Source organism: Apteryx mantelli, chromosome Z, assembly GCF_036417845.1.
Source record: "Apteryx mantelli isolate bAptMan1 chromosome Z, bAptMan1.hap1, whole genome shotgun sequence".
Lineage (NCBI taxonomy): Eukaryota > Metazoa > Chordata > Aves > Apterygiformes > Apterygidae > Apteryx > Apteryx mantelli.
This window is the reverse complement of record NC_090020.1, coordinates 74,026,406-74,314,763: the sequence shown is the minus strand read 5'-3', so window position 1 is coordinate 74,314,763 and position 288,358 is coordinate 74,026,406. Positions and strand designations below refer to the sequence as shown.

At 41.2% G+C, this 288,358-nt stretch overlaps 7 protein-coding genes across 10 annotated transcripts; 3 read left to right on the top strand and 4 right to left on the bottom strand.

The window, feature by feature from the left end:
* Positions 1–6,433: 6,433 nt before the first annotated feature.
* C1QTNF3 (C1q and TNF related 3) lies at positions 6,434–20,916 on the bottom strand. The gene is made up of 6 exons (XM_013961021.2): positions 20,629–20,916; positions 15,448–15,559; positions 12,704–12,858; positions 9,813–9,942; positions 8,266–8,365; positions 6,434–6,826 (listed from the first exon to the last, which is right to left on the bottom strand). The coding sequence occupies exons 1-6, from the start codon at positions 20,914–20,916 to the stop codon at positions 6,667–6,669; spliced, it is 945 nt and encodes a 314-aa protein (XP_013816475.1). The 3' UTR covers positions 6,434–6,666.
* Positions 20,917–89,835: 68,919 nt separating this feature from the next.
* Positions 89,836–190,078, top strand: RAI14 (retinoic acid induced 14). Of its 2 annotated transcripts, XM_067316100.1 has the most exons (19): positions 89,836–89,886; positions 99,073–99,164; positions 139,926–140,056; positions 156,666–156,754; positions 158,505–158,569; positions 160,772–160,829; positions 161,349–161,419; positions 162,870–162,976; positions 164,917–165,095; positions 165,789–165,817; positions 166,835–166,921; positions 167,554–167,640; positions 168,260–168,311; positions 168,651–168,769; positions 169,301–170,821; positions 171,873–172,022; positions 173,505–173,570; positions 173,799–173,872; positions 189,962–190,078. In XM_067316100.1, the coding sequence occupies exons 2-19, from the start codon at positions 99,129–99,131 to the stop codon at positions 189,999–190,001; spliced, it is 2,961 nt and encodes a 986-aa protein (XP_067172201.1). In that variant the 5' UTR covers positions 89,836–89,886; positions 99,073–99,128; the 3' UTR covers positions 190,002–190,078. The 2 variants fall into 2 exon arrangements, with proteins under 2 accessions (XP_067172201.1, XP_067172202.1); XM_067316101.1 differs by lacking the exon at positions 166,835–166,921.
* A 6,922-nt stretch (positions 190,079–197,000) lies between these two features.
* RAD1 (RAD1 checkpoint DNA exonuclease) lies at positions 197,001–204,552 on the bottom strand. The gene is made up of 5 exons (XM_013961083.2): positions 204,266–204,552; positions 202,451–202,559; positions 199,768–200,026; positions 198,061–198,159; positions 197,001–197,756 (listed from the first exon to the last, which is right to left on the bottom strand). The coding sequence occupies exons 1-5, from the start codon at positions 204,458–204,460 to the stop codon at positions 197,573–197,575; spliced, it is 846 nt and encodes a 281-aa protein (XP_013816537.1). The 5' UTR covers positions 204,461–204,552; the 3' UTR covers positions 197,001–197,572.
* Positions 204,553–204,696: 144 nt separating this feature from the next.
* Positions 204,697–209,824, top strand: BRIX1 (biogenesis of ribosomes BRX1). Its single transcript, XM_013961102.2, has 10 exons — positions 204,697–204,871; positions 205,890–206,001; positions 206,426–206,469; positions 207,119–207,189; positions 207,636–207,685; positions 207,773–207,846; positions 207,945–207,995; positions 208,270–208,371; positions 208,845–208,973; positions 209,296–209,824. Exons 1-10 carry the CDS (start codon positions 204,722–204,724, stop codon positions 209,557–209,559), a joined length of 1,047 nt encoding a protein of 348 aa, XP_013816556.1. The 5' UTR covers positions 204,697–204,721; the 3' UTR covers positions 209,560–209,824.
* Positions 209,825–211,706: 1,882 nt separating this feature from the next.
* Positions 211,707–226,317, top strand: DNAJC21 (DnaJ heat shock protein family (Hsp40) member C21). Its single transcript, XM_067315144.1, has 12 exons — positions 211,707–211,919; positions 212,542–212,635; positions 213,673–213,796; positions 214,698–214,820; positions 217,898–218,202; positions 219,414–219,568; positions 219,923–220,010; positions 220,239–220,397; positions 220,866–220,905; positions 222,814–223,004; positions 223,429–223,504; positions 224,244–226,317. Exons 1-12 carry the CDS (start codon positions 211,823–211,825, stop codon positions 224,406–224,408), a joined length of 1,617 nt encoding a protein of 538 aa, XP_067171245.1. The 5' UTR covers positions 211,707–211,822; the 3' UTR covers positions 224,409–226,317.
* AGXT2 (alanine--glyoxylate aminotransferase 2) lies at positions 220,226–239,841 on the bottom strand. Of its 3 annotated transcripts, none has more exons than XM_067315147.1 (14): positions 239,721–239,841; positions 239,273–239,358; positions 238,692–238,876; positions 238,262–238,385; positions 237,050–237,144; positions 235,778–235,871; positions 234,598–234,691; positions 233,281–233,381; positions 232,100–232,192; positions 231,223–231,355; positions 230,448–230,536; positions 228,793–228,942; positions 228,325–228,423; positions 220,226–220,299 (listed from the first exon to the last, which is right to left on the bottom strand). In XM_067315147.1, exons 1-14 carry the CDS (start codon positions 239,773–239,775, stop codon positions 220,288–220,290), a joined length of 1,410 nt encoding a protein of 469 aa, XP_067171248.1. In that variant the 5' UTR covers positions 239,776–239,841; the 3' UTR covers positions 220,226–220,287. The 3 variants fall into 3 exon arrangements, with proteins under 3 accessions (XP_067171248.1, XP_067171246.1, XP_067171249.1); XM_067315145.1 differs by lacking the exon at positions 220,226–220,299 and adding an exon at positions 225,563–226,854 and having other exon boundaries at positions 239,721–239,837; XM_067315148.1 differs by lacking the exons at positions 220,226–220,299; positions 228,325–228,423 and adding an exon at positions 225,563–226,854 and having other exon boundaries at positions 239,721–239,840.
* A 10,328-nt stretch (positions 239,842–250,169) lies between these two features.
* Positions 250,170–265,577, bottom strand: PRLR (prolactin receptor). Its single transcript, XM_013961066.2, has 12 exons — positions 265,508–265,577; positions 264,398–264,530; positions 262,224–262,393; positions 261,254–261,420; positions 259,525–259,666; positions 257,924–258,056; positions 256,521–256,690; positions 255,056–255,225; positions 253,920–254,064; positions 253,007–253,106; positions 251,971–252,040; positions 250,170–251,331 (listed from the first exon to the last, which is right to left on the bottom strand). Exons 1-12 carry the CDS (start codon positions 265,575–265,577, stop codon positions 250,294–250,296), a joined length of 2,508 nt encoding a protein of 835 aa, XP_013816520.2. The 3' UTR covers positions 250,170–250,293.
* Between the last annotated feature and the right edge of the window lie 22,781 nt (positions 265,578–288,358).

Sequence of the window (288,358 nt, the reverse complement as noted above, 5' to 3'; positions counted from 1 at the left end):
AGTACTCAGTGGCAGAAACATTTTAGTCATGACCTTATTAAATGATTTCAGTTTCAGCAGAGTGAGGCTGGCACTTCATGAATGTTAAATCCACTTTGAAAAATTGGCTTTTAACAAACTAAGAAATAAACAGGTGTGTGAGAGAAATAGAGGGATTCGGATTCACCAAGGGATGGACGCTAATGATCTGAATCCAGCAAACTCTCTTAAGGCAGCAAATTGTCCAGCATAAAATGTATATTAAAAACAAGGAGCCTTCCCCTAGCTTAAACTTGCAATAAGAACAGTGCAGCGTGCATATATGTGATACCATTTAACATGTGTCATTAAAATTACAGCAACAAATAGGTTTCTGTAAGTTCACTGCTGGAGAGGCAATGGTTATGGAAAAGGAGGTTGTTACAAGGTTAAAACACTGGGGTGTGAGGCAGGACACTTGGTTCTGTTTTAGATCTTGTCAGAATGCTTTTGTGAGCTTGATTAAATTACTTCAATTAGTCAGTATCTGTATCATCCTTTGAAATATATAAGCTCCCTATATTTAAATTAGTGCATTCCACAGTGTTGAAAAAATGAAATAATATATATTGTGTTACATAAATATTGCTCACAGAGGTACAGGCACTTTTGTGATACAGGCTGGCTAGATTGCCTGCCAGACTTACAGTTCATATCAGATTTGTTGTTTACAATTACTCTCACTTTTCACTCCATTGGAAAAATACCAGGGCAGGAATGTGAAGTCAAGGTATAGCTGTTAATAAAACCTTGTTTCTCCCCTTTGCATGTGTATTATTTATGATTTAGTCTTATTGCATAAATACATAATAGTCCTTAGCAATGCAATATAATAAGGTATATTCCTGTTAACAATAGGTATAAATATATGGGTTTTTTTCAATCAAGGACATTTATTTGAACATGAAAAACATTGACAAGCACCAGAAGTTGTTAATACAGAAGTATAGGACTGAATGGGAGACCACCTGGGTGTTGATTCCGGTTCCCTGCTATTTCGGACAAGTGTATAACTGCAGGACCCACCGAACACTTGCTTGACGCAGTCGCAGCCTCCTGTCTGATTGCCAAACACTTCCCAATGCTCTGTAAATAAATGGCTAGTGTAGAAAACCAAAAGCCACGAATGATAAGGAGCCCAGTGAACGGAAAAGGGCAAATCGAAGGTATTACCAATATCCTTGGACCCTGTGAGGAATTTATTAGGTAAACATTCATATGATGTTACAAGCTGTGTAACATACAATCACACCCTTTTTCTACCACATTAGTGTATTAGGTGCATGCACAGATGTAAAGAGTCCATCTTAATGCATGGTTAAAGAGATACTGATAACAGTTCAGTTTGCTTTGTTAAATGGAAAAGCAAGAAGTGCAAAAGAATTGCTCACATCTGTTGTAATATTTCAAATCTTACTTGGTAATTAGCATTGCCTAAAAATGTGAGTAGTAGTAGTGTGAAACTTCCCTAGTTAATTCAACTGTCAAGATTCTCATGAAGTTTATGGTGGTATTTTTGTATCCTGAACTTGTCAAAGCTTTCAAGCATGGGTGCTTTATCCTGATGTCTGCATTTATGCCTTGCCAGAATAGGAGCTGTGCTCCATTCATAACACTTCTTGATATCTGCAAAGACAATGTAGACCATACTCCGCGTTTCTGGCCTTATATTGAGTGTTGTTATGACACGCTGTCCTTTGTACAGCACTCTGTCAAATGCAGCAGCTTAATCTCTGCAATTTCAGGACATTCTTCAGCTTGCAGATGGAGCTTCTCTCTGCCTTTCCGTGTTTCTCTGCTTCTGTGTGAGTGTGGACTCGCACTTTCTTGCTTGCTAAGTGTATATTCCGCCACACATACAAAAAAAAAAGCCCCAAAGTGAATTTATTCTGAGATCAAATACATCCCTCCAAAGTAGCTGTGAATTCATGCTTCCAGAGAGTCTGGTTCTATCTGTCAAAGTTTATGAATTTAGATTTAGGAATGAAAGCCTGCTCTCATCCTCAGAAAGTAATTGTACAAGCTGCCTTGTGCTGCTTCACTAAAATGGTCATATCTAGAAAAACTACTGTTTGTGAGTTGTTTAGTCAGTCAGTGGGTTGAAGTTTCACTGTCAGTCAGTGGGGTGAAGTTTCGGCCTTGCTGCAGTCAGTGACCTTTGCCACTAACTTCCGCGGTGTCAGAAAATTTACCCTCAGTTACTCAGTTAAAGTAGGAGAGCCGATTACTGATGTTTGTGACAGTGACTTCTGTGCTGTGGACTTTTACTCCTGTAGCTGAACTAAAGTGTTCATTTTTTATTTTGAATTACAGCTTATGGTATTACTGTGCTTTTTTGATCTAGCTGAAGAGACTTTGGCCAACAACTTTATATAGTTAATCTTTATATTGACTAATAAATAAAATATTTTCCTGCAAGTTTATTATTAACCACTATTTTAGGGCCTGAAAACTCTAGACTAGGGGATTCCCAGATTTCATTTGCTTGGATACAGAGTGTCAGCTCTGTACTGGGCACCTCGCATGTCCAGGGAGATGTATCTGACAATTTACCTGCCATTTTGAAATAATTAGAATACCTCCATTCTACAGTTTGGCAATCCTGTCCTAATTTATTTTCAGCGAGCCATTCCTGCTGGACAACGTTGTCTGCAGCATTCATCATAGACAGTTTTTCCAATATTGCTAGTGCAATTCGTTGATATGCCTTTGTTTTCATGAACTGTTTCCATCACCCTACCAATGAGCAATTTATTTGAGCCTTGGCTATAGCCACAAGATACTTAATTCATAACTGATTCACATTCTTGTTTATTTTGTGTCCCTTTGATAATTTGAGAAAGTAAAACTGACCTTTCTGAGAAGCACGTAATCTTGGAGTGAAGAAAGCATTGATCTGAAATGATGAACTATCTGAAAGATTTTATTCAAAACAATGGTAATTTAACTCTTTTGTATCTTAAGAAATGAACAGCAAATTGATTTCCATCCAGCAATTTCAGCTGCAGATCAAGACTTTTCCCATGACAGAATGGCACAAACTCTGAAGCCCCATCTCCTGCCCTGAAGTCCTTGAGGTGGAACACACAATTAATTCTCTTCAACTGTAGTAGGCTGTGAGGGCCTGGAGTATTTTTCTTTCAAAGAATCGTTAATATTAGAAAATTAAGCTCTCAGAAGTTTAAAAATGCTAAAATTAAGGTTGCTGTTGCAAATTTAATTCTGTTTTTCCCTACCTATTAGTGTGCTCCATTTTCTATAGTGACCGTGCTTCATTAACTAACTATACATTTGGAGAAGTCAGTGAATGAAGCTGTTCTATATTTGTCTTCTGTTACCACATTCCAGTATGTGGTCCATCCCTTACTCAGCAAGCACCATCTAACTGCTGCAGGATGAGGCTAAGAAATAGCATATGACTATATAATGGGAAGAACATATAGTGAGACACGTTCAGAGGAAACAGAAGCTAAGATGTCCAAGATGGTTTTAGCATGGGTATTTCCAGTCTTGGCTTTGTAACAATGCGATTCTTTTAAAACACTGGGTTTTTTTGTGGAATTTCTCAAGTCTGCTGGATTGTTTTCAGAAAAGCAGAAGGATAAAACTCTATTTGTGCAATTCTTTGCCAATTAACACAAGAAATCTCTTCTGCACCACACGGGTTTCGTTATTCTGTGTGTGTGTGCTCATGGACCTTGCCATGCACCAATTCAAATGCAGGTGCACATTATGGAGCCTCTTCCACTGTCACCTTTGCAGTCTCCATGGCAGAATCAAAGAGCTGGATTTTATCGATCCAGTGGTAGAAAACAGGGACCTCGACACATAAACCATACAAGATATCACCTATTTCAAAGTGGAGAACAAGAGTCTTTGAAAAGAGAACATATTCTTTTTAGCATCGGCTAAAGAAATAGCTTTCAATTATGGACAACAATGCAAAGATGACTATTATTCATAAACATTTCTGAGAACAAATATGCCTTCCATCTGATGTACTGAATATAAAAAAATAATTTTGAGGGACAGGAATACAGAGATTTTTACATCAACAGCTATATTTTGAAGGACCTTCAAAATTAATATCCAAGTTAACAGTTTATTTGTAAGGTATCACAACAGTCAGCAGAGATTGCGTGCAGTAACTTTACAGAGAAAATATCACAGAGATTTCACGTGAGATTGAGCCTTGATGTAAAAACCTCTTAGTTTTAACCTTGGAACTGAGACCAAACCGTGGTTTGTCAGAAACTTTCAGGCTGATGCTCAGTTGTCTTCTACCCTGTCTTAGCAGGGCAAGGTGTACAAAACTTGTGAAGACAACATAAAATGAGAATGGCAAAACGTGACGTTCTTTTATATCATGGTCATTTCCAGAGAAAATGTAAAGGACCTTAAAATGACTGTATGTATCATATGTGACCAGTCTGTAAGTGCTTTATTCTGGTCAGAATGAGTTAAAGTGGCCATACCATAAAGGAAAATGAAGCCCCAATGGAGGCATTAGAGATTTAAATTTAAATATATATACGTGTGTGTGTGTGTGTGTGTGTATGTATATGTATATAAAAAATAAATATGTTGTTGACCCTCAGTAATGGTTTTCTCCAGTTCAGTAGCGAAATGAATGCTTAGGAAATGTGTTAAGGATATATCCTCCCAGTGTCCAAATAGTAAAGGTCCTTGGCTGATCTCAGATATGTTATAGTAAATATAGATGTGAACAAATCATTATAGTTTTACAAATATTAAACTTTATTGGGTAAATGTATGTTTTACACAGTAAGCAAACATTCCTAACACAACAAGAAATAATTTTTTCAAGATTTTTCTTACTGTGAAAGTTAGCTCATTATACTGTATATCACATAGGCTTTGTGCACTTATTCCAAAAGAATAACATTATCTGATTACCGGGCGGGTGGCTTTTAGTTTGACGGCATGCCAAAATGTCACTAAAATGCTTATTGAAATAACATGGTCTCAGGTTTTGAAAGTCTGTATGGTGCAAACGTGCCCCAAATTCATAAAGAGAAAATAAAGTCATCAGAAGATAGTTCATTAAAATTAATATTTTCAGTGGTTGATGTATAAAACTAAAAAAATCACAAATCATAACCATCAAGTATCAGCATGCATTTTTCATCACAAGATGTTGTTTACATAAACTAAGAACATTTACAAGGACATAGAAATTCTTAGGGCAGATTTTGATTCTTTTACTCTATTGTACTGGTAATGGTAACTTTATCCTATATAAAATAGGTTCAAATAAATTTTGAACAGAATGTACACTTGTCCTAACCTCACCTGCTTGTTACACTTTAATGTCACGGAATGTCTGGTGCAAACCTCTGTTAAAATGTAATTTATCTTTTGTTAGTTTTTGTGTGGAGAGCCAGAATATGCAGAGGATACACACAATCAAACCTCAATATTTCTGAAGCCTGTTTGGTGCTGATAGGTTCATTCTTAAATAAAAAATAGCAAGATAGGATTTCAGGTATCCAAACTTTGAAAAATTGGTGGGCAAATATTAATGCTAAAGAATGGTCCAGTTTACTGTGAGCAGAACTTCTAAGCTAGCCAATGTTTCCTTTAACCAATTAAATATTGAACGGGATTAGCGATGGCTTTGCCAGGCTGCAATATCTTTTCCTGAAATACTGGCTCTTAGCAGGCTGGTAGGCAAACTGTATCAGCAACTTCACTGTTAGGTAAATATGCAGTATAACAATGTATAGCCTTCTAAAAGAGCTCCAAACCCCACAAAGCATGTGTTTCTCTGTCTGCGTGTGCTGCCAGCAAATTCCCAACCTCTCCAGCATCTATGGCTCTGCCTTGACACCCTGCATTCAACTGCATCAGGTTTCAAAAATCTGAAGGCTAGGAACAAACATTATGGTTCCCCTGTCTGACCCATGCACCCTGCAGGCTAAATTACCTTAGCTTTAAGCTGCTACTAATGCTAGAATTACTATTTCTTTTTTTTTTTTTTTGAGAGAGAGAGAGAAAAAATATATACTAAAAATCTACAAAAAATGACACCAAATGCACTTTCGGAGGTTTGAGATGGCAATACAATAAACCTGAATTCTTGACATCTTTATTTTCACATTTTTTCTCCTGTTTGTAAAGTTCTTTCTAGGCCAGTAAAAACGTCTTCCTCTAAATCTGCTCTCAGCTGAGCTTACTTATATCTCATTCAGGCCTGTTTCCATGATGCAAGCTTAAATGAACATGTAAAAAGAACCAAATAAACAAAAAACCATGAATCCATTGTTCAGTTCCTGACATATACTTAAGTATATTTACAGACAAAATTGACTTAACTGCGCAAACTGCTCTCTAAATCATTTTAAACTCCTTTGCCTTTGTTTTTCAGTTGCTTTGGTGAAGAGAACAATAGCAACATTTAATGGTTCATTAGATGCAACCTAGATGACAATATATCTTCTGCAAATCTGTAATTGTGGCAGCTACCCAATGTATTCAGCTCATCTCTGATACACAAATAGCAACGCACTGCATCAAAACAAGCCTTCTTGATCTTTCTTGCCATAATGCTATTCCATAGTCCAGAGAAAAATACCAGCTCAAAAAAGAAGCTTCCTCAGATGAATATCTCTCTGCTTGTTTCTTTTTTTACTTCGTTTCAAAAAGAAGAAAGCCAGCAAAGGTGGAGAAGCGTTGATGGTCCCCATGGAGGGCTCCATTTCCCATTCGCAGCCAGACTTCATCTCCCTTGGCAAGTTTTAGCACCGCACTGTTTCCTGAAGTGTCTGCTTTCCCTTTTGATTCATAGCTAAGGATGAATATTTTACAACAACTCAGCTCTTTCTTTATTGACAATGATCAAGCAAATAACTTGAAAAAAAAATCCAAGAAAGCACATTGTTTTCCTGAGCAAAACTTCCCTCCAAGGCTCACTAACACTTTTTACTTGCTTTGCTTGAAAATTTTGGCATCCTTGTGCATTTGATCTGCTAGTCAAATTTGCACCTTATTTAAGTAAGTGCATCATTTCATTCCTTTCTGAAATTCCTGAAGTTTAACTTACTCAGGTTTTATTCAGAACAACAGAACAAATTTATTGTTTAGAATGAAACTCTGCTTATTCTTCACAACACTCTGGATTTCTCATTATGCTCTTTTTCACTTGGATTCATTCCAGCTAATTTTACATGCCCACAGGTCAGGAGTCTTATGTAAGCTGAGTGCCTGCACTCCCTGCTGCCAGTGGACAGAGTTCACTCCAGCCTAAGGCCCTTTGCTTGAACTTAGATCTGTCCAATGTGGGCTAACCTGCTGACTTTGCGTGTGTGTTGGTTTCCTTTCTTCCACTTGTTGTCTTTTCTGACATTAATGCTTCAGGAAAAACAGCTGGGTACTTTTTATTTTGCAAGATCGTAGGGGGAATGAAATACCCTTTGGAGATGTCTGTTACTGGCTGTTGAAGAAGCCTAGACAACTTAAATGAAGCTGCTATCTTTTAAGTGCCTAAAATCCAGTGTGATGAGTCTAAACTTTTGTATCTGTTTATTAAGGCTCAAGAGAAAAGCTTGATTTTGGCATCAGGTCTGTTGTTGGTATTAAATAGATAATAATAAAGATACTTTTTTTTCCAGGTATTAATCTGGCAACAAGCTCTTGACCTGGTTCTTACAGAAGTTGCTAGGCTAGAAGTGTATCCTGTTCCTGATTATTCTCCAAGTAACCCAAAGAGTTAAAAAAAAAAAAAAAGATTATTTAAGATATGTTAATGATAAAGCCAGTAAATGGAGCACCTTTGCTTCTGACTCCTGCAGTTACTCACTCCTTACTATTGCAGTTTAAATGCCCCCTTTTAAAGTAACCTGCTTTCCTCTAATCTTTAATAAGACTGTTATTAGTTGCTGAACTCTTCATTACTCCCTTTCCCTTATAGGCCAAATGAAGATGAAGACATGTTTTAACAGAATAACAGCATGTTACCATAGGACTCCAACCCTGATTTGCAGTGCTTTCCCAAACTTTAAGGAACTTCTGATCAAGACTAAATTTTAGGCACAGGTTCTGTGGCAGGTATGATCCAAATCTGCAACTTGAGTGGGGCAAAATACAATGCTATTTCTTTGTTGTTTATTTCACCCTAGTGCATTCCTTCAAAAAAGGAGCAATTTCACATTTCTTGCGATGTGAGAAAGAAACCACATCTGTACAAATGCATCTTCTGCAGTGAAAATGGCTTGGCTCTCAACTTACCTATATAAGCTGAAAACAGTATTGCCATTATGCATCAGGTACACATACACTTCCTCCACATCTTCATGTTTCATCATATTGAAGGTGAAGAAGTACACTCCTGAAAAGGTTTAAAATTTATAACGTGTTTGCTTCATAGAGTGAGGTAGTCATGCTACAGACTAGTGCTTCTTGCTTAGAAAACCTAACAGCCAAGGCCAAATTTGCCTTCCGGTTGTTGGTGGGTATTTCGCTTCAGCTTACAGTGTGCCAAAATCTGACTCATTTTTATTCTGCATATGGCAAGGGTTCAGCCACATCCCGTTCCAGAGAAATGACAGCCCCTGAGCGCATGCAGGGTCACCCATCCCTTCCTTCTCTCCGAAATGGAAGTTTCCTGAAGACTGAGCCTAGTGACTCCTCTTCCAGCTTTTCCTCCCTGCTTTCCCACTCCTGCCCATTCCCAGAAGGGCAGTCTCCAGGGCAGCCCCACAGGCCGTCCCAGGTCAGACAGGGCACCAGCCTTGTAGCAGCACCCGCTGCAGCACACCTGCCACACTGTGTCCTGCGCAGTGCAAATATAGCCTTTGCTCTCTGCCCTTGCACAGGCCATCCCTTGCCCTCACCCTTTTCAGCTCTTCGAAAGGCCCTATCAATGCCATCAGTACAACCATGTTATGTGTCACGAGGTCTACGAAACTCCACAGGAAGGAGGACAAACTTCTGGATCCTCAGCAGTGAGGTCTGTAGCATTAACCCTGGAATCGTCTGAGTGTTGTGAGCTTAGATTTTGTATCAAAGTCATTAAATCATTATGGGTGAAAGTTTAACACCCACATATACATTAACCTCAAACCTTCAAAGGGAGGCATCTGTGAGGAAAATCACACATGCTCCTAATTGTCCATAAGACAAGGGCTACAGCAAGCTTGGAGGCCTGACTTTCATTTATGCTAATGTCATTTTCACAGCAGGGAATAAATTAATGGAAGGCTGAAAAAGGCCAAGTGAAGGAAGGTGGTCTTTGGCTTTGCTTAGACATATTTTTGGTTAGGCATGTGGCCATCCATCCCCCATTGCTCCTCCTACACCACAGCTGTGTGAGCTGGGGGACTGACACAGATGAAAAATGACTCAGGAAAAACCTGTAATGCCTCATTTCTAGCCACATCTGGCCCAGCTCATGGTGCAAGGGAGAGCAGGGACAACAGGAGTGACAGGAGGTAGGAGGAGACAACTGCAAAGCTGCCACTGTGATGTGATACCATGGCTCTCTCATCATGGCAGCAGAAACGCTTAAGGTCTCAATGCAGGCAGTCCTGCTCTCTCCCCAGTGCTGGCCATGCATCCTCCTCCTGCCTTGGGGCCAGCACTAATCCCACTGGTGAGCCTTCTGCTGGCTTGCTGCATTTCCAGTCTCACTTTTCCTAAAGGCAAGAGCTATACAGACTATTCTCATGAGCCTCATCAATGCCTTGTGCAAAGGCACCAGTATTTTCTCATTGCTATTGGCCATGCTTCTCCCCATAGCTCCCAGAATTGCATTATTTTGTTTTGCAAACACTTACCGTTCACTGGAGCTCCAAATCTACCAGTCATGACATCAAAGAAATTCCCAACATTGGTTTCGACACTACTGAAGATGATGCCACTGTTCTGGTTACTGAAGTGAGTAGCCATGGAAGCCATGAATGCAACCTACACAAATGCAGTTCTTATTTAGTCAGTTATTCATGAAATGTGCAAATATAGAGGAATCAGCTACAGAATTTCGTCTCGTATTTGTGGTCTGTTTATTTTCCTGACAGAGATGTTCTTCTAGGGCCTGATCCAAGGCCATTAAACTCCAGTAACAAAACTCCCATTGAATGAAATTGGAAGAGGACTAGCTTCCTTATGTTCAATTGGGCTATTCATGACTGTAAAAGTAAGTGTATGGGCAAGTGTTTGCAGGTCAGGACCTTAGTTTGGGATTTTATTTACCTTAAATTCTCTCTAGAATGATGCAATAGAAAAATGATATTGAAACGTACGGTGTTTTGCATAAAAATAATTTAATTAGTTTTTATATGTTCCCCAGTGCATTTAAGCTGGATATTGCTTTTAACTGAAAATGTGAAATAAATCGTGCATGATAAAATCCATAAACATTAGTATTTCTTGCTAACTACCTTCAGAGATGCATGAAGCATTTTTATTAGAGGTGTCCTAGAAGTAAAGTGACTGGGATTCAGCAATCAAAGCTTTTTCTCTCTTACCAGGTGCTCTGTATTCCTCAGTCAAGACAGAGGGCAGCGGGGATCAAAAGAGGCAACTAAGAAAGTGAAAACTGTGCTAGAACTTCATATTAACCTTCTTGCAGTGAGATGTATCAGCTGTGGAAAATGTTTCATAGGAAGCAGTGCAAAACCATCCACCTAGGCAGGAAAAGGGGTTATCATCTGATCTGCGAGGCTATGGTCCCCCAGCTGACTGTCAGCGGAGGTGACACAACCAGAGTCACTGCACCTGGGTGCCAGAAGGCCGTGAAGGGACTTGACAAACATTTTATTTCTGCCTCTCCACTTCTTAGATGAAAAGTGCTCAGTTACAGTTGTTACTGCTCCTCACAAAAGTGACATTTTTCATGAGATTTCAGCTACATAGGAATTAAAAAGAAAAAAAACCACACCTTCTTTTGATTTCAGGTCCAAATGAGAATGAAACTGAAACAGGCAAAATAAAATGCAAGTTCAGATCAAACACTGAAAATCATAAGCTATCTGCTCAGAAATTTGAGGAGCACCAGATGTGAGCTGAAAGACTAGGCATATTTTCTTTATCCCTGCATGGATGCATTTACCATAACAGCAAAGTCTTAACTTCTTGCTTCTCAGCCATGATCACATCAAAGTTCATCACATGTTAAAGCAAAGCAGCTGCAATGGCAGCTTGATGGATTTTATTACTTTTTGTCTAGATTCCATTTCACATTCTCTTTGACCCCAAACTACTTTTCTTGGGCTCACCAGAAGAGCTGAAAAAGGTGTCTTTTCTCAACTATGTCCCATTTTGAAGTAGCAGATCAACATGGATACAGATGTCTTTCAAAATAATGCTGTACTTAATGGTGTTGTATTCAAAAGTGTTTTCTCCTCTCCCTGTCCCCTCTCTAAAATTCTGAAGCGTGATGTTGACAAGAAATTATATGCTTTACTGTGTGAAGAATTTTTAAGCACATCTGTTAAATATAGTGAAAGAATTTTACTTTAAAGCAAGTATTGCAGTATGAGCCTTTGTTTTTCATCAGCTTTCATTATTCAGTATTTAATTAAATCAATGCCACTAACTTATTGTTAGGAAAAATACTTGATAGCTCATTTTAAAATTGCAGAAGTATCTATGTTGAATGTAATTACAACAAATATGTCTTTCAAGATATTCAGCTATAACACTAACCCTAGTTAATTCTTTAAGAATGCTAAAATAATTCTGCTTTATCACAAAAGTCCATTAATTTTGGAAACTATTTTCAGGCTGAAATTTATTCTGTGCAATTATCCCATCTCCATGCAACCTAGGGCTGCGTATTCAAATATACACAATGCCAAGAAATCCAAAGCAATTTTCCCACATTGCACACAGGCTGGTTTACCGGTGACTTCACTATTAATTTTCATGCCTTTTCTGAAGAGATGAAGAAGGTCTAATCCAAAAGCTATGCAATTATGTTAACACAGTGGTGAGCCCAAACAAATACACCCCACCTCTTAGCAGAGTTGACAGCTCAGGTCTGGACCCATGTTATCATGCTCACCTGGCTTTTGAATAGCTCGATCACAGGCAGAACCTACCTGCTTCTCCCTCACAGCAGCTGTATGGAAATAACCCATGTAGTTCAGAGCAACATTTTTAAGGTGCTGAGATATTTAAAAACACAGATAGCTGCTGTGGGACATTTTTCAAAACCTAAAGACTCTGGGCTTCGCTCAAAAGTTTTGACCCAATACTTTGAGGATTTGGATATATATGCTGCTGCAAATCTCATAGGGCCTGGCAGACCTCAAAAGTGTGCGCCTGAGTGATGAGTGATGCCTTTACTCTTCTCGCATGCCCTAGGAAGTACAGAGTTATATATGCGATACAGCTTAATGAGAATATGATGGTCCCTTTTACTTTTCTTTAATGATCCAGGTACTGGCTTTCTGCCCTAAAAGGGAATGGTGTGTGCTTCTTCCTGCTCATTTCACAGCTGGATTCTTACTCTGAAGAAAGGCTAAGTCCTGCTGTCTTTCTTTTCCAGGAAGATCTGGCAGAGCACATTTCTCAGTCCTGACAAGTGCTGTATATGTCACTATACTGTATTCAGTTACAGACGGATTTGCTTCACAAGTATTCTACAGTAATCAGGCACAGCTTTTCAGAGAAAACTCCATAACCCGAGCACTGCTGCAGACAGCACGAGCCAGAGATTTTGTACCTGCAGCTCCGGGGGAATCCCAGGGTAACCCTTCTCGCCTTTGGGTCCATGATGGCCACGCTCTCCCCTTGGTCCCATATCTCCTTTGTCTCCTTTCTCACCTTTGGCTCCTTCCTGGCCCGTTGCTCCATTATTTCCATTGTTTCCATGATTTCCTTAAAAGAAACAGAACTTTCTGTTTGACTTAAAGAACTTCATATAATGTATTCTAACAGATACCTGTGATGGGGTCCTTTCCCACCAGTTCACAACACATGCGCTTTTCAGTGTCATAAGACCCATACTGAGCTGCCAATGGACAAGCTGTGTGGTTAAGCTGAAGGTTAAGATTTTGATGAGCAAGCTTCCAAAAGGAGATGCAATTGTGTTCGAGAGTTAACCCTCATGTGACCTTGGCATTGCTGTACAAACTGCAGATGTTTCAGGTCCCCATGCTGGTAACTGTAGGACCAGGCTGTTGTGCAGGAAGAAACCTCAGCAGATGCAAGGCTCAGAGAAAGCAAAGGCCACTGCCCGGTGGGACATACCAGATAGTCCGTGTGGGCACTTCTGCTTTTCCTTGTGCATAAAATCTTGTTTCCTGTTGCTTTCATAGGATAATTTGGAGGAACATTTTGCTGTCTTTAAAATACATCTTGCAAATGGAAAATGGCAGTAACCTTAACTAGTTAAAAGACATTTGAGGGTCTGCATTCTCAGGGTGCAGGTTACCTCGAAGGGGTTGATTGGTCATTCCTAGACTTAAAGAAAGACAAAAGTCCTATAATGAAGCTTTTCTGAAGTGGTTTCATATAAAAGGGGTCATTGTAAAAAGGTATTTCTGCATCTGCAGTATTACTTACTTCCTGGTGTTTACTGAGGAAATTACTGAGCAAACATCTGCAACTGACAAAATTTTAAAGCTGGCTAGAATAACTGAGTAATTATTATGCTTACCTGAAGCAAGATCCTGACCTTAAATTAATTACTAAGGGTATTAGTTAATGTAATCATTGATCTAATTCTACCTGAATTGAAATAGATTCTTTGCAGCTCTGCTTGTTCTTTGATGCAAAGTGATTAGTTACTCTGATTGTGAATTTACAAAAAGAACGGTATTGTCTGAGGTCAAGTCTAATGAGTAAGTGATTCTTCAAAGTTCTGGTATTGAGAAAAAAATTGACATCAAACAAGGAAGCTAAATGGTAGGTGTAAATAAGCGAATTTTTGTTTGAATGGAGAAATCAACAGCCTTTAAAAATCAAAAGAATGATCCTTCATATAAATCAAGAACCACTTCTCTGTTTAGAACAGAAGCGTGCAAGCAATATTTGAATCAATCAAGAGAACTGCAGCTGTTGTCATTTCCCTTAGGTGTGTAACGATACAAAATGCAGCAGATGAAGGAGACAGAGAAATTCCCGGCTGCAGAAGGATGCTGTGGAGCAAGCGTTTGTGGTGTCTTTTGGCAGCATGAGAGTGTGACCGAGTTACGTCCTCACATGAGGGAAGGGCAAGGCTGAGTCTGTGCTGTGCCCAGATATGGCCGTGGCCATAGCAGTGTACTGACTGGCAGCCCTGAAAGTATGGGCATAACACAAAATCTTGTCCCACTTCTAAGAAGCCAACTCTTTATTAATACGTAAAGCAATATTTCAGCACAAGAGGCCTCACTATTACATTTTTCCTACATCTGTAATGATCAATACAATTCTTATAAAGGATTGATGCATGAAATAAATTCCAGCTCATAGCAGGCTAATGCCCAATATGCCTAATACCTAATTATGCCTAATATCAAAACATGTCAGAGTAACAATTTATTTCAGTATTTTTGCAATCTGAAGCTAATTCTTTAAACGCTTCATTTAGAACAGTAAGTCAGATGTACCCATTACTGGAAAATGTTTCCCTCATAGTATCTAAAGTCACCTTAAGGAAAGACTGCTTCAATTTTTTGTGTATGGTTATCTGTTACCTCTGTTAACTGTAAGTAAATTTGTGAGACAGAAGGATAATTAAATAGTATTTTTACTGTAGTAATAGAAGAGGAAAAGTTAGGAAGATGAGACAAATCTGTCAGTCAGTGACATGTTCATTTACTTTACATGTCTGCTTTAGAAATGATCATTTCATGAAGGTAACCACCATATCAAACTTACACCAATGTACAATTATCTTTTTCCCTTCTGCAGGTTCATCTTTTTCCATATCAATTACTAGATCAAATTATACTCTTTTCTTATGTATCCTGTTATCCTGTGTGCATTTTTAATAAATAAATTATTTTATATTATGGAAGACAACAAGAAAGAATAGAAAGAAGAAATTTCCATGAGAGAATAGAGCATGTGTGTCTCTGTAAAAATTTGGCTTCTGGTACATTAGATAAAAAAGCTCCTAAATGCAGCACAATTTAGCATTGCTGGATATTCAATGGTGAAAGCAATAATCAACCTGAGCAAACAAGTTCTCCCAACTTTAATGGAAGCTTCATGCAGCTTTAAGAAGAGAGAACAATTTGGCCTAGAAATGCAAAAAGACTACTTTCAGCATGAATTTCTGAAAGCTGAATTTTATTAACAAATCGTTTTTCACTGGCGTAGACTTTAGAGTCTACCTGAAAACCCCTCTCTTCTCTGAAATTAGAGAAAAACCTGTTTCCAAATCTCTCCCCAAATTCTGATGTTCAGACTATTCTCATAGAATATCCTGAATTTATAGCCTGTAAGTAGACTGATCAAAAATCAATTAAACATCTTTACCTGGCATCCCAGGGGGCCCGGGAGGTCCTGGGGGCCCTTGGTAGAGTCGAACTCCAAAATCGCCACGGCAGCAGGTACTGCAGTCTGGATTCTGTGGTCCCGTTTGTGGGGGCTAAGTGCACAAAAGTAGGTTTTAAATAACTCATTCATGGAATGCATCAATCATATGCATGTTGGTTACAGGGTCCTCATTATATATTCTCAGTTTATATATTTGGGTAAGTTTTCAAAACTCTTCTTATCTGGACTGAAATCTCCCATACTTGGGTTCCCCTAAAGATGTTATTTTTGGAAGATTTAAGGAAAAAGCTCTTCAAGTGTTCTAAGAGCTATATGAACATAAAAAGAAAAAAAAAGCTGGCATGTTAAAAAATGGGAGATTTGGAAATAAAATAATACTGAGTAATGAAAGTTAAATGGATATATCAGTTAGGTTCCTGTCCTGCTTTTCGCTGATCCCAGATTTCAGCAAAGACAGTTTGTTGACAAACAAGCCTAAGTGCAATGAGTGGCAAGAAACAAGGGCCTTCCTTTGGCCTTCAGCAATGAGCTGTCTTCTGCTAAACGTGGACAAAACTGGGTTGGACTGACAGGAGGAGATGTACAAAATTGTCCATGCAGCAAATACCTGCTAATGACCCCAGACTTGCATATTTGCAGGCTATTAAAGTTAAGAGAATCTACCAAAGTGGCAAGGTAGAAGAGAAAACTCAAACTGACCATGAGACATGGTGTTATGGACATTTGATTATTTATAGTTGTGGGTGTGTAACTATGAAAACCTGTTTATATGATGAAACATATAGCAACATAAATAAACTAGTGAGTTCATTATGCACAGCTTAGCTACTGTAATAATAGTTTGATAATAGTTTTATTTCACTGCTTTTCTTTCCCAGATTACTGTATTTAGTCTAATGGATTCTCATTCAGTTCTGCTTAGATTTTATAACTAGGCTGCCATGTGGATTTAGCAGTTACAAAGCTTTCAATGGGCCAGCTGAGGTAGGGGTCCTGTTTTTTTTTTTTTAATTTTTCTACCTCCTTCTCATTTTTCCTTCTTTGTTGCTTTTTCCCTACAATTCTTTGCTATTATCCTGAGGTACAAATCTGCAGTGCTTAAATTCTGCAGGGAGACAGTCATACCAATCTGACTGCTACTTTTTTTCTAATCATTCTCCTATTTGTCTTCCTTTTCTTTCTTTCCCCTGTTGTTGTTTACCACCCTCAAATTACTTGCCTAATGCAGACCTACTGGTTTAACTGCAGCGAATGAGCCCCTGGTGAGCTGGAACAGCCAAATAAACATATAGCTGCACTGTGTTCCTACCCTAGAGGCCACCAGCTAGCTTGATCTGAAACATTGAAGCTTACTGCCCATCTTTTGAATGATGCCAAGCACACCCCCAAAAAGTCATTAATTTCAAGAGGCTCAGGAATTTATGTTTATGGATATAGAAAAACACCTTTTATGCATTGGCTCCAATGGATCAGACACATGCTCTGTTCAGCTGGAAGCGCTGATGGCAGAGCTGCCATGGGGAAAAAGGTCAGATGGAGAGCTCAGAAAGTGGGCTTCATATTCAAAGAGGTATGGAAACATAAACGACTGCCAGTGGTCAGAAGGGCTTTGGATTATGGGTTGTTGGTCAGTCCTATGCTTTTTACCTTCACTCCAGATAAGAGCTATATTGTATGAGAAAAAATGAGTTCTATCTATCTGCTGGACTGTCTGTTCCTGGAGGACCCATCTGTATCTTTTTTGCTGTCTTATCTCTCCCAGTTGTTAGGAAGAACAACACTGACAATCTCCAGATATACTGGTCAAAGCTTTCCTAGTATAAGATAAGAAGTAGCCCTGCTTTCAGCTAGTTTTCCATCTTTGAAGGGGAGCCAAATGCACGAGGACTGGAATTACACAAACGTTTTGCACCCCGTGGAATGCTAATGTTCAATGTTGTGCTGAGCTGGAAATCTCCAGCACTTTTTGGACAGTGCTTGATATTCATGGTAAGTGGGAAGGCCAACTACAGAAGCATCTGTCAAGAGCGAATAGATAGTACCAGCCTAGAAATATCCAAGTGCTTAGAATTGTGGATTATGGGTAAGGAAAAGCATGAGTCCAGCAAAGTGGATTTCCTGTATCAAAAAGAAGTCTTACTCAAGTGTGTAAGGCTCTCTGCAGAGGTAACACTTGTTTCCTTATCCAGTGCTCTGAAATCCCGAACAACTTTATTAGCTAACCAGCAATGTCGTAAAATAGACGCTAACACTGGTCATAACTAATTTGACATTATCTCTCTGACAGCTGAAAGGGGCCAAGTCCTGCCAGCTTGGTTGTATTAGAACAGTTCCGCTGACTTCAAAACAACTACTTATGCAAGTCATGAAGTAATATTGACTTATTATCTTTACTAATCCTTTGACTAGGAGAAAAAAATGTTCACAATCAGCTGCCAAGAACAATGAATATTCAATATGATTTTCTAATCTCTAAAAACAGAGGACTTTGTGAAAAGTACCTTTAAAGTAAAAATCTGTGCCTAATATAAAATTACACTCAAATGGCACATAAAGATTAATTGCAGCCTACTTGCCAAAGGGGTCCTATGCAGCAATTTGCACATAAATTTTATTGCGCAATGAATCTTTGGCATTGCTCTCCAGAACAGGAATATGATTTAGCAGCTTGCGAAATGCATCTGCCACATCCTAATACAGATAAAAAACTAGAAATGAGGGCACCAAGGATATTTGCTGAACTTCCTTTGATTTAGCAGGTAGGAGGCAGTTCCAGGGAGCAGATGGCCTATAAAATTCCTTTAATTTAAACTTGTGATGCAATCAGAATTGGAGAACCAGCCCTCTTTCCACTTCCTGGTTAATTTTCTGGGTTTCTGTTTATATTGCTTAAGACAATACAGAAAAAGAGCGATGTGCATCCACCGCTCTTGGTTCCTGTGCTGGAAGAGAATCAACGTGTCTCTGTGGGCACCAAAGTCCTCCATACCCCTTCTCTTGCAAAGGAATAAACAAACCACCAAAATTCAGGGCAAAAGGCCAATAGGCTGAGGGGTACTTGAAGGAGGAACATGTCTGGCTTTCCTCGTTCGTTAAGAGTTCTCATGCTTGAGAAATGCATGTTATATTTTTCAGAAGTTACCAGCAGCATGGAAACTGGCCTTTTACCCAAAGCAGCAAAGAAAAATGCTATTGTGTCTTTGGCACGATAGTGAACACGATGTTTAAAACACGTTAGCAAAAGGGTAAAATTCTCTAGCCGGAGCTAAGATAATCAAGAAAGTAGGGATTTTAGGGATGAAACTTTTCCATACACAGCCTGGGTGTTTTCAGCTGTTGCAGTTGCCAAACAGCTTTCAGATAGCTCAAGGAGAAGGGAGAGGTTTGATATAACTTAAAATATGTCCCTGCCACCTTTGCTCCCCCTCTGCCTGGAAACCCAGGGAGTCTCGAGATGGAAAATACCTATTGCATCAGCCACTCTGTGATAGATTATCTCTGTTGTGCATCTGCTAATGCTCCATTTCATTTAAGTAAGCCAAAAATGGCATCATTTCCCAGCAAAGATTGCTTCCTAGAGACCATACTGGCAGGTAAATGACCTGCCATCAGCTGTACTCAGGCTGGCTGGACTCAGTTTTAATGTCACAACTCCAAACACATTGTACTAAACTGTCTGATGAGAGACACAGGCACCCCGAAAGATTGCAGTGGCACTTTGTGTCTGAGGGAGAATTTGACCCTTAACAAAATCATCATTTTATATTAAATCCTGCATTATCTGAAATTTTATTGAAGTCAAGGAGAATCTTCTTTAACTTTCACCACTACAGGGTCTGTAGTATGCAGCTGCACAAGTCTCTATGCAGTAAAGAGGAACACACACAAACATACACTAGCTGGCTCATTGGGCTATATATCTGATTGTTCACACTGTTTATATACTGTAAGTGAGATTTAACGTACCTACAGTTAAATACCTATTTTTCTGAGTGGATTGGAGGAACATATAACTCCTGCCCAAGAAATCCAAAATGCAATGCATTGTAAAATGTAACTATAGGGAACGTAGTTGTGTGTTAAACCTATTCCAATACTTGGAAGTGTTTCAGTTCCTTAAGCCTAGCACAGTACTAAAATCAAATCTCTCTGTTTATCATGAAGTAGGTTATTATTCAATGCTCATCCGCATGTCCCTGGTTTTTGGAACTCAGAATATCATGGTTAGGTCTGAAAAAGTTGTAAAACGCAAATGCTAAAAGGCAAACTATACAGAGCTCAATCATTTGTTTCAGAAATAGGAACAAAACACTCACATTGTTGCTTTTAAAAAAATACCAGTCAACAAAAACTTTACTTGAATAGAATTTTGTTTTGCCTAAAGTTAGAAAAAGCTTCATCTTCTGTCCTTCAAAGATTTACCTTTAAATTTTGAATGAAGTATTTTATGTATAATCAAATGATTCAATTTTCCGTTTGTTGTGAGCTAATGACGATAATATATAAATTGCCATGAAAACAGCATAAAAAGAGCTCCAATTTAAAAAGGAGACACTACAGCTAAGTTAAAAAACATTTCATTCCAAATGTTTTTTCCACTGAAACTGAAAGTCAATTTGATATATATTATTATTAAATCTACTTGGATCTCAAATACAACATTAGTGCCTGTTTTTTCAAGCTATTCCTTAGAATAATAATTGGGACTACTGAGAATTTCATTGTTTGTCTCAAGCTCAAAAGAATATATTTTCTATACATAATTTTCAAGTAAACTTATTCTCTGCTATTTGAATCCTTCCAAATAGCTCTGCAAATTCCATAATTTTCCTTCACATCCAAGTGAGTTAATAGAATATAAAACTGTAATATATTAAAAAGGAAATACTCTGAAATAATTAAGAGACTCTATATCACAATACACAATTGCATAGGATCATAGTTTCAGCAAAACAAAGGGCTGCTGTGCATGTTGGTAACAGTGTCCCAAAACACTGCTGGTTCTACCAGTTCATTAAAAGATCCTATAAAGCAACCCGGCAAGATACAGACCAGTAAACATCTTTAATAAAATTCATTTCATAAATATATCACTAATAATCTTATAAAAAAAGATCTCATTAGCTTTAAAGTTATCTTTAGAAGATTAATTCAGAGTACCTGGACTCTATCTGAGGTAGTCAGTTCTACATCATCTACCTCTGGTCTCAGGACTTTTTGGTCTGTAGAAGTGCTATTAGCAACAGTCCACTCTATAAGTTGACTCCGCTGTTTCAATATTTCCCTGCTTCTGGAACCTTTATGGCCAGTCTGGTGGTGACTCTGCAATACTTTGGCCACTGGTTTATAAGATCTTCTGCTCACCTCCATGTATTCATCTTGACACAGGCAAAATGGAAGAAAAAATAAAGCCAGCAGATGCCAACTGATGAAATCCTTCTCTGCCATGTTATTCAAAATAATTTCTCAGGAGTCCAGCAAATGTCTTGCAGAAGGAGAACCTCTTTGCTGCACCAGGAGTTATGTGGTCCTTTCGGCTTTTCCACTAGTAAGCCTGGCACTGAGACCAGTACCAGGTTTTATACGGTTGTGTGCAATAAATAAAACGAAAAATGCCAAACTGACAGGATCCTTCATCCAAAATCAGTCATGCTTCTTTAAACAAACCAGGCATTATTCACCACTTCACCACCACAAGGAAAATTGATTTGTATGCTGGAAATGGCCACAGCATTTAACGGACTCCCGTGGTTCCTATTTGGGGGCATTAAAAAATGTAGCACCTTTTCTTTGGCATGTTTTTGTTTAAGTGTGAAAAAATGTGATGGAAATGTAGAACATGTGGCTAATGGTTTACGTTCCTTGATTAGACATGGAAAGGCTGTGAATTCACACTCTAAAATGTCTTTTGGACACAGTCACCTTCCTTATTTGCCAGGAAATTCACACACACAACTGCGTCAGCCCAGTCCGAAAATTCTTCCAAGAGCAATTAGGAAACAAAAGCACAAGAGGAGCTTTTGCATATGATTCTGACCCAATGGCTGTTTCTGACTATGCTTTTCATTCAGTAAAAGAAAAATATTGAATTTCTGTCAGTTGGCCAACAGTGGAAGGAGACAGGGTAAGTAGCTCTGAAAAGCTGGGTTGAGTTCAGATTCACAGAGCCCCGTTTCTCAGCATTAGTTCAACCAACTCAGCCAGGCAATATTTTTTCCCTTGAGTTTCCAGTGTTTTGCTAAATGCAATTGCCAAACCAAGTTTTATTTCTTTGCTGCCAAGTAAATATAAATTACCGGGGGCTTATTTTATACTAAAAGAATCAAATTATATAGGTATAATAATATCCTTATTATATTTTTTGAGCCACCCACCAGTTTCCTCCAGAATGCCACAACTGCGGACTACCGTTCTGCAAATGCTTATGCATAGTCTTGCACACCCCACCAGCCTTCCCGAGAGCCAGTAGCTCCCTAGCCTGTGAGAAAGACTTAACTACAGGCCACAACAGCATTACTAAAGGCATCAATCCCTGGGAATGACCCCCAGCCCCGCAATGGGATGGACTGACTCACACTCAGGTTATCTGGGGCTGACCACCCTGCATCGGATTTGGCTGGGGCTCCTCCAGGATCTTCGTTGTGCTCCCTAAATTACAACCCCCCCCCTTTTTTTTTAACTGTGGGGGGGGGGGTTCTGTTCAGTGTGCCTGACGAAATGTGAGGTTTGTGCTGCAGCTACAGTGTTTTTCTTTTTTTCAGAGCATGATGCTCAGGGTTGCATGTCCTAGCGCAGGATGATAGGGAAGAGGGAGCACCAGGGGCCTGCTGGGACAGTGTTGGAGGGTTCATCCATCCAGAAGGCAATGTCTGAAGCTAACGATCCACAAATCTCACCTAGTCTTCATTTTGGGAGGAAAAATAGACAGTTCACTCCAAAAGAGATCCTGGGAACAAACCAGGATGCGACCAACCAGAAGGCCAAGACCCAGGAGTGAAATGAGGAGCTAAGTTATTTGACAATGTGAAAAGCCTTCAGCGCAGCAGGAAGCTACGGCAGCAGAGCATAACCAGCACAGACACAGCTAAACAAGGCAACTGAGCTATAGCTGCCTGCACCAGCTCCTCCGACTGCAGCTGCACGAGGCAGCTGGCGCACCTCTTCTCTCCCCTGCCTGGGGGCTCTCTGTGTGGTGTTGGGAGAAATGAAGCCTCATCTTAATCCTTGGGAAGTCACAGAAAACCCTCTTTTTGACCCCAGGGAAGGAGAAGAAGGCTCAGGCAGCACGGATTTGGACAGGGGCTGTGGCTGTCTCTCTCTCTCTCTTTACATTTAAGATGAGCCACAGAAGGGATATTAGTGATTTGAAGGCTGTTCAAGCCCTTGCAGATGCTGGAACAGATGAGTAATTTATGTTTGCTGAACAGTGGGGAGAAAGTGCTGTCTGCTTTATATCCCAGTCCTTTCTGTGGGAGACACCAGGGCAAGTCACATCATAGGAGGAGATGTTGGCCGGGGACATCAGTGCAGGGCGTGAGAAATGCTCAGTCTGAGCACGTCTGCCCAGGGCACAAGTGCCAACTAGGTTGTCAGCGTAGGCTGTTGCGCCCCTTATTTCCCATCTACGTAGGGCTGTGCCGGCCGGCCGGGAAGGCAGCCACCTCTTCCAGCCTGATGGCCACTGCATGGCACGGACACTGCCTGCAGCAGCACAAGCTGTGGCTCAGGAGCAGAGACCTCGACTGCTGCCAGCTCAGCTTTTCCCCTTGAGGACAAAATCCAGTTGTTGCCTGCACCACCAGTTATCTCAGGCCCAGCCCTGGGAACAGGGGCAGATCGCAGTTTGCACTGTTTCAGCCCACCAGCTCGAAGGACAGAGTTACATCTCCTTGCTTTATGCTTTTGTTGTATTTCTCTCCTCTTTTTTTGAAACTCTAACATCAGGAATCTTAATTCGATTTCAGTGAGATCTTAAATTCTCAAGCCAGATGTTCAGGATCATTAAATACACTGTTCATAGATTAGCTTTTGAGCCTTGCTTCAGTCTATAAATATTAAGTAGCTCACAAATAGTCTTGCAGAAGAGGATCGTTAGCCTATGCTTTATGACTACTGAAAATACTGATTTGAAAAAAATGCAAATGCAAATATTCCAGTTATTTCACTGGGCAAGGATAGATGGAAAAGAATTTACTGGAGAGTGAAGCAGGTCTTCTCTAAACACAGTTCCAGATTTTGGAAGCTGCTGCCACCAAAATGGGGTTTCTTTTTCAGGGAGAGAGGATTTTCCTGGTGGGAAAAGAGTTTGAAAACCCTGGACTCTGTAAAATTGGGAAAGACTCAGAGACAAACATTAATTTGTCTTGGCACCTCATAATTTGATTCAGCAAGTGCTGGGAGAGCATTAATGTTTTCAGCTGCCATTAGGGCTTTCATGGCTTTCCAAACTCTGTTCCAGGAGCTTCCTGTGGCAAATGTTTCCAGCATGAGTAATGAATATCCACAGCACCCATATCCCAAAGGGAGGAGGAACAAAACCAAAGAGATTTGGGCTTCAAAGCCCCCATCTATCATTTCATGCAAAAGCTGAAACAAGCATGTTTCTTGGCAGCTATTAGAAAGAAGAAACATTCCCTTCCTCACTCTCTAATAAAGTCCACCTGGTTCCTACCCAGCATTGTTCTGGTGGTTTGATGCTATGCACATTTTTTGGTCCAAATTAATAATAGAGTTTAGTCTTTGCTCTTTTATTTCCAGTCTTTTGAATAGAATCCCGTCTGCATAAATCTTTGCTGCCCATCATTCCCCTCCATGCCATGGATAAGGAATAGTTGGCTCACAAAATCACTGTCTACATGCTGAAATTTTGGAATCAGAAGTAAAAAGCAATGGTGGATTTGATTCTCCGTTCTTGAGCTCCAAATGATCAAATACACTTATCCAAATGGGCCTGAACTGAACCTAAAAGGATACAACATTAAAATGGCAGTGCTTTAAATTCATTTGGTACTGGAATAAAATACTGAGAATGTTCCACACTTAGAAGAACAGATCCTAGTGATCTGGAGATGAGGAAAGGACTGACCTGAATGGTTTGTTTCTGCTTTTAGTTGTGGTGCCAGCGTCCATTGCAAGAGTACTGCCAAAAGAGAAGAAAATCTGGCACCCTCTCTACCTCACAGCTGTGTGCTCGTACCCCCAGCAATACCCCTCCAGCCTTTGCCACCTGAGCAGCGGTAATTACCTGTCCCCTGTTGACATGGTGCTTTGGCAGCCATAAGCTGCTATCTAGTAAACAACCGTTTAAGACTAAAAGTGAAGCACATGGATCTGTTTATGTCAGATAATGAGATACCAGCTAAAAAGCAATAACTGCTAGATAAAAGCTGTTTTCCACCTTCTCTGCAAGCAAAAACGCTGTTCAGTGAGAAAGGTGAAGCTTATTATCTTGTTCATATAGACATTGGGAAAGTGGGTTATTAGTGAGGTTATTATGTAAAACTGCAGGCCACCATTTCAAGAGGCAACAAAATAAAATGATTAAAATAATAAAAAAAAAGAGAGCCTGCTCTGGCCCAGGCAGGGATGTATCTGTAATTAAACATTTACTGTTCCTTCAGTTAGAAATAACTCTGTTTACAGTGATAACTCCTTCATATCGCACACAGAGATAATCTGCATTTGCTGTTTCACGAGTGATCTCCACTGAGCCATGCTGAAGGAGACAAAGGCCACCCAACGCGGACATTGCGCCTCCTGGAGCGAGCGCAGGAGCACGTGCCCACATCTCAGCAGCCACAATCCCACAAGGCCAGGCCAAGAGACGTCTGCCACGTTCCTCTAGGCCAGCACCTGTTTTGGAGACGTGGCCCTGTCTCGCACTGGCATCAGCAGCTGCAGCGGCCGTGCCACCCCGATGCACCAACACTTGCCCAATTCCTGGCCCCACCGCAGCTTTTTGGGCTCTTGCTTTCCCAGGCACTCTCCCAGTCCGGCTCTAGCTGGGCCACAGGCTCCCGCTGACCCGCCGACACTTTGGCCAGTCCTGCAGCAATCCAGGGAACAGGATGACTCCTCTTTCTAGAGGCATGAAATCCCCAGCGTGTGCATCCCCTTGGCTCACTTCTGCAACAGCCCCGTGCCACAGCTGGGCAGAGTCCTTGGACCTCGCTGTGGCTGCGGGGAGAAACACAGACAGCCCTTTCACATGTTTTTTTTTCCTGGAAATGCTAGCAGTGAATTCATCCTCGCACTGCTCCTAGGTGACAGGGCCACAACTCAGGTATGTTTTCACCACTCACATTCAAGACCAGCTGTGCAGAAGTGGCAGCTTTGACTAGAAAAAAAAAAAAGGTCTTGGGTGAAAAGAGGTCTCTGGAAACGCATGCAGCAGCTTTTCAAACTGCACATGGCTGCATGACACATACCCAAAGGAAAGGGTAGCCAGTCCCTGAGCAGTTTCAGCAAGGTTTGCTTCATCTAGCCAGCCAGAAGCTCTGGCACGTGAAAAATTTGCAAGTGTCGTCCCGCGGGAGCAGGGAAGGAGGATGAAGAGCCAACGAACTGTGCAGAGGTGCTTTTCATACTACAGCTATGAAGCCTTTTCCCACCTCTGGGTTCGCCGCCGCGAACCCCCAGCAGCAAGTGAGGTATTTTCACGGAAGGCGCCTGTGCTCTGCGCTTTATTTCCGCAGGCGTTGGGCCACTCGCTGGCATCCGGGCGGACCCCCCGCGCCCTCCTGCCCGAGGGAGCTTCCGCGGAGCCGGGCTCTCCAGGGGCGGCGCTTCCCAAGCGCCGTGCACCAGGGCGGGCTCGCAGCCCCCGCCTGTGAAACACCCGCTCCGCAGCCCGCCGCCCCCGACCTCGGCAGGCTGCGACGGCGAACTGGCTGCCTGGGGCACTTTGTTCAGTGGCAGCCGGGCTGGGTGTCGTTTGCACCGTTACCCCGGTTCCAGGAGGGGCTCAGCAGCAGGGTGTGTTTTGTCGGCGTTCCTGGCGGGGGCCGCGCTGGCGGCTCGCAGCTATCGCGGGCGGAGAGCGCGGCGGGTCGAGCGCGGCGCCGCTGCGTGGCTCTGCCCCGCCGAGGCAAGCGAGCCGCCAGCGCGGTCTGCACCCTCCCGAGCCCTGGCCTCTCCGTCAGCCGGGAAATCCTCCTGCCTGGACACTTTTTTTTTTTTTTTCAGCGTAACGTGAGCGATCGTGGCGGTATTTGAGGCTGAGGTCCCGGCTTTGCGGTCCGCTGCTGGACGCGGAGTTGCACAGCAGCTGTCACAGCAGCCTCATCCCAGGGCTTTTTGCAGCCGGAAAAGCAGCTCCCCTCCCTCTGCCCACCGTATAAAGGAAGGGCGCAGGGAAGACCTTGGCATCGCTGCCCGCTGTCCCGAAAAGCGCCGTGCGTGCGGCAGAGGGCAGCGGCTCTCCCGCGCCGCGCACCAGCCGCGGAAGCACCGGCGGCGCCGGGAGGCTTCCGCGCTCCTGCCCGGCAGCGGGGGATGCGCCGCAGCTCCCTCGGCAAGGGTCCGTGACAAACCGTCTGGATCAGACCGCCGGCAGTCCCAGGCGGGACTGCCAGGTGGTTTATCCCAGTCGCTTTTAAACTTGCAAAAACAGATTTCACAGCGGTGATAGGATTCTGGTGTGGAACAAATAATGCGGTGTGATAAGCTTTTTCCAGTCTGCAATACACCAATTATTCGTCTCTAATTGAAGAGCCAGAGCCCAGTGACTTCCAAGAAACCAGGGTGGGGAAAGAACAGACATGGTGCCAAAAAATAGCCGTGGTCAACACTTTTGTCGGAGTTGAATATCCTGGTTTAGTATAAACAAGATTTAACGTGAATCTTCAGCTACGTCTTAATTCACCTTTTTCTCAAGTTTCAAAATGTTTAAATTTATTACTTTAAATATTCTCTTCTCTGCAATTCTCTGTTCTGGCCAGGACCAAAAGTGTAATGGCTGAAATACCACAGAAACAACTGCTTATTATTTTAACCACCCAACAAGCAATAAAGAACATCTTGTGAGAAATCCTGCTCCGACTACATCCCCAGCTCAAGTTTTGCACACACAGGAGATGTGGGTAGTTCAGATAAGGGATGCTATATTTGGATGAGAAGCTGAGACATAGATTCAGGTCCACCATTACACAACACTATTCTTTTGGACGGCACAGTGAAAAGCATAAAGACAAAATACTCTCAGTATGCCCCAGCATCCAGCAGAGGCAAAGAATAAACTGTAAAATGTTTGTCTAGAGGCTGTAAGAATGATTGTAATGGTGACTTGATCTCACATAAATCATTTTTAAGGGCACAGATTTAGCACATCACTATTCTGTTGCTCTAACACAGTTTTGCAGATTCATAAGACATATCAAAGACATTATGTGTTCAGGAAAATGTGACATTGAATGAAAAAACAAGACTTATATAAAGAATTATGCAAAGAATTCTCCCCGCCCTGCTTGGGCATTGGATGAAAGTGAACTGTGATCCATAACCCAGTAAGATCTGGTTATTGGGAAGGTTTGTGACTGTTCACATTGGATTAGTCCTTGCTTTATGTATGCATTGGGATGCCATAGTTCATGAGCAGGGCTGTTTGTTAGGAAAACGGCAGGCAGGCAGTGTTACGGCTCTGGATTACAGCCTCCTGGTGAGCTCAGCAGAGAGCATCAGGAGACAGATCCAAGCACTCGCCTGTGTACACACTGTGTCGAGGCTCCAACCAAAGTGACAAAACCCGTGTCATCAAGCTTGGGATCCAAAGCTCACAAAGCAATTAAAATAAATAACGCTGAGGAAAGAGGAGGGGTGTCTATCAGCATGAGATTTTGCTCAGCCACCTGCATCTCCTACCAATACTCTGAACAAGCCAGCCTGCAGGAGCAAGCAGCCAGTCCTACAAAGAGGCAAAAAGGCTTATCAGCACAAGCCAGGCCAGATGCCAGCTTAGCATATAAACCCACCAGCTGTGGTGTGCTGGAGGTCTAGATATTTCCTTCATTTCTTCTGCTTGTAAAAGATTTCTGATAAATCCACCACCCATAGACATCTGTTTACCACAGAAGAGGCAGAAAATGGCACTGAACAGAATTAAGAGTGACATCTGGCACAGCATGAGATAGAATTTGTTCACTTTCATTCATTGCCTGCCTATTTGAGCTAAAAATAATTTTAAAAGTATATGCTGTAATAATAACTGGGAGAGAGCCACATGTGCTGGAGAGAAGAGTAACCTCTCTTACAGAGCTGGCAGCCCTTGCTGGGTAAAAGCCCAGCCAGCTAGCACCATTTGCCATTTATAACATAAAAGATTGAGTTTCCTGCAAGGCAAAAGCTGTGTTTGTCTTCCTAATTTGGTTTCTAAATATTCGCTTTCACAGAGGAAAAAAAAAAGATAGTTTAAAAAGGAAATTATATCATCATGGTGGGGTTTTAATGGTGTTTGCAAAAGATTATGCCCTTATAAACTTGAGGAATTCCTTATTCATCCATAAGAAAAGGTGGGAACTAGTAGAGAAGCTTTCTTCTGTATGGTTCCATTTTCTTACAGACCATTTCTAGACCATTACCAACCTCATCCGGGCCATTAGTCTTGAGACTATCAGTAGTGACTCATTCCTGTTGTTGTGATGCCTTTTGCAAAACTCCCAGGAGTTTGTCCATTTTTTGGTAACCATGTCTGTTACCAACATTCCTCCATTTGTAGCAGACCTTGGGCTGATTTCGAGTGAGCGAAGTGGCAATAAAAGGCCGAAATATTCAAGGCTCTCTATATCTCTGGCAAGCTAGACATAAATTTTGTGTCAGGACACCTCAGTGCTGTAGCAGCATCCTTCATTCTCTGAAGTTTTCACTGTATCAAAGACAAGAAGGCAGTCTTCCAGCTCCTGGGCTATTTACTGTACTCTGCCTCCATGTCCAAGACTTCAGAAGGCCACAGACTGTCTTCTTTAGGTGCTCTTGAAATACAGGAGGTAGTTTGCATGTCCTCTACCTCATTTCAGGCTCCTGCAGATGCAGACACCGTATATATTGTCCAGGGTATTTGTAACTGGGGACCCTATTTTGGGGGGGGGGGGTGTCCAAAAATAAGGACCTAAGCAACCTCTTTATGGCTATATATCAAGACAGAGAGTCTGCAACCTGCCAAATGTATCGGTATAGTCTCATCAGGAGACAGCGGTGGTAGGAGAAGGTGCTGCACTGAGCCAAGGGTGGTTCTGAGAGCTGTGATAATTTCTGAGAGTTGTAAAACATTTCGTGGTTAGCCAGGTGATGTGAAGGGATTCCTGCTGTTCTGGAGAAGCCCTTTCTCCTGCTAGTGAGCCAGGGTCGTGCACAGTAAGGCAGCCTGTGGTGCGTGGGAGAGAACAGTGTGCATCACATGAGTCGATTTTCATGAGCACAACCAAGCACATTTACAAGATGCATAAAATGTTCCATCAGGGCATAAATCAAACACAGACTGCAGTTCAGCAAACAGTGTAAAAAGTCAAGTGAAGAAACAATACTATCTAAGGTTTTAGTCCTTTGGTCCTGCAAGCCTTGTAGGATTTCCCCAAGTTCTTTCTGCTAGCAGCACTGTACTAGTGTCCTGCCACATTCTTAGTGAAGATGATGTTCTGGGATAATCCAAAATAGGGTTAGAAAGGCCTTTCTGGCAGTGGCCCAGCCCTTGACAGCCTTGCTTCCATCAGAGATGGCCATAGGATTGTAGGATCATTGTAGGATCATTCCTGTGCAGAGCAGAAGTCCTGGCTCTCACTGTGCTTTCTTAGGTACAGCCTGGGGAGACTGTGAACTCCCTTGAACTTGTCAATCTCTGACACTTTGCTGTGCTTCCCCCTCTCTCTCTTGTGTATTATTTTAACAAGTGCTGGTTGTTTCTCAAGTCTACAGTGACATGAGACATGTCAGCGAATGCGCTAATTGCTCCTTCCCCCACCACCAAGGACAGCGAGATCCTTTGGTCTGCTCTCCCTGTGTCCTGATCCTGCAGGTTTTTGTCATCAAATAGCATAGCCAAAAAGCTTTTTTTGTATAACATAAAAGATAAAAGTCACACGAGCGGTCTGAGGGACCTGGTATAATGTGACTCATTCCCTCAAATGCAGTGTAAGTGCCACACACCTAACACAGCCATGGGCAGGTCGATGGGAGGCCATCAGGGTTATCCCCACTGCTGGTTTCAGGTGCCACTGATGCTGTCGAAGGTGCAGGCTCAGGTATATGGCCTGAAGTTTTCACTTGGGACACCTACTCCAAATGATAAATAAAATATATTAAACTCATTTAATAAGTGCGTGGACATGCAAACTGACATCTTCAGCTGTCATCTCATGCCAGGATGTTTAGTTTCAAAACCACTTTTCCTGTCAGTCTCTAATTAATTTGTCATGGCCACCCACAGCACTGCTATGTCTATTTACTTTGTTAAAAACACGTTATGGAAAGATATGTTGCTATTCATTTTTATGTATTGCTGGAAAGAAAACATTTCTTCCTACAACCTTTACCGGGGAAAAATTGACAGAGATAAGAATTGTTTCCTGAGCCAATTACCCCTAAAGTGTATAAATGAATTTGCTTTTCTGTTGACTTATTACAAAGCAGAGTATTACTGTTTCTATTTAGGAGGAAAAAAATGGCTTTAATATAAATTTTTAGGGAAGACTTTCACCTTGGCACTTTTGGCAATTTAAAGTTAACAAGTACAGAAGTCTGGATGGGCTCACAGCAGGTGTCATTTGTTCTTATAGAACTCAGATTCATTTGGCCAACACGAGTTTTGGAGACAAATAAGAGATTGTTCCAACACATCTTTAGAAATGCCTTGGAAACCTCAGAACACAGAAGCTGCTAAAGCAGATACTAAAATTATTGATCTGATTTTCATGTTGCTCATTTGCTCATAAGAAAAACAGATGGGACACTAAAGTACAGCCAAGAAATCTTCTGCAATGGGACAATTTTGCTCAACAAGTCTCATCCCATTTCTTTAATCTCTGCTAACTTCATCAATACTGCCATTTCAGTTTCTGGTGAGAAAGAAACCTGAGTATTATTACGAGAAAGGGAGGATCAGCTGCAGAGTTGGCTCCTGATGCCACAAGGCAGCAAGCCCAGCCTACGCCTCCAGCTTTAGGCTGATCTATAAGGCTGATTTGCAGGAAGAACTGCATTATCATTATGATCAGCTGTGGCAAATTCAGTTGCAAAGTGGGACCAGGTCCACGGCTGTCGTTCAGCCCTTGCTAAGCGAGCTGCTCCCCAAGGTGATGCTTCCTCACTTTTGCAGATGGGCTCTGTCCCTGTGGGGCAAACAGGCTCGGTGGGAGAGGGATATACCCTGCACTGAGCAAATGAGATGTTAGCAAGCACTGGGATAATTTTAAAGTGTGTGTCAGGGGGGGAAAGAAGCCAAACTGAATGAAACCCGCCTTTGCCTTCACCTGGGGGTGGCTCTGCCAGCTCCTCTGTGGGGACCTGGGCCTGAGTGGAGCTGGGAAAGGCCCAGCCAGGCTTTGTTTTGCCACCTCTTCCCAGGGCAGCACTCCCCACTTTTAGCTGCTTTTGACAACCTGATTTTACTTGTCTGCTGATAAAATTGTTCCAGGAGACTAGCCACAGATGGTCTTTCTACATAATCTTTTTCAGAGAACTGTGCTCCTCATGGTGCCACAAAAAAGAGAAAATTGCATCCCTTTAAGTAACTTCTGAAACTCTTTGGGGTGATATCATTACCACGTGCCACAGCTGACTGGATTTTTTGCCGTAAGTCCTTAACCCCATTTCTCTCCTGCCTGCCTAAATGTACTGCATTACACAGTTTACCTGTGGCCAAGGCACCAGGCAATCATATTTTCCTTAAGACCAGGAAAAATCCCCATCAGCAGAAGTGTGCCAGGAGGTTTCACAACCAAGGTGAAGATGAACAGCTGAGACAATAAAGGTGTCAGCCCAGCCTGGCGGGAGACAGTTGTTTGTGCAATTCAGAAATGCAGATTTACTGGCCCAGGGCAGTACATATGGCTGGACCTGGAGAGGGTACAACAAAAACTGCTAAAGTTTAAATCTAACTGACCACAAACACTTGCTCTCTGCACTTTGCTAGACTCTTAGCTTCTGCCAAATAGGGGTCAGACAGCTGTCCCACGCCCTCAAACACAGAAACCATATGGAAAAGGGACTCATTTGCCTCCTTTTTAGTAGTGGGCCAGAACCAAAGCCCTTGGTCTAAGCTATATCAGCAAGCGACTGACCAATGCACACCTGAATGCCATTTATATATGTTCCTCTGCCTGACTTTTTCTGGAGTCTTCCTGTAGGTTCATTTCTACATCCAGACTGAGGTTCATGTCCTACAAGAACCTGCAGTGTGACGTGGAGTCCTGCTGCCTCCTAAAGAGGAAAAGTTTGCTTTTGCGGGGGTAGGAACAACAGAAAGGACCAGAACATCTAGTGGTTCAGCCTTAATTTACTGTCAAAGTAAATAGGGCCCTAATGTGCTAAGTTTGTAGTGAGCAGAGCAGTCATAACTACCATGGGACTGTACTCCTCACAAGCGCTGCTCAGCTCAGACCCCAGAGCTGGAGAGACACACTGGGAAAAGTGGAGGGAAGGAAAGGGTGAGAGTGAACCAGGGGAATGGAACCGTTCAGCTTAGGCCAGACTCAGCTTCCTAAAAACAGGGTATTTGGTGTAAGCTCCATCCATAGACAGAGGCCACATCAAGAGGCAGCTCAGCTTGTCTGAGAGGGGTCTGTGGTCAGTGGCTGGAGCCAGGTCTCTCCCTGCCAATGACAGTCCAGAGCACGTAACATGTGTATAGTTTGCTGACAGGAAGGATGAACACTGCCCAGTGAGACTACACTTTCATTTCATTTGAGGAAAAATGGGAACTGGCATCAGACATGGCAATTAGACATATAAGAAGGGAGATCTCCAGAAAGTCATCAGTCACTTCCTGCAGCTGAAGGTCGCTGCTGGCAAGCACTTCATGCAGTTGCAGGGCAGCTGCTTTCCTTGTGCTGGTTCTGCTTTGATTCTTAGTGTTGCATTATTGTGAGCTCTCCATCATTTTCTTCTAATATCTTCCTGATTATCCTTCCTTGCTAACTTGAAAAAAGAAGCTGACCACAGCAAAAACTAGAACACTGTAAGCCCATTCATGGCAGTGGTAATAATAATAATACTTGGGGAGGATCAAATGTATTGATGTTAGGGACAAAACTCACTTTGATTTCATGGGAGCAGAATGTCTCCTTCTGTATTAACCACTTCATACTCTGGGAATGCCCTCCAATCATCAGACTGCAACTGTTCAAAGGAATGAGACCAGGGAAGCCATGCATTTACCTGCTAAATAACCCTCATTCCAACCCTGAAGAACAGAAAAACAGTATTTGGCTGCAGAGACCTTAAATGAACCCTCTATATTCTTACCTCGTCAGTAGGATCTCCTTACCCAGCACCCTATAAATGTAGTAACAGCAGTTCTTATGGTACACCCATCCAACCATCCAACCATCCATCCAGCTATCTATAGCTCTAGTACCTTACTTCAGAAATCCATGTTGAAAGCTGTAGGTAAAGTTTGCTGTGGTTCTCATGTATTTGAGTTCAGGAATTTTGTCTCTTCTTCATATTTTAGAGTGAAGAGCAGAATTTGCATCCAGGAAGGACGCAGGTTTTATGTGACTGCCTCTGTTGCTCAGTGTTACAGGTCATTGCCATTTCAGTGGAATCTGAGCAGCATTTGAGCGCTTACAGACCATTGAAGGCATATGCGTGGGTCTGAGCCCTGGTATAAATATGTGAAATAGTGTGGAAAAATCACTGTGCAAAAGTCACTTGACTTTTTCTGCTATTATAAGCCAAAAGGTCATGGTTTAATGGCAGTTCACAGATCTTCTAAACACAGGGTTTGCACCAAAATATAATTAACTCATTTATAGCTTTGTGATAAAAAACATGCAAAGCCCAAGCAGACTCAATTACTCGGTCTCTCTCACACAAATGGACACCAGGGCCTTCTCCTTTTGCCAGAGCAATGTAAATAGCTGTAGATAAAAGAGAGCCCTGTGACTGAACAGGTAGAGCTGGAGTTGGTGAAAAGATTTCTACAGCACAACACAGGCAGTAACAGCTGTGGCAGAGCCTCCCCCTTGGGTATTTGCACCCTGATGTGCTGGGACTTCGCCACCTTCAACTCCTGCAGCCAAAGAAGGCTCCTCCCAGAAAGGGAAAACTTTCTACATTTACACTCTGACGCCTCTGTCCTTTCCCTGGGAAATAACATCACACACTAGGATATATCCAGCCACTCTACCCACTTGGGTGGACGGGGACATTTTAATTATTGATCAATACAACTAGCACCAGAAAGTGTTTCAACATCAGGATCACTTATGGGAAAGTTAGTTTTTCTCAGATTTTTTAAAGATCAATTTTTGCAAAGCATACCCAACTAAAATAATGGCTGAGGTCTAAAGTACTAAACAAATCCCTACCACTTGGAGGTACCACCAAGCTTTCAGTTCTGATCCCAAGAAAAAAGCCCTTAAACTTGTGTTTTCACTTGCCACAACCCAGCAAAGCACTCGCGTTGCTTTGCTTTCCTGGTCTGGGGTTACATCAGCAGCACTAACTAGGTGCATAACAGGTAGGATGCTGGAAGGTCCTAAGAACCTGCCCCTGGCCCTGCAGGTCAGTGAGAAACGAAACAGCTTTTCTCAGGGCCAGTCTAGACCCCTTTCTGCTACACAGGCTTCATGGAAATTGTCTATAACTTGGATCTTTGACCCACTCAGAAAACACACTGATGCAGCCTAACTTCTGTCAGGAATTCAGCAATAAGCCACATTCTCAGGGCTGCTGGTGAAGGCAATTCAGAAATTGTCTTAGGCCACAAGAAGAGGATGTATCTGAGCAACTGTATTGGCCAAATATGCTGAGTGTAAGCTTCAGATCAGCCAGGCACTGAAGATTTCCATTTACAGCTTTACTATTAAAAATAAGATTTGGTTCACATTGGGCTGCGCCAGGCTCTGAGATGTGCTTAATATGAATAAAAGAGATCTGAACCAAGAAAAAGCGTCTCCATGCCCTGCAGGGGACCTCTCTGACATTTGCTGCAGTGGTGACTTTTGACTTGATGTGCAGTCAAATGAAGAAAAGTGCAGCCACAAGACGGCCCTGAGGTAATGACTTGTCAGTCTGACGTGCTACAAGAGACCATTTTATAAGTTACACCGTGATGTGGAGAGCTAGAAGGTAATGGTTTCTGAGAGGGAAACAAAGTTTAGAAAACACGGGAGGACTGAACAGAGAGATAACTAGTCCAGACAGCCAAAAACACAGCAGAAGCCTGCATGAAGCTAGCAGAAAGATGAATGAACAACTTGTAATTCTCCCTGACATGGGAGATTTCCTTCAAATTAGGATTACTGGGGCTTTGGCTTGCCAGGCCTGCTGTATTTTGACTCCCCAGAAAAAATGAGGTGTAGAAAATGCATTCTCTGAGAAATCCAGGGTAGGAACTTACTGAGCTCTTTTTATCTAAATTATCCAGACATAATATTCCCCTTTATGCCAAACCATTTCAAAGTAATTCCTGTAATTACTCTGGATATGCACTCAAGCAACTAAGTTGTTTTGTTCTTTTTCTTGTGAAACTCACTATGATTTTTAGCCTCCCATATGCATTATGGGGTAGAACACAGTGAGCAGTGCCATCCCTGAGCAATCACCAGAGGAGGAAAAAGGCTGCAAGACCAGAAATGTTTTTTTATTTTAAAGTTTCTGAGTGCTTGACTTACTTACAAAGTGTTGATAGAGCCCATCACAAAAAAGTGAGCTAAAATGAAGAGAGGAAGTTAGAGTAGTCAGTCTCTAATGCCACCACATAGACTTGTTTCTGTAGCTCTCATTGAACAGAAACAGCACCATCTGTTGCTCTTCATACTGTAGATGAGAACAGCTTTTTCTCTGCCCAGAAGATGACTACAGGAAATGAAACATATGCAACAGAAATTAAATGAGGAGGAAAATGTTTATTTTCAAGGTGGGCTCAGACTGGAATAATTTCCCTAATCCATTGGATTTATAGGGCTGAACCACAACTGGTTTTTCATTTTACAAAAACAACACCCAATCGATGAGGCTTTTTCAAAAACCCAAGTAAAAGCACTGCTGATTTCACCTTTCTCCAGCAGTCCTGCAGTGTAGGAATGATCCTCATAAAATTATAGGCACTGAGGATGGAAAATACGTTCTAGGTTTAATCTGGTCCCTAAATGTCAGCTCGAGTATATTTCTCAAGATGTATCCTGTCCAAATAGCACCATTCATAATTATTTGGTCAGTTCAGACACTTACTTCTCCTGTCTGCTTTCCTGACACTTTTTTCCAGAAGGACTCAATGACACTGCTGAAACCCCGTTACCAGCTGGAAGCTGTTTCACAGTAGGGCTCTCATGTTGCTGCAGCTGAACCCTGATAGCAACGATGGAAAATTTCTTTCTGCTTTCCTCCATGTGGTGTGAGCCAATATATGAAACAGTGTCTAGGAAAAGCAGCAGACATGGGCAAACCATGGCAGAAATGTGAGCAGGAAGCTCTCGGGCTGTTACGTTGGTGCCATTCATCATTTTGCAGCTCCTCCTCAGAGGTGAAGGTCCGAGTGTGCAGCTTAGCAGACAAACACTGCTGCTAGTCTAGGTCTGTGTCTCTCTCTCAGGAGTGAGAGACTTCTCAGAGGACTCCAGACCCTGCTGATGACTCAGGAGCCAAGGCGAGCCCAGCAATCTGGATGCACTCACATCAACCAGACTTGGGAGAGAGGACTTTCTGATTTAACCAATCTCCCGTAAAGAGGTTCTCATAGTCTAAGTCATTAAGAAAAACATTTGGCAGTTATAATCTTCAGCTTTGAATGTTATTTACATGGCAAGGAATGGACTTTTCTACAAACAGTGGAATAAGGATATTGTTATCCATATATTGCACAGGGGAAAAGTGATGTATCTCTACTGCATTCCCCCGGCACACAGATCTGGCGCTCAATGATACAGATGACCACCAAGACCCCAGATCCCTGCCGCAGATCAGAAGAGCGCTGCTGTGAGCTTCATCCCCCATCTGCAGCCCTCACCTATTCCCTTCCACAAACTTAGTGTCAATTATTTTCTTCAGAGGAATTTTGAAAATTACTCTGCATGATAGAAGGAGGCTATTGAAAGAGTGAAAGGAGACTGGCAGCTGCTGTTCTCCTTTATTTCGAAGTTGCATGTGGAAAATTGGACATTGGAGTTATGGTTGAGATACCTTAAGAGTGGCTGATGAAAAATGTGACTTCTTCCCTTCCCATCCTCTCTCCCCACACTCAAGCGTTTGGTTTCTTTACATAAATTATCAAACTAAAGCTAACATTTGTTTCACATCAAGTCCCAGCTTTCACTTCAAGTTTTGAAATGTGAGGAAAAAAAAGTGGTTTGCTTCTTGCTTTTTTGGAATAGTCACTCTCTCCTCATCCCACAGCAAGAGTGGTAAGATATTAAAAAAGAGGGAAAAAGTGGAGACCTGAAAAGGAAGAGACACAATCAACTAAAGAGCACAATGAAAATCAAAACTAAAAATTATTGTCTTTCTTCCTCAACTATATTTGAAAACTACACTAGATTATTTAATTTGAAATTTCAGTGCTGAGATTTTTGTCAAAAATCAAAACTGTTTCACAAAAGATATCAACATCAATTACATTCCAAACTTTGATGGAAAAATATTTGGCAAAAATGTTTGAAGAGCTCTGCCCATGCAGACAGAATGCGTGGGGGCTGTCTGAAAATGGCAATAACCTTTCAAAATCTCATGTAACACTTTGATGAGCACAGGATGCCCAGGCCAGCACGAGAAGTTGAATGTGGATACGTTTTCTAGACACCTGCATTAAACTTGGCAGTGAAAGCTGAGCCATTTATCACACCCTCTAGCTGCTCTCTCTTTCCCTGATCAGACAACCCATTTCTGCAGAAAAGCCAGACGCAGGTGGGGGATCCCCTTCATGAATCCTGGCCACTGCAGCACACAGGACAGCACAGGGCACAGCCAAAATAGCACCCTCCTAACTTATCCCCATCCAGGTCAGGGATGCAACTGCTGCTGTAGGAAGAAGTAATGCAAAGTTAAGAGGTCACTGCGCTTCAGTCAAAAGTGCATAATATCGCTGACCTGGTGCTTCCTCCACAATTGCATGGATTGACATGCGGATCCTGCAGCCTTCTTCTCAACTGTCGAGCAGCAACAAAGCAGAAAGGAGAAGGAACAAATGGCTGAATGTAGTCCTACTGACGTAGGCACTAAAACAAGTAAGTGATCCTGTTCTCTGAAATGGGTAAAACTCCTGCCATGGAAAAAATTATCAATCATCTGGTTCATGAAGATATGTTTACTACCACCTTCCACCCCGCAGATAAAGTCAATATGAGTAAAGATGTTCAGCAAGTGTGCTGGCCAAAAGCTTGCCTTGTTTTGTAGAGCTGTCTAGCACTGGTTTTCAGCCTGTAGAATAAGAATATTTACTTTTCTTAAGGGATTCACTGAGAAGATAAACAAAAGCTACAGGTGTTGGAAAACAGAAGTGTTTCTAATGAGGTCTGGAAAAACAAGAAAAGTGATTATATACATCAGTGTCTTTTGTCTATTCTGTTTTTATGGTCAGGTAAAACAAGGGGAATAGCTCAGAGAAAGACCAAAAAAAAAAGTTTCAAAGAAACTCTCCGATCTCCAGTGGTCTGGCATCAGCTCCACAATATGGGAGGCTACAGCCAAAGATGATCCGCTGTGTCAGGAAACAGCTCCTGATGAACAAATTCAAATGAGCCTGACCCACAGAAAAAAACCACCAGACTAGAGGCTGTACTGAGCACAGGAAGCTCTGTGCAGGACTCCTTGGTGCAACAGGGTGACGCAGAAACCAGAATAATTTCTCACCAACAAGCCCACAAAGGCTGAAGTCCTATGTGTTGAATAAAGCGGAGATCCCATCACTGCTGGGGAGAGCACTCCTGAATGCATATCCCGGCAAAGCTGTCCAGGTAATATTCTATGCCTAGGAGGTAGAATATTGCAAAATAACTGGGTGCAACACTCCTGCCACACAGACTACTTTCAGCTTTGGGCCTCAAGTACCACATGATGTGTCTAACCCAAAAGAAACATTATTTTAACTAACTGTGGTACCAGCTGAACTTGAACTTTTTTCAGTCTGAACATAGAAACTTCAAAAGATGCAGTACATCTGCAGCCTCAGCACAGCCAAGACTTGTTAGCAAGCTTGGCACACTTCAGAAGCCTGCCACTGTTCAGCTGGGATCTCCTGAGCTAAGGATGAGGTGTGGGGGAAGGAGTAGTTTGAGGGAAGCTTCCAATCTTATCTCTGTGGTTTCTTCCTTTGGGCACTTTTTGCAGCTTGATTGGTGATACTCATCCCAGCTTTCTCTCCACCTTTTACCTCCTACTTTCCCCAGGCCTGTGAGAAATGTTGGTCAGATCCCAAAGAAATGCCTTTTTCAAAACAACCCTCAAAGTGGAGACACACAAAGATAGATGGAGAGTTGTTTGATTGCTTGCAACTGTCAGGACACTCTTATCGGTGTTATCTGTATCTTTCCAAGTCTGTTTTCCTCTACAGTACGAGCCAGCACTCCTCACTCTCCAATCACTCAGCATTATTTATCTCCAGTCAGCACTTGGTGTAGCTGCCAGCAAGCGAGACCATACCCCTGCTCTGAGGAATCCCACAGAGACTAACTAGAGCTGCAGGTAAACCTGAGCCAACCTTGTTCCTCCTGCCAGCAAGGGCAGCTCCAGTTGTCCTGCCCAGATACTACAATCTCAGACTCTAGCTCACTCCTTGAAGCATCTGGACCATCAGTGGTTGTCTTTGTTGCCTAGATGTTTCAAGAGATACACTTGCCGTGGCAGCCCAAACACAACCCTTTCCAATACCTGAATTCCAGTGTGCACTCTTCACCATGTGTGTCCAGGGCTAACATACATTTTATGACCTTTAAAGAAATAGAAAAATAATATTACAAAACAATAGAAGTGCACACTTAAAGGAAAAAAAATCTATTCTTGAGTTTCATGTCCAAGTTTTCTCTTGTAATGTGAAATCCAAGCCATGGGCTAGTGAGTTTCTTATACTTGTTTCATGTCCTGTGGTGATGAGACCTACAGCTTGATACCAATGGCAAAGGCCTTCATGCAAATAAAAAGAGAATAACACTCAAACTGAGGGCACTGCAGTGCCTGAAGTAGGATAGGAAGGAAATGAGAGCAAAATTTGCCTGAAAGGGGAACTGTCTCCAGTTTCTTATCTGCTGTATTGTTTGTCACTTTGATTTTGTATACTTTTTGAGGTGCAACATTCTTTTATCTGCACTCCTGAGGGAAAGATTAATTGTTAACAAGAACTATTCTTCCCCTCATGTGACACTGTGTGATAAAAAGGAACTTCTCCAGCAGCTTTGTATCAAAAGATTTTGACAGCATAGTCTTGACAATTCCTAAAAAGTTGGAAAAGTCTTGAAAACTGGCTGGTGGAAAAAACATCTCTCTGCCTGCAGTCTGGGCACTGCAAGTAAGCACTGTGGCTATGTCTATCCTGCTCGTTCAAACTGACCCTCGGACCACTGCGAGACCCACCTCCACCAACCATCAATACTGTAATTTTTGACAGCTTGCAGCTGTCAGGACACTGACTCCCTTTAGGCTTATAACTAGACCAGCTTTTTGGATCAAGTTGCTACATCCAGGCTCATCTCTCAGTTTCCATTTCAAGAAAATAGCCCTTCGCAGCTTAGAAGAGAAGCTGGATATAACCAAGATTACATGTGCCTTCTCAATAGGGCTCCACTAATACCTTTGGGATGCATCTACCAAGGCTCTTACCTTGCCACCACCTATCCAGCTCTTGCCAACCTCCTGTACTCTGTCTCACAGTTCCTCCCTCTCTCTCTCCTCACCTGAGAAGACAAATCCTCCTACGGCCTCTGCTCCCGCTTTAAGTACTGCAGGGCAGCTCACGCTGCAGCTTCAGCAGGAGCAAGTGCCTATGAGCCTGGCTCTGCGGTGGTTATTCAGGTATCACCTCTCACCTGCTGGGAGAGGCGAGGTAATTTGAGAGAGGGGGAAGTTGCCGCCCATGTGCTGTGGAGGAAGAACCTGCAGCAGAAGAGTTACCGAGGGGCAGCGAGTAGGTAGTAATTTAATGAGGATGAAGAGGAGAGTAAAGCAGCGAGGGTCGGATGGGACTGGACCTGCCAAAGGCCATTCTTGATAGCTGAAATAAAATGTCTCCCATATATTATGTTGAAAATATGAAATAAATATGTTTTCCCATCTTTATAATGGATGGAGGGGACCCTGCTGCTGTCTCCGCCTGTGTTGAAGAACAAGGTGACTTCTCTGCCTCCACCACTCCCCAGTCTGGGAAGAACCACAGAGGATGTCCCATGTTACTGTAGCTGAGGCCAACCACAGTGCCCAACCTTGGAATTCGCTTCTACGGCAAAAGTAAAAACAGAACGATTTCACTGGGTATTTTTAAAGACTTCTGGAGAAAGGAGAGGAATGCTGGGTGTGTATTTGTATGGGAAGAGAGCTCTGGGGGAGAAGGCCACAGGGCTGGCTTGTCAGCACTTTACATGGCCTGTGTTAGTGAAACCTGCTCCAGGCTCCTGGAGTATCAGTTGAGTGGGATAATTAGTATGGTGTATAAAAAGAATTTTTATAGGGATTATAGGTCTGTTATGAAGAGAGTTATGGCAGAAAGCAAGGTTTTCCTTGCTCAAATAAAAGTGTCCACTTTGCAAATTCAACAGGAAATTGATTGACCTCAGCAGCACTTGTTCATGTGCCTTAAAGGATCTAGAAAAATAAATAGGCTTTTCTTTGCAAAACGGAGAGGTTTTCCTCAAGCAATACACACGCACATACACACAATGAGAGGCAAATTGTTCAGCAGACAGTGTGACACGCTGTTCCCAAAAAGTAGTGTCAGAATGTTGAGGCAAATGGCCAGAAATTCCAGTGTGCATTAGAATAAATGAGGAAATACAAGAAGAGGCTGGGGGGGGATCTGGGGAAAGAACTCTCTCAAGGGAATATGTGAGAGTTCATGTAGCAGAGGAGTCTATTGTGTAGATAAGTATGCAGACAGTTTCCAAATGCGTGGTATTTACTTGATAAATTGTAACAGATTCTTTGGAGTTATGCCAGACTATGTATAAATACATATGTTTCAGATGAGATGAGAAATGCATGCAAGGAGCTGCAGAGCTGCCACTTTGAAATGTGGTACCAATCTGGAATTTGGAGCCATCCTTTAAAAGCGCTATTCCGGATATTCCAGTTGGTATTTGTCACAGACTCGTTTTATTAAAATATTGTAAAATAATGTGCCGTTCATGCACAATAATGTTAAATAATACTCTGCAGTATTTCTCTCTTGCTGTGGTAAGGGCTCAAAGAAATAATGATTCCCTAGATCATTGATATGTAGATAAAACATACAACTATTGTATTATCAGTAATGAGTTACCTTACTTTAGAAATATTTTCCTGTAGACAACTCACACATCACAAGATACAGCGCTCAAGACAAGGATCATTTCAAAATGGCAAGAATGCAGCACAAGCTTTATTTTGAATGAAAGCTATAAAAGAGCTTTTGTGCCCTGGAATTTTGGTATTTTAAAGTTTCTTCACAGAGAGCCACTAAGTGCAATGATGGTAAATCATAAGGCCTCCCTAATATGGAGAGATGGAGCCAAGCCTGGGTATTTTCATATGTGTTGAAAATAGCAAACCCATGCAAGTATGGGAGACGTGACCTCATTCATACAAATTAAGTGCCAACAGAAAGCATCGCTTTTAACACCATAGCTCCAGTTTATACTCAGTGCATGTATCTTACTTTACGGGTTCTTAACCTATGGGTTAATCTGTTGATTAATATGATGTAATCGTCAGTGCTGGGTAGGTCACGAGGGCTGTCAAACTGGGGCATGGCTTTGATTTCTGGTGGGAGAAACAAGCAGAAGAGGCTAGGATCCACAAAAACTCTGAAATAGCACGTGTGCTGGGGCGAAGGGGTAAAGAAGAGGCAAAACACACAACAGAAAATGGTCCGAGCAGGTCACGTTCGGCTGAGAGGCAGTCTGCTCTCTCAGAGGGGCTGGAGGCCACATCCGGTGGGAGCGCTGGGAATTCAGCAAGGGCGAAGCAGATGTGCCGGGACTTTTGGGGAGCAACCCAGTGCAACCGGTGATTGGGAAGAGCTGGCTGGGTGACTCATTGCTGCAGCAAGGCTCGCAAGGCCTCAGTCAACGCGCACCGCCATTGCCCAGCACAAGATGGTGTTGAGCTTCAGAGAGGATATCCAGAAAAGTGTCACCTGGGGCTTAGTGTAGTATGGAGACCTACCTGCAGTTCTCGTATAACTGTAACGAGTCCACCCAAGCTCCACATGCTTTGACAAGTATTTCAAGCTGCTCAGCCAGAAATTGCCAAAGGTGGGCAGGATCAGAGGGTCATGCTCTCTGCCTTCTCGTTTGTTTTTCAGGCTGAGCAGAGATCACCCCCCCCATGGGATGAAATGATGCTGGGGCAGACATAAACAGGCTGATGTTACTTTGTAGGTCACGCGAGTACAGCACATTGGCTGCTGCTATCTATCATGTGTGTATGGATCTGGGGTATTTGGGGCCAGACGTGTCCCATGCCCTCCAGTCACCATGGAGATTCCTCCCTGGAAACAGGTATTTATTTCTTCTTTCCAGTTCTTTCTTTGATCTGTCGTGTTACTGCCTGCAATTAGCATGATTAGTCATATTTGGGTCCTTGTTCACATTAAGAGGAAAAAACTGACTATACAATTAAGCTGTCTTTCCAGTGTACTACAGTTTATTAACAGGTAACATATCCTCAGTGCTGCGTCCCTGCGGGCAGCTGGAACAAGCAGAAGGAAGGCAGGATTTCTAGGCTCGCTCTTCCTGAACTGCTCCCCAAAGCCCTTCCTGGCTCTGCCTGGTGGCACTTGCAGTCCTCCAAAATCCTCTCTGCCGTCCGTTCGTACTGCACAAACAGAGCTTCAGCCCCAGCACTTTCCATCTGTCCCAAGGGCCTGACTCCCCCCAGCCTCAACTTAACTTTGGCTCAGGCCTGATCCCGTGGGCTGTGCAGCGGGCCGCAGCTTTGCTTGTCTCCACTATGGCCAAAGGAAGGGGCATTTAATGACCCTGTGTTTCAGCCTGAGCAGCCACAGGCCAGCGCTCCCGCCTCCAAGCGAGGGCAGTGTTTGCTTGCGGATCAGCGATGCTCCTGCTGGCATCTGATGCAGTGTCCTGGCACAACACCACACTCACGTAGCTAGTCTTTAAGGGTCTTAATTCAAGCTGTGCTTGAGCAAAAATAAAAAAATCTGAAAACCATCTGAATTTGGACATGTCCGAAATTGGAGATAGGAGCTCAGTTTCACGAATGCGCTGTAGCTTTAGCTGCTGGATCCCTGGATATGACCATCTCTGAATTTCAGAGAGTTTTGAATCATGAACTAGACTGGATTTCTGTGGCATGTACCTACCCCAGTCTTGACAGACAGGGAATTAAAGATGGGAAAAGGGCAGAAGAGTATAGTACAGCCCTTGGGCACACAGCAGAGGGAAAATGCAGCAGAGCACACAGTGCCCCTGGTAAGAGGTGGGAAGGGGGGGAACTGGAGTCATGGGAAAGCAGATCGAGGGGCACAGATAGTCCCTAGCATGGAGCAGAGATGGGAATGGGGAGCAACACAGCCTCTAGCAGGGGAGAGCAGTGGCATCAGCAGAGAGTGACAGGATACCCCCACAGAGACCCTGACACAAGGCAGGAAGTAGAGGGGTCACCAACATCCTGAAATAGAAGCAGATGAGAACTAAATTTGTCAGATCTGAATATTTTGTGTTGCTCCAAATGTCACAGTTCAGCCACAGGTGCTCACAGAAAATGCAGGCCATGTAACACAAAGCCTATATTAACTAGACTGTTTCTCAGGAGTTTTCCATCCAGATTTGGAAAAGACTGAATGAAATACTATGGTCACATGAATTTGCTTATCTTCATTTTCTTCTTAGGAAAGGCAGAAGGGGAACTGCAGCATTTTCTAAGGTGTTCGCCACACCACCAACAACTGTTTGGAAAATGTACACTGGGGTGTCTGCTTCTAATCTCACTTCCCTTTCCTTTCTCCTCAAGGTTTAGTCATGCTTCCTGACACTGTGAGAGAAGCCATGATTTGCTCCTACCTGTGTGTGCAATATAACCACAGGCAGCTTCTACTTCACTGCCTCAGTTGATGAAGCACGTCCACTTCAAAGCCCACAGCTTTCCCCTTGCTTTCCACTCCCTCAGACTGAGGAAAAGTTCTTTTTTCTGCCTAATGACCCATTCTGGCAATTCCATAGCTGCTCACTTGTGCAGCGATATAACAGAGCTTGTGATGGAGCTAGCTCAGAAAGGAGGAGAAGCGAGGCAGCACCCAGCTCAACACCCTCTAATTGATGGGGCGTTCGGGGAGGGTTGCTGTACCCCGGCGCAATGCTTGCGCTCAGCAGGAGATGCTGAAGAGCTCTGTTCAGTCGGGACGGCTGTGTGACGCAGGAATAAGGCAGCTTGTCATGTCCCAGCGTTCCTAATGATCCCCAAGCAAACTGGGAAGTAGTTTTGGGGGTGCCCGGGGAGGCAATGATTTCTAATGATGAAAAGTCTGGTTTTGCAAAACGAAAGACAACAGACAGCTGCACTGAAAGCTCACTCAGCCAGGCAGGGCAGGAGTCCAAGCGCCACTGATGGGGGCATTTGTGAAACGCTTTGTGGAGCCAAAGGGGTAGAAGTGACGCTCTCAGAGGAGAGCCCAGGGCTCCAGGAGAGGCCGGCTTCTCCGTCCAGGCCAAACAGCCTTGCAGCTAAAGGAAGGTCGCTCCCTCCCACTGCTAACAGGTCCGGAGCATCCCAGGTGGCTGTGGTCTTTGGAGCAAACAGGCTGTTTCCTGGACACTAGCACTCCTCTTCATTCTCTGCTGCTGCAGTGCAGTAAGGGATTTTTTTGCCCAGGGCTGTTATGGCACTATGAGGAGAAACACATGCTTTTTGCTGACCTTTTAGGCACACATTCATAGCTGCTATTTATGCAAATTGTTTCTTTCTAATCATGAGGCACTGTTTATAACAGCACTTTCTGTCCATAGGTCTCCAAGTATTTGATAAGATATGGCATTTGATAAGATATGTAGTTGTTGCTGTATGACAAGTGGATAAATCAAATAAAAAAAGGAGACGTGATTTACCCACTTGTCAAAGTCAGCACTATAACTCCGTCCCAAATTCCCGAGAATCTCCCATTTCCAACCCTGGGACTGGCACTTCTTACTTTCTCCCAGAAAAAGTTCAAAGGAAACACAAGAACAGAGACCAATGCTTCTCAAACAGTATTTGTAGCAATTTTATACCTAAGATAGTGTTACACCAGCAGTGACAGAAATTTAAAAGTATGATGTACCAGAGACAAATAACTGCTGGGAACAGCAGGATGGCTGGATATCATGCTGTTTGCTATAATCTTCTCGTATAATGTGACATACATATTTCAGAATGCAAACACTCCAAGATTTCATACTTGCCTCTTCTTACATTTGAATTGGTAATACAATCGATGTGGCAAAGACTAGGAAACGAATGTTTGAGAGAGTCAGGTTCATCTGTATCTGCAAATCTGTCCAGAGGAAAGGCAGGAGGAGGAGTTTAAAATAGTACAGAAATAAAGGAGAGGTAGAAAGCAAAAAAAGAGAGGACACAAAAATAACCTTTCCCAAAAGCACTTATTTCATCAAGTAGAAAAAAAATCAGGGCAAAATTTCCAATACTACTGTATTAACCTTGGAAGCATACCGTAAAAACGTATTTCTAATACAACTAAAGCAAAATTACAAAGCTATAGACAAGAAATATCAGCTATATGCTATGGAGTCTATCTTGGAAACATCTGGCAGTAATACAATACAAGAGTCTTGGTGATTCAGCAGCTCAACATAAGCTCCCGGTGTGATGTGACACAACTGAATTTGTACCCAAGAGAGAAACACAAATGATCAGGGAGGTAACTTTGATACTGTATGTAGCCACAATGAGTCTGGCTCTGGAAGCATGCAAACCATTCTGCTGCTAGTGTGTTTTAAGGATTTCAAAAAAATTGGAGAAGGTAAGTCATGAAATTGTTCAAAATGCCTTTCAAGAATTTCTTCCTTCATTGCTTTGCTTTATCAAAAAGAAAAGTGAGAGGAGATCTGATTATAAAGTCTAAATAAATTCATGGGGAGAAAACACTTCCCAAAAGAGAAACACAAAACAAAAACTTATGACTCGAACCTGAAACCAGGTGAATTCAAATCAGAAAATAGTCTTGAATGTTTAATGGCAGCTATCAGAACAAACTGTAGCAGTTCTTCTGGAAGAGATGTTTGCTTATGCTTGATGGAGGAGGAACAGGATGGTGTGGACTGGCCAAAGATACACTGCAGATGAGCTTAAAAGTTAGAGTCAGTCCATCCAGTGCAAGCCAACAGCCAGGCAGCTCTTCTGGGCAAGGTGTCTCGGCTCCTTCTGTACTCAGTAGGGAAAGTAAATCAGGAGAATAAGTCACGCCATTTGTCTCAGACACTAGTCTCGAAAGGAGATGCATTGCCTTTTGGGGGAGGTCTTTCTCTGCTGTTTGCGCTTGGAGATGAGACAGCTTCATCTAGACACTTAACTTTTAGACAAAGTTATGCAAGGTGAGTGCCACCTCTGTTTGATGGTCCCTTTCCGAATGGTCCGAAGTGACCAGGCATGAATGGCTGCCACCACCTGCGGCCCTTACTCTGGCTTCATTCAGCTCTTAGTCACACACGGTTTTAACCCGAGTGCTGGGCTATCTGTTGTGTCTGTGCAGAGCAGTCGCTTCTGGACATTTTTATATAAACATTGTGCAGCAAGAATGGATTTCTTTTAGCAAATCCACCTTTTTTCTGCGGTTCAGCCATTCTCAGCTCCTTGTGCATGCTGCCCTCGCTGTGGGTCCCCCGCTGTCACTTATGCTCCTGTTCAATGGGAGCTGCAGATACTTCTTGCTGCTTTTCATTTACAGTAGTCCAAGCACTCTGCAGCCAACTTCTCGTTCTCGTGTGCTGTTGCACATTTAATATAGACTCTAATATATTCACTGCTTCTCAGCTGCTTTACAGACAGGAGATGTTCATGCTGGTGCTGTCTGCCATCGCAGCGGGTCATGTCCGCAGTGTCAGCAGTTCTGTTCTCCAGCCCCTTGGAGGTCCCAGCTGGAGGAGGCCGAGGGTCCTGTTTGCCCTACTCCTCAATGCAGTATTTCCAACAGTAATTTCCAACAGAGGGAAAAGACGTGGAAAATGGGGGGGTAAGGAGCTACTCCTGGGCAGTGCCACAACACAGTGCTCCATCTCCCTCTAGTGAGCCTGGGAAGGGGAAGCCGCCGGTGGCACGTTGCAGTTTGGGCGATGGTTTGCCTGGAGTCTGGTTAATGCCTTATGGTAAGGGTGTGCAGGTCAAACGAATGGGGGGACAGTTAGAGGTGTTGAGTTCTTGGCACCGAGATCTCTCCTGCCCCTCTCCTGCTACTGCGATCCTGCTGGCATCCTGCTTCTCTCTCCTTTAAGGTTAAATACATCGTTCTCCCCCAATTAACTGGCTGGTACAGTATGACCGTACAACATTATGGTGGAAATACTTTGTGTGGAACAGATATTGTCTCTCAGGCAGTCTAACCTAGCAGAGGCCATGTCAGAGCTCACACTGTCCCATTCCTGCCAGAGAAGAGTGGTTGTGTATCCCCTGGAGATGACCATCCTTGCAGGCACAGCTGTCTCCAGGAAAGCAGGAGCTTGCAAAATGGTCTTGTGCCCCAGGGGAGTGTACCTTGCTTTCCTGGTATAGGCATTGGCCCTACTTCATGCACAGCTCAGAAAATGCCCTGGATTACGTTCCTTGAATAAGACACCTCTGAAACCTGCTGTCTTGGGATAGTGTCATGTGGCCAGGGATAAATATGGTGTCTTGGGTCATGGGATGAGAGGACATCTGGTCACGGATTGTAGCACAACAGATGAGCATGCAACCTATGGGGCTCCCCCGAACAGGTCCGTACCTTGCTCTGTGCCGTGCCCAGCACTACAGCTTCTCACCTGCATGTCAGACTCAGCTGGTCACAGGCCATGGGGCTGCACAGTGGGACAGCAGCAACAACAGCTCCGCTCTGCAGATACCTGTGGCACAGAGCAAGACGGGACACACAGAATAGAGGAGAGGAGACAGGGCAGAAGGGTCTACCGCATTCTCTAGCAAAGACAGAAAAGTACACAGAGCATAGACATTTCCAGCAACCTGCTCCAAGAGGTCTGGTTTCTCTTAAGTTTGCATGAAAAGCAGAGCCCACTAGATGGCAATCACAGGTCTGGGATAGCCAAGATGCCTGCAAAGCTCATCTGGTTAAGCTCTCTGGAAATGGGAGTATAACATATTCTATTTACCATATGATGATGATGCTGGTATTTGGAGCTACTAATATTGCCTATGAGTTTCTTAGGGATAATTGTCCAGTAAATATGAAATTATATCGCAGTATGATGTATGCTTCTGTAATTAGAACTACTGTGCTTTTTCTTTTTTGTATTGTCACTGTTGTGACACTGCTGTATTGCAGTCATAGAATCATAGAAAAATTCAGTCTGGCAAGGATCCATGGCAGTTGCCCAGTCCAATGTCCTGCTCAAAGTAGATTGGGGTAGATCAGGTACTTTTCCAGCCATGTGTTAAAGAACTCCAGGTGTGGAGGTTCCCCACATCCCTAGCACTCCCATAATAAAAACATTTTTTCTTATGTGTAATCAGAATTTCTCATGTTCCAGCTTGTGTACGTTGCCTCTTGTCCTACCACCATATACCTTTGATAAGAGTTGACTGGCTCAGTCTTATCCTTCCATTAGGTAGCTGTAGACAGCAGTAAGATTTTCCCTTCAACTTTCAAAGGATCCACTCCCAAAGGAGTATTACACCTACAGTGTTTTAATATCAAATATTGTCATGACTGCATGTTGTTTAAAATGATATTTTTCAGTTTCTAATAAAAAACACTTCGCAAAGCATTGGGCAGTAGCATATATCAAACCAAATGATACACGGGTCCAGAGGCAAAGCTTTTTATGCTGCTTCAAAAAATCAGTGCCTGTGGTCCCCCCCATGTGGTTCACTACACCCATGCAAGGAAGTGAGGTTGCAACATGAGCAATTTACACCCACGTTTTCAGTTATGTATATGACTACCAAAGACACACATAAAACTCCAATGACTTCAGCTAGGTGAGGGCTCTGACTCATAAACTGGGATTTATCACAAGTGACACTGGGACAGCTGACCTGACCACTTGCCCCCACTATCTGCCCTACTCTCTTTTGGAGATTCCCACTCCAGCTGCAGGCACAGCTAAATGGCTACTTAAACACTCCTGAACTGATACAAACTATAATCCAGCATATAAATAAACCACTTTTTGGCTCTTCTTTCATGTACCACGCTGTAATTTGTAATTTGTGAGCTGCCTCACTTACTAATTATCTGGAACTCAATGGACATCCAAAGTTTCATTTCCAAATGCAGAGAGCTCTGCTGGTCAGGAAGCTGAATTGTACAGGCTGTATTGCGCTCACGGATGCTATGAGCTACAAGGAAAAAGAGTGATTGTCTTGTCGCTTACAGACACTGAACCAACAAAAAGACATTGTCATGAAGAACTAAAACTGAGAGGAAAGCAACATGAGTACAAAATCACACGAACTCACTGGCCATGTTCAAAATAAGCCAGACCTGGGAGGTGGGGAATTCTGGATTACTTTGAATTAACCTTGATGGCATATTATTCCTTCAAAAACCAGAGCACAGAAAGAACAGTATCATTGTAAAAGCCACTGTTGTTCCATGTATCTCATTTAGTGACTCAGATATTCCGGTCTATATATATAAGTAGGACCAATCTGCAGAAGTCACTTTTGGAGTCTTTATTCCTGATTAACCTAAAACTCCCGTTGAAATGTAAAGGTTTGACTGACCATAACTTGTACTTAAATATTTACACCGCCAGTTTGCAAAGTAAATATTCCCCAAAACAAGACAAGAACATGAAAGCTAGTGTTAACTCTTGTTATTTTCTATAATTCATACAATGACATCATGATTCCAGACACTAGCTTTTGCACTCACTATCGCATGCTCTATGAATGCTACACTGTCTTACTGCCCCTTTCTGATCCTTTGGACAGAGGCAGACACAGCAGCTGCAGCAGCTGCTGAGAGATGGCTGAAGGAAGAAAATTCTGTTCTATGAAAGGTTTGAAGAGATTTAGGTTTGATTAATTTGAAGCTGGAATGGCTTCTGAATTTGTTATAAGAATAAAAACCTTGTCTCAAGCCTATGAAGATTTCATTTTGGCAAAATGGGAGCATTTGTATTTTGTCTTGTAGTATATAACACACAGTTTAAAACTATTTAAATATTTAAAAATATTGAAGCAAAAGCAGTTTAATATACAAAGTAGAAGGTTGAAACAGGACCATGTCTTCTGATCTGAAACCTCAGCAAACTTAACTCCATTTCTTAGAACATTTCAAATGCCACAGATGGACATATCCTAGCAGCTTTTCCCACTGCAACTTGTTTCACGACTTCTGCTGCTGCTGCCCACACTGATTTCAGAGCTCCTTTGCCTCAATACGGGATGTACATGAGTCCTATCACTCAGCATCTTTATACACAGAGTCATATTTTCAAGGGGTCATTTTGAGCAAAGCTGTGTGAATCTGCATGAAAATGCAACCTGGCACAGGTCTGCCCAGGACAGGCGCCAGCTCTGCCTGGAATGCGGCAAAACACAAATGGGGGATTTCTCGGCTCTAATAGTCACGGCCAGACTTGGCGCTGCTTAATTTAACAGCCAGACTCTGAGGCCAAGATTTTCTGTTAGCAAAGTCACATGGGAGTTGTAAAGTACTCAGAAAGTCTGAAAATTAGACAGCTTGTTCAGATGGCTAAATAGTGGACTTGGGGCTACCACGTTAGGCAGCCAGTTTCAGAAATCTTGGCTCTAGCACCCAAAGGAACCAAGGTAGTGAGTATTGCTCCTTTATATCACTTAGAGAGATACAGATATTTAAATAACTGAATCACATTCTTAGCTTCAAAAATCTGGCCTCTAATGGAGTGCACAGTATATTGTCACCCTTTCAATTTGGTATTTGCAGCCACAGGGTTGTAACCATAATACCAGAATGGTATTTGTAACTTTATTATGCAAAAGTCAGTCTTTCTCAGGAAAAGGAAAACAGATTAGGCTTACCTCTCTAATTATTTTTTCTTTAGAAATGGGGTAAACATTTTCACTGCTATATTTTTTGCTTAGCAAAAACTGGAAAGGGTATCATGGGAATCTGCTGGCATGGGAGAACTGGTTCTCCTTCCCACCCTCCAGAGGAACTGAGCTGTCTCCATCAGATCAGCATGCGCATTTGCAAACAGGCAGCAGTAAGACAGACAGAGACTGTTGGAGAACAGGGAAGGAGGCTCAAGGGAAATGCAGGGCAGCAGATGCTGATATAAGCAGCCAGAGTAAGCCAAAGGTAAATCCCAGAAAAACTCATCTGATGAGGTCTTCCACCATCTTTCCTCAGGACCTGTATGAACTGCGTTGGCAGCCCACTTCCTGCTACCCCCTTTCCTCAGTCCCCTACATGTGCAGCCACACGACCCTCAGACACAAGTCCCTCATCCTCTGATGGCATGTCTGGATGTTGGTGTGACACCTAGTCCTGTGACCCAGACTGGATGGGATGGACACATATCCTGTCATCTGAGGGGACATACAACAGTCTCTGGTAATAGACCAGCTAGTCCTTCTAGGGAGCACATTTGGTGAGATGCAGGGGAGAGGACATGGCGTATGTCCCTCAGGCTGTGTGGCCCACAGTAGCTCAGAGGTTGGCTCCTGCATCTTCTGAATCCCACATTTTCATTTGTTCCCCATTTTGCTCAGGGAGGCAATACAGCTCCTGAGAGCTACAAGCACACAAAAGTTCACATTCACAGTTATTCTCCCTCAAAAACAGGGTGGCCCCATCCCTAGCTTAAGGAAAACAGTCCCTGGTTCATGCTACCCGCTGAATCTGGTGTTGTATGGGAAAGTGCGAGGAGTGAGCTCATGATTAAACAGCATGGCAAGCCTGTGCAAGCCTTTGCTCTGGCCCTTGCAGTTCACACAGACAGATGCATCATGAAATCACAGTCCTCCTGCACAAAACCCTCTACTGTCCTAAAGTGAGCAGAAAGCTGGTCAGGGGCCGCTTGTGCTGTCCCCTCTGTACCCTTAGTCCATGGTGGGAACTGGTGCTCTCAGGTCACTGCAAGCTGCTTTTACTACAGATTTTCTCTGCTTCCCCCGAGGCACATTTACCCTTGAAAAACATCTAGGTCTGCACCTTAGTGGTACTCATCTGTCACTTCACCAGATGTCAAATGCCTGTTCAAACACTAAAACAACAATGTCCCTTCAGAGCTTTCATTTATCTGTTACCAAGTAGATTGAAATCACCAGTTACATGCCTATCATTGCTCTGCGAAGGCCAAGGAGCATTAACTCTTCACTCATTGCTAATGAAGGCTGTCAGAAAGTTTGCCTTTTGCCCTCCCTGCTCTTTCTTCCTTCTGCGCTAGTAACTGCTGAGTGACCATTTGGGCTCAGCGAGCAGCCTTTTAGCATGGCGATGAGCTGAGGAACAGAAAGCTGAGTTGGAAGCATGCTAAAGGCATTTATTTCATACTTGTGGGTATTGCCATTTAATTACAGTGGTTTTGCCATCTGTCTGCCTATCTCTGATTGAGAAAAAAAAAGAGCTGGTGCTGAAAGCACAACTGTGAACATGAAAGACCTCAGTAGAGCAAGCAGAGCCCAAAACACAGCTGCAGGAGAAGGAAGCTGCTGGCGGGGGAGAGGGCATGAGGTGGTGCCGTAAGGGGACATGCTGTGCTTGAGGCACTGGGGCCAGCTCAGAACCATCAGTTAGAGGACACAGGGTTTTGCTCTCTCCTGGGTGCCAGATCATTCCCACATAGGCCCAGAGACCTCCAACCACTGCAAAGGGAGGGCGTCTCTAAGAATGGGAGCTTGGAGATCTCTTTAATGGGCACATTTCTGAGACAAACAAACTGGAGATAGAGATCAACTGTCTCCTTCACTCTCCTTTGCTTGTCCTGAGCAGGATGACTGGGTAAATTGCACATCTCCGGAGGGCAGCTGCAGGCCACCTCTTAGCCGGGCCAATCGCTCAGGCAATCTAGCGTGTGGAATTGCCATCTCTGAGGGGAATCCCACCTGCCCTGCTGGAAATGAGCATTTCACAACTCCACAGCAAAATCCAGAGCTGCTTGGGACACCATTTTTTTGGTAGAACAGTACAATTTAAATTTCTTTGCGGGGGAGAAAGCGCACCTTGAAATATTCTCCTGAAAATCAAGTCAATATATTTTAAGGGAGAAACAGCAGGAGATGGAATTCAGGTGTTTCCTAAATAGCAGCCTGTCAAATTGCGCCTCTCCTTCATGATGGACCACTATCATTCATCATAGTAAAGGGAGACAGTTATATTACAGGAACCATATCATGGGAGATGCAGTTCAACTGAGAAGTCTGGGTGCAGAGAAGCTATAAAGAGTTATAAAGAAACCCAACCCACCCTCTCCCAAGACAACACAATGGATGTCCAAACTAAATCATTTCAGTATATGGATTAAGGAAAAATCAATAAACCACATATTTTTCACAAAATTCTGACAGTGAAAACCCACATTTTTCAATGGTAAAACAGTTTAAATAAAACAACTCAATCAGTTTTACCAAATTATTTTGTTTATAAAAGAATAATAAAAAATAAGAACTGATTTAGAGAGCCATTCCCAGGCAGAATCATTCCCAATACAGAGCAAAACAGTCTGAGGACTCTGGGTTGTTTGGTAACACAACCTTACTGACAGTCTTGCATGTGAACCTGGCTGATATCCCCATTAAAGGGTGGTTCCCTGAGCCATGACACAAACCCTGGCATCTCAGAGGGAAGCAAACCCCTCCGACTGTGAAGAGCAAAACACTGAGGACCCGTCCCTCTACACACATATAGGGCTTCAAGAAGTGAACTCAAAACTCATCCAGTCAGCTGGGGTATTTGTCCCTCTGCAGTGCCCTCTATAAGCAGGTAGAACCATTTCCGTCCAAACAGGGGCACTTGAATTTCCCCATAATTCCCACTATCCAAATTTTTCCGCTATATAAGGCTTTCAAAGCTCTGCTGTGGAAAAGGAAGACCCCATTTGTAATGCACATAGGATAGGACTTTAAGATATATTCATGCTCATTCACTCTCTTTTGGAGCATGAGTATGTTATGCAGGAGCTATGGCAGGTTACCAACCTGCCATGTGCCAGCAGTGCCATCCTGATGCAAAAATGTAATAAATAAGACACAGAAAGTAATAATTCAGCTCAAATCAGCACTGGTAAAGTTTCATCTAGAGAACTATGTTTTGGGAAAATGTTCTTTAGAAAAGATGTAGACCAAGTGAAATAAGGATACCAATAAGAACCATCGGCCATCTAGGAATGGTTAGCTATCAGAAAAAAATGAAGCAATGGAGCAGGCTGCCTTGGGAATCTGTGGAGGTTTCTAAGAATAGGTTAGAGAAACTTCTGTCAGAAACAGTTAAAATATATATGATCTTATCTTCTAACAGGGGAAGGGACTAGCTGACCCTTCAATATCCTTTCCAGGGCTGTTTTTGTGTTTCCATGACAACTCTCTTTCTTTCAGATACACTATTTCATCATATCAAGGCACCAGGATACTCCAAGGTGACTCATGGAAGCAATTTTTGGAGGTTGATACCTAAGACCCATGTGACAATACCTAATAACTATTTTTCCCTAGACTGATCCTCCTATTAATTATTTGAAGACACTTTCACATAAATCTCTCATGAAATCATTTTCATCGTGTCTGCATCCTCATATTGAAATTCAGCCAAAGATGGGATAACAGCAACAAGATCACACCCATTTTTGGTAGGACAGAAAGGGAAGAATAACATTTCCTGTAGTCACTACTAAAGGAAGTTCTTTTAAGCAAGATTTTCCAGCTGGAACATGCCCAGGTATCTCAGGGTTTGCATCATCACTCTTTTAAAAACATTAGAACAAATGGCCAGAGAGACTTTGAATGTACATTGCCTTGCAGAGATGGGACCACCAGCTGCGCAGTGCTGCATAGGACTACGCAGTTGCAATCTGGGGAAGGGATCTGAGGAGGGACTCGAAATAGTGCAGAAACGGTGCAGAAGATGTTGCTAGTTTGGACACACTGGAAAGGAAGCCAAATAAGACGCAGATCAGCCAGGACTGATAAAGAAATACTAAATAAGCAAATATTCTAGGCCAACGTATGAGTTCTTATAAGAGGTTTCCACAATAGCACTAACTAAAGATGAAAACAAAAGGACAGTCAAAAGCTGTGGAGTGAAAACGAGCTGGAGGTACAAGGGTGGAGGCTGAGGTCAGATGTAGCAGGTGAGATGGGGGTAATTAACTTTGCTTTTTAGAAATAGGGTTTAAGTTTTCTTCCTAACTGGTATTCTACTCCCTCCTCCTTATGCAACTGTAGGAAAATGTTAGTTAAACAGACTCTGGGCTGCTCTCCTGAGGGATCTCTTAACTGGCCTGGCAGGCGGCTTGGCAATTGCCTAGGATTCAAAAGCCTGGATGGAAAACTCTGAAACAGAAGCTGTTAGCCACGTAGCACATTGGCATCCTGCGGAAAAGACCTTGGCCTGGGACCAGGCACTTCTGAGCAATAAAACCAACCCACAGGACAAGCTAGCATGGTTACTTTTTAATTATAATTTACACACTCCTTAAGCAATTTTACTGGATGAGGAAAGTCACATACAAGCACCTACACAGACGTGAAGATAAGGATCGCAGAGTGATGTTACATGTCTGTTAAAAAAACAAACACTTGCCTCTCCCTCCCTCCAAATTATTTTTCTTTAATTTTTCCTTTCGCTGCATCACACCACACTCCACTTTCACATGAAATTCCCACAGGGCCGGTCCAGGCCATGTGTACACCAGGGTCATCTGCTGGTCCCCTAAAGTATATTCAAAGCTCCTAAGGTATACTCAGTGACCTCTCCTCTGACTGTGCAGTCAGCCAGCTACAGTGAAAGCTGGGCCACCTGGGGCCACACTAGGTGTTTCACCCCACAGCCTGTCCACCTGACTCAGCAGATACCAGCAATGGTATGAGGAATTGAGCCTGATTCCCACCACACTCAGACTGGTATTTAAGTCAGGAATACATTGGCGTGCAGCGAGCGTAAATGAGGTCGAAGTGAGCTCTCATGCACAAAAGGAAATGGGAGAACAGAGGCAGCTTAGGTCAAAGTCATAGGAAAAGCACTGGGATGCTTAATTGCACATATACTGTATATATTATATCATACATTATGCTCTTCCTGCTCCAACTGCAATCAGCCAGCGATCCAGGACTGAGACCCTGAGGAAATGGCCTTTAGAAAGTCCCTCTACCTGTCCCTGGTGCAGCTTGCTTCTGGTGCCTCTCCATAAGTTCCTGCAGGCCTCAGGCTGGCATAGCTGCCCTCATGGTGATTTTACTGAACTGAGAAAAAATTCCTCTGGCATCCAAGGAAGATGCAGCCAGGAAGGTGAAAATGCAACACGGTAAAAGGAACTGCTGTGTCCCTCATAGCACCATGGGGAAATAAGATGAAGATCCATCATTTTCATTATGATTATTATGCACTGCTTTCTGTGCATGTGACTACATTCAAACAGCAGTGCCCCCACCTCAGGCTGCGCAAGTCAGCTCCATCTCTCTGATTAAAGACTGTATCCAAGTCTTGTGTGACAGGCAACAGTTATGCAGTTAACAGTTATCCAGTTATAAGACAACTTTCTGGAGCACAGGCAGGAGAAAGGGTTCTTCATCGACTGTGTTTCTCTGTATTACCAAGGGTGCGTGATTCTAGCCCTAATTCCAGCTACTTCAGACCAGGTAACTCTGTTCTAAGGAAGTTGTTTTGATTCCCTGCAGAGTCAACAGATAGAAACAGGCAGCTGCAAAGGGGTGATTCACCCCACCCTAAAATAGATGGAATGAGTCATCCCCAGACAGGCTTATCTCCTTCCACTTACTACAGAGAGACACCAGACAAATAGCTGAGGTTAGAGGCCATGGCTTTTAGAGGGCTAAAATTAAATGAGTGGTATCCCACTCTGTAATCACACAGGTCTTTAGGTTTCCTGGCCTAATGATTTTGTTAAGAGATAGAAGTTTCTTTATCTTTCACATGTAACAATTTTGTGGAAACATTTCTTTCAACTGACATGCTGGGTGAGAAGATGGGGGAGAAGGGTTCAAGCCAAGGCAGATTTAGCAAGGGACCTGGGCCACAGCAGTGCACACTCCAAGCAAGCTCCAGGGCAGCAGCAGCACAAATCCATAGCTGCACTCTGCAGCCCTTTGGTCATGCTGGCAGATCTGCTGCACCTGCAAGGTGCAAGGTCCCCCCAGCATTGCTTGCTCTCTAGGTTAAACAAATACAGCATGAGACACTTTCTGAACAAGCAATCCAATTGAAATGCTGGAAAATGGTAAGATGCCTAAAACTGGACTTTCATCCGTAGAGATTCTGTGTAGAATCTGCACCCCAGCCCCACTTTTCCCATTCCTCCTTCCCCTCTCCTCTCCCCCTTTCCTGACATGCTTCCCACTGCAGCTGTAAAGAAAAAGTGCACATTTCAGGAAGTCTCTGGCCTCCTGGTAGAGAAGGGGAACAAGATGTGCTGTAGCAGTGTAGAAATGTAGTTGCATACCTTTTTGAAGCTTCAGAATGTTTTACAGAATTATAAATAATGGACCACTGCATAACTCAAGGCGAAGCAGATAAAAACGAGTCAAGTCAGTTTTGCTGGATAAGGTACGGAACAGGAAGGTTGTGCAGGCAAAGTGTCATGCCCCAGTAAAGAGGGGATGGGGGGATGGAGGGGAAGAGCACGGCTTCCGTACTGAGTCAGAGAGCAGAACGATACCTTCGCACTGCCAGGCACATTTCCTGCAGCATCTGTCTTTGCTTTGGTTGCATTTTCCATGTGACATTCAATGAGATTGCTATGCCAAGGTGCAGAAGCATAAAGCCAACAGACAGTAGCAGTAACTCTGTGGAGCCTGTAACGGAAGCTGAAATGTTCCAGTGTAAGCAAAAGGCCTGTGATTAATGCTGCAAAGGACATGATGTGGCTACAGACTTCCTTCATCACCTAAGAAACGATGGCGAGCTGCTGCTTGTGAATGTCTGGAGCACAAGGCAAAGCAAGGATCCTTCAGCACAGCTGTATTGAAACTGGGGAAATCAATACGGCTAAATTCGCTAATAGCTCCCGGGGCGCAATTACTTCTGGAGCAGCTGTACTGATTTAAGATGTTATGTCCTTTGACGAGTAAGGTCTCCATCACCTCTGAAGAAAGGAAGAGTTAAAAAAAAAAAAAAAGCATCCCACCATGCCTGAGATCTCTGGCTTAGACCACCTGGCAGACAGGTATATATGGGAGCAATTCACTGAACTCTGTTCAATTGCTGTAGCAAGGAGTTAAAACTGTTGCTTCCCTTAGACAAATAAATCTTTCTGTGGTTGCCTGGAGGGAAAAGCAAACTAGGGTATGTGGACCTTTGAGACAGACTCAGGCCACGCTTCCTGGTGGGGTGAGAGACCAACATGGGTAGCCTACTGTAAGCCAGTTCTGCCCGCTTCATGTCAAGCTGGGAAGTGTTCATTCAGCAGCCTGCTCCCAGGGCAGTTGTGCTGAGACATGGTGCCCCAGGCAGTCCATAGCAAACTGAGACAGCCTTGTCCACACCAGGTTATTCTGTATTTATCCTCCCTGGGGTCTGTGGCCCTCTGAGAGAAAAATTTACAGAAAAATCTCATGAAACAAGAATACAGAACCCATAAAAACAGTGGAATAATGAAAGCAGTAAGTCAATAGCTGTTGGAGCTCCCCTTCCAGCGATGCTGGGTGTGCCTTCCTATTTGTGTTTGACAGTGTTTTTCTCGCACCATAATGACAAGGGCAGCAGCACAGATTTTGTTGCTATGTGTGGAGGCATGGGGGAGCCTGGGAGAGTTACACCCTGCAGTGCTGCTCATATGACACTGCCCTTTCTGTCAGGAGATCCTCGACTGAACAGTCTCCCCATATGCCTCCTATTGAGACCCCTGAGGCAAAGCAACAGAAAAACTCTGTGTTAGCACTTCTATGCAGAAGGTTGTTTCGGAAACTGTTTTCCCTGCCAAGTGTAAAAAAAGGCATTTTACCTAAAGGAAATGACTCCTGCCAGACAACAAGCTATCAGATCTCTTCCAGATGGAATTTATACTTTGAAGCAACAATATGCCCAGAGGAACCACGTTACAGAGCAGGAGGCATTTACCTCAGAGGAAGCGGAAAGGTTAGTGTGGCTCCTGCATGCCTTGCACAGTTCAGAGGTGAGGCTTCTTTTAATGGGCATGATGTTTGCATGGACGAGGGTGATGGAAATGCAAGGATAGGTATGAAATAAGGCATGGTGGCAGGGCCTACAGGTCTCAAAGCTTTTAGAGGTGACTTGCTACCACCCAAGATGATACAGGGGTAGTTAAATAAGTTACAGACACCAGCAGGAGTCCCAGGTGTAGTAGTGGGCTGAGGAAGAACATATAATGCAATGTGTAGTACATAAAATTGCAATTCCAAATGCAATGAAACCCAGGAAAATCAAAATGAGGAGGAGCTGAAACCAGCTTTATGCACAATGCGGTGGCATCATGTGGCCTGACACAGTCATTTTCTGCACTGGTCTGTCCCACTGTGTCACTTACCTCTGCTACTCCCTCCTCAGGCTTGGAGAAGTGCATAGCCTCTCCAGGGGCAGAAGCAAGGCCTGGAGGTGGCACACCTTCTCCCCTCTGTTCCCTGGGTTGGCACCCATGCTTATTCCCTGCAAAGAGCTGGAACAAAGCAGGGCTAGCTGCATGCTGTGGATCCTCAGAGTGGGTTTATGCCCTGTTTCCAAGAGTAGGAAGAAAGCCATCTTACATGGTAAGTTCCCCTGTGGAATGATATCCCTAGAGACGTGACCTGATTTCCAGGGTAAAGCAGATCAAGAGCGGAGCAGAAGGCTGGTGACAGTGCAAAAGACGCAGATGCACAGCCGCCCCACAACTTCACTGTCCCTCTGTCCAGGGTTGTTAGTATTATGACACTAGGTGAATCACAGAGCTTTTTTCCTGTGGTTTTATGAAAGATTTGAGTGGTATTGCCCATGGCTGTTACACAATCTGCTCCCTCTTTACAAGGTTCTTCCAAGAACAACATTCCTTCTCTATTATCTTCTCTTTTCTCTCCTCTCCCCTTCTTCTAATCCCATCCCCACAGACCAGTCATTTGTCATTGTTTTCTCAGTCTAAATTCCCCATCCTAACCTCCTCCACCAGCAGTGGAGAAAGGGGCCTGCAAACTTCCTGCATACCAGTCCTCAAGGCTTTGTAATGTCTTGCATGGCCCAGTTACAGCTGCCCCTCCAAAACTCTCCATAATTCTTCTTTCAAAATACACATCTCAGGGTATTAGGAGGGCAATATGGGGACTTGTAAATGCCAAGAAAGCTTAGTGTGGGATGCTTGAGAGCGGGGAAGAATGTTGCTCTGCTCCTCCCTGCCTTTAGCTCACCCAATCTTTCCACATACTGAGCAGCTGCTAGCTTTGACCGCCTCACAACTTTTATTTGGTTTTAGTTTCGCAGGACTGAAATTTCCAGCAGGATTCTGCAAATAATCTAATGTAACTTCTATGTTAGTTATGGGTCCTACTAATTTTGACAGGCTTCTTGTACATGTAGATTTAACTTAACCACTTTGCTACAGGTTTTTATATAGGCGTTTTCAAACAGCTGAAGGCAGAGAGGTCATGGGAGTCTGATGTATTGTACCAGAGCTTTGGTCCCCACAACGCAGGTTAGCCTCAGACTAGGGCAATTTGTCAAGGAAAACAGAGTGGGGAGAGGAGGGAAGCCAGACTGTACACAATCTATTCCTGCTGTGGTTCTGGTCTCCCAGGATTAACTTAATTGAGAGCAGCCAGAAAGCAGCTCTAAATTACACTGCTGTTGCAAGCAATGTAGGCACAGCACTAGGAACGAGGATTTGCCACTACTCCTTGAAAGTCACATGCCTGAAACCAGTTGATGTTGCTCATGGCTAAGGTCTAGAGTGTGCTTTCACTCACCTTCCTCAGAGCAACCACTGCCAGTGGCTAAGAAACATCCTCAGACAGAACATGGGGGGAAAAACCCCAAAGGTTTCTCTTTAAACTAGTTCTGTGCTTGTGCTTTGCTTCAGAGTAGTCACCCCAACTACTGCCCACACACCAGAGAGCAAAGTTAGCCCCTCAGGACTTGATCCCATTTCCTGGGAAGTCAGTGAGTAACCTCCCAGGAATGGCTGTGGTAGGTGACTGCTGTCGTATGTTCTTACTGCCTGACAGCTCACCCTCACGGCAGGCGGAACAAGGCTGCTAAGTACAGCTGAGGAGCTCCACTTTGAGCACACTTCTTTGTACAGCCCAGTAACAACACAAAAGTCATTATTTCTCACACTGACCCTTCCCATCCATCCTTGCCAGCCTGAACACCTCCCCTCTAGCTGAATTGATTAGTATTAGTCAGACGCTGGAAAGAGAACAGGGAAAAGGATGGGTTGAACTCTCCTGGCAATGATATTTGAAACTTCCCCTATAGGAGAGCCCTAATTCTCTCCATCCTGGGGAAGAAGAAGCCATCAGGAGCTGAACGCTCTCTTTTTATCGTAGGGAGAGCTGAGACCCAGAACTGACCTGCTTTAATGGAAGCAAAATGAGAGCTGGGAGGTGGGAAGACAAAACTCCTTTTCATGCCCACTGTGAAGAAACTGATTTCATCTAAAACCGGGGATCTAAAGCTGTGGGGCCTGAATCTCTCATTTCACCTCTTAGGGGAGAGTCAGACTAACCCATCCATCCCTTTTAGCCTTCCTTCTGAGTCACTGATAGATCTGCATGTTGGAAAACCCCTTCTACTCTAGCAGTGACGGCAAAGGCTGGAAAACTTCCCCATTCCTGGAAATTCCCCATTAACTCAAGTAGCCCCAAGTTGAGGAGATGAGCCAGCAATGACCAATGTAGTTTTCCAGGAAAACCTAACCAGGCTGCAGAGGGGCAGGCAGGGGCTGCAGAGGATACTGAAGACACTGGAGCAGAGCAGCACGCACCACAAAACAGCAGGGCTGCCGTGCATGACCGGGAGCTGCAGCAAAGACAGGATGGCATAGGACAGCAGACGCCATCAAAGATGGGGGAGAGGAGTCTGGGCTTTTGCAGCAGTGAGAAATCCAGGCAAATGAGGATGACTGAAGGGACTTCTCCTTCCTCCCCCAACCTCCCTTCTGGCTTCTTGCAGCAGCTTCCCCCATCTTCCCATCACCTCCCTCCAGCCTTCTCAAAGCTTTTCCATTCCCTTCCTACCTCCCCACCTGTCCAACCTCCCTGTGCCCTCCAGCCTCTCTCCCACCTGTGCCCTCACCAGTCCCATGATCCCTTCCCAAGCTTGCTCAGCTTTGCCACCCTGGCCACTGCTCCTCTGTCCTCAGACATAAATGAAGGAGCAGGACTTGGCAGAGCTCCGCTAGCACCATGGGCCTTGCAGTAGGATAGCAGTTACTAGGGGTCTGCTGAGACTCAGCAGTTCACTGTTGGGAACCAGCATCTGCTTCATGCAGATTTTCGCTTTATTTATATATGTACTTTACTGTCTGGAAGAAATTTCTTCTGTATTCTGGATTGCAGTAATGAAACCCATTCTGTGCGGAGGGAATGTGGATGGTCAGCCAGGCAGGACAGGCTGCCCAAGGTGAGGACTCGGCTGCACGCAGGCAGTAGGCCAGCGGTTCCACACTACCACCATACAGCCTCCAACACAGGCATCGGCTTCCCGCAGCCTCCTCCTCCTTCCCTCCCTCTGCCCCTTCCCTTCCCGGCTATCCAGTTCCCTAGGGAACGGAAGCGTACATAGGAGGATGCAACTCATCATCTGAGAACTTCCTCAGACTATTCAGAATCTCTTTCTCATTAGGGTTTTTCACATCAAATTGGTTTGATAAACGTTTTGACCTCTGCATACCACTGATAAACTCTGAAGGCTGCTCCCCTCCTCCTTCTACCCATACTGTAAATATCTTGCAGATGCTCTGCTCATTTTTCGTCTATTATAGCCAGCTGGCAACTCTGTTGGCACACCAAAGAATTCCAGTTCTCGTAGCAATGCAATCTTTTGGTCTTTAGATTTTTTTTTCACCAATAATGCCCATCAGTTGATATTTTTAAGAGTTCTATTAAATTTTACAGCCATTAGACCAGTGGACAGTAGGTGTAATCTAGAATAAGAAAGAAAAATACTGCATCTTCAGAAAACCCTGCCTATTTGAACGAGAATATTAAACAGATGTAGCTGAGAAACCTTATGGAAAAGTCCAAGTGAATTTTACAGAAATCAGTGCCTTTGTACAAAATATTTAAACTAATCTATAGCATTTTATAACAGGGATGAAATTTTCTATCAAACTCCTTAGATGGGGCTAAAAGTTTCATTGGAAGGATCTCATTCAGTATTGAATTTTGATTTGTTGGGTACATCCTAGACATTTCCAATTTTGTTTCTATATAATACTATTATTTTCATCCCTACTAAGTGCTAAATACTTTTTCCACAGAAGAAAGAAAGAAGCTGGCAAGAGCTGTGAGGAAGTAGAGCTCTAGACATCAGCACACAAAAACTGTGTTAAGTCCATAAGACAGACATCTGAGGAATGCACACAGAATCATGGGGAAAATGTTCTGGATACCATTGATTTGGAGTCCCCGTGGTGCTTTGTGCTGGGAGAGAAGGCAAGCAGGCAGGAGAGGAATTCAGTCCTGTCCATGTTGGTGGTAAGAAGGATACCTGAAGTGTAGGATAGGGCAGTGCCAAGCTGACTCTATATAAGTTGTCTTTAACAAAGCTTTTTAGTTTGGACTGGGCCAAACAAACCCAGTTATGCAGCTTCCAGTCAGCCCTGAGTGCAGGTAAAGCAAGACTGTTTCTACTAGCCATATACCGCACAGACAAATGCCCAGACTAATACTCTTGACTGAAGGAAGCCAAGCTAAGGCTGTGGTTTTCCAGCAATCCCAGCACTTGTTTGTGTCCCAGCACTGCCCCCCTGTTACTTCCATGCAGCTGATTGAGGAGCTCTAAAGTGAATTGCAATGGAAAATGCCATTTCCTCCTTCTTCACTGCACTTTTAACCTTGAGGAGTTGATCTGCTCCAGCATGTAACACCATGAACAGTTGTATTAGCATGAGCAACAGGGAAGCATAAGGATGACACAACCTTGAGTGCGGTTAGGAACTGGTTATGCAGGTGTTAGGCTGTTGGTTATGCTGTTAGGGAAAAGCATCTACAAAGTTTGATTCAGAAATGATCTGTAATGATCCGTTGATCTGTAGGCAAGTGGGGAAAAGATAGAATGGGTAATAATGTGAAGAGACAAGATCAGCGTGATATGGTGAAGGGGGCAAAGAACAGAGCAGAGAGAGACAAGATCTCACAGAACAAGAGTGGAAAATCAGGGTGGAAAATCAGGTATGAGGAGTGGCAGGAGAGGATGGGGCAGTGAAACCAAGGGAGAAAAACATTTCAAGGAGTGTGTTTGGCAAGGGAGTGTCCACGGCATGGAAAGAACAGAAGCTAGATTGATGGGATTTCAGACAGTTCTGGAAGAGACAAATCTGAGATGAAGTTATGGATTCTGCTTTTGAGGCAGAGATGATTGATTTATGCATCACCATTATTTTTATGCAGCCTACAAAATTAAAGGTTGATTGTTGTCACAGCATTATTCAAGCATGTTCAAGTACCAGGTCTGGAAGATACAGGTAAATGTGCTGAGCAGTTGTGCCCAACTCACTTGAATGTATGCAGTGGTAAAAATTGCAACATTGGCTCAAACTCTTTATGAATGCCCAAGTAAAGACTGCTTGCACCTCTCCTTCCCTGCTCTCCCCCACATACAGTATTCCTACATTCTCCTTTCTCCTCCAAATCCCCTATTTCCCTCTGACGTAAGAGCTGGATAAAGATGCAATCACAGCCAGCCAGGGGACCAAGAGATATAGGAAATCTGACTGGCCAGCTGGCTGCTTGGCAAGCAAGAGGTTAAACAAATGGATTCACAGGCCACGTGGGCAGAGACAGCTCCAGACTGAAACACAGCTGAGTTACTTGCCTTTCCCCAGCTCAGCAGCACCGCTGAACCACAGCCCAACTCATCAGTTCCTGACAACCCAGCGCTGCCTGACACTAGCCCTGAACTGAGAGATAATCCTAGCCCTGCTGCAGAGTCAGCATAAAGCCGCCCTACCTGTCCCTCCTAGCATCAGCCCTAACCTTGCTTTGCAGTCCCTTAAGATCTGAGTCCCAACCCAGCCCAATCAGCTTCTGTTGATCAAACTTTTCCCTTTCCCTTCACAACTAGTATCAAATCTAATTAAGGTCTGAGAACTTGAATTTCCCAGCTCCACCCTGTTACATACCTCCCTCTGACCTTTGTTCACCAGTCCACCCTAATCTTAACGCAGAGATGCCTTCTGTTCCAGTCTAATCCGATGGCTCTTGCCTGAGACCTTTCTTATTTTCTTCTTCCAAACCCAGTGCTAATGGGGTAATGAACTCTACCAGCCTGAATCTGAGTCCTTCATAGTGACCTCTTCAGCTGTGACACTAGGAAGTTCTGCATCTTGCAGCAAGCTGGGACAGAGGATGCTTAGACAACACATCCAGTGGCCTCATCTGCCTTCAGGTTTGCTTGTGTGAGTTCAGCAGTAGCATGCCAAAAACACTAAACCTGATAGAGATAGGAGAATACATAGCAGGATGAATACCATGTGAACACGGCAGAGCTGAGAAGAATTTGCCGATGCGTATTATGCTGCCAGGAGATGGAGGAGTCAGAGAAAAATGTAATACAGTGGGCTTTCTAATTGGGAAGGACAGGCAGGAAGGGAATCGAGGTCCTTACAGTACTTGAATACCGAAGCCTTGGCTAAGCCATGGAGCTTTCCGTGGGCATGAAAGGACTAGTATAGCTGGGGAGCTGTAATGCAGAGGACAGAAGGAAGCTGGGTCTCACGGGAACATGCAGCTGCAGAGGCAGGGGATTCCAGGCATGCGTGCCCCAGCTTCTGCGCTGCAGGGCAGGCCAGGGGATTTACAAGTAGGGGACAGGACAGTGAAGCAGCGAAAAGGGAGATTTGTTCCTTTGTTTACTCATCGTAACCTGGTTTCCAACCTTGTAATGCAAAGCCAGATCCTGTTTCTTCCTGAGTAAACTCCTACCGTGTTTTTATCCTAACATTCCTCTGCAACTGGAGGTGGCCCAAATGAGACTGACAGATTTGGGGGCTTTTTTCTTTGGAGATAACTAATGCAAATAAAATGCTGTATACTATCCCTCTCTGGAGTGCCTGCACTGTGACATCTGTTTAACTTCATAAAATACAAGGACCTTGCCTTGATTCCTTCGAGCTGAGTGAAATGGGAGACAAACTTCATGGCAAGCAAATTAAGGAAAGGGGTGTGTGTGTGTGTGTGTGTGTGTGTGTGTGTTTACACACTCATATTCAATCACAGGCCCCATATGTTGGGGACTGGTCCTTATCACTGCACAGGCACATGACCAGCTAGTTAACAAAGTTACTAGGACACATGCACACAATTGCAACACCTGCAAAATCATATAGTGCTTGCATGAGTATGTGAGTTTGCACCTGCTGTTATTGAAAACTTAAATAGTAAACGTAATGTTCAGTTTGACACAGATCTACAGTATGTGTATAAAAAAGCCAACAACTTACAAATCTGCGTGCATAGGTAAATCAGGCTCTCAGGCCATACATTTGAGTCTGTAATACATGTTTTAGTACAGACAGCTTTAAACTTTTGACATTTTTCTTCATTATGTTGTGCTCAGCAAAGCTCTTTCATTTCCAAAAGAAGGTTTCTCATGGAGAACAAAAGGGACATAAATCACTTTGGTGAATGAGGGTTTGCATCTCTCTTCCCTTCCCCTGGCTTTGACCTCACAGCTCCTGAGAAACCAGTGACAGCTTTAACCTGTGTTGGCCAGTAATGATCCCCATAAAGATGTTCAGCTAGTTGTGGACTGCTTGTGCAGCTACCACTCGCATGTGCCTATTTATGCCCAGTAAGGCAAGTGTAATTTAAGTCCTGTAAAAGTTATTCTGTTCCCATTTAGATAACATCGTTTAGAAAGAAATCTATGTCTCTTCCACATCCCTATAACTTAAGAAGGGAAAAAGGAAGCATAAATCAAACATATATTTAAATGACCTGGATATGGGCCTCACCAGAAAAATCTAAAATGCTTCTGTGGTCACAAGAACAATTTTCACTCCATGTTTTTGGACTTCATAATACACCACCAAAAGCACTCGACACTGGGAAAGTAAGATCTCTTAATGGAAATATTATAGACTTGTAATTTGCTTAGGCAGCAGTTTCTGTAAAAAGATTTCTTACTATTCTAAGGAAATGAAAAACGTATGTTTTGTGTTCATCTAAAAAGCACAGCCATTAACAGAGAAAGGCACGTAAACAGCAAGAGTGCTACAGCGAAAATCCTGGTGCAGTGCTATTTAAAGGATAGTGAGAAACAAGTATACACTGCTCTGCTGAGAGACTGTCACAGACTTTTATGGACAATAAGTCACTTGACACTTTTAGCTTGAAATGTTGTGGACAACAGAATCAATACTAAGTCAGTCCTAAAACTGCTTTAACTTTAAGATGGACTTCACTTTGGGCTTGAATTCTGTTGCCATTTACACAATCGCTTTGTCATCAGAGTTGTAATTCAGAAAGTGCAAATCAGAACAAAATTTGCCCTTGGTCACGTTTAGTCATTCTGATGCCATTAGGCCAACAAGCTTTGCAGACAGCAACATTACCTCTGCCTACCCTGCTTGCCACATGCTCTTATGGGCTAAAGGAATGTTTTCCTTAAAATGGTAGATGACTTGTTTTTTCCAGGCCACCCTTTGAATTACAAAGCCAAAAGCTCAGGATATATTCACCTGTGGTGTCAAAATGTGGGGAGAGCTACATGCTTTACTTAGCATGTATTGAAGTTATGAATTTCAATATATACCACTGACTTCAGCAGACAAGAGGTCCACCTCTGAGTGGATGATACAGGCTGCATTGCTGGTAAAGTATGTAAAGCAGAAGCATAGAGTTGTACACTTTGAATTAGATTTTCAAATACTTAAACCTGTGCTAGGTGAGTTAAAAATATAGAGAGAGTAATAAGCCATCCTTCTGTTATTAAATCCATTACTTATCTGTAAAATGATAAATTCCAAGTAGGTCCTGACCTCTATTAAAAATTCTGTGGAGGACAGGACTTTTAAATAGTGGTAAGTGATTTGAGGCACAACTCTCTCTAAAATAATTGTATGTTCAAAATGTTTCAAGCAGCCACATTCAAAAAAATCATGATTCCTAATTTTATCCAGCACCCAAAAATGGAGTCACTCAAAGTCATTATTTTGTAATGACAGACTTGGCTTTAACTCTATGTGAGCTCAGACTATGCTGTTTAGATCTGAAACTGAATTCCTTTGCAAAATTTTAGCATGTCCAGATCAAGGGGTTGGGTTTGGCCTACTCTATAGAAAGTGACCCATCTGACAGATTTGGAAAGTAATTGAAACATGCCCAAGGTCAGAGTGTTGATGAGGATCCAGCTTTCTGATTCTTGCTCCTCTCTAATTTATACCCTCCATTTGATAAATTTACTCAGAATAACAATCTCTTGAAGGCTAAATGGGCCTGTGGTCATGTCTGGAAAGCAAAAGAATTTTTTCTTGCTGTGAAGAACTCACATTAATAATAATAGGAATTTAGACTGACTTCTATCATTTTTTAGTATCTGCAGAGAACACTACTGTGTCAAGGAAATGGGACAAGCAGAGAACTGTGCTGTAACTCTAACAAAGAGAATCTAACAACCGAAAATCAGCTTAAGCAGGGATTATCTAACTGTAATGTTCTCAGTTAATAGTGAGTACATTCATGTTAGACAGCTAATGGTTTTAAACACCAACTCACTTGCACACCCACACAGTCCTCTTAAGTATTTTGGCACACTTTCTGGCATGCCTGCACTCCTGCCAGGATTGCACGCTGACAATGAGCTTCCCAGTTCACGGATGCGTGGTGGCTGACTGAAGCAACGTGGGACGAGTTGACCTGCTGTGTGAACTTTTCATGGTTGTTTCTGTGATGTCTGGACCCTCTGGAATGTAAAAGTTTCCTATTTCACCAGTGTACCATGACTTGCATTTTGGGCAGAGAATCATGTAAACATAATTAGATGGCTGGCAGCTAAAACTCCCTTTTAAAATGCAGTCAAGTTCTGCCGCTTTCATTTCTATTTTATTTGGGACAGATTAATCTGATATTGTTCGAGACAAACTTGCCTATTGCCTTAAGAATTTGGGAGTACTCCAGCAGGCCATTTATGGGTTGTGTTTTACTGTCTGTCCAGAGCAAAGGTGGAACGGAAGTTGTATGATTTTCACAAGATAAGCACTTTGGATTGTGAGTGATCATAAGATGCTGTGTAGCATGTAGCTTCCTTCTGTTTCTCCTCCCATGAATCAAGATATACAGCTTGTAAATACCCACTAGCAGCAGGGCCCAGGCAGTCATAACTCAAAGAACATGTGTATTTTCCAGCTGAGGGTGTGGGCTGCAAACAGTTATCATTCTGCTCTGGCAGCCTCCTCCTTGATTGAGGCTGCTGTTGTCGATAGCCAGGCTCAGATGAATCGACGTAATGCCAACACGTTATTGAGCACCTTCTGTGTAGGTGCGACAAGATGTGGAGCCTCTGGGTTCTCCGTCCGAGGGGCTGGAGGGAAAGGAAAAGGGTATCGACAAAGCACAAGCTCTGTAGCTGTGGGTCATGTGGAGTTTTTTGATCCTCCTAGCTGAAGGCGAGCAACTCCATCACATAACTAAACAGACAAATAACTACTTGATTTTCCTAGAAGTAGAGACAGGTAACTCTTTTTTCACCCACCTGCCCCATGATCAGGTAGGAAATGCAAACTCCTGGTGTCACTGAATTTTACATTTCTTATTATATGAGGACACTGTAGCTCTTAAGGACTCTAAAAGCAGTTCTCGACAGCAGACTTCTGGAACTAAATTAGGATTTACTGTGCTCTCTGTGGTGGGAGGAGGAGTATCACAGACATTGATTTTGATGTGTCAGGAATTTCTGTTTATGGAGCCTGTGATTGCATTGAATAGAGAGCTTTTCTAAATTGCTTTTCCAGAATATTAAGGAAGGACTTTTAAAAGTTAATATGTACAATGAGGTTATACTAATTTATCTTCAGACTCTTGCAAAGCACTCACAAATGGGGTCTAGAGTGCTGCCTGCGAGACCTTCTTCACAACTGGTTTAAGTGAGGTGCTAACAATACCTCCTAAACACAGAAGAATGACGTTCCCTTATTTATTTTGCTTTTGTTGCATAATACTTTCCCTTTTTATGGCATTGCATTCATGAGGAATGCCATGTCTACTCTGTTTTATTTCATCTTTAAAATCCATTTTTTCCTTTCTTCTGTTTGTAAATTCTGCATGCATATTATGTCTGCATCCACTTTATCTTGATCCTGGCTGTAGGCAATAGATCAGCTACAGCTCACAACCTAATTGCCATTTGGGACTCTGTACAGGTACAGTACAGAGCTATGGCCAAGGCTGTTTTCTCATGCAATTGTCAAACGCTGAGAAACACTTATTGGTGAAACAGCATTAAAATCTTTTGACCTGGTTAAATATACTTTTCAGGATTATGTTTAAGAAAAGAGCAAATGAAAAAACGGGAGAAACCACTTGCTGTGAAACTCTGTAATGAGTGAGGCTGCATCAGCTGCAGATTTCCAGCTGGAAGATGGAGAGGTCCCTTATGACCTAATTTTGGGGAAAATCTCAAGCACTCCCATTGCACACCTCTTACACTAGATACGAGGCAACATCAGTCCTGAAAAACAGCAACGGGCACCGACCTGCACCTTGGAAACAACTCTCCGAGCCTGTGCAACCAGCTACATCTGTGCTAGTGGAGTAACCCGGGCCGAGGCCAGAGCCAAGCACTGGCCTGCGATCCCTCACTGCTTCCACGCTCTGCGTGGCCTGTGCTAACTAGCACCATTGCAGACCATGCTCACCCTTCCCCAGGCATCAGCACGTGCCAGCCACCACTCCCAGCGAGCACTTCGGCCATGAGCACCCTGTTTTGTGGGAGGGAGGGAGAGAGTTCAGCTGCGTGGACGTAACCTGCACTGGCGTATTTTATTCACCAGACTTTGAGATCTCTGTGAGCCTGAACTCACATGGAAGGGAAGACACCTGCATCAGCAGTTTTATGTCATAGTCCCTAGGAGATATATGCAGCGGGGACCCTAGTGTAGCTGGACCAACTTTTATTGAAGCACACAGAGGGAAGAGGCAATCCCTGCACAAGAGGTGACTGCAATCTAATTTAAGGCCAGATCTACTGTAGAAGCATTTGATTCAGGTAACAGATGTCATGCAGCAAAATATATCCAAAGTAGAAAACAGTTAGGGCAGAAAAACTGATTTTTTTCAAGTATGGCTTTCACCAGTCTTACCCTAGTTCTGTCTAAGCTCAGTTTTGCCAAGGTAACTTTGACGGCAATATGGGCTTTCGCAGGCCTAGCCATACTGGTTGCGGGTCACTTCTACCACACCATGACCGGTACGCATGCAGCAACTAAAGGTTGTTCTGTACACCTGACTAAAACAAGGCACTGACAGGCTAAGGGAATGGAAGAAGAGTGGAGGATGTGTAAAAATTATAGGAATATATAGGAATATAGGAAATACAGGTTATGTGGATCTGACAACTTTTTTCTATAGTACTATTATTATTTTAAAAAGAGCACCTCTAATACTAGGGAATGACAGAAGTAAGAGGAGGAAGTGGAAGAAATTGGAAAGTGTGAAAGAAAAATATAGAGAAAGGACAAAGAGCCACAAAGAAAAGCCATGAAACACAATTAGAGAGAAGAAGAAGGAAACAAATTTGGAAAGGGCCTATTAGGAAAGCAGGAGAAAAAAAAGAAATATTAAATGCTGAACCTGTGTTTATTTGTTCTTTCACACCCAGAAAACAAACTCCTACACACACTTTATAATATATTGTCAATGATAGCTGGATACAGTTAAACGCACAAACAGACCGCAATAAATTCCTGTTTACGTATGCACATGGACAAAAAATATTTGCTGTACATATTCTGCTTTTTCTGTGCTGCTTATATGTTTAGGAGGTTAAAAAATATTAGCACAAACCATAAATTTTCAACCCTCTTCCCTCTCCCTCTCCATCTGCCCCAAATTTTTTGCTACAACCATTCGTTTAAAGTTCAGCTTATTACACTGTGTTCACAAACCAAACATTCATGCAGCTCAGAAACACCCACACAGCTCACTCTCATTTTCAGGGAAGAGTTACACATCTTTCCCATTTTTCCTCTGTGGTGAAGCCACCTCAAGAGTTCCCATTACGCGCTCCACCCTGGGACCTGGGCACTCGTTCCACAACTCACAACTTGCTCAGCTGAGCTGATACAATTGCTTGTGAGGCCATGCTGCACACGTTTTTACTGTGTATATAGAAACGATCTAGGTAAAACCCTCTCTGCTTTTCAGAGGCAGAATGCTCTTTCACTCCAATGTGGGGGTTTTACTGGAGTATGACCTTTGTGTTTTTATAACTGAACCAGATCAGGGTTATCAGTAGCTTAACGGTTTCCAAACATGCCTTCCCCACCTCCTCTGTTCCTCCCTGGCCACTTGCAGTCTGCAAAACCTTTAAGAGCCACAGAGGGATCTTTTATTTGAGGCTGTCCTGTTACAAACGCTGACCAGAGGATTTTCTCATGCTGCATCTAGCTAATATTCTACCATTTCTGAATCTCTCCAGGATCAAAATTTTAAGAAATCCTGATCTAGACCCCTTGTTCCTAAGGAACTTCTTTCTGTTGACAGAACTCACCCACCCCACATACACACATTTGAGTGATGTCTTTATAGTAATGAGAGAGGTTTTCCAGGGTGATCTGTTGTAACTGCTCAGTCACACATTTTTATTACTGCTTTTAAAACATTTACAGAGCATTCAGACCATAATCGTGCAGTTATCAAGTATTCCTGTCTCCCAGATCATTACTGCCCAGAGACAGAAGAAGCAGGGGTGGAGAGCAGAGGCAGATCTCAGCAGAATGGAAAGGAGAAGGACTTGTACCCCACAGAACTATGTTAATCAGAGCACATAAATAGCAATGATTTTATCAGTGACCTGGGCATGAACATGGAATTTCTATTCAAAATCTGCTCCAGAAACTTCAGAGATTATAAATGCAAAACAGGGCTATCATGTTCAGCCAGAGATTCCTTCATACAATTTCTCCTCCTATTAAAAAATTCTATTCATGATTTTACATACTAATCCTGTTCAAAGGTTAAGAGCAAAGCGTGCAAAGAACATTACTATACCCTGATACTCCTACTGTTGCAAAATGCTGTGTCTTTTACAGGCATTTGTGACTCGGAAAAGATAAAGATCTATTAAAAAAATGTAACGGATGGATTTTAAAGGTTATAAGTGACCACTGTGAGCATTCAGTCTCATCATAGGTATAGCCTGTCACAGAATTCCACTCAGTTAATCTTTTATTGAGTCCAGTGACTTGCAACAGCTAAAGCTCATCTCCTAGCAAGGCATCCACTCTTGAAAATTCCTTCCTGAATTTGTGCTGAATGCCAGGGGCCCAGCTATCACTTTGCTCTGACACTGCATCACATCAGTCTGAGATACTAATGAAATTTGCAGCCACTCAAAGATCCCTTTTCATCATCAGAGCAATATAAAGAAGTCTTAGTATAAATTTGACTTTGGTTCCAAATGCAAAAATAACTAAAAATGCAAATTTACATGAAGCCAGCTAGGGACCTGATGAGGTGGCTGGAGAAGTCCAGTGATAAATTGTTCAACTCTGGAAATCATGACTATTTTGGCCTGATAGATAGAGGGAATTTACCACTAGTTTTAATTTTTTTCCACAGTCTTTTGACCTTCAGGACATGCTCAAGTGCCATTCTGCTTTCCTAGGCAACTAATAGTGGGGAAGTGAGGAGATCTAGGCCCTGGGAAGGTAGCACGTTATAGTAGGTTGGATAAGTAGTCAGATGCATTGATAGAAAGACACTTTCTTTCTTCTGTTTTTCTGTTCTACAGCATAACGATTGTCTCTTTGTGAGTGTACATGGGAGTCAGACAGGCATGTGAATAGATCTAGATATATTAATTAAAACACAGTCTGTAGAAGGATTGATTATGATCAGCAGCCTCAGAAAAAAAAGAGTCATGTAATTCCATCTGCCCTTCCTGACATAGTACCTGGGAAGGCTCCTGCTACCACCGGGAAGAAATGATGGCAAGCTGGTGGAGGGAGAGAGAAAGGGGAGGAGAGAGGCAAAGCATTAAAGCGTCTTAAGAGTGAGAGAAACAGAGGCAAACAGAGGGATGAGAGCCACGCAGAGAAAAGACAACATACATCATGGAAGAGGGCAAAGGGGTGAAGGGGAGTGTAAAGGAAAAAATCCAGACAAAGAGAGAGCAAATGGGATAAGACTGAAAGACAAAAGGCATGGGGGAGGGAGAAGGGAGAGAAGCAACTGAAGAGACCTATTTCATTAATTGTTGTCATTATTAATGGAAAAGGCTTTAAGAGAACTGGTCAATGCACAGGCCTCTCAAAAGTTAAGCATGTAACACGGAAGGTTTTGAAGGCAGGGCATTTCTTCATATGCATAGCTACAAAACCTAAATTATTCTCTAGTCAGTGAAGGAACATGTCAGTGTAAGTGATGTTTAATGGCTGCTCTTGACATCGGAAAAGATTCCCTGTGCACTTGATTTATAGTCCCAAGAGGACAGTCTGTGAAAGAATCTGATAAGTTGAATTTCCAATTTAATAGACACTGTCCCAGTATTCGATAAAAGTGTTTCATGTTCTTCATGTATTCTTGTTTTTATGGATCTGATCTCAGAGCAATAAAATCTTAAGGTAGGTTCCTACTGATTAAAATTAAAATTAAACATAAATTGTTCTTATTGATTAGCTGATCTATGGACCCCCGACCTGACACTATGTATGTGCTCTCTTTTACCTATCTTCAGATCACTTTTGTAGCAGAGAGAGGAAAAGCTTAGATTAATACATTTTCCTGAAGGAAAAATGGTTGAAGAATATGACTGTGTTTGGGGGTCTTATAAGTGGACATCATATATATATGGCAACAGGTTTTAGCTATTTGTCTGATATTTATGAGCTTCAGTCCTTTCTCATATCTGTTAATCCCTTTTATTTTAATAGAACTATTCGCGTGAGAAGAAGCTATCTGAGTAAGTAAATGTTTCCAGGATTGGTTCCTAACTGCTTTTAGTATGGTTATCAACACGGGCCATCTGTGTTTTTTCATTTTAATTCCATAAATGAATGCTTGCCCTTTGAGAATTTCAAGGACCAGGAAGTAGCAATAAACCTCTCCTGCAGCTCCAGACTAAATGCTCCAACAATTATTAGTTGATGAGATATGCAGTAAAAAGAATTCTTTTTGACAGTACAATTTATAAGCATAATATCCTTTTGCTAACAAGTATTATAACATTTCTGTGCAGAAATGTGGCTTACTTAGATGTTTGCTTAACCAGTTTTGAGCTGGGTCTCTTGTGATGCAACCTAACCCAAAACAGTAAATACATAATCAGATAAGTAGCTCTGTGTTAATGGGACACCCTGATTTTGGATTATTAGGGTTTTCTCTTATTTTTATTTTATTTTTATTTGCTTTTGCTGCTGTAAGTTCCAAGCCTGTATCTTGTGGTTAGTAAGTAAGGAGAACTAAAAAATACTCATGACCAATGAAAACAAGCAGCCCAATCTGCCATCTATACTGGTATGGCTGGAATGCTGGTAAAGGATACAGTCATGATCTTACAATCCAGTGTTTACTCAACTTTTGTTAACTCTCTCATAATTAGTTTTAATGGTGACATAAAAATTAAGGATCCAAGCTCCATACTGGCCTTAAAGTCCCTGGGAGCTGTAATCATGTAAATGAAAGCAGATCTGGCTCCAGGACTGGCTACTTACTTAATATTAGCTGAAGGAAAGACTGAAGAGTCAGGGTAGGTTCTTATTTACACTGAGGCCATTCAAGGAGTGAAAGTGTAATTTACATCCACTTTAAAAGTACTTTACATGCAATAAACAGCATAAGCCAACATTATAAATGTAAATGAGAATGCAACTATTGCATTAGATTAAATTGACACAAAATTAAGATTTGTAGAGTAATTTTTCACAGAGCTCTTGATTAATAAACATTTTCATGAAATACAAAATTTGATGTTAAAAAATACATTTCCCACATATAGCACTCAGCCCACCAAAGAGAACTTTGTGCCAATGTTCTTACCCTAAGAATGAGCAGAAATTGATGATAAACAGAAGGGAAACAAACCATTTTAACTGTCCAGAAGAGGAAAAAGTGCAAAAAAACCCCAAAGCATAATTTCTCTCTTATCAATTTCAGGTATAAATTGCAACGTAGTTATAGTTGTTTTTTTTTTAAAGAACTTATCTTATTAGCTCAACTATGTCATTTATAAGGAACATAACATTCTTTGCTGCACCTTCTGGGCTAGTGAAGCATGAAACCATTCCTAACTTAGACCAGTGGTTCTTTGTATACCACTTGTATAAGGCAACATGTCATTTTGTAGATTAAGTTCTACTAAATACTGATGGCAATCTCACTTCATCACGAATTGAACAGAGATTTAAAGGTCTATTGGCATGGCATGGATTCAGTTTAATTTGATATAGCTTTCATACTTTGATATATATCATGCAATCCAGCCTCTTCACAGGCAGAGAGGGGATCTGGACAGGCCTTTTCTATTGTGTAGCAAGATAAAGGGCTGTCCTGGTTCTCATTCCTAAACCAAGCTAAGGTAAGTCATGCAGCTTTGGCTGATCTTGGTTTGATGTGCTTTGAGAGTGTAATTCCCAGTCATTCCCACTTGCCACATGTTTGTTGGTTTGTAGAGCGGTTTTGGTGCAGAATTAGATTCTGTTCAGAAGAAGCTCCATTCCAGATACCCTTTAACCGTGCTCCAACTCCTCATGGGGGTCTGTGTGTCTAAACCAATGATTTGAACTTTGGGTGTCTTCAGAGCACCTGTGTTGGGGATGCCTTGCCCAGGAGCCCAAACTGACTGTTGTCTAAAGGAAAAACTCCCCACTGCGTGCAGTGTAAATATGGGGCCTCAGCTCCAACTGCTCTGATCCTCTCCTAATGAACCAAATGACTTGCTAATGCAGACATAGGCCCCTCTCATCTTGGCTTGGAAGATGTCTCTCACTGAGCCTGTTCACTTCTATAATATGCATTCCTTACCGAGGAAAAAGGGTAGTATTTTATATATTCAGAAGGACAGCAGGTGGGAAAGTGAGGTTCATGGAAGCTTCAGCAGAGCCTTGGGAGGGGGCGATGCTGACAAAGCCAGAGGTCAATGGAAGTTCAAGAGCTGCATGAAAGCTCTGTCAGAAATAAAAATGAAAATGAAATTCAAAGGCAAGACTCGCTTCCCCAAGGGAATTTCTGGTTCCATGAATCATATTAATAAAGACTTTCACAGCAAATGGACCTGTTTTCTTTCTTCAGCATTAACTCTTTGTGTAGCAATGGCACAGACAGTCCACTATATTAATATGATGCACTAGATTGCTTCGGATGTTAAATGCTGCAAACAATTCTCTCAAAGCACAGAACATGTCAAAGGATGAAATGGGTACCAGAGACTGTCTTTTTCAACAGTTATCATCTAACTGCAACCTTTGAAGAAAAAAAATTTCAGATATAATCACTGTGAACGTGATCACAATTTCATTCTGCATACTACTTCATATACAAACTGGACTTAACAGCATTCAGAGGAGCAGAGCAAAACTCATGAAGGATTTAGGAATAAATACCAGGAAGGCTGAATTTAAGAGTGATGGAATGCAATTATAAGTGATATGTTTCCAGGTGAGCTGAAATTTGTTTGAGGTGGAATGAGATAAAAAGACATATAGGAACTTGTTCCAAAAGTCTAGAACAGCAAAGGCTAAGACTTTTGCCACTGCAGGAATTAAATTTTGGAGGAAGAGTAGATACAGACCTAACTAATAACAGAAAATTCAAATACTTCCAAATGCAAGTGTTTATCATCTTCATCTAAAACATTTACAATGAGTAAATTTAATATACCATTTACCAATGTGGTTCAATTATAGGACTACCCACAGGGTAACCCCAATGGAGAAAATTATGTTGCTGTAGAGTATAAGAGCTCAAGTTATAATAAAGGTAAAGGGACCTAGTCCTTTTTGATATAATGGCAAAAAATAATAGTTTACAAACCATTCTGTGAACCCTTATATGCAGAAATGTTCTCAAGACTCCTCCTGTCTTTGAATTTTCTGAATGAAAACCTCTTGTTTTCATGAACAGTTGCAGAAAACGAATGCTGAGAAAAGTCAATAAAAATTATTTTAAGGTACTTGCTATTTACTAAGTTCCAATACGCATTAACTTTCTAATGTTAATAGATAAAATGTTTGTTGTATCCACTCTTCAAGATCCAATTGCAGCTATACTTCTGTTATTCAACTCTGTAAAATGGAACTGACAATATCCTTACTGCTAATATGAATGCACTATTTATTTACAAAATAGATTTGTGTTTTAAAATTGAAAGTAAGATAAAATGGCAGGCAAGTGCCCACGTAAACAATTCTATTTATTTTAATTATTTTCTGTGCTTTATTATTACATTTTATTGTAAATAGTTCCATTCCTTCCAGTAATAATTTCAACCTGAGGCTGTAGTTTCATGGCTTTTATTTTTAAATGCACTTAGAAGTTGATTAATAAAGTGTATCTTTGTCTCTCAGTGCTTGTATTTTTCCTTCCAGGACAACAGAAGGAAATAACTAGAAACTGACTAGAAACAAATATTCCCTTTTTATATTTAATGACATTTATTCAACCTGAAAGCTAAAGAAAATGGAAGCAGCACCAGACTGTCAACCAGGCTCTTGCAGCCATGGCCTGCAAGCTCAGACTCCTGTACCTAACAGGTTCCAGAGTCAGGCTCTGTATCCCCTCAGGGGTCGGTACCACCAGACCCATTAGCAAGATCAGACCTTTCTGCATAAGCTGTAGTTCTTTTTAAAAAGGTGCTATGTTCTGATTTCTTGTATAGTAGTTCAAGTTCAGACAAAGTTTGAAACTGAAAGAGCTAGGAGGACCAAATTCAGAATCTAGGCTTTCTGTTTATTTAAAGACAACAGTAAGGTACTCCAAGATGTTGCTGATCTCAACAAAAACTGGAGATAGGAGTCTTACTTCTCCACAGGAACCATCATTGATAACACTCAGCCCATGGTTTCAAGGTGATTATTAGTGGATTTGTGTACAGCTAGGGCTCTTCTCAGTACAAACTTGACCTGGATTAAATCTGAGCACATCTAGCTTGGCATTAAATCAACCCAATCACCACATGGTGTTTACACTGATGTGCACAAGGAGTACATTGCTGGGTACCCCTTGCGTTCCACCTTCCCCTTAGCCAGCTAATGCACTGTGGAAAGGCTCTAAGCTTGTAATGAATTGCTCTCCCCCTTTTGTGATCATGCCTGTTCATTTTGTTCTTCCTCATCCTCTCAGCTCCTGCATTCTCACCAGCCATCAAAGAAAACAATTGCTCCTTCAGTGCCTTCACTCCCCAGTGCCAGCTCTTTAAGCAAGAGAATGAAAGTGGTTCACGTAGAGACTCCTGGGAGACAAAGTTCTCCCTCTCCTCCCTACCAGAGAAAGTCTATGCTGTGGGATGGTGTTGGTGATAGCCAAACACATCTGTATGCCCCAAATCTCCACCTGGGAGGTGAGGAGAGGGAGAGGAACCTGTCATACTGGTTCCTAGGAAATAAAGACTTGTGGTATGCTTGGTGTAAGGGGAAAGCAGAAGACAGGTTTGTGGTGAGAGCACATTGGGACTTCTGGTTCATGTGTTTCTGTGAGTGGGAAAAGAGGGTGAGATTTGGCCTGGACTTGGTCACGTGCATATGAATCCACAACTGGTCATGGAGGAAGGATGAATGTGTGGGAAGGAGAAGGGAGGACAGATGATCACCCAACTGGTGACTGCTATGACCTTTTGACACCACCCTCATGCAGGATGATGTGATCCTGTGAGTCATTCCAGGGCAGAAAAATTATTTCTTCCCTAAAGGCCAGAGGAGCCAGCTAAATAGTTCCTGTTACGGTATATGGTGTCTAGACATGTCGGACAGGGATAGAAATCTAGGCAAGTCAGCAGAGAAGCCACTGCCTGGTGAAATGTTGGAGATGCTAACTCACAGCCTTCTGATAAAGTTCATTTTCACAACCTCAGAAAAATTCAGATGCTCAATCCATGATTAGGGGTCACCTTTTGGCAGGGATATGGACCCTGCCTTGCTCTCCTTTACTGCCTGAAATTTTGCTCAGAACAAACAAATCACTGACTCCATGTCACTGGTGTGATCAGCTAAGCCGTATGCATTGGGGCAGATGAAGGAGGTGTAGCTCCACGTATTGAGTTTGGGGCTGGGAAAGGACATGATGGGCTGAACTGGCCAGCCAGCGTGGGCCAGCAAGGCAAACAAACAGGGCTGTGGTGCAGGAAGATAAGCCAGCTGGATGGGCCAGCAGTGCAGCAGAAGACAGGGCCAGCAATGCTCATTCTGCCGTGTCAAGACTTGGCAGGTTGCCCAGTAAAATGACACAGCATAAAACTCACTTTCCCTCGGGATGTACCTGAAGATAGCACATGATCTTGAAATCTTCTTTCCTTATCTGAGGTGGTGGAACCATTCAATTTCCAGATCTCTTGTAGTTTTTCTGTCCAAAAAAGTCTGAGATCCCATGACTACTTTTCCCCTTTCCCTCAGTGCCTTTGTATCCCCACAATAAGGAAGCCTTTATCCTCCTCGTCAAAAGAGGCGAATTGTCCTCAAGTGATGTACATCCCAGGCACTCTTCACAGACTCCCACTACATTCAGGGTTTATGTCTGCAGTCAGGTTCCTTGGTTGCTCCAAGGACAAGACATAACAACCAACTCCAGAGCAACAGTTATTGTTCTTGGCTTTTTTGGCCATTTCAGAACCTGAGCACCTAGCACTTGCATCATATATGCATGGAGGTGACATAGCAGATGGTATCTTGACTTCCCAGATATTACCTCTAGGTATCTGAGTTGCCTCCATGATGTACCTTGCATCCGGCTGGGATCATAGCGGAAGTGCCTTGACCATGCTTTGAGAAGCATGTGCTCTCCATCCAAGCTGGCTTTAGCATAGGTCCAGGCACTGTTTGATGGGCAGGGCCGGGTTAAGGTAAATTGGACCACTGGTTATTGAGACAGATAGATTGAGGCTGTTTTGGTGGCAGGCAAGAAAATGTCTGAGTTCAAGCAAAAAAGCAAGTATACAGCTTTGATCCCTCTCATAATGGGAGATGGGACAGAAATATCTTGGCATGTGATCTTGAAGCACTGTGAAAGAAAAAAGGGCAAGAAATCAATAGAAAACTGTGACTGTGGAGGGTTTCAACTGCAGCATTGTACAGATACACAATATTCCATGTGGCAAAAAACTGTTGGACCAAAAATAACACTTCAGAAAGGTATGAATGACTTTGATCCAGTGCAGTGAATTTATACTGGTTCAGCTCTCTGCAGAACATGGCTTTGGCATTTTCACCTTTGACATGCCAAACCCGGATCTCTGGCCTTGGATCCGTATTTATATTCTTCTACATTCAGCTGCACTCATCTACAATGTTTTGTTTTGGCACAATCTCTAAGCAATATACCAAAGTACAATATACCAAAGATTTATTCTCACTTGTTTGTTTCCTACATATTTGGTGTTAATTAGGTGCTTCATATGTAGAGACCTTTATGCAAAGTCTCTCTGCTGGAGCAGGATTACATAAGATTTTTATCTGTCCTTGTGCAAAGTGCAGAAGTCTCCAAGGTCTCCACATTAAATCGCAGAGCCTTAACCTTGGATCCCATCCCACTTTCCAACCCTTTGATATTTTTTTCCTACTGATCCTGGATGCATGCTATAGCCATCTCTGAGAAGTGAAAAGGAATGCCTGATATTCATTTACACTGACTCAGCAGAGACAAGGGGCTTTGAGTGCAAATATGAATCAGATCCAAACAAATTGTTAGTTTGACTATAGTGATACAGGGGAAAAAAAATCTTTCATTTTTCTTTTTTTTAAGTTTTGATTTAATCATACAAAAGAAAGATCCTAAAGCCTCAAAATAAATGAAGAACCATAGAAGAAAAAATATGGTGTGAAAGTCTATCTTTTTTAAAAACAAAACAGACCACTGATGTAGTGAAATTTGGTTCTTCTGGAAACAGTAAGAAACTCACTTTTTCAATAGCTGGAAGAGTGACAACAAAAATATGGAATGCATATAGGATTTTGCACCTCCCCAACAACATCAGAAGCAGAAATTGTGTCATGGGAATGTAGCGTGGGACAGAATCGAAGCTGAAGATTGCAGATGCCAAGTACATTAAGAAATCTTGTAATGAGCAAAGACAAAAAAATAAGCAGTCTGAAATGCTATCTGCAAGGTGCTTGGTTTCTCTGCAATGAAAATAGTCATAAAATATGCAGGAATGTGGATTTCTTTGGTTTGAAGAAGAGGAAATTGATTTACAAACCATGAATGGATTAAAGAACCTTACAGCAAGAGCAGAGACAAAGCAGCTCTCTGCATGGTGTGGAGTAAATACGGCATGCAACTGCCTCTGCCTGTGGGAACTGCTTTGACTTTTGTACTATTACAACATAACCAAGGTGCTCTCTAGCGTAATTGAATACTACGGATTTTTCTCTTTAGTGATCCTCAGATTAGTATAATCTTCTTCTTGGTTATTCTTGGGCAACTGGCCTTTCAGGACTTTCAGTGGTGTGCCTTCAAAGAGCCCTTTTTGTTTGCAGAGGTGTTGAAGCTAGCTCTCTGCGAGGTGTGCTCTGTCTGGCCTCTGCTAGTCTGGTAGCTTGAACTGACGTTCCCATTAGACTCTATAGAAATCTCAACCCTCGAGCTTGCAGGGTAGCCTCTAGGTTGTGCTGAGGCTGGGAAGCAAGTGATTTCCTCACAAGTGATCCTGATCCCCTGCTTGTTCCCTGAGTATCTGTGGGGCTAAGTAGATGGAGTTATGCAGCTTTTTTCACAAGAGAGAAAATCTTTCTGTTGCTCATGGACGAATGATGAGAAATTTGAGCAAAGTGAAACTCACAGAATTCCCATGGCCCTGTGCAGGAATGGCTACGTAGGTGAGAATGAGGCACTCTGTTACAAAAAACAAAGCAGAGAGATGCTACACAAAAACAGTACATTCACAGTGTACAGAGCTGAAATATGCCCTGTTGATTCTGGGATAGATTTTTAACAAAGCTTTGTTCTTTACCTCCAAAGGTCTTACTGCTTATTTGAACAGTGGCCTTACTGCTTGCTGAGATTTTCTGTAAGAAGAAATGCAGCACTTACTCCTTTTTTAATTACTCACATAGATGCACTGCCATTTTAAGCACAATCTGTTTGTGTAAGGAGTGCGTAATCCTCTTTTGTTGTTTCCATGGACTTGTGCTTTGAAAATAATTTAAGAATGAAATATGTTATGGAATAATTCTGAGGATGAGTCTCTGTGGGAAAGCTGCATTAGATCATCAAGGCCACTGCCTTGAAGATCCAAGCTGTGATCCCCACAGGGAAGATGCATAAAATAAGCTTATATTACACTGGATGCTAGCAAAAAGGCCAAGAAATTATTTTTCCCTAGTTAAGTCTATGAAAGCATATTCATACCGAAGACACTAATATGCGAGCTCCAATTTCCATAATAATGTGAGAAAGTAAAAGGGAAAAAGAAGAGGATTTTTATTCTTTGTAGTTAAAGAAGAATTGCATTAATTCCTTTTGATTATTCCAATGGCTACACACCATACTGAAAAAATATATCTAGAGGCAGATAGTGTCCTTCCTCTTATAAGGACAGAAGTGTAAACTACATTTCTGGAGGACTGTTCTCTTTCCTAACTGGAACTCACCCAAGCTGTAGTCCATTCAGTGCCACTGAGGGAAAGCTGCTCTTTAAGGCAAGCTCCCCAAGGCCCAGCTGATCTCTGCTGTGAAATTCCTGAAGGATTTAAGTGACACAAACAGCCTGGTCTCCTTCCTCTCTTCCTGATTTCTGCTCCTACAGCAGAGGAAGAGTATACAAATTTACAGGGTCCAACTGATGGCAGTGCAGCCTTGCAGTGCCTCTTGCTGCCATGGCAAAGCAGGGTTGTGCAGTGCAGGAAGTATCTCAAGGACAGAACAACTAAATTTTTCTGGATCTTTCCTAGAAATGATGCCTGGGACTGTAAAGAGGTCAAACAAGTTTCATAGACTGCTACTCAATGCAGAAAGGTGTGAAAAGGATTACATAGATGTAAAAAACATGAGAAAGAAGGAGGATTGATGGAGGCCAAGGAGCTATCAATCTAGAAACTTAAAGCTGAAATAATCTAGACAATTCCCTGCAGTCACGTCAGGATTTTACCTTCAGCCTTTGAAGGATCACTTCAACGCACAGGAAGTCCCTGGCTAGACTTCCCTCTCTGTCAAGGTTTTGTCTCAGTTCAAGAACCCTGTCTAAGCAGCTCTAGTTGTGACTTTCTTCCATCTTTTGTATTTTCCTGTGTTGCCTCTGTCCCTCCCACATATCAGAAGGCCCATTGCTGGTGCTACACAAACCACAGCACGGAAACAGGGAGAAAAATCCCAACGTACATTTGCTGAAAAATGCCAGTTGTGAACTGAGACGCAAAAGCGATACAAAGTAATTCCTTTCTGTCCTAAGAAATTATTTTTAAAAAAGTGCTCTGGTGGGAGCAGATATAAAATACACTTTTTAACTCTCTCACTTATTACCACAGAGATTCCTGCATTTGTGGGGGACATCTGTCACAAAGGGTAAAAAAATTATTTTACTGTAAGCAAAGAACATCCCAGGAACAAAGCTGTCTCAAAATCTAAAAACCAACTTTCTTTAAATGGTACTTCAGTGAAAAATAACAGCCAGGATTAGCAAAACAAACTGTGTTCAGATTGGAAATAATCAAACCAGAACAAGTTCAACAAGGAAAAAAGTGTGTGGCACAATTTATGAAACAAATTTTAAGGGGGGTGACAGGGAAGAGAGGAGGCAGTTCAGGAATCTGATTTTCTTTGCAAATAATTTTTAAGTGGAGCTGTGACCTTCACTTTGTGTTCTGCACTAGGCAATAGCCAGAAGCAGGAAAAAAAAATTAACAACGCAAAGTAAGCTAGTTAGCAGATGCTATCAAGACAATGCAAACTGAGTGATAAGGTGCAACTAAAGATATCTCTAAGCCGCTTTCAGGTCTCTCCCTTCTGGAGAAGTAGCTAGGAAGGCATGGGTGGATTCATTTCACCCTCATCGTGGTGCACAGCTGCTCTAAGTTATAACTGGTTGCAACATCTCCCACAGAGTTTTTCCATGAGAGGCTGAGCAAAGACAATATTCTCTTGCTCTCCCATCCTCTTCGCATGCCTCTTGCGCAAAGGAATTACAGGGCATGGGAAGTCCATATCACACAGCCAATGTGCTAATATTTAGATTTTGAGAGAAGTTGCTTGTGGAGGATGTACTTCTCCAGTTTCTGCCTCTTGCAGATCAGCCTCTGTCCACCTTACCTCAACAACCATTGTTAGCTCTTACATGGCATTTAGTAAGAGTAGATCTCAACAGGCTTTCAAGAAAATACTTGTCATCAACCTGTAGATAGGGAGTAGAAGCACAGGTGGCAAAAATGACTAGCCCAGAGTCCTACAGCATACTGAGGGTAAAACTAGGAATAGAGCTGAGGTCTCGATTCTCAGTCTTGCCCTCTGTCCCAAGAGGCTTCAGCCACAAAATCACATGGGAGTGTTTTGAATGAGAGGCAATGCCCTGTCCTTGCAGGGAGACCAAAAGGAGAAATAATTGCCTATATGCAACATGCTTTGTAGCTAAGCTAGCATTGCCAGGGAACTATAATGTTCCTATTTTTATTGTTTCTGCGCAAATTAAATTCTCAGCATTTACTATATCAGATTAATATTGGTGTGTGTATTTTTTGTAAGAAAACAGAGAGAAAACTGTGCTAGCACAATTATTTGGTTGTTCTCAGAGGTGAAACAAATGTGAAACAAATTGACCAACGTTAGGACTGCACATGAGTAGAGGAAAATATGCTTCTGGTGATAATCAAGTGTATTCATATAATAACAATACTTGTGACTATTACAATAATGACCTAAGGTTTCGAAGCGGTCACTTCCTCCTAGTACTTTCCTCCCCTTTGGAAGGCGTTGATATGTTTGTGAACTGAGAAGATTAAGACTGATCAGAGCAATTAAATGAGACCTTATCGGAAGGGGAACATGGCAGTGGTGAGTGGGACTGGACAGACAGGCCTTTCCAATGGGACGTGACGGGAAGATGCCTAACAGATCTCCAGCAGGACCCTAGAGGCAGGATGGTAGGTAGAGGCTAACCAACTTGACAAGAGATTTTGTAAACAAAGTGTCCAGAGTTTTTCACACAGGGTCTGGAAGACAACTGTGCTCTTTTTGGTGAGATATGGAGGTGGGACAACGGTTTGTCATGGGCTTGCCAGAGGACTCTGGAAAGAGGGTTCGGTTGGTTCAACGTTGAGAAGGCGGCTTTGGCCAACACAGGAGAGAGACTTTTGTGGGATATCCAGTGAAGCAATACCTTGGCTCAGCGACAAAGCCCACTTGTAATTGTCAAATCTCTAAGCTCCTTTGTAACCAAACACTACAGTGGTCATTAATTTGGCTTTTAAACAAAAAGTGCCCTGCTTTTTTTTTTTTTCTTTTCTTTTGGAGCAGTCGTTCCTGCTAGGGGTCAGAGAAAGGGGAAATCGAGGCACGGGGCAGCTTTGGAGGGAACAGGAGCGCAGGACTCCTCACGTGCGGAAGCACATGCTGAATTCACATTCCCTGAAGAACTCGACTTAGGTTTCGGCCGCTCTGCTCTCTCCCGACGAGGCCAGAAGGTGTCAAGAGGGAGAAGGGGCTGGGAGCCGGCTCCCCGCACACCCTTCCCGCAGACCTGGCCCCCCGACTCCCCACGGGGAGAGCAGGGCAGGCTTCTCCAAGCGCCTGCCGCGGGTGCTCGGTCCCTTCCCGGCCCCGGTGACCGGGTTCCCTCTTCCACCCCTCCCCGGGGTGACCCGGGGACACCCAAGTGCGCCGCCACCCCGCCCCGCCGCCTGCCGGGGGCCCTTCCACCGCCGCCCCCTCGGGGGGTCCCGCGCGCGCCGCAACGGCCGCGGGGGGCGCCAGGCGCAACGGGCGGGCGGCTCCGCGCGCCGCCACGTGACCCTGCTCCGCGCGCGCGGGGCCCCCCGCGGGGGGGGGGGCGGGGGCGTCCCTCCCGCTCCCCCCCCGCGGGGGGCCGGGGCCCCGTGGTCACGTGGCCGCGGAGTGATGTCACGGCTCCCCCCGCCCCCCCGCCCCAGCCCGCGCGGGTCGAACGTGGCGCGCGCGCGGAGCGGCCGAGTGTCCCGGGGCGCGCGGTGGCGGCGCCGCTCCGCCCTTCGCAGCGGCGCGGCCCCGTGCGCGGCTCCCGGCGGCGGCGGCGAGCGGAGCGGAGCGGAGCGGAGCGGGACGCGGCGGCGGCGGCTCCTCCATGGGGTGAGTGCGGCCGCGGGGCGAGCGCCGTGAATAGGGGCTTTGTGTGCGGCGCCCACCTGCCCCCGCCCTCCGCGGGGCGCTCCCCGGCGGAGCCCGCGGGGGCGAAGCGCAACAGGAGGAAACTTCTCCCCCCCCCCCCCCAAAAAAAACCGTGCCGGAGAGCCGGGGGGGGCCGCGGGTCGCCGCCGCTCGGCGATTTCATTTCACTCGCTTCACTGCTGCCCTCGCCGCCTGCGCGGCGTCGCCTGGGCCCGGGGGCAGCTGCGCCGCCTCCTCCCGCCCCCTCGGGGTAAATTCACACCCCCTCCCCCAAAACGGCGCGGGTGGGGGGGCCCTTCCGCTGCTTCGCTCGCACGGAAAGGGGCCCCGGGGGGGGGGGCGAGGGGCCGGTTACCGGCGGGGCCCCCGGTGCAGCGCGGCGTCTCCCGGCAGCCGCGTCCGCGCCGCGACGTGCGTGTGGCAGCAGCGTCCTCAAAGACCGAGATTTCTTTTTCTAGTTAACTGTTTGGGGAAAAAAAGAAAAAAAAAGAAAGAAAACTCGGACTGCGTAAGGAATCGCATCGAGCTGAACCAGAAACCTGGTGTTTCCAGCAAAACACGCGAAGAATTTCGCTTTATCTCGCGCAGCGCCCGGCTGCGAGCGCCTGCCTCCCTCTGCCATTGTTACTTGTGATACTCTGAAGTTTCTCCCTGTGAGCAGGCTGCTTAAATTCTGCCTTATCAGCCTCTCAGGATCTTAACAAATTCTCCCGTTTGTCTTTGTATCCACTGTGACTATGCTCTGCTACAGAACTGATACAAAACACTGTCTAGTTGCAGTGTGTGCTGGGGCAGTGGAAGACAGTCGTCTTTTTGTATAACAGCTGCTTTGGGATTAGTGTGTTTTATTTAGAAAAGAAAAAAAAGCTTAAATGCCAAAAAATATGCATACATCATTTTAGAAAGGCCTTCTGATGTCCAGGATTAACTAGGAGTAAGTGAATTTTGTAAATATCTGTCAGTGACCTGCTTGGCTCTTGTCTTGGGACGCTCATGGAAGGCTGTCAATGAGATTTTATTTACTAATAAAAGAATTGCATAAGAGCCATATGGACCAGAGTGAAGGAGTATTTGAGCAGAACAGTGCTTGATACGAGCTCAGGGTTCTCTTGTGTTGCAGCCAAGCTCTGTGCCAATAAGTCACTGTGTAGTAGCAGGAGTCAGTCCTTCCACTCTCTAAAAATATTGGCCCTGTGCTGTTCGCTTCCCTCTTCCAAGAGTGCATCTGCTAGCAAAACAATAAAGAGCTGCCTCCTCCCTCTGCATCTCTGAACCAACAAATTGATCATATCAAGTGGAGAAGAGACCAGGCAGGAGGTTGCTGGTCTCATTAAGTGATGTAAGCATTTCACAAGGGGGTTTACTCACTTGTCCTTTCAGTGTTTTTCTGTTTTTCCTGCTGTTTTTATGTTCCCCACTATGCTACCTTTCTTCTCCCCATCTCTGATAAGGAATGTGTGCCTCTTTTGAGGGAGGAGCAGTGCCTGGAGAATATGAAAGCTAAGTTCTTGTGCAAGTTGCTGGCAATTTCTAAATCCTGCTGCAACAGTACCCTAATCACATTCCTTCTGAGAGCTGATTGTGGGCTAATTCTTTTTACATAGGGATAAAGCGTGAAATAACTATAGAGGAAAAAACAAGCAAAACTAGAACAAATCAACCCAGAGCTTTAGTGCCTTGCTTACTGGCAGAGAGATAGTACGCTATTGAAAATCCCAAGTGGCTTTTATTAGGAGGGTGGTAGGTAGGAGCATGGCAATCCATAACATCTTCTTGGGTTATGAATCCACATAACTTGCTTTCCTTCTGTTTGCAGGCTTCCTGCAAGTCTGAGAAGCCTCTTCCCTCTCGCACTTTCCTTGGAGTTGCTGTGTGGGAGCATGTGTGTGATAGCTGTGCATGTGAGTAGCTGGAGCTTGCTTTCGGAGTGCTGCTCCTAACACTTTGAGGGTCATTTAATGATGTGCTCTTAGAGCACAGAGGATGTAGTACAAATAGCTACAGTTCAGGCAATACATTATCATGGAGCTTATCTCTGTCAAACTGCCAGAGGCAAACATGGGTCTGGTGAAGTGCGGAAGCAACCCAAGATTTCCACTGGCGCTTAGGGTTAAAAGCCTAAGTACCTGCAGAGGACTGCTGGAGTAAAAGTGACACAGCAGTGACAGAAGGTATCCTTCCCTCCTGTTGACATACAGAACAGGATGGTCAGTAAGGCTTGGAGGTGGTGGTGGTGGTTGGTGTGCTGAACTTGTCACCAGCTCTGGAGGGGAGATCCTGCAGCCTGATGGTTAGTGCATTTGCCTGGGAAGTGCAAGATCTTCACTCAGGTCCTCCCTCTGCAGGGCAGGTCTTGCATTTTAGGTTAACGTTGTAATCACTTAAAGGTGTTGCCTAAAGCTGCTATAGTCTCCCTGTAGTTTGGTACCTGGAAGCCGTTGCTTTTATTGAAAATACTGTAAAATAAGATGTGGGATCTTTTTTGACCTGAAAGGGGTGGTTAAAGGGAAGAGCCCAAGTTTGTTCAGCCCTAATGATAGAAGGAGGGTTTGTATGCTCCTGTGTCTATGGCTCTGTAACTTCAGTAGCTGGACACCTTCCACTTTTTGCAACTGCTGAGGGGCAGGGAGGTACAGTTGCCTGTTGCAGATGGGCCCAAGGACACAACGGCCTATGTCTGGATTCCCAAATGTAGTGGGACAACTCAAACTTCCCTAGGGAGTCTAGCACTCAGGTGCCTTCTGAAAATCTTGGCTACAGGAACTTGCCTAAGACCCCAGCAGGAAATCTCTAATGGAGATGTGGAGATTCGGAGAGCTCTGAAGCCTGAGAGAGGTGTTCTAAATGCTAGATCCTCTTCCTCAAAATGTATGCAACACTTAGTGCTGCTGCTATTGAATATAAATTTCAACAAATCTAAATAAAGTCAAATGAAAATCACTTATCACTAAGATAAGCAAGTGGATCTTGCCAATATTATGCATTAATAGTCTTCCAGGATAGAAAATATCTGAATTCCTAATACTTTTTTTTTTTTTTTTTTAAGGAATGGATGTACTTAGCTTTTTTGCTTGTAAACACACCCAACTCTCTTCTCATTTTCAGGTAGTGTTTAAAAATGTACTGCATTTTCATCAGCTAAAATATTTTCCCCGCCCAAGAACTTGAAAGCTGAATAGGGGAGTTGTCATTAGCACTGTCTTTGGAAACTTCTCTAGTCCAGAAATACTTAGAGCGGGATACCCTTCCAAGGTCCTTTAAAAGTATAAGGGCAGAGTTTATGGCACTGGGGCTGGGCAGGTGTCTTATGTAAATTAAATTGCTGTTCCGGTCTGGTCCTCTTAACTCCTACCCTAGTAGGTGAGTGTTCTGCCTTAGGCTATTTCAGAATATGCATCCATAAAGTAGTGCATTTGTCTCTTTTTAGATTTAAGGTTGCATCTGTACAGATTCTTTTGTTTGCTGATTCTGAGGAGCAATTAGTTGAATGGTTGATACAAAATATTATGAAGGGAGTAAGTATAAACAAGTTATTAGCTGTTGTTATTCATGTGGGCTTCTCCTTTGGAAACTGGCATTTCACAAGTGGAACTCAGCGTCACTTTTCCTCTGTTTCTATTTGTAGCTGGATGCTTCAGTTCCAGTCTAGCCCTACTGGACTAAGCACTGGACATGGAAGAGTCTTCAGAGCAGCAACGTATCTTATGTGCAGTCAAACCAAAGAATATGGTCTAAGAATTGAGGGGCACACAAGGGGGGGCCTTTTTGTTTTAGAGATGGGAAGTTGAAAGCAGAGAAAGACTGCAGTATGACCCAGTTCATGCAGCCAGTCTTGTCTCTTTTACTGTGTTCTTCAGTGAGCTGGATGTATGTTGACAGACACTTCCCGACAAAAGAACTGGAGTAAGAACAGAGTAAAGTTTAAGCATAATGAGTGGATGACAAATTTCCTTGGACTGCACTTCAGCTAGAATTTTGCCTGGAGTGCTGTCTAATATGCCCAGTAAACAAATCAGAGCAATGTCACATTTTGCTTTTTTTCCTCTAATCTTCTGTAATTCAGTGTGTCTAAGGCCTTGTTGATACAACGTCTCTCCTAGTTGTCTAAAACTGTTTTGAAAAACAATTTTTAATGCACTGTACCTATCCGTGCATCAACAGTCTTGCATAGGTTTGTGTTAGTTTTGTGATGTTCGCAGAGGCTTGTACTGTTGTAACTGAATTCATTAAAATGAGGATGATATTCAAAATGTGCAAAATGTTTAAGAGGAAGTGTAAGTGTAGAGAGTTGATGCACAGCATACTGGAGGAAGGAGTGATAGGAATGTATAGATTTGTTAGTGATGCTATATCTATGGAGATCTAGCATTTGTGCTCAAATGCTTAGATTTGTACAGTTCAGCACATCCTTGCTAATGATTTGTGAATATACAGAGGGATTGGACTAAGTTACCCAAGGCTATAGTTAGCTGCTCTCTCTGATGTCCCATTCTGTTTCGAATGGGATTAACTCTCCATAAATCACTCCCATTCTTGTATAGTACTTGGGCTGCACAGTGCATTTCTTAGTGTCTTTTCATTAGTAAGTAACAGTAGATTAACCAAGCCAGGAATTATTTGTCTTTATAGATAGCATTAAGTTTAAAACAATTTTGTTCATTTGACCCTTCCTATGAGAGGAGGAAGAGTTACTCGAGACGGAAAAACTGAGCTATGCTGACAGAGCGGGGAGGTGTTCCCATTGCTTTTGGTCAGGCAATGCATGCTTCTCTGCTTTGGCCTGAGAGGTAGTGAGAGAAATATGCTCAGCTGGATGGAAATGAGAAAGTAGTCAAACATGAAGTGCTGGGTGGATTTTTCAGGATGGCATTGGCTTGCTGGGCAAAGGCTAATGCCTCCAGGTGGCCCGATGGCTTGGGCAGTGGTGCGAAGGAGAAGCTCGGGTTCGGGTGTGCTCTTGGTATTGGTTAGTAGGTCAGGAGAGCTCGAGCATGTGAAGCATTTGACAAGCTGGGTACTGAAGGTGAGCAGAACAGTCACTAGTACTGTGGGTGCCTCTGTCTGCAGCGCTAGCTGCCACAGGGGCTTGTTCTCTTGAGTCAGAGCAGGGCTTGTAACTCAGAAGGAAAATGATCATCCAGATAACAAATGATGATGTAGTATTGAGAGAGAGGAGACCTCTGGGGGCCCTTATTTTCCTCTGTGAGAGTAAGTGTGTTCGTGCAAAGGAGATGTAAATGTATGGCAGCAATAGTGCTCCTTCACCTCCCCGCCCCCCCTTAATGTTGCCAGATCTTGCATTGAGTCTCTAGTTCTTCTTTGTAAGGTCATAAGGTGAAAAAAATTGTTTGAGGTGGTTTGGGGGCAGGGGGGACGATGGATGGACAAGGAGGAAGGGAAAATGAGTTAGCCTTATGAATGATGCTTTGCTGCAGAAGTGTTGTCCAAGAAGGAGGCTTCTGAAAGAGTTGCAAGACCTCTAACACCTAAAATTAATCAAATTCAGTGTACCCTCATCAGTAATGGGAAACTGTCATTGGCATGAACAGTATGCATAGCATATCCTAAGGCAGTTTTACTGTTGCTTCACTGGATCTTTGGTCATTCAAGGATTTAATTATAGTGTTGTCTGAAAGACCTTGCTCTGATTTTAATGCAACTTAATGAAAGGAAAAACTGTGCCAGTGTGGCTGTTTACTGTGGTTTGAACAAATCTTACTGTAAATCAACGGGGGAGATTGTCCTAAGCCGCCTCCTCTCATTAAACCTAAAGATTGTATTGTATATTAAAACACAGCCTCAATGAAATTATTGAGGCTGAAGATTACCACCATTTCAATGCCTCTTGTCTTAACAAAATAGGCTTACCTAGAGATGTTTTCTGTGGCTTGTATTCCTGAAAGCTATTTCTTAATAATAAGCAGAAGGGAGATGACGTGGAGGACTAGATATTTAATTTTGGAGCTAATGGTTAAAAGCATGTGATCAGCATTAGCTGTTGAGCATCTCCAGAGTTAAGCACTTCTCCACTGCTAACTTGCTGCAGCTACAAAATGATAGTACTCAGTATTTTTTTTATCACAGTTGTTCTGAAAGGAGAGAAGTGCCACTATTGGTACACACTGCTTCTTGTTAGTGCCTGTGGTTCATTGCAGAAATGCTGTTTTGAACTGTCTGGATTCTCCCTAGTGAACTCCTAGTAGTTGTTTTCTATCTTGTGAAAAGAGGAGTGTATTAATGGCACTTCCTTTTTTCTCCCTCTGGCAAGTGAACGCTTGTCATAAAGCTCTGCTGAATCAGGATGCTGACCTCTTTTTGCATCAATTCCAATAATTACACCCTCTGAGAGGTGACTTCCTCTTCTAAAAACAGTGCCAAGAGAAGGCAGCCCTTACTGCTTCGCAGGTTTTTATCTCTGCTGCTGAAGGATTATGAGCCTTGTGATGCGCAGGCTGTAATCTTCATGTTTGTGTTGAACTGTCTCATATGGAAAAGATACAGATGTGACCCGCACACTAAACCCAGGAATGCTGTTTTTTCTGTGCTTGTGCATGCTTTTTTAATTATGCTGCAGATTTAAGTTTCGAATTTAACATATAAAATGCGCTTACGTAAGAGGTGAAGTATCTTGTGGGGAAAAATAATAAGTTGGCCTCTAAGAGAAATACAGCTCACCTCACTTCTGCCTTTCCAAAAAGGGGAAAATGATAGTAGCCTACTAGAAGTGCTTGCAACAGTTTTTAATTAGACTGTGTTATGAATTCCTCATATTAGACAGTCTAACTTTTGCACCTCTTCCGTGTGTATATCTGCAAGAAATTGTTATCTCTCACGTAAACCTGTAGTTCAGTACTTTATCTTTCACAGGAGCTATAACAAATATTTCATTCATAGGAGCCAGAAATGCCAGGGGGAAGCAGGGAAAGAAGACAACCTGTAGAAGAAAATTCCTTGGCAATCTGTATTTGGGGAAAAATTTCTTGTTTTCAATTCCACGCCCTTCCCCATATAGAAGCATTTGCTTATATTCTTTTTTAAATGATCCAATTAAACTGGTTACCTTTTTTTTAAGTCAGATATGTTTAACTTTTAAAATAAAAAGTCCTGTTAACTTTTGGGCACTGTGGAACATTGTGTGATGTTTCTCGGTTCTTAAACTTCCTTTTAATTTTTTTTTAATTTTTTTTTTTGCAATAGTCTTAAAAACAGTTTGCTTTTTTGCCTTTAGCTGTAGTGTATAAAGAAGGCCAGATATGTGTAATGGCTTTTGTCATGTCTGTACCCTGGCATTTCTGGTCTTTCCAATGCTCATCATCCTTGGTGTTGCTAGAGAACAAGTTAGGAGATTATGGAGCTCTTGCTGAGGTTCATGCTCCTTTCCAGTGAAGGTTAAACAGCTGTTGTGGTTTCACACACAACACAAAGAAAATTGAAATGACTTTAGAATGACTACTAAACTGGACCTAGAGGCATTTAATTAGATTCAGTGATATTTTAACAGCCCATCCAGAGCACCTATTGCAGGTCTGCACTGTGGAAAATGTATTCCTGTGGATGTAGTGTGTGGAGCTGTCTGTTTGTTTGGGGTTTTTTGGTGGGGGAGAAACCTATTTGTATGCGTCTTAAATGGTTGTCCTATAACTATAGGGTTGTATTAAATGACGTGTTTACTTAGCACTAATTGCTATTCCTGAATGGTGCTCAGTGTTGTATTACTGGAAGCGTTCATATATATGCTATCGAGACAGTACTATGTAATAGCATTTTAAATGCTAGCTCATAGTAGAGTGATCATGTACAACATAACAACTTGCTTCATAATAATGTGGTACTTTGTTATGAAACAGTTGAATTTCAGTTTGCTTGTCAAATCTACTATCTTTGCTTAATCTACTGTTTCTGAAGAGTGATGAGAAATTTTAGAGACCCAGCATGACCTATTTGAATTTTATGTCCCAGTCCTCATTTCAGTTACTTATTTATCTGGCTAGACTCATAATATGTTTCTCTTTTTTTTTCTAGGGTGGAGGGAAGACATTTATACAGTTGAACATCCTTTACCTTAAACTGTTTCTTCAGCAGGAACTTGTGTAGCATCTAAAACCCCTAAATGAGAGGGGCTGGCTATTCCAGTGAACACATGGGAAACACGCTGTAAAAACAGGCATTTGGAATGTTTCTATCTAGATGGCTTTGCCTAGTCCAGAAGTATCTTGCTTTTGGTTTTTCCTACTATGCTTTAGGAAGAAACACATCGCCGTACTGCTTTCGCATTCTGTTCCCAGTCACGTTTGGCTCGGGGTGGTAGTACTTTGTATGTGGGGGCTTTCTGGAGGAAGCTTTGCTCTAGGTGCTGGCTTCTTGCTTCTCTGTGAGAGCTTGTGGCTTGTCTGTAAAGTTTGTTGTATATGTTTGTGCAACTGCTGCTTTTCCCCATTTGCAAGGGAGGAAGGGGGAGCACGGCTGCTGTTTGTGATAGCGGATTGTCAAATTAAGAACAGCTGTGATGCTGAGAATATGCATACAGTTTCTTATGGGGAAGAGTATAAAACACTGCTTCCGGTGATAACCTCTGTTCTTGCTCGGATGGTCCCTCTGCCCCGCTGTGTTGAGCTGTACTAGTAGTATCTGCGCGTGCATACTTTGGAACTCGCTGGTTAGTGCTTACGCTTGCATATAAAACAGCAGTGGGTACTTCAGCTACCCAGTGCAGACCCACAGCTGTGGGATGGTGAAGTTTTAATTGAATGAGATGGCATACTTTCTTTTCCACTTTTCCCACCTTACAAGAGGCTTCCCTGACACTAATGCTGAAATAGGCTGTAGCTAGAGAAAGGTGCTGCACCATGTATGAATGTGTCGGTGATCTACTTATATGAAGGAGATAGCTAGTATAACATGGTACACTTTTAAATCTTTGGTAAAGGCTTGCTCTGTTCTTCTGTGGTCATACTTAGGCTTACTTCAACTTGCTTTTAAGTTTGGAGAAAAAAGAAATTTCTCTTATTGTTTGTCTTAATCTTTTTTTGAGCTTGAGGGCTAAAACCTCCAAGGGCTACATAGGTATGCAAATTCAGTTCAGGCTTGGCTCCCAGTGAACTGAATGATATCAAGTGGAAATCTTATTTTCCTTTCTTTTTTGTTTAGATATTGAAGAAGGATAAAAAGCTCCTCAAAGATTTGGAAGGTTGAATGTGATCAACATGAAGAGCTTAAAAGCAAAGTTCAGGAAGAGTGACGTAAGTATTTCTGCTCAGTTTGACTGCTGGTTTGCATGCTGGAAACAAGTTCCTCACTCCCACCTTGATAAGGTTGTAGGTTAATGAATTACAGAGAAGAATAACTTTTTCCAAGCACAAAAGCAATGGCTGAGTACAGTACATAGTAGGCTGTTTTTGTTTTGGAATGCAATTCTGTTATGCAATCTAATAGTATTTGGCCACCTTGCTCCCTTGTTGGAATAGCTGAATCATGCATACGTGTATGGGATCTGCTGATCTTCTGTCAGATTGTACTCCCGCTCAGACTGAAACTTTGTTCCAGGTGCAGGGTTAAGTCTAGTAAGGACTTTACTGCCCATATTTTTGTCCAAGCATAGTACTGTTCTTATCAGTGTGATGTTTGAGCACTTAACGAAAGCCTCCCCAGGCTGCGGCAGAGTTCCTTTGTTAGCAGGACTTTAGGAATGAGCCGTGCAATTAAGGCTTATGTGTGGCCTATCAATTCCAGTGCGACAGGAGAGGTGGATGTGAGGCTTGATCAGTCAGGACAAGAGACAAAAGTATGACAGTCTTACAGTAGACAATTTAAACTGTATTTGGAGAGAGACCAAGCTGCACTTCATGTTCTGATTCTTGCTAATGGTAGTATCAGTGGATACCCAGGCTTGAATTTATGCATAATTCCCTTGGACCAGTGGGACTGCTGTAGGCTTATACAGCTTTTACTATATACCTCACTGCTGCTTGTCATGTCTTGCAGGAGGTGGTGGCAGCAACTGGAAGCATGTTAGTGAATATGTGTCTGTTGCACACTTGGCAGAAGAAAGTCAGTGTGTGTTGCATCATAACTAGATAAGGTTATAAGGAGATGATGTGCTAAAAGCACAGAACTGCGCCTGATGCCAATGCAAGCCTGGGATGCTCTAGTCCAGTCCTGTCCTCTTCTTTCTCCTCCTACTGCTGTTCATTCCAGCTTCTTGCCTTGCACTAATGCTGATGCTCACTTGATAGTGCTATGAGCAGTCAGTGAAACATGTGGCTTTGATGTGTTTACTCTGATGTGTTGAATTAACTTCTCAGATTTTGGGTGTAATTAGTAACAAATCTCTGTCATCCCTGACGAATGGGACGTTTCATCCTTCTGTAAATCTACGTGCCGCTTTGAAAGAAGTGATGTATTGTTGTTTGTCATGGACAGATTCCCACAGGAACAGCTGTGTTTGGTGAAGGTGCGTTAGGCTTGAAATGGAGGGTTTTTAGAAGCTTTCATGTTTGGGAAAATCATTATACACCGTGCTCAGTAGTGCAAACTGCACTTTGATGTAAAGGTGGTCTCATGGCACGCTGTTAGAGAGGTGTCTTTAGTCAGCTTGTAATGCCCTTTTGTGATGTGATCTGCAGATGTGCTGATTGCTGCTTAGAATGTTTTCTGAGCTACAGGTTAGCATTTGGTGCAGGCAAATGCTATATTGTCATCTTAGCAGCAGCACTGGTGGGGGCTCTATTCCTTCAGCTCAGCAAAAGCTCTTTCTAAAAAGACCTGTTCTTTAACCAAGCTAAATGTCAACCAACCTTTGAGAGCTGAGTGAAGCGCACTGAACGATTTCAGCAATGTTTGGCTTTTGCCAGTCACCAGACTGAGACAGCATGTTCATTGTACTGGAGTCCAAAGAAAAGGATAAAAAAAAGTCTCATACCGAAAGCGCATTTCATGCTATCCAGCATTTAAAGGTCTTTAGTGCAGCCTTAGTGTGTTTAACTTCACTAGGCTTCCAAAATCTCCTGCTTTTTCTGGGATGGAGAACTGGACTGGAAGTAACAGATTTATTTTCCACAATCATTTTCTTCTACATGTATCAAATCCTAGGTAATTTTGGTTTGTACCTTATGCCACTTCACAACAAAACCCCCAAACACATCCCAAGCTTCTGGTTGTGTCTCACCTGAGTGTGCCACTCAGTTTAGTCCGGAATTGCGTATTTCGTAGTCAGAAAATGTTGTTGCTGTTCTTGAGTAGCGGCAATGGCTGTTTCCATTCACCCACACCAGTAAAACATTTTATGGGCATCTGCTTGAATAAAGAGACAGTCCCTTGGCTAAGGTGTGAACACACTTGGTGTTATGGAACTTAGGTGTGCCTGTGTGTTAGGATGACTTCATTCACACTTTTGTGCTAGTTGGCTGGGCTGCTGCTGTAGAGCAAAGGCTAAGTGACATGCGTGATGCAACTAGATCTTGCTGTAACTAGTCCACCCACTGTTATAAATTGCATGGGATTGCTTATCCCGTACTTACCCTTTTTAACTCCCTCACACCTCTTTGCAAAACCAAAAGGAGGCTGAAAATAATTGCCGTTTTGATATACTAGTTCTGCAGTCTACTAGTTGGAGACAAAGTTGACCACAAAGGATTTTTCAGATACTTAAAATTTAGGTATGTAGCTCTGAGAGCACAGCAGTCTAAATTCATGACAGTCTGCCTACCCTGTGTTGAAGCCAAACCTTAAGGGCGTAATTCAAAGCAGCCAACAGGAGCTGTTCTACATTTTGTGCAAGATAAGCAAGGAAAACTGTCCTTTTCTTACTTCTCTTTAGTTTCCAAAAGCTGCCCTTAGCTATGATTTGTGAGAAGGAGGAGATGGTTTAAATTGGAATTAGTTGTATTTGTATCGTAGTGTATAAAACATTAACTGCTTTTGGGATGGGGATAAGGATAAGGTCAGCAGGGATGGGGGCCTCTCCTTTTCACCTCCACCCTCTCCCCTCTGTTGCTTTCTGGAGGAAAACTTTAATGTCTTGTTTTGCAGAACTGAAGGTGTCTTAGGGGAGGGAGTATACCTTTCTTTCTAGCCACACTGTTAGCATTAAAAAAAAGGGAACGAGGAGAGGAGTGAGATTAAGTCTTCAAGGAGTGCGTGGGAAGTAGAAATTACTGAAACACTTCTCTAGCAGCAAGGCTCATAACATAAAACTATATGCTAAAATGAAGACCAGTTAAGCAACTTCACCCATATATTAAAGCTCTCTAAGCTTTTCTAGAGCAGCTGAATTCAAAGTGGGCTCAACTGCTGATATTCATGCATGTATTTATGTGTTCCTGCTGTGGGCTTTTAATTTGGTGCTATAGCTACACCAGTCTTACAGCTTCCGAAAGGAATGGCTCTGCTCGCTTTTCTCTTACCGCTGCTGACAATGCAGCCATGCAACACTGTGGTTGTGGTGGTATTTGTCTGACCCCCACAGTGAGTCAGTTCAGGGACATAAAGCAGCAGAAAATTATTTTGTGGGGTTAGTTTTAGCTGGTTAACTCCCTACTCTGTCTCACTGTGGGGTCTGCTCTGAGAGGCACGGCGAGAGGAGGAGCAGCAGCAGCAGCAGCAGGACTTCCCTTTCTGCAGCTGTTCGCTTGGCTTTGCTGCATTGTCAAATCAGGGCTTCAGATTATTGGCCTACAAAGCACAGGGGTGGGCATGCCAGGGAAGGAGTTACAGGAACACATAAGGCTGCTGATTCTGATGTTCAGCAGAACTGGTGTAGTCCACAGCTGAGATAGATGGGAGCGTGACTCTTGTGGCTCTGAACTGGGAGAAATGAAGGCGAAAGGTTTTGCTGCTCAGCTCCCCTTTACCTTACCCAATTCCTTCTCTGTGTGCACAAGCAGCCCTGTTAACTGAGAAAATCTCTTTCCCTTGGCACGTTTAATCATTGTGAAATCCTTCCTGGGAGTGACTGTTGCCATGTGAACGTGTGTATTTGGAGTGGAGGAGTGGGATGTATTGCTCTGTCATAAATAGGTATCGTCAAAGCATGATGTGTAGTTACAGGAGCATGTATGTTGTCTAGAAATCTATGAACAGGACGCCCAGGAGGGAGCAAATGCTGGGACTGGAAGCTCAGTATTGGATACGCACACTTCAGAAATTTGTAGGCAGAAACTGCACTGCCTTCTCGACAAGCATCCAGTCTCCTTTTCTGCCTCAGAAGCTTTATTTTCTCCTCTTGTTTCTCACCTCTTGCTCCTCATTATGAAACTTAAAACCTACTCTTGGTAACACCTAAGAGCTGGGGACCTGAAAGGATGACTATTTTAATTGTTGCTATGCACTGTTACATGCAGCACTTGAAAAAGTCAGTATAATAGTATCAGGAACTACCACTTTAGAGCTTCAATTTGTTTATGGGCAGTTTATTTACATGATAGAGAATGAACATCTCTAAACCATCAAGACAGATTCTTCACTGCCTTAGCTTGAAAAAGTAGGATTTGAAATAATTTAAAAAAAAAATAGTGCTACTGATGTCTGATTGGGCTTCTTAATAGTTATTAATATTTGAAGACCTGAATGTTTTTTGTAATAACTAATCAGTTTGTGGTCTGACTTCAAAGGCATCTAGATACTTAAAGAGGCAGGTGAGTGCCGGGTGGATTTTCAAATGTGTGAAAGTATCAAACCTGTCTAAACATGTTCTGTCTGCTGCTTAAATATGACAAGATGCTCACCTACATTTTTAGGCACCTACACACATTTAAATATCTAGCTCTTTGATACTAAGATATGGTAAGTACCTAGGTGATCTGTGTAGGCAGATTTGTTTTTAACTGTGTTCTTATCCCCGTAGAAAAGGGATACTGTATGAAGGCTATGGTGAGTTGGATTGTTTCTCGCTTTCAGCCTTAAATCCTTGCTTGCAGCCTTAGATCTGTGGGCAGTAACTGAAAGAGTTTTGGGACCATTTTCTGGATATACTTGAAGATCAGCTGATAAACATATTTCTTGCCGTTTGACAACAGAACAGTTTGTTTTTTTTTTCCCCTCATTGCTATTTTGTTGACTGGGTAAGGGGCAGATTAGAATTGGGTTTTGTTTCCAAATACCTTCAACATTAATAATATTCAAGTGGTTTTAAAATTGAAAATTGACTATGCAGTTCAGTGTAAGAAGTAGCTTTTGTCAGAAGTAGAGCCAAAGGAGGCTGGGATTTCCCAGTGCTAATTGCCAGCTCAAACTTCTGGTATTTCTGGAAATGCCTATTCCTTTACTAGCAAATGGGGGAGGGAAATTTTGCATTTTTCATGATTTTTTTTTTTTTGCTTTTTGGTCTGTGATGTAGGCATTGTTCCATAAATCTCAAAATGTGGGGGAGTTAGGTATGTTGCAGTATAAAATATTTCAGTTTTAATCCAGAGGCTCTCCTAATTAAGGCTTGGCAATTCTTTGTAATGCCCGATGTTCTAACTAGTAGGCTTCTATTCCACAGTTTTAAGGAATAAAATGCTATGTGGGGGTCTGGAACAAGAGATTGCTGGGTTACATTCCATTGAAATCGCTATGTTCCCATGTGCTCTGGGAGTGAACATGTGGGAGAAAAAACTTGGGTGGGGCAACTTTAAAAATAATAAAGCAGAATCTCTTTTACACAGATCTTAAATTCTTTTATCCACTCAAAGCTACAATTAGCCTAAAAGGGAACATGGGATTGTTAAAAAATTGCACTATCCACCCTATGTACACGTACTATTTTCTTTCAAGCTAATTGTGACAAAAAAGCACATACAGAGTTCGCTGTGGCTTAAAAGTGAAATAGCAATGTTGTCTGACCACTTTATCCAATTATTTAGAAAGTGAGCTGCTGAAACTTGCTTTTATTTGGGTGTCCTGCTTTTATCGGGTATTGAATTAAATAAACCTGAAACGGATTGTCATTGCCTTAGCTTTCTTTCAGTTTACTGTGTCCTTCAGTAACAGTTTCGGGTTTTGCTATACGGTGTGTAGGGAGAGAATTTATCTCTGGAACGTATAGGATGTCCTCAACCACTTCCTTTCGGAAAAGGAGGATCTATGTTCTTCCTCTTGGAACAAGTGACACAGCTCCTGCTTCTGCCTCCCTCCGTCGGGAGAGAAGGGAGGGCTCTGACTGCCACCCCATCTTCCGCTCGGGAGCTATTTGGCTTCGTGCCTCCAGTTCTGGACAGCGTAACGCTCTGCTCTCGTCAGCTCGCTCTCCCAGGCAAAGCTTAAGTGCTTTGCGCAGAGAAGCGGTTAAATATACTCTCCGAGTCCTATGGTGGATAGAGTAGGACCTGCTGCCTGTTGCAGTCAGTTCCATGAGAATTTCTTGCCATCAGATAGTGTCTTTTCTTCATAACGGGCAATAAGAACATGCTTAGAGTACTTTTAAAGTTCTTATTCAGGTGAACTGTAATTCTGGCACCCTTGATCCTCCATGAGGTGGCCCATCTCAACCCCCTCAGGGGTGAGGTGTAGCATCTCTTTTACTGATGGAGGAAAAATGTAATGGAGAAGGTAAGTAAAGACCGAGAGACATAAAGGAAGGGGGAAATGGTGCTTTAAAAAAAAAAAAAAAAGTGGTAGGGAGGAGGGTCAGCTGAAGCCGTAGGGCAAGAGTTCAGTTTTGCTCCTGGCTGTTGTGGGATGCCTGCTGATCTGCTAGTTCAGGAAGGGGGAGAACAGAGCCTGGGCAGAGCTCTGATATGAGGCCAGATAACTTACAGATATTCTAGAAAGAACCTTCAATATCTCCAAATAGTTGGGAGAGAAAGGGAAGGGAATAAGTCAAATGAGAAGTGTGCTGTAATGTTTGAAATTATAGTAGAGGAACCTGTGTTGGAGTTGGCTTGCTTTGAATAAACACACGGTTATTTCCTAAAACAGGATTATAGTTTGGGATATAGTAGAGAACATCTTGGTTGGGTTCCCAGCCAGACTTTGTCAGTCTCTGTCTGCAGTGTCAGCTGCAAATTCACGATTCCTTTGTCCGGATCAACCCCCACATCTGTTTTCAGATGTGGTTAGTCAAGGCAAAAGTTTCAGCCTATTACTGTACCATAAGTCTGAGGGTATACCATTAAGTAGTTGAGGACCCAATTGTGCACAGAAAAGTATGAAGATCACTCCAGTGGAAAGTTGCAGCTTCTTCCTGCTTATCTCAATAGTGCTGCTAGTAAGAGAAATTTCATCTGACCTTTATAGGGATTGGATTCTGCTGCTGCTTTTTGGGGGGATATTGAGCTGGAAAGCTTGTCTGTTTTCTTCCAGTTATCATTTGGCCTAATAAAGCCTCTTCATACAAGCCTTTTCTCTTGGGATCCATGACAGCACTACAGTGTAGCTGTGTCTTCTCATTTTTTTCCTCCAGTTGTTTTGGAAGGAAGGAGGAGGATCTAATGAGTCGATGCCACACTTAAGACTCCTGATAGGCAGTGGAGAGTAGGATTTCCTGCATAGCAAGAACCCCCTGACAGTTCAGAGACAGCTAGAGTGACTGTGTTGCCCACTTGAGTCTAGCAGGTTATATTAGACTCATCTCCCTGAAAACAAATAAACTTCTCAGCTGGTCCTAAAGCCAGTTAGCAGCATCTACATGGCAGAGTGCTTGAGGAAATAAATCCTATAGACCCGGTATTGGCTGCACACAGGACTGTCTCTGGGGTGTCTGCCTCTTGCAGCAGTATTGATCCATAGATTGAGCTGATCGTGGACAGTTGCAAACTTGATCAGCCAGCCTGTAGATAAGTGGTGGTGGTGTGTTGCAAGTGCAACTCCATTAAACCCAGTGCTTGACTGAGCTGGGAGAAGCTTTGGGACTGAATGAGTGCCAGATCAAACCTGCAGGGCTGTTCTCGGGCATCCACTTGCAGTTCCTCAGTCCTTTTGCTAGTACGTGCACTCCTCTGAGCTCTGCTTTCCACAGCTCTGTTCGTCCCGGAGCCCATGCCCTAAGGAAATGACACGGCACTCCTGCACTGCTGTAGCTTCCCCCTCCAGCCACGCTTGTGCCCCACATTACCTGAGGAATATTATGTCCTGTTATCACTGGTCCTGGAGTCATGTTCTTGCCACCACAGAATGACATGGGGGCTAATGATACTCCCATAAATACAGGTCGAGGAAAAGGAAAGTTGTCTCTTTTCCCCAGTCTGCCCAGGCCTCTCAACTTCGTTACTCCAGTCTCGTCCTTGCATTCCCTCCCATCTAGAGCCGAAGGAAGGGTCGGAGGCTGTGTGAAAGGAAAGATATATCGATTAGTTACTGGTCAGCCACAAACTGGTTTGTGCCACCAGCTTGAGCAGTGCCTGGCAAGCTGAAAGCTTTGAATCTGCGTTCTGGGCATGTGGAGAGTGGACCAAACTGCCCAGGCAGCTGGTTTGGCCACCCTCATGTAATCCCTCCTTGAAAGGAAGGAATACATGCCAAACCTTTGCAGAGATGATGAGGGACCCTCCCATTACAAATTTTTTTAAATGGAGTTAAATCCTGTAATGTTAGGGCAATAGTTTACAAAATCGTATGGGATAAATGAATGCAGATGGATTAGAATGTGAAAGTATCTGCTTTGTTGACAGTTCATTTCTCAATAAAGTATCAAGATTAAGTAGCATAAAATGGGGGTGGGAAGGAAGAAGAATGGCAAATTGGCATATACAAACTGGAAAAAAACAGTATTTTTAAATACATTGGTAACAAGAAAGGAATTTTTGTTGTGTAGAAACGTCTTTTGTGTCCGTTTAAATAGAGCACACAAGTTCAAAGGCCTAAGTTTGGAAGAGCTGCAAAAAGCCATTGTAATTTTTTTCATTTATTTGCTTATCTTTAATAAGATTTAAATGTAAAATAAATTTAAAATATGATAAATGAGCTGCCTGTGTTCTTATTGTGGTACACTATATCCTTGCTCTTCCTTTTTGGCACCACTCAGCTGTATCTGATTTAAAAAAAAAGAGGGGGGGGGGAGAAAAGAAAAAGAATTATTTCTGCCCAGCTCTCAAAGTTGTCAGTGTTAAAACACATGCAAAGGAAGGGATTTAGTGACTAGTCCGGTCTTTGTGTTTGAAGAGTGAGGCCTCTTGTCTTTACCAAGAACAAAAAGACATTTCTGTGAATAGACATTGTTGTATTAACTACAGAATAAAACATTATTTATACATTTTATTTTATTGGAGATTTGAGCCTATTTTATTTGAGATTTCATCCTAAGCTTATATTTTGGGACCCTATGACTGGTACAAGCAGAAAGAAACGTTAAAGAGTTTATCAGGCTGAAATATATGTAGTATGTGTCTTATTCCAGCAGCACTTACTTTACTCTTCAAGAAGCTGCTCCAATTGCTTGCAATCCAGGCAAATGCCCAGCTGGACCTAGCGTTAGAGATATGTCAAGCCCTTTTCTGCTCCCTCACTTGCCCCATTTACATCTCCTTGAGTTTCATGCTATGCTTGTTCTGAGGATCCAGGAAACTAAAGCAGAGAGGAGAATGAGGGCAACAGTGGCAGCTCTTCCCAGGAAGTACTCTGCGATTAGTAAGAGTTTGGACGGTTGGACTTTCAGCACTTGACTGAAGGTGCCTTTTTCTTGTTCAAAGGTTTAGTTGCTGAGGAACTGTGTGAGGCAAGCAGAGGGAATGAGGATGAAGAGGGATTCCTGTGTTGTGGTTGTGTGAGAGAGTTGCTGTTTTTTCAGCCCAGGTGCAAGGAGGGGCTTTCTGTGGGCTGAAGGGTGATTTGTTGGCTAAGGTGAGGTTGACGGCTGATGTTTTTGCTTGACTGTGTTAGCTGCATTGATTAAGGGGGTGTTTAAAAACTTAAGATCTGTGTGGGGAAAAACAAAGTTGGAATGAATAGAAGGCTGAAAGCTAACAACAAGCCATATTTTAGCTAGTGAGAAAAAGCTATAATGCTGCAGTGTTTGCCTTACTGTTAGGACAGTATGTATGTATATATACAGCTCTGTGGTACAGATGTTTTAGGAACAACTGCTCAACATTTATTAACAGAGCATCTAATTCCATTAAATTTTGAAATAGTACAAATTTTTAATATATTGCTTTATTGTAAATTGCAGCAAAGCTGCTAATTTCCAGCCATTCATATTTTACTCTAATGTGGTTGTGTAAATATTAAAAACTCAAGTGGACAAGGTCCTGAGCAGCATGCTCTAGCTGACCCTGCTTTTAGCAGGGCAGATGAACAAGACAATCTCCAGAGGTCCCTTCCAAACTCAACCCTTTTGTGATTCTGTACAAAGATTAGTATCTGGAAATGCACCTTGTAGAAAGCTTGTAATTATGTTCATACTTACGAAAGATACAAAATGTTCCTTAAGAAGAAAAAAAAAAATGTAGAGGTATGTTATCCTACATGGTTCTTAGCTGCCTGAAGAGAACTTGAGGCTTACCCCCAGGAAAAGCTATGTTCTCATTGCCCATCTGTAAGTTATATAGCTACCTGGACTTGTGTAGTCACTCTGACATGTGACAAGCTATTTAATGAGCTGTTTTCCTAATTTTAGGTCTAGATTCTCTAAAAGTAGCTGTAGACTTCAGCTTTAGTAAATACTGTTGCCCAGTACCATCTGGGGAAAGCCACTGTGGCTGAACATCTTTTAACTACAGCTGCAGGATATCTTTATCCCTTAGATTTGTAGTTTGTATTGCTGTGTATTCTTATTACAGGTACTCTTCTTTTCCTACCTTTTGCTTGCTACATGGCTTTATACTTTACCTTGAAGTAGAAGTTTTTTGTGTAGGAACCTCCTTCAGTGCTGTTCTTGTGTCACACCTAACACTAGGGCTGCTTGATCCTGTTCGGATTTTGGGAGGTGATATAATACAACTAGCGACACTCAATAATCTGGAACTCAGGCTAGGCTTATGCTGTATAGCTGTCTGAGAAGTCTTAGCCTGTAGGTACGCTGCAGGTACATATCTCAGATGGGTTGTACAGTTAGCTGTCCGGACCACTTGCACTGAGTTGAGTGATTAGGATGATGACAGAAGCAAAGGTGTTTTCGTAACTTTGCAAATAATGTGGTTACAGTGCATATGTATGTATCTGACATACCCATTTTGCTCTGTTTGCAGGTGCATACTTCTTTTCTTTCATCTTTGCTTCTTTTGCTGTGGGTAGTGGAAACCTCTTAGAAGTTTTGTAAACTTGGGTAACCTGTCTGCTTATCCAGAGACTGAAACAGTGCCCTTGGAAGTCTGAAGAAAGACTACAGTCTCCTGGACTGAGCTTTGAATCAAAAACCAAAATAAAATCCTGGCTTTGTGGAAGCAAATGACAGAGCTTCAGTGTGACTTAGATTTCACCCACAGCTAGCATAGAAGTACATGTAGCAACCGGAGATACTCAGTCTGGCTAGTTATCCAATAGCAGCTTCTTGTTTGGGTCTGGATTTTTGTTTTTGTTTTTTTGTGGGGAGGGAGCAGTGGTTGCTTGCTGATAGGACGTGATTCTGTGCAACAGGAGCAATGGCAATCCGTCAGTGACCTTGCACTTCTGACGTGAGAGCTTGTGAGCAATTTCATTGCACACCCTAACTGCAAACAGATCGCTGCATTTTCAAAGTGGAGGAAGCTGCATCATGCCCAAGCACCATATTAATCATTAAGAAAACCTATATGGTAGGTCAGTGAGGAGAGGCTACTGCACTGTAAGATTCGTGTCTTCGGTTGCTCTGCCTTGGCTGCTGCTTGTTGACATGCACTTAACAGGGAGAGACATTGTCAAGTATAGTAGTGAAATCAGATTTTAAATTATAAATCTGTATGCAGCCAGTTTAATAAGAGAAGATGGGAATTGGTGGGAGATGGTGATTTGTGAAAACAGGTTTAGAAGCTGTTTAATCTGTAAATGTATACTTGATTTGGAGGTTAATTCTTAAAGGCCTTCATAATATGCTTGGTCAACCAAGTTACTTCTGTGCATTTATCAGGGGAGGAAGCTGGCTTTTTTTCTGTGATTGTTCTGGCTATGGCTAAAGGGATTTGAACAGGGTATCATGTGCTTATGCCTTCCATAGCAGTTTGAGAAGGACTGCAAGTTCCAGCTATCTCAGAGCATGTGTCACTGGCTTCACTGACGCAGCATGCTATCTTAAGCTGCTGGGTGAGATTTGTGTGGGCTTTTTGTTTGCCCATCCAGTTATGTTCCTGTCCCACTTCTCTTGGTACAAAAACTTTATTTTGCTGCATTTGTCTCACAACTGTCTCGCATCGCACATCAATGTGTGATGACAAGTGCAACAAGCGGTGGGAGCATATCCTTGCAGTTACACTGGAATAGGTGTTGCGATGGTGCTTATGTGTGCAAAGCACCGTACAACAAGAAGCTGGTGTTGGGCAGCTCTCTTTCTGCAGTAGCAAATACCACTTCTTAATGCCTGTGTTGTTTGCTTGTAAACTTGAAGTTGCGCAGGGTGTTTTGTTTTTGTTGTTCTTAGTGTAGGTTCCTTGTTTGCAAGCCAGGTCTCGCTTCAGCTGTATTGCTGCACTGGTTAGTTAGCATGTCCTGCTCTCAAGAGAGAGGTTGTATCATCCATGTGTTTGTGAGGACTGTCAGCTCAGATTAATGTCAGCCAAAGTTTCTTGAAACTTTGCTGTTGTGGTACACTTCAGCTCTCTCCATTTTTTCAGATGATGGTAAGATGCACAAACTCAGGTAAAGGCTGGATTTTGTTATCATGTTTGTGAGTAGCATTGCTTTTCTTAGAGGATCATCTGAGGGTGGAAATAGGTTTCTGTAATGCTTGCTATAATACGATGCAGCGAATGGGATGTTGCAGACATAAGCATTGTGTGAAGAAACAGCTACAGGTAAGGTTTTGCAGGCCTGTTAAGTGTAACCGTCAGTTTCTGTTATATTGACTAGTGCTTTGGGGTAATACATTGTTTGGGTTTATTTATTCATTTTTAAGTGTGGATAGCTGTACCCACCAAACCTGCTTTATTATTATTTTTTTTTAGGCTAGCAGGGGGACCAGAGGATTATCCTGTAGAAATAGAAGTTCGTTTCTAGGCTCTTGTCGTTCACTGACTGATTGCACAATTTTGGGCAAATGAGCAACTATGCCTGTTGTTTCAGCCTGTAAAATGAATAGTAGCTACTTTGTTTAGTTGTGCAGTGTTGTTGAATGGAAGGCACAAAATCCAGTCTTGGGTTTTCTGATGTGAGATTAAATGGAAGAAGAGTAGGTGAGTGTTCTTCAGGGACCAGGAAGGCAAGTTTTGTGAGTTAACATGTAGCTGAAATGTACTTGGCATCTTTTACTGTTTTTCTTCTGGTAGCATAAGAATGTAATTGTTCTGCCATGGTGTATTTTTCCCAATCCATACAAGGGAGTTACCATGCCTGGAATTTAGATTTATAATCTGCTTTGTTTTTTTCTAATGTATCCTGATATTTTTAGGTTAAGGTCAAGTCACTCTATAATTTATTCTTGAAATGCTAAGTTGCCCCTTTCCTGTAATGGTGACTGAGGTTGTGTCCGTCTATAAACTAACAGAAAAGAAGTCTGCTACCTAAAAACAATACATAAATATTACTTAATGATAGATTCCTTCCTGTTCTTCTGCAATAGTAATTCTTGCACTCATTCCCCTTTCTCAACTCTTGGACAATTCTCATAGATTTAATGACTGCATTCAAGGTGGGTTTTTCATCTTCTTTGATTTACGCTTCTGGTTTTTGACACTAATCGTTATTGTTTTCACTTTTTATCAGACCTGCATCATTGGTCTGTAAATTATCTATACAGTGCTTAGTAGCTCCAGTTTTATGAATGTAGTATGGTTTCAGTGGCTCTCTTTACACACATCACACACAGTTATGAAGTTAAGATCTTTGACAGAAGAAAAACAAATGAACAGTTTTAAGTAGGTTGTGCGTGCATTGAAGGGGGGAGAAACAAACTTAGTACAGCCCCCTTAGAAGAAGGGGAATGGGTGCTGTAAATCTTACTGTAGGAATTGAATTGAGCTCCTAGGTGAACACCATGAGAACTGCCAAGCTAGTGCAGCAAAGGAAGGCAAGGTCAGGAGAGTAACCTAGAACTGGAAGGAGGACTCAGCCCCTTGTCTTCCAGTGCAGGTTTCTGTAATCTTGTGCAGGTACTCACTATCCCGCTTTCACATCTTTAAAATGGGGGCAGGAGGGAAGGATAGGAATATTTTTATGTCATAATAAAGGTGGATAAATCAGTAATTCTGCAACGCTCAAATACTATGGTAGCATAGGCGCTGTATAACCCCCTTGAAATAGAGACAGCCGACTTCCACCCTGCCCAGCTTTACTTCTCTCTCAGCTCTACACAGGTTGAGCCTCCTCAGGCTGCCCTGTGTGCTGGCCTGTGTGCGCCTGTTCTTGGAAACTTCTGTCTCTTGAGTTTCCTGCTGTTAAAATCTGTGGGTAGGTAGCTGAGGTGCTGCTGTTGCACACTGCTGAAGATGACCTTTCTTGCACGGAGCTTTGAGTTTGTCCCAAATATGCATGGTAGGACTGCATGAGGAGGTTTGGATGGGCGCTTCCATCGGCAAGATTCAGGGAGTGATTTTAAATGCAGAAGCCATAAATGGCCCTGATGATAGTCTCCTTTAGTGACCTTTTATGTAAGGTAGGGGATCTTTGTTTCTGGTGGGAAGGTGCTCAGGATCTTGTAGGATCAGATCTTTTATTAACATACGTTACTAGCTTGGTTATTTTCATAGGTTTGCTCCCAGTTTGCATCACTGCATGATCAGTCTGGCCTAAAATGTGCCTCTTCCTCCATTTTCAGCGCGTGTGGGATTTTGGATGAATTGTCAGTTTTCACACACACACAGCTGAAATGCATCCTTTTTTCAAGTATGTTTGAGTAATCCATAGTGATTAAGCAAAACAAGTAGGAAAGAATGTGATCTTGCTATATGCCATGATTATAATGACCCCCTCTTTGAAATAAATCGGTTGTTTGTCAAAAGACTCATGTCTGCATAAGCACACGGCATTGCTGCAGACAGGAAATGCCCTAGTCTGTTGACCTCGTCTCCCAGGGAAAATCAAAGCTCTCATTAAATTAAAAAAAAAAAAAAAAAAAACCCAACTCATCTTAGTTGGAGACAAAGGCAATAATATGTATAACTTTTTTTTTTTAGTTTATGAATGTGCAATTTGATATTTAAATTGTGTTTAACTTTTTTTTTTAATGCAGCTGAAAAGAGTGAGGTCAGATATATTTTCTTAGGGCTATATTACACTCTACAAGGGTGAACAGGAAATGGTTTAAAGGAATGCCAAGAAGCCCCTATTCCCTAACCAATTCCCTTGTCTTCTTTCAGCCAGCTTTATTTCATATTGAATGCTTCAGCTGCTGTGAACATTTCTGGGCTGAGAACAGGGAAGGTTTTGGTGTGTTCTTAACTTGCATCACCCAAGTTCCTTTGCCTGAAATTTAAAGAAAAAAACTGAGAGGATTTTAAATACAGCTGTGTACACGCCTAGAGTAGGGAAATTAGAATGTTGCTGTGCACATCTGACCTGTTAGGAGTGTTACCTTCCTAATAGAAGAAGTAGTGATAGTTTAATGAAATGAGAATATTCACAGTAATTCACAATTATTGCCACTGTTCTTTTTGCACTTTGGATTTATGCAGTGCAAGCCCCATTTATTCACTTCTCCCTGAATTTCAATTTTTTTTCTGTTTCTAGACTTTTTTTTTTTGAAACAGTATAATCAGTCAATTCTGCCGCAAAAGGAAAAAAAGTCTAACAAATTGAAAAAAACCCTTAAATATATGCCAAATCCATGCATTTATGAGCTCTGTGTGTGTACATGTATGTTTTCTTTATGAAGTGTTTCTCTACAGTATATTCATTGAGATAGTTAAGACTACATTTATATCTCCTTGCTGGCTTTGTTTATTGTCTTGAGTATCCAGTTATGATACACAAGGAAACACCTCCTTGTAGAAAAGAGAAATTGGATGTAACCATTCCAAAGAGCTGCAGGGAAAAGCTTCCTTTCTGGAGGTGCAGTGACCTGTATGTAGCTTAGCCTTGGATTTGCTGATGTTCATTGTTGAGGTTAACTGTTGAGGTCCCACTCTGATGGGAAGGTCACTTGCTAGAGCAAGACATCTCTTTCTTAGGCTTCGAGCTGGTGTAATGAGCACTGACTTAACACCTGGCTTCTGGTCTAAAAGCTCATAAAATTTCTTCATAGCCAATGTGGCTGTTTATTAGTGGTGTAAGCGATAGTTGCACCTCTTGCTCTGCTAATATAGCAAACCCTGCAGGTATTCACTGCCTTTCCCAGAACGTTGCCATACAGAGCTTCCAGGACTACAACAGCAATGCACTAAATTCCTTCATAGTGAGTATGTGTGTGTGTGTAGTTTTTATAGTCTTGTCTCTTTATGAGTCATTTCAAACACATACACGTAAATGTAAGTTCCAAAACCAACCTACTGCTTATCTTAAAATATCCTTAAATAGTCACATTAGACATTATCCTGCACTTTTTCAGACTTGGATATCGACCCAAGCTGTCTGAAGTATGACAAAACTAGATAAGCTGAGTGAGTAGTGTTGGGACACTTTCAGGAGTTTAAACTTACTAATATTTGGCTCCTGTCTTATTCAGAAGACACAGTTGTAATTTCTTTTATAGCTGTTGAGCACAATGATTCAATTTCCCAGAGTTCAGAAGCTTTGCGGACTGCCTGCTTAGATGATCTCTTTTAACAGTGTTTATAGAAGTCAGAAATATTTACACAACAGTAATTATTAAAAAGAAGTGGGAGCCCTGCTTATGAAATCCAACACCTATAACAATAATTAACATTACATGCCTTCCACCCAACCATTCAATATGCTGAGAATCTACAATTAGGACTGAACGCCTGCTACAGGACATCAAAACCTTGTTGTTGAATACTGTAACTCATTAGGCCTGTGGACAGGACCTAATAATGAAATTACAGGGTCTTTTCAAATGTGTCTGACACTCGTCGTAATACTAGACTTGGTCAGTTTTCTGTGCAATTAATCCTTATCGAATTTTTGTGATTTGATGCAACTTTGAGGTGTATAGGGAGATTCTCAAAATTGTGTAACTTGTGTGTCGTCTCCCTCCTGCCTCTGCAGTTCTGTTCTGTTTTGCTTCTTCCCGGGCTGATTTGGGAGGGGAAGGTGTTGAGAGAGGAGGCAGCCTACAGTTTCTCTTCCCACTTCAGGACTGCTCTGGCAAAATCTGCATTTGAGACCTTAACTGGATCTTTAACATTGCTTGCCTCCTGCAGAGGTGGGGAGGTCATTTCAGTTATTTATTTATTCATTTTTATGTGGGAAGAGGGTTGGGATGTTTGAGACTGTCTGCCACTGCTGAGCCCTGGCAAAAAGTTCCTTGGCTGGAAGCAAAGCAAACAAACAAAAACAAAAAAAAAGAAAAGCCGAAAGAAAAGAAATACATCTATCAACATGGAGCCTGAGTTTTATTTAAAATGAGGAAATAGGAGTTTGCAGTTGACATAAATATTATCCACGTTCTATTCCTTGTTTGGGCTTTAGCTGATAGTGGGTGGAATTCTGAAGTATTTCAAGCTAAACTGATTTCTGAAGACACTAGTTTGGGAGAGACAACTACCATCAGCCTAGGCCACCATTGTCCTAGAGAAGCTTTGAGGATGTTTTGGGCATTCCTTCATGTGGCTTTCTCATGCTGCCCTTGGGGCACTGTGCTTACCAATAGATTGGAGTTGTCGTTACTGCTATAATGAAAAGCATCATTACTAAGCCATGCCTTCTTCCCTGTTTCCATAACCCTTTGCTGTTTCCCACAAGCTTATTATGTGCTTGTACTGCAAAGAGCTAGTACTGGCCCAGGATCCTGCTACGCTTAGTGCTGTCGTTTTTTATTGCCCCTTCTTGCCCTTGCAGTTTGAGGAGTTTTCCTCTGGTGAAGGTTCATTCTAAAATGAAAGGCGCATTTCTCTCTCATAAACTATCACATACTGCTGATCATACCTAAAAGAAACACCGTACTCTTTTTATGGAGTAGCGGGTAAACATAATTCATATTATGTAGACTTGCCTGGAACACTAATAAATTCCAGTCACCCAAGCTGATGAAAGACGCACATTATCTGTTTCTGGCAAGAGTTGCAGTGCATCTAATTAGGCCCAACTTTAGAACATTGCATTTCATGAGCAAAGTTAATTACAGTGTTCTCTCTCTTTGTTACAAGAAAGCCTAGTGGCAGAGAAAATCAACAGTTGATATTAATTTGTGTTCTCTTACTTAACGCTTAACTGTCTCAGTCTTCTAGTATGTAAGCTTGTCGGACCTGCCAGGTGCTGCAGTTGCTGGAGAAAACAGATTTCAGCTGGTGAGAATGACAGGAAGAGGATCTTATTTCCAATAGTTGAAAGCAGTGTGATTAACTGTGTAGTAGTCATGCAATTCTCCATCTTCAGTGACTCAAGAGAGTGAGTGTTTTTAAGGGGGTAAATCACTGATTTTATATGCAAGATGATGAGATAGAGTTCCTGCTGTAGGTGCTAAAGTACAAAACACATTCCTTTAGAGATCTCCCTTACCTCTGTCTTTGATCCCCAAATTAAACCTCCTTTCTCAGTAAAGAGTCTACCTAATTTATGTTGTAAATATAACTACAAAGTCTGTAAAAGCTGTAAGAAAATAAAACAGCCTTTTTAAGAAACATCATATGATTTTGCAGTGTTTCTTGAGATTGGGCAGGTTTTTTTCTTTAACATTCCTTTGTGAGCAGCAGAACTAGCGAAGTCTGGCCTCCCTGTGTAGTTTGTCTTGTGTTCCTTCTCCACTTCATCACAGTACCTGCGGTTTTCCCGCTCTGTGGTCTTCAGTGTCTGCCCCTTCCACTCCGTCTCCGACGTACACGTAGAGACAGCTCCTTCGTGTGTCCCCCATGTGCCCGCTGGGTGTCCAGCAGCACCTGCTGGGGCTGTTGCAGATAGCTGGAAGAGGTAGTGCAGTTTGCTGATTGGCATTTGACAGATCAAACAGAACAGCTAAGCTCATGCTGCAGCTGTTGGTGGAAGCACTGTATTATTCTTGTCTATATAACCAGTGTTTTTCATGAAACTTGCCCAACCTCATTCATCTTAGAGACTGCTTCCCAGCTTGCAGAAATTTTGGAGCGAGTGTACTGGTGCAGAAGGACATTAGAATGATTGCATAAACCTTTTTATTTTCAGAGGTGGAGAGGGAACAGCACCAGACAAAAAACCATTTAAAAACAGATGTCTATTTAAATATATAATATATCATATTTAAAAATAATTTTGGAACAAGAACAGGACCTTCAAACCTGTATTGCTGAGCTTGCTGAAACTAGCCATACCAAGGGCAGTAAGTTTCTCTGACATTAGTCATGAACACTGGCTTTGCTAGCAGAAAGTTTCCAGCTGGGACCAGTTTCTAAAACTGACAATTTATATTCAGGAATAGGGATGTGGTTTCTATCTATGCTAAATAAACTTGTAAGGAGATCTGATTCCACTGTAAAATAGATGGAACTCTAAACAAGTTCAGTGCAACACTACTTTTAATAAAGCTACTTAACATAGGTGTTTTGTAGACTGTCTTTATTTCAGCAAGGATCTGGCTGCCTGTATGATCTGAGAATAATCAAGGGTAGATTGTTTTTTCTAGTGCTATATGCAATGGCATCTTCAACCACAACTGGGGCCCTGAGACATTAGGATAATATGAACTCTGACCTGCATCTAACTGCATAGTTTCTTGTAAAATAAATAAATTCCAATCTTTTGCTATGCTACAGTATTTTTGTTTCTGCCTGATGTCTTGCATGTATATGTTCATGGTGTGCCTTCTACCCAAAGGGTACGATCATATTGAGTCACTGTCATTGTTTGGAGAACTTAAATGACACATCTTGCATCCTATTTCTTGCAACTTTTGCACTGTTGATGCAGACAAGAAATGAAAGAGTTAGAGTATTTGATCATCGTTATAATCCTGTTTCATTGTGTTATAATGTCACCCCCCAGGGATGGAAATTACTGGCTCTGTCGCTTCTGAAGCTGTAACTCCTTCACCCCTGTATCAGTCTGAGAGACAGCGGGGAGTGCTGGCTGCCTGATGTCATCTCTGTCCTGGCGGCGGCGGCTGCTGCTGCTGCTTCCCCCAACCTGTCACAGCAGCAAAGGTGGCGGAGGGGAGGAGAATGGATTAGAAGTGGCTTGTCCCAGGAGACGTTGCTTAACATACAGGCAGTGATTAGATGGCTCACATGTAAAACATGCACATTCTGTATGGAAGATAGACATAACAAGCTGCTGGCTTCCTCAGGAGCTTTTCCCACATGCCTGGTATCTGGACAAGATGCTATAATCTAGTGAACAGCCAAGATATGTTACTCTTTTAGGAAGTCTGTCAGACTGATTTCTACATTTTAGACGAAGGTGAGGGATGAACAGATTCAACAAATAGTTTGGGAGTTGCTCTTTCTATGAGAAAGAACTCTTCCTGGTCTCCTTTCCCTTCCCGTGTCTCCCCATCCCTCCTCAGAGGAAGCCAGCAAGGGAGATGCTCCACTGCAGGGTTATTGACACTGGTCTTGCACAGATGTAGTGACTTTCATCATCTTTCTCTCTCAAGCACACACAAGGATCTAAATGCAAGAAAAGGTTGTTTAGAGTAGATAGAAAACAAAACAGTTATGGAAGTAGGTGCAAAGAGATTTTGCACTCTTCTGTGGGGAGGTGTTGCTACTTGTAGCAAAATGCATTAAACCGCAGTCTGCATAGTTTTGAGGAATGGAGTACGTAGTTGTGATACTATCTCATTTGAGATGTACTGTTTCTACTTGTGGTGTTTCAATAGTGCAGTTTTGTGAGACTGGGAAGCTCTCTGGGATGATATACAGCACATGATTGCCTGTTGATTCATCTGTGGTAGTACAAACACAGGAGCAGGAGAGTATGTTCTGAAGCAAATGTCAAAAATTTGCATTCAGGGTAAAAACAGGACTTTGCAATTCTGTATTTTGTAAAACACAAGAATTCAGTGACTTCTTCATTAGTATACCTAAGAGTAAGCTGATGCAGTACACCAGAAAGACCTTACTGCACAGACTTTGTTTTCCTTCATTACTGAAAACCAGAGTTGGGCTTGCAAGAATAAGCTCTGGTTCCCATTTTCATCTGAAATATGAACTCTGCTTTACATTCCTGACCTGTAACAGCGCTATTCCAAAAACATGCCTTTTCTCCACCAAAGCAGCATGTGTTGAATTATAATGGTCCATCCTGCGTTTCAGACCTCCTGATTTTCAACAGACGTGAACTTTTACAAAGGGGTGAAAGTTTGAGGAGAGGGAGGGTTAACTCAGAAACTATGAACAGAAATATTTCCCAACCCTGTGTTCTTTAGAGCATTCTTAATAAAAGAAATTAAAAGCAGAAAGAATTTTGAAACCATTTTTATCTTGAGGAGGACTTAATGGCAGTTTGAGATTTTGGAATTTAATTCATAGGTTAAAAGCCATCTCATCTTTGTGTACAGCTTTACAGTATTTAGACGGAGGAAAAACATACCTTTTCAGTCTGAGGTCTGAAAATAGATTTGTAATTATGTATAATGGGCAAGGATAACTGACCATCTTGCTTAGCTTTGATATTTCAGTCCAGATGAAGGGGAACCTTCTTCCGCAATCAGTGTTTTCCATTGAGTGAAATTCTTCACGCCTTGTAAAGCACGTTGTCTGCAAGTTGAATGTATGTTGTTGAGCTGGTTAACTTCTGCTTCTGCTGTATCTGTTGCTCACTACTCAGCTGGCTCTGTTCCAAGCAGAAGCTGAGCAGTTTGCCTAATGGGATACGAAGTTCTGGCTGGTGCCTTCTAGTTACAGCTTTCTGTAGCTCAGGGACTGAACAGCCGAAGAGGTGGCTGCTGTAGTTGTAAGGGTATAAATTGGGCTGTACGACTGGAAAAACTAGAGGGAGGAGAGTTTGGTGAAAAAGATGGATAAAAGCTGCTGAAGAGGTTAAATTGCTGTAAAGGATTGGCTTTTAGGAGTGTTAGAAACAACTGCTTGTCTTCCTCTGAGAAGAAGAGCTTCCTTTTTTTGCAAAAGCATCTCTGCCTTGATATACAGGTTACTGGAATGATGCCCTATGCCATCGGGGCAGTAGAGGTAGTGCATATCACATTGCCTTCTTGCACACCCTCAGCAGTATTGTGAAACAGGAGAGAATAATGCTGCATGAGCTACTAATGTAAAAGGGACACATCTCTCCTCAAAGGCCCTAGCAGTTCTGTTTGGGAATGCTGTATGCAGAATTAATGCAGTGAGGCCAGCTGTCTTCCCAGAGCCCGACTGTGCTGGAATTCACTTCTGACAGCAATAGAAGCTCATGGTAAAGATTCCTTTGCTTAAAAAAAGACAACAAAAATGTGCAAGTATCTAATATATTTTGATTTGTGAGTAGGAGAGCTGTACAGATGCAGTAAGAAAAGGTATAATTTAAATCTGGATCAGTGTTTGTCCTCTGTTCAGTTCAGCAGAAATGCTGAAATAGGAGGAAGCTATAAAATCAATGCAGTGAATTGTAAGGAAATAATTCTATCCTTGTCCTGACCAGCCCATAGCTTCTGTTGACCTTGTTACTCCAGCTTATTAATTAATAACTCTGAGAGGTGCGGGGATCCATGTAGCTTAATATTGGGTGAAATCTGTGCTCAGTCTCCTTGTGGCAGTTTCAGAAGGTGTACATGGAAGTTTTTAAATTGAGTGGTTATAATGTTTCCTTTTCCCCTACCTGTTTTTATAAAGAAGTAAGTGTTCAGTGAATGTTGTGAATGTGAATGTTTTGAAATAAAATGAATCTTTGCCTCTCACCTTTTTGAAGACCACCTGTGGCTGACCCAACTGAATACAGATAATACAGTTAAGTCCAGATAAAACCTGACTATGGAACAGGTTGCCATAATACCACATTACATCCATGCGTGCATAGCTAATGAAGCTGGTATGCTTTAACTGTTCTAATCAGGTATATCACCTGTTCTTTGGATGGATTTTTTACCTTTTTTGGCAGTTGGTGCAAGAAACACCCTTTTGTGCTGTCTTCAGGAATAGAACAGAAGTATTTTTGAATACTATGCGTGACTGTAGATGTGTCAATCTCCTTTTCATAGCTCTTTTAGGTTCTTGTGTGACCTCCTGTTTATGGTGGATAGTTCCTTAAAGTTTGGGGCACCACAGCATATTTGGAGATACAAATGCTTCCCTTCCAAGGACTAGATTAGAAGGGATAATTTCAAGATGAGCCTGCTGTACTGTTCTTTTTAAAATAAACATGAGCATTCGTTCCAGCATCTGTCCCTAAATAGGTCTTCATCTCGCTCTCCGTCTCCCTGAGAGATTGCAAGTATTAAACCAAACAGATAATTGGTGTTTTTGCTACATTTGATGGGGAGAAAAACCTTCCTGTATAAACGTTTCTAATATCTACTTATCCGCACAATCTCTAACAAAAAAGCACTCCTATATGGGTGTAGCAGGCTCCAGTTTTGCGCTGAAGTCTTAACACTCCCATATATACGAGGATCTTCTTTAACCTTACGTTGAAATTCTCGCTATGCTGTAGTAGCAGTAGCAGCACTGCTTTGATGGTTGTTATCTTTTGTGTCATTGTGTTCTGCTCAAACATATAGAAGTTGACTGACTCTATCTAATGAAAAGAGATGCATTTTGGTAAAATATATCTTGTGAGTTCTGCCGGAGCTGTCTGGGAGCAGTCTCCAAGGTAACCAGGCTTTTCCTGGCATAACTCAACACCTCTAAGACAAGCGTCGGTAGTGACTGCGTTGGTGCAGTAGCAAGAAGCATGCTATTTTTGATTAGACACGACTAGTTAGCTCTCTGCTCATGGACCTGTGTTTTATTTAGAGACCATCTGTGTGAGGCAAGCTCTGTCACCCCTCTGGAGGGGATCAGAGTTCAGTCCCAGGCTCCCTGGGCTGGAAGAGACTGAGTGCTGAAGAGTGCTCAGCTTCTGGGGTTGAGAATAAATCTTTTTGTACTCGTTTCCCCAGTGATTTCTCCTTCAGCCAAGCAGAAGAACAGCATTGACTTGCTCTGGTGGGAGGTGTATGTGTAGCCAACTGAATACAAGAAACCTGAAGTCTTACATGCTCTTTTTTCAGGTTTTTGTGAAACTGAATAGAAATATTTCTTGAACTCTTGAACATAGTCATTTTTGATAGCTTAAATATAATTAAAATGTGGCATTAGAGCACCTAATTTTTCTAGATCTACTGACATGCAAGATATTTTTTATTGCCCCTTTTATTGCATGTCGCAGTCTTATGTAAACAACATATGGGTCATTAAACAGCACAGTATGTTGTTTGTATTTTGGACTTTACATTAAAATTCTGTAGTTGCTATTTGCAAAATACGACATCTCTTAAAATAGCAGTGGCATGACTGGTTATAGTGCTTGCAGTAATTCAGAGCTTGTATAGTGTGTCAGGATGTATGGAGTAAGTTGATAAAGCTCAGTTAGACTGGCTGTCATCCACTTTCCACTTCAGTTTTCCTGTTTGACATTAAATGTTTGGAAAACTTCTTGCATAGGCATAGAAATAAATGAATGACGCATTCTAAAATAAAACAAAGCTAAGGAAGTGGCTAGCTACCCATGAAGCCTAGAACTTCTAATTTATTTCCAAATAATATAATATTCTCAAAATTCTGTTGTTTAGCCAAAATGTTTGTTGCTTTCATTTTGAAAAATTGAACAGGAACAGTGGTGTTCTCTTTTCCCCACATCATACATGTTCTGTGCTGTTTGTTTGTTTTAACTTCCAGTGTCAAAAGCTAGTGAATGAAGCTCTCCCTGCTGTTTTTAGTGTACTGTGGCAGCTGCAGGTGACCTTCCAGCAACTGTGAAGCTGCAGCCTACAGCTTGGTGTCTTGTACCCTCTCCAGCATTGTACAAGTGATTTGTGCGTCCGCTTTGCACTGAAAGTGACAGAGGAGGTGGCCAGCCTGTCGTGAGCGTAACAGCCCGGTTTTACAAAGGGAAGCACAGTAAAACCAGTTCAGTGGCTGGGCAGGCGTTCAGCGAGCAGCCTGAAGCAACGTCTTGTGTCAGGGACTGAGTACAAAGCCTTGGACAGCTGCAGCACAGAGGTTTAATTTATAGTGACGTTGTGGAGCGTGTGCCAAAACTTTCTTTGCTCCCAAGGAAACAGTTTTCAGTGGATAATCGTTCAGCATCGTAGGGTTGTTTGGAGATGCAGAGGAGCAGTTTGTTTTTTCTCGAGCAGATAGCAATGTTTTGTGGTAAGATTATGGAAGACTTGTCTATTCCCACTTCAGTATAATTGCAGTAGTCACTGCAGTAATATTACTCCCATATTTTGCTAATAGCAACATCTTCACCTTTACCTATTCTGGTGAAATAACAGGTTAATTTTGCTTTCCTGCGTTTGTCAGTCTCTTCCCACTCAAGCAGCTTACCAGGCCAAAATGTTTAAAAGCTGATTTCTGAGAGTTGCAAGACTGCTGTGAAATACACTCTGTGAAGTTTTCCAAATTTAAGTCCTTGATTTCTGAGTGAATAAAACAAAAGAATAAAACAAAATTGGTATTTTGTAATTGATGTTTCATCTGTTAAAAATAATTTTGCAGACTTTCAGGCCAAGTTCTTGAGAGCTTCCTTTTCAAATCCGTATTTAGATGTATAAATAGGATATTTAACTTTCAAAATGGCTGTGCATTCAACAAATAATTCAGTATTTCCGTACTTGCATGGTATAACATAATTAAAATAGTCACTTTCTGTAAGAGAGGATAGTTTACTATGTTGTAAGTTTTTGTAGTCAAGATGTGACCTCAACCTCTGTCAGAATGACTGGTTCATCCATTCTTAGCTTTTTATCCAATCCCTGATTTACAAGCACAGCTGCAGCTTCTTCTTCAGTTTGTACTTCAACTCTTGGTTCATGGTTTTGGGGTGGGGTTTTTTTGGTTGGCTCATTTTTTTCTTTTTTTCCTTGCTTTCCATCTCACTATTCCTGAAGAAGAAAAGCAGTGGCATCATGTGTGGCTATCTTCTTCCGTAGGGCAATGGGTCTAGCATGACTTGGTACTGGTGCCCATCAGGCCCTACAGAGGCCAGCCTATCTGCTGTTGACTTTCCTTCTCCAGAGCAGGAGAGAGAATAAGAGCTGTGATAGAAAAAGCAGTGGGTCTGAGCAAATTTCTGTTAGGAACAGATCAACGATTACTGGTTCAGATCGCGGGCCCCTCTAGCCTAGTTTTCCAGTCTTTTGGCTTCTACAGTGCCTGTCAGTGTGTATCTAGGAAGAGCAAGCACAGAGCAAGTGTGTATGGCATTGAGTTGTAATAGTTTCCTAGCTGCTGACTATTTTCAGCTCAAGCAATTTCCTGAGCTTGTTGTGGTTTGAACAAACGTCTACTCCAAATCTCTAGTGAATCTCTTTCCTAATACATGATCGGTCCCTCCTTGAACCCCTGTAAACTTCTTGCATCTGCACTATCCTTTGGCAAAGAGTTCCTCAAGTCTGCTGTTGACTTTTTGTTCAGTTTTGAACCAAACCTGGACCCTCATAGTGCTGGAAAAGACATTGAACAGTTGATCCCCAAATGCTTTCCCCATATTGCTGATGATTTTATAGACTTCATATCCCCCTTAGCTTGTCTCTCTTTGAGGCTAAGGCATCCTAGCCTATTCATCCTTCCTACAGAAGCCATTTCATATTTCTGATCATCTTGCACTTTTCTGAACGTTTTCCAGCTCTAAAGTCTTAGAGATGAGAGAGATGAATGCTGCACACACTATTCAAGCTATCGGTGAATGGCTTGAATATACAGTTGTTGTACAGTGCACAGAGATTCGGTTTTGTTCTTTATGCCATACCTGTTGATTCCTAACACTTTGATTTGATAGAGATTGCACTGGGAGTCAGGAGATTGGGATGCTTTTCCTGGCTCTGCTTTTGAGCACTTGCGTGATCAGATGGCTTCTTGGTTTATGCATCTTCTCTGAACCTTTAAGTTGATGTGGTCAGGTGTGTATGCCCTTAGGGAAAGGATATGTGTATGTTCTTATAGTGGCTGCTGGGGCCCTATCTCCACTGGGGAGCAAGGTACTCTTATATGGGGGGGGGGGTTGTAACATGGTGGTGCTATGCAGGCTGTGGAGTAATGTCTCTATACCCTAGTCCCCAGTAATTATTGTCTGCTAGTTTTGTCATTGTGAGAAATGAAACTACTGCTGTTTGTATCTTTTCCTTACTTTTCTTGCTGGATTCAGTTTATTTTTCTGGTAGCTTGACTTGAGTTGTGGGTGGTTTAAAACTATTTACAATAAAAAGCAGAGTTTTTCATAAACTCTGTTAGACCTTGCATGTTTAGTTAAGACATCTGTGCATACCTTCCTAGATGGAGCCCTAAATATAGTGAGGACCATACTGATAACTCTGTACTGAATGGTTATGTCAAATGCTGTTCATTCCAATGGTTGTAAAATATTTTATTTCTGTTGTGCATATTTGTGTAATTAATGAACTGAAAAGTATTTTACCTGCCAGAGCTGATGGCTCTGATATCCTTCTCAGCAGTTCTGTTTCACTCAAACTTTACATAATGCAGAAAATAGTCGTCTTTGTCACCTAAAGTGTTGTTAGTATACATTCTTTCCCCTTCCCTTGATTTTTTTTTTTTTTTTTGAAGGGAAGCTTCCTTTGGTTTGCAGATAGTCCTTTAAGCTCTAGATTTTTCTTGTTCAGTAAGAGTGAAGTAGTAATAAACCACAGATTGCCTTCAAAGTTTAAGAAGGCAAGCTTTTTTAAAGAGGCATTGCTGCAGAAAGGTGTAACAGGGAAGTTGCCTTACACATACTTAGCTGAGCAGTGTTTATAACAATAATGGTTGATGCATTAATTGTAGTTTTTAAGAGCAATACCCATTACTTTTCCAAGAAAACACTTAAGAATATTTATGTTGGAGATTTTTTTAAAAAAAACCCTGCTTACTGTGTAATACCTTTTTAAAATAGCTAGCCAGATGGATCCAGGGAATGCTTGTGCATGTCACATATGTCTAACGCCTTTCCTTCTCTTGGGACCAAACTGCATTACATCATATTTTATGATTACAGGACAGAATTTTAATGGAACTTGGCCATATGCTTGAGTCATCTGTTCTGTTCAGTTTTGGAAGGATTATACTAGCATCTTCAAAAGACTATTACATTTATTAGCTTTTTTAACCCATAAAATTTGGAAAACTTCTGCTGTTTCTGGCAATGAAAACTATCCATTTTCAGTTTATGATTTATACAACCCTTTGTAGTTATTAACTGAATCTGTTAAAGATGCTATTACAGGATGCAAAAAGATGCTTGTTAATTTGGGTTTCATGTCTCATGAGATGGAAGGAAACTCCAAAGATATGTAATGCAGATAATTACAAAATACAAGTTCTTTGCATTTTTGTCATGACCTACAAAGCTCTTAGGGGTTATCTTTTCTTCCTTGAAGACTTAATGCCTGTTACAAATCCTTACTCTCCCTTCCTCTCCCCCGCCACCCTTCCTCAACATAAATTATTGAAAAGAAAAGCATGTTTTGAAAAGGATGAGAATTAACTAGCCACTGAATGGTCATTGCTCCTGGGAATGGTTTGAATTCAGCAGTTGTAGCTGTTGCATTAGATGCATTCCATAATCCAGCGTAGCCACAGCATGCAGTCTCAATCTTGAGTAGTAGAGTGTGTAGAGTAGACAAGACGTGGTAGGGAGCAAATATCTAGGGATATTTGTCCAGTCTCTCTGCTTATAAGCATCAAAGGGAAAGAGTGTCTTTAGGTAAATGTTTTCTAAGTTTGACATTATTACCTGGCATTTGTCTCTCGTGTTAGCCTCTCCAGAGGCTATAACAAAGAGGTTGTGGCTGTGACAGGGTTATTTTTGATGGCAAGAAAGCGGCTGGTAGCACAACAGGACCGCTTTGCATGGGATTGTGTGCTCGGTCCCCAAACAGACTCTGGGCTCTGTGCTGCCCTTCGGGATTTTGCACTCTGTGTATCTTTTCTTTGTCACTTTTTAATTAGCAGTGAATTTGTACTGGGAAGGTGAAAATTTCTTGGTATTGTTTAGCTGCTGAACTCTTTTATTATAGGAACTGTGCATGGATCTTGTGAAGAAGTCAGACTCTAGCCCAGGTAACCCTAAGGAGGGTTTCTCAGTGTGGCAGCAACAGTATCCCTCACGGAGGGAGAACAAGACTAGATGCTGAAGCCATTGGCAGCACTCATCACTGATACGTGAAAAGTAACTTGATGATCTTGAGGAGCAATTAAAAGGAGCCAAGCGGGTTATAAAAAGAAAAGGGGTGGGGGGCATGTGTCTTCTCTCATCTTGTGAGAATAATCCTGGCATGTTTGGTAAGATGCAGGGGATCCAAGTGAGCAAGAGCATTGCAGTGATGACGCTTAGCACTCTAGCAACTCACATGTGGATAAGGAATAAACAGATGAGAATGGGAGGGTTCAGTACATGTAGACTGGTCAGTTAGTGCAGAGCTAGGGCAATTATGCCAGGAGGCAGATAGCTCAATCACTGTTCAAACAGGAAAGGGTTAAACCCCACCACTATCTTGGGGCAAATAGCTGAGTTTCTACAGGCTGCCTGAAGCATGGTGTACCAGCTGTGGCCCTGATCACATGAAAGGTTGAGGCCATCTGTGCCTGGTAGATGGAAGGTCTGCACAACGGGTGTTATTGTTCATCCTTGGAGAGGAGCGAAGCTCCTTATGCAGTTGGGAAGGACGGGGGCCCAAGGGAAGGAAGCAGGGTGGGGGCTCCCTTGCCCTTTCTCTACTTCTGTGTAAAGCCTGCTGCGTGGGGGCAGTTGATCTACCACATACGGCAAGTCTGACACACAGAAGACTTGTCTAATTCTCGGTGCATGTGATGTGGAGGATAAATAACGTGGGAAGATGTGGTGTTGAGAAATCTCATGCACTCTTCCCTGGCTGCTGAAGGGAATTTTATTTTTGTGCAAAACAATTGTTTTTTTCCAAATTTCTTCAGTCCTACTGGGAATGTATCTTAGGTGTAACTTTCCTATGATGCTCAGGTTATCTTTCATTACACCGATGGAATTTAAAACAGCAAGCTAAGCTTAGCTGTAATATTTGATTTGGAAACTGACAAGTATTAGATCCAGCGTTAATAATCCATGGCACAAACATCCGTCAGTGGCCTCATGAAGATCGGACATAGTGGAGCTTATTTTGCCTTTTTTTGCAGTCTTGAAGTACTTTTAGGGATTGAGTTGAGCTCTTAAAGACTCCAAACAAAACCATTTCTTGGAATAGGGTTTTGTCTCTTTGTATGCACTGTGTTTTGTTTGGCCATGTCAAGGGTTTCAGAATAGAAGGCCATACCCCAGTAACAGTGGATATGTCCTTTACAAGAATGACAAATTCCACTATAAATAGACTATTTTCCTACTCTGAATAGTTTTGAGATTTTAATACAGATTTTTTTTGTTATGAATTTTGAAATTGGATTGCTTCCTACCATGGCAGTAGGTATAAAAAATAATTTGAAGTGGTTTTAAAAATAACTAAGATGCTTTTTGAGTATTCCGGAAAGTAATAAGATGGTAGAGCTTTGTCAAGTAATCCACTTCAGTCTCTGCTAGTAGGAATGCCCTCCTCTTCCCCCCCTCCCCAACAGCTTTCATTATGTGAGCTGTGGTATCATGTAGATATTTGTGATATAAGGTACCACGGTGACTGGTACCTTACCAATACATCTTGAAGCAGTAGTTTATAGTGATCAGTTGGTCTGATTCAGAACTGTGTGCAGTTCTGTTTGGTGTTGAAGATTTTTTTCCTTATCTATAGAATTCATAATTAGCCTTTGTGTCTTTTTGCCTTTACAGAATAACGATGAAAAAAGGGCAACTGCTCCAAAACTAATGAAAAACAAGTTTACTGTGCAGAAGTGACAAAATGTGCAGTGGTTGGGAAGTTTCACCACAAGGCAGGAGGAAAGATGGAGCTATAAGGGTAGAAAGTGCCACTCCTCCTAAATGAGCTAATGCTGGATGTAAGTGGGTTCCTGAAGGACAGAACAACGTCCATTCGCTCATCTGGAAGCAGGAAGATCCATCAAACATTGATGGTCTCTGACTAAATTTACTAATCAACAGAAACTGCAGGGTGTCATTAAAGATCTGAGTAGACAGAGTAAGCTCAGATACTCATATCAGCAAATAAGAAAATTCTGCATGGGAAGTGTTGTGTATCGCATTGCAAACTTAAAGCCGATGGGCTGACCAAAGAGCTTAGACCTGTTCCCTGGTCATTAGGGCACCCTCTGCTCCTCAGAGACTGTTGTCTCCAGCGCAGTATTGCAGAATGCAAGACAATCGACACAGTAGCTGAACAAACAAATTTTGCTTGCATAGTTGGCAGTGTCCCTGTATTTTACAGCCTGTTTTTCACTGAAAAATACTTACCAAATAAAAGATGAGATTGGATTATGCAGCCCATTTCACTTCAGATCTCCTGGTTTCTTTTTTTCCCCCAACTGAACATAAAACATCTGTGTACCAGAAATCCTGAAGACTTGAAAGGCTAAATGTCCTTTATGTGAGTAACAGTTTGACCTTGATGCATAGCTAAAATCTGTTGATTGAGTAGTTCTTCCATCTTAAAACTTTATTAGAAAGCAGTTCTTTTCCAGTCCTCTAATGCTGAAGATCAGCTTCTTATTTATATATTTTTTTTATAAATTAGAAATAAGGATCTAGATGCTCCTTGGATCACTATTTGTGAGGGAGTTTGTTGTTGTTTGTTTGTTTTTAATTTAAATCTGTGTTCTGACAACCCAGGGATTTTTGAAGGAAGGAACTGCCAGGTATCCAGCTATAGACTGCAGTCTAGTAGGTGTATTTTGGTTTTGATAACACTTACTGAGTAATTTCAAGATGAGAGAAGCAATCATCTCAGTGCATATTCATTATAGTTCAACTCCTTAGAACTATGAGCAAAAGCAGAACAATGGCAGATGATCACTTCAAAGAGGACTAATAAGAATTTTTTTTTAAGTATAAAAAAATCCCCTGTGGTTTTTCGCCTGCATTAAAGTAAGCATTGTTTCATTTATACAAATATACTCAATTAATTGTTGACTTTACTTTCTTCTGTCATATTGAGAATGATCAGTTGCCTGTGGTGTAGTTACTGCTACATCCTTTGCTATCTTCAAGTAAAGATTAATCTCCAATTTCTGTATTGGTGATGTGTGAGGTGATAAACAATGGGCAGTGGTTTGACATATTGCCAGTGCTCTGGCTGCATGTTACTAATGATTTGATGTAGTTTTTCTTATTTTGTTCTAATGCTTAGCATGTGGTGAGCTTTGTGCTTACCACTTTCCTTCATCTCCACTGGAAATAAATTGGTTACTCGAAAACAGCAGTAATTGCTTAAAAGAAAATAGAAGCCTTGAGCACCTAGATGCAATACTTTCTGATGTTAACAGGAAATCCTGCTGTTCCTCAAATGCAGAAATTGATTTCCTTTATCTTGAAAAGATGCTAAAAAGTAGCATCAGAAACAAAAATACATCATGGGCTTTACTGGGAAGTGAAGTGAGAAGCATTTGCTAGTTGTGTCTCACAGCTTTGGTAGAACTCCACTATATGCCTCTAAGCTCACTAGTTGTGGCCTGACCATTTTCCTTGGTCTGGGTGGACCTCTTGGCCTCCCTTGCAGACTTTCTGGCCTCAGCCTTTTCCCTTATTTCTTATTCCTTTACAGAAATGAAATCTCACAGCTGAATTATGAAGAGGCTACTGATTTCCCCTCTGTTAACTATGCAGGTTCCTGACACTCTGACCTTATGGCTCCTTTGCATTTAAAGCCCAACCGAAATTGTTAAAGCAAACCCAGGTTTGTCAAGCAAATAATTGTCCTTTACTAACAAGAAACATAAATATCTCAGCGAAACAGCAAGCTCTTTAATGCATTTTTTCCCATTTTTATTGCCCTCTTGGGTGTTCAGCTCACAGCCTGCTGCAAATTCCAGTCATTACTTAAGCAAAGACTGCTCTAAGTTTTTTCTTTTTTCCTCCAAGAACTTGCTGTCTCAGGTGGCAATTTCAGTCAGGTCGTCTTTCCCCTTTTCTGCTGGTGAAAGACCCTTTCTTTTCATAGCTTGCAGTCAGGAGACCTTCCAGGCAGTGTCACTGGCTGACAGAAGTGCCCCGCTGAGTGACTTGCTGTTCAGTTGTATTATTCTGGGGTTCAGCAGGAAAAAATGGTTTGCTTGGATAATAATCACATCTTTATCCACAGAAGCTACCCAATGAATGGGTAATTATCAAGGTTTACTGACAATCTACTGTTAGTCTTTTGTTACCAACCCTTGTTCATTCACTCCAGCACAGGCTGTTTCCTGCCTTCTTCGCGGTGGTTTTATCTGCTGTTCATGTGGAATTGATGGTCTGACACAAACGCAGTCTCCAGTATCAGACAGACCTCACACACTTGGCATAGACGGTTACCCCAACTTGGCACAAGTAGCACAAGAAGCAGGAGAAAGACAATGGATTGACGTTTTTGGTTGCAAGATGTTTGCAGATAACTTGTTTTGCCGCTCCTGTTTCCACCTTTAAAGAAATGCTGTGAGCTGTAAATGCTTTATCTGTTTATGTAAATATTAAGTATTAGCCATCAGTCACTTAAAAGAAGGAACATAGGTGGCCAGGTGAAGCTGGAAAAGGCCATTTCTGGTGTAGCAATTAGACAGTGATGTGTAGATAGTATCACTATGAATTGCTTCCAAAGCTGTTGTCACACTTAGCTTTTTTGACAACTTGTTAACTAGAGGTCAGGCCCTTACTTGTGGTGAGGTTAATGAACATAGCACCTTCTGGCATGACATTCAGGATGCTGCGTTAAGTGGTGTGCAGAGTGCAGCAGAGGTCAGCTTGCAATGGCACTGGTGCCATAGATGGCCCATGGGCAGATTTTGAATGGTACAGAAAAGGGCCAGAGCCCCAGAAATGGAAAGGGGCCCCAGAGGCAGCAGCTCCTGGCATTTGCTAAGCACCGAATGTCCTGGGAGCTGCTGCCGCAGACTGGACCAGGCATTGCTGATAACGCTCAACAGCACCTTGCCCCTCTGCAGGAAAGCTTTCTGCCCCGCCGCTCCGCTTTGCCACAGGCAAACTCGGTCTCTAATTTGGGGGCTGGAGGGCTGGAAAAGGTATAGGCTACTTACCCGCTTATCACTGACTCCTGGACTATAAAGTTTTCCGATAAGCCATTCTTTTGAGAAAGGCTGTCCTTTGTTGTTTTAACTTTGAGGAATGTTTCCTTTGGTGAGTGCATTCCCTACAATAGGTTGTTGTTGTTTTTAAGACTCTCTTGGGAAGTCCAGCACATGCGGGCTTTCGTGGATGACCTTGTGAGGCGGTGACGTCCAGTGTCTTTGCCATGCAATTGTTTGAGGCCGATCTGCAAGTATTCCTTTCCTTTCCAGACAGGGAGCTGCTGAGTTTGAAATTATCAGGAATTTCAGTTTGCTACTCAGCTTCCCTGCAGTTCTGATTTCAGTGGAGATAACATAATCTGTCTCCAGTAGATTTACAAGAATGCAAGGTCACTTAAACCATCTCCTGTAGGCTGCATGCCAAAGATAGAGAAACACAGTTGTCCAGTTAATGTTTGTTCAGGTTTTTCTGCCTGGAAAACACTGTGTGCAAGTGCTAAGTAGAAGTATTACCTTCTCCTGTTATTTGTTGTCATTTCTTGCATGACGTACATGGGTAATATCCAGGAACCTGCGTTTAGCATCCTGATGTGATAGTGGTGATTAAAAAAAAAAAAAAAAAGTGGGTACCTCAAAGGCTTTAGTAAAAGTCTTTTTTTAATTCTTGATCTTCTCCTCTGAACAGAAAAATAATTCCATTTGTGACAGAGAAACCTTCATACCAAAGGCTTTTTTCATAGTTAAAACTTGAATCAACTGTTTTAAGCAATGTTTTCTTTGAGCTGCAAAACAGTTTGTCAGCTTCACATACTGCGTATGATCTCAGTGATAAAGCATTTTTTGCTGGGCAGTTTCAGCTGCAAATATAATAACTATTTAATTAGTACATAGAGCCATAGTACATAGTACATAGAGCTATACAATCATCTATAGGTTTGTGGAGGAAATAATCTGTGTTCAGAGGAACCACTCAGTCGGAAGCTGTCAGTGCGGTTGCTGTCAGTAAGTCACTGAAGTGTGTCTCTCTGTGTCCGACAGAGCTGCGTGTTTAGAAGTTCCTCCTCTCCTGATGGTGAACATTGGAGGTGTTGCAAACGCTCTGCTTCGGGCTTGAGTGTTGCGCCCTTTTTTATGACTACTCGTAAACTAATGGGGAAGATCAAGTGAATCAGCTTGTCCCCGGCCTCGCTCCAGTAGCCTCGGTCTGACAGTGCCTCCCGCAGGGATGGCTTCCCACCCACGGCTTGGCCATCTCCTCCCTGCTCCCTTTTTTAGGTTCTTAAATGCTTAAATATGGAAAACACTTAACAGTTCTTGGAGAGATGCTTCTGACCAGTGCCGTACAGCACACTTCCTCATCTGAGGAATGAGAATTAATGCTAAAGACAATATTTGAGAGGGATGTTAAGTTTCGGTCAGACTGTATCGGTATTCTGATGAGTATTACTTTGTCTCCTGAGAAGTAATGCTTTTAATATCATGGCTTCAACTATACAGGATACTGTTGTTTTTTTTTTTTTAAGGTTTAAAAATTGGCCTGAAGAAAGACTCTGTAGAATGCCAGTTCTCTTTTATTATGCTAAAATGTGTGTTTCATCAGCTGAGTTTTGCATGTGTTCGCAAACCGTTGTCATTGCAGAATGTCAATAGTTTGAATGTCAGCTGGTTGGCATGCGGCCTGCAGGAGTGGAGAGGGACTTGGGTTTTGGGGGGGGGAAGTAACGCCCCCCCACACACACATGTGCTGTCTTTTCCAGGCTCAGATCTTGCCAACTTTGTTATACACGTGGTTGCCTTTACATGGAGCTGCTCCAGTGTTTCATGTGTATTTGCATGTAGTGCTATGTCTCGTGCTGTACATATTATTCGGTTGGCTAATTTGCATATTTATAACACTCTTAAAAAAATTCTTTAGCTTTATTGCTGATGAAAGGTGTCTGCTTAACACCCTGAGTTTGAAGTTTTTATTGCTGTGGTGCTGCACTTGATAGAGATTTTTCCGAAGATATTGTCCTGCTACTCAGCGTTAACCTCAAGCTTGCTGTGCCCTGCATGAGTTTGCTCAGAACAATATGTATCTCGGCATCTCCAACATAACAGGAAACTTTTATATAAATAAAAAGCCCAAAAGAGTGGTAGTGGCAGATCTGGAACTTCCCAAGGACTGTTTGGTGGGTGGTGCTGTGCTTTTTGGATGAAATACGGAAGTTGAGTCAGTTGGCGTAGCTGAGCAAGGGATCTGTGCCGAGGAGCCTGGTGATGAGGGAGGCAGGATGCGGCACCAGGGCAGCTGAAGGAAGGGGCTGACAGAAATGTGTGGGCTGCTTGAATAAGGGGGGTGGGACGGTTTGTGGGATTGCAGCAGAGGAAGATTGCTGCAGAGGGTTTAAGTAGTTAACATCTCCAGCTATCCTGCCTTTTGGTCACCTCGGTCCCTCCAGCGCTGTTGGCAGAATGCGTCTTGTGTGCATGTGCTCCAGGACAAACAAATGCTGGTGCTGCATGTTAAGTGGCAGGTGAAGGTGGCTTTTATGCTAAAATGAACGGTCATAGCCAGGTCTGGGAGTACCTGTGTTTTCTATTATCACAGCAGAAGTTGACTCTTGAGTTTTCAGCAGATACTTGGTAATAGGTGTGACTTATGGGGTCAAAACCAGATGAGCTAATGTTACAGTGGATTCAGAAATTGTACGTAAAGCAGCAGTCACTTCCTTTGTCCAGAGATTTGTGTATTCTTATCTGCTCTGGGACCAGTAGCTGTGCGGGTGTTAATTACATGAGACAGTGTGAAAGCCCACGGACTAAGGGTCTCCAGCTCCCCTGCCAGCTCCTCCTGGGTGCAGTGACTTTCGGGGTGTCATATGGATTCTCTTTTCTTCTAGTTTTTTTTCATGAGGAGGATGGGTAATAAGGCTACAATCCCCCCTTGGAATGGGTGTTTTTGAGAGTCCATGGCATTCCATTTATTTTATTTATTTGCTGTATCTTTAACTTCTGGAATGTGTTGTATGATGCTGCTGATTTGAACACAGCAGAGGAATAAAAACAGTTCAACAGTGGCAGAGGAATACTTCAGCAACAGTTGATGTCTACGCAGTCAGATTTTCTGTGTGGACAAGCTGATTGCAGAATACAGATGTATCCCTCATTGCATTTTGCAAATAAAATATGAGATTTGTAAATAGATTTATGTAACTTGCCTTGTAGTTAAATGTGTATAATCTTGAAATAGCTTGAATATAAAATTAACCTTTTTCATCTACAATAGTAACATTTTTATTGCTGCCCTAGAACAGAATTGTCATTGCTTTAATGCAAAGATATGTAATTTTTATGTGAGTAATACAGTATGCTGGCTTTTAAGCTTCTTGTAGAATACAGCTATTTTAATTTTTAAATGAGCACATCTCTGCTACAGAATGATGAAGGGAAACTGCACATGTCCCTTGTTTTCCAGGAGCAAAACAAAAGAGCTGGTACAGTAATGTCAAAGATTTTATAGCATCACTAAGAGGAAATCTGAAAACATGTAGTTGGAAGAACTAATATTAGCTGATTAGGTATGTGGCAGCCCCTATGAAACTATTCATTCCTTTAGCAATTCTGTGTAAGCGCTTAGAAGAAAAGACACTAATTAGCTACTAGGACTAGCATCCTGAAAACAGGGTTTTTAAATGATTACCAAATATAGAGCTTCCTATTCTCGCCTTCAGCCTCCTCTGAGAGGGTAAAAGTATTACCAGCTTTGCATGAAAAATAAGGCAATGTACACTGATAGCCTTTCCTTGGCATTGCGATGAATCTGATGGAACTGAGTATTTTCAGGGCCCACGTGAGAAACTGCGTTAGTTACAGCTTGTCCGAGGTTGGTACTGCTTAATCAATGAACAGGAAGCAGCTGTTGAAATGATGCGCTGTTAGACCTTAGTTCAGCTGTGTATGTGTGAACATGTATTTTTGTTATCAAAAAAGGTGTGGTTAAAAACCACATTAAAGATTAAATGAAGTTTCTCTTCTTTCAAGAGACTAGTACCGTATGTCAGTGTGTTTTACTGTTACCAAAAACACGGCATCATTCTGCAACAGAAGAACCACTTTCGGAGCACTCCAGGCTTCCCCCATTCAGTATCTGTAAATCTCCCAGGTACAGCTTCCACGCTTGATAAATACTGAGGTGTGATTTGAGACCCAGCTGGGCTGGTTTCTCTTGGGTCGGGGATGTTAATTATCAGTGTAATTATAGATAGGGTGATAGTTATCACAGCGACCCCTGCAAGGGGAAATCGACTGTTGATCTTGGTTCTTTCTTAAATTTGGGAGTTGGCATTGGTGTGCTGGTTTGCTGATGTCAGAGTACCGCTAAATGCATTATTGGAATATATACCACTAATTTTTCAGCTTAATAGCTGAATATTAAATATCCGCACAGCTGCTCCTGGAGGACTCAGCTATGCTTGTACTATAAAGCTGAATGCTGCTATAGCTGTGCTGAAATCCATTTTGCCAAGGTTTTTCAGTAAGCCTTAATCTTAACGTTTTCCTGTAGCTTATTCTGCTTCATGTTTCTAAAGCAGAATGGGTTATTTCAGGTCATGAGGAGATCTTAAATTAGGTGTTCTTGTATTTCTTTTTTGAAGTACAAGTTAGTATTTTGTTAGAAGTGTGTGTGTACATTATCATATTACTTGCAGCCTCCCCCTTCCCTTTCCAAGATTTAAAAAAAAAAAAAAAAAGTGCAGGAGGTAGGTGCTGCCAATGCTTTGCAGTTGTCTTGGTGATTTGTGGGTAAGGTTGATTCATCAAATATCCTATATTTAAATATCTTTTTCTTGCATGAGTGGTGAATAGAAACAGGATAAACTCCAAAACAAAAGGCGTAACATGCTCTCAAAAACTGTGTTAATTTTAAAGGATTTTATTTACAAGCAAATACATTTTTTAACATCTGCTTTTAGTAATAGGCTCCCTTTAAAAGCACAAAATTCCGCAAACCAAGAATATGCAAAAAGTTTCATTTTAGGTGGAGACTGCTGCTTGGCAGGGCACTCATTGCCATGGAGTCTAAATATTGCTAAGAGAAACATCATTTTTTGCTGATGTAACTAATGCTCCAGAGTCTACAGTGGTTTATTCCAGTGCTTTATAAGAATAAAGAATATAACTTGCTGGATGTGCATTTACCCACCAGTCAGGGCACTTGCATAATAGACTGCAGTTGTTCTTTCCGTCTTCTGCGTGCCACTTCCTTCGCCAGAGCTGCCGTCCAGACCTTCTCGTTCCAGGTGGCGTTCCTTCGGCTCCTGTCTCGTCTCGTGCTCGGACTGAGCCCTCTCCCTGAGGGTTTTTTTGTTTTGGTTTTTAAACTGCTGCTAACCTGTAACACTTTTCTCCTGTTCCATTTTTCAGGGTGTGCGCAGTCTGTGGAGTTAATTCATATCAGTGCACACCTCATGCTCTCTTTTCCTCAGCAGGTCACGAGGAGGAACATCAGATTTTGTGTTCCGCTCGGGGCAAAAGAGTCTCTGTGCAGAGCGTCAGGACAGAGAGGTTAAGCTGAACATTTCTCAAGGGACATTATTAATATGAATTCAATCCTTGCCAAAGTTGTGCAGAAATCCAGTGCTGATAAATAGGCAGTCATGCTGGAGATGAGCAGACTGATGTCAAAGAGAGAGCTGTAATCTGTTGAAGATGCACTCCTGAGTATAGTAGGGTGTAGTGCTAATCCAAATGCAGTTTTTAATTCCATGCAAACCAGATGCTCTTTGGAAGATTGCACTCTGTTGTCAGTCCAGACAAGAAGGCGTGGATACAACTTTTACTCCTTTTCCAGAGCCTTTTTTTTTTTTTCTCTGTAATCTTACAGGATAGAGAGGGATAACATTCCTCTCTTTTCTTGTTAGATCCAGCTTGGAGGTCTGGTACAGGGAATAGGCCAGGTCCTGAAAGTACAGAAGGGAAGGGGGGAATCATCATATTAGAGAAAAGTGTCCTTTCACTCATCCAGCTGACAAGGATGAGCAAAACAATTTAATGGATTATGCTGGGAAAAGCTTGAACATAGGGTGGTCATCTTTTGCTTTCAGCAGTGCTCAGGATGTGCTGTCTATTGATGGGTTGATTTGTTTGTCCTAAATCTGACAGGGAGATAAAAGCTTGGTAAAACTAGTTAGTCTGGAAAAGGCAATCTCTGGATTTGTTAGTCTCTTATGAAGCATCAGTATGGGAAAGCCTTAAACATGGAAAGTTTTGGCCAGCCTGTGTTGGTAGGGTGGGGTGTGAATCAGAGACAGCTCATTGCCTACGCACATGATGTATATGATGGTCTCATGGGGCCAGTGCAACTCCATAATAGAAATCAGGACTAGACAAATGAAGGAGAACTTGCTTAATCACAGTAAGAACAAGTAGATTTATTTCTGCACTGCTGTTCTGCAGAATCAGTTTCTGTACTGGGCCTCATCTCCTGCCTATCGCTTAGGTCCTGGCTTCAGCCATCGAGTCCTTGGGAGCCTGTGCTACCCAAGTTGCAAGTTACTTTCACAGTGGCATATCTTTGGGTTGGGTTTTTGTTTTAGGTCTCTGTGGTAAGTGTGGGGGGGATCGTTCAGAGAAGCCTGGGCATAGTGCTGGTACTAATATTTATTTCTTTTCTTTCTTTTACTCCAGACCAATGAGTGGAATAAGAATGATGATCGGCTGCTGCAGGCAGTGGAGAATGGCGATCCTGAGAAAGTGGCTTCGTTGCTGGGTAAAAAAGGAGCCAATGCCACCAAACAAGATAGTGAGGGCAAAACTGCGTAAGTCCATTGTTAAACTTGTAAATTGAGCGCAAATGAGGAAAAAACAGCATTGGATGTATATGCCCCTTGAAAGAATTAAGAACCAGAAGAAATGCAATTTTCTTTTCACCTGAAGCACAATACCTTCTGGAAAGCTTCTCTCTGATAGTCTATATTTGTAATCCTTCATTTAAAATTCCATTTCAGAATCATGAATCCATTGAGGTGGCTTGAAGTCAGATTGCTGGGCTGATTGATGCCCTTTTAGGACAGGGTATTTTGGGACATAGAAATTTCATGACACGCTACAGATTGCAAACTCTGAAAAAGCATTAATATTTGGAGCTATTTTTTCCCATGGACATCAGTTTAATGGCATAGGACGGGAGATAAATTTTCTTTTAAATAGATTAATTTGAACTGAAACTATGGTGATTGGGTTTTAAAATCTTGCAGATGCTAATGATTCTTGGGACTATTCCTTGTTTTGATTGGAATTTGGCAAAGAAAGGGTTTTGTGTGAAAGAGATTCCATTTGCAGTCTGAATATATATCTCAAATATAGCATTTTCCTCTTCTAGTCTTCATCTTCTATTATCCTGTGAACTTTCTGACTTGTGGAGGAAATTAAGGATTCCAGTAAGAAAATTACAGCTAATGGATTCTGTCCTTTAACTTTCTTGTTTCTTTCTTATGGAATAGAAAGATGATTAAGTGGTTAACTTAGGCATTCCGTGAGAAAAACAAAGCCTTTATAAAATTGTGGATAGATGGGGAGAAAGGAAAACAGTTCCTATACAGTATTGGGAGAGGCAGCACAAGGCAGTTTATACCAAATAACGAGTTCTAATGAATTACCTCTGGGTTGTATTTATTGAGTCACTCTCTGCTTCTTGCTTGGGCTGTTTCAATTTCCTCCATCTGCTCTATTTCTGTTCTGCATCTGAGGAAACTGAATGATGGCAATGACTCATAATGACCTGCAAGTTCTTACTGCCAAAGTCCAAGTCCTCTAATTACTTCAAGTGGGTTTTCTCCACACTTTAATATGGTTTTAATTTTCAAAAGCTGCATATGCATGTTTTTCTTTTGAAATGGAGAATTGGACATAATTAAAGCATGACTTCCCTTTGAATCTTCTGAATTACAGCTATGTCTAGCATCTCACGTTTTTATGCTCAAAATAATTTCAGAGCTAGGTTCTTAAGCTGTACTGTATCCAGTGTAGCACCTGTTTTGCAAGTTTCATATATAATTTGGTATCGTGAATTTGTCTAGGGAATGAGTCAAGATTGATATTATCAGTAAATATACACAAGCTTTTTGACTCTTAGAATGGGATTGCTGTTACTGTAGGGATCTGGTGCAATGTTTTTCAGCCTTAGAGGGATACACTATAAAGTTTCCTTGTATCTGCAAATAAAAAAAGGATTTGATGATTATATATTAACACAGATACAGCTACTTCTTTTTAATTGCTTGGAACAAATACGGATTAATGCTATGAAGAGCTCTGATTTTGCCAGTTCAGTATGCTCATTTAATTACCATTTAATTTTAAAATATTTCTGTGTAGTGGTTTCAAAGAAAGCTTGAAAAAGTACCCAAATGAAGAAAAATACCATTTCTGAGATACAGTGAGTCAACTCTCATTCTGTTTCCAGTGCTTTGTGAAACTTAGCAGACCTGCTCAGGTTATTTTTTTTCCAGGTTTAAAAGATAGAGACTGACAGGTGTAGAAACCATGACACTGATCTGGAGAGACATACTTACCAAGGAGCATCATGACCCAGAAATGTTCTCTAGTATGGTTTATTAATATCAGACAGCGTCTTGTTTGCGTTTTTCCCACTTCGGAGTCCTTTTTCTTTTTCTTTTTTTTAGCGTGTGCAGATGCGTATGATGCATGTGTATGTGTGTGTGTGTTTATATATGCATATACACACACACTCACTGACTCTAAAACCAAAATACTGTTGCACAAGCAATGTTCTCACATGCAAAGTGAAGTACGGCCGTCAGTTCGGCACAGGTAGGCTTGTTTCTCCTACCTTTACAGGGCAACGCCAGGGCTTCGTTCCTGCGCAGGGACTCTGGGTGCCTGATGCTGTTGTTCTGCCCATCTCAGACCATCTGCGCGGAGGCGCAGAGCCAGCTGCAGCCCAGCCCTGAGGTGCGTTAGTGTCCCGCAGGACCGTGGCAGTAATTTGTGTTGTCAGCCACCTCATCTGGAACGTGGGGACTCTCCTTCTGGGAAAGAGTGATCTGGAGGGGTCTGTTTGGGACGGCTGGCCACCATCGTGCTCAAGAGTTCACTGGCTGCATTTTAGAAAGAGGTCCACAGTGTCATGTGGGAAGCTCTTTGAACGAGTGGTCTATTGATCCTTGTGAGTATATATTGATGCACTTGTTTGCATAATTAGGCTGGAGGTGACTAACCTTCATAAGACCATAGTAACCTTCATAAGGCCATAATGAATTCAATTGTATAACAATTTGCCTAATGCGATTAAATACTGTGTTGTAATGGAATGTGCTTGAAAGCACAAAAGGAGAAACAATTAAATACTGCAGTTTTGTTTAGCCTGTCACTGTACTTTCCCTTAAGGTGCGATATGTCTCTATTAAAATCTTTTATTTTCATTCCTTTTACAAGTAAACCTTCAGCAGCAACAGAAGTTCTTGGTACTGCTCAGGCCTTTATTTGAAGCAAAGTATTTCATGTAGTATACTAGTTTAAACAAGAGGTGTAGAGGACTCTAATTCTTCCTGCTCTAGGGAGTGTTTTTAGGTTTTTATTTTGTTTTATAATTAAATGGCTCCTTAATGTAAAATGTTTGAACTGAGAGGAATGGAGATTAGAAGCCAGGATTTTCTACCTCTCCCCTGTTGAATATTGTATGCATCCAATGCGCTCCAGGTCTGGATCAGTTTTGGATGTAATTCCTAAATTTTGCCTGTATCCTTTCATGTCTCTGTCTTATAGATCCATTTCTTTGTGGTGTGGGATGAAGCGTAGGTGCTTAAACTAATGAGGTCTAGGTACTAATAAATTCTTTTGAGGTAATATTTTCAGATTTTCATTAGGAGTTGTAAATCTTCAGTAACTTAAAAAAAAAAATCATCAAACTAATGAAGCAAGGTTTTTAAAGACTTGCTTGACTTTCCCCACCACCACCCTGCCTCTGACTCAGTCCTTTCTCTAAACAATAAATCAGTTTTAAGGCTGTGGAGCAAATCCACCCTTGGCATAAGTTGACACAGCCCCATTGTTGCTCCCACTTACACTAGACAAACTATTGCCAAGCACATTTGTAATAGAACCTATCTGGAAATCTGACTCTGCCATTGTAGTCTTATTCTACCAGATAGTTTTTTTTGTCTAGCTTCCTTAAACAACAAAACAGTGCTTTCCAATTTGGAAGCTGATCATTTAAATCCCACTTAAACTAACAAAAAAAGGCTTTTGAAAGAGGGCCTTTTCAGGAGGGGATAGAATTCATTCATTACTGCTCTTTGCACACGAGCAAGTGTTCAAATAGGTTGTTATTTAAAGAAGCTGCTGCTATTATTGAAAAAATTTTGGAAATGATTCACAGTGTATAAATGGCAGCACTTCCTTGTCCTAAAGTTATTTTGTCTGCATGCCAGTGCATCACTGCCATGTTTGCGTGTTTCTGCAAGGTACTGAACTAGAATTAAATGCTTATGGCTATTATGTGAAACAATAGGTCTCTGTAAATTTTTTAACTGCAATTGCATCAGCTGTTGTTTAATAAAATGAGTCTGACAATGGCACAAAAAAGCTTTAGAAACCTCCACAAATGTACTTTCCAAGGACTCTTTCACAAAGCTATTTTCAATGTCCGTCAGTAAGGATGATATATATTCATTTGAACCAGAATGTTCATGCCTCTGAGGCTAAGCTGAAAATATATTTTGGAGCGTATTCCCACCTTTTATCTTTTATATTTATCTTGTACATAGTATTCTTTTTTCTTTGCCTCACTTTTGGGTTTTATTGAGTAAGTGTCGTGAAGGACATCAGTGTTCGAAAAGTAAGTCAGGTTTTAAATACCTTTTGAGAGGGAGTCTTTCCTTTAAAGTAATAATGGTTTACCTTAAAGGGAGCTTTTGAAAGAATATAGACTTATTACAGACATTATACTGTTCTACTTGAGAAAAGAAAACCACAGAAAATAGTTTAGATAGTTGTGACATGAAAATCAGAGAAATATTTTCTCAGGAAGACTGGTGCCTAGGAATGCAAAAATTGCAACATCCTCCCCTTGTCACTTCTGAATTACTATAAATAAATCCTCTAGGAGACCTTTGAAATTCAGGCAGTCTCCACATGGTTGTCTTGTGCTCATGCTGAGGATCCTCAGTCTTAACACCATGCACTGAAAGATGCATCTTTTGCACAGACTCTTTGTCATCCCCTAAAGTTATCCAAATACTTTAGTGGACAAGCACACTAACTTCTGAAAATTGTGTCAGAGTGGGAGCTGCAAGAAAGGTTTAATACCCTGGATTTGAGGATTGTCATCTCTGCAGGAATGGAGTCCATAGATGTTCCAGTGACCTGAAATTATCCCTGATGCAAAATAATTTTTGATTTACTTTTATCATAATTAACTTACAATAGTCCAGATGGTAACATCAGTGTCTAGGTTTCAGACTATGGACAAAATAAAGAAGACAACAGTGATCTCCACCTGTATTTTTTCTCTCGTCAAGAGATGGCTGAAATCTGGTTCTTATTCCAAACTTTCTTATAAAGTTAAGTTTCTTGGAAGATTTGGATATAAGAGCTTTTGTCTCCCCAAAACTTTCCTGAGGTTTTATTCAGTTTCAAATCCCAATTGTCCCTTTTCCTTCCTCTTCCCTGCAGGATTGCTGTGAATATAATTCCATCAAATTGATGATATTAAATTTTCTGAAAAATTATTTTCCACTTTAGTCTAACTCTTAGAAATGCTAATGAAATATCTGGCAAGGTTGGACAAAACCATCCTCTGCCAGAATGGGAAATTGGACTAATTAACAGTTCTGTTAAGTTCAGTATGAGCAAATTGTTAATACGTAGCAAGAGGAAATGTTCATATCTTTATGAAGGAACAATATTTAACTCTCATTTTATAATTTGACAATACATGAAAAAATCCACATTTCATGCAAACATTACTGTATTGACAGTCATACCTTATGCAAGCTTTTAAATGAAATTCAAAGAGTGGAATTCATGTAAGTGGTTTGTTCCTGCCTCTTGACTGAAAGGGTATATAGACCATTTTCTCATAGCTGGAGTGCATGACCCCTTACTTACACTTTGAGACACACCATGGTACAGATTTTGGGTTTTAGCTATATCTGTGATGGAATTTTAAATCAACAACATTCAAGTTCTGTTGTGTATGCTTTTTTTAAAAAAGCAAATTTTTTATAAGACACTTGAATGTTTTTGTACCTTCATGTTAAAAACAAAAAAATTAACTGAACAGACTATCTTCCTTAGAGGGAGAAATTAGTGCTTTTTGGTTTGATTTCAGTTACAAAAATCCTTCACTTCACTTCTGAGAAACCAAAGCTTTTTACTTTCTCTCTCTTTCATGTGTTATAAAACAAATTCCAAATGTTACCTAAAGAACAAATTCCTTATTTCATATAGATTGCTTTGAGCAGTGAGAAACATCCCATGGGTTTCACATCTTCCATGCACAGCACTTCCTGCAGATGATATTTAGAGTTCAAGGAGAAAACAACCAGTCAGTGTTTCTTCTAGGAACCGGCTTGCATCTTCTCTTTTATACTTGGGTTTTTTTCACACAGACTGTAATAGGATAGCTATTCTTAATAGTCTTTTCCAATTCATTATCTATTAATAGGGCTGTTATCTCAGAAGAAAGCAAGGTGCCTTGTGAAGGGTCTCCATAAGTCTCCTTTGACAGCCCGTGTCTCTTCCATTTCTTTTCAAGGGCAGGATTGGCAAACACTGTCATGCAGCGCCAGGCTGCTGGCAAAATTCCCTCTAAAGCAACTCCATTCACAGACTTGCCAAATACCCAGATTTTACCAGACCTGGCCAAGTTTCAAGAAGTTTGCTGGCTGCTCAAATTAGAGCATAACCTAGATGATTGTCAGTTTTTGCATGCTTGGCTGGAAGCAGCTGCAGTTCAGCTCACGGGGAGGCAGACTGCACCGTCTCGGTGCTGCGCTCCCGCGCTGCGGCTGCTTCTCGCGCTTGTCTTATGTGAGCTGGCAAGGGAGCCCGCAGGAAGCGTGCCTTTGGTACGGGCCAGAACCGGGCCCTCCAAGGCTGCAGGGGACGGGGCTGGAGCTGCGGTTGTTTTTACAGATTTACATCTATGTAATGGGCTGCAGTTGTTTTACGTGTTTTTTAAAGGCTTATGCAACCAAATGAGCTGTACGTGTAGGTTTTAATTACACCAACCGGCTGCTGCTAGCTTAAAAAAAAGTAATCTGGGAAGGAAAGGGGAGCAGACAGCCAAAACAGAGCAGCATGCAAATGCTGAATTTGTTTTTTAGCTGTAAAATGAAGTCCAAGACAATAGACTGTGCTGGTGGCTGCTTATTTATCTGGCTTATATATCTCTGTTTTGCTACCTGCTTTGCAGGTGTACTCTTTGTTAGGAGAATAATAAATGGAAAACACAGGAGAGCTCTAAAGTTGGCTGTTTCTTCTTGCACGTGTCTATGTTCAGTCGCTATCCCTTTTCAGAAAGTTGGGAGTCTTCATTTAAAAACTTTAAGTAGTATAGTTACTCTGAAACACTAAATAAAAATATATTGCTATATTCATTTAAAGAGCTTATAAAACAAATTTTAAGAGGTCATCTTAACCATAGTCTCTGGAGAATTAGCAATGCCGTGTCATCAGTGCATGTAACTTCTCTTATACATGTACATGTTATTGCACTTAGTTTTTCTTAGATTGTTCTTAGATAGTTCTGTTGCTTCAAATCTGTAACTATCTGAAGTATCTGAAGTTTAAAAGTCACAGAAGATTCAAACAGAGAACATACCCTGAGCTATCTTTTGTCAGCATACCTAATAGTGATACCTATGCTTCTCGGTTCTTGAGGCATTGTATGCAGTTCTTACGCCTTGTTGGATTTTCATGCAACGAAAATATTTTCTTTAGGTTAACTTTTACCAAGTTGTTCTCAGCCTTCTCCAGCCTTTTCCTGGCCTCTCGTTATGTTAACATGCTTTAGGATTTCCTTGCTCTGATTTCATGACTTGTCATGTAGCAAGGTGGTGATTGGCTTTTGCTGGCACATGGGCAGCGATACCAAGCAAGTTGTGTTGGGGGAGGGAGGTCGAGGCAGATGCTAGGCTTTGCTCTCATTGTTCAGCTTAATTTTAACTTCTATTTTTATATGTCTTTGCAAACAACATCTAAGGGCAGCAGATGGGTTGAGCATAGCTGGTTTTACCCAACTCGAGGAGAAAATTATAAAAATCATTCCATGGCATCCTCAGGGGTTTCGATTTCATCCTATGCTAAGAAGCCATCAGAAAGCATATATATTGAAAAGGTAACTGTGCACCCTTTGGGCTTTAAATGTAGGATGTCTCTCTGAAGAAACAGAAGGAAATTTTCTTACTCTTCTACTTCCATTCATCCCTCTGAGCTTGCCTTTAGAGGCACAGGTGACACTGCACTTGTTTCTAGGTTCTTTAAACTTTTTTGAGTAGTGTTCAGCTTCACTCTTTCTTGCACTTTCTCCATCTTCCTACCCTGTATCACCCAAAATAAAAGTAGCATTTCAAAACTTCAAGCTTTCTGTCAACACCTAGGAGTGCCTTGAAGCTGGCCCTTGGCAGAGTTCCTGTCACAGTTTGCTGATGATAGCTGTTGAGGGCCTTTAAAAATGGACACTCTGCAGGAAACTTCATATAACAAATTGAAATTGTGAGCACTTACGTTTACAATTAATGGTAGATGGGAGAAAAGGCTATATGTTTCAGACTTGAAGTGGGAGTTTGTAATGTGGTGGTAGAGTTTGCCAAAGAAAACTGCATATGAAAATGGAACTGCTGGAACAGAACCTGAGAATGAAAAATATAAGGCTTCTGGGGATCCCAAAAATCTCTCTGAAGAGCAGCTGTGTAGATATTTTTGCTGAGTTTGAAGGCTAAAATCAGGAGTCTGTAGCTTGCCAGCTCCTGTACTGCATGATGCAATTGCCTCCTTCCTATTAAGAAAGCAGCCGTTCCGCAGGCTTGCCTTTTATTAATGTCCTATACCTTGAGGTGTGTATGATTGAAACAAGATTCTTCATGCTATGAGGCAAGGCTGGAAACTTTATATGAAAACAGTATTTTCTTGAAAGTTGTTCCAGAATATATGCTAACATAAAAGAGGCATGTGGGGGTTTGCCAGAGGGTTTTGTGTGTACTGGGGGCAGATGCAGCCTCCAGTTTATATGGAGGAGGGGAGGACACAGGCTGTGTGCATCACTCCACTCCACAGTGGCTGGTGGTAAGGGGGAGAGAGGGGAAAAAACTCCCACAGCTACAGATAAATTCACACCTGCTTATGTCACCTTCCTTCCTAACATCTTGGCTGCCTGCATTCCAGAAAATGTTAGCAGCAACTCATTTACAAATCTAGATAGAGGCTGACGAGGGGACCAAGTGCTTACATCTGCTGGTCTGAAACTATATTTGTTCCTTGCACATTTGTATCTGTGAGGGGAAATTTCTTTTAACTGTATGTCTTTAGATGGCTCAGAGTTGAACCAGCAGACAATGTTTCTGCATCCCTGATGAGTTAGCTGAGTGGCCAAGTATGTTTTCGTAGTCTTCTGTATTGCAGTGCACTCTCAGCAGCAGCATAAGTGTCTGGGAAAGAAGTCAGCTATTTTTTCCAGATTTGTCCACTTGGAAAAAATCTCATTCTTGTATAAGGGGTTGGACTAAACCTGAAATACTTAGTATTGTCCTCTCTCTGTTCTGGCCTGTGTTTCTTGCTTACTAACTGGTGGCCCTCTGCTCTTAGCAAAAATCTTCTGAGCACTCTGTAATCTTAAGCAACTGATTCTGTGAGTGCAGCATGTATTGTAACTCCTGTAGGTTTTTTTTTTTTTAAGGTCTTTTCTGTCAGTAACCCTCTGCTTTTGCCCTGATTTCTAATCCAAAAGACGTGCTGTTCTCATGATATCTGAGGAGGTTCACATTCTGAATTGTGAGGTCGGTTCACTTTTTATGCATGGGTGCACAGATAATAACAGTATTGGCTGGCAACCTTCACTGGTGTTTCTTAGCAAGCCAGTCTTTCGTAAAAGTTGGCATTTTTAAAGGAGAGCATGAAGGCTAGGCATGCACGTTGCCCCAGTTTATTTCTGGGGGTTTGGGGGGCTTTAGATTTGGGGGAGGAAGGGGTTGGTTGTTTTTGAGACAAATGGTATATACTAGCCTAGATGTTTGTCTTGTTTTGAAAAAATAAACCACAATTCATTTTCCAGTTTAAGAAATAGTTTCAGTATAATCTAGGTTTACTCTCCTGTGGTGCTTTATTATCAGATCTTTCAATGGGTGCCTCCTACTGTCCGAATTTCCATCCTTAGCAATTCCTTATTGCACAGCCTGGTGTGTTGTGAAGTTGAAGCTGACATTAAACTGAAGTTCTAGACAAAAGACAGTACCTAAAAGGTACAGATTCGACATATGCTACCACAGTGGAAGTTGCTGTCCTTTTTTAATGCTTTACCGCAGCTGAACAGGCAGTAAAAGAAACGTAGAACTCCCTAAAAATTATTTGTTCACTTTGGGTAAGAGAATTTCTTTTAAAACTCACAACACTTAATTCCCTGAATTTGTAATGGTGCCAACTCTGGCTTGAAAAAAAAACCCATAACTTTTCCTTAACTGTTTTTCCTGTGCTAATTTTTACACTCTTGGGGGTGTGTGCATGTGTGTGACAGGAGCATGATATGGACTGCCTGCATTTAATGAACAGCCCCATTTATAAAATTTATTCCTAGGAGAAGATGAAATGGCTGCAGTGTGAAACTCTGGCCTTTATTTGTTTAACAAAAATAAAGACCCAGTAAATATTGATAGTGTTACCTATCGATTTTGGACTTGCGTTTAAGCTGAGCTCTGATTTGGAAAGCAAGTCTGGGTGGGCTTGTTGTGATATCTGCTGGTGCTCCAGGTCATCTCTGAGGTTGTAATACAGAAACGTCTATAGCAACTGAAATGCATCTTCATCAGGATTTATCTGGTGATGTCCAGCAGTCTGTTTGTCTCTTTCTTTCTCAATTTGGATTTGGTTTTCACCGTGTGGCTGAGTCCACTGTGCCCTTTTCATGTGGGAATGCCAGCGTAAGGAACTCCTGTTCCTGGACCTCTGTTCTGGCTCAGGGAAAAAAACGCCTTCGGGAATTAGTTCCTGGACACACTTTGAAACAGAGGGGCAGAGTAGGTAGGAACGAGGGCAGCAGTGGGATGCAGATAATTTAAGCTGGTACTTCTGAAATCTGCCACTGCCATTTTCATGCTCAGGTAAAAAGGATGAGAAAGGACTCCATTAATGAAGAGGCAAGACTTTATTTTCTCTCTCCTGGGTCAAAGATGGGTAACATATCTTGAGATAGTTGGTATTGACAGGCTTGCCGGTACTGAGCTTTGGCCGAATTTTCTCTATAGTTGAATAACTGACTGTTCCTATGACATGTATCTTCTGAAACAAATGGCTGTCTCTTACTAATGCAGTCAGGGAAAGATAAGGATTCAGTGACCTTCACAGGGAAATGCCTAGGGTTTAATGGTAGTTTTTAGTTTTAAGGTGAAATTCCACCTCAGCTGAAGCTGCTCTGAGCCGAGGCTGTACCAGCCCCGTTCCTTCCCTTGCACGGGCAGGGCTGCTCCTGCGACTGTGCGATGAAATGGGAAAGTTGCTTTGGTTTTCAACTGGTTTCCTCCAGGTACCTACCTGGGCTGGTGCAAGGAAGAGGCACTACCAGGCAGCTGGATCAGCATATGCTGGTCATGGAAACATAATCCTTGCTATAATAGAAAGTTGCTGCTCCGCAGAGAGCCCTGTCCGGGTTGGTAGAGGGAGGCAGATATGCCTCCTGTTTCAGCACCTTTCTGGGCCTTTTCCCCATCTTTAAATGTGATGGTGACTATTTTTCTATGAGTTAGGTACAGGATGTGTCCAAAGTTTCTTGTTTAACAGGCTTACTTTTGTCATTGTTTTTCTGCTGATAAAATCCCAATCCATTAAGATAAGAATAAACTATTCCTCTCTAATTGTGGGGTCGTTGTACTACATGACAGAGGAGACTACCTTGAACTTGCTCTTGAGTGATTGCAGGCACTTCTTATGCACAGAATATGCTGCTCTAGTCGTCCTCACGGCCCTTTCTCACCCACGTCAGCAAACTCTAGCACTTCTGCCGCTCAGCCTGTGTTGGAAAACAATCAAGAGCCAGATACCATCTAATATCTTTATTTTTGCTGGTGTTATTGAAGTGGAAATTGAGGCTTTGACTGGCCTAGAGTGTAGTTTGAGGGATAATGGTGTCTGTGAAATCACTATAGATGTTGTAAACCAGATGCTGCCTCCAAAATGTGTGAAAAGTTCAACTCAGTGCAGAAAAGCAGCCAGATTATCAGTGGGTCTCTTCCTGACTGAGATAGCTTGGCAAATCACTTGCCTGGCCTGGTAGCAGAAGAAGTTGAAAGTCTTGCACTTCAGTATTTTTTTTAATCAGCATTACAGAGGCTCCAGGCAGCTCTGTATCTTTATTTTATCCATCTTGTTTGTTTGTGTGAAGGTATTGGCCAGTCAGGAAACTGTAAATCATGAAACTGTTGGCAGACAAGTCAGACTTCTTGAAATTCAACAAAGAGTTGACGTACATTAGAAAATTAAGAAGAATGATCTGCTTTGGGGAGGGATGTTTTTACTCAAAATAAACCTTGACAATGAGTGTATGTGAGTTCATAGTGTATTTCAAACATCCTTGCACTTAAAATATTTTCAGAACACTCAGGTTAAAATGGCAGAGAACAATAGTATGTTGCAGTATATGGCTTGTATATGAGCTTGACTGTTTCATGCTTGTTATAATGTTGTATTTGCCATTTTCTATTCATTTAGCATCCATAATTCAACCACATTCTTTATTTGCTGTAGATTTTGGTAAATACCGTGTCAGGCTACTTTCAGGCCCTGGAGCAGTTCTGTGCTGCAGAGATCACTAATTCTACCCCAGAGCAACTCTTGAGCATGACCCTGCCAAACAGAGATGGAGCCACCGATAATCTTGCTCTTTTTTTATTTCATTTTTCTTTTCACAAATAAAAATTTCCTAGTGCTAGAAGGTTAGTGTTTTAAATTAAGACTTCATGTTTATTGATTCTTACTTCATCACGTTCCGCTCTGCTTCTGTGGTATGTTCCCTAGCTGTAAGGACCACCCACTTGTTTTAAGCCAGCTGTCAAAATAACATTTGGTAAGAGGATTGTGATCAGTTATGCAGGATGTAGCTCTGTAAATGGTTAAGCAGAGAACGCGGATTCAGCAGACCCCTAGTCTATTGCTAATATTACCTCCACAAGCTCAGTTAGCCCCATTTTTACATGACTGACCTTTAAATGTGGATTAATTCTGTTCTCCTACCTGTGGTAAAATTACTTGTAAAGAAATGCTTGATATGAGCTAAGTAGTGAAAATTACAATGCTTTTCTGTTTATGAGTTAGACTGTCTGGCATTTGAATAATTTCTGGAAACACTCGCTCTCAGCCTCTTAGCAAAGACCAGCTTTATCTGAACTCTTGTGCTCTGTCTGTCAGACAGTGATTGAGGAAGTCTCCATTCCCTTGCTAGCCTGACTTTGTAACTAAAACATGGAAAATATCCTTTGCCCTGAAAAAGGGACGGGCTTATTTAGGACAGTTGTAAGTGCTTTGCCAGTTGCTATCTCCTATCTGTAAGAAAGCTGGTGTTTACAACTAGTTTGGGGATGTCAAATGCAGCTGTACGCACTGTTCAGTCACCAAGCATTCATGAACACCATCTCTCTATCAATGCATTTGAAAATGTTATTTGAGTGAGGTTTCTGGGCAGGGAAAATTGAACCTGCCAGGACTCTGGGGTGATAGTTTTCCAGCTGACCCCAAATCAAATGAAATTTTGCTGTTCCCTTTTACTCTCATGCCTGTTTACTCCATCTGGACTTTATGTTCTTCCTGAAGAATGCCATTTTTCATTGAATCTTGGTAAGGAATGAGTAGTTCTGGGACCTGTACATTCCTGATGGGATAAAAGCAGTATCAACCAACTGATCTTTGTTGGCTGCAGCACAGGTAGGTTTCAAATGCAGACTTGCTTTATATCTGGATCCAGTTGGAAACCACTGGGAAGGGTAGCTGCTACTCTCTTGCATTGAAAGGTCTGGAGGCAATAGTAAAAAACCATCCTGACACATGAGAACCCTAGAAATGTTTTGAAGCAATGAAATAATCTACTTCAATCAGTTCAGTTCAGTCTGGGTTGTCAAGATGTTCAGCTGTAAGTGGTAGCAACAGACTTCTCTTTTGCGAAGGGAAAATGAACTATGCTGCAATGGGATTTTAGGCTGAGTGAGACTCTAACCTTCAGTGCGGCCCTTGCTCCAAATCAAGCCTTACATGTTTGTTTTTGTTTGCTTAAGTCATTGCACAACCAGGAAGCGGGAGGAAAACTTGTTTGCTTTCATTTAAAAGGAAGTTTATTCATGAAAGATGCAAGCAGAATGCACCATGGCTCAAGGCTTCCAGATGGTGAGAACTCCAGCATTTGGAAACCTGCAGCTTTTGCCTCGAATATTTTAGGAAAGTTTATTTAGCTGGTAAAGAATTACTCTGTACTGAAATAAACATCTACAGGCTTCTTTGTTTCGAGAGCCTCCCTTGCTACGCAGCAGCCCTCAGTATCCACTACTGAAGTTTAAAAAGAAAAAAAGAAGAAGAAAGGGGGAGGGGGGCGCTATTAGCTCTAAAATCAGCTAGCATGAGAGATGGTAGCAGTACAGGGAGGGAGGGAGGGGGTACACAGCAAGCGATGGGAGGGAGCTTTAGCAGCCCAACACAATTTGGCTTAGACTACTGTATAACTGACCCTGAGTTAAACCTTATCGTCCTCTCTTTTCATGGGAGTCTCCAGATAGCCTCCATATTTTTGCTCTCGTTACATCCTTACATCCTTACATGTTCTCTCGTCTTTACACAGCCCATGCTGCTTACAGATGATGTTTCTTTCATCCATCCGTTTGAGAGAAGCAATATTTTTAATCAGTCTTTTCTTACTTGCAAAAATTTTGGCAGCCTGAAACTAAGCATCTGTATATGTGATGACTTGTTGAGAATTGCCATGGGAATCGTTTGCATTGGTGAGATTGATGTATTCATGGGTGCAGAGCCTGAAACGAGTTAAGTTTTTCCTCTCTCTTTGATACTTTCTTTGCAGTCTGTTTTTACCTAAATAAAACTTCTTTTGCACTTGTGTATTTTTGTTGCATTTGGCACCATCTTACACAAACAGTCTGTCTGTAAAACCTTAATGTCCCAGATTTAGCCAGTTATTATTATTCATGTATTTATTATTCTTACGAATATTGTCAAATGTAAGTGAGCCAAGTGTGTGCTTCGTGGCCTTCCTTCTCTTTGAGTGACTTTGATTGTATTGCATGTCTATACAAATGTATCTAAATGGGTTTCAGCATTTGCTGGTATGTTGTGCTGGCTAAATTAGAGGTGTTGGAATTTATTAGAATCCTTTTCCACCCCTCTGGCCCCAGCCGTTTTCCCAGACCCTGAGAAACCTCCTCTTCTAAAGGAAAATGTCTGTACAACTTTTCATTGGTCACCAAGTACATAAAGTTTTGTTTTTGAATGCCTAGAGAACAGCCGGCAGCAGTGCTTTTTATGTTCTCAGAAGTGTTAACTCTTCAGTTTGTTTACTGCAGGAGCAAGGGTGAGGATGAGCACACAGGGTATTTCTGTATCTGCGGCGAATGGTTCAGAACTTGAGCGCTGCCTGTCTGCCGTTGCAGGGCTCCTTGGAGGAAGCGAGGCCGTTGCTCTGCTTGAGAGAGGACTCTGCTCCAGGAGACTCGAACAGCAGTCTAGGCAGATGCTCTCCTGTTTGCATTCATTCTCAGCTTTTTGCCTGGTCTTGTCTGTAGGTCATCTTCTTTGCTGGGTTTTCAAGGTGTCAAAGAAAAGTCTACACCTTAGAGAAACCTAGTGTTGCAGTTCACATGCTCCCTGCCAGAAATTCAACCATGCCTGTTATTCCCAGTTTCACAGGCTGAGTTTTTGGTGTCAGGTTTTTAACATTTAAAGGAAGCAGTTGTCCAGAATATAAACTCTTAAATACAGCAGTTGGTGTGTCTATGTGATTTGTTACACTCCCTCTAGATTCTAGGGGAAAGGTCCTTTAACAGCGGTGCATGATGGTAAAAATGAACATCTCTTGTATAAGACAAGGAAACATCCCTGGAATACGGGCTTTTTTAGTTTTGGGCACGTTCATGAAGGTCCAAACTTTTTATACACAATTTAATAGTAATTGAAAGTGTTTTTTCTAGAACTTGTTTTTTATCTTACTTCCACTGAGATCAGCTTGATATGCAGAGCTGTTTCCTAGTAGTACCATGGGGAGTAATATGTCCACCTATACTGTGTTCATGTCTTTAAACTCAACTGAGCAGACACGATATGCATCGTGAGGATATAAACTTTTCCATTTTCAAAAGCTTTTTCTTCATCTTTGCTTCTCATCTTAATGCAAGTCAGCAGCATACATATAGGACTGCTTCTGTGAATCTTGAGGTGTCAAAGATTTCAAAGGTGAACCTTTAGCTCCAAAAAGGCTTGAATACAGCATAACTTCATTGGTCTGTTTTGTAATTAAACCTTTAGGAATTGGTGCTGTTGTGTGGGTCCTGCTGTGGTGTGGTTGTTAACTTCTACAGTTTCGTGCTGTTCAAACAAGCAGATGCTTGCGGCAAAAAGCAAAACCAAAAGCTGAAAAAATGCGTCTCTAGCATAGACTCACAAATATCCAGTAGCTTTGATTCCCCCAGGGGTATTCACAAACACTGATTTTTCCATCTGCAGTGAAGAAGGATCAGCTCTGTAAAGGACAGTTCAGAAGCAGAAAGTGATTTAGGTTAATTTAGAAACTGAATCACCTTCAGAGAAACCAAATTTTGTCCACTGAGAGAGGGAGATCAGGCTGAGTAGACTGACTAGGCCAAAGTCAGTCTTTGTGAATGTCTCTTCCAGTAATTTCCCAAGGCCAGACATTCTGTAAGGATATATTACATCTCTAAGTCCGTTAGTTTAGAAATCGGGTGGAACTAGAAGCACAAAAGGTATATGGGATCGGTTAATGAAACAGCAACCTGTGTAAAAGTAAGAATACAAAAGCTTTTTGAATTTGCCTTCTCACTTTCAGGGCTATTATCTTCCTGGGAGGCAGTGGAGGGGTGCCAGAAGATCTAAGGACATGGAGGAGAGAACTTGCCAGCACTTGGTTTGTGAATGAAGAAGAAATGATGTCTTAATAAAAGAAAGTGACATATAAATGTTCTCTTCCAGTTTTCACCTGGCAGCCACTAAAGGGCATGCAGAATGCCTCAGGATCATGGTGACACACGGTGCAGATGTGACAGCCCAGGATGGTGCAGGTATGCCTCTCTAGACCTCTCTACGCATGTAACACGATACACTAAATTTGCCTATATAGTTCTTGGTTGCACAGATAACAGCACTGCTTCTTCCTCCCCAATGTAGGAAAAGCAGTTGTACCATTTGCAGGTTCAGACGTACCTGGTTTTCTGAGTAAAGACTGCAGATCGTAAGCCCTTGGAAACTTTTGCCTTAACAGTATAAATGTCAGCACTACATTGGACTCCGGCTGCAAAATAGTCACGTGATTTTTCTACATTAAAAACTCTTTTTGTTAATTTCATTTGAGGCTTTGCATAGATTAAATCAAGATCTTAACGTGTTGTTTTTATGTGTATCTAAGCTATTAACCCCATTAACTGTACAGGAATTGCAGTAAGACATTTCCTCAGGATTGTGACATAGTGAAAAGAGCTGATACAGGGCAAAGCAGAGCTAAGAGCTATTAAGCGTGCTGTTTCAGCCCTCAAAAGTCCTATACCTTAATTGCTGCTCCACTAAGAGAATGATGGAAGCTTGTTTTGAAACAGACTCGTTTTACTAGATTTCAGTTGATACATCTGTAGAAACTGTGCCCAGCGTTTGCTAGCCCAGTCACCTTATCAGCAATCTGTCTCTCCAGTAATGAGGTGTAAATGCTGGGTTCGCTGCATCCATTTTGCCACCATTGCTGCCCTAGGGAATTTCTTTCACACAGTGAAAGTGAAATGATTTGCCTCCATACGGAAGTGTTTTGGATGCTGGAAGAATTATTCAGATTATACATATAGTGATAAGAGAATATATGTACCTTATTATAGACTATTATCCAGAATTCATACTTAATTTTGCCTCAGGTTTTATTAGTTCTTTGTTTGGATGGTAACAGGTTGCCTGCTCTCTCCCAAGAGTGTCACCCCAGTATTTGGTTCCTTAGGAAAAGCCTTTTCTGTAGTAGTCCCATCGTTTCTGTGTAGTTCCACTGTCACGAGCGGCTCTACTGTCTGCATCAAGTACTAAATCTTGGCTCCTTCTTTTTTCCTTTCATGGATAATTTATTCTTTTGCTGTCTTGGCCTCTTTAACTTACAGTTGCTCTGTAGCTGAAACTAGAAGAGATATTGCAATCTTTCATCATAAATCCATAATCAGTAAATCACTGTATTACATAACAAAATATGAGCTCACAGCAGTTGAGTAAATTAACAGAAAAGGGAGTCTGCAGGATGCAATCCAAAGTAGGTATGTGTTCTAACTCCTCTTCCGTGTGCAATCTACAGATGATACAAGTTTGTTTTAGGGGTAGCTAGTGAGTTTGGCTGTTCTTGCTTTTACCATTGGGTTCCTTTTTCATTGCAAAATGGCAGAAATCATGAAGACGCTTGACAGATATCTCCCTCCAAGGGGGAGAGAATAGAGAAAAATTGTTTTTTAAGAAACAAAATGTAACTGCACAGCATCTCTCCACATACTCATCAGAAACAAAGCACAATCTTAGAGTGACTTCTGCCAAGGTAGTTTGGCACAGTGTTTGTGTGGTTACTATATATGAATTTAGACATGAAGATTATTCTGTGGTACCTCCCTGAACAACGGTTAGTCATAACAATATTCTGCTTGATGCAGGACTTTATTTTATCTATCTTTACTTTTCTGGTGTTGTGATAGGAACAAGAGAGACAATTCATAATCTTACCTTTGTCGTGAAAGAGTTTATTCCTGTGGTTTGGAGTGATTGAATGCTTAATTTGCTTCATTTTTATTGACTTAGGGCACAGCGCTTTACATCTTGCAGCAAAGAACAGCCACCCTGATTGCGTTAAGAGGCTTCTTCAGGTAAAGTAAAAATTAAATTCTTTTTAATCTTGAAGGTTTTCTTTGATTCCTCTTCTCTAGATATTGAAACATATATTTCCTGCTAATAATCTGCACAACAGTCCTATGCTGTTGCTCTCTTTCTCCTTTCAATCAAGAAGGATGCTTGCCTTTAAGACCTTTATGGCACTGTGTGAATGGGTGACAGAGAGCAGTGTGGTATCTTCGCTGAGTGGTCAGCAACTTCGTTTTTCCCTGTGCAACTGATCTGACATAGCAGGGTTGGATTCAAGCAGAGTGCAGCTCCTGTCTAATTTCCTGTCTTTTGTCTGTGTGGTCGGATACTTTGGAAGCAAGTGGGTTAAGAGGTACATGGAAAAAGAATTTTTCATTCGTGGTGGGGCTTTGGCATTGATCTACTGGAATGTTTTCTGTCTGTGTGATTTAAAAGAATCAATTGTTGACTGTAGAAATGTCTGTCAAGTTTAGAGTCAAAGACAGAAGAAACTGAAGTAGTTCAAATGATAAAATATGGAAAATACCATACATGCTTGAATCTTCAGTGAAGTGAGGCAAAGGGCAGTGAGAGCTTAGAAAGGGGGTAGAAAGAAAGGGTGGGAAAAGAAAAGAAAAACAAAAAGAAGAGATGGAGAGAAGATTTCAGTGATATTGGGGCTGAAGATGTGTGCTAGCAAACAAGGAGAGATATTGTCCGTCTCAGCTGTCTTCCCTTTCAGAAAACCAGGTGAGTTTTGGTGATGGAGGTGATCAGAGCAGTGGAACAGATTTTTCAGAGGAGCTTGGAGTTATCAGTGAGATTGTGGCTAAGACTATGGATGAACTAAAGAGCATACAAAATAGCACTGCTCAAGAGCACAGTGGTAGAAAGAGAATGGTTCCTATATCTTAACCTCCAAGTTCCTATTCTCCAGTGACCTCAGGGCTCCCCACTGTCTCCTGTGACTTCTGTCAATGTCTCTGACCATACAGGGTCCAATCTTCCACCTGCAGACTCACTGCAAGCTGACTCCCCTGTTCCTGCACCTTTGGAAGGGGTCATCATTAACCACCAGGACTCCCCTCTTTGGGATTTCTTTATAAAAATATAATAGTTCTAAATCAAACCCATTTACAGCATAAACAGTGACATCAAGCTGTCACTGATTGTATCGCATGCAGCAGCGTGATCGACTCTTTGTGCAACTAATTCGCATACGTGTTGTTAATACCAAGCATTTGTTATCCATTCACTTATCAGCTACAACCACACAATGCTTTCATTGGTATTTTGCTGATTTCATTGCAAATGTATTTAGAAATGTTCATGTTGTCGTAAGTGCGAAACAACTGGTAACATTTTCCAATTTATTCATGCCCTTTGGATCACTTTCTCACTTCTGTGGACTGGCTTTATGTGATGTAAGCTGTTTATACGTGTGAGGAGTGTCTAATGTGGTGAAGTTGAATTAAAAAAGGCTAGATAATTATTTTATACAGGCAGAATCTTGGCATTTTTGTATAGAATGTGGTAATATTCTTGAACCTGTTCACCTAGAAATCTTACAAGGGTAAGTGCTGCATTTGAAAGCAACAAACTCTAATGTTTGTGTTTTAGAAAGCCTTTATTTCAGGATGGTATCTTTTTTTTATTTGCTGTAAACTGAAACTAAAATCTTCTTTATCAAAGCAAGTCTTGATAAAGATTTGTAATTCAATATTTTCGTATTTATTATTTCAAATTGTAGATTGGTTAGTAGCAGCTGTTGGCTAGAAAATACTGCAAAATAAAACTGAGTTGTAGAGGCATTAGTTTTTACAAATGAAAATGAAGCATTATTTCCTTTGACAAAGACTTGCAATAACTCAGACTAATTGCCTTAGAGCATGGTTGCTTTAGCTCTTTTGTAATGTAAAATATGAAGCTTTTCTGGGGTAGTAGAGAGAGATTCTTTGCTTTTTGATTTCCTAATATAAAGTGTTCTAAAACTGTAACTTTTTTTAGGGATATCTCCCTCTGTATGAAATATTTCTGTAACTTCAGTATAAGCTGTTACCAAGACAGGAGAGATGACACTGGTGGAGAGGAAAGCTGTCCCTTTTTTTATCAATATTTTTTTTCACTGGGTTTTCTGAAGTAGCTCATGGAACTATTCTCAAACATATGTTTTATTTTCTTGGTGTTTCTCTAATTATTTTTTTTCTTCTCCTTTCTGTACTCTGCAGTGTAAATGCCCAGCAGACAGCACTGACAACTCTGGGAAAACAGCTTTACATTATGCAGGTAACTTCTTTATTGAAAACTTGTGCTATGTATTTTGTTGTGTTTGCTATACTTAGCTCTTCAGCCTCTTGGAGCTTTCTAGTTTCTAATTGCATAAATCTGGTAAATCTCCTTCTGCTGACTGGAAAAATAGTTGACACAATGGCAAGCTATGTTAAAGTTGGATTTATTTCTAGTCTGTCACTTTTTTTTTTTTTTTTTGCTATCTTTCGTTGACTAATCTTTAATTTTATTTCCAGCTTGGTGTCTTAGATTTGCTGCAACATGTCTGCATTTTTAATGTGACAGTGAAAGCTTGCTCACCTTTTTAAATTTAAGATATCCTTGATTAACTGAAGAGTAGCTGAGATGCATGTCCATCCTGATGACTAACAATTTTCAGATATTGTCTAGATAAGTACCGTGAACAGTGAATTTCAACATAATGTACAGTTAAGAGGTTCGCTCTTGCACATGCAAAATTTCAAAAATGGGGTTTAATGGACTTTCATGCTTGTATTTCTTTTTATTATTTTTTAGCTGCATGCGGTTGTCTTCAGGTAGTGCAACTTCTGTGTGAACACAAATGTCCAATTAACGTCAAAGACTTGGTACGTACATCTTATCCCATTGCAATTCAAAGCAGTTTTTACCCCCCACACTCCAGTCAGTCTCAGGTGCAGCCCTTCAAAGCAGTACTCTTCTTATATTTGATCTTGGATTTCTCTGCCAGAGAAAGTTTCCTTTTGTGGCTTGCCATAGCAGAGGTGGAGAAGCACATCACCCTCTAACACAGTAAAGGCAAGATTTGCTGTTTATTAAATTGAGTGATTGTTACAAGGAGCTAGAATCCATTCTGATATATTCAAAACCTATCATACATTAGATAAAAGTCTTCCCATTGATTTCACTGGCTTTGGAGAAGACCCATTATGTGGCCAAGTTCTGTGAAATGCTGATAAAGCTCAGCCAGAATGTGATAGACCTAAGGGAAAAAAATAAACTTGGTGTAGCCTAAAGGGTCAGAGTCATTACACTGAGCATTATGAAGTGGCTACAAACAACCAGGTCTATCTTTGGGAATTATGCAATTGCCTGGAATAAAACTCTCTAATGATAAAGGGAGGGGACCTGACAGAATTCAGACAAAATACTGGGCATAAAAACATTCAACTTGTTTTGGATTTCTTTGTTTTTTTTGACTCTGATCTGTTTCCTTCCTACTTGGCATTTCTGGTAAAGAATCTGTCACAAAGCTTAGACCTGTAATTTCTAGCAGAAACATTTGAAAGGGAGAGAAGGTTTGTTCAGTCTTAAGAAGAGAGGGTTATGGAAGTATCTTACAGCTGTCCTCAGATACCTCATGGGAGGTTATAGGGAAGAGGGAGCCAGACCCCTTTTAGAAGTGCACAGCAAAAGGATGACAAGCAACAGTCACAAGTTGGGCAGTGGATCAAATTGTGAAATTCCAGTTTGGTTGTAGGGAAGAAAATTTCTCACCATGAAGGTGGTCAAACATTGGAATTGGGACCCAAAGAGGTTGTGGTATCTCTGTCCTTGGAGATGCTTAAAACTTGACTGAACAAGGCCCTGAGCAATATAAACTAACTTGAAGTTTGCCTTGCTTTGGGTTGAGGGCAGAGGGGGATACGCCCTAGATGACCTCTAAAGGTATCTTCCAACTAAAGCTATTCTGTGATTCTATGAAATGTTGTATTTTTGCCTTGTGTCTAGTTAAAATTCTCAGTTTTGTTGTGAAGCTATTCAAAGGTATTGCACAGTTTCAAAATCATCATGTTATAGCATTAAGCAAATAGCAAAAGGATTGCAGAGAACAAAAGGCATTCCTATTCCTAATGCTTTGCTGTGTAATACCATCCTCAGCATTCAAGCAAGGAGTTAAAGTAAGCCCAGCTACATTTATGCTGCACAAAGAAAATATACTGATAGTGCCTTGCTTGTGCTGTGTAGAGGGAAAGTTTACAGCTGAACTTTAAATCTTGGAGTAATATTTGTAAGTGGATGGATTACAGTTCATAGTTGTTTTAAATGTGTTCCTAGGATGGGAACATACCTCTTCTGCTTGCAGTACAGAGTGGTCACACGGAAGTCTGCAAGTACCTTGTGGATCGTGGAGCAGACATCAACACTAGGGACAAAAATGGAAGGTACAGCAAACTAACATCACCATGTTAATTCTTTCCCAAGACTGACTCTCAAATGAAGCTTTCTTCCTGAATCCTTCCTAAAATGCTTGTTGCTATGTGAATTAATGCCTCCTGTATTCAGACAGCGTACCCTGATTGTTGAGAAGCCTTATAGAATTCTGGCTAAAGGGAAATGTGAAATGGAAACTAGGTAACTATAAACTAGATGTACCTATAACAACATCCTAGGGCTACCAGAGCAGTGTAAATGCCATTTGTAAATCTCGTAAACGTCCCAGTTTTAAATGCTGCTCTGTTCTTGACATGAGATAGTTTCTCCAACTTAAATCCTAAAACTGTGTTACTCTTGAGTGACATCCATGGGGACTCTTTTCTCTACTATAATGCTGCCGCAGATGCAAGATATGCAAGATAGCAGCAGGAAGAAATACAGTGAAACTTTGATAGTGGAGATGCTGCCTTCTCAGAGAGGTGCCATTTAGAGATTTATTGCGTTAGTAGACATCTAAGGCATCAGAGTATTATGTTCAAACAGGAACATCCTATGGTGAAAAATACACTTGTTTTGATGATAATGACTGTGTTCCACAGTCTTTGAAAATTCTGGACTTTTATAAACAGTTATTGAAATTGCAAAAGTAAAACAGGTTGTTGAGATTACTTGGCACTTACACCTGATTGCAATCTTGATTACTATATAAGATACAATGTCCATATTGTTCTTTGGCAACACATAGGTTGATAAGATTGGGCCTTAACTTGATTTATATCAGTCCAAAGTTTATTAGAGCGGTCTTTCTTTTAAGCTTTCTAAAGAAAACTCCTTTATCCCCTTGGTTGGTTTGAACTGCCTCATCCATGCTTTGAACATGGTGTTGACCGCTCCAGGACCTCTGCCTTCCTCTCGCTAAGTAGTGTTTGATCAACAGTGTTAAGATTTTGTTACTTGATTGAATTAAAGCATTTCTGTCATAGATATGACAGTACTTGGATTTTTTTTTTTTTTTAGTGCTGTCTGTAGAAGCAAAGAAAATGATACAACATGGAATATACCGTTTTCCTTTTCCACTGTCCTTCTGCTAAGGAGATTAGTCTTGCATCTCCTGTTCACACAATTGTTCATGTTTTTAATTAGAAGAAGCTTTAATTGGGGGAATGTTTGAAAATGGCATGTCCAACTTCCTGTCTTGTCCAGACAACACTAATTATTTTGGTCATCTAAAACCATGCCTGTGACTGTGGCAATGTTACCCAAGTTACCACTTGACACTACTTTTTAGCACAGCAGTGCAACAGCCATCACTTCCACAGGCCTCGCTTTTTGGCCACACTTAGAGTGTTTAATTTATCAGTGAAATGATTGTCGTAATGTCTAGCAAACATGGTCACAGTAGTAGCCTTTCTATTTTATAACTATGCTGAGGAATGTGTTTGCCAGGGAACTTGACCAACCTATTAGGCATGTTTTCGGGTTGAGATGAGACTGTCATTGCCAGGCAGCAAAGGGGTGCTAGAGCATGCTTGACAGGTGGGTTTTTCTGTTTGTTTGTTTGTAATTATTCTGTATGTCTCTGTACAGTCCCTTGGAAAAGCACAGATAATGTAGCATGCTCCTTCTGGGTGCTACCCTCGTTCTAGGATCTGACACTGACCAGCTGCCCTGTGTTGGGGCTCGGGAACACGTTTTTAGAAATGTTTGGAGATGGGTGCAAAACGTGACAGGTCTTTGTAGAAGGTCAAGCTGAGAAGTGTAGGGAAGGGGAGGAGGGGCAGAGCAGGTGGTTGTAAGGAGAAATGAGAGTTAAAGGTATGTGTCAATATACACGTTGATAAAATCTTGGACCTCATTGCTCCGTAACTGTCACGCTTTTTCCCGAAAAAAGAGCTGCTGCTTAAAAAATACGGTCTTGACATTTCTGTGCTGTGTTTGTTTTGTCCAGAACTGCTTTGATGGTGGCTTGTGAAGCTGGTAGCCTTAACATTGCGGAAGTCTTGCTTAGAAAAGGTGCAGATGTCAGTTTAGTAGATGTCTTTGGACAGAATGCCCTGCATTACTCCAAGCTCTCCGAGAATACAGGGATCCAGAATCTCCTCTCATCAAAGATCTTTCAGGATGTGGGTATGTAAGAGATGCTGATCTGCAGTTTGTCACTTTGAATTGGCTAGCTGTATGTTTAGCAATAAGGAAATTTTCTTCATAAAGAAGCTTGAAAAAATTTCAAAAGCCATCTTCAAGATGGCCTGGCTGAGCCTTCCGGAAACGGAAAATTGTGGTCTTTGCCATAAAAAGCTTACATGGTAATAACTAGCATGAGATGAGGAGCTGAGCAGGGCAGAAAGAGGTACTTTTGAGAAAGAAAAGGTAAGCTGGTGTAGTAGTGTAGTGAAGTCTTTTATGCAGTTTGGAATAGATCCTCTGTTGTTATGTGAAGGAATAAATGGAACATTTTAGCTCCTCAGGGGGAGGTTTAGAGAAGGAAGTAATGCAGAGAGAGGGCTTTATGGTCAAGCTAAAAAGAGTTTCCAAAGCAGGAACCTAATGTGAAAGAATGGTGAGAGACTATAGTAGAAGCAGAAATGTCACAATCCTTTGAATTTTATCTCAGTATGAAACAAAAAAAGAAGCAGAGAAAGTAGGTAGTTCAAACAGGGTGTGAAAATTAATGTATATTGCTCAGATTTCAAACAGGAATTAAAAAAAACAAACAAAGCATTTATGGTGTGGGAAGTGGAGCTGAGAGTTTGGTCAGGAATGGCAAAAAACTTTTTCCTTGATAGCCGTTCTTAATGCCACTTCTTTTCTGCATTACAGATACAAAGTCACCGACTAAAACAAAGCAGGTATTTGTCCTTTTGTTTAAAAATACTCAGGCTATATAGGCTTGTAACTTTTTGTGGAAGTGGTAATTGACATGTCTACAAGCACTAGTGAATGCCACAGCGAGATGTGCTACCAATAACTGTATTTTGTAATGTGAAAGATTTTTGTTGTTCATTTAAGGAATGAGTTTCAGAAACATCACTTTTAAATTTAACTTTCCTCTGTAATAGTCAGCAGTGACAGCAGCCCCCACTGTGAGAAAAGGAAGGGAGGATAAATCGTGTGTGTGTGCGCGCACGTGTATGCAGGGAAGATATGCCCATTTCTCGTGTGTAACTGCAGGAGCTCGGCTCTAGGACTCCCTGTGACTTCAAAGTATAGAGAATACAATCAAGAAAAGGTTTCGGCATTTCCAAAAGGGATAACTGAACTTTATCCTTGGTTACATCTTACTGAAGACCCACATTTGTGAGAATCTCCGCAGGCTTAGGCAATTAAATAGATAAATACATTTCTTAAATGTCTTATTTAGTGTCATGATAACTTGGAGTGCAGGTATCTTGTAGTCCTGCTGGTGGCCGGAAAGTGGATGAGGGTGCAATGCGTTGAGTCATTCCTTCTCTGAGTTGAGAGGTGGGTTTTCCAGGGAGACCAAGCAGAAGTTGAGGGAGAGGAAAGATAGTACTGTTAAGAACGGCATGACTGAGCTATGAATGAACGGAAGAATTTAAGATCACTAGTGCTAAACCTATTGTCAGCTTGTGCTTTTTCACTAAATCTTGTTTGTTTTCACTGAAGCATGTATTCCAAGGGACAGAGTCTTGTTGTCAGGCATGTTTGATATCTCTGTTTTAATCAAGATGTAGTCTTTGCGTAGGGAAAAAAAAAAGATGAGACACTGCATGAGCTGCTAAAGTTGATATTCATGTGGGATTTTATATTATTATTTATTTTTTATTTTTTTTTATAAAACAACTTGCTCGGACTTTACTAACCAAACTAACAAACCTACCTTCTCTGGCTGGTGAAACTTTCAGCATGATCAAGGCTCTAAATTAAGTTCAGAAAGAAGTGGAACTCCAAAAAAACGCAAAGCCCCACCTCCTCCTATCAGTCCTATTCAGGTAAAGAAAAGACCAATTTTGAGATGCTTTTAGGGGGTAAGAAGTATTTTGAGCTTTATGTGAATGATGTAGGCTGGATTTGCTCTATCGTTGTTATCTTCTACACCTGTCATATCGTGAGTGCTTTCTCTGACATTGGGATGATACCATAAAGACACATGTTGGTTAGAGTGAAAATTACTTGAAATATGGCATCCGCTAAAATACAACTGTATAAATTACTATATGGATGCTTCTTCCATTGAAAGTTGAAGGTCTCCTGGTTTTGCTGACTTCCATAAGTAAATATATATATTTTAAATATACATATATACATACACATTATGTGCATATGTGTATAAATATATAAGAAAATAAAATACATAAATAGATATAGTATCAAAATGGAGCTTAACAAATATGTTTAAGGTTAAACAGAAATGTTACCCATATCACAGCTACACTGTACATGTACTACTGGCTCAAAAGAGCACTGAATAATTAGACCTGCTCTTTGATACTAACCCAGAGTTGTGACTTATTGCAGCACAGGGAAAAGTACTCTTTAGTATATATGTGGGTACATGGCAGCGGTAGTTACATGTACACACATGTATACATACATATACTTATTTATATAAAATCTTTTACAGCTTAGTGATTTGTCCTCTCCACGCTCATCAACTTCAACTCCCATGACTGGAAAAGGACAGGCTTTCTTTGCTGACCAAGTGTGCAAGGTATCACGGTTGTTAGTAGTCTATGGGAAGGAAAGTACAGTACCTTAATCATCTATCTTCTGAGTGCAGAGTCTCCTGTGAATTAACTAGCTGAATTTTGAGGATTAAAAAGGAATCAAAATCTATTTCAAAGTAATCCATACTTTCTTTGTAAATTACATTTATGTTTAATAAGTATGTAGTAGAATTAGTCATAAACTAGTACTTAGCAATATGATTATGAAAGTAAATATTAATGTTATGGGAGCTCATTACCTAATACCAGTGAAGTACGTGGCACTGTGCGATACAAAAAGTAGAGACACTTTTGCCAAAAGACATCAAGAAAATGGTTGAGTGTGTTTTGTCTGATCTTTACCTCATGGTATTGAAGATTTCACCTTTTTAAATAATTAAAATATATTGCACTTTCTTATCACAAGACGGCAGCTTTCCAAACTGTCTGCAGAATAGTTGCCCCGATTTCATTGACATTTAATGAGAACTGCCCAGCTGAATGCCTTCAGCAGATTTTGAAGTATTGGCCATATGCTTCATCCAGCTCTATACTTATCTTTTGGGAACTGTGCAACTTTACATCTGCTTTCTGTGAACGTGTTGTCTCCTGGTGTCTCAACAGGAAGAATTCAGCTCCCTGAATAATAAAGACAGACTGAGTGACAGCACAACAGGTGAAGTAAATGATAACCTTAATCCTTATTTTTGAATTTGGTGGTATGGAACATTGAAGTCTGGTCAGAATCTGCCCTGCTCTTTCACTTAGACTGTGAGCCACAATACGAATAGGGAGTAACTTTTTGTAATTTCATTTGCAGGTCTCCACCAAAACCTCCCGCTTGTCTGAGCAAGTTAACACATTTTTGGGGAAAACAAATCTAGGAATAGTTCTCTTGTTCACTATGCTTAGTGGCCATGGAACCAAAAAGCTTAATTTGAAAAGGCAGAATATGTAACAAGCTGTGGGATCAGTTCAGCTTTTGAAAGTTTTTGAATTTTTTTCCCCCCCCAAGGTGCTGATAGTTTATTGGATGTAAGTTCTGACACTGACCAGCAAGATCTACTTATGATGATGCAAGCAAAAATCGCCTCTCTGACATTACACAATAAGGAGCTACAGGACAAATTACAGGTGGTGTATTTTTGTGCTGTTCTAGTGATCTGTTAGATCTGTTAGTCTTAGATCTGTTAGCAGAACAGAGAACTGCTTACCGTTTTAAAGAGATGTGCTGCAAAGATAATTTAAAGGGCTTGTATTAGTAAGAAAATCATGGAAACACTCTGCCTCAAAGGATTTAATTAGTGTTTTGATCTTCTCACTTTTCCCATGAATTACCAAATATCTTTGTTTATTATGATAACCACATTCTTAAATATGTTGTTAGCAGTTGTGTTAGCAGAATTTTAATTTGCATAGTTTCGATTATTAGCTTATGGAGATCAGCCCAGACTATCAAAGGAGCTTGGCACCTACTGCCTTCTTTGACTGTAGATGACTAAATGGGAGCAGCTGGGTTCTGAGTTATTCTAAAAATTTATCCCATGGTGCTTTAATTGCCCGTCTCTGTAGGATGTGGCAAGAGTTTCTTGCTTATTCTCTTGTAACAAATATGATCATACATTTGTTTTTATCATGCAGTTGTTCTGGTTTCTTTTTACACAGGAAAGAACACCTAAAGAAGCAGATTCTACCATAGATTCTTTTCATTCAACCCAAACAGAGTTTGATCAAACAGCAGATAGACGAAGTGAGTTCTCAGCTCAGGAACTGAAGTCTTCATTAAATGCCACACAAATTCAAGAAAAGCCAGCAAGCCCCAGTGACATAAAAATAAAGTACCTCCAGGAAGATTTAAAGGATGTGCAGAGGAAATTAGAGAATTCTGAAGCCAAAAGAAAGCACTTAGAGGCTCAGGTCCAGTCTAGAGTCCCAGACACTGACCATTTAAATAGCACAGACATTTCAGAAAATGGCTCTGATCTTAACCTAAAGCTCCAAGAAACTCAGAACAGGTATGAGGAAGCAGTGAAAGAGGTTTTGAATGTACAAAGGCAAATGAAACTGGGTCTCATTTCCTCTGAAAGTGAAGAAATCAGTTCTGACCTGAGTAGGTTGAAGGTTACATGCGAAGAGTTTGAAATGCTTAAGCAAGAGTTGAAGAGAGCATTGGAGGAAAATGAAAGACAAAAAGAGAAAGTGAGAGAGCTGCAGAAAAAGTTTGAAGAAAGAGAGCAGAATGTGCCAATGTCTGTGGAAGAATGCGAGGAAATAAAGAATACATATTGTTCGGTTATTGACAACATTAACCAAGAGAAAGCATTGTTGATTGAGAGATACAAAGAAGGGCAAGAGGAAATTAAAAGGCTACAGGATCAGCTGACAAACCAGACACAGTTGGAATCTAGTGCCGAAGCTGGAGAAAGGAAAGAGACGATGAGCAGAATGATAGATGAGCTCAACAGACAACTTAGTGAATTGTCTCAGTTGTACAAAGAAGCACAAACAGAGCTTGAAGATTATAGGAAGAGAAAAACTCTAGATGATATAGCTTTGGACTACATTCCTAGAGATGAGCATGAGAAACTGATGCAGATAACAAATTCTTTGAAATACAAAGCTGAGAATGAGTTATCGGAAATGAAATCCCAGTACACAAAAGTATTAGATGAAGCAGAAGAGTTAAAGCAACTGATAGACACTCAGAAACAAAACTCTATGCCAATTACTGAACACCATCAGGTGATGAATGCACTCAGAAGTACTTTAAAGGAAATGGAGGAAGAAATAAATGAGCTCAGAGGACTGCTTACCAACAAGGAAAGTGAAGTAAGAAACCTGCAGAAGGAATTACTGGAAGAAAAAGCTGTGATTAATGAAGCAATGGTACCCAGATCTACTTATGAAAAACTCCAGTCTTCATTAGAAGGCGAAGTTAGTATTTTGTCATCCAAATTGAAGGATATAATCAAAGAGAAGGAAAATGTGTCCTTAGATGTTATACAACTGAAAAATGAAGTTTTGCATTTGAAAGAAGAGAAAGAAGGTATGCATACTCTGCTTGAAGCAAAGGAGCAGGAGGTAACTGGACTTCACCAAAAGTACCATCAAGCTCAAGAAGATCTTCTTGAAATGAAAAGATATTCTGAAAGTTCATCAAAACTAGAAGAGGATAAAGATAAAAAGGTTAGTGTTTCACTACAGAGGAGGGGTTATACGTGACTTCAGACTGCAAAACATGTTGGATGGTGCGTGGGTGACCTAATACACCATACTGGGTCAAGTGCCACAGAATGGAGTAACTTTTGAGTTTGTTTGCCCTTCTAACAATTCAGATGCCACAGTCCTGTCTTTCAGTTCTTAAAACCAAAGAAGATTTTATTCAACATGTTTGACTTTACACTTGCTTTCCTCTCCCGTGGAGATGTACATAATCTTTCAATTTACCTCTTTTAAAATCAGCTCAGGTTGGGTTCACAGTATTCAGGCAACTGAAGTCAAAGTAGGATTTACAGCAGGAAGCACTCCATAAGGAGCCATATAAAAATAAAGGATCAGAAAGGAGCAAAAATTCACCATTCTGAGTTTACTGAAGCACCTCAACACCAGCATGACTTGACTCTTTTCCTTCTGTAACTACCGAGTCTGTCACTACAAATTTCTTTTACAAAAGCTGTGTATTCTGCTGCTTGTGGATAACTGACCTAGGTTTGGTATGTTTATCCTGTGTTCAGGAGCAGTGTCTGTAAAGTCAGTAAATGCAATCCTTGTTCATAAATGTAGCTGGCTTTCAGAACACAGAATACGCTTTGAATGACTGGGCTAGGAGCAGAGAGGCAAGCAGGTTGCAGGGACCGGTGCTGAAAGGGAGGGATCAAGGTGTCTTTCATTCATTAATGTGTGAGGTGCAGTTTATCTGCAGACATCCTTGTTCTTGTGAGAAGCCAGACCTGTAAGCTGCCGCCTGGGGGGAAGTGTCACGCTAGGTTGGGGGAAGGCACTGCAGAGCCAAAACTGCTCCCAGGCACCGTTGTGTGAATAGCGGGTTTCAGCAGGGGAAAGAGGAGCACTTGTAACCCTTTGCTTACATAACGTCCTTGCATGGCCATTGAATTTTCATCTTTTCTTTTTTTTTTTTGACTCTTAAAGATAAGTCACAAATTCCCCCTAGATGACACCTGTGAGAATGCAGTATGCCTTACATCTTTTCATGAGAACTTGTTTTTCCCCTCCCTAGATCAATGAGATGTCCAAGGAAGTTAGCAAATTAAAAGAAGCATTGAACAGCCTTTCTCAGCTTTCCTACTCAACCAGTGCCCCCAAAAGACAAAGCCAGCAGCTGGAGGCATTACAGCAACAAGTGAAGCAGTTGCAAAACCAACTGACTGTAAGTGTGATAATTCGTAAACCCACCGTTATTTCCAGTTCTTCCAAGAGGTGCAGGATTTTCCTGACTGTGCCCAGTTTAAACTTGAGCAATGTTAATGAGTACAAGAAAAGGAAGTTTTATCCAGAAATTCTATAGTGGTCTGAAATATTTTTAAGGAATCCACATGTTACTTCAGAATTGTTGTCAGGAAATAAAATCTAACTAAAGAAAGCTACTGTCCCCAATACATTCCCTCAGATCAATAGATCAAATTAATGTACTTGTAGTGGAGTGTGGTGGCCAGACCTGCTGCTGAAACCCTGATTTGTGAAAGATACAGCCAGTGTACAGTGGCTTTGTGTGTTTTTCTCAGAAATGTGTAGATTTAATCATCAACTGAAGTTTTTTGTTTCTTAAGCAAATAATATGTTTGACTTCTTGGAAGAAAATAATCACTGAAGGCATGAAATGTGAAGACAAGCAGGTCCATCTGTTTAGAGGGAGCACAGTTTATTCTCTGAATTTCTAAACTGCTTAGCGTTTTGAGATTATACTTGTTTGTACATAAAAGGCCCAGTCTTTTAAGCTGGGCTGAGCCATAATAGCTATTTCCAAGAGCCTGCCTGTTCAAAGAAGCATTTTAATCCACTGCAGAAAGTGAAAAGGAGGTACTTCCCAGCAGAAGTCTTTGTTGAGAGCTCTCGAGTTACTCTGAAAGGAAAATTCCCAGCCCAACATGCTAAATGGCTTTCATGGTGTCTGCTTTCCTACCCTTCCCAACAGACAAAGGAGTTAATGGGCATATAGGCCAGAAAAATTCCCTTGAAGTGGGGGGAAGGAAACAAATAGGTAGACAGTTAAACACTGGGTCCTGTCAGTGTAAAGGCCCATGGCTTTTTCTTGTGCCAATCCACAAAGTCCTTAAGGTGCTTCCATCTCCGGCTGCTCAAGGACCAGCAAAGTAGTGTGAATAGTGTGAAATGCAAAGATATGCAACACATTAGGAGAGTGGCTAGGATTTACAGCAGCACTGTACAGTTCTTGCCTTTTGTTAGGCTAGCTTTCCAAACAGCTTCGTGTCCATGTGGAGAGATGGCTTTCAGGATGTGGCAGTCTGTGATCACAGGAAAGGGGGTTGACTTTCCTTGTTCGAATGTGTAGTAACTAGTCAAAGATTTTATGGATTAAGACCTTTGTAAGCACCTCCTCTTCCCTGGGTTTCTGATATAGTGTAGAGTATGGGTTCATTGCACGTCTTTGCAGCTCAATATCTGGTTCACTGGGATGGGTAGAATTACAGCATTTCTGTGGACTATGCTTCCCAGCAAACTATGTTTTGGATGGCCAGCAACACAGTACTGTCTCTGAGCTGTTTTTCTGTATATGCATAAGACACTATTTTATCCCTTGCAATTTCCCTGGGCTCCCTAAATCTAGTTGTGATGTTTTGAAGTGAATAGTTCTGAGTGCTCCATGACTTTCTGCTTAACTATTTTCTAGGAAACAAAGAAACAACATCAGGAAATTGTCTCAGTTTACCGGATGCATCTTCTTTATGCTGTGCAGGTATGACTGTGTGTTATCAGATAGGCAGTATTGGTATTTTAATGAAATGTTTCTTCTGCAAATATTAAGAACTTCCCTTGTTAGTCTGACTATTTAAGCACAAATTTAATGCAATTTTCTCTTGGGAAACTGATATACTTAATATACCTTGAAAATAGTTAGTAAATTTTCTTAAGGAGTAGTGAGATGCTTGAATTTAATTCTTTCCTTCTTTCTCTCCTTGTTTAGGGTCAAATGGATGAAGATGTCCAGAAAGTGCTTAAACAAATTTTATCAATGTGCAAAAGCCAGTCACAGAAAAAGTAAACAAAAACCAAACATAACTCCCCAATTTTATTAATCCTGATATGGGTGTTTATCTAGATTTGCCTTAACATAAGACTTAAAATTGGCAATTTGCTGCTTTTTGTTGTTGTTGTTGTTGTGCTGTTTGTGAGGTGGATTTGTTTGTCTATCTCTACCACTTTCCATGTGCATTCACATGTGCAATAACACATGCCTGCTTTTCATATCCAAAATGCAAGTATGTTCTTCAAACTTGTTACTTAGGCCACTCCATGTCACATTGATCTTGAAAGTACTTCGTAGCTTCCTCCAATAGAGGAAGGCTAATCTGGATGCAAGCACTCATGTTGCCTGGGTAAAGGTGAAATTCTCCATAAGGTCTCCTGTACTATTTATGAGCTGCATCTTGTTACTGGGGAATTTAATTGCTTGGTGTTATGGGACTCAGATTCCTGACATTTTGCTATATTCAGTTTTGGCAGAGCAGAGTTTGGACAGCCTTGCAGCAATGAGCAGAAGTAGATATTTATGGTGAGCCAGAACGTCAGACAGCTACACTTTTTATTATTTAAGATTAATCACAGAATCACAGAATGGTTGAGGTTGGAAGGGACCTCTGGAGATCATCTAGTCCAACCCCCTGCTCAAGCAGGGTCACCTAGAGCACGTTGCACAGGATCGCGTCCAGGCAGGTTTTGAGTATCTCCAGAGAAGGAGACTCCACAACCTCTCGGGGCAACCTGTTCCAGTGCTCTGTCACCCTCACAGTGAAGAAGTTTTTCCTCATGTTCAGATGGAACTGTCTGTGTTTCAGTTTGTGCCTGTTGCCTCGCGTCCTGTCGCTGGGCACCACTGAAAAGAGTCTGGTCCCATCCTCTTGACACCCTCCCTTCAGATACTTGTACACATTGATAAGATCTCCTCTCAGCCTTCTCTTCTGCAGGCTAAACAGGCCCAGCTCTCTCAGTCTTTCCTCATAAGAGAGATGCTCCAGTCCCCTAATCATCTTGGTAGCCCTTCGCTGGACTTGCTCCAGTAGTGCCACATCCCTCTTGTACTGGGGAGCCCAGAACTGGACGCAGTACTCCAGATGTGGCCTCACCAGGGCTGAGTAGAGGGGGAGAATCACCTCCCTCGACCTGCTGGCAACACTCTTCCTGATGCACCCCAGCATACCATTGGCCTTCTTGGCCACCAGGGCACATTGCTGCCTCATGCTTAACTTGGTGTCCACCAGCACTCCCAGGTCCTTCTCCGCAGAGCTGCTTTCCAGCAGGTCAGCCCCCAACCTGTACTGGTGCATGGGGTTATTCCTCCCCAGGTGCAGGACCCTGCACTTGCCTTTGTTGAACTTCAGGAGGTTCCTCTCCGCCCACCTCTCCAGCCTGTCCAGGTCTCTCTGAATGGCAGCACAGCCCTCTGGTGTATCCGCCACTCCTCCCAGTTTTGTATCATCAGCCAACTTGCTGAGGGTGCACTCTGTCCCTTCCTCCAGGTCGTTGATGAAGAAGTTGAACAAGACTGGACCCAGTCCTGACCCCTGGGGGACACCGCTAGCTACAGGCCTCCAACTAGACTCTGCGCCGCTGATCACAACCCTCTGAGCTCTGCCATTCAGCCAGTTCTCAGGCCACCTCACTGTCCACTCATCTAGCCCACACTTCCTGAGCTTACTATGGGGATGTTATGGGAGACAGTGTCAAAAGCCTTGCTGAAGTCAAGGTAGACAACATCCACTGCTCTCCCCTCATCTACCCAGGCAGTCATTCCATCACAGAAGGCTATCAGATTGGTTAAGCATGATTTCCCCTTGGTGAAGCCATGCTGACTACTCCTGATCACCTTCTTGTCCTCCACATGCTTGGAGATGGCCTCCAGGATGAGCTGCTCCATCACCTTTCCAGGGATGGAGGTGAGGCTGACTGGCCTGTAGTTCCCGGGGTCCTCCTTCTTGCCCTTTTTGAAGACTGGGGTGACATTGGCTTTCTTCCAGTCCTCAGACACTTCTTCTGTTCTCCATGACCTTTCAAAGATGATGGAGAGTGGCTTAGCAATGACGTCTGCCAGCTCCCTCAGCACTCGTGGGTGCATCCCATCAGGGCCCATGGATTTGTGGGTGTCAAGTTTGCTTAAATGATCTCTAACCCGATCCTCCTTGACCAAGGGAAAGTCTTCCTTTCTCCAGACTTTCTCTCTTGCCTCCAGGATCTGGGGTTTCTGAGAGCTGACCTGACCGGTAAAGACTGAAGCAAAGAAGGCATTCAGTAACACTGCCTTCTCTGCATCCTTTGTCACCAGGGCACCCACCCCATTCAGCAAAGGCCCCACATTTTCCCTAGTCTTCCTCTTGCTACTGATGTATTTGAAGAAGCCCTTCTTGCTGTCCTTGACATTTCTTGCCAGATTTAATTCCAGACGGGCCTTAGCCTTCCTCGTCGCATCCCTGCATACTCTGACAACGTTCCTATATTCCTCCCAAGTGGCCTGTCCCCCTTTCCACTTTCTGTATACTTCCTTCTTCTGGTTGAGTTTTGCCAGGAGCTCCTTGCTCATCCGTGCAGGTCTCCTGCCTCCTTTGCTTGACTTCCTACTCATAGGGATGCACCGCTCTTGAGCCTGGAGGAAGTGATGTTTGAATATTAACCAGCTCTCTTGGACCCCCCTTCCTTCTAGGGCCCTAACCCATGGGATTCCTCCAAGTAGGTCCCTGAAGAGGCCAAAGTTTGCTCTCCTGAAGTCCAGGGTTGCAATCCTACTTAGTGCCCTGCCTCCTCCTCGCAGGATCCTGAACTCCACCATCTCATGGTCACTGCAGCCAAGGCTGCCCCCGACCTTCACATCTTCCACCAGTCCTTCTTTCTTTGTTAGTACGAGGTCCAGCAGCACACCTCTCCTTGTTGGCTCCTCCACCACCTGTGTCAAGAAGTTGTCACCAATGCTCTGCAGGAACCTCCGGGACTGTTTGTGCCTAGCTGTGTTGTCTTTCCAGCAGATATCGGGGTGGTTGAAGTCCCCCATGAGAACCAGGGCCTGGGATCGTGAGGCTGCTTCCAGCTGTCTGTAGAAGGCCTCATCGACTTCCTCTTCCTGATCAGGTGGCCTGTAGTAAACACCCACAACAGTGTCACCCATGCTAGCCTGCCCTTTAATCCTTACCCATAAGCTCTCGACTCGCTCTTCATCCACCCCTAGGCACAGCTCAATACATTCCAGTTGCTCTCTCACATAAAGAGCAACTCCACCACCTCGCTTTCCTGGCCTGTCTTTCCTAAAAAGCACGTAGCCATCCATGACAGCACTGAGGTACCATAAGGTAGCTGTCCCAATCCATCCAATGCACTGAGTACACAGAAATCATACCATGCTTCATAGTTTCCTTGAACTGCCTGGTAGTAGAATTAAACTATTTCTAAAGGTAAAATCATTAGTTTATTGAAGTTCTGTACCAAGCAGTACAGAAAGGTCTGTATAAACCACCCTTTATGATAGATTTAGCTATCTATGCAAGTGTTGGCCATGAAGCTCAGGAACAAAAACAGAATATATACTTCAGACAAGGGATTCTAGTGAACACAGGATGTTTACAGTGAACGTCAATGCCTCGAACTTCCTAACCTCACTTTTGTAAAGATCTTCTCTTCAGTATATTTTTATTGGCCCTCTAATGAATTTTTTTGTAACTAAACCGTTTTTTCTACATAATGTTTGCATTAAGCTTATTAACAAATATTTTTAGGTAACTGTGTTTTAGAGAGTTTCTTTTTATACCCCCAAGTATTTGGTAATAGTGAAGCATAGTGAAGTGTTTTCAGCTTGAAAAATTCTGTACGGAATAATAGACCTGTCTGTCAACATGGCCCAGAGCAGTGAAGTGTAAAATACAATTCAGCCTGCTGTTTCAACAAATGTAGAAACGATTGGTGGAGAACAGCAAAAGGTATCAAAAATTTCTACATGTTGCTTCTAGAGGCCATGGGCATCAATAAAGCCTTTGTCAGCATTTTTAAATTTAGAAGTCAAATAAAAATGCCTGGTATGGTATAGTATAGTATAAAACTATGGAAGAGTATTTCTAAGTACACACTGCACTTGAGGGTACAACCATTCTAACTAGCTTGCAGCTTCACTATGGTATTTGTTTCATTCCTGTTAGTGGATATGTCTCTAATAGAGAAATCTCCAGGGCTGTATAATCTATGAAGTTTATATAGAGTCATAATATGACAAGAGTCAGCAGTGCCTCAGGCTGACTGGACTCATAATGCACTTATATCAGATAATTCCTAACCCTGGCAAAACTGAAATGGATTTGAAAAACACAAACAAGAAATACATCTTTGCATCAGTTAGACCTTGGTGTTACTTTTCTTGGGTGGTTTAACTAATGCCTGCTAATTTTGAACAGTATTTTATAGTTAGATGGTTTTGAAAATGCTCCAAAGAAATGTGAAAAGAATTTTGCTGCAGCACTTAAAACAACAAAATTTTAAGCATGCTAATGCTGCAAAGTATAAAACTTGATGAACCATTTTGTAGGTTGCCTGATGGATTTAGTCTTCTACTTTGTTTTGGTTTGTATATTTATTACAATTATATTTGTGGAATATTAAAAATTATACACTACAGCATAGCAAGTTTCTTTATATGTAATTTACAAGAAGTTTCCTTATGCAGCAAATAAACTATTTCCAGGTTTTTTCATCTTTGTTCTTTTTGTACATTCAGTTCCTGTTTGTATTAAGGGAAATCTTGTTGCATTGTTTTAATGTGGCTCAAATATGTTCTGTACCCCATGTTTAGATAACTATGTCAAACGTGGGAGGTCTTTCTCCCCAAAATCGGAACTTGGTTTTTAACTTTCTTGATCTGACAGCTAGAATAGAACCACTCCAAACCCTGTGTAACCAGTTTTGCAAATTATGCCTTCTGTCTAGTAAGTTCAGAGCCATTTCTCAAGTGGACATTCTGCTAGAAATAATAGCATTTTTCCATTCGGCAGTGGATACATTCCAGCTCAGTTTAAAACCACCATAGTCCAGTATCACCAATGGGGTGTGGCCCCACCATTTCTCAAAACTGCAGTTCTTTATTACTTAGCACTTCACCCCATGCACAAAGAACTGCAGGGAAAGTGTACATTCATGTGCACATGTGTGTATACATATGTGTGTGTGTATATACATATGTATACTCCTCTCTAAACTTTGAATTACGTAGTCCATCCCATTGCCTTTTATCATCTCTCACTCCCCTGAGTTTTATTTGAGAAACTAGTTTTTAGTCACTTGTTTGCTGATATCTTTCTGTTTCAGGGCAGAACACATTAGTGGTAGGAATTGCACCTCTTCTGGTTACATCCTGCCAGTCAATAGCTCTTTAGCCTCTTGTAAAAAGTTTCTGTGAGCTGCTCAGAACAGGGTTTCCTTCGAACAAGGCTGTTGACAAACTGGTGTGTGAAGTCTGTGCCTGGTGAGATCACCTGGTAGCACAGAACTGAGTCCCTTCAAGTTGTGGATTAAGGATTTTATCACGAGTAGTTGCTGATGGATTAATAAGACCCCCGAATGGCTCTTTTGTGCCGTCACAGGCATGGGCCTGCTGAGCTAGTATCCCCCATTGGAATTGCCATTTGTTTTCCATGTGGACGGCTGGGTGCCAGCTCTGTTGCATAACAGGATATTTTAGGGGCAGACCCATGGTGGTCCTGCCTTTTTGCCTTCAAAGTTGGTTGCTGCTACATTCAAATAGAACTGCTTCCTGGGCATCACAAGTCTGGTAGACATTTATTTCTGGTCTCCTGCCTGCACAGTGACAGCAGCATGGGTCCTCTCCTGGGCAGCATTTTTACGGCTGGGTTTCTTTTTTTTACTAAGCATACAAGTACTGGGGATGAATGATGCTCTCATCATTTAAGTTGTTTTCAGCAGTTCACACATAACAGATTATTTGGTCAGATTGGTCAGCTTGACCCATCCCCTTCCCCATGTTAAGAAGGTATGTGAGAATAGTGATGAGTGGTGGCAGCAGACTTGAGAGGACTGTGAATGTGTTGAAATTCAGGAGGAGGCATTTAGATCAGTGCGAAAGATCACCTTTGTTTTTGTTGTGCTGGAGAAAGTGTGAGTCTCTGTTAAGCAGGTGTTGCCCTCATTATTTGGGATCTAGCCATCACAGGCTCCCTCTTTTGCCAGCTAGGTGGGCATGAGAAGAAAATGGACAAGGATGTGATTCAGGAGTTTGGATGGATGCTGCATTGCCAACAGGAAGGTGTGTGCAGCCGTAACATGGCTGGTCTGGGGAGGTGTGTGAAACCCCCCGTGCCTGTTGCAGTCAGTGAAATGCTGTTGCACTATTTCCACCTGGGGATCCTCTTCCATGCCCTGGCTCAGCCCCCATCTGCAGGCAAAATACTCTGTCTCCAGGACTTTTTTTGCTCACGCAGTTAGTAGCTGCCACATGCCCACTGAACATGACTTGGCTGTCTGAAGGGCAGATGGAGGTCCATTGTGGCCGGGCAAGATGTCAGCCGGGCAAGATTCATCAGCTGAATTCTGCCTGCTGTATCCTGAACAGTGTCTTTGAGCAAAAGCAAGCTTTGTGGTAAGTTTTTATCTGCACAGTCTGATTTCTTGAGGACTGAGAGTGTCAGTAAGTGTCACTCCCCTGGAGCTGGCTTTCCAGAGAAACAGGAGATTGGGGATAAAAGAAGGTGTTGCCAGATAGTTTCTTCAGCTACCTCCTGCACTGAGGTACTGGGTAAGGAGCAAATAGTTCTTCAAGCTGGATGTGCAGAGCAACTCCATGAAGGCAGAAAGCCCTGCTGGTTTCCCTTCTGCCATTCCTCAAGCTGTTCAACAAAGTGATGATGTACAACATGTCAACACAAGACAGCAAAAGCCAAAGGAAGGCCAAGCTGCCATATGCTGCAGTAAACCACAGCACAGTGCCCCAGGAGGAGCAACCAAGAGAGCCAGCAGAAAAGCTGGCTGGAAATCACTTGGCAGATGCTACATAGCTATGTGGAGCTGCAATTTAGTTTTAAGGCTCACATCACATTATGTGAGTTTTCCAGAGCAATGGATGGCTGTCTAGGGAAAGGAGGTAGGTGGTGTGTGATTTCATTGCTGTGAATGTTTCAGAGCTACATAAATCATTGTTGCTATATGTGCGCTGTGTGTAGGCTATAAAAGCTGCTGGACACGGTCTTTGGCAGTGTAGGGATGCCAGCCTGGAGTGAGCAGGAGGGAGGAGGATATGCAAAGAGGTTGGAGACCCAGGCAGGTATGTGGGGAGAGCTACTGTCATGACAGTGTAGCAGAAGTTGTCTACCTAAGCGTTTTCCCGTCTGACCTGTCTCCAGGCAGACCCTGGCTCGTGTCAGGCCAACCAGAGCATCCTGGGGCTTTCTCCACCCCAGTACCAGCCTTCATATGAGCAAAAGGCAGAAACGAAAGGCTGAAGCAAACTGACCTCATATGTGGCGGAGACCCATGTGCTGTGGGGAGGAATCACCTGCTCAAGTGGTGTGGTCAGGCTCCCTCGCATGGGGCAGGACCTGGTCCTGGAGCCGGAGCACCTCGTGTGGTTTTGGCCCTCCTAAGAGCCAGGGCCCCAGGCTGGTGCTGTGGGAGGTCTCCAGGATGGAGGTTGCAGAGCAGCTGTGCTGTAGGTCATGGGGCTGCACTCTGAAGAAACTCGTGGAAAAGCTCCGGGAGGAGCCAGGTTACATGTTGATGGACTTTCAGAGCAGCCGCATAGACAGACGTGCTGTAACCTGGCACAAATTCTGCAGGCGCAAGCATAACCCAGCAAATTCTTCCAAACAAATTTGAACTGGTGCAAAGCTTTTCTAGGCCAGATCAGTGGTTTAAATCCTCTGTTCACTGTGGTTTGGATCTGCTGCAGGGAGCATTAAAAGTGCTCTTAGTTTAGTGTCAAGCCACAGTTCAAAAGTTCGCCTGAGTACCTTGAAACTTTCATTGATAGCAACACTGTCTAGTTTTCCTGCCTCGGGTCACCGGTTGTGTTTGTGGGTGCAAGCCAGATCTCGGTGAAATGTTCCACAGAAGTGAAGTTTCCAAATTTTTTTTACATCCCTCCTTTCTTCTCCCCTATTTGGATCATTCACTGATCCTTTTGAAAATAAGTAACTGAACTAATTTGGAAACAAGTAACAGAGATGCTAAATACAGAGTAGAACCAATTTTTATTTTGTTTTTATGTCCCTTTTCTTCTCAGGGTAGTAACAAATCTTTTCCTATTAACAAGCATTAACCCCTTTTGCATGGAATTCTTATACAGTGGTAAACTGCAGCTGAAATAAGTTCAAATTCTTGATTTAAAAGGTTTCTCCTTGTTTGAGGAGGCTTGAGTTGTAATTTCTGTAACTATAGAAAACGGCTGCTGCCAGACCCTGCTGCTGGCAGGGAAGCGGAGCGCATTGCTGCACCTACATGTGTCGAGTTTTCCAAGTCACAGCGGCACGTGGCAAAATGTTTCCTAGGAGGGAATGGCAGCCTCTGCCTCGTGTCGGATCCAGTGACAGGATCACAAGGCCGCGTGTCGCCAACGTGAGGCTCCTCTGATGCAGCAGTTCAACAGTTTTGTCCCTCTGCACAAGCGGAGGAGGTCTGTGCTTTTAGTCCTGGACGTGCCAGTCCCAAATTCCACTGGTGGCTTCGGCAGGGTCGGCTCTGTGATATAGCTTATAGCTCCTGAGGCGTTTTAAGGCAACACATCTGTCACTGTTTACAAACCTTTGGCTGCCCTGGCAGACTCTCTATTTAATGAGCTTAACACAGGTATTTACACAATCATCAGATTTCAGTCTATTATTTTAAAAGCCTGCTTGAACGCCGGTCTGTCCAGATTCACAGTGTTGGCCCTCCTCATACATTTTCCAACAGCCTGAAATGCTCAGACGGTTGGTAATGGGGCCTCCTACCAGCAGCTGGAGATTGGAAACAGGCACATCTCGGTGACTTCATCCCCCACAACGAGCACGGGGCCGGAGCCCATCTTCCGGCGTCCCGGCAGGCGCACATCTGCTCCTGACCGCCTGCGCCGGGCCCGCTGTTAACCCTTCCCGAGAGGTGTAAAAAGGACAAACGCGCTTGTCTGGAAAGCTTTCGCTCCGAGCGTGGTCGTTCTTCCCTCTGGGGTTAGCCGAAACGCTCTGCAGCGACTGCTGGGCCCAGACCTGCAGCGTTTTTGCACGCCCTGACCTAAAGCAGCAAGTGCTCTGCAGCCAGCTGCATGCCCAGAAGCCCTGTGAGAAAAATGCTTTGGATGCATTTGCTTCTCCCCAAGCACTTTGCTGCCCACCAGGAGGTATTCCTGAAAGAAGAGCCTACAGAGGAAGAGGGGAGCTGAATTAACTGCATTTCCCACTCAGAAAAGAGTAGAGGAGGGACAGAGACCTAAAAACTGCATTCGACCCTCATGCAACCTCCCTTTTGCTTGGAAACTGTTTGGGGTGAGTAAAGACACAAGAGCACAAGGCTCCAGACTGCCCTCATTCCTAGAAATAGCTCCTCTCTTCTCTGCCCTGGGAGGTGTTCAGCATTAGCAGAGCGGTTCCTGAAGGAGCAGCTGCCTGGCACAGCTGGACAGATGCTGCAGAGCCCGGTGCTGGCTGCAAGGTCCCCGTGCAGGGGAACTAGCCCGTACAGAGGGCAGCGTGTTCTGGGGCAGTGATCCTCCTGGCTCGAGCCCTGCGCCATGTGGGCGAAGGGCTTGCAAACAGGACTGCCCCAAAGTCCTGTGCTGCCTGGCGGCTGCACGTTATCTGCAAGGTTTCTTCCCTTGCTGCCACGTGAAGAAATCACATCACTGTCTTGCTCTTGGTGAGGAGAGGTTGGCAGAGTTCCTTGGCAGATGCTCCGGCTAATGGGTCTCTGGCAATATGTTCTGCAAATATCTGCATGATTAAAGCCCTGCATGACTGCCCAGCCTGGAGAGCCTGGGCCGTAGCACAGGGAAGGAACGCGTGCGGCTGCACAGGCTGCTCTTGCACGGTTCTGTGTTGCCAGCACCTCCTCTTTGGTCCCCTGTCCCCAGCAGCTTTTCTTGGTGGTGCAGTGCTGCTGCCCAGGACCACAACTGCAACATGCCCTGGTGTTAACTGATCTCCTGGATGCCTCCGGTGACCGCAGCCGCACGCAGCATGCTCAGACTACCAAGGAGGGGATGCGAGCGGCGAGCCAGGGCTAGCTCGGGGTCGCTCCTGCTGGAGACGAGCCCGGTGCGTACAGTAGCTATGGCTCCAGCCTGGTGCAGGGCGTCCTGTTCCCGCAGCAGCAGGTTGGACGTAGCCTTGGTCGCAAATCCTTCCCCAAGGGAAAAGTGGCCTCCAAAGGCCACGGGGAGCTGCCTGCTTGTTTCATCGCTGGAAATATGCCCGGACCAGCCCCAGCCTTTCCCTGGGGTAGTGGCAGGCTGCTGTCTTGCAAATAACTGCCAGGCGCAGCTCTGGGTTAGCCCCTTCCCATTCTTTAGGTGGTCCCACGTTTCACAAGGCGAGTGCTCAGCTGGGCGAGCCCGGGCCGTGCAGCGCCGTCTGCCTCTGTACCCCGAGCAGGGCATGCACCGGTGTAGGTATAGACTGGGAGCCGGGCCTGGGCTTTAAATGGGGGCTCTGGTGGGATTTGTAGTACAGCTGTGGACCTACACACTCGCTCCTCCACTTTTTGGACTGCACTGAGCTGTGTATATAATCTAAGAGACAGAAGTCTGTCTCCTTGGACATCTGTCTGATCTCCAAACAGACGGAGGAACTGCGGTTTGGTGTTGCTGCAAAGATACGGTCTAGCACAGGAAAAACCCTGCTACTGCCTTACTGAGTGAGATGGCTTGATTCTGCCCTTGCTGCTGCAGATCAGTCACTGCACTGTACTAGCACTTACAGGGTAGAATCATCACGTATGTGCAGGTATATTTGTCATCTAATTATACAAATACAGGATTTACTTTGGGCTGTCCGGCTTTCTGCTGGCTTGGTCATTTCCAGTCAAGCCCATGGTCTGTCTGCATGGGTAGGAATAGGGGACTGCTACATTTTCAACGGGGAACTTCAATCGTTCCTTTTGTCTGCCTCAGGACAGGAAACTAGAAAACCCAACAGCCCCTCTGGGTTTGTCTGCAAGAGCCAGCAACCAACAAAGCAACTTTAACTTCTGGGGGGTTTTGACCAGCGCTGCAAATTTAACTATTGGGACCCAAGGATTTTCAAAGTGCTGCTGTGAACTCACCAAACACTTGAACGTCATCGCTCTGGAGTTTACATGAGAGGAACTCCCATGACCTGCCTGCCCTCCTTTGGGCCCATGATGGCTCCATCCTGGAAGCAGGTGAACGCCAGCTCGGGCACAAGCTATCCAATCCCATTTTTACTTCTCATCCAAAAGTCAACACGTAAAACAGGCCAGATGACTAACACCATAGAAGTGGCTCTTTTTCTCAAGGGAGCTAGCTGGGCTGCAGGGGTCTGTAGACATCTGCAGTCAGATGTTTCAGTGTCCTAACCCCATGCAAACATGAAGCAAAACAGATGTTCCCGAGTTACAGAGGTAATGGTCAAAGTGTAAGAGAAGGGGTAGCTGTGGCAGAAAACATAACACGGAGTAGTGATTAGCTGACTTCAAAGACACTTGAAGAGTGGTTTTAGGGGACGTGGAAGCTTTTCTGCTCTGATAAGTTTGTGGGGAAAAAATGCATCTAGCATCCATCTTACTTTTCAACAGGAGTAAAGAAAATCGGGCCAGACCCCTACTATTCAGGGTAAGGAAGAGATGAAAGCCAGCCCAATATATATTCCTGCAGGTTCCAGCTGTGGCCCTGAGGCCTCCTCCTTTCACAGGTGGGTTCCCACCTTTTCTTTCTTAGTGATTTTTATTCTGAACAAGGTTTTTGTCAGCTTATCTGTAGTCTGCTCTATTTATTGGCATAATGGCTTTCCTCTTTGAAATAATAATTTAAGAAGCAGATTTTACTGCTGAGGGCAGTGGTGGCAGCTGCAGGTTTGGCCTTTTGGGTCCCTGTTAAGTTGCTCGAGCCAGCAAGAGGCTGGCCAGGTCTGCAGGGGCGGCATGGGGATGGACTGGCCCATGGACCCTGATGGGATGGCAATGATGGGAGTGTTGCATGGGTCAGGTGGCTGGAGATGGTCTGCAGTCTCTTCTCACCTAGACATTGGGGTGCTGTCACTTGCGACAGGCCTCTGACAGCCCAATGTGGCACGCCACGGGTCGCGTGTCCTTATAAAAGATATTGTTGTCAGAGCTCGGGAAAGCAGCACAAGTAAGTGCTCCCGAGCGCGTGGCTGGACCAAGCAACAGCAAAGCTGGAGACGGTGCCAGAGGAGAAACGGAGGGCGAAGCAACAGCCTCCAGGCAGGACTTTGGCCCCCGCTGAGAAGCTGGAAGGAGCCCTAGGACAGGCTGAGAAGCTCCTTGGAGACAAGCAGGTAACAGGACCAGTCCTTGCCCTCTGAGGTGATAACTCACTTTCGAAACACTTCCCAGTGGGGGAGGCAGTGGGGGCTGCAGTTTGATCTCCCTGGTGCAGCCACCGACCGGGTGAAAGCATGGTGGCGGTGGTGGGGTCGTTTTTTGAGCTGGGAAAGTCTGGTGCTGAGGCTCAGACAGGATGTGTAATGGCAAGCTCAGATCAGTGCTTTAGCCTTGTGCCGTTTTTGACGAGGAGGACTTTGCGGGGGACTGATCCATTTTTGCAGAGTCCACTAATGAGTCTGGAGTCTGGGTCATTGGATGTTTTGCAGGGATTCAGACTGATCGCCCAGGGACGGGGATCCCCGTGGGCTTGCAGACCCCTCAGCAGCTGCGTAGCAGCAAGCGTCCCTGTACGGCAGGTGCCTGGTGTCAGCTGCCATCCCTCTTGCGCCTTGTTAAATTCCCCTTGGCAGGAGCTCGCTGATGCGCCAGCTCCATGAGGCAGCGGTGCTAAAGGAAGACCAAGGCATTACGTTGTAGGAGTGAATAAGATGCAGCTGAACATGGTAGCATTACTTCAAATAATAGTCTGTGAGCCTGTTGCTGGGTTTCCCCCCATTTCTATTGCAGGAGACGCTAAAACCAGAGCTAGAGACAAGCTCTCGATGTTTAAAATTTGCTAGTAAAATGCAACAAGCCTTATTTTCTCTTTAAACAAACATTAATACGAGGAAAGGCAAGAGCGGAGTGATTCCCGATGTGGGGCTCCGCAGGGAAGGGGGACCGGAGGAGGTGACAGTGGCGGGAAGCCCCGAGACGAAGCTGTGATTCGAGCAGCTGTGGGAGCAGTGGTGGCACTGAGCTTCAGAGTCTTCCAAGGGGAGGAAGGCATGACCCTCGGAAGGACTGGGAGGGCAGAAAACCAGGCCAGATGTATCTGCGTGGTGTGTAGCTCACCGTTGTATTGCGCCTTGAATGGGTTGAAGAGACTAAGATCAGAGGCCGGAGGAGAAGACTCTCTTTACAGTGAGAACAGGAGGAGGCTGTATCTGAGCAAAGATTTATTTGAAGCGGGAACTCGAACATCTCTGTTTCCATCTCATCATGATAAACACTGACGCCAGATACTGAGTTTTGTTGTAATCTACACGTAGATCATTTTCTATCTGTTCTGGGGAAAGGAAAACAAAATCTTTAGCACTATGTGCTGTGTCTGCTTAAATGACAGTAGTCCTTTCTCCAGAATGTCTTCCTGCAGGTCGGTGAAGCCACTCATGAGCTGATCTGGTGTGTCACTCTCACTCGAGTTTTCTACGGAGACAGGCACTGGAAGCTGGCACAGGCATTTGCCAGCCTTGCTCACAGCTATCTAGTACTTCGAGGTCTGTATCTCATGGCTTTGGGGAAGGTACATGAAAAACATGGGAAAATTATGAAATCAGCTTTGCAAATTCAGGCTTGCAAAAAAGCACTGTTGGATGATGAGGTGAATACAAGTTACATGCATCTGTTTACAGATCTCTCAAAACAGACATTTGGCCAAAGTCACCATATGGTGTCTGCTCTTTTCCATGTGCAAGCAAGGCCTTTGTCATTGAAGAAATGCTGGATGGTGACTGGTTTTGTTATACAGTAGGTCTTTGAGAGAAGATGTAGACAGTGAAGCTTGGCCATTGCCTTGATCTCTATATTTGGAGAAAATTCTGTAGCGAGAGTAGTCTTGAAAACCAGAGATAGGTATGTCTGCTGAGTCATCTGGAAGAGGAGGTTGCCTGCATGCTGCCTTTCTCCCAGGACTGGTATGTTTGTACAAATAAGCAAATTATAATTAGAATAAACTGGAATCCATATCTCTCATTCCCTCTCTCCTGGGAAAGATGGCTCGTGAGGCTTTGCAGTTTTCTCAGAGTTAGTCAGAGGGGTGGTATGAAGAATGCAACACTGATAAAGAAGGAGCAGCACAAAAATTCCATTGTCAGTGCTCTGCATTTCTTTTTTTTCTTCAACCCTAGACCTCAATATGCTAAATGCTTTTTTGCTGTAAGCGTTTCCGTGTCAACATGTGTCTCAGCCCAGTGGTTTGTCAAAATTCTGCGAAAGCAGAATTGTGTTGAGGTCTGGATAGTCAACGGAAGAGTAATTTATTTCTTCTGCATCAGCTGCTTGGATACAGTGTAATGATCGCACAAATCTCTGCTGTATTAGTAGGACGGAGGCCCAAAACGGAGTGTGAGAGCTGCCGTGGTAGCCTGGCACCACATGTTGGTTCGGCGATCTCATCACCTTGCCAGGGAAGTATTGACATTGCTTCGTGCCTGTGGCACAGCTCCTCGTCTACTCGGAGTTTGCCTGGCACACAGGAACCGTGGTTGCGCACGGAGGGAATGCAGAGCACGGGTACAAAGCCACGCGGAAACCATGGCAGTGCTGCTGTTACAGGCTGTATCTCAGTCTCGCTTTCCCAAGCAAACACTGCAGTAAGTGAAAACATGGTAGCTTCTAGAGAGTGCACTGATTTTCAAAATGAAAATTTGTATTCGAATCATCAGCCTTTTCAGTGACCTTTTCTCTAAAACCATTGATCGCAATACAGATGTGATTCACAAGCTCAGCTTTCAACTGTTTTTCATCAAAGTGAAAATCTAGCCCTGCATGAGTCCTGTACATGCTACGCAATGGTTTTGCAGCTTTGCTTCGCCCTCGTGGGCTGTGTCCTGCAGTGACGCTGAACTTGCTGTACAGCAAGTTCAAAGACCTGGAGAGTACTGCCACCTAGCTCCAGTTTAACCAGTCAGCTGAAACCATTTAACCTCCTGGCACAGAACTGAGGGAGTCAACAGTGCCCTGTTCTCTGAGTTCCCTCACGTCTGAAATGTGCTGGGACCCAGAGTGCAAAAACTCTCCCAGTTTCATAACCAGAGCCCGAAGTGTGCCGGAGAAGCTGCAGGAGGCCATACCATGCAGCACACAGCTAAATGGGGACAGTGCCCCCGCAGCCTGCCGGACGGTGTCTGCGAATCACAGCCCGCAGGGCAGAAAGCTGGTTGAATGTTCAAGCACCAAGTGCAGGCACTGTGCTCAGACCGTTCGCCTTTCGCTGTTGCAGAGTGAGTTCAGAAATGGGAGTGCTGGTGCTGTGCCCTGGTGCCTGGCCACCGCGGCAGAGCGGGCTGGAGCAGGGCTGCTGTGGCAGGCAGGGATGTGGGTGCCTGCCCGCACTGCCTGCCGGGCTGGGAAAGGGTTGCACCAGTCCACTCCTGTTTCCCTAAAAGACTTTACCCAGGAGTGTTGTGCAAGCTGCAAAATGCTTGGCCTTGTCGTCTGCATGTTTTCTTAGTGCATCATGTATCTGCATAATTGTTTTTTGCTGTTGCTTGTGTCACATGTTATGGCATGTATATGCTCTGCAGAAGCACTACGCACGCAGGGACTGCTGTAAGGAACCTTTCTGTTCTCTGCAAGCTGGTTACTCCCCTACTACATCTGGGATGAACTCATGGTCTCAGTAAAGCTGAACCCAAATCTCTCATTGATGTTAGTCAAACCGGGATTTTACTCTACTGCATGATCTAGGATTATATGCTAGCATATTGTTTGGTGGATGCTTTGGTGGATTTTCTTATGTTGATAACTCTGTACGTATTTGTCCTCTCCCAGGTCTGTCCACACAGTAACATGCTGCCCTCCGGGACACTGAATCTGCCAAACGTGCCCTGCTGATGGGCAGAGAGTCTCTGCCCGCAACTGTGGAGGAGAGGAGAGAGCAGTTTAGGGACCCTTGTGACTCTCTACTACACTGCAGGAGCAGCACATCTGGCACAGAACAAATATCCTTGCACTTGAAAACACTTTGTTCTTAATGTATCTATTACAAATTTTTTTTTTAATGCCTAGTAATGATGCATAACTTCTTACCTTGCAGTTCTCCCGTGCAATAATTAATGAGAAGACACAGCATCTTTTTGCAGTGTGCAGGCTGGTGTTGTGACTGTGAACGCAAAAAAAGCCAAAGATGATGTGCCAAGCTAAGCGGGTACCAAGATCAGAGCTAAAAACAGGACGTGTGATTTTAAGAGATGGGGACTAAGTTTTAGAACAGACTGCAAAGAGGGCTGGGGACTGTCCATCACTTGTCTCTAAATCAAGACAGGATGCACTTCCAGAGCACTTTTTACTCAGAGGCAAGTGCTGAGCTCTAACGCAAGGGTAAGAACACGAAACAGCCTGTGTGATACAGGAGAGCAGACAGGGTCATCTAATGCCCTCTTCTGGCCAAAAAGCTCCTATGAAATTGGGTTACCAGCTCGGCTTTCAGGCGCCCGCACAACACACTAAGACCTTGCTATCTGCCTTTGCCCACCCGGTTTCGGGAGTGGGACTGTGTATAGTCCACTGTGCACAGCCGAGCATGCTCATACTACTTGAGAATGTGATATTTGTGTTTCTTTGGGGATTTTTTTTTTTTTAAGAAAGGAAAAAAGAAAGTCATACTTTAAGATTTCTCCAGTGGTTAAACATTTCTGGAAAGATGTGATCAAGCTAAAGATCCTGCAAGATGAAAAGATGAAAGGTCAGTGCAAAGAACTATGTCCCGCTAGCTGTTCCCTGACGCCCTCCATGCTCCTGTGCAGGCTCTTGCATCCTCACATCTTTGTTCATCCTTCAGCTGTAAAAGCACAAGCCATGCTCAGCCCCAGCACAGTGAATTGAAGATTAGCAGCTACTTTTGTGGAATCAGAAACAGTAAGGAATAATGCAAGAAGTTGCCTCTTCTAACTAAAAGCTTGGATCTGATCATTAGAAACACCTAAAATGAGCACTGAGAGTTCAGAAACAGCTGGCGTCACACTGTAAGACTGCTCTGGAAGCAGGAACCTGCACAAAAAAAAAACCTTTTCTCATTAGCTTCTGTGTCTATTGGTTTGTGTGTTTTGGTTGCTGATTAAATATTTCTGGTGGGGGCTCTTCCTTGACTGTTGCACTAGCAAATCATCTTACCTTAACCTCCGAAAGGCAGAGAGACTCCTGGAAGAACTGCAAGGACTTGACAGAGTTCCTAGTGTGAACCCAGGATTAAAAATCTCTGAGAAGGATCTAGTCATTGCCCTGGGCAGGTAAACACAAAACACCACACACAGACATCATCTGTGTGCTTTTGGGAAAATAGCATGTGGTGACAGTTCAAAAAGAGCAAATGACACTGGTGGGAAATGTGCAAATAGCCCAGATATGACATGTCGGTGCTGTCACTGAAATACCTGCTAACTTTCAATGAGTGTCTGGTTTTCCTCTTTTTCCAGAACATGTCTGCAACAAAATAAGCTGGAAGTTGCTACACTTTACTTTGAAAAAGCAGCCGATGCTGTCATTTCATCAGAAGGAAACACAGCACCTGAGCTGATACAGCTATATGAGGAAGTTGCCCAAACTGAACAGCTGAAAAAAAACTGTGATAGAGCAATAAGTTATTTATTACAGGTAAGAAAGATCCTGGTAATCACGTTAACCATTTAAACCATATTAAAGTAACTAACACAGATACATCAATATATAGGACGATTTAGACTAGTCTGAGACAAATGCTTTGAAATTTTTGCGTTCAAAAATCTAATTCTTGACCTTCAGACTGATAAAAATAGCCTTCAATTTTCAAGTACCACAAAGCAAAGCTCTTGAGTATAAATAGCTCTAAATTCCAGTGGGGTTAGAAATCTGTCTTGAAAATATTCAGTGTAGGTCCAGCCCTGAGAATATATTTTTAAAACTAGAATGGTTTGTTTATGCATTTTCTGCTTTAGAAAAGTAAAGCTTGAGAAAAGAAGAGACTGAGTGGGGACAATATCGCATGGCAGAAGATAAGCTGAATAGTACAGTTGGAATTTCCTGTTACTTCATTGTCTCTGAAAATGCCCTTGTGCTTGTTTGTGTGGGTAGTCCTTCATCCTCCTGTTTACCAGCCCCGAGGCCCCTGTCTCTGTTGTAGGCACATTCCCTTCGTGTAGCTCTCAAGAGCAAACTCAGCGTGGCGGCAGCTCGCACAGGGCTGCTGCTGGGTAGAGCTTATGCTGCGGCTGGAAGGAGCAGCACATTGGTGGGTGTCTCCTGAACAGGGAGCAGTGGAGGGTTTGGGGGAGAAAAACATGAGATTTTGGGTTTGTAGAGCAAAATGCTGCAGAAGGCAGTAATGCACAGGAAAGTTTGGAGATTACGAACACAGAGACTAAAAGAGTATGCACAGAGGCAACTCCGAGCTGCTCTACAGATCGCGAATGTCCCGTATTTCTTGGATTTTGTTACCAAATGTAGCACTTCGTTCTGCCTGCAGCGGGACAATTTCAGTTCTGCCATGAAAAAAATACAAATACACCCAAGCCAATAGAGACTGCAAAATTTGACTTTCTGATTTTCTGGGAGATAAAAGCCCACCTCTTCACATCCAAAAAGTGCAATCGTTCTTGGTGGTGTATATTGTTCCTGTAAGACTGCTCCTAATTGTTATAACAAAGTCAGAACAGGTGAGGAGAAGAGTTGTTCAAGGAGAAAAGCAGCTATAAGTCCTTACCATATGCCTCTCCTAGAGGCCGCTGAAACGTACTTTACAGAGAGCCTCAGTGCCTATTAAGTAACGTTGGGTGCAAATAATTCCCAGACTCTTGGCACTATTGACGAATTCAGCAAATGGCTTGTCCGACTAGGGAAAAATCAGGTAAGAACAAATATTTGCCTCAAAAATTTGCTGCAGACCTGAATGTTGGCAATAGCTGCTCAGAGCTTGTCTGTGCAAGTAACCCAAGCCCAGTGCAGGAGGAGGGAGACATGCAGTGCAATGGCAGCATTTTCTGTTGTCACAATCAATTTTCGTAAAGGATATGAATTGATGGCAAACATATTTTTAGGAAAGGGAACATCCCCCATAGGTTTTTGGTAGGACAAGTTCATACTCCAAGCAATTTTATATATGTATAGAAGATTTTATATATCTATATAAATATTCTTGCATTTGTACTTCATAATTGTTTGTGTGTTTATTGTTAAAGCACTGGACATGTCCTACATAGAACTGACTTGGCACATGCATATTTGGTGTCAAACAATTCATTTCCCACAGGTGTCCAGCCTCACACATGTTCGGATTTTCGATGGTATAAGGAAGGGGAACTTGGTCTGGAATTCTGCTTGTTGGGCAGTTTGCTAAAAGTTCCTCATGTCTGGGCCTGGCTGTAGGTTCCAATTATACTGAAGTGCATTAAGCATGCACCAATCAAGCCTTCAAAAATGCTTCTAAAAATTAATATATTTAATAAAATTAATTTAATTGTGAGTGATCCATGTTGCATATCTTTCTCTCTCTCTCACACACTCACTCTCTCTCTCTCTAGCAGGCCTACACTCTGCTGAAAGACATCTTGAAATGTAAGGCAGATGCCCATGAGGACCAAACTGAGAAGGTTGTTGAACTTTATCTTATAATGGGTAGCATTTGTCTAGCAGACAGAAGGATACAAGAAGCTTATCAGCTGTTCAGCAAGGTAATTATAATATTATAATACTGCATTTTGCTTTTTTTTTTCCTTTGACTTATCACCTGTCTTTGAAAATTCAAATGAATGCAGTTACACAGCACTCTGGGCTGCTGCATCAAAACTAGCTCCTGTTGAAGGCAGTTCAAGTCTTTCTACATTAGTCAGGTTTATTTTGTTGTGGAGGTCCAGGATAGTTGAAGAGAATCACAATCACAGTTTTAGCGGATATTCATGCACCTTTCTCACCATGTATTAACTCTGCAAAGATCTGAGCTTTGTGTACGCTTGATTACATCTCCCAACAAACAGTCCCACTCCTTTGCAGAGCCCTTTCAGTTAGATTTAGGAATGCTAATACACGGCCGTGTTAGTTGCTAGAGCACCGTTAGGGGCAGAGGGCACACTAGAAAGGCCAAAGCAGCCTCCACTATGAACCTTAGCTTCCATTTCTACCTAAGCAGTCCTTCTTCCCCTCAAAACTAATTCCATATAAACATGAGTTTGTCTGAACAAGAAGGTGTCAAGCCTCTAACTAGCTCTTACCATTCTGTAATAGACCCATTTTAAAAAATAATTCTGTATTTGTTCAAATTACTGAACAAACTACTGAACTCAGCTATTGTTTAAATAGTTAACGTTAAGAACGTTCTGTCTGTTAAAGCACTATTTAGTACTGCTATTATTCTTTATACAGTTTCTTTATACACAAAACCCACCCATTGGATTCTTAGGGATTTATAAGCTGCTACAAAACAAACTTCAAAATAGTCACCTATAGGTAACCACACACAACTCCTTATCTCAACTTTTCAAACTACTCTACTAACCTCACCAAAGACCTTTCTAGTCAAGGATATTGGCATTTCTTTATAAATCCATACATAATTAGATATTAAACAACTGATTCTTTCCTATGACTGATTTTGAAAGGGGAGTATACAAATTAATTCCTTGTTGGTAATTTTGTGCTGAACAGTCCTTACAGATTCAAATGGTTGTGGATGGGCCTCAGCATGTGAAAGCCAAGGAGATGCAAGGACTTCTCAGCATGTTGGAGAGGTAAGCGATAACATTAGCCCTGGCATCTTGAATGTTTTGTTGCACCATGAGTATCAGGCCTGGGAGCCAACATTATATATATTTTGGCTTCTAGTATCTTAGCAGATCAATGGGATTAGAAGCCAGTTGATGGTGGTTTTCAGGTAGAGTAAAACAGGTGTTGTCTTGAACACTTGAGGCCAGTTCTTATTCTGAAAAGCACAACCGAAAATGAATACAGAAAAAGTAGGTTTTACGGCCTGCAGAGCCAGGTTGCCCAGAGGCCCTAACAGCAGTAAATCTGAGCAGCTTGGGAGCACCTGCTACAAGTTGTGGCAATCCTGAGAGAAAAGTGCTGGGTTCCGGTTTCCATCTCCAGGGACTGTTTTAGTTCACGCTACCAGTAAATCTGAGTACTTAGCTGTTCTCTATTTTATAAGAAAGCAAGTGGGCAAATTCTGAGCCCTGAGAAGTCCCTTCTGTGATGGTACTAAAAAAAAAAAAAAAAAACCACCCATGAACTAAATGTTTCTTCTACTGCAGGTTTCCCATTGTCTGCAAGGGGAATAGACTTGTCAAGTAGAAGAGAGAAAAAGTACTAAAGGTACCGTTGTCAGTGTTCTGGATCTCATGCAAAGCGTGGTAGGAAACTGGATCTAATCCAGTGGTGCAGGTTTGCAGAATTTAAGCAAATTATCAAGTCAAAAAGATGTGCAAAAGCCTTCCAGTCATTCTCTTCTTAACATGCATCCTTTTGCCCTTTTTACTTTATCTGAAGACAGAGACGTACCAAAACCCACCACAGTACCACAAACTGCATGCATTTTTAGCATTTAGCACAGTTTAGAACAGGACAGTAATCTCTTAGAAAAGCATGTCTCTATACTTATACCAGTGAACTTCTAAGGATGTTCCATTGCTATTTTCATGAATAAAGCATAATCTTCCCAAAGGGGGGAAATACAATTCCTTTTCCCCATAACTGTACCCTGACCTTTATTATTGTTATTTTAAACACACACTGAAAAAAGCTCAGCTACAAGACTTGAAGTTTAGTCAGCTCTGAGTTTCAGTTCAGACAACTGGATGCTATCTTTCCATCATTAAACTTCTGTTTCCACTATGAAAAACCTTGGTTTAGCAAATGCAAGTTTTCACAACTTTTCTAACATTTTGATGACCATAACTGTGAGGTTAATGCTTCAGAAAGGCAACACATTCATGAATACGTGTGACTTCTGGAAATCCAAATCCCATTTTCAAAAATTACTTGGATATCTCAGAAACGGGTCTTTAAGCATCTACATCCCATTATTAGGCCACCACGTAAGAGGATGTGTGCATATGCCAAACATACCTCTGGTAGTAGTCTTTAACTTACATCCCTCCAGGAGCACCCCCATACGGAGTTCATGCAGAATCACTGGTGTACTCCAAGTCCATTCCTTGACTCACTGCACAGTAACTTCTTTTTGCAGCCAAAGCTTTCTGTGTTCTTATCTACCTACAACCACATGCACAAAGGCATTTGTTGACAATTACCAACTTACATTTGTGAGTCTAGGCCTCTGTTTGGTCCTACCATGTAGAAACATAAGTCTTGTACAAATCTTGCGTGTCTATAATAATTCTTATTTGTGAAATGGAAGAGTTACTATCACTTACTGGTACTGTGACGATTGTACTAACTTCTTAGGATATTCTTTCCATAATCACTGTTGGTAGATTATAGAAGAAATTGTTAAAAGTACCATTTTAAGAACTAATATAGTACATCTGAAGTCAATTATGTAAAAACACAAATGCCAAACCACAGCAATGTCCTTGAATAAAATACAAGGTAACTTCAATACTCTAAAGTAAATCACATTGAGAAAGTCATGTGTTCAGTTTCATTTTTATCTCATCATCCAGAAGTAGTAAATAATAATTCTTAATGAGACAGTAGATAATATTTCTTAATGAGACAATAATATTAATGTTTTTCACTGAATAAATTGAGAAGGTAAGCCTAAGGAAAATTCACACGTACTGAATATTTAATTTTATTTTTTCAAACTTAACAGTGAGTAAGAGTAATTTAGAATATTTTTAGATATCTTTATCAGCTCAAAGATCAGTTTAAAGATCTGTAATTCTTTTTAAAAATAAAATTTATTGCCACAAATGATCTACACAGAAGACAGTGAAAACGAATGGCTAAATGAATTGCTGACATAAGCAAGAGTTGAACAATGGTCAACAAAAGCATTTTTAACTCAAAATAAACCTAGAGGATTTGGATAGTATTGAATTGTGCAGCCATCAATTTGGTGACATACAAACATACTGTTTCTCAAGTGTGCAAGGCAGGACCTCACCTTCCGACAAACATCGAAGCTCAGCTATAATCTAAAACTGTAGGAACTACCCATGGATCACTGACTCTCTGGATCACAACCCACAGCAGCAAGCTAGAACACTTCAGTCTCTTGCAGCATCTGTATCTGGTTCAACAGATGCTTTGCACTCTTAGAACTAATTTTTCTGGGTCAAGGCTAAGAAACATTTGCAGGAAAATACAAGAGAAGTCTTCATACTTTTAATTCCACATTAAAAAAAAAGGCAATATCAAGTCTATCAGTCTTTACAACTTTCATTCAGTTCTATAAAAAAAATACATAATTTTATATATACATAAATAAAATACAGACTCCAAAACACACAGCTACAGGTCTGCTTCAGTAACATCCTCATCAGGGCAACAATAGTATTCTACAAAACAGATCTGTCCATCTTCATTCCTAATCATATATTGCAGTGAAAGAAATCCTCGAGTATCTGTTCGAATGGATACTTTACAAGATAGAGCTAGTGCCTTTGTAGATGGTTTAAGCAAAGAAATCTTATACCTGGAAGGAAGAAGAAAAGTCATTTAAAACTGTATTACACAGAGAAGAGCTGAAACACTACTTCCAATTAATGCCACAAAGTTACAGAAAGCCAGTTAGTAACACCCTATTTTGATCTTCTCCTGGTAACAACATCAGACAGACACTGTTATCACTGAGCTTTTGATCATAGACACAGGATTTTATCAGATGGGATTTCTGTACTAATGAAATAAATATTTCAGTAATGCAAAAGCAGTTTTTTAACCTTTCCATCAAGAATGTATAACCTGCCACAGAGTGCGCCGCTCACACAGTCGCTAACCTGTTTGTCTGGGTTTGGTTACAGTGGAATGCTTCCATCAAATCAGAGTCCCTGGGATAGTCGAGATGTGCACTTCCTGCATTTCCAAAAGTGGATAACCTGGAAGACAAAAGGTGCCATCTCAAAATATTTGATAGCAGCTCTACAAAGCCCTGTCAGAAGTGGTCATCTTACATATCCCTATGGCTGTTTTACAAAGCGCTATTGTTACCAAGAAAACATTCAGCAAGTTAGAAGAAACAGTGTTTTGTATCTCCCAGAATGGGAGATACGAATTACAGCAGAATGGGATAATTTAGCAAAAGGCTGAAGCGTTCCAAAGCCTAAGATTCCCCTAAGGCATCTGACACTGGTTTCACACAAAGCTGATTTACTTTAATGAAAGATTGGCTATTGGTCTTTAATAGCACATTTTAGTCTTTATTTATAAATACTGCAAGTGAAAAAGTCCCCGTTCTGCAGCATTATCTATGAAAGTAAAAAGAACATGGAAATCCCAGAAATTTCACTCATCTTCTATAATGACTGAATTCTTGATTTCAGATAGTTGGGAGTGCTCCCAAAGCCATTCCAGACCTGGGAGATACTCTCAGCAAACAAAGGTGCTAAAGAAAAATTCTTAATGAATTCAGACTCCGTAAAGTGTACAGAAAACAAACTAATGGAAGTTGAATCTTACTTAGGCCAAGACCACAGATCTCCAAGTCACATGGTTTTCAGTTGCCAACAGCATGAGGTTAACACTGACAAAAGTTAACATTCGTCATTGAAACAAGATTCAGGGCATGAAGAAGGACATTACAGAACATAGCAAATATTTACAATGAGGTTATTGAAGGTGCAAACTCACAGGATGGAAAATAGACAATAATAACTAGGGGTTCAAATGGTGTCCATCAGGAACAGATTTTTCCAAGTAAAAGCATATTTTTTGCTGCCTTGTATGATGCTTTGTACAATCCACATCACCGATAACGTGCTACATTATCTTCCAAAGCGATGCACTGTCATATTCTCATGGTAAACTTGGACAATAACTGGACCATAGAATATGGCTGCAGGGTTCCACTATTAGATTAGAGATGCCAGAGCAACATGACATACAACACTGAGCTATTGTACGTCTACCAAAATAGTTCAAATTTGCTTTAAAAGAAATTTTATGGGTTGAATTGAGGATCATCCATCAGGAAACCTCTGTCTTTATGGAGAAACAGTAAAACACCATGAGCAGAATACACATATAGGCAGTTCTTCATTCTGCCCCTCTGCTTATTTTGCAATATTCTGATCTGAGTCACTCCATGCACAGTTTGGTTGCACATGCTGCAGCAGATGTAAACCAGCAACTGCTATCAAGAAATATGTGCTCTTTGGATTGCACTATCTGTCCCACCTAGAAATGCTGTCATCTCATCTGTTTCTATATAAGACACATAGCTAAACAAATTTAAGCTGACATTTGTGTTTATTTTACTTTAATTAAAAATACTAAACTGTCTACATTATCAAGGTGGTCAATATATTCATTACTATGTTAATTAGATTACATGTTGTTATTTACTATATTCATTACAATTTTCCTTAAAATAAACTAATGTTCTAAAACAGCTTCCTCCTGTTCACCCTAAAACTTCCAGTCCTTACCCACAGAAGAGCAGAAAGGCCAAGTATGAACATTTACGGTGGATGCATAATTTCCTGTACCTGAAATATGGTTTGTTGGGAGACATTGTAATCTGCAGAACTTCACTGGTCATATCCAATTCAGCAAATGCTTCTCGTAGCCCCTCCGACTGCAGGATAATTTTATTAACAACATTTGTACTGCAGAAATCAAAGTCTAACAATTCCTCAGGTTCTTGAGTATTAATTTTGCACACTGTCACCACTCCTCCTTCTTCTAAGAACAGCATCAAGGGATAGCCATAACCACGATAACACATCCTAAGAGCTGTTGATGTTCCTGAAAAAGAGAACGAAGCAGACACTCTTTAGAGAGCTAGCTAGCACATCTGACCACTTTAAGAAATTTAGATACTACCTGCCTATGAGGCACAGATTAAATTAATTTAGAAGGCTTGGTCTAGCCCCTCATACATTAATTCAGCATGCTCAGTCTAGCCTCCTATACACCCTTCAAAGGGTTATGTTTATGCAGCAAAATGAAATGACGTGAATGTAGGCACTAGTTCCAATCCAACTAGTGGTATGTACCAAACAGGTAACTCTAGCTGTGACAATGACGCTGCATATGCCACAAATAGGTTAGCAGATTCAGTAAAACCTCCATGGTCCTAGGGCTCACTCTGGCTCAAACTGTCATTCTTTACTGCTCTTGTTACTTGTGCAGTCCAAACTAAAATTAACACAGCATAGCTTGCACTATGGTAGAAACCTCCTTTTGCTATGTAAGCATAACCTGAATGTTTGGGTCCCCCAAATCATGGTGCAGTTTAGCACAGTTGATAGTCTACCTTTAGGTCAGAGCCAGAACAGAAACAGCAGAGAAACCTAGAGCTCAACACACAGCTGCAATGGTAGAACTGCCTCAGAAAACTGGCATGGTATCACTCTGCTGCATAGAAGTACACAGGGCATCCTGTAGCACACACAGTTACTCTGAATTCCAGTTATTTTGCCTGGGAAAACATTTTCTGAACAATCATCAAGTTAAAAAAGACTTTAACTTTTAGGAAGTAAAATCTAGCTAAGACTGAGCTTTTTAAACAAATGAATATATGTAATTCAATATTTGTATACATAATTATGAAAGAAATTTCCCTCCCTCCATCACTGAAAGCCAGTAATAGTCTGTGTGATTTTTGTAATTCACACGCTCGATAAAATACTTTATATGCCTCACAGCAAAATCAAAAACCCTCTATGCACCTGAAAAGTGTGTGTAGGGAAAGAGATGGTGTGCTTGGGCACTTGAAGTGGTCCTCAATTCAGCCACAAATTCCTTAAGAGGCTGTAGGGAAGTAACATGCCTTAGTTCCTTATTTGCAAGCTAGAGATAATACTCACAAAATAGATGCAGCTGTAGCTTGAAGAAGGGAAGGAATAGAGGGCACTACATAACAGCTATTGCATTAGGAGCACAGACAATGAACAGACAATGCTAACTGGAACAGCTGCAGACTCTTTCAACCCCAATAAACCTGCCCTAGAGTATTTCCTAATTCAAGCACACACTTGTTAATGTTTTTGAGGCATTTAGATGTTTCAGGGTGGCACAGGCCACACAGATGTTTGAAAAGAGAACAAATTTATTTACAATTTTTTTGGTAATAAGACAAATTCCAAACTATGTCTATACTGTCTCTTAGGGCACTGGTTTCTGCTACGGCACACAGCATTGGCCTGGGTCCCTTGTAAGACCAATGTGGTGCCCCTGTGGCCTTGAAACATGCTGATAATTGGGGGGGATGGGGGGAGGGATTCAGTTCAAAGTGCCAGCTCCAATGAGCGCCTGCAATGCAGCTTGCCCAAGCAGTAGTCTTTTAGTCTGATGCTGAGCGCAAGTGCAGCCTGCCCTGTTGGCCATTTAAATGGATGTGACAGAGTTGAGGACTGTCCCTAGAGGAGGGTACCTTGGTGCTATCTGTAGCCATACCGACTACCTTGAGTGGGCTGCAGAGGAACTACTCTGTCAGCTGTGCGCAGGTTTTCCCCTTAAGTGAAGGGCACTCTGGAACAAACTAGGATTTGGGCGATGTGGGTGATCTGGGTCCTGGAGTGAAACAACTGGCCAAACTGACAGTAAAGACACTGTGTGCATCAGTCCTGGGGGCCAGTACTGGTTCTGGCATCAGAATTCCAACCTAAACATACCATGTGACTTGCTGGAGACGCCTGGATAAATTACTTACCAGGTTTTCTTATCAAGGTTATAGAAAGTGTTTGAGATCTTCAGCCCCAAACCAGAGCAAGGGTATGAGGGGGCTCACACCTCATGCCACAAAAGGGTTGTCTCCACATAAAGTGGCCCTTTTGTGCCTTACAGAGATCCAAGAAACACTATCTTCACAGGAAGACTCCTCTGCTTCTTGTTACCCCACAGACATATGCCTTTATTCCATCCCCCAAACAGAGTCACCCTCCTCTGGCATCTCCTTCAGCAGTGGTCCCAGACACACTGGCTAGGTTAAGATCCAGCACCTCCCATCTTCAGCCCATTCACTGTTACCATAGCATACACTTGCATTAGCTTAAGCAAACACTGCAGATCCTGCTTAATAATGATAGCTGCCATTCCCAGAAGGGCTTATGGTGAACAAAGTCACAAATTTTACCAAGACTGGAAAGTTGCCTATGGCTAAGCACAGGTTGCACTATGTGATTACAAGAGATACACATGCATGATAAAGGTAAAGATGCAGCATACCTGGCAAAGAACTTGAACCAAAAATGGTCAAGCAGTCGAGAAGAACAGCCAGATTGATCCGGAACATCACAGATTCCTCCTGAACAGCAAATTCTTGAAAAATTTCTGCCTATGAGAAAAAGAAAATGAATGAGGAGAAGAAAGTTTTTGCAATTGTTTTACAGCTTGTATTTATCTCCTTAAGTTCAAAGTTTTCACTTTCAGAGATCAGTACAATACAAAGTGATTTCTATATGTAACACAATTTCTGTTAAAAAACAATAAGTCTTGATCCTCAAAAATTAGTAAAATAAAATCAGGTCACTGTTTAAATAAAGTAGCATGTCATAAGCATGAAAATCTAAACACTCATCTCTATAGTTTAAAAACAAGCCACAATTGTTAAAGTCTACAGCCACCTACTTCTACAGCAGGAAACATTCAGGTATCTATATGATGTAAATGATACACTTGTCCAGATCCAACACAACCCCATTAGTGATCAGACCTAGCTTGTTATAACAGTTATATTAAACCAATTTTTGAGTATTTTCAGGTTCATGGAGAGAGACTCTGTACTCTGTTTCTCTCAGAGAATAAATACAAACTCTAAATCCACACTCAAAACCAGTAAGTAGGCCAATGATAACTACCATACAAGAAAGCAGAAACTGTCTCACACCTTGTTCTTTTAAAAACTTTTGCTGGAAACATAAAAGCAAAAAAATCATTGTCTCCAACCACATAATTTAACAAACCAAAAAGTGTTGTCAACAACAACAAAGGGACTTACTTTTATTCTTAAATAAGAGCTTTGCAGCAAAAAGCATGAGAAAAACATTTCAAATAATAAAAATATGTAACTGATCTTTCAAAAGCAGCTGAAATCATCCCCCACTTCTTTTGAGATACTCTTTTCCTGTGGTTACCACAAAGCTGCCGATACCTCCTGTCTATGCACATGCTTTTGCCCAGTGACAAACAGGAGGCAGCCTGGAGTAGTTTACCCCCTATTAGACTAGTCAAAGGCACATGTCACCAGATGTGCTGAACTCACCTAACAGCTCAACACACTCAGAGTGTGCCCATGTGTAAACTCTCAAAACACTCTTTTAGGCCGAAACACTCCTTAGGCCAAAGGCACAGGCAGAATCAGAAGGCAAAAGGAACAGGCCATTGCTCCGGGCTTGCAATGACACAAGTAAACACATGCTCCTGCCATGGAGCTGGAGGCCCAGTGGAACGCTCCTAGTTTAACCCAGCTGAGATACTGTAGATGAAGTCTGTGAATTCAACTCTCTTTTGTAGTTAAGCTCATCTTTTTGGCTTTAGAATAAAACATAATAAATGTGTCCAGATATACTTTGTGAACCACTCATGAATCTAAGAATGGTACAGACAGAAGAACAATAGGCTTATTAGGTGCCAACATATTAAACGAGGATACAAATTCAAAACGTAAGCAGGCATGAAGGAGCCGTGCATCGAGTTCAGCCTTTTAATGACAAGGATATATCATAACTGACCGCAGCCAAACCAGAGCACTGCCCTCAGGCCAGCTTCTCCAGCTGCTCCACGGTTTTGCTCAAGTTTCCCCTTCTTCGCAGGAAAACTCCCCGCACACACCTCCTCTGTCAAATAACCTGGGCCTTTCTAAGGCTCCCAACGCTGCTGTACACCTACGTCTCACCCGCGCGGGTAAGAGCAGCTCCTGCGCGCGAACGCTACGAAGCCTGATGCAAAACAGCGGGAGCGCGGCCGCTCGGCACTGGAGACCGCGAGCAGCCTCTTCTCGCGGCAAGCGGCGGCCTCCGCCACCGTCCCGCGGCGCCGCACCTGGATGAAGGCGTTGGCCTGCAGGCACTTGGCGTCCTCCACCGTCACCTTGATGCCGTTGGCCGTAGCGAAGCAGGTCGCGTGGTCCTGGAAGTGCACGGCCCGGAGGAGGCTGGAGAGGTGGCGCGCGTTGTCCAGGCTGGCCGTCAAGACGTAGCGCTCGCCGCTGGCGGGCGGCTGCGTGGAGAGCGGCATGGCCGGAGGCGCGCAGGCGGCCCGCGGCCCTCTGCGGCCCTCTGCGGCCCTCTGCGATCCTCCGCGCCGCCCAACGGCCGCCCCGCGCCGCCCAACGGCCGCCCGCCGCAGCACCAACGAGCAAGCGCGCGCTGCCGCCCGCCACCACCATAGAGTGCGCGCCAAGGGCGCACGGAGTGGCTACGGGCCGTTCCGGCGAGGGGCGGAAGTGCGAGCAGACGGAAGTGCAAGCGACTTCCGACGCGGGGCGGTGCAGCCAAGATGGCGGCGGCCAAGAGGAAGCGTGGGGCGACAGCTGCCCGGCCGAAGAAGCGAGCTAAAGGGGACGCGAGCACCCCCGAGCCAGCTGCCAAGCCGGGCCCGGACGGAGCGGGCCCAGAGGAGTACAGTATCCCGGCGCCGGTCTCCCAGGTACCGGTCGGTCCTAGAGCGGAGCAGGCTGGGCCGCCCGCGCCGGGAGAAGTCTCGTGTGCCTGCCTCAGAGCGCGCGCTTTGCTCCAGCAAGGGGCTGCAGAAGCGCGAGTGAGGTGCCACCTCGTGCTTCATGCAGCTCCATGAGCTGCTGTGCTCTGTATTGCCTCATGCAGTGCTTCCATCAGGCGTTCGTAACTGATGGATTCTGAATTTTGCTGCCCTTCCTACTCCTAGGGAAAACTGTTAGACTGAGATATTGGGGCTCAAGGTGCGTGTGTTTGGTGGTGGGGAGCCAGCTGCTATGCAGGGCAAGGGAGGGTCGTTCATAACTTCTTATAGCTTTAGCACACGTGAAAGTAACATCTGACAGTATGTTTTTTTTCTGTGCAAGTTTGGGAAGAGCATTATTCTGCTCTGTGTAAATTGTGTTGCACTAATCTCAGAAGTTTTTTAGTCAGCTAAATAATGGTGTCATATGTGAAGGACTTCAGGGATATTGTACCTGTTTCATTTAGGAACTCTTCTGAGATGGCCTCAATAACTTTCTTGCCATTTGCTTAAAACCAAAAATTAGTATGTTCAAGTCTGAGACTTTTTTGTATGGTTATCTGTAGGAGAAGCTATGTTGTTTTAGAAGTTATGTTGTTTTGTTCTGATTGTAGCTTAGGTCATTTTATAGAAAAGGAGGGGTGCCTTTGGGGAACATGTATTGCATACAGATTTCTTAAACTCTAGTTGTTCTGTATTAGAGAAAGGTTTTATGTAGGAATTCAGTGATGCAGTATGGATAAGAGTCATTCTTGTAAAAACTTATACTGCTGTATTCTGTAGGAATGTCAGCACTTTCCCTGAGTGGGCAATTCTTGCTAGTGTAGTGGTGGTAGTAATATTAATAACAAATGTTCTTATCATGCTTTTCTGTTATTACTGTTCAAACACTTATTTTGGCTGTGTTGTAACAGCTTTAAGGCTAGAAACTTCCTTTCCCTGCTTAACTTTTGTGCCATTTTCCTAGGGTAAATGGAAAAACAAGGAGCGGGTGCTTATTTTCTCTTCTCGTGGAATTAATTTCAGAACAAGGCACCTAATGCAAGACTTAAGAACGTTGATGCCTCACTCTAAAGCAGGTAGGGCTAGGCATCATTCCTGACTTGGTTTAGAACTAGTCTGAAAACATGACTTACTGTTTTTAACAGCCTGTTTTTTTTGTTTTGTTTTGTTTTTTTAATGTGGTACATAACTCTTTTGACAAAACTATGGCCTTGTATCCTAAACAAACAATTGCCCTCCCTGAGCCAACAGAACTTGCAGCTGTTGTTATATCCTAATGTTCTCTGGGAAATTATTGTTATGGTCTCTGTTCTGTAAGTGCCCAAATATTCATATTGACATATTTCTTTATTGCATAACATGGCGGAAACAGCTTGATATAGTTATTCTTAATCTTTCATTTAAGGCCAGTAAATTTTTGCAAAGAACAGATTTCTAAAAAAAAATTTCCTGGTGTTAAATTGCTTTTTAAGCATTCCCAGTTTGTTTTTTGTTTTCCAGATACTAAAATGGACCGTAAAGACAAGCTGTTTATAATTAATGAGGTAATTCAGAATTGAACTAGTACTTCTTTTTTTATTTTCTGTAGTAATTCTATGTGTAAGAGAAAAGGGCAGCCAATGGACAGATAGTTCAAAGGAATTAATTAGCTATATGAGTTGTGCAACTTCATAAATGAAAACGATTAATGTTCAAAAAGTGTTTAGGTTAAAATGGGAAGTTGACTTTTGATTAATAAAACCAAATCCAAATCTTTAATTAAAAAACAGGCTTAAGTCATTAAAAAAATATAACAAAATGTGCCTTTCTAGATAGCTGAAATGTTCTACAATTTGTATTTGGATAAATCAAGGAACAAACAAGTGACCAGCCCAAATAATGTAGTAAGACATTGGTAGAGCTGAAACAAGAACCCATTGTCACAACTCCTGCTCTAATGTTCATGTCCTGGGAAGGCCATCAGATTGCTTGTAGCTTCAGTGAAATTATTGCTCCTGGTAATAAGAACTTGAGATCTTTCAATAAGTGTTTAAACTAAAGTTTGGGGATCAGTAGGTATAATCAATTAAGATGAGACCTTTTGTTTTTGAACTTTTATTTTGCTGTGGGGGGAAACATTAGAGATTAATGTGAAAAGTCTGTGAAAATGTTTTCAGAATTTTGTAAATAGCTACTTTGTCATGTTTTGTGTAGGTGTGTGAAATAAAAAACTGCAATAAATGCATCTTTTTTGAAGCCAAAAAGAAACAGGATCTGTACATGTGGTAAGTAAATGTTTTGGGTTTTACCTTTGCATATATAACTAGGGATGCTTCTGTTCTAACTGAAGTCTGTTAGAGTAATAGTGAAGATGCATAAAATAGCATTGCTTAGTTAAATCTGTACTAATCCCGCACTTACTTAGGTAATGCAAATTTACAGTGCATGATTGGTTTTACTAGACTGTTTACAAACGTATTTTATAAAACTGCTTAAAAAACAAGTATACATAAAATGCACTTCTGTTGAGTATTATAATTTAAGGCCTACTAATTGTACCCAAAGCAATTTCTTTTAAAGTATGTTAAAGGAATTCAATACTGCTTTTAAAAGAGGCTGAAATTACTTCAGTACAGAAGTAATTGGTTGGAGTGTATTGTACAACTCCAGCACACCTTTCTGTCTGCCATTTACACTTTTCTCCCCTCTTCTTCCTGCCTCTCCCCTGTAGGCTTTCAAATACACCACAGGGACCATCAGCCAAGTTTTTAGTGCAGAACAGTAAGTTGTTGAGATCATTGGTGCTTTTTATTTTCTTGTCTGTACAGTCTTCTCTAAATACTAAAATGATATTTTTAATCATTGTAGTTCACACACTGGCTGAATTGAAGATGACTGGAAACTGCTTAAGGGGCTCACGGCCCCTTTTGTCTTTTGATCCAGTACGTATAGGTTTTGTTTCTCATGGATTGTGCTTTCATTTTCTTTGCACTACTACTGCATTTTGTTTTGTATGTAAAATTGCATTTTTCTTTTATAGACATTTGACAAGGAGCCACACTATGCCCTGTTAAAAGAGTTGTTTATTCAGGTTAGTTTGTAGTTCTTTTGTCCAGTGATTCCTCCTTCTTGGAAATGGACTTTGGCAACATGTTTATTTGTTTAAGTAGTAATTTTACACTTCTAAACTTGACCTAATCCTGTGGGGATGTTGTGCTTGAAGTCACTGGGGCTACTTGTTTTTAGGTTATTCATTTAACCTGGGATTTGGATCTTAGTAAATTAAGATGAATTAAAGATAAGCCATGTGTATGATTGACCTCTTATGATTACAGATATTTAGAAAAGGTTGCCTTTCATTACAGATATTTAGTACACCACAGTATCACCCCAAGAGCCAACCCTTTGTAGATCATGTATTCACATTCACCATTACAGACAAGAGGATCTGGTTTCGGAATTACCAGGTTAGTGGTCCTTTTTGGCTCTTCAAATAGTGCTATGAAATGGCTTCATATCAAATCCATTAGTTATAATAAATTGAGAAGAATCATTATTATCAGGATATGCTGACATTCAGTGCTTGCACAAAGTAATTTCGGTAATTTTGTGATTCTGTAAAGGTTGTCTTCGTAATAGGAAGCAGTAGCCAAAGCCCAAGCTTCACTTATCTTTTAATTTTACTTGGTGCTTTGGCTCAAAGTGTGGCTCCTTATTTTCCAAAGGAGGAATTCACAAGTATCTAATACTTGTTGTTTGCTTTTACCTGAAAGAACTGCTTTGTATAGAGTTGTATTTGTACAAGTCTAGCTTATCAGTTTCAGTGGAGCCAGAACTTGGATTTGAATTCTGTTGTGGATCACCATGTGTAATCTGTCTACAAGATCATATATGTAGATTCAATCCATGAGAAATGAGTAATGTATTCTTTTTATTGCAGATCATAGAAGAGGATGCATCTCTAGTGGAAATTGGGCCTCGTTTTGTTCTGAATCTCATAAAAATCTTCCAGGGTAGCTTTGGAGGACCAACTCTATATGAAAATCCCTATTACCAGTCCCCAAATATGGTAAGCAGCTTTGTCTTTGTCTTTTCTTTCATTTAACTATTCATTTGAAGTCTAGTCTTGCAAGCTCTTTGTGCAAAAGAACCATGTGTGTCTTCACATGGAACCCTTTGTAGGAGAGAGTGCCCTAACTGATCACAGTTACGAACAGAATAACCATGCATAAATAGAAAGGACTCAAAATTCCTGTCAGTGAAAAGATAATACTATACTGAGGAGTTTGACAGTTAGGCAGAGAAATCCCCACCTGTTTCTTTAATACCTGAGTTTTTTTCCATCTTGCTTATTCAACACCTGACTTGATTTTAAATTCTTATTTTTATAGCATCGACGGTTGATAAGACTATCAATGGCTGCTAAATTTAGAGAGAAACAGCAAGTGAAGGAAGTACAAAAGATTAAGAAAAAAGAAACTAAGATGCTTATTGAAGATGATCCCACCGAAACTGTCTTTGAGACTCCAGCTGAAGAAAAGCTGATGGAAGTACAGCTTGTGAAACCAGAACCAAAGGCAACTCTAAAAGATAAAAGGAAGCCACGCAAAATTGAAAGGAAGAGGCAAAAAAAGCTTTTCAGAATTGAAGCATAAATGTTACAAATGACAAAACTAAGCAGACTCCAAAGTCATCTATTAGACTGGTATATCTATACCTAGCTATATTTCATAGCTGTCTTTACATAACATTGTAAATACTTGTTTTTACTGCCAAAACTAACTTGACTTCAGTTTTGAGTAAACAAAATGTCAGTTTCTTTATTAGGATTCAGTTTGTACTGTTTTATTGTCTTTCTGATTATGGGTTTTCAAAAGGAACATGTCAAGAGGGAAGCTGAAATAAGAAAGTTGAAATATTTCTGCTTTTGAGAACTTGTCTTTTACACTTGAATGGCTCTGGGAAACAACTCACGGTAACACATATAAGGAATAAAAATAACTAGGTTGTCTTTGGTGCTCATCATTAGCCAGAGTTCAGAATTCAGCTTTCCTAGTCCTTTACAGCAGTCAATCCTTTTTAAAGTTGCAACTTTATAGGACTTCTCTCTCTTTTGGGGGGGCTGTTTATTACTACACCCTGTAATCCCTAGGCAATGGCAAGGATTATGGCTGGTTTCCTTTTATTTATTTTTTTTATTAATAGTAGAAAAGCTGCCACTCTTGTCTGTGGGAGCTCCTGATCAAGTTTTTGGGACCTGAAATGTGCTTGGGGGGAGAAGCAGGCCTTTATTCCAAATTCATTGCAAGCTTCCTAAAGGTAAAAGGTACATTGCTGCCTATGATTCAGAGTACTAAAATCATATGCCTACGCCAGCTTGAAATAGAATTCTCTGTCCTTCTTTGGTATAGCAGCAGTGCTTAAAGGCACTGATTGTGTGTAACAATCCATGCTACATGCAGATAACTTACTTAAAAAAGGAAAAGGAACTTCTTCATTCAATTTTGTATATTCATGTAGTTTGAGTCTTGTTTTTCAAAGAGTGAGTCTATATAGATTTTTTCCAAATAAAACTGTCAGATAAGCTTCCAATACTGCATAATATGGAATTATAAACAAATAGGCTTGATTTTGCTTATAGTTAAATGTGTCTGAATGCATCAGAATTTAGTACATGTATAGGCTGCTGCATACTGATCAGCAGCAGGAAGTCCAAAGTTTGGTTCCCTGTAGTTCTCGCTGTTTGACAGTTAGTGGAAACAATCATCTGCTCAGTTCATGTAGTACCAGTGCCCTGGATCTATGTCTAAGCCAAAGCAAAGGTGACTTGGTCAAAAATCTCTAAAGACTAAAGGTTTTAAAAGAAAGTGTTAACAGCTTGTAGAGGTACCTTCATGCAGCCAAAACAGCTTCACTCTTGAGCATTTGTGGAAACAGCTCTATGCATTTGATTTGATGAAATGGGATGCCTCTAAAAGCAAAATCTAGCATTACTGACAGGGAAGGTAGCATCCCCTTGTTTCTTCTAGACTTACAAGTCCATGCAGTAACAAACTGGAAACTCAGCAGGAGCAGGGCTGGTACCATAAGTGTGATGGTGAAGTAACTAGCAGGGCTTTTACATCACCCTTCCCCACAGTATTACTGCATGTGCTTCCCCCTGTCTGCTGCAGGCAAAAATCCTTCCCTCTGCCCATTTTCTCAGTGTAATAAAGTTTCAGTAACATAGTTCACTTCCTCGAGAGCAGGCAGCACCCGCCTCAGTACAGCTCTTCCCTCCCACTTGCACAGACCCTTCCGCCCTACCAGCAGCTCCCGCGGGGCCCTCGCGCCCCTGCAACGGCTCCAACGGCTCCCGCGGGGGCCTCGCGCCCCTGCAACGGCTCCAACGGCTCCCGCCGGGCCCTCGCGCCCCTGCAACGGCTCCAACGGCTCCCGCCGGGCCCTCGCGCCCCTGCAACGCTTCCAACGGCTCCCGCCGGGCCCTCGCGCCCCTGCAACGCTTCCAACGACTCCCGCGGGGGCCTCGCGCCCCTGCAACGCTTCCAACGGCTCCTGCGGGGGCCTCGCGCCCCTGCAACGGCTCCCGCGGGGCCCTCGCGCCCCCGCCACGGTTCCACCGGCTCCCGCGGCGCCCTGGCGCCTCACAGTATTCTCCCGACCCGCCGCCGCTCCCTCCCTGCCTCCCTCCCTCCCTGCCGCGGCGCTTCCCCGCCGTCCCTGGGCCGGGCTCCCCGCCTCCCCCTCGCCTAGCCCCGCCCGGCGGTGGGAGGCGGCGGCGGCGGCTCGGGCTCCTTATGGCTGCGCGGCGGCGGACGACTCCTCCTCCGGCCGCTGCCCTCGCTGCGTTGCCGGCCGGCGCTCCCCGCACGCGGTGCCGGCGCGCCCCGCTCCGCTTCGCGCCGTGACCCCGCCGCGATGAGGTGCCACTACGAGGTGCTGGGCGTGAAGCGCGACGCTGCCGACGAGGACCTCAAGCGGGCGTACCGGCGGCTGGCGCTGCGCTGGCACCCGGGTACGGCCGCGCCTTCCGCGCTCCGCAGGCCAGGCCTGGCCGCAGGCCTGAGGGGAGGGGGCCCGGCCTCGCCCTCCCCTGCACCCTGCTGGCTCTGGCCAGGCGGGGAGGGTCCGCTGGGCTCGGGGTGGGAGAGAGCCCGCGGGGTGGCGGCAGGGCCCTCCCGGCTGCTCCGCGGCGCGGCGGCGGCGACGTTGCCCCTCGTCGGCTCCGCAGCCCGGCCCTGAGGAGAGTGGGGGGAGAACGTGTCTGTAGCCGTCTTCTCGCTCCCTTGCGCAGCGTCGCTTTGAGGGGGAGAAACTCGCTTGTGACCGGGGAGGGAAAGCACTTTTAAAGCCTCGCGGATGACGCCAGCCTGGTTGTGTTTTGTGTTCATGCCGTGCCCTTTTGGCTGTTTCCTTGTGCTCTGGGTCTGTTAAAACAGACCTGCCCGGTGAGCAGGGGGTGGGGGAGCGTTTGGGAGAGAGCTGTGTCAGCTGTCGTCTAGTAATCATCTTGGTGTATCCAGTAACACCTTGAGCTGCACTTCTGGCTTGATATTTTTGACTGTTTTCTTAAATGGTTGTGACAGGTGCTGCTCTTATGCTTTTAATTATTTAAAATTTAATAACTTCTCTTGCAGATAAAAATCTAGAGAATGCTGAAGAAGCAGCAGAACAGTTCAAGTTAATTCAAGCAGCATATGATGTTCTCAGTGACCCACAGGAAAGAGCCTGGTTAGTAATATTTATCTTATAGTGGACTGGAAAAGGCGACCTCATATTCTTATTTCTGCCTTCACCAGGTCTGTCTTGGAATTCACTTCAGATTTCGCTTGGCTGGTAGTCAGAATAGAGCCTCTATGGCAGGTGCAGTCAGCCTTCCTGGTGCTTTGCTCCAGACTTTTAAGTAGTTGAGAGCCATGCAACATGTACTACCTGCCTCAGAAACTTGAAGAAGGAGAGACTTGGAGAGTAGTTTCCTGGGGAGACACAGCTATGGACCCACACCTTGCTCACCATTCTTTTGTGAGATGGTGTTGGGTGGCTGTCTGGGTGACATGGCAGTGCTGGCCTCAGTTTGTTCCTTCCACAGTGGGAGGTAGTTTGTGTGTTAGCACAAGTATCCCTCCAGTCTTGTGGTATCACTGCAGTCTGAGTCCCAAACTGCTGTTTGGGAGCTGGCTTTAGGGGAAAAAGGCAGCACTGCAATGGATAAATACAGGTGTTTAATGTGCTGTTATCTACTGCTGCAGATAATACACCTTAATAATGTATGTTCTGCCACATTGATAGTCATGGTGCTGTAACAATTCTAATTTGAAATGTGTATAAATATTTCTTTTCAGCAGATTATGTCACTTTAAATGTTCTGTGTAACTTGTCTTTCAAATATGCTGAAATCATGTACCAGATTATGCAGCTGAGAACACCTGTACTAACTTTGTCCTCCTTTAAAGGAAAGTACTGTTTTTCACTTTTCATATGCTAATTTACAGTTTGGGTTTTGCGTAAGTATTGGATGATTTGGATAACGTTGTACTGATTTTTGAAATCTTATTGAAACATCTTGTTCAGTTGTGACCTTGTGGGATTTTTTTTGGTGTGTGTTTGTTTGTTTTTCCCTCTCTGAAGACGTTGTACATGAGCGACAAATTCTAGACACTGGGCTAAGCAGTACATTGAAGTAACATGGATACTATGTTAGATATCTTGTATCTTGTATCAGGAATGTTCTGTGACATTAATGTCCGTGATACTGTGAATTTTTGCAGGTATGATAATCATAGGGAAGCTCTGCTGAAAGGAGGGGTTGATGGAGATTATCAAGATGATAGTTTAGATCTGCTGCACTACTTCACTGTTAGCTGTTACTCTGGATTTGGAGATGATGAAAAGGTAATGAACTAATTCATCTTTAATGAATCAATTTAAATCTTATGAAAAATATCAGCATTCACTTAATGTTGAAAAGCTATTCATAGAAATGTTGAACACAGGTAGTAATAATGTCTTGCTAAGACAAAACCTACACTGGATATTTAATCAAGTTTTAATTCCTGCTTATTGCCTAACAACTACTTAGCCATGATTTTCATCTATACCATACAATTACAGAGCATGTGTGTATGTTTTTATATAGTGAAGAATCCCTATGCTTTTCAGTACTATGTGCTTATTCAGAAATGTCTTTAAAAAGCTAGAATGCCTCAAGCTAAGGAAAAGCAACATAATACCAGGGTGGGGGGTAGGGAGTACACTTGCTGCAATCTAATTTCCCATTGGATTTTAAGATACTGATCTTAAGTTAAAAAGCTCTGGGTGATTAGAAATACTTCTGCCTGAGAGTATCCCCATCTGTCCTTGTGTTATTATAGTAGTAATGAGTTAGTAACTATAATTTAAAAAGCAAAGATATAAATAGGGTACTTAATAGTGAATTTTATATTTGGATCTTCCTCAAAACTTGGTCCTGTGTAGCCAAAAATGTATTGACATCCTCAGCATGCTGAAAAAAATATGTATTTTTTTGTTTTGAGTTGGATACAGGTGCTTGATGTGAGACAGAGAGAGACAATAGACAAAGGAGATAGAAATAAAAGGAATGGGAGAGAATGGGAACTTTATTAAACAGAAGGGGTCTCATTACCTAGCATAAGCACTTACAAGGCCTCTACCCTGATTTAGAGTTGCTGTTGTGAATTGTAATATTTCTCTAAAATCCACTACAGTAACTGAGCAGTTGTGCACTTATTATTGAACCATGCAGAATGAGTCATAGATTATTTTTTTATTTCAGGGATTCTTTACAGTCTATCGACAAGTTTTTGAAAAGATTGCAAAAGAAGAGATGGAATATATGACCCAGGAAGATGCTGAAGAATTCCCTACATTTGGATATTCCCAAAGTGACTATGATAAGGTAAGAGCAAGTGTAAAAGTAACATAATTGAGCCATTACTTTGTCTCACATTGAAATCAAAGGAAAGGCTCCTGTTGACCTTAGTTGAATACAAAACCACATATCTACCCTATTTTCTACTACTGTAGACTATTACTATTATAAAGGAAGTGTTCAAATTATGATTCATAATATTTAGATGAATCAAAATTGTTATTTCCTGCTGGACTACATTAGTAGCCAGGCTTTTAGTGATGAGTTGTCAAAACCCTGCATTTCACAGGCCTAACCGTCAATTATGCCAATAAAACTTAAGTGCTATGCAAAGCCTAAGAAACAAAAGAACAGATGTTCTCTTGACTTCTCAATGAGAATAGTTTACCAGTGCTCTAATGCAACATACATTACAGAAAGGGATGTTGAAATACAGTATTTTTAACAATATGAACAGTACCTTGCCTCATTTAGGAAAACTAAAATGCATTCACTGCATAATGCAGGCTATGGAACATGAGAGACATGGTGATTGCCTACAACGGGAGCTCCTACTAAGATGTTCCTGTCATCTACATTATTCTGTAGTAAGATTTAATTTCCGGAATATCACATCCTTTCCTTAGGGAAGTGAGCAGGAGTGGTACAGACCTGAATTCTTCCCTTCTTGTTTACCAACTATTTGTTATATTCTATCAGTCTTACCAATTTTTTTTAAGGTTACCAGTATTTCTACGTTGAATGTGAAGTCCCAATGAATGACTGAATAGTATCAGCACTCTTAAATATTTCTCCTAATCTACTACTACTCCATGGCACTTCTAGTAGTATTGTATTGTATGACTAATTACTTACAGAATTTAATTGATGTATACCTTGATCTGGAAAAACTTCTGTGGTGTGAAACTTGGCTGGAGTTTGAAACAAAGTTACAAATCAAGCTAGAATGAATGTCAGAACGGTTTTTGGATTTCATGTAAAATTATAGGATGGCTTAACAAATTAAAATCTTTCCCAGGGAGAAAATATTTAGTGTCTCTGAAACTGCTAAAAACTGTTTGTTGATAGACTGAGCTTGAAACATCTTTTGGGAACTGCTTGTGTAGAGGCCACAGAATGGATATGATTATAGACCAAAAATAGCTTTTATACTGTCAGCTAATAACTACAAAAATAGCTGAAATTATAGAACCAACATGATTTGACATCTGCCTTGGTCATGCTGATTGGAGCAGGAAGCAGAACATTCACCATTTTTAGTGGGATCAAGTGATTTCAAGGGAAATACCCTAATTTAAATTTCAAAGTCATCGTCCCTGTTTGCTTGTATTCAGAAACAGAGATTAAACTGTTGGGAGATACCAGCATTGCCATGTCCACTTCTCTAGTCGGTGGGAGTGTTGTGGGGAAGGGGAAAAGAGTTTTAGAAGGGAGCTACAAAAATTATCTAGAGGCTTAAAAATCTGTGATGTGAGTGTTCTCCAGTTCAGTCTACTGAGCTTATTCACAAGTTTGAGAGGTGACCTGATCAGGGCCAGGCAACCAGTGAAAACATTTGTAAACCTGTGACTTAACAAGACTTCATGAGAAGAGAAGACATGTAGGTCAATTAGATGCTGAAACAAAAGCAATCAGCTCTAATTATAGGTAGTAAGTAAAGCAAAATGCAGCTGAAAGTCCAGCAATAGATGGTTTACTGTCGTGTGGAAAGGTGACAGAGATGTGCTTGTATTTCGGGCAGTCACTGAGCAGGAGGAAAGTCTCACAGCTCATAAAGTGGTGAAGGGGAGGACGATCACTGTCTACAACTGATGGCCATGCGTTCTTTTGGACAGAAAGCATCCCTTTCTGGAGCAGAAATCTGAGCTAATGGAAAGAGAGGCTATCATCAGTTAGATTATTGGGGGCATATACACAGCTGGGTTTTTGTTAATACTGGAGGGGAAAACTGCATAATGACTTGCCTGCCAGAAGCCACAGTCATGAACCTTGGCACGTAAGTAGGTCGTTAGAAATTAGTGTTGAGGGGTTGATGATTGTAGCCCATATGGGTACCAATGATGTAAGGAGGAGAAGAGATATTAAAGGCAAAATGTAAGCTCTTAGGTTAAAGACCTGGACTTCTGCTGTGATATATTCTGAAATGCAAGCAGTAGTGCATGGAGGGATAAGCAGTAAAAATGCAGCTTAATGAGGAAAATAATGTAAGAAAGAGGAGTTTAGACATATTTTCTGTTTCCTATATATACAAAATACAGTGTGTTAATAGTTACTTGGAAAGAGAACAAAACAGAACGCAAGCACTATGCCATTTTATTAATCCAGTGTTTACTCCTGAGCAAAAGGAAGAAGAATTAGGAAAAATTGTTCAGTTTCTTGTAGTGTGAGAGCTAGAGGACATCATTTTAACTTGCAGTCTCATAATTTCCTAACAAAACAAAAGTAAGCATGTCTTCACATAACCCGTAGTTAAACTGTGCAAAATGTAGCTCAAGGATACTGTAGATACTAACAATTTATGAAGAGTTAGAAAAAGAAATATTAAATTAATGAAAGAAAAATCCATCAAGGGCTGTAAAATAGTTTTTCTCTCTTGCTCTGGTAGCAGAATATACTAGGAAGAAATAGCATTATATATTTACTTTTTGTTTTGTTGCTCTTTTTGTGTCGGTTATTGGCCAATGTTGAAAATGTATGGATGACCTTTGGTGTAACTTGGTATGATGGTTATGTAATGTATGCAGACACCTGCCTGTAGACAGAATATCTGATTCTGTCTGTCAAACTGAAAAGTACACCCAGAAGTACAGCAAAATTAAGTAGCTGGGCACTAGTGTTAGTGTAATTCAATCCTGAAAGGAGATTGTTTCTTGGAAACTGGAGTCTGGAACAGTTTAGTGGATAAGGTTGTTGACTTGCCGTGGTTTGAAACTTTAAAGACAAGAAGGTTTAGAGAAACCTCTAATGATTTATTGGTACTTTGGGGAAAACTGTGGCCTGTATAGGAGACAAAAACCTACTATGAAATCCTCAAATGATTTGGTACCTTTTTTCTGCCCTCTCCCCTTCCCCCAATAAAATGACTTAAATCTTTTTTTCAACAGGTAGTCCACCCCTTCTATGCATATTGGCAGAGTTTCTGTACTCAGAAAAACTTTGCTTGGAAAGAAGAGTATGACACACGGCAAGCATCAAACCGCTGGGAGAAACGAGCTATGGAAAAAGAAAACAAGAAAACAAGAGAGAAAGCAAGGAAGGAGAGGAATGAACTGGTCCGTCAGCTAGTTGCCTTTATTCGTAAAAGGGATAAAAGAGTACAGGCTCATAGAAAACTTGTAGAAGAACAAAATGCAGAAAAAGCTAGGAAAGCAGAGGAATTTCGGAGGCAGCAGAAACTCAAACAAGCCAAGTATGTATATGTGGAACAAATCTTTTATTTTAAACTTGTCGAACAATCCATGATGATTCTGTATAGATTTAGATTCTAATACCAGCTGCGCTTGCTCTTTTAATCATCTTGAAAATTGTTTTAGCTTTGGTCTTAAGTCTGAGGTTTTTAAAACTGAGTGTGTCTGCATTGTGCTGATGTCTAGAGATATCAGAGATAACCAGGGTACAGTTATCTGTGCGCTGCAGGTAACTGGCTGCAGTGGCACAGAATTAAATGTGCCTTTACTTACCTGGGGAAGTAAAATTTAATAGGGGTCCTTGTTGCTTTAAAGAAAAAAATGGATGTTGGGGAATGAAGGGAGAAAACCTGGACTTAGATGAGCTTAAGTGGCCTTGGAACCATACCTGCTAAAAAGCGAAGTAGAAAAAATGAACTCGGTTTTGCTTTTTCTTATGATTTGGCAGAAGGGACCCTTTCATTTGACCAAATGCATGCTTTTGTGCATTTATTTTTCACAAAATTTAAGCAGAAGGAAAACAATGGCAATCTCCCAGCGTAAGTACAATTTGGCCTTCAATCCAGGAGAGCTTTTTGTCTGAAAATGTGAGGAAGGAGCTTAAATATTTTACTTGTTTTGCAGATGCACTTTTACTTCATCTTGCTTTTTTTAAAAAATCTATTTTACTGAAGGGAATGAAGCAAAGAGGTATGCATTTACTGGCAAATGGCTTCTTAATTCTGAGTCAGCTGGACCGAAATTCAGCAACACAATGCAGGGGTAATTTGGGTCACGCAGTGTAGGGAAAACTGAGCTGGTACATTCCCAAAGCATAGAGTTGAGAAGTAATGTGCTTGTGTTTTTGTGTTGCTGTGCTGTTTGTGATCTCACAAGAGGTAAATGAAGCTCTCCTGCTTTTAGGATTGAGCTGATTTTCCTGCTCTCTGCTTGATATTTGTACCACGCCGCCTAGCATTTCCTGCCTCAGATTCAAGAAGAATCTAGCTACATTAATACCTCTTCACGTGCAGTGTAGATGTGCCCACTGACATCACAAATTAACTCCTCAGATTTCCAGGCCCTACAAACAATTGTTTGTTCCATCATGAAATGTTCAGGAATTTCCTCCTAAAATACCTAAAATGAACAAATGATCTTTAAATAATACTATTTTTGTAATTCCTATCTCATAAACACAAATGTAGAAGTTACTGCATTACTCTACTTAAAGGCTTGCTGAACAGTATAAAGAGCAGAGCTGGATAACTATGTCAGATCTGGAGAGAGAATTGCAAGAGATGGAGGCACAGTATGAAAAGGAATTTGGAGATGGATCAGATGGTGAAGATGAATTGGAAGAACAGGAGATAAAAGAAGGAATAGAAGGTACGTGTGAGACCTATAGTGAGTCATGGCTAGAGTACTGGTTTACTACATTTAAAGACTCGAGATCTAGATTCACAGTTTTAACTGTAGTGCAGCTCTACTGCCTTCATTTGGGGGTGTGCTGGATTAGAGTCAGGCTGTTCTTGATGTTTTCCATTGGACATAAGAAGACATCAAGACAGAGCTGCTAATTTATGCTAATGTATGATTTGGTGAGATAATCTTGATCAGTCTGCATGTCAATAATACTAAAGAAGTCAAGTATCAATATTGTGACTATTTGCTGTGGCTTTAAGAGCAGCTAACTTCAAAATCACTGATCTGATTTTCTCTCTCCAATCCCCATCCCTTCAGACAAGTTGAGTGATGAGGCTGAAGAAGCAGAATGTGTTGATGGTCTCTACTGCCCTGCTTGTGACAAATTGTTAAAAACTGAGAAAGCGTAAGTTTTTTATTTGTTTTTGGTTTTTTGCTTTTTTTTCCTGGAAATCTTGGTAAAGATCCTTTACCTTCACATAATGGTCAGTGTCTTCCAGTACAGATGTCATCACTGTCAGGCAGAATTTTCCATGTTTGTAGTGATGGATAATGGGTTTGTTATTAATTTATATGTAAATATAACAATATGTACTCAGAGTTACTTGCAGTAACTACCTGCTGGTCTTCACAGCATGAAGAATCATGAAAAATCAAAGAAACATCGAGAGATGGTAGCACTGTTACGGCAGCAACTAGAAGAAGAAGAGGAAGAATTTTCTGTATCTTTGGATGATGCAAATGGAATAAATACCAAAGAGGAGGAAGAAACAGAAGAGACACCCAAACAGAAGTATTTTAAATTGTTTTTAACTTATATAACATTGTTATGACCAATCATAAGTCTTGGAACCTCTTAATGAGGGCTTCTAGCTGGATTTATAGTTGTGTTGGAACTCATAGTACTGTGCAATTTAAAATATTTCTTTGTATTAGAGTTCCAGTGACATGCTTCCTTTAATATGCCTAGATTCCAATGCTGTAGAATAATAGTCTCCTGTTTTGTTTTGTTTTCTGCTTTTTAAAGTAATGTTAAGGAAAAATAATGATGATTGATTGTTATTTTTTAGCCAGAGGAACTTGTTACAGAAAATGACTGTGTTTGGAAATAGAATTGAAGAAAGCAAGTCATTTTCTAGTTGTGGCTACTTCCCCCTAATTTCATGTTATAATGATTTGCAAAAATATAACTTGGTACCTTTTTAAAAATTATACTTTTTTGTTTGTTTTTTAAGGTAATTTTAAATTCTTATCTTCACAGACTCTCTAAGAAGCAGAAGAAGAAGCAGAAAACAATGACGGTATGGAGTTGGAAAAAAAGAAATTCAGGGAACTTTACAACCTGGTTTTGTTGTCTCCTAACTTTTTTTTGTCCTGAAAAAGAGAGAATTTGAAATTCTACAGAACTTCTAGAAAGTGTTTAGATATTTTTAATTCATCCTTGAATGGTGAATGATTTCTTATATTTATTATCATAATATTTTATGATAATAATCATAGACCTCATTATATTAGGATCGGTACAAACAGAACAAACATGTGGTGCTAGCTCCAAAAAGCTTATGTACAAGGAAAAAGAGAACAGGTGGAAACAGGCAGATAGGGAGAATGCAAAGAACTGGTCAGAAAGACAATCAGTGGTCTCAGTGCGTTAGCAGCTTAACTGTTTGCTTTTCGTTTTCTGTGTTATGGTTACTTAACTTGATACCATAATTTACTGTCTGTTATTCCCTAACTTAAAAGGTAACATGTTGATACTTCTTAGTTGTTGGAACCAACACATCCATTCCACCCTACCGCTTGATTTGTGAACAACAGTAATGCCAGTCTGTCATGCTCCAGGATCTGAGCTTGTCTGTGATGTGACAGATCTGTGCTGACAGCAGCAGGGTGCGACCCAAGACTTAGGAGTTCTGTTTCAGGCTTGAGTGGCAGGAATACCGTAGTGAGCAAACTTTTCTGCCTTGTTTCCTTAAGCTTGATCCTATTCAAATCCTCTTCCCTACTTATCACCCCAGTCCTAGTTTTGTCCCAGGGAATGCCCTTTACCAGAGAAGGTCTCGTGTCTGTCCCGAGCCTACCCCATCTAGTCTCCTATCGTGTTCCCTTTCTCTGCCTTATCCTTCACCATCATTATCCCTTGTCCTCGAGATACTCCCAGAGACCTTCAAGCAAGCTTATTTTTCTTGCTTCCATGTTTCCTGGGTTTACATAGTTGGAGTTAAGATGATTGGTTCTTCCTTCTTGTTTCCATCCAGCCCATCAGCTTCCTGTCCAACTCGTCCCCTCAATTTAAAATCAGAAAGTTTTGTCCTTGCAGTATAGGTTGTATATGGGGGACTTCTCTCCCTGCCATCGGTTCTGTTACAAGGTCTTCTGCAGCCCAGAGCGCGAGTGGCATCTCACATAGCATGAGCTGGAATGTTCTTAGTATGGAGAGACTCTTCTAGAAACTTAACTTCCATCCTCTACCAAGCTTCTACTGAGTACATGTAAATGCTAGTGTTTTTCTTTTGTTTTTCTGGAGGTTGGTAGTTTAGCCAAATCTTGCCAGACAGTTGCAACTCTGCAAAAGATACTAGAGGAGATACAGTTGCACGAACATAGTATTATGTCCGTCTTGTTACCCTGTTTGTAGGAGCTGAGCTGTTTTTGTTTCACACATGCTCTGGGGTTGACTTTTTGCCAAACTCCATGTCCTGAGGCTAACGCTCACCATGTTCCAGTACATGGGAAAGGTTACTGGTGTTGTGTTTTTGTTAAATACAGCACATTTATGTAGCATCAGTCAGCTGAGTTAATTTGGCTTCAGTGTCCTAATGCAGATGTGTGGCACAGAAAACTGTAGTCCAAACAATTAACATTTGGTACAGTTATAATCAAAACCATTATTTTATAATGTGAAATGGTAGCCAAAACAATATGAGTGCAGTGTATAATTAGAAGCTAATGTCATTCTCCTCTTTGATAGTTCTAGAGGCTGTATGTTAACAGTGTTTCTACACTGATTCTTCTCTTCATCACAGTTGGCCTCGCCTTTCAAACTAAGATAACTACAGTGTCACTGAAAAGACAGCATAAAATTACAGTGTTGATGACTTTGTGTGTGGTTTTCCCCAACCATTCCCGGGTGAGGTAAATGACTGATAATCAGTAATTATGTTTATAATAGAGTAGTTAACTTACTTACACTTCTTCTGATTGGACAGACTTATGAGGACTCTTTTGATAAAAGTGGTGATGAAGAACCAGTTGAACAAAAGGAGGCTCTCAGTGCAGACAAGGACAGTGGCTCAGCAGAGGAGCTGGTAAATGATGGCCAAAGATGTGCTGCATCAGAGGAAATGAGTGCTACAGAAGATGTCAGCCAAGTGAATGAAGCAAAAAGTGAAGCAAAAAGGTAATTCCCTTTGCACTGACTTGTAATATAGCAGTGACTATGTGATTCCATGCCCTGTTTGATAATGTCACACAATTCTGAATTTTCTCAGCAATGTGAATTAGAGGCTACTCCACTAAATCAATAGAGTTGAATAAATATAATACTAAAAAAGGAGGGTTAGAGTCTAATTTGAAGATGGCTTTTGAATACCAGTAGTTGCCACATTATTTACCAGTAGCTGATTCATCATCTAGCTAAATCTTGAGATCAACAATTGACAGTCTAAATGAAATTGCTGTTTTTGGTGGAAGCACTTATGACCCACTGTGTGAAGGAAGGGAGGGGGAAGAAGCAGAGACTGATTGAAAATGATCAAAGGCTCTTAAATGCTTTGTTGAATGTTCCTGTGCTACGCTGATCTTGGTTTCTCTTTGTCTCTCAGAAGTACAAAGCCTAAAGGGAAAAAAGCCAAGGACGCAAAAAAGTCTGCTAAGGCATCTTCAGAGCACCCAGCAACGGTATGTCAAGTTACTTAAAACTGCTGGTTTCTAAACAGCATAACATTAAAACCAAAGTTGTTGATTTGATCGCCTTCAGTCCACAAATTCTGTTTGAGGTTTTTGGCTTACTATTTAATAATTTTAAACAAGTACTTTCTATTCCTGAAATTACATTAGAATTTAGGAGCCTGGAACATCAGCTTGCAGCTTTTCAGGGAAAAGCAGCAGCTCTCTCAGTACTGAAACGCAGTCCTAGAGTTCTGCCTCCATGGATCTCACCAAGGCAGTTCAAACCAATTAAATTAAACACACTGAAGACAGAGCTGTTGTCATCAAGCAGGTCACAGGCAGTAATATTTGAATCTTTTCCAATATTGATACTTCCCAGAAAGAGCAAAACTGTATAATACTACAACTAAGACATACTTAATTCAGTAAATCTCACAGCCCAAAGAAGTATGCATATACTGTAGAGTCTTGTTTAGTCAGGTAAGATCTGAAGTATTCTTTATCTTAAAAGGAGTTAGATTTGCAAGGCTTCTGTCTGTTCTTGGCTCTACTTGGCACTCCTCAGTGTTTTAGGATTTTTTTTTATTGTTAATCAGTAATCTGATACCCATTGTACAAACAAACAGCTTAGTAATCACATTTTGTTGTCTAAGAGAAGCTGCATACCACAAACTGGTGGTATATCTTATTTATTACATATCCTGTACTAATGTGAAGCACTATGTTTTGTTTTGCTTTCCCTTTGTAGAGTGAAGTTCCCATCCACTGTGTAACCTGCAACTGTGCATTTCCATCTCGGAATAAACTGTTTGAACACCTAAAAGCCACAGGTCATGCAAAAGCAACACAAGCACCCGCTGTAAATGGAGCCGTACACACCAGAAACAAAAAAGAGAAACGTAAAAACAGATAGAACTTTGTGTTACAGTGACAGTCTTCAAAATCATACATGAAAGCTCTCTCAGAACTGAAACGTGCAGATTTCCTGTATTCTGAGTTAAACAGAGAAGGAAACTTCTAGTTTTGGAAAAAAAGGAAGATGCAACAAAAGGAACATTATCTTGTGAAGCAACCCATACTTTCCTTTGTTTGTACCAGCCTTTCTTCAGTGGCTGAATTTGATCTACCATCCCAGCAGCTTTCAAGTTGGGATGGCGGGGGAGGAAACAGGTAAAGTCAAAGCCTTTGCCTGCCTATTGAAACTTGCATGGATAAAAGTACCCAGTCAGAGGAAATAAATTATTTTAACACTTATGTTGCTTTTTTTTTTTTTTGCTTTTTTTTTGCTTTTTTGAAAGAGCTCAGCTCATGTTGAGTATAGCAAACTGATTTTAAGTTAAAGAATGGACTGTGCTGCTTTGATCATCATCAAAAATGAAATATAAACAAGAAATGGAAAAAAAGGCTTTTCTGCTATCCACAAGCACATCACCTTTCAAATTACTTAGAAAGAAATATTAGCATGATGATAAAATTGGTTAATCATATTTTTGACACTCTCCACTGATTTTGTACAGGCACCTGCAGGGAGTTGGAAGAAAAAAAAAATCTATGGAAGGGGGAAATAAATGAATGACAACTGAAATTCAGTGTACCTATATGCAAGGTGAACTGCATGTGTGAAGAACATCCCTAGGTCTATATACACACAATGGTCAACTCTGAACTAAGTCTCACCACTTGAGGAAGAAAAAAAAATGATGGGAGCTAGTAGATATAGCTGGCTACTTGTGTTCTTTTCCTCTAATTTCTAATGAAAAACAAAACCAGAACTAAAATTGTGCTTCTGTTTAAGTATATGGTCTACTTGATCATAAATGCTGCAGACACCTTAAAAAAAAAAAAAAAAAGTGGAAGTATGGTTAAAAACAGCTGATTTTGGAATTACAAAATGTTTTCACAAAACAATCATCAATGCAATTATAGAAAGCAGCACTCAGCTATGACAGGGGATGCGGTACTTGGTTAGGAAGTCCTTAGCATAAAACTTTCTAGAAGCAACCATCTTTCTTTTAAAGAAGTTCCTCTTAAGTTTCAGCTCATTAAACAAAATGGCAGAAATTCCCCTGCAAAGTTAGCATCGTAGCTTTATTGGGTTAAGATATGATTCAAACTTTACAATTGTAATCAAAGTAAAATGACAAATGTGCAGTTAACAAACACTTTCATTTTTTTTCTTGGTGCCTGAAGGAAGTAATGAACTAAACTTTTTGTTTTCTTTTTTTTAAACAAATACAATTATGTAAGAAAGAACCAGTGCTGTACTAGGTAATCCCAAAAGCAGCTACTTAGCTGGGCAGGAGGAAAAGAAAAGCACTTTTTGGAGAGGGTGTTGATAGGATTAGAGCCCCATGTTAAAAGTAATTACAGTAATTAGAAACTTTTCTATTTATGTGGATACAGACTTTTCTTGCTCATTACAGTGTATTCTTGCAGTAATGGTAAACAATTTTAACTTTGACATCTGCAGTTATGTTCTGCTCAGGATGGCTCACATCCTGAGATTGATTACTCTTATATAAATGAAGTCTCACATAATGGGGCAAAGGGGGAAGTTTACCCTGCAGTATTACCTCTTGACTTTGATTAGTTTTTTGTTATTTAAGGAAGTAAAAAACCATACTTTTATAATTTGTCTGTTTTACAAATGTTTGTACTTTAGTCTAGACAACTGGAAATGCTTGCTGTTGAGGTTTGTTAAAGCTATTCACTATGTGCTACTAAAGTCCAAAGAAAGTTTATTACCTAAGGACAGTTTTACTTTATCTGTCACTCTGCTTTCTAAAAATTATTGCTGCCTATAAACTTAGAGTTAAATTAAACATGTAGTTGTGTCAGCTCTTAAGTCCTAGTAAAGACAGAATCCTATCTTTTATTGTGGTAACAGCCATGACTGTTTTGGCCAATTTTGACATGAGTTTTATAGATGCAAAATGAACAGATAATGTTTTCCACTTACTCTGGGACCAGGTTAATACACTCTGGGGTCTTTTTTATACCAACACTAGAAAAGGTATGTAACTAATACAAAACACTACTGCAGAACTGAACCGTATGTTTACCAAACAGATTATTCTTTCAAGACTGATGTGTAAGAATGGTCTTATTGTGCTGAACAAATATTTCATCTCCAGCCTATGATTTTTATTGTTCATTGTAGTTTAATTATAGTGCAGATTAGTGCAGAGATTGGATGGCAGATGTCAGGGGTTCAGTGAGCATCTCGTGTGCAAGGAACCAAATCCAGTCTATTTCTCAGCTGCTCTTTCCATGTGTCTCTCTAATGCAGTACGAAATACTTCCACAGCAAAGTCTGCATCCCTTTTAGTAATGCACATGGGAGGTTTAATTCTAAATGTCTGAGGAGAGAGGAGGGGAAAAAAAAAGAAATCCTTAGAAGTGTATGGAAAGAATACAGGTTCCAGCAGCCTGTTTAGGTCAGCACTCACCTTCTGCCAAAAAATCTAACCAAAAGTGGGAGAAATAATAAATAGGAGAACTGCAGAGCTAGGACCAAGGCCTCTGATTAATGCACTCTGAAGTGGGGCAGTTTTGGACTTCACTACATCAAACTCCCTACTCTGTTTTTGTGACAGAGTAACTGCCTCCATAAGAGACCTGACAAGAGTAGATGATGTGTGTACAGGTCTGCTGTTCCAGATAGATAGAGCTAGTATAAAACCTTAGATGGATTTGTACCAAGAAAGAGCTGAGACACAGCAAAACTGCCAGAAAGGAAACTTTGCCCATAGGGAAAGCAATCTCTACTGAGAGTGGCAACCTCTTGCATTGTGCTAATTTGCTATTGTTTTATAGCCTTTAATTCTTCTTAGAGAATGTATTATGAAACAATCAGTAAATACTGACTTTCAATGAGGGTAATACAGCTTGAGTGCCTCTTGATCAGGAATGAAATACATGCAGTTTAACATGGCAAGAGCTTAAATTCTTAAATCCACACATTTGGTGTGTAGCTTCCAAAAGTATTTAACCTCCATAAGAATAAGTATTAAATGTTTAGTTTAAGTTTTCCTGTCACCATATACCAGGACTTTACACAACAAGTACAGAATGGTCTTTCCCACTCACAGCCCCAACTAAAGCTAACAGACCCAGATCAACAGCATTCTTAGGAGACAGACTCGGATTTTACTACGCTCTAAGCTGCAGGCTGTAACCTGTGTTTTGGTCCATGATTTGTGGAAGAACTGGTGAGGTGACAGATGCACACTGGCCACTTCCTTTTAGCCATCCCACATCTATCTATCTCATACACAAGTTCCTTCCTCTAAGTCAGAAGGTCTAATTGACCTGATCATCCTTAAGGCAGTTCTGTTATTAACTAACTAACTGAAGCGTTATAAGAAGCTCCCGACACACTGCCCTGGTATAGCATGGTATATCTTAGAATGAATTGTCCATGGCAATTTCTTCACACTATTGTGCTGCATTGCTGAATTTACTACTAAGAGCTCTTTCTCTGTTACTATCCAGGCAGAATGCTACCAGCTGTCCTGAATGAAAGACCTGACAGGAATAAACTTGTTTCTCTTGCCATTAAGTCAGGTGATAGCCTGTAAAGTAGCAAAGAGCTAACAAACCTGAATACTGCTGGTTTTCTCTAACACATGATACATTATAGTATATTGCTTTTCTTGGGTGAGTTGCCCCTCTAAAAGTAAGAAAAGACAAACAGCTCCTGCCTGATTCGTAAAATAAGAAAATTAAGCAGAGTTAGCTCTTTGGACTATACATATTTTCTAGTTTACTTATTAAACTAAAGTTAATTTAGTTTAAGTGAAGTAGGATGCAAACCAGAAGTACAGTACCTGACGACAGAGGCCTCCTCTGCCAATCAGTACCCCCATGTCTTTACAGTCCTCCCAGATCCGACTGATTTCTTCATCTGGAAGAGGGTGGCAACTGCCCTGTGAAAAGTGAACATTAAACTTCACTTAGCTATTCTAAATTAATTTATGAAAAAGGTGTATATTCTACTGCCTCCAGTAGATTTACCCCCCCCCCCACATACCTGGGAACATTAGCTGCACAATTTATCTGCTTTTTTTAGGCTAAGCTTGCACAATTTAAGTACACAAGTCACTGCCTACCCAAAGCTTGTGAAATATTTAAGCTGTTTGAATGTTCTAGCTAATTTTTAGCCAGAATACTGTCACTCTTACTCCATCTTTATTTAAAAAAAAAAAAGTCCTACTACTACCACAATCATTCTGTTTCAGCTGAAATAAAACTTTCAGCGGCACTGTAAATTGAAAGAGATAAAGTAAATCACCAACCTTATTTGTCACCATTTCTATCCCAATCATAAGTCCCTTGCCACGGACATCTCCAACAATTTCAAACTTATCCCGTAGTTTAGCGAACTCTAGTAGCATGTATGTTCCCACCTCCTCACTGTTCTTTTGTAGACCATCTTCTTCAATAGCCTGATTAAAATGATGTAAAATGACAACATTGCAGGAAAAGCTTCAGATGCATCTGGTACCTCATGTTCATCTCACTTCCTTGTGCAGACTATGCTCCTTCACTACTATGGTACTGACATTTTTCCTCCCTTCTACCCTACTAACAGCATCAGATTACAACTGACAAATGAACATAGTATTTTGACCCTGCTGTGTCCTTTTTCACATTTTACTCATTATTTCATAATCATATTCCACTAACTAATTCATGCTCATATATTCATGCTCATACATATAATGTATTTTCAATATCTTACCAGGAATATTTTAATTCTTTCTCCAATGTCAAACTACATGAGAAGAATATAATTTGACAAGGCACACTTCTGCATAACAGAAAACCTTTTGGAAAAAACTTGAGTGTTTTAGATTCACTAAAGCCATGTTTTTTAAATGCAATCTTATCTCTTTCTTACTCTGCTCCCTTTACCAAAGTTCTGACATGCAGCCAACTTCCAGCACTGAACATGCACAAAACATTTTATGAGCTGATAACTTGTATTAAAAAAATACACACGATCAAACAAAAATTGCAATTATAGAACTTAAAACTGGTGTTTTTCCCTTTTTTCTTTCAATTCATTCTTTCTGACTCAAACAACTTCCTCAGATTTACATCACATCCAGGCTCAAAGCTATTTCAGAGCCAAACAGAACCAAAATACTGGTTTTGACTTTCTTACTTGTAAACTGGCTTTTCAAAACGTTTTAATTTGTATCATATCATCAACAGTCTAAATTTTATGAAACGGCTGTGAGAAAAATCAGCCAAGAAAGTAACATGAGCATAAACTGACAGTCTGCTATAATAAAGCTTGAGAGTCAAGGAAAGATGGTCTGTGTGCAATCAAGACAAATTAAATAGGGACCTACTGCCCATTGACTAATTTTGTATCAGATGATAATAAGTAAAATACTGCAAATTTTTCTGCATCTTTTTCATGAGAGTTTTTTTTTTTCAGAAGAGATTCTGACTTTATATATCTTTAACTATCAGATTATCAAGCCTTTTTATGCACAAGGTAGAAACTGTGGAGTTAAAATAATTGTGTTACATATGAGTGTCAGAATAAATTAGTTTAGCTGAGGATTTGCATTGTCCTATGAAAGTGTCACTTATGGGTGCTGCTTTTGAAAAAGTGCTTTCCTACATTTTTATTAACAAAGTAAAGAACATAACGGAATAAAAAAGGAAAGATGATTCTGATAATGTAATTATATAGGACCCTTATTCTTGCTAATGGGATGAAAATTTTACAATGGAACAAATCATCAGTTACTGTTTTCCTATACACAGGGCACACTGACCATGTAAAAATAACACATATATACATATTCATACATTTTCCACAGTTATTTACAAAATTGCCCATATCTAACTTTATAGTAAGAACAAACGTAAACATTTTTCATCTTTTGTTATTAGAAAAAGCTTGGAATATATACATTCATAACATTCTCCCTACATCAAGAACTGCAGCTCCAACTACACAGGCGACAGGGTTTCCTCCAAACGTATTAAAGTGAAGGTTCTGAGCCAAGGAACTTGCAATCTCTAAAAGAAAAAGAAAAACATTTTGATTTCTTCTCTTACAGTTGCCTTATGTTTCGTAACAGTATTTATCTGCTTTAACTTAACTTCTAAAATAATGCTGTGTTTCACCCTGATTCTACTGGAGATAAAGAGAGAGGAAGACTTTAATTTTTCTGCAACAAGTCTGAGCATATTATGGCTATATTCCAAAGACTATAAGGTCTAGCAGTTGCTAAAGGTAGAATTTTTAAAAAGTGTTACACTTCTAACAGATATAGTCAGTTGTCCTTTAAACGAACATCTACAAATTCTCTTCCATACTAGATTCAATGAATCATTCATATGAATTAAGCAGTTGGCTTTATATATGCGACTTTATATACACCCAGTGTGTTCATGAGAAAAACAGTGAATTCATGCAGAATTTCCAGGGTCTGCTACCAGGTCCAACCCCTCAGAAGATCATCTCTGCTTCAGTTACACAACTAACCCCATTTAAATAAAACTCTACGCTGCTGTAACACAGCAATTGATAAATCAAGTACCAGGGGAATCTGATTCATTTATCTATCTCAAAAGATAGTTTGAAACCAAGAACATAAGTAAAGCTCAGCTGTTTGAACAAGTGCCTCTCCAGTAATTAATTATTGCATAGTGTACTTTGTATCTGCTTTATTTTAAACCTTAGTAGAGCAGAATGCTTATACCTTTTGTTGTAACAACAGCTCCCATTGGAAAACCATTACCAATTCCTTTTGCCATAGTAACAATATCAGGGACTACATCATGTGTTTGAAATCCCCAGAAATGGCTGCCTGTCCGTCCGAATCCTGTCTGTACCTTTCAAGAGAAACGTCCAGAAATGTCCCCATTACCTTCTCATATCTTAAAATATGTTTTTTTTTTCTCATCCTTCTGATGTTACCGATTTGCAAAAACCGCAGCTATAATATCTAGAGTCAAATATAGAGCCAACTATTATCATAGGATCTTTATTCAAATGGCTTTACACAATAATTTGTAATTTGGTTTCATTTGTAATTTGGTTTTCCTTTGTTTTTTTCTTTTCCTTCCATATGAAAGAGCTAACATCTCACCATGTCTTAGGCATGGTCCAAAGGAACGGGGTGGAGAGGGTGAGGGGGCTCTACTGGGCCAAACCCCTTCACATGAAACCCTGAAAATAGTTCTTCATTTAGATTTAGCACAAACCAGTGCTTACAAGCAGGGTAAAAGAGTCATGAAAATAAGTGCTACTGTGACAATACTCATGTCACAGCTGGTATTTATGAGCTGCATATTTGTGTAAATTTACTACTCCCCAAAGTTAAGGAAAGGCAGCTACTAACCTTAGCTGTGCCTAAAATCAGAATAGCACAGAGCAGAATAGTGGCAGTAAACACCAGGGGCAGCTGTGCTTGGAAAGATGCACTGTGTTAACCTTAGGCAATGAAACGGAAAGAAACTAATAGTACAGTGTTTCATTTAGATTATTTCCAGTCTTGGATTCTTTTAAAAAGACTTCCAGGGGTACCTCAAACTCTAGAGCTTCGGTAAAGCAAACAAACAAACAAACAAACTCACTTCATCCGAAATACAAAGGCCTCCTCTTTCCCGTACTAGCTGATAAGCTTCCTTTAAGAAACCTTTTGGGTACTGAACAGTGCCATTAACACCCTGCCAAAACAAAAAGACAATGTGTTCACAAACAGATAAAGAAACAGGGGATTTACTGAGTGACTATCCTACAGCAGAAAAATACCAATAGCCCTCAGGTACTAGCAAGACTTGTGTTGTCTCACAAGTTTCTGGCTTCGCAGTGAAGTTGCTTCAAAAAGTTCCTGCTCAGGTCACTCATTCCCATCCCACAGGGCAGTCTGCTGTTCCATTAACTGTGTTGGTACAAACGTGTGCGAGGCCACACTGTAAATTGGATCGCTGTAAAACAGATTGGATTAAAGATAAACTGCCAAAACAAGTACCTTGAAACCCTTCACAGTGAGAAATCCAGAAACTGTTTGATGATTAAGTTAACCAGAGAACTCAGGTCCATTCTTTGGTAATTTTTTTAGAACCGTTTCCTCAATTTCTGTCCACCTTGCCACTTTTCTTTCAAATCAGAAATTCCACTCCACACCTGGACTGCAATGGCTTCTTAGAGTGATGTAAACACAACAAAAATGACAGAACAGCTCCACTTTTCTCTGAGGTCATCGTTCTCAGATTTTTTTGCACTTACAGAATATATTCTCCATACTTTCCTGATATTTTAGAACTAAATAAACAGCAGTTCTGAAACTGGGGTGAAGCACCAAGAGGAATGAATCCTGGGGCCACAACTTGCCGGTGAGCTGCTAAGAACACAGGGGAGAATGTGGCTGGGAAGAAGTGGAAGGGGACTGAGATAAAGTTTACAGAAATAATAAATAGAAAAGCATTATTAAACTAGAAAGTAACTATTAGAATCTAAATAATAGTATAAACATTATTTTGGTTTTATGTGTCATCCTTACTATTTAAATAAAAAAATTAAAAAAAAAGAGTACATTTAAACATTATTCTCTGTTTAATGTAACTTAACGAACAAAAATCCTGCTCTATTGTAATCAATGGCAAAAGTTCAAATTCTAACAGAGCGCACCCATTCTTTCAAATATTTAATGTGTTTAAGACCTAAAATCAGTAGAAGTATACAATTAGGATGTAGCTAAAGAACATATTATTTAATTTGTGCTATCAAAATTGAGAAGTGGCAAACTACCTACTTGAATCGGTTCAGCGATAAATCCAGCTATTGTTTTTGGCACACAGGTATTCAGAGTATCTTTGAACTGTTCAACGTACTGGTCTTTTGCATGACACACACCTGTTTATATGGAAAACAGTTTAAAGAGAGTTTACTTAAAATGACACAAAAGTAGTTTCAAAACATGAAATTGCACATCTAATCCATAGTCTTCCTAATGGAAATAAAGGGAGTGCTTTCAGACTGATAACTTTCTGTTTCTCAGGAAACATCTTTGACAGTAAATCATTTTTTGTGTGTTTTTAATATTCCAAATCAACAGGAAAAAACAGATTTACAATGCAAGCATTATCTGACTATATGGTACATATCACCTTTCAAATAAACAAAAACGCTAAGCATTAGAGTAGAGAGTCCCTTACTTTCTCTTAAACCATGTACAATCTAAGGAATGCCAGTTCCAAAACAGCAAGGCAAAGCTGCCAGACCATAAGATGTTACCCATCACACAGGTCAATAAATTATAGATTAGAGAAAGTGTCTCTGAATTATCTACATCAGAAGAAAGAGTAAGTGAACAGTTTCTCACGGGTTAATAAATATCAGAATAAGATATAACAAATTGTCAGGTTATTATGAGTATGAAGATTTTGGAGAACACTGCTGCACATCAGTCTATACTGTAACCAAGAACACAGCAATTAGTATAGCTCATCCTCTCATTCATTGGAAAGGGCAAAAAAACCTAAGAGAAAACATTTTGTTAGGCATGCGAAGTAAAACATTAGAGTGATTGCTGAAACAGTGAAAAAGTTATTTTAATTGGTGTTAACAGGAGAGCAGTAGAGGAGCTTTCACACTGTGCTCCATATGGAACGTTCTGCCCCATATATGACTTCTGCTATCGCTAGTGTCAGATTGTCCTTACTATTAATTTTATTCCAAAACAAAAGCTGGAGAGCTATCAACACTTCAGAAGCAGCAGAAATTACCAGTCAACATTTCACTTCTTTCAGATGTGTCAAATTTTGAGTTCCAAGCTTTGTGAATATCAGTACTCATCATGAAACACATTGGAGACCAAGGCTGGGATTTTCGGAAGAAATCTGAGTACAAAGTGTTCCCTGCCCAAATATTTTTCAGTGGGATGTGGATACCTGAAATTCTCTGCTATATTTTCTTCAGCTGTCTGCAAATCCTAACCCAGAGGTCCTATTAATGAATGCTTATCTTTACTGAGAAGTTAAGTAAATATGCCCTGAGTATGCATTTTGGTTTCCACAGCCCCATACTATCTTCTAATCTCAAAAACAAATACTTTTTGCCATTGACCAACCTTCAGAACAGCTGCATTTTCGAATAGTTTGCACTGGAGAATCTCTACAATGGCTGCCTCCCCAGGGACCACGAAAAACATCTGGCAACATTGTCTGTCAAGCATAAGAGAAATAGCTACAGATTTGACAACATTGTCTTTCTAAGAGATGTGTTGATCGTACTTAGGGATGACTCTAATGAAGAAAGCTAAAACAGTCTACTGGAGTCAAAGGGTAGAATTAGTTCAAGTGACTTGTCTGAAAAACATTTGTGAAATAATACCAGACTTCCCCAAAGATAAGAACCCTGATGGAAGGTAGAAGAGAGACAGAAGGTTTTTGGGGGAAAAGAAAAAAATCCCTGTTTTGACCATTCCAGCAGTAGTCACTCAAATGTTGACTTCATTTGTTTTGTTCTTGAAGTTAGTCAGCAATTACAGCGATCTAAGAGTAATGGCAACTTTTTTTTAGAGCTGCCAGTATAACTCCAATAATCCAAAGTATGATAAAATCCCCAAAATACAGGGAGACAGGTGGATCTAGTAAAGTAATAATGGGCTGGAAACCAGGAACTCCTGACTTCTAATCCTGACTGCTGATGAACTGCTACATGACTTTAAGCAACTCACCTAGTGAGGCAGGTTAGGAGCCTGCAACAGAGGAGCCCTCCCAGAGCCAGTGCGGTGGCCAGCGCAGGTTAGCAGTGCCCGTGCCAGCTTCTAGCACACAGAAAGCCATTGCTTGCTTCTCAGGGACACAGAGATAACTTACTGCTATTTATCCCCTATGGACCTCTTCCACAGATATGTCTCCTGTCTTGTGGACAGGAAGGACATACAGGGTTTTTTTTTTCCTTCATTCTGAGGAGGATGTACTGCAGACCAGCAGAAAGTAGCTTTGCACAGATTTGCCAAAACAGACTTCAGAGAAGGAGCTCTGAGCCGTACAGAGGCTTCCAAGCAAACACCAAGCAAGAGTAAAGTGCTGTAAATCATGACTGCTCGTGTCATACTTTTCCCAACTCTAAACTAGCATCAACAACTGCACAAAGAGAGGGAAAGGGGACTCCAGCTCTTGTTTTGCTTACCCAGCAGAAACAGCTACACTGCAGTTCAGTTAATAAAGCACTTATTAATGACTGAAATATTCAAATAAACTGTTAGTTACTCAGATTATTAAAAAAAAACAAAAACCACTCACTGTCGAGCAGCCAAAGCCATTGGCAATGCCATGCTTATAAGGACCAATAGATGTCACTCCCAGCGTGTAAGGGCTGCCTCCGTGGTATCCTCCTCTGCGCAAACAAAGCACAGGAACAGCAGCATTTCTAAGAGTAGACTGTAGCAGTATTAGTCTGGAGATGGCATGCTTCCCAGCTACAAATCACTGAAAAAAGGGTATACCACTGACTTCAAAACAAGAAGATTCCTACTGCCAGTTTTTGCTCTGCTTTTGGAAGATTCATGACTACCCATCTGTGACACGTTTCCTGCAATGGCAAATGTTAAAATTGCGAGGTGACATTCACACAGGGAAAAGAAACAGACCGGAATCAACAGCAATTCAGACAGGTTTTGTGCAAGCCTCTCATGAAGCTCTGCTTCAGCACCTGAGCCCTACAGCATAAACATCTCCGTTCCTTGCATCTTGGGAACTTCTGCTCTCTCAAACTGATGTTGCCAATCATTAAACTACATGATGGTTTGTTGCTAGTCTTATACACAAATCAGAAGTTCACTAATGCAAATATACAAGTTAGGTGGATTCACAATTTTTTGCTGAACAGAATGGCAGAAAAATTGCCATTTTCCCTAAAAGCTAACATTTTATAACAGGGTCTCTTACGCTAATATCTGAGACCTTGGATGCACAGTAAAGAGAAGAATTGCTTATCCTGGTGTTTACATAGTCCTCACCCTGGCATCGCTTCTGTATTAAGATAGAATAACTTTCTGTGCAACTGTGCAGTGAACCACATCAGGGATCTGGTAGAAAAACAAGCCAGCAAAACAAACAAGAACAAAAAAGTCCCCAGTCCTTCCGCTAGGTCAGTTTTCAGGCAGATCAGTTCCCCGCTCTGGGTCACTGCTCAGCTGTTCCAGCTGTACCCTTGTATCCCTGCAAAGGGGAGCGCTGCAGGGTGGGGTGAGCGGAGGCAGGCAGTGGACTGCTAACGTCTGCCTTGCCGCTGAACGAAGGTCCGCAGAAGTAACACCCTCAACACAAAGACTAGATCCTTTTTAAATAATGAAAGCAGAAATCGCAGGTTGTCTTTCAACTAGTCCTAGCTCACTGTATCAAATCTTCAACTCCCAATACTGATGTCTTACTCTTCTTTGTCCGATAAATTAATTTGAAAGTGTCCTCAGCAGATTTGAAGTTAGAGTTCCACATTATTTCATGTCTTACGCATATACAGAGTGAAACACAATGAGTTTCATGAAGTTTCAAAGAGTTTCACATCACCATTACCTGAAACAGATGATGTCAAAGTTACGAGTATATATCCTTGTCAGGAACATTGCCAGATCATTGGCTTCTGACCCACTGTTGGTCAGATAAACCACCTACAGAAAAATGCTTATGATCAGTACAGCCAACAACCACCACCTGCTTATTTGGGATCAGACCGTGTCACCTTAGCAACATTATGAGCAATAACCTATCACTGCCACAAAGTCACTTCACTGCAATAAACCTGATGTTTACATCACAGATGTACAGATGAGGGTTAAGATCAAGATGATGTTCTACTCATGGGCAGTATAGAAAAAGCTTCAAGAGTTAGACACTTCAGCTTTTCCCTCCCATATCTAAGATGAAACAGTGATTTAAAGAAAAATGAAAATGTTTGGGTCAAACTGAGCATGACTGACTGAAGAGAAACTACCTTTGCACAGGTAAAAATGGCTGTAAAATATCCCTGTATGTTAGTTACAAAGAGTGAAGCACATAGACACATCACTGTAGAAGAGTTAAGCAGTGTTTGTTTATTGGGAGCCAAAGAGATTTAAGGGGATAACCTGAATATAAAACCTGAGATTTGAAACCACCTGAATTCTAATAACTGTCAATGCTTTTAAACATCCTTTTCAGAAGTGACTGAGATTCTCTACTGCTTGAACTATGTAGATGCTTTACATTTTTGTTTTACTCTCCTTCCATTCTTAAGTTTGTGAAAACTTCATAGTCTTCTGTCAATCCCATTTCATTTTATAACCTGTTTCTTTTACCTGAAAACAAATACAATACTTTTCTTACCCCATTTCTGGACATATGAAACATACTTGTTACATGTGTCATTCATTTAAGCGCCAGTGAAGTTCACTACACAAAGTACTGTCAAATACTTTTCCCTGTTAATTTACTCAACATCAAGTAAATGTATGGCTACATATAACAGTAGTTAACATCATCACATTTCCTTTACTAATTTTTAAGTTGGCAGTGTCCCTTCATGGTGACAACTGAAGAGAAGGCAGAGATCTAAACAGAACAGGAGCTTGGGATTTTATCCTTGTGTACATCTAGGTCCAAAGAAAAGGCCTTGGGGGTCACAATGTTTTCTCTTTATCTGACAGTCTGTGGTCCCCATGCAGGTTTTCTCTCCACTGTTACTGTACCTCTACATAAATATTTTGATCAAATAAACATCCCACCACCACCACGTCAGAAGTGAAGTACCTTAAGTGGATCTGGGAGAAATGAAGTTAGCTTCTCAGCATATTCCTGGATTGATGGGTGCATGTAGATATTAGTGGTATGCCAAAGGCGAGCAAGTTGTTTCTGGGTAGCCACAGTTACCTTCCTGCACGTACCACAAGACAGTGATTTAATTCAACACACATCTGCATGCAATGCACACAAACATATTTCTGTTATTAATTCTTAAAATTCAGATATTGCTCCATTTGCCAGATGAGTGAACAAAATAGACAGAATGAATGAATTCTTCAAAATATAGTGGGAACTGACCTGAATATGAGTGATACGTGAAAACTCAGTGAGCTAAATTCTGGTTTTGGGTTCACACAGCCACAAATTAACCCAGAACAAAACCAATGTAAGCCTGTTTCTGTATTTGACAGCACAAATCAAACAGCAGCATACTTACGGGTGACAATGACCAACACTGACGGTAACAATTCCAGCAAAGAGATCAAGGTATCTTCGTCCTTCATAATCAAACAACCACTGCATATATCCTTGATGCAGCAACAACGGCTTCTTGTAATACGTTACCAGGGAAGGAGAGATATTTCGCTCACGGATCTTCAGCATATGGTCATATGCATAGGACTGAGTGGAATAAAGAAGTCAGTATGCATTTATGCTTTCTAAAGATTCAGACTAAAAATTCATGGCTCACACAGTTGTCTGCAGTGGTTGTTCACAGAAAGACTTTAGCAAATTCTGGCACCCAGAGGGCTCTACAAACATCTGAAATTCAGCTTTTGAAACAAGACTGTTGTTGTGCACTTATCTTTTCCTTAAAGTCTTTCAAATCAACAATTTATCCTTAATGTTACATAGGTGCATCTATAAGTTATATCATAGTTGCAACATTATTGTTTTTCCCAAACAAGCAAATTGCTTGAGTCATAACGGATGCACAGACTATCCACAGCAAGCGAGCCCATCACTCAGATCTTAGTGCAGTCTTTACTTAAAACCAGTGTAGTATGTATGACTTACTTGGTATTTTTCGGGTACAAAGTCACAAGGAGGCATTTTTGCTTGTAGGGAGACGGAGCTTTTCCATTTCCGCAGCCCGAAGGCAACTACAAAACAGCAGGATAAGTGTCAGACAGGTATCAAGGGGCACATCGGAGACGGCTTCTCAGTAAGCCTGAGCGCACAACACAGAAGCAACAGTCAAGGCAAACGTTTTTTTGTCTGAGAGACTGCCTTTGGGAAAAAACATACTTGAGTACTGCCATAAATATAATAAATATAATCATAAATAAAAGTCTAGACTCAAACCCCCCCCCCCCCAACACCCTAACTAAAAAACAGAAGACTGAGAAGTGCCGCCGTAGGGTCTCTTCCAAAGGCACCTAGGGCTGTGCCGAGGCGGCGCCGCGGCCCGGGGCTCCCCCGGCCCCAGGCTCCCCCGGCCCCTCCGCAGGGCGCCGCTCCTCACCGCCGCCGAGCTGCCGCCTGCGCCCCCGCAGCAGCGGCCCGAGCCCCCGCGCCATGTCCGCCGGCAGCGCTGGGCGAGCGGGGGAGCGAGGGAGCGAGGGAGGGAGGCGGGGTCGCGAGCCGCGCGGGCGCCGGCACAAACGGCCGCTCCGGCCTCCCCGCGCGGGCCGAAATGGCGCCGCTGCCGCGCCGGCCCCCGGTCAGTGACGGGCCTGGCGGCCGCCGGCGCCGAACCACGGGGCCTGCGGGGGGACGGCGCCGAGGCGGGAACCCCGGCCCGGCCGCCCTGCGGCCGCTTCGGACCAGGCCAGGGCTGTCGGCACCCAAAAGCTTGGGTTTGGGTTTTTTTTTTCTCCTAAGTGGAGCGGTTAGGCTACAAAAAAACCCTACTTTCCCTACAAACATCACTTCGCTTGGGTTTCCCTGCTAAGGTCTTTTGTAAAGCTCGTGGGAGAAGCTAATCACCAGAAAGTGGTGTTATCCCCTTTCAGAAAGTCTGATGAGGCAGCGGCGTAACCATCCTACCCAGGTTACCAGCGATCGTTAATTTATATTTGGCGTAAATGAGCTTAACATCTTGGAGAAAAAGAGCTAATGGCAATCTTGTTTTCCCAGGGCTCTAAATTAATTCTGATGTAGTCGAAGTCTGTCTCATTTTTAGTAATTTTCTAGCAAAATTCTAATGCATCATATTTAAAAAATGTGGCTATAAGGGAGTATATTTACCCTTATAAAATACAGATAATTTTTCTAAGCATTTGTCATCTTCACACAGCAGATCTCAAATACTCAGCAAAGAAAAAGCTTGTAAGGTTGAGCATGGCCAGTTGTGCTTAGCCTTGGCCAAAAACGAGCGCTGAGGACAGATCAGCCAAACCAAGTCACATCAAGAAGAAAGATGGAGAGAGATGTTGTCTTTAAATACAGCTTGGTGATAAGTTAAATGGAAAGATATTGTCATAAGGAGAGGGATATGACTTTTTTTTTTTCCTCCTCTTTCTCAGCAAAGAGCACCAGCACGACCTCCTACGAGCACAGTAAACCTGATGACAGAAGATCACAAGAGTAGCAACAGGAGGTTCTAAAATACCTGAGTATTTCTCTAAACCTTTGATTATGAAGCTGAGCATGACCTGTGCAATCCAAATCCTTTAAGCTTTTGGAGAGCCTGGGGGACTCCTGTGCCCCATGTTTTCTTTTGTGGCCACAGCTGTTACTAGTTGTAGCAGAATCAGGTCACCTTTTTTCTTCCAAGTTGAAAAAACTCTCATCTTATAGCAAGTGTAATGACCTTTGCAGGACCGTCCCTTTACAGTGACCTTTCCTTTACAACCCCTGCTGTAATTCAGGGGCAACACCTGAATTTAATAATGACTTCAGAAATATGAAATCAATCTGCTTTATTTTAAATTTCCACTGTATTTCCACCAGACCCAGGCAGCACCAGCTGTAGCCTATTTTCTAGAGAAAGCAGGAAACTCTTTGTCACCTTCCTCTGTTAATTTCCCAGTTCCTTAAAATACTAAATTAAGGATAGATTTGTGATGGTGTCACCTAGAATGATAATTAGTGTAACAAGAGACAAAATTGCCGGTGAAAAATATTTCACAGTTATTTCATTGTCTCTAACTATTCCAAAGGTAGAAGACTGCCTACTTCACCTACCCTGCAGGGTAGCCTCAGTTTCACTGGAAACACTCCTGCTCTTGCTGCAATAAGTCAGATACTTGTCCTTTCTAATAACCAGCGTAGCGCTTACATACCTTAGGATTCCCAGGTTCTCAAACTTTTTCTATCAAGCTTTACTTTTGATAACTGGCAGTGCCTGAATTTCAGCGATCATTTACTTCAAAACAAAGAGCCATAAAGAAGTATGAATATATATAAAAAAGATGTGACCTAGTGAATGAGCTATCTGCATTAGCCGTGTGCTTTCCATGAAACCTAGAAGACTGAATGTAGGTAATAGCATTGCTGACACTTCTCTCCAGCTTAGCCCTCCCCCCCAAATGTTTGGATCATGTGAATATATTGCCTGTTCATGCCCTACAGACTATGTCCTAGGAGTGAAAAGAAATGTGAGCAGCAGTAAACCAACCTTTCTAACCAGCTCCTCCAAGAAGTCGGGGAGCAAAGCTCCTTCTGTCATACCCAGCTTTGTATGTACAGAGGACTTCACGTTGTGTTCTCAGTACACCTGCAAATTGGAAGCCTACTGCACATCAGATCAATTGCTCGGTGCATATGAGGTGGATTAAATGCCTCTGGCACTGGGCCTTCCATGGGCAGGATAGTGGGAGCCCATCCTATGAACTGTGCTGGATGCCTGGCTTTTCTTGCTTGTTACACATTATATATGGGAACTGATAAATTCCATGATGAAAGCTAGAAGATTATCTAAAATTTATTCAAGAACTGTTTTATTAAATTGAAATGCAAACACCATTGCAAAGAGTTTTTACAATGACAAAAGATTGAAAAGTCTATCAGAAAGCTACAGACTTCAGTGACAATATTGACCTTACAAGTGAAATTACTAACAGGTTTTTTTAAAGCCAGCATTTTCAATATTAAGAACTTAAAAAATACATACACTTTAAAGCATTGTCCTTCAATACACTTAGAAACAATGAAGAATTCCTGAGCAGCTATTTTTATACCAGTATTCTCCAACCAATGTAGGTACTGTATACTAAATGACCTACTTTCTATAATTTTTTAAATTTTAGAAATTTACAAAACATTTAGATTTGATTCATAGAATAATTGTGCTTCAAGTCATTCTGTTGCTACAGTAATGACACTACAATAACCTGGATGTTCCAGATCACATACAAGTTCTGAAATTGCAATGGAAAAAATGCCTGGCTTTTATTGCAAGGCTAGGAATGGGGTGGTTTACACAAATGGAAAGAATTTTGCTTTAAATATTGGACCATCTCTTTCTGTCTTGGAAAGTACATTGTTTATTGTGCATGTTATTCAGAACATGCAATGTAATTTATAAATGCTTCTTAAAGAGACCTGTTGATATTATGCATAAAGTAGAATTCAGGCAAGGAAGTTCCAGAGACTTTCCCCTGCACTTATCAGCATGCCAGAAATGTGAACAAATACATCTTGTTAAGTACTGCTGACATTTTTTCTGGGCAGTGCTTATTCAGACCAGCACCCCCAGTATTGCTATATTTTACACATTGACTCAAAAAAATACATGAAGCACAATATACAGATAGAAGCCCAGATAGTGTTGAGTATCTCTGAGCAATATAATGCATACATGGAACTGATGGTTCTGTTATTACAGAAGAAGAATGGTATTTGTAAACAGAATGAAAAAATTACTTTCTAAGATGAAAAATGAAAAATAGCAAAGCGGCCCAGGAGCTCCCATCTGAGTGTATCTGAGCAATAGTTTCCTCTTCCTTTTGGAACAAAGGACAGGTGGATGAGAATTAAGAGTAGTCTACAGCATTATGAATATTAAAAAATACAGTTTAACATCATTGTATTTCCACATATAAGTTATATAGAAAAATCTGCCTATTCCTAGACATGTACCATTTCCTGAAATACTTAAGGGATACTTTCTACAAGTGATTTCTACAAGGATTTTCAGCATCCTCTAAAAATCTGCTCAGTGTTATAGACTGTAAAACTGATGATTACAGAATCTTTGCTGGAAATTAAGTGAAATCTTTCCATTCTTATTGTTGTCAAAATGAGGTGAAGGTACTCAGCAGCTCACAAAAATAGACCCAGAAGCAGCATTGTCAAGAAAAAAAAAGTCAAATAAAGACAAAGTCCAAGACAAGCAGCATCACAAAGTAGAACAGGACATTAATCCTTCCAAAAATAAGAGAGGGAGATGTAATTCTTCCTTATTTCTAGCTTGTCTATGCACCACTGTCTTGCTCAGCTTTTTAACACATGACTGGTTGGAAGAGGCCACACAACTAGTTTAGGTATGTTTTGAATGACTTTAAGAGATACGGTATTTTCTCTTAAAAACTTAGCTTAAACGGGAGAAAATGTATTTTATGCCTGACTTGGTAACTCTCAAGATTTATCACCAAGACAGGGACTTTCTGATTAAGAAAAATATTAATTGTTGTATTGTCACTGATACAGACTAAACAATGCCTAGAAACGTCAAGAGGCCATTTTACTGGAGTCCCCAAGGGCCGTTGCCTCTTGCGACTCATAGATCATTACCTTTAATAAACAGAAAAATGCTTGAGACTGATGATAGGCATATCTGTGAGACAGTGCAAATGGAGAAAAAAGCCTCATCTATAAATCTGTGTCTGAAAAATTGAAGGCTGCTTTTAAAAACAGTTTGGCCACACTATTCCTGTTGATTTATTTCTTAAGCACATAGGAAATGCAACAACAGATCAGATGAAGTATCTAAGCTCTTCAAGTATTCTGTTTGCCAGTGGCCAATATCAGATACTTGGAAGGAAACCCTGTAATTCATAAAAATGGAATGACCAGCTCTCATGTATAGGATTTTTTCCAGCTCTTATATAACAGCTGATTTCCAGTAGCTGATTTCAGCATCTTGCCAGCTGGTTGGCATTTAATAAGGCCTTGTTATTTTTGTGGACTATCTCAGGTAACTGTGGATATTCCCACTTTTGAGCTAAAAGTCTATTTCTTTCTCTTCCATTCTTTTTGCCCACAATCTGATCTATCTCTCCTCTCAGTTTTATTATTTCTTAATCTCTTCCAATGTCCTCTTACATTTGACTTCTTCTGCCTCCATTTGCTGTTCTCCCTCCCTCGCTTCTCAGTTGCAGTCAATATGCATGCTCACCACTTCTGATTCCTCCAATTTATTTACCTGTGTACCATCCTACAGTGTTCACTGTGACTATACTCCCTTTCTGTTCTGCCACATGCTCCCACCATGCCCCGCTTCCCATCATTAAGCTCTCTTTCTATTCCCATTCATTATGTATTTCTGTATTTCATTTATCTTTAATCTCCTGCATGACATACACAGAAAAGATGAAGGCATTCCTGTAATTGCTTCAAAAGAGTTTTCAAGGCAGGGCCACAAGATTATTCCAGTTCAGTGTAATTCAGTCCATCCTCCCATGCCCACCTCAACTGGAGTCTGAAGGAAGTCAGTGGTCTGGTTTTAGTAGGAGGGTTTGAGATGGTTGAAATTTGGGCTAGTCTCCATTTTCACTCATTTAGGGGCAGTTTGAAGATTTACTTCTCAGGAACTCAAAACCTCTTCCTGGATAGCAAATGTTGACAAATGCAGAGTTTGTGATTTGTCAGATCTGGAGTCAGAGCCTATGTGAGAACTCAGCTTATTCAGTCCAAGTGGGCTGGGCACACAGGCAGCTCCCAAATAACTTGTCAGTCCAGGAAAGGGACTGATGCATTAGGAAAATTGTGTCTGCCAAGCTGATCAGTATGGCTTTCCATAGAAGAGGGAAATTCCTTTGTTTCCTTTTATACATAAACATCTCACCTTGCTACGCATCTCTAGTATCCCATCCTAATAGTACTAGTGCAACCCAAGTGATGGTTCCATAACAAACTGTTATTTAACAAAAACAAATTGAACATTACAAATTATAAGTTGTTTTTAATCTTGGTATAGTAATTTGACATACAAAGTAAAATGCTTCTGTTTGCCTTTTTAAAGGGAGCAAAAAAAATCTGAGGTAGCAATTCTTTAAAAATATGGTGCCTGGTCTCATGATACATTTTCATTTCATGTGTGTTTATGGCTTTGTAGAAGATTTTTTATATTCACTGACTGTCTTAGATGACTTTGGTTTCCTTGCACAACACTTTCAAGTTGTTTACAGTTAATGAAAAATTATCAGATACATTTACAGGCTTCATGATGTGAATTCCACATACACAGTGCTTCAGATATCACAAATACTGCATATTCATTTTTGATACTTGCTGTTACTACATATTAAATACTTAAGTGACATTTAAAGCAACTGTAGATTTTCCAGCCATCTAAAGATAAACACATAAAACATACCACAGAATTCATAAATCAATTATCATTACATATTTGTTTTTCAGTTTGTTCCATAAACAAATATATCCTCTTATTAGTATTATAAAGGTCGGTTTACTACATTTTTATTAAATAATGCTTTGTAGTTATATAATATCACAAGGACCATTCTTCAAGCCTGTAATTTTATGTGACAATAAGTTTTGGCAGCACATGTCCCAGTTCAACAAATATTTATTTAAAAGTCAGGAACATTACACTGAAAATACCAAAACATTATATCAAATATGTCTTTGCTAAAGAAAAAAGTCTAATGAGAAAATTGAAAATAATGAGGAGTTGTATTTCTCAATATGAAGAAAAGCTGTTAGTAATTTCTGAATCCAAAGGAAAGATAATTAAGTAAAAATATACATATTCAATTTTATGAATTTTATAAAATGAGTTACTTCTGAAGAGCGTTTATGCTTCCTTGTAGGGCTTTTATGCTACTAAAAGGCAATTTACACTTTAAGTGACACATATACAGATTTGACATTAAAGACATCATACAAACTTTTTGAAAAGTTTTTCAAGTAAGAAATTTATCCAGTGGGGCAAAGGCCTGAGGGCTGATCTCTGTTCCTGGGGTAAATTCTGTGACATAAATCATTGTCCTGTGTATGCAGGGAAGTTTCAGGAGCCTGTTATTCCCCACTCGTGTATTGTAACTTCACAACAATCCAGTCTGTACAACTGCTACAAAATCTCTTCTATATCATAATAAAAAGCAACTCCTTAAAGAGCTGTAAACAAAAACAATATTGCAAACAAAAAATGAAGTACTCAAACATCCAAAGGCCAATATACTCAGCTGAAGATTATCCTGATTTTACAGAACACTAGTTTATTCTCTTTTTGATGTGCAAAAGTACTGTTCAGACCAGTTTCAGAAGGCATTATTCCCACTGATTTTGGAAAATAAAAGCACATCCAAAGGAAAAATAATCACACTGCACATTTGTTCAACTTGAAGTATGAAATATGTTTATGAAAAATATGTTCAGATTATATTTATACAGCAAATCCCTCAACAGGCTGAGCTAATTCTAAGCAACCAGCAAATGTACCTTTTGCACTCCGGCTGAATTTCTGTTTTTTCACAGAAAGCCACAATGATTTGACATCATGAGACATTCACTTGCAGAGGTGGAAGAGAATCTATGCCTGACAAGGTGATTTAGGCTACCGTTCTTTCATAGCTTCAGTACCAATTTATAGCAAGGCATAGAAACTCTTCTACTCAGTTCTCTTTCTGTGTGGATTACTGGAGGGACCTTCTTTTCAATATCATCTCACAATCCTGGCTTTTCAGGCAACAATACTGATTTTTTTTCTTGTGGCAACTTGGACTTTGCATGAGCATGTAAACTACAGGTCTTTTGAAAATCTGATCTTTTGTGTTTTATAAACTCAAGGTCTTAAAGTTAACAATATTCCTGGGATCCAATGGCTGGAACACAATCGGACATACTCCAGAATATTAATACGGCCCATATTCTTTCATTTAAGCAACGTCAACACAGAAAATGTTTTAGTAAACATGACTGAAATTCTGATTCTTGGGCTAGAGAATCTCAGCCCCTGATTAGAGCAAGCTAGGAGAGACAAACTTTAAATACAGTCAATGGAGACTAGAGTGTGAATCATCTCTTCCTAAAGTAGACTCTTGCATTTGGTCAGATGAATCATGCTCTAGGCTCCACAGTCTACAATAAAAACTTAGAAACCTGATACACATATAGATACCTAAAGTTAGGCAGGATAATCATACAATTCACATCTGCTAAAAATTGTGCCTGGCTGCCGCTGGTCCAAAGTAACCAGTATGACAGCAACAGCCTGCTGCTGACACCTTACCTGGTGCTTTCTTTGGTTTATAACATCTGTACTAGCTGCCTGTGTATTAACCTAAGAAATCCACTGCATAAGTAAAATCTTTAGGTTGTAGGTTGACAAGATTCTACCGCCTCTGTGCATCACCAGAGGGACACAAAAGGCCTGCAGCCGCATGTCCTCATGGACATGGTCAGGAGTAGAAAACAACTGCTTGGCTCAGATACGGCTATCTGTGTAAAGAAAAGGAATGTGTCTGATCCGAACCAGGTCTACCAGATTCAGTCAGGAAACCAAACTGTAAATGAAGTACTGTCAGAGAAAATCAGACAGTGTATTATCAGCTTGCATACATGCACACAAACAAACGGCTGCCCTGCAAAACATCCCAGTTTTGACCGATAACTTGATAGTTTCTTTGCAGTATTTTAGCATCTCTAGAAAATCTAGAAGATATACTACAAATGCTACAATAAAATTGTCCTGGTACCATTAACTAAGCAAAATGTTAAGCTGCTCTCCAGAGTAGCCAATTCATGTCTTCAGGTATTTAAATTAAGTGGCTGAATTAAGAATCTATGATCCCTCCCTGTACATTCAGCAGAGCATCCAGATTGCTCTGATTGCCCTCTAGAAGTGGGCAACATACTTACTGCCTGTAGAGAGGCCACAGACCCTTAATTTGATTCCTAAAGTGAATGTTACAATATATATTAACACATATGTTTATATACTCACAGATAATTAGTTAAGTTCTAAAGTTCTGCCAGTGAAAGGGCCAAACAGCTAGACTGATTTGTACTTGGCAGTTCCATGGCATGAAGGTATAATGTGAGAAATCTATATGCCAAATTAGATGTGGCCTTCTGGGACTTTCAAAATCTGAAAGTCTGTTTTGACTGGCTCTCCAGCAGGTTACCTGATATTCCAGGAAGGCTGACTCAGTGCATATAATAAAAAGTTGGAGAAATGTGAAGCTGTTTAGGAAAGACAAGAAAGAGAATGGAGCTCATCTATGGTAAATACACTTTCCATCACATGCCCAATACAATTTCGCTTCCCTTATGTTTCCAAATTCCCCTGAAGCCAGTGGTATTGACAAAATGCTTGACCCAGTTTTAATGAATCATCACTTGGTCACTCCTTCCTGGAGTAAATTAAACTTTTCTTTGAAGAAGGAAGGGCTACAGAAAGTTCACAGCCATTGCTAACCATCATTTTGATTCTGCCTTCAGTCACATGTGGTAAGAGGAATCCTTATTGTTCCCAGTGCTGTTCTGGGGGCAGCTGTTCAACCCAAGCACATGGACTCCTTTTTTTCATTCCCGTCACCATTTCAGCAGAGCACTGACTCTGACTTTATGCCTCATATATCAGACTTTTGAGGCTGCATTCTGATATTCATTTTAGTAGTTCAGTTTGAAAAATCTGACTTCAGACTTTCCTTTCAGGCTCAGAGAAAAGCCCAGACATTGTCTTAGGCTGGAGGAGAACACCATTCCATTCAGGAGTGGCATCAGGCTACAAGTTCTGTGGGAAAGATGCTGTGCTCTCAAAACCTGGATTCTGCTATAATTTTGTAATAACAGCTAGTAAAAAACATGTGGAATAAATAATTTACAATTCAAATAGTAATATATCTGCAGAATATTAGAAATATAGATTAAAAATTACTTAATCTTAATTACTATAAAGTTCAATCTTATGTTTCATATAGAAATGGCAGCTTTACCCCTTACTTCTGTTGCAGCAGAAGGAAACAGAAGAGTTGTTAAGTAGCTAAATAACATTGAGAAATTAAAAATGTTTTATTTTGCTTTTTTTGGTAATAGAAAAATAGCCTTTAAAAATACATTGTTAAACACATGGGATTGTACTAAAGTAGAATTGTATATTATATACAGTAAGGCAGTATATCAAATAGTGTCTTGCTATTTTTTCATATTTGGTTTGATTGGAGTAGGATATGAATGGGATGTGAAGTTATCTGTCACACTGAAAGCAAAATATATTTAGAATGATTTATTATTTTACTATAATTAGTTGAATATATTTTGTTTTATATATGATTTTTTCATATATAAGAGGGGGTTTTTTTAGGATTGAGAAAAAATATAAAGAAAACAATCTAGTGTCAGAATGCATTGAGAAAAACACATTGTATATCAGAACATTATTTTGTAGTGATTTATCTGGTTTAGGAACTGCTCTGGTTAGGAACTGACAACCATGGTATACTGACTGACTCTTAACAATTTTCATCTTTGTTGAATCAGAAATATTCCCCTAGGTTTAAACAAATAATAGAAGATCTCAGAAGCTGAATAATTTGTTTACAATGTAGTTTTTCATGGCACATAATATCCATTTCTTCTTTCCCTTTTTCAGAAGCCTATGTTAATGATCTAAGGTTTACTTCCATGATTATCATTATATCAACCCATAGTTTATTTTATTCTCTCTATAATACACATAGGAGGCTAGGTTTTTTAAGGAACTCTTTGCTGTGTGTTTTTCTTTTACTGTACACAACTATTAACAGAATCAATATGTAAATCAAAGACTTGTCAGCTAGGAGAAGGTGTAAGCTACAATTATGATGTAGTAGCATAATCTTAAACCACAGAGCTTAGCTTTATTATATTGATTGTATTTAACTCATTCTGTAGCGTTACCTGATGAAGAATAATCAAACTTTCAGTTATTTAAAGGAGGGCATAAAGGAAGATGGGTCCATGTACTCTGATCCACTAGCCTCTCTTTTGCACTCATTTGGAGCTGTCAGACAGTAGCTCATATTTTTCTCAACTTGACCTTGCTGAAGGTTCTGAGACGTTTCCTTTGCAGGTTCTTGAGACACAGGTGTGTGCTGGACTCTTGAATCTGGCATTAATACTAGAATATTGTGGTCCACAACTGTTGAGACCTTTGTATATTCTTTGCTGTTTCCTGGAACTGTGTATTTTTCAATTTTTCCACTATCTTCTTTATGTTTCAGTAATACTGCTGGCTCCTCATTCTGTCTAACTTTGTGAACTTCTACATAATCCATTAGTTTAGCATTCAAAAAAGATGACTTTTCATTGAGTCTGTTTTGCTTGACCTGTATTGTGCTTTGGTCATTTTTGGAATGCATATTCTCCATCTCTTGTTGCTTTTTCAAGTTTTCTTCACAGAGAGTTTCAGTGGTAGAATATCGTGACTGATGTTTTTCTTCATTTACCACCAAAACTGGTGCAACATTCACATTTGTGGTACTTAGTGTTATCTTATGTGCATCTACAGTACTGTGATAGGCAAATGTAGAAGGATGAATAATATCCATTTCTGGTAACTGAGCTGCAGGCCACGTGGATGATTTGGTACCTGCAGTGTTAAAAGGGAGCGCTTTCTCTTCTGAAGCCATACCCGGAGTTTCCCAACCCCCTTTTCCTGCATTATTTTCATGAACATCTCTTACATCTTGTGTTGGAAGTTTTGATGGAAGGGTGCGGGACTCCCTGCACTTCTCAGAAAGCAGAGAAGGGCTGTCACAGCTCCCTCTCCCTGAGTCACTGTCTGTTTCCTTGGAAGTCATTTGCGTGTTTTTACTGGGATGACCATTGTTATGACCTCGCATAAGTTGCTGATCCTCTCTGTCCTCCACCTCCAGATATTCTATCAGTAGTTCCTCACAGTCTGATGTTGGAGGGAAACCATGGCAACCAAGAGCACTCAATAATTCTTCAGACTTCCCTGTCTAAGGGCATAATAAATACGACACTGATACTTTGTTCACTGCTAACCTTAAGGTTTACATATGACTAGAACAACTGTGAACAATTTACATAGTTAATATGCAATTACTTAAATTGTTGTATCATTAGACCTAAACTGAATCTCTACTGCTGAGAAAATAGTGGAAGAACTTTACCTCAGTTCTCTAAGTGGGAAGACAAAATCCCAGAATTCATGTTCCTAAATGTAAGGACCTGGGAACTTCAGGGCAGGTTAGGGTCTCATGGGTTTGGCAAGAAGGGAATGGAGGAGAATGATAGCCCAGCCATGTCCTGTCTCCTCAGCATGACGAGATTGTAGAGAGCTTTTCTGTAAGAACTATTGGGAAGATCACATAGGCACTGGCTCTTGTGGTGTCCCAGGGAACAACTGTTGTGCCAAACCCTGTTCTCAAACCCCTGCCTATCACTAGTGCAAGGCACTAGTTTAAAGACTCTGCCTATATGTTCCACAATATCATACTGAAAGTTTTGTTTATTTTTAACATTAATTAAATTAATTAAAGCTATATTGTACTTAATTATGGTAATTGATTTTGCTAGTACAGAATTTGGAAAAGTATGTAATGGTGAATTCTTTTGTTATTATCAGGGGTACTCACCTCCAACAGATGTGTATCTATGCCTTTTATCTTTGGTCCTGGAACTGGTGGTAGGATAAAGGCTATCATTCTAAAAGAAACAGATCAAACACATAATGTAAAAGGACAGGCCCTATCTCTCTGTTTGTTCTCCCATTTTCCCTGAATGTGACTGAATTTTCAACCACTTCTCTGTATCTGATATGTCCCTAGTGGACCTGTTTCCTGTTTACCTTCTCAAGCTGGATAACTTACAGATCCAGGTATAGGTTATAAGTTATCCTTAGATGTATTTAGAAGGAAGAGAACAGCACAAAAGTAATTATTATTAAACTGGAAAAGTAACACTGCTAATATTCTTTTACTGTCCTTTCTCCCTTAACCTCCAATCTTCTGAAACCACTGTAACTTCCTCCCTGGTCAAGACATAGCTGTCTACTGCACAGTGCAGGAGGACTAGCAGACCTCTACAGACATGCTTGACTGTCAGCTGACAGCTGCTAAACTGGATTTACAATGAATGACTTTGGCTGGCTTTTCCTTCAGTGGTTTCTCTCTCTCTCCTCTACTCATCCAGTAATTTTTGCAAAACTTGTGCAAAAGTAATAAGCTTTGAGACATCTTCCTCTTTCAGATTTGACTGAAATTAGTCAATGATTTAATAAATTATTCAGGGAATTGACAGATGGGCAGAAAGACAATCTCATAGTGTAAACCTTGTTTCCCTTAAGAAACCAAGCTAAAAAGCAAAAGTGTTTTCTACAGAAGTAGGGATACTTCAGATGATAATGTTTGCTGAATGCTTACAGGACTAACCAGGATGCTCAGATCTGATAGAGGTGTGTCTTTGCCAATTGAAAATTTTTGTTTTTAACCTGGTTTTCCAAAAGAACATACATATCTCTTTATCAGTTGAGAATTTGAAGTCAAATTCCTCTAATTTATAGTTGGTAAAACAACACAAAAACTATAGGAAATTAAATCAAATGTTACAAGCCTGTTTTAACAAGTTTGCTGAGATTTTCAACTCTATACTGTCATGAAATTGATGACTTACCTGTACCCTTTTAAAACCATTGTCCAGCTCATGATTAAACATATGAGAGATGATAAGACACCCACGATGATCCACACAATCATATCTTTTACTCTAAAGTCTGGGAAACAACCAGAGTTATTTAAGGACACATGCCTAACATTTACACAGTAAGTATGTAAAAAAAGTCTGAAATGGCTTTTATTTTAAAAATGGGTCTAAACTGCCAAATGGGGTATTGAATCTAGCAGCCATTCCTAGCATAGACTGATCTGATAATTAATATGCTTTTTATTAATGGTATTGTGCAGGAAATAAACTATGTCTGGGAAAAATGATATAAAAATGCATGAAGAGGGAAATTTTGTCTTGGTCAGTTACAGCTATTGGGTTCAGATCTACTTATGTCAATGCTATAGTCTTTTCATTATCAAACACGTATCATATAATTAATCAAATGATAGGTAAAATGATCTACGACTAGATGGTTTTAAGGATTTCTGTTGTAACATCATGCTTTTTATATTCAGGTGTTCAGTTTGAATTCATTCCGGATAGATAGACAGTAATCCAGAGCTGTTAGTCTGAAGATAATGATCATTTGCTGTCTATGTAGTACTTTTAATGCAATTGCCAGTATTCTGTTCATTAAAAACTACCATTGTGAGAACAAATGAGGCAATAAAGAGAAAGGATGGGGTTTAAATAGGTAAGGAAATTGATTCACCTTCTTAACTCCTAAAAGTAATGAAGGGGAGAGCTAACTGAGTATGGTGTAAGGAAGCTGAGAATTCAGTTACCTTAGCAATGATGTTCTTACCTGTCTTAGGGAAACTATGGGATGGCAATCTTCATGGCTGCTCTGGACAGCTAACAAAAATATCACATGAACTTCATTGTTACACTGTTATTGAAAGGATGCTTGGCCACTCACCACTGGGGATCTGAATATACTTTTCTGAGCTCCATTCACTCCATGATCCATGGTGGTCTGGTTTGCAGTGAATCTGTACAATGTACTTCTTTCCTGGATTTAAACTAAACATTTTATATTGCGTTTGCTGTCCAACAAAAATAGTCTGAAAATAAATTAAAAATCATAAAATCCATATAAAATTAAGACATTTTGCTATGAAAATCATAGCTAATTTAAAGTCTTGATAACCAAGTTGGGAATATAGGATGGATCTGGATAGCTTCATAAGGATTGTTATATGGCACAGAATAACGGTACATCTATTTTATTTCTATGGTTCAGCATTCTTACATAATGCAGTGGGAATGATATTGAGCCCTGTTATACTCTGCAAATGAAACTAGTATAACAACACATCATGAGCATATGGCAAGTGGGAGGAACTGCAGTAGTGGTGGGAATGCAATAGTGAGAGGAGGAGAAGGAGGCAGGAAACAGACTGGTGAAGAAAATGCAGAGAGCAAACAAGGAATGTGGAAGTTGGTGAAACTGCACAGGGAAGGAAACAGTGGACCTTGCAATGACCAGGGAGCTGGAAATTGCAGTGGTAGCAGGAAGGAAGAAGATACAGAGATGTCTGGGAAGTACTGCAGCAGACAAGAAAGGGATGCTGCCCAATGCCAATAGCTGGAGTCTTTAATTTGCAACCCATTTATCTGAGTTGTACATGCTGGGCATAGACAGGTATTTTTATGTGGCCAGGACAACTGTCACCTAATGGTTCTTTGTACAAATGTAAATCATTTTACATGATGTTATTGAGCTTTCTGTTATCTAAGAAGCGCTTGTGGTTGAGAAACAGATTATCAAAAAAACCCTGACAAAATGAGAATTAACAAATTAAACTATATACCAATGTGATTAATACAGAATTATCACAACTAAAACCAAATATTTTACCACCTTCTATTACACAACAGAATCTGAGATACCACAGTCTTCTCAGTAGAAAGCCATAGATCACAAAAGCAGAGCTTTTGAAAAAGACTGAACTGTTATATGTGCCCACTTCATCACATTCAGGCATGGAACCTAGCTGACAAAATCTAATTGATCAGAAAACATCATCTAGCAAAAATCTGCAGTTTTCTTACCTCCCATTCCTCTCCTTCTTCAGGCTTTAGTCGCAACTCATACTCAAGGGTAAGCCATCCAGATCTGACATCAGCCAGTGGGGGTGGAAACCATGTCAGGACCAGATATGGTTTTCTGTTGGTCGGCTTTTTTAATTCTAGAGTTACATTCACAGGAGGATCTGGCTGTACTGTTAAAATAAGAGAACTGACACTAAGAGTCTGCAAGACTTTTCCTTGCATCTTAGGAAGACGTATAAAATAGTGCGAGTGGCAAGTTGCCACCTGTCTAGTAACATAGAACTGGTGCTGAGATACAGGAATCAAGAATTTCCTGATAAAGTAGCATGGATGTATGAATTTGAGGTAGCTGAAGAACAGTAAATAAGTTGAGTTCATATTGAGATTTGCATTAAATGTTTATAACCAGAAATTATTTTTCCACCATTATCATTTATTGTTGCTCTTCCCTACAACTATGTTTCAAAGTTAACAGAAACAAAGTTAACATATTTACTGCTGTGTTACGAAGGTTCTGTTATATCATAATGTTATCAAAGTAAGCATATACATTTAGGAATGCTGAAAACAGAGATTTAGTTGATAAAACCTTTTCCCTCATCTTTTATATTCAGAAAACACACCAGCATAATCCCTACATACATAGGGTATATTTAAAAATAAAACACAACAGTAATATTAAAGCTCCATCTTTACTTCAAAAATAAAATAAAATGGAATTCAGCTTTCAGCCACAGTCAGGGTTGCAGCTACCTCAGTTCAGAGTACTAAAGTACCTGGATATAGTGCATGTATTATTTTCCACTGTCTTATGTGAAGTTTCAACAAGTAAGTAATCATGGCATGGAGGTAAAATGTTAAGCCTTTTCTCCAGGAGCACTTCTTCAATTACTAGGCTCTCTGTAGACACACCATTGATAACAAACTGGTTATCAGTAAAAATGTTGCTATCCCTTAGAAAAAAACTAAATACTTGCCCAGTCACTCTGTGGAAAAAGTCTGAGAAAAGAGATTATCAATATACTGTGCTAGAAAGAGCACTGATTTAGCGTCTCTTTGGTCTGAGGGAAAAGCAAATTTCAGAGAAGTATTTTTAGGTAATCAAATTTAAGTAATTTAAGTCTTATTAGTTAAAAGATCAATTTGATTTCAGTTGCTGGTACACTGGAAAAGGATTTTAGGTGGATGATATTTCTTGACTGAAAGAAATACGCAAAACTATTACGTGGTTATCTGAATGAATTTTTTAAGCTTTTAGCATTTTTAGGCTTCCTTTGAAAATAAAATGCTAAAAGGATAAATATTGATTTATCATTACAGCAGATGAGATCTTATTTGTTCTTATATGTTTTTAACTTGGATATAATATTGTATATGAGAAGAGCTGGATTTAAAATTCTAGGTGTCAAAACTCATAATTTTGAATGAGTTAGGTTCCACTTAAAAACCTTTATTCATCTCTTACCTATGTAAGTCACATCCACGTAGTGAGGATCAGAGCTGTTACTTCCCATTTTGTTAGTTGCCCTTACAGTCATATTGTATATAGTCCAGAAAGAGGTGTGTTTTTTATCAAAGTAGCAGGAATTGGGGCCTCCAGTTCTGTAATCTGGACATTCATAAATTTGTTCTTCTCTGAAATGAAAGAATCACAGAGATGAGGATACATACAGAGTACAACACCTGACTTTGATTACTAGTAGTTCAGTATTATTTAGGGCTGGATCAGATTCTTTGCACTGGGCAATATGAAGAACATTAGAAAACTGCTTTCAGACTAAAGAGTCACTGGGCAATTCCAGAGACTGTAGTAAGCATCATCCCCCCCAGGATAAAAACTACCAAGTCTGGAGTGTTTTAGCTGCTGTAGATGCAGCAGCAGGCTAGCGAACTGTAACTCTCACTTTCCCAAATGCCATTCTCCACTGCATAGTCCTTACATGGTCCAAAGAGCAAGTAGAAAGTGATCGCCAAAGTCTTCTAACTCATCTATTAAAAACTGAGTATTTCCAGTGTTCATTTCAAGCTTATGTTAATTCTGCCCACATCATAGACTTGCAGTCTATTTTGTTTTTTCATCACCTTTTCCTCCAAAAAAAAATCTATTTTCTGTCTAATTTGCACCTGTTGAGCCTGTTATACGTGTTTCCAGGTTTCTCTGAGAAGCAGAATAACAGAACAGAAAGGTATGGATGTGGGCCTCATGCTCTGCCCTGTCTGGCTGCGCCAGTGTCTATCTTTTTCCACGGACTAGGGTCCATCTTTTTCTACAGTTCAGCATCCAGTTAGGTCAGTCCAAGGCAGAGCAGTGCTGGGATGAACCAAAACTAGTTCACTTCACAGTATCTCCCAAAATATTGACTTCTGCTTAAAAATGAATATTAGGCACTTGACTTAAGTTCGAGGCACTAGATTGCCACAGAAGCAGTGAAGCATTCATGGCCTATGAATACCTGTGCAAAAAAGCATTATCAGAAGATGAAAATTTTAATATCTGGTCCTTTTGAAAAGCCTTGTGTCTTGGGCTGTGTAGTCAAGGAGCTACAGGACTGTATACTTGTATCACAAACAGTATGACATGGTTAATGCTTCATGACAACTTTCAAGGAAGTCTATCCACACCAGAAGAATTAATGGCAGTTTGAAAAACCTGACATTAAAAAGAGATCCCATTTCAACCTTAAATATGTTGTTGCTATTCCAGCAAATGTCACTTGCACAAAAGCCTGAAGCTATTTTCTCTTCTCTGATAATTGTCTATGATGAATGAGCAAGTGGAAAAAGGCATCTCTTAAATGCAAAACCAATTAGGCTTGATTTTCCAGGTCCTTCTGATAAAACACTGAATAATTATACACATCTTATTACCCTTCTTTGCTGTAGAGCAAAGTATAGTTAGTAGGATGTCCTCCATCTGAACCAGGTTTCCACCAACAAGTAAATGTTTCCTTTTCTGGAGAACGACATTTTATTATTGTAGGCTTTTCAGGAGGTGACTGTCCTGCAAGAAATACAGAAATGAAATAATTAGTAAGTTTAGACCCTGAATTTATAAAACACTGTCAAGTAGAGCACAGAAAAAAAAAGATTTTGCTTCAGTATTAGCATAGGAAGGCAAGGATGGTTCAGTGTTTAGGGCAGCAGCCTCCTACTTTGACCTGGATTCAAAATCCTTTTCCACTGCAAGTCTGCCAAGGGACTATGTTCCAGTTTCCCATCTGTGGCTCTTTGCCTCACAAAGCTGATATGGGATGCTCATACACTGTCACAGTAGGTTCCATAAAATGATTTAAAATATACTCTGCTATTCAATCTATCTTCTACATAAACCATTTTTCTTATAAAAAATATGTTTCAAGATGCTTCTCATTATTTCAAAAGTATGCTGTTGCTTGTTTTGACTTTGAAGGAAAAAAATGAAGACAAAATTAAGGGTTTCCCATGTGTTTATGTCCTTGCCAGTAATCTCTTTGGCGGTACCTGATGATGCTAAGCTGACTCCTAAGATATAAAAATGAAATTCTCATATTTCCTTTCAGTGACATTATGCTCAGTACCTAGGCTACTTGCCTGATTGCTGCCAAGCAATTTCTTATTACCAATTTGGATTCCTGATGATATTACAGACTCAAGCAAAACATTTAGAATATGGTAGAGGGAAGAAAGCACTTAAGTTTTGACTAGGATGATGCTGGTCAAAACTCTGATGTGATCGAAACTGTTGCAGATGCGTATTTGTGGCAAAATATGGTCTTATTACATTAATAATATATATTTTCCACTATTTAGAATAGTGCCATTGATTTTTCCAAACTTCTAATTGCCTAAGGCAGATCTGAAAATGGGACATTTAAATATTTCTCTATTAACAATATTTCAGCAATCTTCATGTCAAATAATAAATAATACAGTTAATGACGGAAGAAGGAGAAGATTTGAGACAACCTGACTACAGTGTCTGATAAAAAGACACAAGGTCATCCCTATTTAATGTGTCCACTCAAAACCAAGAGAACACAGATAATTATTCCCATGTGATAGTGGCTGCAGTGATATGCCCTAACAGACATGGTGGTCACTTCAGTTCAGTTACCAATGAACAAATGAATGACTTATACAAGTGCCATTACCTGATACCTTCTTACAGATGAAATCAGCAAGATGTTTAAACGGACAGACAGGACCAAAAAGCTATGCAGACACGTCTGCATCAGAAGTGACTTCCTAGTAAATCCCAGCCTGTTCGTTATAGCCAATTTCAGCAAAGAGGCCAAGGACTGAGTGGATCAACAAGATTAAATATGCAATTACACTCCAAAAATGGTAAATTGCACTGAAGCTGTTTCTCCAGCACTATGCCATATCTGGGTGAGGAATCTGGTTTTAAGGGCTGCCATTTAGGCACCTTTCACAAAACTGAGCTAGTTAGACTTTATACAAAATTAACAGAACAATAATCATTCACTCACCACTGGGGATCTGAATTTGTCTTTCTGGGCTCCATTCACTCCATTCTCCACAGTCTAGCATGCAACGGACCTGAACAACATACTTCAACCCAGCATTTAACCTCATCACCTTGTACTGTGTCTGCACTCCAACAGATATTGTCTGGAAAAGAAAACAGACTGTAGAAATAATAAAGAATTGGGGCATAATAATGAATAAATCATAGAGGCATGTCATATCCATATCAAAGGGTCTTTGACTTCTGAAGTGTTTTGGTCGGAGATTTTATAAAGTGTTAATTACAAAGAAGTAAAGGTAGTGACTGACTTAATGGAAATACTCACTTTAGTGACCCTGAGATTCTGCTACTTTATAATGTGTAATTTATTTTAGACTTCCCATAAATTAGTATTCCATCAAGTCCATGATGCAAGGAACAACTCACAGATAATCCCTCTGTGTGATGCTTCCCAGTGGCTGGTTTTAGGGCTTACTATTAAGTTTCGTACATAGGCCCCTTGAATTACTCTTCAGAAGTCTAAAGACACATAGCTTTCTCCATTGATTAGGCACCAGCAATTTAGGTAGCATTGAGGCCATGTGAATATGGCCTTAAGAATTATATTTTATTCTGGTATCTCAGCTGTGAGAGTGCTGTGGTCCGCTTCTGGCAAAATGGCAATAGCTGGGAACATGAATGTAGAGAGTGTTGTGATAGGGGGGTTCTGACAGGGGGAGTTGCCCCAACTGATCTTATAAGAGAGGATGATGAGTATCAGCCCAGTTAAACAAAATAAAACAAAATAGGGAATTACTGAGAAACTTTTGAAAGGAAAAGAGTCAGCCTGAAAAGCACTATTAAAGAAGCATGACAATTTGTAAAAGTGGGTGGAAACCATGGAATGGGAACAAGAAGTAGCTGAAAGCTGGTTTGACGCTACCAGAAGTTGCTCTGTTAGCACCATGACTTCCACCCATGCCAGACAGAGCAGCCTTCCTGTCTGACGCTGGGCGTAACTGTGCTCCACACACCTTGGGTGTGCATATGTGCCCTTGTGGGGTGCTTTCTCACTGGTGTGTGGTTTAGCAAAATGTAGGGAATGGCATGGGTTCACATTAAGTTAAAGTAGCCATGTGTCCTGCAGAGGAGGGGAACAAGCAGGGGAACTTGCACTTCCAGAACAGGGGTGTATGCTTGTTTATGTGCTTACATCTTCTTGGGATCAGTTATAGAAAAGTGTTTAGACTTCTGTAGGTGTCTATTAATGCTTTGTAAGTGTCAAGTATCGTGACTAATCTCTTGTATTGTTGATACTGATCCTGACTGTATAGTTCATTGATTGTTCATTAATTACATAGAGCAATCTATGGTTTATTAGTTACATGCTATTAATGAACCAGTAAACTGCTTTGACCCTGATTTGGTTTAAACTATGTGAACTGAGCAATTTTTCACTGTGACACTCAGCAAGAGACACATTAATGATAACAATTACAATTAAAACTCTATCAGCAGGCTAAACAGTTTTTCTTTTAGCATATGACATTCTTATGACAGTTATGCAAACACCTAGAATTTCACTGTCACTATAAACCACTAAAGTACTCTTCTTTCCTTAAAGAGATTTGGATACATTAATTTTGCTATCCTCTTAGAAACTATAATATGTATAATACCAATAAATTAAATTCAGACAAGAGAACTAACTTAAAAGACAACTTACGCAAGAAATATTTTTGTTTCCTTACCTCCCATTCTTCCTCTTCCTCAGGTTTTAATCGTAACTCATAGTGATATACATGCCAATTAGAGCTGACATCAGCTAATGGAGGTGGAGACCATTTTGCCCAAAGGTATGTTACACCAGCAGCTGTTTTTGTTTCTAGAGAGAGGTCCACAGGAGAATCTGGCTGAACTGTATAAAAGAAATTAGTATTTTAATTTTCTTTCAGAAAAGGTACCTCCTTTATGGCTTTGTATTTAATCACATTAATTTCAGATCATTCTGCATTCCTGTAAGGGAACGATACAATAGGCTTCTTTTCCTTTCTCTTTAACAGTGTTTAACTGGTACTGATTTACCAGACTATCAGAAGATTTTAGACTACTCTGAACTTGTCAGGCTAAGGAATACAAGTCATACTTTCATTAGGCCACTCTTAGAAAATAAAAATGTCAGGTATTTCTTAGCTAAAAAGAATGACTACCTTTATCATTATAATACATCGAATATGTATATGCAGAAAGCAGAATGGAGTTAGGAATAAGAAATATTATGAAAATAATGCACAGCACTTTGGCAGTTATTTTAATCCTCCAAAGATTGCAATGACAGCAGCCAGAAAGATGTTCACATTTGGAAAATTTGGTCTGGGACATACAGGTAACTTAACCTAATTTGAAAGTTTTATAATCTGTACTGCTAGGAACCTACAAAACTGTCATCAAGTCTAATGGAAAAACTGGAGATAACTAATAATTGGAGCCAATTTTTCAGCCAAAATTTAAATGACAATAAAATGTATAACTGATTAATTTAAAATACAGTTTTCACATAAATTACAGATATGTATTTTAGATCATCTGTAGATAAACACTCCTCCATAACAAGTTTCACATAATAAGGAAAGAAATCTTTCAACACTAGTCGTTCTGGGATTAAAAAACAGATATATCCCCAACTAGTTTTTTTTTTCCATTTCATTCTTCCCTTTTTACCTATGCAAGTCACATCCACATACTGAGGATCTGAGCTGTTACTTCCAATTTCATTTGTTGCCATTACAGTGATATTATATGTTGTCCGGTAGTTGGTGTGTTTTTTATCAAAGTAGCAAGAATTGGGACCTGATGTTCTGTAGTCTGGACATTCATAGATTTTTTCTTCACTGAAATAAAATAATTTTATAAGTTAAAAGTTCAGGAAATGAAGCAAAGCAGATAATTTTTTAGTAATGGCCTAGGTTCAGCAAAGTACTTTAAAATGTTTAACTTTAAACATGTACGTAATCCCATCTCTGGGAAACATTTCAGTGAGTATCAAATGGTATTAGCCTAAATGCTTTATTGAATCATAAGCTATTTCTCAGTAGCAATTGTTCAGGTCAAAAGCTGTTCATTGCTTTTCTATACATAGGAATATGTTAACAAAAGAATGGAAAGAGAAACTTCCAGAGACAGTACAAGGCAATTTTAAAAAATGTTTAAAAGCAAGTTAAAAGGCAAATTAAGCACATTCACTTTGGCTAAAGAAGGAAGGTTGCTAAATACCTTCTTTACATACCTTCTTTACAGTGGAAAGTAACTTGATGGCCCTATGGCAGAGGAACGTTTTTTCAGCGAGATGTTGATTTACCTTCTTTTTCATATGATCATCATCACAACTGTCTCATTAATTTTTTTTTTTTTAATAATTCATGGTCTCTTACCTCTTACCTTTACATGAGTCTGGGACTTTTTTAGGAGAGGGATTGTTTTGTACTCAATCGAAGCTGAACTGAGTGATATACTCAGAGCCTATCATAGGTGTGAAGAACTGCATAAACCCAAAGCACCAGCTGAGATGGTTCAGGGACATTTGTCCATTTTTATGCTCTGTGCACCACTAATAACAATGTCTCTTAGTTACCCTTCTTATCTCATTTCTGTTGGATACAATCCTAATCTGTAGATCTTGTATTTGATGCTCCTTTTGGGCCTTACTCCCATCTTCGCTTTGTGAACGAGGACAAAACTGTCTGGAAACTATGGCCCAGATCTGTGTAGCCTGGCAATGTCTGCTGTTCAGCAGATTTAATAAAAAGTGATAAGCATCTATTCAGAGAGCAGGACTGTTCTGGGCTGTGAAAGGTATGACTTAAAATGCTTATAAAAAGTTTTATTCTGACTGAGATTGAAACATTTGAATTTTCATAAAGTAAAAGCTCCACAGACGTGCCCACTATGGATAAAGGAAGCATGATCTATTTCAGACCACTGTTGACTGTGGTAACTTCATTAAAAGCTGCATCTTTCCTGATCAATTAATACTGAATAATTCAAAGTTTATTTAATTAAAGCAGGGAAGTCTGAGGCTTTACCATATCTATCCTGAACTTCACCAGATTTACTCAAAGAAATGGAATCTCTGAGCTCCCCTGCTTACTTGGACCTGTTCTGAGACCTCTTTTTTTCAGGAAGAAAAAGGCAGTTATGCAAAGAAACACAGGTTAAGCAAAGTAGCTCAACACATACAGCTTTTATCTGTAAACAGTATGAGGGTGTCACAGATTTGTGGAAAACAGTAAGTCTGAGACGCAGTACTCACATCTGATATTACTCCGTTTTGTGCACCACTAGGTTGGCTACAAATCTAGGAGGGGAAGCAAAGATTTTTCTGCCTCTGGTTTCTCCAGCCACGGGCTTGCTGTGCGTGGCAGTGGAAAAGCTCCCCGGCAGGGCGGTGGCACAGGCCCTGGCTGCAAGGCCCTGCCCTGGGGCCATGGGGAGCTCCTGGGGCGCCCATCTCCTGTCCCGTAGGGAGCAGCTGGCCCTTGCTGCGCCCTGATCTCCCCGGGCCACTAGATAAAAACTGCTTGCCTCATAAGGTGAAGAAATTGCATCTTTCCCAGTATGTGTTTAGACCAGGGAAATTTTACCTCAGACAAGTTTCATTATGAACAATCTGTTTGAAAGTTTGGTACTTGTAGTAGTCACATTTCTTTCACCAAGGGAAAGCCATTCATGTCATATAGCCCTTTTTGGTTACCTGAGGTTTAACATGGGCATCGTGGTTTAACATGGCATCATGAGATATAATATCCATAAAAATAGATTTCATACATTAATGTGATCATTCCCTCATTCTGTCATAATCATCACTTGATAACTTACAGAATAATTATTCTTTTTACCTGTCCTTGCTGTAGAACAGGGTGTAATTGGTAGGAAGTCCTCCATCTGAACCAGGCTCCCACCAGCAAGAAAAGGTTTCCTTTTCTAGAGAACGACATCTTATCATCTTAGGTTTTCCAGGAAATGATTGACCTAGGGAAGTACAGAAATCCACCTAGTTATATCAGAGTTGGACAATGTTTTTTTTTTTTTCCCTAAATGGTGAATTTGACAAGAAATGTATTTTTGAGGAAAATAAAATTATTTGAAACTATGGACTGAATTTGGTAAATAAATCTGCCTGGAGAATGGTCAAAAATTTCAGAGAAGTAAATATATTTTATTTCAAGCTTATAAATGACTAGTAATATTTTTTATTTTTCAAATGAACTTTCAACTCAGTAGTAAATTCAGTAATCTCTAAATTAAATTTAAAATCTTGTAAGTAAATATATGGCTGTTTGTTTTTTCCTAAAATATTCAAAATATTTAACTTCTGGTCATCTTAGAGCTAAATTTCACCTTCAGTTTTTCAACAGAACCAAAATTCCATTATTTGCACAACTCTAAAAATATCTCATATTTGGGGTAAATTACAGGTAATAAAAATTAGAAGAAGAAAGATTCAATGGGCTGGATGGAATATTTTGGTATTGGCAACCTGAATGTATTCATTAATTATTTGAATATTGCCTAATAATCCCAATATATTTAAGAATATTTCCTGTTAAGACCACTTGTCATCAACTGCTTAGAACACAGACCATAAATTACCTACATTTTGACATGAAAGGCATATGGCTTTTCAACCTAAGCTTAACTTTACTTCAGTAAAGTTCCATAACGTATCTCTAATAGTGTTACTATACATATGATGCTAATTCCCAAGAAGGTGACAGGGACGGAGTGAGTGCCTTTCATCAGCACCACATTAGCATTAAATTAATACTATAAAAAGAAAAGAGGATTCAAACCATTTTCAAAATCTTCATACAGAAATTTATAAAAAAAATAGTAATTAAAATTTGTACAGGCTCCAGCGATGTTCAGGACAGATTGGGTAAAGCCTCAGACTTTCCTAAAGAAAATGTTTTAAGGAAAACAAACATTTTGTGAAGTGTTTTACTTACCAGACAGACACACTGTAGTCAGAGAAAGTAACAAAGTAATTTGAACTGATGATATCAATTTCTGCTTCATGTTGACCGCTTCTCCCCAGGGTGGAATATCAGATCAATGGCTCACTGAAAAATATGCCATCATGAAATAGTTAATTACAATGCTTAACATATAGTACACATCATTGGCTTGATCAAAGTCCTTTTTGAATTGCAGCTAATTGAGTCTTGTTCTTTCTCAAAAAGGTGTGGCAGAAGTTATATTCCCGCTTCAGAAGTAGCAAAGCTTAATCAGAGAGTAGTAAGTAGGTCTTCCTGAAGGTCTTTTAACCATCTGTTAGCCTTGCTGGGATTAGAATTTCACAGCATTAACAAATCTCGCATATTTATTTGGCATCTTGGGATACTGCGTGCTTTTCTTAAAGCTCTAACTTCTAGACTTGTGAACTTACCGGAGAAATCAGCCTTTTAACAACAAAAAATACATATTTAGCCCTGTTGATACGAAGAGCTCAATGTATTTGAACTCTAAAGCTTCTGAAAACAGAAGGCAAATAGAAATCCACAATTTATTTAAATATTTATAATTTCTGAGCCAATCTCATGACTTCTAAATACTCAGGACTGGCAAAGGTGAACTCAGGATCACCTCAGCTGAAGAGTGCTACTCCTCCTGTGTGTTCAAATCATCGTTTTTATTTTTGCAGTAAAGTGGATATGTGAAGATCAGAAAAAAAGAAACCAGGGAAAATATAGCATAGCTTCACAGATAACTTCTCAGGCGAAAATGCCAGAGGGGATGCAATTATCCCCCTTTCTTCCAACGACAGAGGTCAGAGGCAGCGTTGCAGAACTTGGCCAAACTGCAGTGGTGCAGAGCAGGAGGCCACCAGCCCTGCAGACCGGTTCCTGCAGTGGGCAGGTCTGACACCACTAGATGTCCTCAGAATTCAGGCTACGGCTCAGGGAGATCAGTATTCCCTGCTGCTGTTAAATCTGCCTGCTTAGCCTGAAGAAAAGAAGGACTTAAAGCAAACCTCCTGCTCGTCCCACCAATATGTTTCCTGGTTGGAGATGGTGACTGGAGTCGATTGTCAGATTCCCAAAAGCCAGTATCACTCTTCGAAACTAAAGAATAGCAATTTACTATCTAAAAATGAAACCCCTTACCTCAGCTTCCCACTCCCACCAAGCACATGTGACAGGTATTTGTATGCTTGAAACCCATTCAGTGTAGCACAGTGTGGGAAAAAGCTGTCTCTTTGCTGAGGAAAATTCTTTGTGGTTTATCAGATGACTCTATTTTCATTATGCAATTCATTTTCTATACCAAGAAAGTCTATAACCCATCGGCACATAAATGTTCTCCAAGAGCAAAGGCAAAAGAAATATCAGTTAATTTAACTGATTCTAGAATGTTTCTACTAGCAACAAATACTATGCACAATGTATTGAAGAACATTTGGCTACATTTTCATATACTACTTCTGAACATTCAGACATGTTTCATGCATACAACTGAGCTACACGCTGCAGAATTGCATTTGTGTTAGTTTTAAACTCACATACAGCTATCTGCATACAGTCAGTGCAGAGCAGGCCATTTAAATATAAACTCCATTTTGTGTAAGCACATGCCGATTTTATGACTGTAAACAGACTGCAGGCACAAGTGTTAGTGTTTAACTTCTGAAACGAGCTGAAAACTTGGTGTTATATAATGCGGAACACACAGACCATTGAGTTCCTGCAAGAAAAAGGTACATTTTTCAGGTGAAAAAATGAGCTACAAACAATAACCGTTTCATGTATATATGATAGTACTTTTTATTATTTTATTTCCCCCAATAGTTGAAACATTGCAAAATTAATACAGCACTTTCAAACTGATGCTCATACTGTGCTTCCCTTATAAAGAACTGGTACCATAATTTTTCGTTTGTTTTACAGATGTATTGAGAGGCATTATCATGAAAGAGCAGAATTAGAGTACTCTATAAGGAAAACAGAAAAATGTTGGGACTCGAGAACTGAAGAACTAAATTAATAGGATGTAATTAATGCATTTAAAAACAGATATTTCTTCTTGGGAGCATTTTTTGTTTAAAAATGAGATGAACATGAACCACCTCTGTAATGCGGTTGCAAAAAAAGCAAATGCAATTCTAAAACAGAAGGGATACAGCAGAGGAATATGGACTTACTAGTGCTACAGACTAACATTTGGAACATGCAAAACTCTAAGTACAATTCTGGTTACCTGTCTTCAGGAAAAATCAATTCAGGATAACCTATTTAGAGCAGAGTTAGAAAACAACTACTAAAATGAGGAGGGAATAGAGAGGAAAAGAGATCTCATGCTAGAGACTAAAAGAATTGTCTTTTTACTCTGGGCAAGGATGTGATTGTGTTCTATAAACATAGCAGGGGATTAGCATCAAAAGAAGGAAAATAAATACGTGTAACCTCTAGCAAATGTTGGGACAAGAATAAATGGCCATAATTATCCCTAAAAATTAGAAAAATACTGTAATCATCACAGCAGTGAGGGTCTGGAAGAGTTTTCTAAAAGCAATCTAGTTTTCCCATGGAGTTTGATCTATTATAACAGATACAACATGGTTGTTTCTAATATCTGGGGACTGGACTTGGTGACCCAGTATAAGCCTTCCAGGCCAATGTTCCTGTTCAAATTAAATACCTTGAATTACTAACAGTTAGAAAATAGAGCACAAGTATGAGATGGTCAGATGTCCTATTTTATTTTCATGACTTAATGCTTTCAAAATATTTTCTATTAAAGAATTACCAGAGCCTCTGTTCATTTTAAGATCATAAGTATGTGTTTAAAAGCATCTTAGAAAAGCTTTATTCTGATACTTGTGTATTACTTTCCGAAGAAATGTCAGCAGCAGCAGAGCAGTGGTCAGAAGGCTTCAGGCATATTAACCATATTCCATTCATTCCAGTGCCTGCATTTCTATGGTTGCCTGGTATTTGCTATTTGTGGTTCAAATATTATTTGTAAGGCTTCTGGAGAGATCTCTTGTTTTTTGAAAATACTTACTTTAATTGAAAAATTAATGCCCAGTTTGACATAACTGTATCAAAAGTGTACCTCTCCTATCTTCAACTTAAGAATCCTTTCATAAAAGGACAACTAGCATTATTGAAGATGCTAAGAGTGAGGGAATGCCTCACTTTTAGGACTGAATACATTCTTTTATAAGGGATACAGTGAACATTGGTTTGCCAGAATGTCATGCAAAACCAAGGGCTGAGTAACTGATAATTAGAGATTATATGCCTTCTTTTTGAAGTTTTAGATTTAATTCCAACAAGGTTATGATATTCTGACATTACAGTTGAATACAGTTGAATTTCTCCCTTTAACACAGTCATTATGTAGTATTTTATAGCTGCATTCCACCCCAGAAAACAGTGCATCTTGATGGAGACTGAAATTATTACTGTGGTTTTAGAGTGCACTGAAGAGAGCAGTGCTATATTCCTACAAAATAACCCTGCTCTGTAATTAATCATATGAAACTGTGGAGTTGAAAACTGCGCTTACAGTGCTACTAGATGAAGATGAAAGTTAATACTAATACTGAAATCAGGTGCTATGGAGCAGGGTTGAGAGAAAAGTGTCCTTTTCCTACTTCAGTTCTAGTCCTTACATTCTTTTCTATCTCTTTCTTGGCTATGCTTATGGACATATTTCTTGAGACTGACAGAGAGGTCTTTACTCAGTTGTGCACAGATGGAAAAACTTTCTGTTTGCAAAGTTTCCAGGCTTGCGGGAAGGGGCAACAACTGTATGCTAGAGCATCCACTGTCAGTGACATTCTGTTCATTACTCAGTGCTTTGCTTGTGTTGCCAAAGACACCTAAAGCCGAACGTATTCTACCAACCTGTACTGAGCAAGACTTGCATCCCTACTAGTTATGATAAACAATGTTCAGCTCTCAGGCCTGTGGTAAGGCAATCTAGGGAGTCTCAAAAGAACGTGGTTCCTTATTATTTGACTGGCTGACACAGTGGCCTTTGAACTACAGGTGTATGAAACCAAGTACAAATAAAGAATAGAATAAAGCAAGAACGTGACAGTCTGCAATTCCATCTAGAATCCCACTGGTCACACATTCTACTATGCTGTGAGTTTTGCGCGAGTCTGCCTTCCCACACTGAGTTCTCTATGCCAGCACTGATGACATATGTCCATAACAAGACAACATGGGCATCACAATCACTAGATGTGTTTCCGAATGGTGGCTGGGATTATACTGAAAATTAAAGCTGTGGATGTGCAGTAGGTGTGCAGAGCTCTGCTCTCTCTCTTTTTGAATGAGACCTAATCAGAAGTCTCCAAATTCTGCATCCCTCAGGCATCCAGCACAGACTTTACAGAGGTGTATAGCTATAGAGAAGAGTGGAAGTTCAGACATGCCTCTGATCTGAATTTCTTGTGACTAATTTCAGGTGACCACTTTTAGTATACAGGTTTTGTTGACTGCTTTCTGGGGATAGTTAGTTCTTTCTGTGGGCTCTGTAAGGGACCCTAGACACCCAGTTCAATATCTTGAGTTATCTTTCTGGGAACAAGCACTTCATATTCATGTATTACATAAGCTGGAATCACCTACAAGGTCTTTTCAGATTTCGTCTAAAAAGCCTGTATCAGGGTTTCTAAACTATTTTTCCCTGAATTTCTCTCTTAAACAAACCTTCTCCGAAGGACCCTTCACAGTCCTTCCTTCGAATAGCAGTCAATATGTGATGATGAACAGAACTCCTCTCCCCCATGGAGATGCGCTCCTCAGTCTGGAAGACTTAAATTATTTTTGAAAAAGAAAAATCATGAAAGCCCAGCTTTGTGAAAATATTTAGATGCTCAATTCCCCATCAAAGTATTTATGCACCTAATTCCTATTGATTTTACCGAAGTGAGCCTGAAGCCCTTTTTAAAGTTCTCAAAATCTAAACCAACAAGACAGGCCAAGGCAATAGAAAGAAAGCACCATTATTCCTACTTTACAGATAGGGAACCAAGACAGAGAGAGAGATCAGGTTCTTCGCCCAAACTCATACTAGAAATGTACCAAAAGCTAGGAACTCATCCTTTCTTACTGATTTTTTACTGAACACCACCACCCCTGCCTTTCTTTTCCCAATAAAGAATGATTTAGCTAACAATGACAATCTTACTCTTCCAGTTTCATGGCTGCTGAAGATTCTGTTTTCTTCCCTGGTGGTCTGTATGTGTAGCCATAATTTCAGGATTTTTATTCTTAGAGCAGTCTTTTACAGACAAGAAAAGCATCAGCTGTAAAGGGTAAAGTTTTAGAGTTTGAAAGTGAGAATTTAAATTAGAACTTAAAATTTGCTCTTGAAATACTAGGCAAGTTCAGCTCTACCAACTACCAAGCCCAACCCCATAATCTTACTATGATAGTATTAAATATTATTTATAGATAGCATATTCATGAAATATAAGGTCCAGTTTCCTACCTAAATGTTTCATGTGTGTAAGATTTTTGTTCCGCTCTCTCATGAATGTCCAATCAGTTGATAATCTGCAAGAAAAAAAAAAGAGTAATTCCAGTATCAGTATACTTACTTCAAGTATCATTACTTTATTCCTAAAACATAAAGAGCAAAAAATCCCTCCTGGTAGTAGCTGATTCAAATATTGACAATTTAATTCAATAAGTTTAAACATCCAGAGAAATAATGACTAAGGTAAAATACTGTGTTACTGTTCGCTTTTTTCTATTATCTGTATCAATAAAAGCACAAAAAATAGCAATTTAGCATGCAGTTTAAATTTACTAGCGGACTGTGCTAGGCTATGTGTTTATAAGCTAATAGACCATATACACACAGGCTGGGACAGAATCAGATGAACTGCGAGGGGAAGGAGAGAGGAACCCTAGCAACCTAATCAGTGCAAACGGGGCACACGGAATCAGCCAGCCAGAGGCTGCCAAGGGAGAACAATTAGACCATTGACCCCAGTGTGGAATCCACCAGGCTGAGCCAACCAAATAAATTCCCTTCCCAGTACACCTGGCAGCCTGAAGGAGGTCATCGCTTAAAGAGGTATAGCACATATTATGGGATGCAGGGGAGAGAGAATTTGGGGAATGTGGGAGACTTATCACGGCATTTTTAGGGGAAGGGCCAAAGGTGGGGAAAGGGAGGGATCAAAGCGGATTGGGGAAGAACAAGTATGAGAATATAAGGAGAAAAGGGGATAAAAGGAGTCAGCCAAGTGTAAACAGGTAGCTGGTCAGTACGCTTGTCTGCCTGGACTGTGTGCTTGATCACCACAGTCTACTTTGCATTCTCTTTAAGTCCGATTTCTAACCACCGTCTGTGGGGGTGAGCTCTCTGTTCTGAGCGGGTTCATTCGCACGCTAGTGAACTTCCAGCTGGACTAGTCAGTCAGCAGGAGAAGAGGACTGAGTACCAGCTGCTGGAGTGGGACTGCAAACGCTGGGGCTCCTGTGTCGAGGTGCCAGCAACTGCGGAGACCAGGAGATCTGGGGTCAGCTACTGGGTGGACTGAGTATCTAAGACCAGCTATTGGAGTGATCCATACTTTGCGTAAATATGCAAGGTATATGTATATATACCACTAGCAGATTTCTGTCTGTGGTGATCTGTGTGGCTCTCTGTGTGTGTGTGTGTGTGTGTGCACATGTGCATGTGCCCGCCTACCCTCCTCAGGAAAGCTTCTCAGCTTCGCTACTGGGTGAACCTGGGGACATGAACCCACAGCAGCCTCACATCTACTGGGTTACTGGATTTGGGTACCTGTGCTAGACTGAAATGAAATGTTTTACCAAAAAAGCTATTGTGTTAAAGTGACTCTTCTTTGTCAGCCCATCTGGCTAAACTATGCTGTGAAGAAATAATTTAGATGAGCAACGGGCAATTTATCTGCCAGTGCAAGAAAAAATATTTATATATGAAATTACTAACTTCATCATCCTCTTTCTTATGAAATCTTCTTTCTTTAAATAATTTGAATCAAAGCAGAAGATATTTACAACTAACACCAAGAACAGTCTGGATAGACTGGAGACCAGATGGGAAGCAGTACTGCTCAGTTGCCAGGGTATTACATTGTTTTGTTTTTTTCCATTTTTTTTTATTTCAATAAAGTCGATGAGAACAATAAAAATATTATGAAATTATTTTGCAGCTAGACATTATCTTACCATTAGAGAGGAGCAGATTTAATTGAGAGCAACAAATAGTTTCTTTTTCATGTGCATATATAAAATGGCCTAGATAACATACAACTGAATGGCAAAAATACGTTTGCACTGAAGTTACTCAGGTATGACATAAGGTTAACAGTAGTTTAAAGATGGAGCTCAACTGAATAGTAAATGTTCCCTGTTTTAGAGAGAACAGAAATCTGATTGTCGATTCAGTGCTGGGAATAGAGAGTTTGATTCCAGATTGGCTAAATAAAAGAATTCCCCCCAAATACAAGCTGTCTTTTAGTTTCTAGATCACTTCACAGTGACCTTTAAAAAATTATGCAATTGTTCCACATTTAAAAGGAAGTCTAGTTCTAAGAGGAAATGTATGGATATGATTGCTAAAAAAAATGTGTGAAAATCACTCTTTCCTGCAGTCTGCTATGTTTAGAAACAGACTTTCATCTGCATTTTCCAACTTCTATTACCTAATACTACATCAAAAACATATGGCTCTATCCTACCATCAAATTTTATTCTGCTCTCTTGACTGCTTTCATCAGGCAGAGGTATCATGAACTGGTGTCAGGAACGATCCCTACATAATATGACTGTCATAAAAATGTTGTTTTTACCAAAGCTACAATAGTAGCTTTTGGATAGCAATAGGATCGGAAAGGATCATGACAATATTGATCTCACCTCCTGTGTAAAGCAGACCAAAGACTCTCACCCAAGTATTTCTATATCAAATTACCTTTATTCAAATCATATTTATTGTAATAGACATGAGAACAAAGACGGAATCTCATTGTATTACGTACTGTACAAAAACGAGTTTCTGCTCTTAAGAACTTAAAATGTACCAGATCAAAACTTGATTTTTTTTTTGACTCTAAAGATTACTTTCATTTCAAAATATTTTCAAATATCCCATCAAAATGGAAACTGTCTATTAAGAATCAGTTTTAGAATTTTTTTACTTCAGAATTTAATTTCAGACTGTCACAAATTCTTTTTTAACCAATGCAAATTTTCATAATTCCAGAACAATCAAATATTATGAAATAAATACCAACATACAACATTTTGTTTTGAAATATTTTCTAGTAGAACATTTTCTGAAATCTAAGCAAATACTCACATAATTTCAGTTTGATCAGAACTTTTCCTTTTTCCAACAAAAACTTGTTGTGATGAAAAATTTCTGACAATCTTTAATTACACAGAATCTCAATGAACAATGTAAAGGCACCTAGTCTTTTGATATTTTCACATTTTTGGGGGAAGATGCTGGCATACAGGTGAGAGAGTTTATGGCAAAAAGACTAAAGACTAAAACTTACAGAAAGCAAAGGAATAGAGTACTTTTTGAAGAAAAGTAGTAAAGGTAACATAGTAAGGGAGCAAAGTGTGAAAGAGAGATTTGTGGAAGGAATCTGAGAAATGAAGGAGGACACAGAAGAGGGAAAGAAAAAATAAACTACTGGTACTGGGCAGTAAAGGGCCAGATAAAAATTTACTTTTCAAATGTCTTTCTGGCACCCCCTTTGCTCCTGCCACTGGATACCTTGCCTAAACAGCTTTTTCCTGATGAACACATGCAACTGGTTTGGGTGGAGGAAAAGCATCTTCAGGATCCTAGTGCCTGCATCACCAGGGTAATGCTGCAGAAAGCTGTGACCTTAGCTCTAGCACAGCTTCTTTGTTCCCTGTCACTGAAATAGCCCATTTTGCCTTAGTCGGTGTCTGGAGTCTCTCTTCAAAAAATCAGGATTGTGGTAAGAATGCAGCAGAAAGAACCTGGCCACAGGGGAATAAATGTTCTTGTTCAATCACAAATACATTCAATAATTAACAATAGCAGTGGGAGCAGAGAAAACTGTTAGACAAATTGTTTTCTGTTTCAGTGTTCTTTTTTTCAGGAGGTCCTCAGTATGGGAGTGTAAAAGGAGCTGTTTCTTTGTCTTTTTCTGAGTACATGTTGTACATTTAAACTTGTATTGCTTAAGTGACTGTGCAGTTATTCTGTAAAAACATAACTACCAAAAATTACTACTGCAATCAAACTGATACAAACACTCAAAGTCCTATTATTTGTGAACATGAACATTTCTCAAACATTTCCCCCAAGTTTCAAACTTGTTGACAAAAGAGCTTTGTGATTGCACGCTAAGGTTTACTAATGCCATGCGGTGATGAAACAGCACACTGTTTAGCTCGAGGAATGTTATCCTGGTAATATAAACTGAGGGAAAAAAACTTTTCTTACAGTTCTTTGAGAGAAATTGCTGACAATGATGTGGCTAAAACAGTATATAACCTTCAACCTTCATTTTCCTGAGCTTCAAATGACTAAAATAAATGCTTTGGCATCTCTGACCTAAAGCATTATACATCCTTTAATAAAAAAATACGTGGATATGCATGGAGGATTTACCATACCTAGCTTTAATCTTGGTGGCATTTCACAGATATACTCCTGTACCTAATTCCTAGGTAGCCCAGCATTTAATACATTTTATAAACAAATGATTTTCTTCAGGTGTTCAAATAGATGGTGTGGATCCATAATGTAAGTAAAAAATCACACAGCTTCCTTATGAGAAGTGTCTCATTACAAACCACTCCGAACTTTCTACATATCAAACCAGTACTTGTTTACAGAATTAAGACTTACACTGTAATCTCCAGAGGTTAAAGGTAAATTTATTAATGTACTCATTCATTAACCCACTCATTCATTAACTCACTCACTCTCTTCCTCAGAATTTGCAAGGACAGTATTGTGTCTTCTACTGATAAGTGCATTTCTAAAGGGTGATAATTCCATCTCTGACAGTAAATGAAACATGCTTCAAGAAACTATTTCAAGAAATTCATGTTTCAAAGATTGAGATGTCCTCATCGTGCAGCAAATGTAAACAGATGGCTTCATGAATAAAGTTTAATTAAATACAGGATATTAGGTTTTGGACTATGGATAGTGTTTAGTTTTAACAAACTAAGGGCCTAAAAATGCCTCTCTCTTACCTCTGCTGTGATACCAATTATATACAGTTAGATTTTTTTTTAACATGAATGTGACTCTTCCAGTTTGCCTGACTCCCCTGCAGAGTTAGCATATTCCTTGGTTAAATAATGAAGAAGTAGCTACTGAACAGAATTTGAAGAAAAGCTTTCAAGGAATAAAAAATACATTGTACATTAGAGTAAAATCTACTTTCATACTTTTCTTCAGTAATTTCACGTTATTTGGTGAAAAAAGACTCAGACTGAAAAGGACATTTGATTATAGCATGTATCAACACATCAAGGTATATCTGTTTTTGCAATAAATGTTTCTGATTCACTCTGTTTATTGTATAGCTTCAGTGACTGTGAATTTTGTCCTTTGCACTCACTCTCAGATTGGACCTATCATCTATACTAGAATTATCAAGTTTTATAAGTTTTATTATAATGGATAAAGATTTCAGCTTGGACCACCCCGGAGTCAAGAGTTCTCTCCCTTTAAAATGGCGTAATTGTTCAAGACAACGAAGCCTCCATCCATTTTACAGGGCTGGGGGAGAAGGTATGAAAGTGGGGTGCTGGAGTGGTCAGTTTAGAACTGCTTACCAGCCAAATGATCTGATTTCCAAGTTAAAAAAAATCAGGTTGAAATTCAAAGGTTTTGATAACTGCAGATAGACAAAGATGGCTTTTTATACCAAAACATCTGCAATGTCAGATCCACATGTTTTAATCAGACTAAGGATATTTCACAAAAATGTCATAAAAGGAAAATGTGAAGGTCATAAATCTATTGATGACATTTCTTTTAGAAGTGTTTGATATTTACATGGAATCAAAGAAAAGGCAGAAACATCAGAACCTTCACACTTGCCCTTTGTATAGTGGACTTCATAGTAACTTGCAGCAAACTAGTAAATTTTACTAACAATCAAAGTAACTTTAAGCATAGTAATTTAGATCACTAGAAAACTACTATCTCCCTCTGTAATTAACATCAGCCCATTTTGTTTCATACCCCATTACAATCAGCTTTATTCAGTCATTTTCTGTAGGCATCCAGAGTTACCCAGTCATATTTCAAATGGTAACAACATTCATTTTGTGGTAAATCCACAATATTTCTTCCACATCCCCTGAAATAAAAACCTTATGCTGACATTTAAACACAAAGAAATGACAGGAGAAAAAAAAGCCCATAAGTGTGGATATTAGGTAATAACCCAGGCTTTTAAATCCTTGCTTACACAAAGTATGACCTTTTCACTTGATATAAAAGTCATTTTTATTGAAACTTGAATCCACACCTTCAGTCTTTATTGTTACTCATATCTTTTCATATTGCTTTTTCAGTGTTACCTTTTATAGTTGTATGTTTGCATCTTCTCGGCTGCATGCCTGGGTTAGTAAGATATTTTATATAATTTCAACGGAAAAATCTAATAACACAACCATGTTTTAAATTACTCTTTTAATTGAATCCTTGAGTTGCTCCATTGAAACTATGCTGAATATATAATTTGACACTGTTTAATCAATACTGGTACCAGACTTTCAAATACAATACCAAGTGTTTGTTTAACTGGGCATGGCAGAATCCTTGAGTCAGAACAGTCAGATCTCTGTCTCCCGTAAGGTCTTCTTCCACTTCAAGCTTTGTGAGCCACTCAAGAGTGCAAGCGAAAAGGATGGCTACACCTCTAAGAAGGCTGAACAACTTTAATCCCCATCCAATATTACAGTTTTGGGTGGCTATTGCCAGCACACAGAAAAAAAGCAGCTCTGAAGCAGCTCAAGCACACAGAACCTATCAAGCCTCTAAGAACCAGCCAAGAAAATAATTAAAGCGGCACCTTTCCTTCCTCCTCCCTTGAGTTTTGTTCCAAGTGCAGCTCAAAGAGTAGGGGATTGAGCTTTTAGTCGCTACCCAGAGGAAGAACATAGGAAGTTTTGAGGACTCCCTGGAGATAGTCTTTCAAGACAGTACAAATAGCAATAGGACCTAAAGAGGACAAATCAGTTACAGACAATATGGATGGATAATTTAGGCATTTAGATATAAACATACATTTTAGAAATAAGTAGACTGAATGGGTCATAGAAGTCCACTGGATCATATGGAGCTTCTTATTGTATTGTTTTTATGTTCTTTTTTCCTCAAACAGATTTCTGCAAAGTGATTTTTATCTCACTTTCAGAGCCATAGCTACATTTAAACATTTGCTACCCTAGTTTTAATTTACATAGATACCTTTTATGAAGTAGGCTGACTGGAACAAAAATTACAAGCTGTTTAATAATACAGATCAATTCATCTTAATAGTTAAATGCTTCTGAATTTTTAAAATATACCAAAGGACACAGTTAGTTCAACAGACACCTCTGCAATACTCCTAAACTGCTTCAGATTTCTACTGCCAACCGAAATAACATGTTGATGCAGATCTCTTATCCATTCTGGATTACTTTTTGAGCTACACAGGACAGGTACCAAGAATCAGAGATTAAGAGTGATAGGCATACAGAACTGAACCCACTTTTAACACCTAATCAACCTCACTTGTGTATGGATATGCTACTGTCCTTCAAAAGAAGCTGTAAGTACAGCCAGAATGCTGTATTATCGTAGACAGACAAGAGATCAGTAGTGTTCCCAAATGTCAGACAGTTGACTAAACACTGTAACATTTAGTTGTTTCTCCAAAGCCCGTTTTTTAACTTTGATAGGAAAATTAAATTGCCAGGATAGTTTTTTTTTTAATAGAGGTTTCTGGCACTTTCCTCCTCCACTGATGCAAGGAACATTGGTTCTCAAAATTGCTGAGATGTGTTGATGGGCACTGCATTTCAAGGATAATTCCACTATTTCTGCTTCCAACTCTACTTGAAATTGTTCAAATGAAATTCATCCTTTGAAGGGTGAAAATGACACTTGAAAATGCTGATGAACGCACAGAAGCACGTGAAAGGAAATGGTCATGGGGTCCTTTTTAGTTCTCAAACAGCTCTTGTTTGAGCAAGAATGCTCACTTTTTATCCTTACAGCATATACCTAGAATAGTTTCACCTACTATACACAAGCAGAGCATCTCCAAATCAACACATGCACAGTAACAATCATGTTGCTATACAAAGTGTGAAGATATGTTCTTATGCCGAACATTTATTTGTTAGCTTAAACTTACTCTTTTCCATTTTAACACTCAGTCTCAAATAACCTTGTCCTTCAAATGATGTGCAACGTTAAAAAGTGTAAACAAATGCTGTGATTCATTTTACAAGATCACATTCTGAGCAGATACATTTGTGAGACTAGATATACATGTAGGTTTTCTTTGAGCATAATATTAAAGCTCTGTGATATGTCAATGACATATTCATTGGACAATTGTAAATAGTCAGACGAAAGAAGAAAGCAGTCTAAAGTCTGTTATGGGGCACCGGCAAGGCACTTCTGCTGAAGAAAATGACATTAAAGCCTCCTGTGCTTCAGAAATCAATTGTGATAGATTTCCATATGACCATAATACCATTAGCACTGCATTTCCTTTACATGCTCTACATATGGTACTTTCACTTGTTAAAACTAACTCATTCTAACAAGAATTCCATAGGCCAAAACTTACAGAATGTAAGTTCTAGGAATTATATGTTCCTACTTTACAAGACTCAGCAATCCAGCGCATGGCCTTAGTGCTTTACTAAAGCTGTCTGTATGAACCTCTCTACTCCTTTGAGAGTCTTACTGATCAAAATCTACTTTCTGAGATTTCTCAGTGTTCCCTGTGAGGAACATAATGGAAACTACATACTGATTTATTTAGATGTTTCTACAACCCTAAGTATCATAGCATCTGAGCATTTTTCCATACAATATCCAGAAAATATGAGTTGCTACATGTAAAATATATAACATTAAGTGGACTCTTAAAGCAGTAGCAAACTAAATGGAGGTGAACTGTTGCAAAATCTTATCTAGTCATTCCTGCTTTGCCACAGTCTTGGCTAAAATTCTGCAGGATGCAAGAATTTCCTTGCAGGAATCTGGTGGTTTAATAGCAGCTTCTTAAGGTCAGTTTTGTTATGGAATTAAATTCATTAGTATACACTCTGATATTACTGACTTTATTTCACTGAATGCATGCATTTTTACCTCTCACTAAATTAAATAATTACATATAATCAATCCATGACTAGAAACTAAAAATGGTAGGAAATAGTTTGTGCTTTTGGTAGAGTGACAGGAGAAAAAAGGTAGCTTGTGGGCTAAATGCATCAACTGGATATTTAAAAGGTCAGCAGGAAGCACTGATAGTATCATTATTAAAAAAAAAACAGAAATACATGGGGCAACTGTTAAAATCTGAGGCACTTCTGCAGTCTGTCTGCAAGTGGAATCTGTAGAAATCTCTCCTCTGGTTCAACGGCCTTAAAACTAGGCTCTCACTTTGGAGACTTTCTGCTGCTGCTATAGGACCTAGAATTATATTTACTTTTCTTAGGGAAATCATACATTCTGGAATGCAGTTCTGAAGACAGGAGAAGGAAACAAATTCCAAGGGTGTAGAATTATGGGGGACACCCAAGCCTTCCAGATACCATCCAAGAGGTGGAGAAGGCAGAAGTGAATACCAGAATACATGTGCATGTTCCGCATGTATGAAATAAGAGAATTACAACTCAGAGCTCCTGAGTTCTGTTCCTGTCTCTGCCAATGATCCCTTAGTTTGTGAGCTTGGATATCTCTTGCCCATCTGCAAAATGGGCAGACACTAAATCTCACTGAGATGTCTAGCTTTTTAACTATGGTTATAACCACCATGTCCATGGAAATTAAATTTTCCAAAATACTTTGAAGTCTTTAGATTTGAGGGGAGTATTCATGGGCAGAATTATTGCTAGAAGCAATTTAGTTACGAATAATTAAAAAAACCCTCCAAGTGGCATCCAGGATTTCTAGCGAACATTTCACAGAATCACAGAACAGCTGAGGTTGAAAGGGACCTCTAGAAAACATCTAGTTCAACCCCCCTGCTCAAGCAGGGTCAACTAGAGCAGGTTGCCCAGGGTCATGTCCAGTCAGGTTTTGAATATCTCCAAGGACGGAGACTCCACAACCTCTCTGGACAACCTATTGCACTGTTTGACCACCTTCACACAGTAAAAAGGATTTTTCTTATGTTTAAATGAAATTTTCTGTATTTCAGTTTGTGCTCATTGCCTCTTGACCTTCCACTGGGCACCACTGAGAAGAGTCTGGCTCTGTCTTATTTACTCCCCCCTCATTCGGTATTTATACACATTGACAAGATCCCCCCAAGCCTTTTCTTCTCCAGGCTGAGCAATCCCAGCTCTCTCAGCCTTTCCTCATAAGACAGATGCGCCAGTCCCTTAATCATCTTAGTGGCCCTTTACTGGACTCGCTCCAGTATGCCCATATCTCTCTCGTACTGGGGAGCTCAGAACTGGACACAGTATTCCAGATGCTTTAAACTTAAGACTGTCCGACTCTTTAGGGCAACACCCCAAAACCAAAGCTAAAATATATGACTAATTCCATTTATGAGAGAGGGAGAGATTATGAGGCCAGTTCTGAAAGGAACTTTAAGCTCCACTACACTCATTTTCCAGTGGTGAATACGTATAAGAACTGGCATTGAGGTTCAGGAAATTCTGGTTCTAATACTAAATCTCTTTTTATTTTCTTTTATAAGATATTTTTCCATTAGTCAAATGTCTGATTCCCTTTTTAGAGGAGCTATGTTCATAACAAAAGCAGCAGCCAATGACTGAATTCCTTTACAAACCACTTTATTTTTGACTTTACAGCCAAACCATTAAAGTAAGTCATATAAATTCTCAACCTGGGAACAAACTCATTCTTCAGAAAGTTCATTTGTTTGTGTTTGGATAACTGCATGGAAAATAAATAGCTTTGTGATTTCTCAATATATTTTTCTCTCCTTCCATTAGCATGCAGGTTGATAACCCCTAACAAGAATTATACCTTTGGCATTTCTACTTGAGTGACATTTTCAGTGACTGTACTGAAATTACATCCCAGAACATTTTAATGATTATTACTTCACAAAAGCTCAGAGTGACAGCACACTTCACATCACCGAGGAACAGCAGTCTTTGTCCTCTGCAGCATCTACAAAATATAGAGGTCTGTGTTTTTCCTGCAGCTCTGCTTACATGACAATGTCTAACATTCACCCAGTAAAACCTTCCACTTATATGATGAAAGCAGTTCTGGCATGTGAAGTCTGGGTGGAGTACCTGACTAAAGACACTGTGGACTGGGGAGATGGACCCTGTGCCAGCAATGACTACGGCAGCAAAGAGGAAGAGAACTCTCATCCTGGGTTTTGTAATGATTTATGCACCATCCTTCTTCTCAAGCCAGGAGATGAGGTTTGAATTATAGACAGATGGTATAAAGCAAAATTATTTTCAAGTATTTCCATTTTACACAGTGGGATTGACCTATGCTGAATGGTGCCAGGATGTGAAAGACATGAGTGACTTAGAGACATTTTAACACTTCGCCCCATTCCCTCAGTTGTACCAAACATTTTCTTGGCTACAGCCAAGAATTCTTTGTGCCCTTGACTGTAGTACATCTATAATTTTGAGAGAACAAAAGCTCTTTCAGAAACAGTTTTGCAATACTGAGTCAACAGAAGTTGACTGAGAACTTCTAAAACATGGCAATAATACATAATTAAAGCAGCAACCAGCCTGGAAAAAAAACATGCTCTTCTATGAGCAGTGGACCTAATAAAGACTGATATTCTAAGAATTTGTTTCACCTTCCCACTATAATACCAATAATTCCTTCTTCCTGACATTCTCCATGATACTCCATTGGCCAAGAGAGAGAAATGCTATAGCTGGGCTGGAGCTAAGCCTATGTTGACAGGGTGGCTTCTACAGGAGTTGACTGGCTGGCCAATATGCACATGCTGACCAGCCAAGTGCCTTTTGCCAAAGGAAATGTAACATTAACTAAATTCTGCATGACTTTCCTCCTCCACAACAAGAAGCACTAATTAGGGTCTCTCTTTTCCATTCATTTGACAATTTTCACAAAATTGTAAGTTTCTATTATGTTTGGGAATTCTACCCTCTTTCAAGAGTGGTTTTAAATTGGGCGACAGGATAAAAGATGGATTAGGGGTAGATGGATTGGGGACCATAGACTGTGAGATCAGTGAGTCTCATTTCCTTAGGATATCAAACTAAAAGCAATTTCACATACCAAAATCTCCAATGGTAATTCTATAATTCTAAAGCAATTTTAATTTTATTTTACTGGCAAATCTGCATCTGGCATATTCAGTGGTCCTGTCAACTTTCAGCACAAAGTTCTCTTGTAGGGCTTGCCACCTGAGCAAACAGGACTTAGGCTTTTACAGAACACATGGACTAAAAATTATTGTCCCTTTTGCATAAAAATATACTAGTTTGGTCATTCAGCTAAAAACCTGGAGACATAAATTTAATTATCATCTCATCCTAAAGAAATTCAAACCTGACTTTCCTATTTCTCAGGGCATAGAATAATATGGGTTAGAACTGTTCTGTACCCCTCCTGTTTCAGTTTTGTCTAGGAATGCAAGAATTACAGGGACAGAAGAAAGATAAGCATGGCAGAATGTGAATATAGCTTAGTATTTAGGGTACTTGGCTGGGAAGGAATGAGGTTTGCTTCCTTCTTGCACAAACTTTCTGTTTATTGTGCAGTAGCTGCTTAATGTAACATGCATAAAGAATTCTGGTGGGCAGGAAACAGTATTTTAGGATAGCAGTGCAAAAGAATCTGCAAGACTTAGCCTGGATGTGAGATCAGAGCTGAAAAGCGATTTGCTGATTAACACACAGAGTGGTTCCGTTTTCCACAGTAGCTAAGAAAGAAAGTGAGAAACAAAGGGTTTTGGTGACTGATCAAGAACTGTCCTTAAGCTGTGCCTAGCCTGGTCTGCTGGTGAGAAATTCACAAAGAAACATGAGGGAAACAGGCCAATATTTTTTTGGACAAAAGGCAAAAGGAAAGGTTTGGAGATGTAGATTTGTGGATAATCACTGCAGAGAAGATAGATGGAGCTGTCTTTTCAGATGAGATTATGCAGAATAAAATGCAGAGGGACAACAAAAGAGGATCAAGAGCAGACCCCTGCAGAGGAAGAAGAGAAAAGACATGCTGAAGTAATCTGGAGAAGTGTAAGAAAGAGAAAAAGGAAAACTTCTGCCTCCATAATGTGATAGCGTGTGTGTAGTTTTGTGCTGAGAAAGAAGAAAGTTGTAGGGGAAAAAGGTGAAAGCAACTTGTATTTTGCAAATTTTCTCTAGAGAGAAATCATTTACTCAGTAATTTAATTGATCTCTCATAAGCTGTGTACTAAATAGTGAGGGTTTGTATAGGAGACTGAAATCAGTCAAATATCTGTTTCTCAAATTACACATGTAGAAACATATCTTTCAATGGCAGTTTAATGTATTTAACTTTCCATTCAAAAGAAATGTACAAAAAACAGTCTGGAAAAACAAATAAATAGTATTTGCCTAAACACAGTAAGAAAGCCAGAAAAGCTAGTTGACCTTAACTCTAGACATACAACAGCTGTTTAAGCTAGGAAAGTGGAAAACCAAACACAGCATGTTTGTTCAGAATTCCATGAAAATGTTGTGAACACTTGGAGGGACCTAATATGTAGTAAACAAATCTGCAAGGTTTATGGTTAGGAAGTGCGGTGTCCTCCACATCCCCCATATGTGCTGATTACATTGAGCTAGATGATGGTGGCAGGTAAATCATATTGACAAGACTAAAAAGAAGAAGCAAGTATGAGCTACTGAGAATTCCAAAATAAGCGGTAAGTGCGCAAGACATGCACCCAGGACTCATTAAAAGTATTCAGGAAAGGATACACACAGAAAGACACAATGTGCGTGCATGAAAGCTGACTGTAAGAAATCCACTAAAAAATGAATAACAGAAGCAGTAGAAAGATCAAGCAGGCTCACCCAAATTCCATGGGACCTGTTAATGCTCAGTGGAACAGCAAATAATCATTGAATCAAAGAATTATTCAGGTTGGAAGGGACCTTGGGAGATCTCTAATCCAATCTCCTGCTCAAAGCAGAGTTACCTATGAGAACAGTCTGGGTTGCTCAGGGCTTTACTCATTCGTATCTTGAAAACCTCCAAGGATGGAGGCTGCACAACCTCTCTGGGGCAACCTGTTCCACTGCTAGACTGTCCTCACGGTGAAGTTATACCTCCTTCTATCCACTCAGAACCTCTCTTGTTTCAAAGTACGCCTGTTGTCTTTTGTCCTCCTACCATGCACCGCTGCAAAGAGGTGCTTCATCTTCTTGAATACCACCTTGCAGGTACTGGAAGGCTGCCATCAGGAAAACACAGGCTCCTATTCTGCTTTTTCTTTATATTCCGATTGTTACTCTCCAGTTGTAATCCAAAACTTTTACTTTCTTGGGACACAGGTGTCTGAATGTTATGCTGACCTCCTGATGCAGTAACTACATATCCATTCAGGCTACTATGATGTCTGTGGCCCTTTCTCCCTCTTATAACCAAGTGAAAACAGCTTAACCCAAAAACTGCAATTCCTTCAGTCACATCAGCTAAGTACCAACAACCAAGGAACAATGAAAAATGCACTTGACCTACATCAAAGCCAGTATGTCAACAGCAACTTAATATGAATATATATATTTTTATAAAAGGAAGCAAAATCCACATAGCCCATAAAAGCAAACTCTAGTCAACTACTGCTGTTTCTTCATGGTAGTCTCAACTTGAAACAATAATTCTGATTAATTTTTCTGGAGTGAGTTATATAAACTTGAACAAATTTCATTAGCTTCCATAGAACTGTCAACTGCAACAGCAAACAGATCTAAAAAATTACCAAAATATTAAAAATAGGTATGTGTGAGATAATTATCATGTCATATTTTCACACTTAGCTGTTAGTCTTGTTATATTGTGCATTTTGATCTACTCTCTCTCAAACACTATTTGTATGGGTGCAGTAGGAAGCCCATTTTGCTCCACATACAGTAGCTGGTCTCAATGGGCATGCAGTACCAGGAGTTCAAAAGAGAATGCAAACCACCCTGTTGGCTATAACATTCTCAGGAGAAATGGCTGATAATGAAACCATCCTGGTGCTTTGGTTTACAGAATCACAGAATCACAGAATCACTGAGGTTGGAAGGGACCTCTGGAGATCATCTAGTCCAACCCCCCTGCTCAAGCAGGGTCACCTAGAGCACATTGCACAGCATTGCATCCAGGCGGGTTTTGAATATCTCCAGAGAAGGAGACTCCACCACCTCTCGGGGCAACCTGTTCCAGTGCTCTGTCACCCTCACAGTGAAGAAGTTTTTCCTCATGTTCAGATGGAACTGTCTGTGTTTCAGTTTGTGCCCGTTGCCTCGCGTCCTGTCGCTGGGCACCACTGAAAAGAGTCTGGTCCCATCCTCTCGACACCCTCCCTTCAGATACTTGTACACGTTGATAAGATCTCCTCTCAGCCTTCTCTTCTCCAGGCTAAACAGGCCCAGCTCTCTCAGTCTTTCCTCATAAGAGAGATGCTCCAGTCCCCTAATCATCTTGGTAGCCCTTCGCTGGACTTGCTCCAGTAGTGCCACATCCCTCTTGTACTGGGGAGCCCAGAACTGGACGCAGTACTCCAGATGTGGCCTCACCAGGGCTGAGTAGAGGGGGAGGATCACCTCCCTCGACCTGCTGGCAACACTCTTCCTGATGCACCCCAGGATACCATTGGCCTTCTTGGCCACAAGGGCACATTGCTGCCTCATGCTTAACTTAGTGTCCACCAGCACTCCCAGGTCCTTCTCCGCAGAGCTGCTTTCCAGCAGGTCAGCCCCCAACCTGTACTGGTGCATGGGGTTATTCCTCCCCAGGTGCAGGACCCTGCACTTGCCTTTGTTGAACTTCATGAGGTTCCTCTCCGCCCACCTCTCCAGCCTGTCCAGGTCTCTCTGAATGGCAGCACAGCCCTCTGGTGTATCCGCCACTCCTCCCAGTTTTGTATCGTCAGCAAACTTGCTGAGGGTGCACTCTGTGCCTTCATCCAGGTCATTGATGAAGAAGTTGAACAAGACTGGACCCAGTCCTGACCCCTGGGGGACACCGCTAGCTACAGGCCTCCAACTAGACTCTGTGCCACTGATCACAACTCTCTGAGCTCTGCCATTCAACCAGTTCTCAATCCACCTCACTGTCCACTCATCTAGCCCACACTTCCTGAGCTTGTCTATGAGGATGCTATGGGAGACAGTGTCGAAAGCCTTGCTAAAGTCAAGGTAGACAACATCCACTGCTCTCCCCTCATCTACCCAGGCAGTCATTAAATTATACATTTCATTTTAGGCTCAGAAAAGGACTTTACATTCTGGCTGGTACAACATTTTCAGCCTTCCCTAGCCAGGCTGGGATGAACACTCCAAAAATTACATAGGAATAAGTAAGTGGACACAAAAAATGCCAGTTCACTGCTAAAACAAAACCCATTCAAATTTGTGTGTGAAATTGTTCAAGAACATTTCATGCTCCTGAAAAAAGTACTTCCTAAAGGTTGGCAAGAATAGAAAGAACTTAGCTTGATGCAGCTGCCTATTGTTTAAGATGAAAGTGATCAGTATAGGGGGGAATTAATTTTTCATTGTGTTTTTTATAAGACCTGCATGTTCCCAGGTCTAATCCATTCCTTTTAACACCAAGGTCTTTTTCTCCATAGATGAAGATACTCTACAAGCGCTGATCTATCCCTACAGTTACAAAATAAGAGACAATTTACTGGGTAGCATTAGCATTTCACTGAACTCTGGCCAGCTTTGGAAGAAGGGAGCCTATTACAGCAAGACTGCCTGTCATATAAGATCACTAGACAAAAAAGGCTTACATTTAAAATTTCTGAAGTTAATGAAGTTATACCAATAACTAACTCTCCATTCATTTTTCTCAGTCCCAAATATCCTGAACCTCAAGATACCACGGCCTTGGGAGTACATATGCTATTCTGTTTACCATGGTAAGAAACTAAAGCTGCTTCCTCAAAGGTGGGGTACAGTACAGTTTTACGTGTAGAGAAATGGCAGCACCTAGCCTTTACTCAACAACAGAATATAATAAAGTTTTGAGATTCTCATATGCATTTCCCACTTTTTTTCAGTATGAAACCTGTGCTTATGGGTTGTAAGCTTTGCAATTTTTGCTGATGGTGATGGATTTTATTTTACTTGCAAGGAAAGTGCAATGCCATTTTTCTCATGCAACAACAAAGGGACTGTAGAATACGATGCAAGTGGCTTGTGAATACTTGAGAGAAACTAAAAAAGTTGCAGTCTGACTCAGAAGATTTCAGACCACAGGAAACTTAACGTTTTCTTATTTTAAATAAGCCCATGCAGTGTACTTTGAAGCAGTCTGGAAATGGGATCAAGACAAATTTAATGTGATAATGCAGCAGGCTTCCAGTAGTACCAGTTATTCAGCTGATTTGAAGATGAAAATAATCATCTCTCTCTTTTTGTGCATAAACAACAGAAATGAAAACCCAAATGCAAATTCTTATG

Excerpts from the sequence above, each read along its gene's own strand:
- RAI14 (XM_067316100.1), top strand. The coding sequence starts at position 99,129 with ATGAAGAGCTTAAAAGCAAAGTTCAGGAAGAGTGAC. Across the intron at positions 156,755-158,504 it reads GACAGCCCAGGATGGTGCAG|GGCACAGCGCTTTACATCTT; the intron begins GTATGCCTCTCT and ends TTATTGACTTAG. Across the intron at positions 168,312-168,650 it reads ACTGAGTGACAGCACAACAG|GTGCTGATAGTTTATTGGAT; the intron begins GTGAAGTAAATG and ends TCCCCCCCCAAG.
- BRIX1 (XM_013961102.2), top strand. The coding sequence starts at position 204,722 with ATGGCGGCGGCCAAGAGGAAGCGTGGGGCGACAGCTGCCCGGCCGAAG. Across the intron at positions 206,002-206,425 it reads GATGCCTCACTCTAAAGCAG|ATACTAAAATGGACCGTAAA; the intron begins GTAGGGCTAGGC and ends TTTGTTTTCCAG. Across the intron at positions 207,847-207,944 it reads CCCTTTTGTCTTTTGATCCA|ACATTTGACAAGGAGCCACA; the intron begins GTACGTATAGGT and ends TTTCTTTTATAG.
- RAD1 (XM_013961083.2), bottom strand. The coding sequence starts at position 204,460 with ATGCCGCTCTCCACGCAGCCGCCCGCCAGCGGCGAGCGCTACGTCTTG. Across the intron at positions 202,560-204,265 it reads AGGCCAACGCCTTCATCCAG|GCAGAAATTTTTCAAGAATT; the intron begins GTGCGGCGCCGC and ends TTTTTCTCATAG. Across the intron at positions 200,027-202,450 it reads TGGTTCAAGTTCTTTGCCAG|GAACATCAACAGCTCTTAGG; the intron begins GTATGCTGCATC and ends TCTCTTTTTCAG.
- AGXT2 (XM_067315145.1), bottom strand. The coding sequence starts at position 239,775 with ATGGCGCGGGGGCTCGGGCCGCTGCTGCGGGGGCGCAGGCGGCAGCTC. Across the intron at positions 234,692-235,777 it reads ATGGCTTTGGCTGCTCGACA|ACAATGTTGCCAGATGTTTT; the intron begins GTGAGTGGTTTT and ends TATGCTTGACAG. Across the intron at positions 231,356-232,099 it reads GCCTTTGTATTTCGGATGAA|GTACAGACAGGATTCGGACG; the intron begins GTGAGTTTGTTT and ends TTCTCTTGAAAG.
- C1QTNF3 (XM_013961021.2), bottom strand. The coding sequence starts at position 20,916 with ATGGCAGAGAAGGATTTCATCAGTTGGCATCTGCTGGCTTTATTTTTT. Across the intron at positions 12,859-15,447 it reads CGGGCCCCCTGGGATGCCAG|GAAATCATGGAAACAATGGA; the intron begins GTAAAGATGTTT and ends GTTTCTTTTAAG. Across the intron at positions 6,827-8,265 it reads ACTGTTTTCAGCTTATATAG|CTATGAATCAAAAGGGAAAG; the intron begins GTAAGTTGAGAG and ends ATTCATCCTTAG.
- PRLR (XM_013961066.2), bottom strand. The coding sequence starts at position 265,577 with ATGAAGCAGAAATTGATATCATCAGTTCAAATTACTTTGTTACTTTCT. Across the intron at positions 261,421-262,223 it reads TGTGGATGTGACTTGCATAG|TTCAGCCAGATTCTCCTGTG; the intron begins GTAAAAAGGGAA and ends TCTTTTATACAG. Across the intron at positions 255,226-256,520 it reads CGTGGATGTGACTTACATAG|TACAGCCAGATCCTCCTGTG; the intron begins GTAAGAGATGAA and ends TTATTTTAACAG.
- DNAJC21 (XM_067315144.1), top strand. The coding sequence starts at position 211,823 with ATGAGGTGCCACTACGAGGTGCTGGGCGTGAAGCGCGACGCTGCCGAC. Across the intron at positions 212,636-213,672 it reads GACCCACAGGAAAGAGCCTG|GTATGATAATCATAGGGAAG; the intron begins GTTAGTAATATT and ends GAATTTTTGCAG. Across the intron at positions 220,906-222,813 it reads AGAAGCAGAAAACAATGACG|ACTTATGAGGACTCTTTTGA; the intron begins GTATGGAGTTGG and ends CTGATTGGACAG.